This window comes from Lissotriton vulgaris, chromosome 8 (genome assembly GCF_964263255.1).
Source record: "Lissotriton vulgaris chromosome 8, aLisVul1.2, whole genome shotgun sequence".
NCBI lineage: Eukaryota > Metazoa > Chordata > Amphibia > Caudata > Salamandridae > Lissotriton > Lissotriton vulgaris.
The window spans coordinates 1,171,575,125-1,171,863,482 of record NC_141696.1 but is presented as its reverse complement, the minus strand read 5'-3'; the positions used below and the strand labels follow the sequence as shown (position 1 = coordinate 1,171,863,482).

The 288,358-nt window shown below is 44.1% G+C and overlaps 1 protein-coding gene and 1 pseudogene across 1 annotated transcript; both read right to left on the bottom strand.

Moving 5' to 3' along the window:
- Positions 1 to 39,287: 39,287 nt before the first annotated feature.
- LOC147698440 (syncytin-2-like) lies at positions 39,288 to 40,841 on the bottom strand (annotated as a pseudogene).
- Positions 40,842 to 70,063: 29,222 nt separating this feature from the next.
- Positions 70,064 to 238,089, bottom strand: FAM124A (family with sequence similarity 124 member A). The gene is made up of 4 exons (XM_086933443.1): positions 237,926 to 238,089; positions 187,182 to 187,213; positions 106,832 to 107,571; positions 70,064 to 71,227 (listed from the first exon to the last, which is right to left on the bottom strand). The coding sequence occupies exons 1-4, from the start codon at positions 238,087 to 238,089 to the stop codon at positions 70,394 to 70,396; spliced, it is 1,770 nt and encodes a 589-aa protein (XP_086789569.1). The 3' UTR covers positions 70,064 to 70,393.
- Positions 238,090 to 288,358: the final 50,269 nt, after the last annotated feature.

Sequence of the window (288,358 nt, the reverse complement as noted above, 5' to 3'; positions counted from 1 at the left end):
CTGGTCTGACACGGAGGGACAGGACGAGAGGGGAGGGGCACTTTGACGGTGCCAGCCCCCCCCGTGATGGAAGCCCTGCTTGTGCCCGGTGAGCGGGGTTGGAAGTGTGTGTGTGCGGGTTTGTAAGACGGGGAAGGGGGGAGGGGGGTGCGCCGCTTGTATGTGCCTGCGTGTGTTGTGCCTGTCTGCGTGTATGTGTGTGTGTGTGGGTGGGGTGAGGGGGCGGCAGCGTGTGTATGTGTGCGCGTGCGTGCAGAGGGGTGGGGGATGGCTGTATCTGTGCCGTTAATGCGTGCGAGGGAAGCGAGTTAGGGAAGCGAGTTAGTCTGCGCAAGCGCAGCTTAGAAAGCTCGCTCCCGAGGTGAAATCTGACTGAGTGAAAGCGCGCGTCTGATTGCTGTCCAGTCTCCTAAATACGGGCAGCATAAGTTGTCGAGCTGATGCATTCATGCTTCGCATGAATGCCACATCAGCTCGACCTAAAAAACGAGGAGAAATGAAAACATTCCTCTTCGTTGCATTCCCAGGTTTACAATTTCTCGTAAATGTGCAAATACTTCAGATTCCATGGGTGTTGCGTGGGAACACCCACAGCAACACCCATGGAACGACCCTTTCACGCACCGTTCTGCATGAATAGGGCACACATTTACAAGGCCATGAAAAGCCACACTAAATTTCACCCCAATAACAGGATAAAACCAGAACTCAGATGGACTCTGCTCAGACTTCAACTGAGTGTGAAGAGGAGCTTCTGACAGTCAAACAGGCTGTACTAAGGGGCTCATTATGATATCGGTCGGAAAACCTCTGCCCGACACCATCTCGGATACAGGACCAACCAACTTGCGGGCTTCGGTTTTGACCCCCCGATTACGATGCAACTGAACACTGTTTGGTCAGATTCCCATTTTTTTCTATGGGAACTTGTGTTAAAACTGAGAACTGGCCATAGCTTGGGCTCCTATGGGGAAATGGGATGTGTGTGTAAAACCCTGCACCCTGTACCCTGTTGCAGGCACCCCATGGTGCCTGCCACACAGTGAAGGGTTTCACAGGGCCACCAACCATAGGCCGCGGGGCCCCCAAAGTCACTTTCCGACACCCTGTCCATGTTGGACAGGCCGACGCGGAAAGGCTTTTGGAAACCGATATCGTAATCTCGACGGCGGAAACGCCGTCCATAGGGGGTTACGGTGTGGTTCCGATTAATTCGTGAGTCCGTTGGAACCAAGTCAGAATAACTGGCTAGTGTACATTCCGATCGCAAACATCTTAATTGGGCGGTCGGACTGTAAACCGACCGAGTCGGTCGGAAGGGCCCCTGCTTGGTCACGGAGATGAATGAATGAATGAATGAAAGGGGTTTTGTAGAGCGCGACTGCTGCCCGAGGGCGTCCAAGTGCTAGGTAGAGGGACGGGGGGAGAGAGCCAGGTGGGGGGAGTATTAATTTCTGAAAAGGAATGTTTTTAACTCTTTACGGAAGGACGAGAGGATGGGGTTGGACCTTAGGGAAAGGGGAAGGGAGTTCCATAGTTTAGTGGCATTGAGCGTGAAGGACCTGCCTCCTGCTCTGGACCTTTTGATTCTGGGGACTGCGACAAGGAATGCGTTCGTAGATCGGGGTAGCTTGCCGGGGCAGTAGGGGGTGAGAAGTGTGTGGTTCAGACTGTCAGGCGGAGGCTTTCCGCCCAACATTGTCAGGAGCCCCTAAGTCTGCTCACCTCTTCCTACAAATCCTTTAGCTAAAGGTAAATGCCACCTCAAATGCAATAGACTGAAGGACCTAATTTAGATCATAATGCATGTTCTAAATTTAATCGGGACAACTGTCTTTATTACACATTCATCAAGTTTTTTACTTGTGTGGCTATTTTAACCATTTGGTGTTATTTTAATCCTTTCATTTTATTTGAAGCATACCTATAATTTCTAAAGCATCGATTTCTGTGATGTAATGATAATTGCTTCATGAAAATTCTGGTGCAAATCAGGTTCATTAAGTGCTTTTCAAAGAATTTTTATGCCCGATTGAGGCTAACATCAAATTTCAATACATTTCAAAAAAAGTAAAGCAGATTAGGCTCCACAAGGAAGACAGAGAGTGGGTAAGTTTCAAACCATAAATGTTTATTAAAGAATTAGCAAAGTTACAAACTCAAATCATCAAATTAATTGTAAATCAATAACCAGTGCATAAATGTGTTAGTCAATATATTCGAAGCAATTCAAAGGTCATAAAACCTATTATAAAGTTGTCGCAAAAAGAAGGTTGAGCCAGATCAGTTCCCCCTTAAAGAGAACACCCTGGTCTGCTTATTCAGGGAAAAGTTCCTACTTCCAAAAAAGAAATAGTCTTGAGTCCAGTGTCATACATGACAAACCACTGATACTGCAACATCCTCCAATTGAAAATAATGGAGGCAGGGACTTGAATTGAAATGTCATCAAAAATAATGGCAAATTTGTAAGAAAGTATTTCGAGCGTCAAATTTGAGGGCCCAACATTATAAGACTTTGTTTAACCTCTACTATACCCCGGCAAAATTGTATGGGTGGGGGCTAAGAGAAGATGATAAATACCCTAAATACAACATAGGTCCGGCAGACCTATTGCATATGTTTTATCATTGTCCCAATTTGGCCTTAATACGCAGTGAGATAACTCTGTTTTTGGGGGGGCTACTAGGTATTAACATTGACCTATCCCCTACCTTGGTTCTCGCAGGGACAGATGATAAACTTAAGGTTGGGAGAGATACCCAAGCGCTATTGTTCATTGCAGTAGCGGTATTACGAATCCTTATCTCTGCTGGGTGGAAGGATACCATCGCTCCCACGTTTCATATGTGGCTCTCCAGGTTGTTAGGTATGCATAATCTAGAGGCATGTTTATATGAATTTAAGGGGAGGAAGGTGCAAGAATTTGGTAGGAACATCTGGGCGCCACTGAAGAAATGGAGGAATTAATAAAAAGTTAAGATTTATGATCACATTATGTAGGAGTTTTTTAAAGCTGATCTATGCTTTTATAATAGAAGCATGAATTTTCCATGAGCATTGATTGTATTTATATCGTTATCGAATAATGTTGACTAATTTATTGCATATTATGAATTTTATATCTTTTTATGATGTATGAAGTGAATATGTATTGGATCTTAATGGAATTACACCTTATTTCTCAATAAAAAAAAAAATAAAAAAAATGGCAAATTAAATTATTTAAAATAGTTAAAAATATAAATCTAATTTAATGTTAAAAATATATAAATGGGTGACTCGACTCTTCGATCATGATTGAGTACATAGGGAGTCGCTACTTAGGTCCTCTACTTTAAGGTCCTTAATGATTGGTGTTGGTCACCACTGGAGGTTGCACTGAGAGCACTTGCTGCCTCATGTCCGGTGCCTGAACTGCGGAGATTGCTGTTGTGATCTATACTACATACTTTGTCTGTGTGCTCTTACTGCCCTACTTGATGGAAGTATGGGCTGATCTACATCTTTAGAGCCTGCTGATGCTGACTCCCTCCTCCCGCCTGGCACTCCTTCATGACATGAATGACGTACTCGATAAAGACTCTTACTCCCACTAATGGCTTGCTACCCCCCTTGCACTGGCTAAAGTCTGTTTTCTCCGCCATTGAAGACAAACTAAAATCCCTAAGGGACAGGAATTGCTTACGTATTACATAGGGTAATGCTTGATGAATACATTATTTATAAGGCCAATGATCATTAAGAGGCATATGAAAAAGTCTGGGGTGCATTTCTCTTTTCCTTTGGGTAGGACAGTGGCTGTGCATCCCTTAATGCGCTTGGGCATTACCCCACATGGCCTCCACGGCCATGCCATCATCGGAGTCGCATCTGGGCTTACACTTGACTTAACTTAATCGAATCCGGGCCGGCCGGTCACCGGGCCATGCCCAAGGCAGTCAGGACGCTCAGGGGGATGGGGCAGCAGGGTTTAACTGACAAGTTAGTTCTAGCGCTGCAGGCAGCAGCAACGCAAGAGTGCGCATGTTCTGTTTTGGGCTGGTAATTTTTCCGGCCAGCCCAAACATGCGCTCTAGCCTGCACATTAGGAGAGCGAGGGTTGCTTCATGCCACAGCCACGGGTCTCCTAATGAGCGGGGAGTATCCCTTCTCAAGCCAATCCTGGCGCTGCTGGAGCAGCGTCTGGATTGGCTGAGAGGCACGCATTTGTGAGGCCTCTCCGGTGCAGTCCTGAGGCATTGGGTGCCGCACGTGGGTGGCACGCTCGTGGTATGATGACCAATCACTGTAGCTTATGTGAAAGCCATGCAGACAGTTATTGGCCCGATTTCTACTTTGCTGATGATGACCATGACGTCGCAGCAGACCGCCAGGCCACACACCTCGTGTTCACTGAGACAGTGCCTACTGCTTCCTTTTGCTCAGGTCACCTCAGCTCAGCCTTGATTTGATGATTGATTTATTTGATCAATCGCTCATCAGTCACGACGTCGACGAACTAGCTGCGATTTGCGAAGATCATCAGTAAGGCTGTTCATGTTGAAACTGAAAATAAATAAATAAATTTATTTTTAAATTGCGACGTTGCATGCAGGTAGAAAGCCTACGCACAGTTGAGACAGGATGTAAAAAATAGAAACAGTTAGGAAAAAGTGATGCTTACCACGTCAGCGATACACAGCATACACAATCGTGATAAAATTATAAAAGATAAATCACATTAAAAGACAGAATTATTAAGTAAGCTGTGCAAAGTTCACAGAATGCATAACAGAAGTTAATCAACAACGTTTAGATGTAGGTATTTTGACCTCCTCTTTAAAACATTACTTTTTGACACGGGAACACCACCAGCCAACTGGAATGATTTTCCACAACGTGACAAATAATTACCGCCGTTTTGAGAATGAGGGTTTTACAGCGTGACTTTGGCTGATACATCTTAAAACTTTTACTGTTGATATCCCAATATACTTACTGCTTTGTCTAGCTGAGAATTTTCCATCAAGTCATAGTATCTTCAAAGTATTGTGTTTATTATCTATTTGGAGTTATTATGAGTGTGTACATGGAGGCTCTCTGTAAATGGCGCCTCAGGGAATAAACTAGTGTCCATCTTGTTCTTTCCTGTAAAAAAAAAATCCCCTTACCTCCACTTATCAACGTGCGCAGTCGATTCACAACAATATAGACACTTGACTCCAGGGGACAGGCCTAACGAAAGCCTTCAGAATTTTTTATGTCGTTACTCATTGCTAGCGGTACAAAAGGGGGTGGTGATGGACAGAGCATCTGAATCAATCAAACACTCACACCCAGTCAAAAGATCTCGGTTTAATACATCACCGTTCTTTAGCCCACTCTGCCACCCCAGTTCAGACATGGCTATATGCAAATCAGTCTGACCCTGTGCCTCATGGGAACAGTCCAGCCCGAACTGCCAAGCCATGTCTTCCCTGGAATGGAAACAAGCTTCTGAGGACCGGTTTCTGGCATTCCAGACGTCTTCAGCCCGGCTTGCTTGAATCCAGTGGCAAAGTGAGCAAGGGACTCACGTCTGAGCATACCCTGCCACACTTATGGCGGCCAAAAGCGGTACAAAATGGGGTGGTGATGGACGGAGCATCTGAATCAATCAAACACTCACACCCAGTCAAAAGATCTGGGTTTAATCCATCACCGTTCTTTAGCCCACTCTGCCACCCCAGTTCAGACATGGTTATATGCAAATCAGTCTGACCCTGTGCCTCATGGGAACAGTCCAGCCCGAACTGCCAAGCCATGTCTTCCCTGGAACGGAAAAAAGCTTCAGAGGACCGGTTTCTGGCATTCCAGCCGTCTTCAGCCCGGCTTGCATGAATCCAGTGGCAAAGTGAGCAAGGGACTCACGTCTGAGCATACCCTGCCACACTTATGGCGGCCAAAAGCGGTACAAAAGGGGGTGGTGATGGACGTCATCGCTAGACCTGTGGCCTGGAGTGTCTAAATTGTTGTGAATAGACTGCGCAGTGCAGTCCCCGCCTTACTTTACTGCATTTTCAAAACGGCAACAGAACCTCACCGCAATGAACCTCAAGACAGGTCAACACCATCTCCTCCTCCTGCTACAACACCCTCCGCATGCTTCGCAGAATCTACAAATGGATCCCGACCGAAACCAGAACACCGGTGACCCAAGCCCTCGTCAGCAGCAGACTGGACTACGGCAATGCCCTCTATGCAGGAATCCCGGTCAAACACCTACAACGACTACAACGCATCCAGAACGCCTTCGCCCGCCTGATCCTCAACATCCCTCGACGCAGCCACATCACCCCCCACCTTAGAGACCTGCATTGGCTCCCGTCAACAAAAGGATCACTTTCAAGCTCCTCACCCACGCACACAAAGCACTCCACAACACGGCACCAGCCTACCTGAACAGCAGACTCAGCTTCTACACCCCCGCCCGCCAGCTCCGCCAGCCTCGCCCTCGCCGCTGTCCCGCGCATCCAACGAACCACCTCGAGCGGCAGATCTGTTATATTAAAGTCCTCGGGATCGGTTTGTTGATTAGTACGCCCACCTCTAGATCGAACCAACGCCAGAATTGCCATAATGGCACAGAGCATTGGGAAGATCAAGTGAGGGGAAAAAAGGAAATGATCAGGGAAGAAAAGGAAGGGGACAGCGGGGAGGGAGATCTGTAAAGGAAAAATAAACCTTGTAGATGTGCAGAGGTAACTGGTAGCATTGGAGTTGTTGCGGTGTAACTAATTATACCTCTACAATGCTTCACAGGGGTAGAGTGTAAGCCATACACCTCCAAAAGACCCCTGTTAATTAGAAGAGGTATAGACAATAGTTAACACCCATATACAAATCAATGCACGCTGCCACATTAGGATGAGAAATCCAATCCAACAGAAACAAACAATTGAAGACCCCTGGAACACTTAGTTCATCCAAAGACCCATATAATGCCTCTTAGATGAGTATGGGGTAGAAGCCTCAGTATATGCAAAGCACAACCACTAGCGTTAATGTTGCACACAAAAAACACCACAGGCCGGTAGCGGTGTTTCCCTCCGTCGGCCGAAAATGCCGACCGAGCCAAAATCCAACTCTCCAAACAGTCAAGAAACCAATACCGAAGTAACAGCCGTTACAGTTTAGCCAAAACACACAGTCTTCCTGGAATCAGCGATCCCGCAGAAAAGCACAGTGGTGCGAGGCACCCTTACCGCACCGTCGTAGATCCAAAACCCAAACACAGCAAGTCAGTACTCTAAAGAAATTCCCGACACCGGGCCCCTGCCGCCGACTTCCTTAAGTGTTCTCTCGTGAGATCGCGCTCCGTCGCGGAGGATCATGGGAACGGTAGTTCTTGCCCATGGAATGCCGGGAACTGTAGTCCCGTACTACCGCGATCTTGACAAGATCCTTCGCCTTCCTCGCCGCCAAAACCTGGAACACTCTCCCCACCCAGCTGCGACAGACCGAGGACCTGCTCACCTTCAGGAAGCTCCTCAAGACTTGGCTCTTCAAGCAGTAGCAGCCCCCTCCTCAGCACCTTGAGACCCTCACGGGTAAGTAGTGCGCTTTACAAGTTACTGATTGATTGATTGATTGATTGATAAGTCTAGAGACATATCTAAAGCACACTGTCAATCCTTATAACTTATAAACTTATAAAGAGCTTGGCACCAGTCCCCGGTGCCACGCTCTTTATAAGTTTATAAGTAAAGTACATGATTGCCAGGCAAACTGTTTTGGTCAGTCGGGCTTTGCTGATGCGTACAGGTGTCTGCGGGGTTATTGTTGGAGGTCGGGGTGAAGGGAGTGTTGTGGCATTGCTTGAGTCCCTCCCCTCTGAAATGCTTTCTGAAATATCTTTGAAAATGCACCATTTGGCTGCTCTTTTTTCAAAATTTCCTCAGGGGCCGAACCCCCCCGAACCCCACTTGATATGTTGGGCTCAATCGCTACGCTCGCTCCCCACAGTGCACTGCACACAACTTTTACGCTCACCACTTTCAAATGTCACCAGCCTCCACTGGGGTAGTACTCCCCTAGCTCACCATTTCCTGCCATCTTATGATCACACTTTCCTATGGACATTGTCTGTTTGCCTTAATGGGAGCATACCTGTCATGCTGTACCTTTATTTACCTGTGGTGTGGATGCATGGATTGGGGGTGGAGGTGACATCTTATGTCCTCCCTTCTCCACTCTGCTTCCAACAATCATTGCACCTCCTTTTATTCATGGCTCAGTGCATGGTCTTCGGGACTGTGTCCAATGTCTCCTTTATAGTATCCTTCAAACGGATTCCTGGTGTGGTGTGCGTGTTAACATGTCAACATTTCTCTATATTGGACTGAATTACCATTATAAGGATTTACTTCAACTTCGTGGTGGGATGGGCTGGCTGGCTGTTTCGTTTGTCTGGCTGTTTATCACCCTCCTCCGGTAATATGTCCCTTTTCCCTTACCCCCTTTTCCTCCCTTCTTCCCTGTTCTTTCCTCTTTTCTCCCCTTCCCCACCCTGTTATTTCAATGGCATTGTGGTATTTTGAGTATTGTCGAGCTTGTTGCTCAGGGTGTGATTTATTGCATTTTTGTCTGTTATGTGCACCTCTCTTATTATTGTCGGATGCTCTATCACTATATCTTGGGATTGTTCCTTTGTCTTAAAATAAATGAATAAATGTTGCTAAAAAATAAAAATAAAAATTCTCTATTATTATTTCATTTTTGAAATATTTTAACAACCTTGTTCTGAATTTACAAATTAATGTAATATTATTTGTATTAAAATATAATGAAACAACTTTTAATTAATTACACACATCACTTTTTCTTTATGTGACAATTATTTTTAATTTGCAATTCTGAAAAGTAATGTTAATTTAATTTAATATATTCAAATAAACTAAAGATTTAATTCAAAATTGAGTTAATAGTGCTGTAGCACTTCTTCTTTTGTTCTGCATTTAAAATAAATGTAATTTACAGCAATATGCAACTTAAAATATTTTTACTAATTTATTATAAAGTTATAAACTTTTTTATTTCTCCCTGTATTTTACTTTCGAGAGATCTGTGGCATATGGTAAAGCATGTGGAAAAGTAAAAACGTTTAGTTAACTTAAAAAAAGGAAAAATGTAGGTATATGTAAAATATTAATGTAAACGAATCGTATGTATTCATTTGATATAATACCTAACGAAAGTCTCGGGAAGCAACAGGTTCTTTCCTTATTTTGCCAATTTTTCCAGAAACATTACATGCATCCTAACTTACTATATACGTGTGCCTCCACTATAAATCGTATGTATGTAGTAGCCCTGTCAATCCTGGCAACATACAATACTAAAAATGGATCAGGTCAAGCTAGATACATTTTCCCCATGTCCCAACACAATTCAATGCATCAAAAGCATGTCTTCGTTGTCATAATTAGTATTTTTGGTGACCGATCAGTTGACTAGTTTCAGCTAATGCTCAGCGCCACCAGGACTATCTCCTTCATCAGGTGAAACAGGTGTCACTATATAGTTTAAAGAACGAATACACATACAACCGTCCATTGGTAAAAGGATAAATGCTGGACAAAAGCCACACTTGCATGTTATGTTATGTTATCGTGGCTTGGATAGCTCGGTGCTGCCCCAGCAAAGGGGCGTCTCGGTGCTTTCAGCACCAGTGAAGCAGAACAAACATAACACCTGAAAAGCATCAGAAAACAGCCACCAGAACTAAACTAAATGAAAAATAAAAGTTTTAATGGCTTTCCTATAGGTTTTGTTTCTTTCCTCCCACTCAATTAGTGTCACTGAAATGCAGAGATGCATGAATAAGAATATTAGTTTTGGTTTGAACATCGATGGGAAAGATAATACTGTGAAATTAATGTTCTTGGGTATTTGGCACTTGATGTTGCTTTGTGGGGTCCTGGGTTAAGGGTATTAGAATACTCTGTGAGAATGTGTTGATGCCAGTTGAATGTTGTGAAGGGCATATTTTAAATAGAAGAGAGTTTAGTGGCGAGGAGACATGCGTTTGGGTGCCTGGAGTGTTTACTGGGTTTAAACCTATCTATACATATACGACTTATCTTGCCCCTATGGTGTTGTTTGTGTGTACTACACTTTTCTAAACTGACGACGAGTTCAATCCACACAGCTTTGCTTTCACCACAATGGACATATCGTACGTGCCAGTGAAGATTATCAATTCCTCCACATGAAGAGGCGAGAACCTCAGCAACAGCTATGACTGGAGAGGTTGCTCAGCAGTGTTCTCAAACTGTTGTTGCCTCTTAATTTACATGCCTTTTTCCCATCCTGTTGTGCATCTCAAGTGGGCCCCCTACCGTTCTGTATTCGGTATCCGCTGCTACTGGACGGGAGTGGTGGGACAGGGATGGGGGTGAGAGGGGGGGGGCGATAGGAAATGAAAAAAAACATTTGCCTTGGCTGACTGGCCGGTTGGCATCGCTCCTCAGTCCTCTTCCTTCTTCCTGTCTCCGACGGCAGCAGGAAGCAGCAGGAAGCACCCGTGCTCCGAGGCTACTATAAGCCAATCACACCACTGCAATGCAGCATTGTGATTGGTCTGAGAACAGTGGATCGGTGATCAGATGGGGGCTGGGAGGTTTTGCATGTTCCTCACAAGGCTGTGTAATGATTTGCAAAGTGCCCATGACTGTTTGGCCAGCCCAAGTGAGCCAGCCAAGTAGTAATGTGCACTTAAGGAGTGCAAACCTCTCCTTCCCCTGATCCGGCCAGCCCCACCCCGAGCGGCACTGACTTCAATATGAAATATAAAATGATAATAACAATACGTTATTATCATTTTTTATTTTTTTTTGGAGCAGTGCGACGACGCTCCTCTGTAAGCATGAGCGAATTTTGCGGATCTCGCGTTCGCGAATTTTGCGGATTTGCGGATTCGCAATCCGCAAAATCCGCGAATTCCCGCGAATTTGCGGATTTTTTTTTTTTGTGTTCGCCCGTGTTTCTGCCAGTTCGCGAGGGTTTTGTACACTTTCGCAAATTGCGAACTTACCTGTCGGGTCGCAAGTTTCGCGAACTTGTTGTTTCTACGTGTCCAGCCTGTTTGGGACACTCTTCTTCATCACTGCCACTCTCTGTCACCACTGCCACTCTCTGACACCACTGCCACTCTCTGACTACTCATGCCACCCTCTGGCCCACCCATGCCACCCTCTGTTTCATCACCACACCCTCTGGTTGTCCAGTGTACATTATTTTCGGCAAAGCAAAGCACACCTTCCCTGCCTCAAGTGACCTGAATTAATTTGGGGCTGATTAATGTGTCACAGAATATTTTTTTAGCTGGCACCTGCTTCCTTAGTGCGCCCTGATTAGTGATCTTTTGCACTTGCTAAGTGCTTTCATTGTTGCAAAATTAGTTACAACACCTGCCCTGCCCCAACTGACAATAATGAATTAGGGGCTGATTAATGGATTTTAACTTCCAGCCTGGCTCCTGCTTGTCTCCCTTAGCTGTAATTCAGGACCTTTGTGGCATATGTGTAACTATTCTGAGGTTCAGAGCAGGGTCACATAATAGTTTCAACTGGCAACTGAACTCTGGAGGGGCCCCTCAGGAAGCACTACAGGAAATGGCTACTAATGATGAGCCTGAACTTTTGAACCTGGTAAGTAGTTACTTTCAGTTTTGCTAAGATCGTATTTCTGCAATTTTGCACTTATTCGCGGGGCGCGAACTCACGCGAACTCACGCGAACAGTGCGAGCAGTGCGAGCAAAATCCGCTGCTCGCGGATTTGCGGATTTTGCGGGAGATTCGCAAATCTCGCGGATTGCGGATTTCCCGAAAATCCGCAAAATCCGCGAGCGGAACGGATTTTCCGCCCATGCCTACTCCTCTGCCTTAGTGGCCGAGCCGCCACTGTCCGTATTATTCTCTTCTATTAAACCATTGCTTTGATGTACAGTCACTAACTACCTGTGGCAACCCCATGGTTTTCCTTGAGTTGCTTGAACGGTGTCCAAACCGACCTTTGCTTTGAGCATCTGCTTCATTCTAATGGCCCACCAGCGTCCTCACACATGTCCAATTCCAGCTGAGGCTTCGCACGTGCCCTGTTGTGCGAGGTCGCCCGCCATTGGCTCACCACGTATGGCCTGCTGCATGGCCATCATTTTACTTTTGCTGACGAATGCATCAATGATTCAGAAAAGGGGGTGGTGATGAACAGAGTGTCTGAATTAAGCAGACCACTCTTACCCAGTCCAAAGTTCAGGGCTTGATCCATCACCGTTTTTCAGCTCACTGCACCATCCCAGCTCAGAACTTGGCTATATGCAAATTAGTCTGACCCTGGCCCAGTGCATCATGGGAACAGGGCAGACCAAACTACCAAGCCAATTCTTATACTGGGAAGGAAACAAGCTACCGGGGACCGGTTTCTGGCATTTCAGCCGTCTTCGGCCCGGATTGCTTGAATCCTGATGGTGCAATGAGCTAGGGACTCACATCTGAGTATACCCTTCCACGCTTATGGTGGACAAAAATGATTCAGAAAAGGGGGTGGCGATGAACAGAGTGTCTGAATTAAGCAGACCACTCTTACCCAGTCCAAAGATCAGGGCTTGATCCATCACCGTTTTTCAGCTCACTGCACCATCCCAGCTCAGAGCTTGGCTATATGCAAATTAGTCTGACCCTGGCCCAGTGCATCATGGGAACAGGGCAGACCAAACTACCAAGCCAATTCTTATACTGGGAAGGAAACAAGCTACCGGGGTCCGGTTTCTGGCATTTCAGCCGTCTTCGGCCCGGCTTGCTTGAATCCTGATGGTGCAATGAGCTAGGGACTCACATCTGAGTATACCCATCCACGCTTACGGTGGACAAAAATGATTCAGAAAAGGGGGTGGTGATGAACAGAGTGTCTGAATTAAGCAGACCACTCTTACCCAGTCCAAAGATCAGGGCTTGATCCATCACCGTTTTTCAGCTCACTGCACCATCCCAGCTCAGAACTTGGCTATATGCAAATTAGTCTGACCCTGGCCCAGTGCATCATGGGAACAGGGCAGACCAAACTACCAAGCCAATTCTTATACTGGGAAGGAAACAAGCTACCGGGGACCGGTTTCTGGCATTTCAGCCGTCTTCGGCCCGGCTTGCTTGAATCCTGATGGTGCAATGAGCTAGGGACTCACATCTGAGTATACCCTTCCACGCTTATGGTGGACAAAAATGATTCAGAAAAGGGGGTGGTGATGAACAGAGTGTCTGAATTAAGCAGACACTCTGTTCATCACCACCCCCTATTCTGAGACGAATGCATCAAGGCATCGGATCATGTGACCAACGTCATCAAGTAATGGACTCACATTAAGGGCAACACCTTGTGGTGTTGCTGTGGGTGCTTGCAACCTACAGGAGGCTGCCTCCTGCCTCAGTCAAACAGCTACATTTTGCAACATGTTACCACGTGTTACGGTGCCAGTAAATTGTGTGCACATATTAGAATGCCATCAGTATTTTACAAGCCAGGTTGCAACTGTTGCCTAACATGGGCGTATGACTAACACACTCTTGGGACCTCTAAATTATAAATTTGCATTGATGCACCACAGAATAAATCAGCAAATGTCAAAACTCAACATTCAAGAGAAACACTCCATTGCTTTGAACCCCACCCCTCATCCCTTATTTGCAAGAAACAGTTTATACAGACAAACAACAATCCAACATGTTAAACAAGTGGAGAAAGAACCTCAAGTAGGCAAAAACAAACACACTGGCACAATCCTTCAAGTCCTTCTGGGAGAAGGCCCAAAGAGGTTTCTTCTCACACTTAATCAGCCCCAGTGATGGTACAATGTGTCTACATTTCGTTCCACTCTAATATTTTATTGGGACCATCGTCAGGAATATGTCAGATTTACAATATGTTCAAAATAAGGATACTGTAATTCCACGGATATATCTGAACATCCTTAAACAAACAATCTGCCCTGTTTTCTAGCGGTTGTAAAGAATCCAATCACAAGCAGGCAGCAATCAATATTCAGTTTGTTATTTCACTAGAAAAACCGGACATCTTTAAAACAAACTGCGTGCCGCGTTTCTTGTGGATATGAGCAATCCACAGCACCATCAATGGATATGCATTTGACTTGTCATTTATATTTTGAAAGAACAGGTCTTGTGCTATTTAACCTGGTATTGTGAGCCCAGGGAAATCCCCGCAAGTGTTTGCCTTGACTTGATTTCAAAACTACCGCATACGATTGAACAGCTAGTCTGTCTGTCCTGTGCCGTGCCCAAATGAGGAAAAAAAAGCATTTGTCACTCCTGTATCGAACTGAGGCGAGAAGCACACATTCTGCTGGTACTGTCTGAAATGAAGTCGGTTCCAGAGTCAGGAAAGCTGATTAGAAGTAATTTATTGAAGAGCAAAGTAAAACAGTACATATCAATTAACCTGGGTCGTAACTGTCATCCCATGGAATCCGGAACACAGCAGCGTTCCTGATTCCAGGCATGACACAACAACACCACACATTCCCCTTCGTACAGGAAAATTACAGAGACACAAGAAAATGATAAAGAACGAGAACTAGCAAAAATTACATAATAAGGATTGTGGAAAGAAAAGACATAAGTACAAATAACTGGAAAACAAATTACATAATACACAGATTGAATTATCTATAAAGATGATAGTCCTTAGTTCAGACAGGAACATGACATTTCCTCTGTACACGTTGGACAGGCACATTGCCATCAGAAGAACAGGAAGACTTATTTTCAGGAAAACTGTGAAGGGTTGTAGAACCCGAGAATTTCCTCCAATTGCTTGCTCCAATGGAAGACCTCAAGCCGGAGGAAACCTTAGACCCTGGAGACACATCCTTGGGCCACAACCACCTAGGAACCTTAACCACCCTAGACAAGTTCCACACGTTACCGTCTGAAAGTTCGACAACTTGCCTTCCAACACGCGTGACCATCAAAGGACTGGAATACCGAGACTCACCAGACTTGACATTTCTGCACTTCTTCACACGGACCCAATCATTGACGCTGAACTGGGAAGAACCACCACAAGGGGCACGTTCAACGTCAACAGCCCTCCTGGAACCAAGCATTCTCACCCAAGATTGAGACAAGTTGGAACCACTCCTCCTCCCTCTCATCTTCTCAAAAGGAGACACGTCACCCATGCTCCTGGGTGTGTTTCTGTAACACCACAGAACTTCACTAATGGTTTGTTTACAATCTCTTCCATTCTGCAAGGCAAGTTGAAGACCTTCCTTAAATACCCTGATCCATCTCTCAACGATGCCATTACTTTTAGGATAATACACTGACACGCGTCTATGTTTGATACCATGACGCTCCATAAACTCTCTCATCTCCAAGGATACAAATTGCACACCATTGTCAGTTGTAATAGATTCTGGAAAACTCTCCCTTTCAAACACTTCAAAATTATAGCGTACATCACACTCTTGTTAAACGATAAAGGACCAGCAATATCCAATGATACACTTTCCGAAACCCGTGAAGGTCTAGATATGGGAAACCGTTCACACTGAACATGCTTTTGAGACTTATCACTCAAACAGCAATCCAAACAATCTCTTCCATTCTGCAAGGCAAGTTGAAGACCTTCCTTAAATACCCTGATCCATCTCTCAACGATGCCATTACTTTTAGGATAATACACTGACACGCGTCTATGTTTGATATTGGCCTTTTTGACGCTGCATTAAAACTGCACCAACTCCTACATTACTAGCATCAGTGATGATAAACGAACAGTGAGCAGTATTAAATGTTGCTAAAGCAGGTGCAGATATGATGTTTTGTTTCAGCAACAAGAACTCTTTTTTGCAATTATCATCCCAAAGAAATTGAACATTCTTTTTCATCAAATTCCTCATGCTCACAGTCTTATCAGAGAACAGGGGAATGAATTTCGAATAATATTCGGCAAGCCCCAAGAAAGATCTGAGCTGATCTTTGTTCACAGGGTCTGGAGCTAACTCTATGGCCTTGACCAAATTCATTTTCGGGGAAATGCCCTCCTTACTTATGGTATGCCCCAAATAGTCAACAGAAGATACACCAAATTTACATTTTTCTTTTGTAAGTGTTAGACCACTATCTTGCAACACACATAAAACTTTATACAAAATCTCGGAATGATCAGATGGATTGGATGCAAAAATCAAAATGTCGTCTTGGAAATACAAGACATTGTCAAAATCCTTAAAAAGATTGTGCATGACCCTTTGAAAGACGGAAGATGCTGATATTAGACCAAAACGATTTACAAAAAGGGGGTGGTGATGAACAGAGTGTCTGAGTTAAACAGACCACTCTTACCCAGTCCAAAGATCAGGGCTTGATCCATCACCGTTATTTATCTCACTGCCCCATCCCAGCTCAGAACCTGGCTATATGCAAATCAGTCTGTCCCTGGCCCAGTGCATCATGGGAACAGGGCAGACTAAACTACCAAGCCAATTCTTCACCAGAAAGGAGACAAGCTACCGGGGACCGGTTTCTGGCATTTCAGCCTTCTTCGGCCCGGCTTGCTTGAATCCTGATGGAGCAGTGAGAAAGGGACTCATGTCTGAGTATACCCTGCCACACCTATAGTGGCCAAAAACGATTTACAAAAAGGGGGTGGTGATGAACAGAGTGTCTGAGTTAAACAGACCACTCTTACCCAGTCCAAAGATCAGGGCTTGATCCATCACCGTTATTTATCTCACTGCCCCATCCCAGCTCAGAACCTGGCTATATGCAAATCAGTCTGTCCCTGGCCCAGTGCATCATGGGAACAGGGCAGACTAAACTACCAAGCCAATTCTTCACCAGAAAGGAGACAAGCTACCGGGGACCGGTTTCTGGCATTTCAGCCTTCTTCGGCCCGGCTTGCTTGAATCCTGATGGAGCAGTGAGAAAGGGACTCATGTCTGAGTATACCCTGCCACACCTATAGTGGCCAAAAACGATTTACAAAAAGGGGGTGGTGATGAACAGAGTGTCTGAGTTAAACAGACCACTCTTACCCAGTCCAAAGATCAGGGCTTGATCCATCACCGTTATTTATCTCACTGCCCCATCCCAGCTCAGAACCTGGCTATATGCAAATCAGTCTGTCCCTGGCCCAGTGCATCATGGGAACAGGGCAGACTAAACTACCAAGCCAATTCTTCACCAGAAAGGAGACAAGCTACCGGGGACCGGTTTCTGGCATTTCAGCCTTCTTCGGCCCGGCTTGCTTGAATCCTGATGGAGCAGTGAGAAAGGGACTCATGTCTGAGTATACCCTGCCACACCTATAGTGGCCAAAAACGATTTACAAAAAGGGGGTGGTGATGAACAGAGTGTCTGAGTTAAACAGACCACTCTTACCCAGTCCAAAGATCAGGGCTTGATCCATCACCGTTATTTATCTCACTGCCCCATCCCAGCTCAGAACCTGGCTATATGCAAATCAGTCTGTCCCTGGCCCAGTGCATCATGGGAACAGGGCAGGCTAAACTACCAAGCCAATTCTTCACCAGAAAGGAGACAAGCTACCGGGGACCGGTTTCTGGCATTTCAGCCTTCTTCGGCCCGGCTTGCTTGAATCCTGATGGAGCAGTGAGAAAGGGACTCATGTCTGAGTATACCCTGCCACACCTATAGTGGCCAAAAACGATTTACAAAAAGGGGGTGGTGATGAACAGAGTGTCTGAGTTAAACAGACCACTCTTACCCAGTCCAAAGATCAGGGCTTGATCCATCACCGTTATTTATCTCACTGCCCCATCCCAGCTCAGAACCTTGCTATATGCAAATCAGTCTGTCCCTGGCCCAGTGCATCATGGGAACAGGGCAGACTAAACTACCAAGCCAATTCTTCACCAGAAAGGAGACAAGCTACCGGGGACCGGTTTCTGGCATTTCAGCTTTCTTCGGCCCGGCTTGCTTGAATCCTGATGGAGCAGTGAGAAAGGGACTCATGTCTGAGTATACCCTGCCACACCTATAGTGGCCAAAAACGATTTACAAAAAGGGGGTGGTGATGAACAGAGTGTCTGAGTTAAACAGACCACTCTTACCCAGTCCAAAGATCAGGGCTTGATCCATCACTGTTATTTATCTCACTGCCCCATCCCAGCTCAGAACCTGGCTATATGCAAATCAGTCTGTCCCTGGCCCAGTGCATCATGGGAACAGGGCAGACTAAACTACCAAGCCAATTCTTCACCAGAAAGGAGACAAGCTACCGGGGACCGGTTTCTGGCATTTCAGCCTTCTTCGGCCCGGCTTGCTTGAATCCTGATGGAGCAGTCAGAAAGGGACTCATGTCTGAGTATACCCTGCCACACCTATAGTGGCCAAAAACGATTTACAAAAAGGGGGTGGTGATGAACAGAGTGTCTGAGTTAAACAGACCACTCTTACCCAGTCCAAAGATCAGGGCTTGATCCATCACCGTTATTTATCTCACTGCCCCATCCCAGCTCAGAACCTGGCTATATGCAAATCAGTCTGTCCCTGGCCCAGTGCATCATGGGAACAGGGCAGACTAAACTACCAAGCCAATTCTTCACCAGAAAGGAGACAAGCTACCGGGGACCGGTTTCTGGCATTTCAGCCTTCTTCGGCCCGGCTTGCTTGAATCCTGATGGAGCAGTGAGAAAGGGACTCATGTCTGAGTATACCCTGCCACACCTATAGTGGCCAAAAACGATTTACAAAAAGGGGGTGGTGATGAACAGAGTGTCTGAGTTAAACAGACCACTCTTACCCAGTCCAAAGATCAGGGCTTGATCCATCACCGTTATTTATCTCACTGCCCCATCCCAGCTCAGAACCTGGCTATATGCAAATCAGTCTGTCCCTGGCCCAGTGCATCATGGGAACAGGGCAGACTAAACTACCAAGCCAATTCTTCACCAGAAAGGAGACAAGCTACCGGGGACCGGTTTCTGGCATTTCAGCCTTCTTCGGCCCGGCTTGCTTGAATCCTGATGGAGCAGTGAGAAAGGGACTCATGTCTGAGTATACCCTGCCACACCTATAGTGGCCAAAAACGATTTACAAAAAGGGGGTGGTGATGAACAGAGTGTCTGAGTTAAACAGACCACTCTTACCCAGTCCAAAGATCAGGGCTTGATCCATCACCGTTATTTATCTCACTGCCCCATCCCAGCTCAGAACCTGGCTATATGCAAATCAGTCTGTCCCTGGCCCAGTGCATCATGGGAACCGGGCAGACTAAACTACCAAGCCAATTCTTCACCAGAAAGGAGACAAGCTACCGGGGACCGGTTTCTGGCATTTCAGCCTTCTTCGGCCCGGCTTGCTTGAATCCTGATGGAGCAGTGAGAAAGGGACTCATGTCTGAGTATACCCTGCCACACCTATAGTGGCCAAAAACGATTTACAAAAAGGGGGTGGTGATGAACAGAGTGTCTGAGTTAAACAGACCACTCTTACCCAGTCCAAAGATCAGGGCTTGATCCATCACCGTTATTTATCTCACTGCCCCATCCCAGCTCAGAACCTGGCTATATGCAAATCAGTCTGTCCCTGGCCCAGTGCATCATGGGAACAGGGCAGACTAAACTACCAAGCCAATTCTTCACCAGAAAGGAGACAAGCTACCGGGGACCGGTTTCTGGCATTTCAGCCTTCTTCGGCCCGGCTTGCTTGAATCCTGATGGAGCAGTGAGAAAGGGACTCATGTCTGAGTATACCCTGCCACACCTATAGTGGCCAAAAACGATTTACAAAAAGGGGGTGGTGATGAACAGAGTGTCTGAGTTAAACAGACCACTCTTACCCAGTCCAAAGATCAGGGCTTGATCCATCACCGTTATTTATCTCACTGCCCCATCCCAGCTCAGAACCTGGCTATATGCAAATCAGTCTGTCCCTGGCCCAGTGCATCATGGGAACAGGGCAGACTAAACTACCAAGCCAATTCTTCACCAGAAAGGAGACAAGCTACCGGGGACCGGTTTCTGGCATTTCAGCCTTCTTCGGCCCGGCTTGCTTGAATCCTGATGGAGCAGTGAGAAAGGGACTCATGTCTGAGTATACCCTGCCACACCTATAGTGGCCAAAAACTATTTACAAAAAGGGGGTGGTGATGAACAGAGTGTCTGAGTTAAACAGACCACTCTTACCCAGTCCAAAGATCAGGGCTTGATCCATCACCATTATTTATCTCACTGCCCCATCCCAGCTCAGAACCTGGCTATATGCACATCAGTCTGTCCCTGGCCCAGTGCATCATGGGAACAGGGCAGACTAAACTACCAAGCCAATTCTTCACCAGAAAGGAGACAAGCTACCGGGGACCGGTTTCTGGCATTTCAGCCTTCTTCGGCCCGGCTTGCTTGAATCCTGATGGAGCAGTGAGAAAGGGACTCATGTCTGAGTATACCCTGCCACACCTATAGTGGCCAAAAACGATTTACAAAAAGGGGGTGGTGATGAACAGAGTGTCTGAGTTAAACAGACCACTCTTACCCAGTCCAAAGATCAGGGCTTGATCCATCACCGTTATTTATCTCACTGCCCCATCCCAGCTCAGAACCTGGCTATATGCAAATCAGTTTGTCCCTGGCCCAGTGCATCATGGGAACAGGGCAGACTAAACTACCAAGCCAATTCTTCACCAGAAAGGAGACAAGCTACCGGGGACCGGTTTCTGGCATTTCAGCCTTCTTCGGCCCGGCTTGCTTGAATCCTGATGGAGCAGTGAGAAAGGGACTCATGTCTGAGTATACCCTGCCACACCTATAGTGGCCAAAAACGATTTACAAAAAGGGGGTGGTGATGAACAGAGTGTCTGAGTTAAACAGGCCACTCTTACCCAGTCCAAAGATCAGGGCTTGATCCATCACCGTTATTTATCTCACTGCCCCATCCCAGCTCAGAACCTGGCTATATGCAAATCAGTCTGTCCCTGGCCCAGTGCATCATGGGAACAGGGCAGACTAAACAACCAAGCCAATTCTTCACCAGAAAGGAGACAAGCTACCGGGGACCGGTTTCTGGCATTTCAGCCTTCTTCGGCCCGGCTTGCTTGAATCCTGATGGAGCAGTGAGAAAGGGACTCATGTCTGAGTATACCCTGCCACACCTATAGTGGCCAAAAACGATTTACAAAAAGGGGGTGGTGATGAACAGAGTGTCTGAGTTAAACAGACCACTCTTACCCAGTCCAAAGATCAGGGCTTGATCCATCACCGTTATTTATCTCACTGCCCCATCCCAGCTCAGAACCTGGCTATATGCAAATCAGTCTGTCCCTGGCCCAGTGCATCATGGGAACAGGGCAGACTAAACTACCAAGCCAATTCTTCACCAGAAAGGAGACAAGCTACCGGGGACCGGTTTCTGGCATTTCAGCCTTCTTCGGCCCGGCTTGCTTGAATCCTGATGGAGCAGTGAGAAAGGGACTCATGTCTGAGTATACCCTGCCACACCTATAGTGGCCAAAAACGATTTACAAAAAGGGGGTGGTGATGAACAGAGTGTCTGAGTTAAACAGACCACTCTTACCCAGTCCAAAGATCAGGGCTTGATCCATCACCGTTATTTATCTCACTGCCCCATCCCAGCTCAGAACCTTGCTATATGCAAATCAGTCTGTCCCTGGCCCAGTGCATCATGGGAACAGGGCAGACTAAACTACCAAGCCAATTCTTCACCAGAAAGGAGACAAGCTACCGGGGACCGGTTTCTGGCATTTCAGCCTTCTTCGGCCCGGCTTGCTTGAATCCTGATGGAGCAGTGAGAAAGGGACTCATGTCTGAGTATACCCTGCCACACCTATAGTGGCCAAAAACGATTTACAAAAAGGGGGTGGTGATGAACAGAGTGTCTGAGTTAAACAGACCACTCTTACCCAGTCCAAAGATCAGGGCTTGATCCATCACCGTTATTTATCTCACTGCCCCATCCCAGCTCAGAACCTGGCTATATGCAAATCAGTCTGTCCCTGGCCCAGTGCATCATGGGAACAGGGCAGACTAAACTACCAAGCCAATTCTTCACCAGAAAGGAGACAAGCTACCGGGGACCGGTTTCTGGCATTTCAGCCTTCTTCGGCCCGGCTTGCTTGAATCCTGATGGAGCAGTGAGAAAGGGACTCATGTCTGAGTATACCCTGCCACACCTATAGTGGCCAAAAACGATTTACAAAAAGGGGGTGGTGATGAACAGAGTGTCTGAGTTAAACAGACCACTCTTACCCAGTCCAAAGATCAGGGCTTGATCCATCACCGTTATTTATCTCACTGCCCCATCCCAGCTCAGAACCTGGCTATATGCAAATCAGTCTGTCCCTGGCCCAGTGCATCATGGGAACAGGGCAGACTAAACTACCAAGCCAATTCTTCACCAGAAAGGAGACAAGCTACCGGGGACCGGTTTCTGGCATTTCAGCCTTCTTCGGCCCGGCTTGCTTGAATCCTGATGGAGCTGTGAGAAAGGGACTCATGTCTGAGTATACCCTGCCACACCTATAGTGGCCAAAAACGATTTACAAAAAGGGGGTGGTGATGAACAGAGTGTCTGAGTTAAACAGACCACTCTTACCCAGTCCAAAGATCAGGGCTTGATCCATCACCGTTATTTATCTCACTGCCCCATCCCAGCTCAGAACCTGGCTATATGCAAATCAGTCTGTCCCTGGCCCAGTGCATCATGGGAACAGGGCAGACTAAACTACCAAGCCAATTCTTCACCAGAAAGGAGACAAGCTACCGGGGACCGGTTTCTGGCATTTCAGCCTTCTTCGGCCCGGCTTGCTTGAATCCTGATGGAGCAGTGAGAAAGGGACTCATGTCTGAGTATACCCTGCCACACCTATAGTGGCCAAAAACGATTTACAAAAAGGGGGTGGTGATGAACAGAGTGTCTGAGTTAAACAGACCACTCTTACCCAGTCCAAAGATCAGGGCTTGATCCATCACCGTTATTTATCTCACTGCCCCATCCCAGCTCAGAACCTGGCTATATGCAAATCAGTCTGTCCCTGGCCCAGTGCATCATGGGAACAGGGCAGACTAAACTACCAAGCCAATTCTTCACCAGAAAGGAGACAAGCTACCGGAGACCGGTTTCTGGCATTTCAGCCTTCTTCGGCCCGGCTTGCTTGAATCCTGATGGAGCAGTGAGAAAGGGACTCATGTCTGAGTATACCCTGCCACACCTATAGTGGCCAAAAACGATTTACAAAAAGGGGGTGGTGATGAACAGAGTGTCTGAGTTAAACAGACCACTCTTACCCAGTCCAAAGATCAGGGCTTGATCCATCACCGTTATTTATCTCACTGCCCCATCCCAGCTCAGAACCTGGCTATATGCAAATCAGTCTGTCCCTGGCCCAGTGCATCATGGGAACAGGGCAGACTAAACTACCAAGCCAATTCTTCACCAGAAAGGAGACAAGCTACCGGGGACCGGTTTCTGGCATTTCAGCCTTCTTCGGCCCGGCTTGCTTGAATCCTGATGGAGCAGTGAGAAAGGGACTCATGTCTGAGTATACCCTGCCACACCTATAGTGGCCAAAAACGATTTACAATAAGGGGGTGGTGATGAACAGAGTGTCTGAGTTAAACAGACCACTCTTACCCAGTCCAAAGATCAGGGCTTGATCCATCACCGTTATTTATCTCACTGCCCCATCCCAGCTCAGAACCTGGCTATATGCAAATCAGTCTGTCCCTGGCCCAGTGCATCATGGGAACAGGGCAGACTAAACTACCAAGCCAATTCTTCACCAGAAAGGAGACAAGCTACCGGGGACCGGTTTCTGGCATTTCAGCCTTCTTCGGCCCGGCTTGCTTGAATCCTGATGGAGCAGTGAGAAAGGGACTCATGTCTGAGTATACCCTGCCACACCTATAGTGGCCAAAAACGATTTACAAAAAGGGGGTGGTGATGAACAGAGTGTCTGAGTTAAACAGACCACTCTTACCCAGTCCAAAGATCAGGGCTTGATCCATCACCGTTATTTATCTCACTGCCCCATCCCAGCTCAGAACCTGGCTATATGCAAATCAGTCTGTCCCTGGCCCAGTGCATCATGGGAACAGGGCAGACTAAACTACCAAGCCAATTCTTCACCAGAAAGGAGACAAGCTACCGGGGACCGGTTTCTGGCATTTCAGCCTTCTTCGGCCCGGCTTGCTTGAATCCTGATGGAGCAGTGAGAAAGGGACTCATGTCTGAGTATACCCTGCCACACCTATAGTGGCCAAAAACGATTTACAAAAAGGGGGTGGTGATGAACAGAGTGTCTGAGTTAAACAGACCACTCTTACCCAGTCCAAAGATCAGGGCTTGATCCATCACCGTTATTTATCTCACTGCCCCATCCCAGCTCAGAACCTGGCTATATGCAAATCAGTCTGTCCCTGGCCCAGTGCATCATGGGAACAGGGCAGACTAAACTACCAAGCCAATTCTTCACCAGAAAGGAGACAAGCTACCGTGGAAGGGTATTCTCAGATGTGAGACCCTTGCTCATTGCACCATCAGGATTCAAGCAAACCGGGCCGAAGACGGCTGTAATGCCAGAAACCGGTCCCCGGGAGCTTGTTTCCTTCCCAGTGTAAGAATTGGATTTTGTAGTTTGGTTTGCCCTGTTCCCATCATGCACTGGGACAGGAACAGACTAATTTGCATACAGCCAGGTTCTGAAACTGGGATGGTGCAGTGAGCTAAAAAACGGTGTTGGATCTAGCCCTGATCTCTTGACTGGGTGAGAGCTTTCTGCTTAATTCAGAGACTCTGTCCCTCACCACCCCTTGTTGTAAATATTTTTGTCCACCCTAAGCGTGGAAGGGTATTCTCAGATGTGAGACCCTTGCTCATTGCACCATCAGGATTCAAGCAAACCGGGCCGAAGACGGCTGTAATGCCAGAAACCGGTCCCCGGGAGCTTGTTTCCTTCCCAGTGTAAGAATTGGCTTTTGTAGTTTGGTTTGCCCTGTTCCCATCATGCACTGGGACAGGAACAGACTAATTTGCATACAGCCAGGTTCTGAAACTGGGATGGTGCAGTGAGCTAAAAAACGGTGTTGGATCTAGCCCTGATCTCTTGACTGGGTGAGAGCTTTCTGCTTAATTCAGAGACTCTGTCCCTCACCACCCCTTGTTGTAAATATTTTTGTCCACCCTAAGCGTGGAAGGGTATTCTCAGATGTGAGACCCTTGCTCATTGCACCATCAGGATTCAAGCAAACCGGGCCGAAGACGGCTGTAATGCCAGAAACCGGTCCCCGGGAGCTTGTTTCCTTCCCAGTGTAAGAATTGGCTTTTGTAGTTTGGTTTGCCCTGTTCCCATCATGCACTGGGACAGGAACAGACTAATTTGCATACAGCCAGGTTCTGAAACTGGGATGGTGCAGTGAGCTAAAAAACGGTGTTGGATCTAGCCCTGATCTCTTGACTGGGTGAGAGCTTTCTGCTTAATTCAGAGACTCTGTCCCTCACCACCCCTTGTTGTAAATATTTTTGTCCACCCTAAGCGTGGAAGGGTATTCTCAGATGTGAGACCCTTGCTCATTGCACCATCAGGATTCAAGCAAACCGGGCCGAAGACGGCTGTAATGCCAGAAACCGGTCCCCGGGAGCTTGTTTCCTTCCCAGTGTAAGAATTGGCTTTTGTAGTTTGGTTTGCCCTGTTCCCATGATGCACTGGGACAGGAACAGACTAATTTGCATACAGCCAGGTTCTGAAACTGGGATGGTGCAGTGAGCTAAAAAACGGTGTTGGATCTAGCCCTGATCTCTTGACTGGGTGAGAGCTTTCTGCTTAATTCAGAGACTCTGTCCCTCACCACCCCTTGTTGTAAAAGATATTAGACCAAAAGGCATCCTTTTGTACCTGAAAGCACCCTCTGAAGTGATGAAAGATGTCAAATGCTTACTATCCTTGTGTAACGCTATCTGGTGATAAGCATTGGACAGGTCCGAAGTAGAAAAAATGGATGCTCCCTTCAATTTAGTGAACATTTCATTAATATTAGGGAGCGGATGTCTATCCACCCAAACGTTCCCGTTTAAATCCCTCAAATCCACACAGAGTCTCACTTTGCCGTTGGGCTTGTGAGCGACAACGACTGGGGATAACCAAACAGAGGATTCTATCTCCTCAATGACGTCTAAATCACATAACCTTTTGAGTTCAGATTTTACAGCATCTCTTAAATGTAAAGGGACATTCCTAACCTTATGGACTTTTGGTACAGCATCTTCCCTAAGAATGATTTTGTGTTCAAAGTTTTTCAAAAGACCTAACGTGGAGGTAGAAAAAACAGAAGGAAATTTCTTTTCACTTTCAGAGCCGAGATCAGACTCTACACTCATGACAAGATCAGAATACCCAAGTACTTGTTCAGGATGATTGGGATCCAATTTTATCATTAAGTCTCTCTGTTGAGGCCATCCCAATAAACAAGAACCATCTTTAGCCACATAAACTTTGGAATTAATAGTTTTACCTTTGAAACTTAGGGATGTCGTAAAAAAAAACAAGAATATCAATGGGTTTCCTCCCATACCCAAGCAACTTTATGTCTGGAGGAGATAATTTTAAACCAGGAAACTCTCTTACCCATTCTTCACCAATGAGAGTGCGTTTCGCCCCTGAATCCGCCATGACATTGATTTCCTTCCCTCCAACATTTACAGTGCAGTAGGGAGAATCTTTATCACAAGCATTGACTTCATACACGGCAAAAAGAAATTCTTCTTCTAAGTAATCATCCTCAATTTCATTTACATGCTCATCAGAACTCCTTTTTTGACTAAAACCCTTACTTTTAAACTTGTTCTTATTCTTACACATTTTGCTAAAATGACCCTTCATTCTGCAATATCTGCACACTTGGCCAATTGCCGGACACTTTCTATCATTTGCTAGGTGATCCGGACTACCACATTTAAAACATGCAAATTCTCTCCTTTCTTGGAACTGTTGTTTCTGTTTCTGAAAGAAGATCTATCCTCAAAGTTAGATTTCTTTACAATGTTGACTTCAGCAATGCTTTTTTTCTGCGAGTTCCTTCACTCCAAGTTTCATATTTTCAAAACGATGTGCGATATCTAACGCTTTGTCTAAAGTCAGATCCTCAGTGTCTAACAGTTTTCCTTGAAGCTTGACATCAGCAATTTTGTGGACCATTTGATCACGCAACATCTGATCATGAAAGGTTGAATAATTGCACTTGGATGCCAAAACCCTTAAGTCATTCATAAATGAGTCAACGGATTCACTTGGTAATTGACCCCTACTTAAAAACTTATGACGGGCAACTACAACGTTGACTTTCTTAATATACTGTTTATCCAACTGTTTGATTGCTTCCTCGAAAACATCGATCGCTTCCTCAGAAGAAGATACACCACCTGCAGACAAAGGTAAATGACTCAAGACATGTCTTCCTTCAGCACCTAAACAATGTTTTAAGATGGCAAGTTTACGTTTATCAGTATAGTCATCTCCACCAATAGCTTCAATGTAAGCATAAAAGCCTTCTTTCCATCTTTTCCATTCAAGAATAGGTTCGCCTGGATTTGGAAGAAATGGTGGTGGTGCTGAAAAGCTTTCCATTTTAATAAAGCAAAGTCTTAAAACACACTTTGATGGATAAATGTAGTGTTTGATTTCCTTTATGTATTTCCTCTTTTTTTTTTTTTAATTCAAATTGTCAACCAAAATTAAACTTTCACTCAGAGTTAATGTGAAGTTTTTAACCTTTTCGCAGGATTCATGTGAAATTAATGCCTTTTCGCAGGATTCATGTGAAGTTAATGCCCAGAGATAAACTAATGCACGAAAACCAGTCAAATCCACGAAGTCAGCAGATCGTCATTGCTTTGCATTGGTTTTTATCCCAAAAGATGGCCGCCGTGCATCAAAATGCGTGAAACGACGTTGTGACGTCACACGCATGTGCATCAGCTCGAGCTGCTAGGCTCGCGTAGACTCGCGTAGACGTTGTTACGTCACGCGCATGCGCACCGGCTCGAGCTACGCGACTCACCGGGAATCACAAAAGTGCTCAAAATTACTTCACCTCCTCAATTAAGGTCATAAAACAGTGGCGGTTTCACTCTCCCAATGCCGACACTGACCGTGACACAGCGCAGACACCGCTTTCAACTCTTCTCGCCTGTTCGTGATCCTCCGCATCTGACGAGGCGTAACGATGCAGGTAGGGACTCCAGGTTGACTTTAGGTTCTTGCCCAATCGTCGCCAGTGAAATGAAGTCGGTTCCAGAGTCAGGAAAGCTGATTAGAAGTAATTTATTGAAGAGCAAAGTAAAACAGTACATATCAATTAACCTGGGTCGTAACTGTCATCCCATGGAATCCGGAACACAGCAGCGTTCCTGATTCCAGGCATGACACAACAACACCACACTGTCCTTATGAACAATGTATGTCTGTCTGTGGTGTTAGTTTATAGACAAACAAGTTTATCAAGGTGTCAGACAAAGGAAGGGTTTTTATATTTCAGAGTAGCACCTGGGCGCTCTGCCAAAAGTGGACGCAAATGGGTATTTAGAACAAAGTGATAACGTGGTGCAACTGGGTGAGCGGAAAAGACCCTCTAACCACTCGAAAGTGTGTCGGAGAAACTGCCACATGTGACATATATATAACAAAATACCCTATGCACACAATAGAAAATGTACTTCCGTTGTATCAGTGTAGATACATATATAAATGAACCAAGCAAACAGAAACAAACAAGTCTTTCTCGTAGGGTATCACTACAGTTCAGTTCTTTAATTTTGTCAGAACCAGCCAGCCGACACGTGTTTCATTGCGTTAGGAAAAGTAATTCCGCGAATCCTCAGGGCTGTAATCCAAGGATGACTAGAAAAGGGAGGTCGCTCCACCGGTGATATTTCCGACCCCGCAGGGCCCGTGCCATAAGGCCCGATATCCTGGAGATGGCGAGCTAAGAGGAATTATATCAAAGGCGTCTGTTTCGTGTACATGTAAACGTCTGTATAAAATTGTACTGTTGCCATGGCTTTTTATTTCTCAATTTCTAATGTAGAGGTTAACGCAGTACACGTTTTCCAAAGACCGTGGGCCCGGGTGAAAAGTTGCAGTGTGCTTCTGGAGCGGATAACTCCTCGTCAGTCTGTTTCTTAGTGGTAGAATCACCGGTCTCTCCTTTCCCGAGTCGCCGTGTTCCAAAGTGGGGATGACACTTTGGATCCGCTCCAGGGGCCTCATTTATGAGGCTGTGCGACACTTTTACGCCGCTGGTGCGTCACTTTTTGTGACGCACCAGTGGCGTAAAAAAATGCACCTTGTTGCGCCATATTTATAAAGTGACGCATCTACCTAGATGCGTCACTTTGTAAACCCCTGCGCCACATTATACCTGCGCCAGGTATAATGTATGCAAGGGGGGCGTATTGACGCAAGGAAGGGTCGTAGAAGTGACGCAGTGAAATCTATGAGATTTCCCTGCGTCACTTTTAGGACACCGTTGCGTCAAAATCTTGCGCCTGCCTCACAGCAGGCGTAAGACTGACGCAGGCCCTTTCACATGGGGCTTGCCCCATGTGAAAGGACGCATTGCTGGAGTTGCGTCACTTTTGTGACACACTCCAGCAATGCGTCACTTTTGCGCTTACAGATACGTCAGAAATACTGACATATCTGTAACTCCTTGCAACATGATGCGTCATACATTAAATATGACGCATTAGGAATGTCGCAAGGAGTGCGCACTGAGAAGTGACGCATCGCTGCTTTCACGCAGTGATGCGTCATTTCTCATAAATGAGCACACTGCAACATTTCACCCAGGCCCACGGTCTTTGGAAAACGCGTACTGCGAGAAAGACTTTTTTGTTTCTGTTTGCTTGGTTCATTTGTATATATGTATCTACACTGATACGACTGAAGTAAATTTTCCGTTGTGTGCATAGGGTATTTTGTTATATAGGTTTATCAAGGTGAGTTAGCTACTCCCATTCAGTTCTCAACCTCAATCCAAGGGGGTGGCTCGGATATTGCATTACATTCTGAATGGTAGTATTGGGTACCATTTCAAGCACCAAAAGAGAGATATCAATTCATAGTGACTGTATATTTTGTTTGTTTTTCTTTTTCTCAGGCTCGGTGATATGTTTGTCTGGGAGAGCGTGTGATCCCATAAAGCAAAGTGTTAATGCATCTTCGTTCTTCCTAGATTACCCAAGGAAACCTGTCTTGAAGAGGGTTAAATGGAAAAAAAGTTTTATTTTAGTGTCTTCTTACAAATCTTCGTGCTAATCTAGAGAAAAGGATCAGATGCCTGTTTATGTTGGGCTGTAACATTAAGGCTTTGATATTCCTCGTTCAGTGGTCATCTTCAAAACAAATAGTGCACATGAAATAATGGTTGCTGCCTGAAGGGTAAAGACAGACCGGATTTAAAAGAAGGGCGAGACTAAAACAGTGCCTTAAAGCATGAAAACAGGCCAGTGGTGGTACCTGTTGGTAATCCAGGAACCTGGGGTAAGGTAAGGAAGAGAAGACAAGGCTGGGGTTAGCCCGAAGGTGAAAGGAAAGGTGAATTAGTTTAAATAATGAACCCTCAGGTCTCCAAAGGAGAGGATTACACTCACGTTCTGTGTATATCAGAGCGGCGTGCGAGAGCAGAACTGGATATTAGAGGCTCCACAGGGGGCCAAAACACCATCGACATATGTCAGCGGACTCACGGATTCTGACTTATGTCGTGATTTTGACAAAGCCATCAATTGCTGTCACATCATTAATATCAGTTAAATAAATTTCCGTTTGCTGCCTTGTTTCACTTTTTCACGAGTTTCACATGGTAAAATACCATCACTCCGCATTTTTTACTCCACATACTTTCACTCCTCATACCATTAGTACGCAGGTACCTTTACTCCGCATTTTTTCATACCGCATTCCTTTATATATTATATACTTTTATCTCGCATGCTTTTATGACGAAAATCATTGTAAAAGCATGATTGGTAAAAGTATATGTTTTAAGGTAAGTTGTAAGGTAAGTATATGGGGTTTTTTGGGTTCAGGGGTATTTTAAGGGTGGGTTTGGGTTATGGGGTGCAGGGGTATTTAAGGGTTAAGGGGTACAGGGGTATTTTTAGGGTTCAGGGGTAGGTTTGCGTTTTGGAGTACAGGGGTATTTTTAGGGTTCAGGGGTAGGTTTGCGTTTTGGGGTACAGGGGTATTTTTAGGGTTCAGGGGTTGTTTTGAGTTTTGGGGTACAGGGGTATTTTTAGGGTTCAGGGGTTGTTTTGGGTTTTGGGGTACAGGGGTATTTTTTGGGTTCAGGGGTTGTTTTGGGTTTTGGGGTACAGGTGTATTTTTAGGGTTCAGGGGTTGTTTTGGGTTTTGGGGTACAGGGGTATTTTTAGGGTTCAGAGGTTGTTTTGGGTTTTGGGGTACAGGGGTATTTTTAGGGTTCAGGGGTTGTTTTGGGTTTTGGGGTACAGGGGTATTTTTAGGGTTCAGGGGTAGGTTTGGGTTTTGGGGTACAGGGGTATTTTTAGAGTTCAGGGGTTGTTTTGGGTTTTGGGGTACAGGGGTATTTTTAGGGTTCAGGGGTAGGTTTGGGTTTTGGGGTACAGGGGTATTTTTAGGGTTCAGGGATTGTTTTGGGTTTTGGGGTACAGGGTTTTTTGGGGGGTTCAGGGGTTGTTTTGGGTTTTGGGGTACAGGGTTTTTTTGGGGGGTTCAGGGGTTGTTTTGGGTTTTGGGGTACAGGGGTATTTTTAGGGTTCAGGGGTTGTTTTGGGTTTTGGGGTACAGGGGTATTTTTAGGGTTCAGGGGTAGGTTTGGGTTTTGGGGTATAGGGGTATTTTTAGGGTTCAGGGATTGTTTTGGGTTTTGGGGTACAGGGGTATTTTTAGGGTTCAGGGGTTGTTTTGGGTTTTGGGGTACAGGGGTATTTTTAGGGTTCAGGGGTTGTTTTGGGTTTTGGGGTACAGGGTTTTTTTGGGGGGTTCAGGGGTTGTTTTGGGTTTTGGGGTACAGGGGTATTTTTAGGGTCAGGATGGGTTAGTGTTTAAGGGTGCAGGGGTATTTAAAGGAACTAGGGTGGGATTAGTTTTTAGGGTGTATAGGGTAATTATTAATTTAAAAAAATTAAATATATCTATATTTATATATATATATATATATATATATATATATATTACCTACTGGCGGTCGCCAGTAGGTATATATAGTTAGGATTTTTTCTCTATGGGATTTTTGAAAATTCTATGTCTAATAACTTTGGCGTTTGTGGACGGAATTGGCTGAAATTTTCAGGAAAATGGAACATTTTGTTTCTGAGCAGCCCCTGACAATTTGGGGGGGTTTCATCTAGGGGGGGCCGAGAAAAAAGGGGGGTCCCAAAACACGTTTTTCCCATGTTAATTTCCATAGGGCGGTTGGCCTCACTTTTAGCTCGAACGGCTGAATGGATTTGCACGAAACTTGGCAAAATTGTAGGGACTGTTAGCCCGATGTGCCTTTGCTAGGTCTCAATATACGTGCTCGAGTGGATTTTGAGTAATTTAGGTTAAAAAAAAGATATATATCTGGGCGGAGCCTAACCACACATCTGATCTGATTGGCTGTCAGCACTTCATCCAAGAAGTGTTGGCAGCCATCTTGGGACCAATATACATGATAGCACCTCATTAAAAAGCATTGTAGTTAATAGAGGGTTTTAGGACTTTAGTTACATTATAAATCATTTGTTGATGGTACCATACTCGTTTTAGGAATTGTGGTGGGTTCTAAGGTGATTTTACCTTGTGAAAAAACCTTCTGCTGTGATATCATGAATATTGTTTGAAAGAAAACTAATATCTCATGATTTTCCCACAGTGGTTTGGAAGGGGATCTATAAGCTAAACTGAAAGCATATTTTCTGTAAATTCACATTATCTTTCTCAGTCATGTGAAAATGAAGTCTGACATTCTCAGTAAAACATGTACATCCAACAAGGACAGAGACTGTCAGTTGATTCCTTTGTGTTCTACTGCAGCCTCCTAGAGTGTTCTAAAGAACAACTAGAGCGCTAACAGTCCTACTTATTACAAAGGTATGGCACACCTGCAGCCATCTTGATTGGAATAAAGTGGTAACTCTTAAAACATTTAATTTAAAAAGAAACAACATGAGGGGGTATATTTTGCCTTAGAAAGTATGATTAGTGCTGCAGAATGAAAAATTAGGGCACATTTTGAGTGACTTCTCAAATCCTTTTCTATTTCATTAAAACATTCTGACATGCAGTCTCCCAAAATGGCCACCAGAGACAAAAGAGCCCAAATGTAGCCCAAATATCACCCAGATGTAGCCCAAGTATAGCCCAATGACAGAATGTCCCAGAGTGTTCTAAAGAACAACTAGAGCGCTAACAGTCCTACTTATTACAAAGGTATGGCACACCTGAAGCCATCTTGATTGGAATAAAGTGGTAACTCTTAAAACATTTAATTTAAAAAGAAACAACATGAGGGGGTATATTTTGCCATAGAAAGTATGATTAGTGCTGCAGAATGAAAAATTAGGGCACATTTTGAGTGACTTCTCAAATCCTTTTCTATTTCATTAAAACATTCTGACATGCAGTCTCCCAAAATGGCCACCAGAGACAAAAGAGCCCAAATGTAGCCCAAATATCACCCAGATGTAGCCCAAGTATAGCCCAATGACAGAATGTCCCAGAGTGTTCTAAAGAACAACTAGAGCGCTAACAGTCCTACTTATTACAAAGGTATAGCACACCTGGAGCCATCGTGATGGGAATAAAGTGGTAACTCTTAAGACATTTAATTTAAAAAGGAACAAAATGAGGGGGTATATTATGCAATAGAAGGTATTATTAGTGCTGCAGAAAGAAAGATTAGGGCACATTTTGAGTGACTTTTCAAATCCTCTTCTATTTCATTAAAAAATTCTGACATGCAGTCTCCCAAAATGGCCACCAGAGTCAAAAGAGCCCAAATGTAGCCCAAATATCACCCAGATGTAGCCCAAGTATAGCCCAATGACAGAATGTCCCAGAGTGTTCTAAAGAACAACTAGAGCGCTAACAGTCCTACTTATTACAAAGGTATGGCACACCTGAAGCCATCTTGATTGGAATAAAGTGGTAACTCTTAAAACATTTAATTTAAAAAGGAACAAAATGAGGGGGTATATTTTGCCATATGAATTATGATTAGTGCTGCAGAACGAAAAATTAGGGCACATTTTGAGTGACTTCTCAAACCCTCTTCAATTTCATTAAAAAATTCTGACATAGTCTCCCAAGATGGCCACCAGAGACAAAAGAGCCTAAATGTAGCCCAAATATCACCCAGATGTACCCCAAGTATAGCCCAATGACAGAATGTCCCAGAGTGTTCTAAAGAACAACTAGAGCGCTAACAGTCTTACTTATGACAAAAGTATGGCACACCAGAAGCCATCTTGATTGGAATGAAGTGGTAAGTCTGAAAACACTCAATTTAAAAAGGAACAACATGAGGGGGTTAATTTTGCCATAGAAAGTATGATTAGTGCTTCAGAAAGAAAAATTAGGGATCATTTTGAGTGACTTCTCAAATCCTCTTCTATTTCATTAAAAAAATTCTGACATGCAGACTGAAACATGCACTTTGAATACCAGCAGCAGACGTCCCTGGTGAGCAGTAGCTTTACTACAGTGATCTAATGTGCAACTAGAGTGCTAACATTCAGAATTTATGGCAAATGTGTGACACATCTGAATGCCTTCTTGATGGAACCAAAGTAAACAAGCATTGAAAATGCAATAGATCTCGCCCTCGTTTAAGTTAAAGCCATTCTGTTTGTAATGAGGTGGCTTTTTAGCTTTGCTTTTATTAGCGTTTTTTCAACTTTCATGTAAATAACGCACCGTTTTCACCAAATCGACTTTGCCCAAGCACACCCTTCCCTTCGGCCAACAAATTCCAAAAATTCGGCACACCTGTCGATCCACTCTCCCTACAGCTCACCCAAGCCCCGTCCCTCTAGCGCAACTGGAACACCCCAAATTCACCTTCTCCATGCGCACCAAAAACTCCCATTGAATAACATGGCAATTCGCTACTCCGCACAAAAATTGCTCTTTAAAGCACTTCCACTGCTCCGATCCGCTTCAAACTTGGCTGGACACTAGCTCCAGCGATTCCCTAACATCTCACCAAGAATCAGCCCAATCCATCCACTGGAACAGGGACGAATTTCAACCCGAATACGCGCCCCCGCAAACACAAAAAAAAGCCATAAAACGGCCAAATCTCGACCAAAAACCGCCAAAATCCCTCAAAACCTTGCCAACACCAATACGCATGAAACTGAACCGGCCCCTCAGCCCTAGGCTCCGGGAACCCTACTTAATTGACCCAAAAGCCCTAAAAAGCAACATAATACACACAAAAACGCCCTAACAACCCTAAAATGCATATAAGTATATGTATGCATGCATTTATGTTTGTATTTATATAGATATACAGATGATATATGTTTATATATGTATGTATATATATATATTCACTGGAAAAACCATAGGCTATTGACCATATATAGTTAGGAATTAGCATTTACAAAACCTTGAAAATTCACTGAAAAAACCATAGGTTATAGACCATATATAGTTAGGAATTAGCATTTACAAAACCTTGAAAATTCACTGAAAAAACCATAGGTTATAGACCATATATAGTTAGGATTTCGCATTTACAAAACCTTATTTTACTCACACAAAACCATTGAAATTCCATATATAGTTAGTTGCACTAACTATATATCGCGCACCCGCAATCCACTGCTGATGATGTCACATATTACATCATTCATGACATGGTCAGTGACATCACTGATGACATCACTGATGACATCTCAAATGACATCACTGATGACATCACTGATGACAACATCCAGTGACTGTATGTTTCTGTAAAGTTAAAATATGTCTTACATATTGAAGAATGAGTGGATGTATAAGTGTCTGGATGAAGGATTTAGTAGGTGCATGACTGACTGTATGAGTGAGTGATTAAATGTGTCTCACTGAGTGCATGGGTTAGTGACTAAACTGTCTTAATTTGTGCATCATTATGTCTGTTGTTCTGTAAACTGTTGCATGTGTTGATAAGTAGCTATATGAGTAACTATATGGGTTATTGATTGGTTGCCCAAGTATTTGTATGGGAGACTGAGTTTGTGTGTGGGTGGCTGGGAGGTGTATGACTCTGTGCATAGATGTGTGAGCATTTGATTCACTAGATGTATGGTTTCAAAAGTGCATGTGGAAACAGCTGTATGGGCGGTTGACTGTGTGCATGAGTGTATTGGTGAGTGAATGGATATCTCAGTGCTACATGTCAAAGTAAGTACATATGTAAAACACAGTACATGTGAGAGTTGACATATATAAATAACTGTGCATAAGAGCCAGTGAATGTGTGAGTGGCTGTATGGATCATTGTGAACTTGTATCAGGGATTGTATAAGAGAGTAAATATGTGTTAGTATATGTTTGAATAAGTAAAGTTTGTAACTGTATAGTTGAGGAAATGGAGGTGTGATTGATTCTTTGCATGACTGACTAGGTGTGTGAGTAACTCCATGGATGAGTGACAGTCTGTGAGTGTCTGTTTACACTGATTGTATCTAAGGTTATATTAGAGTCTGAAGAGGTTCATCGTATTATCACATGAATGATATCATCAGTGATGTGATCAGTAATGTCAAATGAGATGTCATCAGTGATGTCATCAGTGATGTCATTTGAGATGTCATCAGTGATGTCATTTGAGATGTCATCAGTGATGTCATCAGTGATGTCACTGACCATGTCATGAATGATGTAATATGTGACATCATCAGCAGTGGATTGCGGGTGCGCGATATATAGTTAGTGCAACTAACTATATATGGAATTTCAATGGTTTTGTGTGAGTAAAATAAGGTTTTGTAAATGCGAAATCCTAACTATATATGGTCTATAACCTATGGTTTTTTCAGTGAATATATATATATATATATATATATATATATATATATATATATATATATATATATATATATATATATTTATATATATATATGTATATATATATATATATGTGTAATATTAAAATAGTTCTAAATATAATGTAATTTAAAAGAAATAATGTTTCATTTTACTTAAATATATATATATATATATATATATATATATATATATATATATATATATATATATATATATATATATATAATGATATATATATATATTTTTAAAAATAAAGTACTTTACAAAGCTATGACTTCACCACACATGCATTTGTGAAGTAATTGCATGCGGAGTGAAGTCATATGCGGTATCAAAATTTGAGGAATTATGGCTTGCGGAGTGATGGTATTTGCGTCCTAAAAAATGCGGAGTGATGGTATGCGGGATTTTTGTATGCGGAATGGGATCACATATTCGTTTCACATGGGCCACTTACTGTTACTCCACGAGCACTACGTGTTGACTATGTACTTAATGCACAGTGTTTAAGTAACAGTGATGATGTTTCTTAGGTCTTGTTGCTCATCTCTGAAAACCAAAATAAGCGCATGAATCAATCTTTGGTGCTATTGTTGTTTTCCTTATAATTTAGTTATATTTGCTCAAATTAATTGCGCAAATGTTACCCGGTGAGACATTGTTGTATGCTACCACCCACAGTAGACTAGCACACTATTCAATGCATTTAACTTCTCGCTGATTAAATACAGTGTTATATATTTATATTGCTTCTGTTTGCAGAAATGTCTTTTTTGAAATTGCAGATTTAGGATCATGATTACCACACCATGTTTGCACCCAGGTTGTAATGAAAGCCTATGTCTTCATTTCTGACTCAATTTTGTACCTTGTTTCAACAGGCTCCGTATTGAGAGTGTGGGCCCCCTTGCTCCTTGGATCAGATGTATCAAAATTGGATTTTGCGAGTCTATAATAGCAAATTTTACCGATTCGCTATTATAGACTCGCAAAATGCAATGTACGTACGTTTCAGCAATTTTTTGGCGAGTCCTACACAGTTCTTGTTTGCGACTCGCAAATTGCGAGTCGCAAATTAGGAATGGCTTCCCATTCATTTCTATGGGCCTAGAGGCCCATAGAAATTAATGGGAATTGCATGAGCAATTTGCGAGTACCCAATAAATACTCGCAAATTGCACATGCAATTTCAAAGGTGCAAGGGGGGCAAAAGGCCACCCTGATGCACCCCTGAAATATGCATGTGTCACATGTGGCGCACATACATGCCCTCAGGGCATGTATGTGCGGCATATGGTGTGGAAAAAGGTAGGGCCGATGACCTTTTTCAGAGTTGCCCGGCGTTAACCGCCTCTATTACCACTCAAATTACCAAACAAAGAGGCAGGCGCTGGAGACTGGAAGGCAGGAAACAGAAGTTTTATTCCGACGGAGCAGAACACTTCAAATCAGACAACAGGGTATCTTCTCGAGGTGCTCTAACCGCATCTCTGAGGCCTGGCCTCTTATACACAGGTTTACGATCTTTATTACAGTTTATTGCATGTGGCACATTCTTGCAAATGCTTTGAAGTATGAAAGGACATCCTCGGAATCCCTGCTTCAGGCCCGTTCCCACACACATTTACAGTTGAAGTCCCCACCCCGGTCACAACAGGTGATGATTGTCGCGCAGCTGGACATTCCGCCGATTCACGGAATGTATGTGGTTCATCGGATCTCATGGGGTGGGGGCTTTGATCAACTCGTGGATCCTTTGATGGGAGAAGCTTCCTACTGTATGGGGGGGGGGCAATAAACGGCATCCGCAGGGCCAGGTGGCGGCCTGGGAACGAGTAAGACAAACGGGCACAGAGGAAAGGGGGGGTTTTATCAAAGGACCCGGGATCATGAAAGGAATGGAGGGAGGTGTTGAGCTGGGAACAGGATGGGGTTCCGAGGCAGAGCTGTGCTGAAGAGGGGTTTATGGCCCAAGGCATGTGAGAGCGGGGGCTGTCAGCGCGCGGGGGATGCTTGCGAGGTCAGGAGTGAGAGAGAGAGAGAGACGCGCTGGCTGTTGGCGATGGGCAGAGAGGCCATGGCATTTAAAATGGCTGCCGCTTACGCGCACGAATGGGCTCGAAAAGGGGGCAAGATGGCGCCGATAATGTTGACACTGCAGTCTAGGTTTTAACAGTCCTCCCTTTTCAACATATCTAGCCAGCTTGCCTACTCAAGGTCTATCCGCATTAAATTCCTAATCTCGACATCATATAGTGCTCCCATACGTTCCTTTCCAAAGTCCACAGTCTTAGGGCAGATACAATTCGCACATAATGAACACAGAGGCGGCAGGCATTGAATTCCTAAGCAGAACCCACATATCACAACCACAGGAATCAGGATAATGGTAAACAGTCTCCAGCCCCAGTTCTTAACAGTATTCCAAAACCATCCACCAAGCGACCATTCTTCCTGCTCCTGGTGAACTTCTGAGGAGAGTCTGTGGAGATGTTCGATGGCCTTGTACACTGAGGGTGAATTGTCCAGTATATATGTACAGCAGCTGGACCCAATAATGCGGCATGCTCCACCACGATCCGCTAGAACCACATCTAGAACAAGGCGGTTCTGGAGAGCCACCAGGCGGACCGCTTGAAGCTCGGCTGTGTTGTTTGCAAGGATACCAGCTGTGATGTTCATTGTTGTCTCGACTGCCTGAGTCAAATGTCGGATGGCACGGCTGTTTGCCATCGGGCCCCAGAGTGGAACAAGTCCCTTCATTGCGTCGAGGAACTATGCTCCTGTAGAGTCGGCTTGTTCAATGTCCTTGGCTCGTTTTTGTCGATGATGATTCGTTGGAGCCACATAGGTCGGAGGAAGGATGAAGGAGATAAAACAAGTGCCCCCCCAGCCTTTGGGGAGCCAAGTGTAGGCTTTTGTGCCGCAAACGAAGTACATGTTTGGAGAGGATACAAAGGAAGGTGGATCGGCAGAGTCCAAAGTTCTGGTGAAGCGGCAAGCACTGCGGCCCACCAGCTGTGTCCCAAGCCCTTCTATGCACATAAGGCCTGTGACGTTGATGACAGATAGGGCCACAGTCAGGGTGGCGGCTGTTCGCTTCCGAAGGTAGGAGAAGGAGGGTCTGGTCGGATTGTTGAACACCTGCATTTCAATTCGTTCTTTGGCAGGGATGTCCATGTGGATAGAGTCGTTGGAGGTCTGCGGGCAGAATTGTGTCTTTGTTTTGTTTCGCCAGACCTCATGAAAGAAATGCGTCATGGTTTTGCTGGAGGTGGCATTGTCTCTATGGCTCTCTTGCAGGAGGATTAGCCAAGCAAGGCAGGAGCCGTGAATTGAGAAGGGTGAAGGGATGAAGGGTATCGAATGTCCAGTGGCGTGGGGTAGCAACCCACAGATCCAGCAGTTGGTGGCATTGGTGGCAAGATTGTGCTGGTGCAGCAGCTGTACAAAGGAGTTGTTCCAAAACTCCTTTCGCCTTTCTCTGAGTTGGGGAGAGAGAGAGATCAAATAATGCTCCTTCATGGTGGTAGGCTGTGCAGTGGTCAGGAATGTCTCATGAGCGGGTGCGTTTTCTTCCACAATCCAGAGTGTGGTCATGAGGAGAAGGCAGAAGAGGATCGTGATAAAAAGTGCAATTGTCTTTGAACTGTGGATTCTGTCTGTCTTTGGGTTCCTGTAGCGAATTTTCGGATGTCCGGTTGCTTCCATCACCTTCTTATCGGACGCTTCCATCATCTTCTTATCGGGCGATTCCATCATCTTCAAGGGAGCTCGGTAGCGGGCAGAACCAAAAACCTTGTCTGGCTTTCTCTCCTGACAGCCTTTGTAGTGTTAGGCCACCGATCTGAGAATTATGACTTAGTCAATGGTCTGCTTAGCCGAAACTCTCTCCTTTCGTCGCAGGTTATAACCTTCTTTGGATGGCACGGTGGGGTCAGGAATCTTTGCAAGTTCAAGTGTCTCTGTGTCTGGGTAGCAATTCAGCGATGGTCGGTCTTTGTTCAGGAGCTCTTCCTGGGTGGTCACGTCTTCGGTCGTCGTCAGAGTCGGGGGAATCCGCTTGCAATGGTGCGCATGCACCCAGGTCCGCTTTCCTTCCACTCGAAGAGCTGTTCGGGTGGTGAGTAGGACTTGCCAGGGGCCCGTCCACCGGGGTTCCAGACTCTTGGCGCGCTGGAAATTCTTTATCAGGATGAAGTCCCCGGGTTGCAGGTCGTGTCCGGGACCCCTGGAAGCATCAGGGATGGCATGCAGCACCTGTTGGTGAATGACAGACAGAGTTTTAGTCAATTTGTACACGTAATCAGACATTAGGACGTCCGGGACGTCATGAATGGAAGTCGGTTTTGGTGCAGACCAAACGCTCATGGGTCGGCCGAAAACGACCTCGTAAGGTGTCAAGTGGTGTTTGGTGGGGGTGGAACGCATCGATAGCAATGCTAGTGGGAGAGCGTCCGGCCATTTCAGTCCTGTGGTAGCCACTATCTTGGCTAGCTTTAGTTTTAGCGTGGCATTGTGTCGCTCAACAAGTCCAGCAGACTGGGGGTGGAAGACTGCGTGGAACTTCTGTTTTACACCCAGCCCCTTTAAGATGAGCTGGATAACTTCGGCTACGAAGTGGGGGCCATTGTCGCTCCATAAAATTCGACAAAGGCCGTAGCGAGGGAAAAATTCTTTTAACAGTACTTTTGCAGTGGTCATAGCAGTGTTATCACGGGTTGGGTATGCTTACACCCATTTGCTGAATGCGCACACCACGACAAGTACGTATTTCAGGCCTTGGCATCTGTCTAGTTGGATGTAGTCCATCTGCAGGACTTCAAACGGGTGATTGGGAACCCCAAACCCTCCCCGGGGTACCACAGTTCCTTTCCCGGGGTTATGTTGCAAGCATATCAAACATTGTTGGACCAGACGTTTGGCGGAGTCTGTGATTTTGTCGTTGTACCAAACTCTGGAGACAAGTTCAATCATGGGGGCTGATCCTATGTGAGCAGGGGAGTGTGCCATAGTCAGTATGGGAATCAGGTATGAGTCAGGTAGCAACCATTTGTTCGTGTCTTTTGTCCGCCAGCAGCCTTCATCGTCTTTCAGTCCCACCCGTGCTCATTCAGTCAATTCGTGTTGTGTGCTGGCCATTTGAATGTCCCTAATAGTGTCCCTAGCGCTGGTCCATTTCTCGGCTTGGGACCTGGTTACGTACATGCGTGTCGTCGTCCTATTTTCAGCTGTGGTTCGAGCAGTGATATCGGCTAATGCATTTCCCTGTCCAATAATGTCTGTCACTTTCTTGTGTGCCTGGCATTTGATAACCGCAAGTCTTTTGGGGAGAAGGACAGCTTCGATGAGGGCGGAGACTAGATCTCCATGTAAGATGGGGGTGCCGTGCGAGGTCAAGTATCCCCTTTCCTTCCAAAGGAGCCCAAAATGGTGAACCACCCCGAAGGCATACTGGCTGTCGGTGTAAATGTTCACTGTGGTTCCTGCTGCTAGGATGCATGCTCGTGTCAGGGCAATCAGTTCCGCTGCCTGTGCAGATCGTTGTGTGATGCGGGCTGTCTCTACTACAGTATGGGCCGTGGTGACTGCATAGGCAGCTGAAGTGGTGCCATCGGGGAGTTTGATGCAAGAGCCGTCCACCCACAGCTCTCCGTCAGGGTCAGGGAAAGCCGTGTCTCTGAGGTCAACCCTACTTCTAGTCTGTTCGTCCGTGAGGGTCACACAGTCATGTACAGGGGGCACATTTGGATCGTTCTCCGATAGGGGCAACAAAGTTGCCGGGTTCAGTGTGGTGCATCTTTTCAGGGTGATGTGGGGTGCGAGCAGAGTCAGTTCGTATCCAGTCAGTCGTGCACTCGTCAGGTGTTGCGTCTTAGTTTGGTTCAGGAGGGTGTCAACTGCATGGGGTACTAGTACCGTAAGGGAATTCGAGAGCACGATCCCCTCACTCTGTCGGATAGAGATCGCAGCGGCAGCTACAGCTCGAAGGCAGGCAGGCAAGGCTCTGGCTACGGGGTCAAGAGTGGCAGAGAAGTAAGCGCATGGTCGTTGCTTGGGCCAATGGACTGGGTCAAGACAGATAAAGCACACCCCTCCCTTTCGTGAGTGTAGAGGGAGAAGGGCTTTGTGTAATCGGGGGTACCTAGGACAGGGGCTGAACACAGGGCATCTCGTAGTTCTATGAAGGAGGATTGGCATTCAGGGGTCCAAGGGAGGGGGAAGGGGACATCTTTAGCTAGTAGAGAAAGCAGCGGTTTCACAATGAGGCTGAAGTTTGGCAACCACTGCCGACAGAAGGAGGTGAGGCCTAGTAGGGAGCGGACTTGTTTCTGGGTCTTAGGGACAGGGGTTTCAAGAATGGTTTGGATCCGGTCGGGAGTACGTTTCCTTCCGTCTTTGGACAGAAGGTGGCCTAAGTAAGTGACCTGGGGTTGGCAGAATTGCAACTTCCTCTTGGAGACCTTGTGGCCATTTTCCGCAAGGAAGTGCAGGAGCTGAATGGTGGCGGTGGGCGCTAGTGGAGTGGTGTCGGCCGCCAAAAGGATGTCATCGACGTATTGTATCAACACCACTCCATCGGGTAACTGGACCTCATCCAGTTGTCTCTTGAGGGCCTGACTGTAGATGCTGGGGCTTTCTGTGTAGCCTTGGGGTGCTCGACAGAATCTATATGAGCGGGCTTTTAGGGTGAAGCCGAAGAGATATCGGCTGTCTGGGTGGATGGGGATGGAGAAAAATGCGTTTTTGAGGTCAATGACAGTGAAGGTGGTGGCAGTAGAAGGAATCAAAGTCAGGATAGTGGTGATGTCTGAGACCACGGGGTACTGGGGTACAACTACTTTGTTGATCTCTCGAAGGTCGATGATGAAGCGGTATGCTTTCTCATCTCCCTCTCCTTGTTTCTTGATGATGGGCAAGATAGGGCTGTTGCAAACGTTGCTAACCACTTCCTCTACCACTCCTGCGTCTATCAGTGACTGAATAATCTTTACCAATGCCTTCTCGCCCTCGGGCGATATCCGATATTGTGGAAGTTTTGGGAGTATGGCGTCCGGTCGAACAGTGATGTGCACTGGGTCAATCATCATGCGTCCTACGTCCGAATCTGTCTTGGCCCACAGATACGGAGGCAGAGTGTCAAGTAGGGACGAGTCAGCGTCAGTGATAGTAAACATGCGTCGGGAAGGGCAATGTCTAAGCAGAATGGGGTTGTCGTACAGGAAAACTCGAACTCTGTCTTGGGAACATCTAATAGTCGCTCGGAAATGCTTCAGCAAGTCGAGTCCCATAATGGCGTCAGGGGTATTGGCGGAAAGCAAAAACGTTGTGTCAGTTGTGTTGTTCTCTAAGTCAAAGGGGATCGGAGTGGACAAAGGGTTAGCGGAGGGCGTTCCATCGAAACCTATCGATGTCACAAGTGAGCCAGACAAGGGTGCCCTTGGAATCAGTCGTTTAGATAACGCACTACGTGTCGCGCCAGTGTCTACCAGAAATGGAGACTTTGTACCCAGGACCTTAGCAGTGACATAAGGACCTTGCTGGTCAACATAGAGCTCGACTGGATCCCTCCCTTGCCCTTGGCAGTCCTATGCGAAGTCGCGGGCATCGTCGCAGTCAGACTGCTGGTACTGGTTCTGTCTGGGTCGGTCAAATGTATTTGGTCTGTTTGATTTATCGTTAGTCATGTCATTTGCGGGCCCCCGTTGCTGTCCTCTATTTCTCGGTCCACCCGCTACGTCCTTGGGGTCCCTATTTCTGTTCATCTCCAACAGAACCGGGCACTGGGATTTCCAATGGCCGAATCCTTTGCAGAAGGCACACTGGTCCTCGCTAATGTCTATACGTCCAATGTGGGGGTTGAGGTGCGGTCTTTAGGAGGTGTGTTCCTGGGGACATTTGTCTGATAGTTTCCTTTGTATTGCTCCCGTCCTATAGTCACCCCTTGCAACTGCGCAATCATCACCCTCTCTTTTAAGTCTTTCTTCTTTTTCTCTGTCGCTCTATCGTTTTCATTTTTCTGGTGCTCGTAATATTGGGCCATCTGAAGGATAGCCGCAGGTTTGGAGGCCGCCCAACTACTCTCACTGGCCTGCAGTTTCTGAGAGACCTCCGGCGACAAACCCTTAACATAATTCTGGACAAACAGATGGGGTCCGGTTGCAGTGGTCATGTCCTGGCCGCTGTAATCGGAGAACACCGTTTCAAACCGGGAGAAGTAGTCCGATACGTCTTCCTGGGGTTTCTGACGACAAGCCGTTACTATCGACCAGTCCACTTTCTTTTCTGGGATCAGGGTTTTCAATTTCTGTACAATTTTGTCTGGGAGGTCTAAAATGGATTTCAAAGGCTTCTGTCCAGGTTCTCATTGCCTATCTATGTCATCGAGTTGTGACCAGGTATGTCCGAACAGCTCAAGGTGGTCGACTTTCCGGATTTGCTTCCACACATCAGCTGGTAGACATAACCCGAAAAACAAGTCGATGTCAGCCAGGGTCATAATCGTTGAACCTAGGGCTGTACCTAATTCAGTGTAGAAGGCAGTGGGGTTTTTACATAAATCGGGCAGAGATTTCCGGAACGTCAGAATATCTTGCCGATCCCATGGCTGGTAGACCCAGTTGTACACTACCCTCCCTCTCGCATCTTGGTGGTTGATGTCATCGTGTGTTCCTAGACCTCGTGGAGGAACCCAGTAGGGGGCAGCCTCTCTTATTGGCATCATGGTGCTAGCTCGCTCAGTTCGTGGTTCGGTTGCTACGGGTGTCGTGGGTTTAGCTTCCGATTCCTGTTCAGTAAGGTGGCGGAAAACCTCAAGCGTACGCGTAAGGAGGTCCGTCACATCACACTCGCCCTCATCCCCGATATCGACCTTCCTATACAGAGTCGTTAGGCTCTCGGGACCTTTGTCTCGATATCGGTCCTCATACGCGTTCAGGGCATGATAACACAGTTGTACGGCAAAATGTCATCTGTGGCTCCCTGCATATGAGTTGAACATATCCGTGATGTGCTCTTCACTTTCCTTTCTTTCTACCAGTGTCCTCACGATCTTGTCAATCCCTGCTCGCTCATCCTTGCTTAATCTGTTCGTTCTTGCGGAATCAGCCTTTCGGGTCTCTGGGTCATCTAACACTGTCGCTTGTGCTGTATCTAGTACAAGGGGTTCGGCCGGCGCGGAGGCCATAGGGACCGAAGCTCTGGTACCACTCTCGTCTGTGCTTGGGGATAGCGGGTGCTGTGCTGAGGTTTGGGAAGGGGCATATGGAGGGGGCATGTAGATGATCGGAGGACCTAACAAGAGATCATCGTTGGCTCGCTGTTTTGAGGGTAATTCAGGGTAGAGCGTAGAGGGCGTTCTAACCGGACACTGGCTTGATGTCTTTACCACTAGTTTCTGTTTGGCTTCTTCTCTTTCCTTAATCTCTTCTTCTAATTTCTTGGCAGCTAGGTGGGCTGCCTTTCGCAGCTCTTTTCCCAACCTACTTTCATTTCTCTTTTTACGCTGTTCGGTTTCTTTGCGCCACATGCCGAGACTATCGAGCATAGTGGGCGTCGTCTTGTGTTTCCCAAGGGCTGTTTCTAGCGCGCGTATTTTATCTTCGTCGAAGGATCCTATCAGTGGCCACTGACTCTTCTGATCCTTCTTCGTATATTTATGCCACAGCTTGCTATAAGCTATAGCGATCAATCCATGCTTCATGAACATGTCCTTATTAGGGGTGCCTTCCAGTGGAGCCGGATGGTTCATCTCTAATAAGCGGTCCAGGCTAAACAGGCTACTAATCAGTGGGGAGAAGATAGGCATGACGGATTACAACGGGGACAAAAGTCTGCACTACCTATCTTATCACTGCGTGCAAAGACTAGACAGAATATTTCTATTCTTCGTTGTTTGCAGGCGGTGAATACCTCAAAAGAACCAATATCGAACAGTCAATGTTCGGTCAATCAAACAATCAATGGGGAGAATAAGTAGGCACGACGGGTTACAACGGGGACAAAAGTCTGCGTTACCTACCCTTTCACTACCTGCAAAGAGAGAACCTGTTCTTCCCTGTTTGCAGACAGAGAATCTCCAGAAAACAATCCGCGAACAACAGTTCAGGCCAAACAATCAATCAGTGGGGGAGGAAGATAGGCACGACGGATTACAACGGGGACAAAAGTCTGCGTTACCTATCCTTCACTGCTTGCAAAGAGAGAGCCTGTTGTTTCTCCGTTTGCAGACAGTGAATCTCCAAACGAACCAAAAAAAGAGTAATACTAGTATTATCCAAATCAAACAATCATTTCTCAATTTGTCGTGTTTACACGACCTTACCCGGACCGCATGGACAGTTTCTTGTCTTCCGAATCCAGCGCCCGATCGTCCTCTATTCTTCGTGATCTTCGCGGCACTCCTGATGGTTCCCAGTCAGGACCGTAGATCACTCGAGAGAGGTCTGTTCGGAACCAGTGAAGTTCGGATGATCGGCTGTCAGACGAGGGTCTATCGGACAGGAGCTCTCCCGATCGTTGCAGTCGTTCACTCTGTCGTCAGGACCTCTCCCACTGGATCCACGAGCCGCTGATGGGCCCCACATTGGGCGCCAATTGTGGAAAAAGGTAGGGCCGATGACCTTTTTCAGAGTTGCCCGGCGTTAACCGCTTCTATTACCACTCAAATTACCAAACAAAGAGGCAGGCGCTGGAGACTGTAAGACAGGAAACAGAAGTTTTATTCCGACTGAGCAGAACACTTCAAATCAGACAACAGGGTATCTTCGAGGTGCTCTAACCGCATCTCTGAGGCCTGGCCTCTTATACACAGGTTTACGATCTTTATTACAGTTTATTGCATGTGGCACATTCTTGCAAATGCTTTGAAGTATGAAAGGACATCCTCGGAATCCCCGCTTCAGGCCCGTTCCCACACACATTTACAGTTGAAGTCCCCACCCCGGTCACAACAGGTGATGATTGTCGCGCAGCTGGACATTCCGCCGATTCACGGAATGTATGTGGTTGATCGGATCTCATGGGGTGGGGGCTTTGATCAACTCGTGGATCATTTGATGGGAGAAGCTTCCTACTGTATGGGGGGGGGCAATAAACGGCATCCGCAGGGCCAGGTGGCGGCCTGGGAACGAGTAAGACAAGCGGGCACAGAGGAAAGGGGGGGTTTTATCAAAGGACCCGGGATCATGAAAGGAATGGAGGGAGGTGTTGAGCTGGAAACAGGATGGAGTTCCGAGGCAGAGCTGTGCTGAAGAGGGGTTTATGGCCCAAGGCATGTGAGAGCGGGGGCTGTCAGCGCGCGGGGGATGCTTGCGAGGTCAGGAGTGAGAGAGAGAGAGACGCGCTGGCTGTCGGCGATGGGCAGAGAGGCCATGGCATTTAAAATGGCTGCCGCTTACGCGCACGAATGGGCTCGAAAAGGGGGCAAGATGGCGCCGATAATGTTGACACTGCAGTCTAGGTTTTAACAGTGGTACTTAGAAAAATGCAAAATTGTGCATTTTTCAGGGATTTGCCATTTACCACCAACTTGAAGTTGGTGGAAAAATGCGATTCCTTAAAGCAGGGTCACAATTTAAAAAGCGCTTCCTGCATTGCATTTAGAGAATCGCAAATTACGATTCTATAAATGCGTTTGCAAAATAGGTAATCGCAAAAACTGCGATTCCCTATTTTGCGAATGCCTTTTGGGGTGATACAAAAGGCTTTTTCCTGTTCGCAAAGGAGCCGATTTCGCGAATCTGCCCGTTTGCGAACGGGAAAACACTTGATACATCTGGCCCTTTATTCCTTGTCGGGTAGCGCACACACTTTGGGTAGACTGCCCTGTGTTCAGTTTTTATATTTTGTGGACTTCAGTGGTGTTTTCTGTGTTTTCCAAATTTTTTGAAATCATTGCTCTCAGCACCTGGATACCCTTGTGCGCGATTAGCCGTGCTCCATAAACCTGGATTGATGCATATCATTGCTTATTCTACTACCTAAAAATGAAATAACATCTGTGTTTTTCCAGTGTGTACAAAACATGTTTTTGCAGTGATTGTTATAAAGCACAAATTTCATTTAAATGGGAAGGCTATGTTGTGTCTTCCCACTGGTAGAGTATCCAATGGACTCATGATAGACTGTTTAAAGCATAGAAAGTCTGGGGCATGCTTATTAAGATATCAAACAGCACAGCAAGTCACCTTGCAGCACTATGCTGCATGATTGGGAAAGAGCAGGAATACACCATACTTAACAGTATACAGCGCATTCCTATCATTTACCAGTGCTGGTGCACAATGTGCCACCTAGCTGCAACACAGGCACCTTGAACCTTTGTGCAAGGGTGCCTGTGTTGTAAGCAGGATTGTTTTTGTGCAGGAAGGGAAACATTCCCGCACAAAAACAATCCCCTGAAGCATTTTCCTTGTGCTATGTGTGCTGCGGAATGCAGCACACATAGAAAGAGGAAGCTACGAGGAGAAATAAAGATATTTCTCCTCATTTTGCCTCCCCTGGGAAGGCGTAGCATTTTGACACATTCCCAGATTTACTATTGTTGGTAAACATGGGATTGCACCAAAATCCATGGGTGGATGCATGGGAACACCCACGCTTCACCCATGGAAAGCCTCCATAAGGGAGGTTAATGTAATGCAGTCTTTTGCGCTACTTTGTGTTACTCTGGATCTATCAAGACATGCGTGGCTACATACGGTGGCCTTGCATGGCTCAATAAATTTGACGTAAGTTTTGCGTCGTCCTTGCGCCCCCTTGTGTAGTGCGAGGGCGACGCACATCCTTCATAAATATGCCCCTCTGTATATTGAACTCTCATTTTCATCTTACTACCCTCTCTCTCACTGACTTCATCTAGTTCACATGACTATTAAATGTTTCAAAAGTCAGAGTGTTAAGTTAAAATGTTTTAATAAAGACATTCTTGAACACAATTGGGGGTCATTGGGGGTCATTCACCTACTCCTTACTGATCAGTAGGGTTGGTCAACCCTCCCAACAGCAAAGTACCTTGTACAAACATTATTTAATATTTTGAACTACACCTGATTAATTGGTAGCCCTGCATTCTAAGGCATGTAAAGCTTGATGCTTTTCCATACTTTGCCTGACTACATTCAAGTAATGCTACTGTTGTTTGCACAATCATAGCTGCCAGGTGTTAGTAAAGAAAATGTATCACCTTAAATCAGTCCGGACCTTTTAAGAGACACCACATTGCATTCTGGGACTTGAAAGTTTGCTTTTAACATTGTAGCTATGGGCTCCAAAACGACAGCTGTAAAGTGCAGTTGATTAAAAAGGTAGGATCAACTGATGGTATCCCCCGTAACAGAGGGACACCTTGCAGTTACAAATTTCCTTAGTATGTGGAAAATCATTTGTCATGTTTTCACAACTATTTCACCTTCATTGTGACAGCACTCTTTTTACATGAACCTTTTGCTACACTTTGCATTGAATGTTTAAACCCTGGGGCGCTTGGTAGGTGACCTTCTATCAATACTGATTTGTTAGAAAACGAGCTGCTGTATAAAAGGGTTTTACCCATTCTGTATGTATGGGTAAATGTGATAGTACATATTGGCCCAGATTCTTATGAGCCAGGCATTTCACCAATTAGTGAAATAATTGAACACTGTCAAAAAATAAAATAAAATTTAATATTTCCAAATTCTCTAGTGTAAAATATTTAGATCAGACTTAAAATATGCTTCTAAACTCTGCACCTTTCATCCAAGTATATAAAACTGGGGGGAACAAAAGAAAGAAGAAAAATTAGTTTAGTGAAATCCCTATAAAACAAAACTCATGCAGGGAAATGTTAGTTCAGTCTTCCTACTGCTACCTTGTATAACAAAGTTACATAGTGCTGGTCCCTTCAGAAAGAAATAACAAGCATTGGCAAAGCCAATAGTTCTCGCCTATGCAAGAGCTATTGACTTTGCCAATGTGTTTTAGCCATGTTATTCACCAGCGTGGCTGCTGCTCAGCATAGCTAAAAGTTATTGGCATAGAGGAGAGTGGCGTGGAGTGTCGTACAATGGAATGGCGAAGAGTGGAGTAGAGGGTTGTAAAGTGGAGTGGCAGAGAGTGTTGTGTATTGGAGTTGCATAGAGTGAAGTTAGAGTGGACTGGTGTAGATTTCATTGGTTTTGAGTGTTGCAGAGTATAGTGGGGTAGAGTACAGTGACATTGAGTGCAACGGCATTGAATTCAGTGGTGTACAATGCAGCATTGTAGAATTCAGTAGTGTAGATTAGAGTGGTGCATGGAAGAGTGGAGTCAGAGTGGAGTGGCACAAAGTGTAGTGGTGCAGAGTAGAGTGGCATAAAGTACAGTGACGTACAGTAGAGTGGCGTAGAATGGTGCAGAGTGGAGTGGCATAGAATTGAGTGGTGTAGAGTTGAGTTGAGTGTAGAGAGGAGTGGCATAGAGTGCAGAGGCGTACATTGCACAGTACAGTTGAGTGGCATAGAATGCAGTGGCATAGAGTGGTGCACAGTAGAGTACAGTGCCTTGGAGGTCTGTGGCATAGAGTGCAGTGGCGTAGGGTGGAGTAGAGCAGAGTAGAGTGGCAGAGTGCAGTGGTGTAGAGTGGAGTACAGTGGCGTAGAGAGAAGTGGCACAAAGTACAGTGATGCAGAGTAGAGTGCAGTGGCATAGAGTGAGGTGACAGAGTGGAGATGTGTAAAGTGCATTGGTGTAGAGTGCAGTGTTTAAGAGTAGAGTGGCGTGGAGTAGAGTGTCAGAGTGGAGTTGCGTAGAGTGGAGTAGAGTGCAGTGGCGCAGATTAGATTGCTTCAGAGTAGATTGAAAGCAGAGTAGAGTGGAGTGGTGCAGGGTAGAGTTCAGTTGCGTAAAGTGGGATAGAGCGTAATGGCATACAATAAAGTGGTGTAGAGTGCAGCAGCATAGAGTGCAATGGTGTAGAGTAGATAAGACTAGCGTACAGTCAATTGGCATAGAATGGAGGGGCATAGAGTTGAGCGTTGCAAAGTAAAGTGCATTGTATAGAGTGCAGTGACATATGGTGCAGTGTTGCAGAGTGGAATAGAGTACATTAGCGTAGAATGAAGTTATGTAGAGTAGATTGATGTGGCCAAGACTGGAGTGGTGTAGAGTGCAGTGGTGAAGAGTGCAGTGGTGTAGAGTCGAGTAGAGTACGTTGGCATATAGTAGAGTGCTACAGGGTAGAGTAGAGAGACGTAGAGTGAAGTGGCATAGAGAGAAGTGGCATAGAGTGGAGTGGTGTAAAGTGGAGTGATGCAGAGTAGAGTGAAGTGGTGTGGAGTGGTGCAGAGAAGAGTGGAGTGGCGTAGAGTGGAGTATTCATGGTGTGGTAGCACAATGCCATTGGCAACACAATTTTAATTAAAATGACCATTACATGTGAACAGACATATAGTTTTACTAATACAACTGTACAGTTGCACAGACAAAAATGTGTGCATCACCTAGTTTAATGAAAACCCTTATTAAGGTTTTTGTTTCCAACACACTTCAGAAATAACAAAAATTGTGCTTTATTTGTGAGTTCATAATTCTGATAGATTCTGAAATTCTTACACAATTCATTTAAATGTTGTCAGGTGCTAGAAAAAAACTCCTTCCTTCCCCCAGGATCCAGCAAGATTGTCAAATAAAACGCTCACTTTAAAGTCAGAGCAAGAAAAGTAAACAAGCGCTCTTGGAAAACAGCGCCTGACATTTGACCTCAGTCATTGAATGCATAGTAAATACGGCTAGATAAGAACAAGAATTAAAAGGGTGTTAACAGAAAGAGTTTGTGGAAGATACTGTGAACATGGTTTAGGCAATGGAAGGGACAAACTGAACCTGGAGAGCCTAAAGCAAATAAAGGTGGCAAATGGAAAGCCATAAAGTGAGATTTACAAACCACAAAGCCAGTGGTAATCAATATGCGGAATGAATTCCTAGGTTAACTTTCTGAAAGTCCCCAAGATGTCTTAAGCAAAACAGGCAGCTGCGCTGTCTGGTAGGTTGCGATGTAAAGAGAACACTCTGTGTTCCCGGTACTTCTCCCTTTCAAAAAAGCATGCATTTGTGTGTTTTCGGGGGTGGAGGCATCAGGCAGATTGGCCAGCTGTCTTGTGTAAAACCTGTCACCATATTAACAACTTTGAAATGCTGTTGTGGGTCAAGTTGGTTAGCGAACTTTGGGGCATATTAGCAAGAACCTTGTTAAAATTATCGCAGTTTTAGCGACAGAAAACTGCTGCTAAAACAGCGATAATGGGCTTGCTAATATGCACATAGAAGTTCAATAGAAGCCCAGGTTGGATGTCCTGCACATCTAACCTGGGCTTCTATTGGAATTCTATAACGCATATTAGCAAGCCCATTATCGCAGTTTTAGCGATAATTTAATGAGGTTCTTGCTAATATGCCCCGTAATTGTTATGCTTAGATCTCACAATACAAGTGTATTTAAACATCTTCTTAAATTGACCTCTTTTGCTTTGGTGATTTGTTGGCTGTACCTATTTTAGTGGCACTAAGTACCCTTGTCCTGTACATACACCCATATCAAGAAAGCCCACAATGGTGGCACTTTAGTTTGTGGTGTTTTAAAGCAACTGTCGAACAAGGGGTTTCATTTTCTTCTCCTTCTTCCACCCACCCTGCCGTCCATTTTTATCCCACACTCCCTGATTATTTTTACCACAACTCCTGTCCCTTTTTTTCCCCTCCACCTCCCACACTCATGCTGCTTAACAACCCCTCCCCTACCCATTTTTTACATATTGCACAGCAGCATGAACTGCTGTGGAACATGTTTTGAAAGAAAAAAATGCACTGTGGTGCAATCAATGCTGGTTGCCTCAAATCACTTAAAACATTTTTTTTAACTTTAAGCCCAGTTACACAGCAGCTTGCAGACAAAAAAATGACAAACCCAATAGATTTTGCAGACTCAAACCCAATTGGCTTTGCCAATGCTTGTTTTTTTCACTTCCTCCCTCTTTTCTGTTTCGAAATGTTGGCTCGTACGATTACACTAGTACAGATTACATTTAGCGTAGAGTGGAGTTGTGTAGAGTAGATTGGTGTGGCCTAGACTGGTTTACTGGCCTGATTACACCAGGATGAAAGCGACAAACTTTACTAGGTCCATCTGGGTTCCCCATCATATCTTGCAATGCACGTCAAGTTGTCCAACCTCACTGAACATGCTCCAAGTAGACCAAAACACGAACAACATAAAAACAATCCAAATGAGCAGTCTGGAAAAGTGCTTTAGGTCTCCCAGGGGCTATGGAAAGTACTATGAAAATGCCAATTATCTTACAGGATATCCAGTCCGCGTGATTCCCAGGGAGTAAACAGCCACTCCCAGGGAGTAAACAGCCACTGATATGCTAGGGATTTATTTATTCTACTGATCTGCTCCACCGATCTGTTTTGTAGGATAAACAATAAGAATGCACTCTTTTGGAGGACTGAGAGCGGGCAGAGGTAGTTCTGCAGGTTTCAACTTGATACTAAAAGTGGGTAAAGAAGCTTTCACTAGTTTTGAGTTTCGGTAAACTTTCATGATGTCCAAAATAGCTCTACCATGAAATGAAACGTGAGGTACTTCTGAAAGGATTTATGCATTGTACTGCTAGAGGCACAGAAGGCATTAATGTAAAAACAAAAAAACATACATTTCCAATGTCCTAAAATAAAAAAAGAAGTACCAGTACAGCGCACTTGAACAAAATACAGCTCTGGGATCTACTGCTTCTCTCTGCCTGAGAAAGGAGTACAGAGTAATAAGTCGACAGCGGCAGAAGAGCACACCGAGGACACGCTGAGCCTTGTACGTTACGGGCAGTAAGTGGACGTGCACAAGGGCCCTACGGGTCGTTGTTTATCATTGAATTTTATTTCTAGTATGTCTAGCGGTCAGGAATAGCAAATATGGCCTGAACCGTACACATTTCACACATAAAGGTTTATGAGCTTGGTAGTTAGCTGCCTCCATTCTTTTACAGAGAAGGGTCAACATATTTTCAGGCAGCCACATGAGCTACGTTCCAGCAGTGGACGCATATCTTGGGTAGTCCTGGGCACCTGGTTAAGTGAGTGCATGCAGCAGGATAGCGTATGACACTGCGCACCAAATTCCATAGAAGTGACCCCGCCTAAAATGATGTCATTTTGTATTCCACTGTGTGTTCTAGTAGTCAAAGTGGGTGTTCTTAGATGTGTGCATTAGATGTCCGGGGAGTTCACACATAGGATGGTGTGACCTACAGAAGGGCATACCCAAAGCACATGTCTTAACAAGATTTACAGGCCTGTTAACAGAGGAGTTTGGAGCAAGTGAAAACCCATGTGCTCATGTTAGGTGTTCTTTAAGAAAGAAAAAAGTAGTTCCTGAAACAGATCCTAAAATGGAATCAGTGGAGGAACAGTATATTTGGCCAATGCTCTTGGGGAGGGCTAAACACAGAAAGAAGCATGACAAATACATGCTATGGACAAAAGGTGGAGAAAGAATACAAGCACGACAGTGGAGCCAGCAAATGGGAACCCTATGGGCGGGATGAAGCCCACACAGTAAATACATGTCTCAGCGAGAGAGCGCAAGCACTGTCTAGCTGAGACCTAAAAAGGAATCATTCTCTCTCACTTTCTTTTCTTTGAATAGCATTTCAGTTGTGGTTGGGCAGTGTATTATCAGTATTTAAATACTTACACTGATGATAGATGTTTCCCCTTCGGTAGGGTTTTTTCAGTTAAGATAAAATTAAACCTAAATCAGGATAGCCTATCTTTGGGTCAGTTCAAGCAAGCAGTACAATTTCAGTAGGAGACTATGATGTAATTTAAAGAATCAATTTGCCTCTTAATCTCCAGTCAGTTCCTGGAATTTACAACAACTGAGCAAGAACGTGATGGTGATGGGAACTGAAGTTGGCATTGGCTAACAGCAATATGACGAAAATGTGACGTTCATGTCACACTTCTATATTAATCCACATGCACAACTCATTACCAGGACCTTTACTGCTGTGAAGAGCCATGTTTGGTATTAGTGACTAAGCATAATGACGTAATGTGTCAAATTCAGTACATAATGCGGATGATGTGCATTAAGGAGTCCACTTTACAGGTGGGTGTAAAACATGGATGCTGCCAACGGAAACAATAGCTTTGAAATAAACACATAAACTCCTTTGAAAATAACACATTATAAAAGTGCAAACAGCATGAAAAGTAGCTTAAATAGGCGCGTAAAACATTTTTTATTTTATGCACAATTTGCGGTGGGTCCAACGTAAACAGATGTTTGTAAAAATAATTGAACTTTTATTATATACTGCAAAACTAATTTTAAGGCTAGTGATATATATATATTTTGAAATAATAATTTGTAGAGTTTTGGTACGTTTTCTAGAAGCTTGAGAAAAAACATACATACAGAGACCACTTGTTAACTAGAGAATATGAAACAGAGAAAGACTTTAAAGTTCTTTTCAAATGACTAATTATCTTACTAAAAGTTATCTGAAGCTATAGTCACATATTAGATTCCATTACTGTCTTTTCTGGGGTGCTCAATGTTCCAGCAACCGAAAATACCTGAATTACAGCTGGTAACACTGAAGGCAGCGGCTACAAGCAACTTCAATGCTAATAACTTTGAAATGGTAAGGCCTACAGAGACATTTGAAATGTTGCAGTCATGACAACTGATCACAGTAAACAATAAGGGACAGATTTATGACGACTGGCGCATCGCTGCAAATCAGCAGAGATGCGCCAGATAAGATGCATCGTGCAAGTTTACCCTTGCACCACCACAGATGAGCCGCATTTTTGCGAACGCAAGAATAAACAGATGCGTGAAACATCTCCTGTCGGAAGGGTGACGCATTGCTGGAGTCGAGTTGCAAGTGCAACGCAACTCCAGCAATGCTCGTAGCCTGCCCATACACAAAGTGGTGCGTCATGCCTTACTCCTGCTTCAAGCAGGCACAAGGTTTTGACGCAGCGGCGTCAGAAAAGTGATTGAGTGGAATCTTGTAGATTTCACTCAGGCACTTTTCTGAGGCGTTACTGCGCCGGAACGACCCCCCCTGTGCCGGAATGCCCAGGTGAAACCTGACGCAGGTTTCATGTGGCGCAGGGCTTTACTTGTGACGCATCTTCCTAGATGAGAACAAGTGCCTCCAATATCCACTGGAGGCATCCCTTGGCGCTCCACTCACAGAAAGTTCAAATTATTTCAAAATAAAGATCCATGCAACGTTTTGAATTCATTTCATATATTCAAATTCTCAGGAAAATTCTTTTAAATCCATCAATATCCGTTCATGTTACATTTCCAATTTTGTAAGTAGTATCATGATAACATAAATCACAGTCCAATGCATTTCGGGCTGTAAGCCCTTCATCCGGGACAATGGCTAGAAGCAAGACGAAATAAAATCTATGAGTCTCCCACATAATATAGTAACACTATATGAAGCAAGGTAACAAGAATATCGGCATCAAAACCACATTCAGTGCTCTCCCTTCGAGTGTGTACATGCAAAAATAATAATAACATGAAAAAGGTCTCACGTGTTATGCTTTGCAGTTCTAAGGTATCAAACAATATTCTGTAAAAAATAAGAGTAAAGGCGCTGTTATTTTGCGCTAACACGATAAAAAAAAAGGTCTTAAGCATAATAGATCGCTGTTGTGGCTTACTTGTAATACGCAGAACGCGTTTGTACACTGTTCGTGAACGGATTGTCCTTCCTATCTGGCACGAAAAAGTTCGAGAAAGTGTGAGCCAATCACAGTGGGTTTAAGTTAATTAAGTCTGGACTAGTGTGTGTGACTCAGTTTGATTCGTTAGATTGTCCGATCACGTGATCGGTAAACCAGCCAATCGGCGGTAGATGCCGATTGTTTACAAACAAAACATCAGAAAGCTGTCGTGTTTTTCAATCTAATGGTGAAACAAAAAATTATACAAACCATATATTGTGCAAAAGCTGAATGTGGATAGAAAGACCCATACAAACTATCCAGTATAACCAAAGAGGCTTCATAAATAACACAGAAATTCGATACGCTCATTAAGCCCATGGGGCTTGCTCGAATTAAGTAGGTAAATCCAGTGGTTCTCTCTTTGTAGGAGAAAACGATTATTGTCTCTGCCTTCGATTTTTTCCACAGTTTCAAGTACCACAAATTGTAATTGCGAAATGTTATGGTTGGCCTCTAGAAAATGAGTAGCTACAGTAGACTTCAAATTTTTTGTACGAATATTTGACTTGTGTTCATTCAATCTTGTCTTGATCTTACGTTCAGTTTTTCCGACATATGACTTGCCACATGGGCATTTCAGCATGTAGATCAAATTTGAACTGTTGCAAGTTGCATTAACTTTTAGCTTGATTTTATTGCCCTTCATTGGATGGGTTATGTGGTTGCCTCTTATTATGCTGTTGCAATTACCACATTGTAAACAAGGACGGGTGCCAACCATAACATTTCGCAATTACAATTTGTGGTACTTGAAACTGTGGAAAAAATCGAAGGCAGAGACAATAATCGTTTTCTCCTACAAAGAGAGAACCACTGGATTTACCTACTTAATTCGAGCAAGCCCCATGGGCTTAATGAGCGTATCGAATTTCTGTGTTATTTATGAAGCCTCTTTGGTTATACTGGATAGTTTGTATGGGTCTTTCTATCCACATTCAGCTTTTGCACAATATATGGTTTGTATAATTTTTTGTTTCACCATTAGATTGAAAGACACGACAGCTTTCCGATGTTTTGTTTGTAAACAATCGGCATCTACCGCCGATTGGCTGGTTTACCGATCACGTGATCGGACAATCTAACGAATCAAACTGAGTCACACACACTTGTCCAGACTTAATTAACTTAAACCCACTGTGATTGGCTCACACTTTCTCGAACTTTTTCGCGCCAGATAGGAAGGACAATCCGTTCACGAACAGTGTACAAACGCGTTCTGCGTATTACAAGTAAGCCACAACAGCGATCTATTATGCTTAAGACCTTGTTTTTTTATCGTGTTAGCGCAAAATAACAGCGCCTTTACTCTTATTTTTCACAGAATATTGTTTGATACCTTAGAACTGCAAAGCATAACACGTGAGACCTTTTTCATGTTATTATTATTTTTGCATGTACACACTCGAAGGGAGAGCACTGAATGTAGTTTTGATGCCGATATTCTTGTTACCTTGTTTCATATAGTGTTACTATATTATGTGGGAGACTCATAGATTTTATTTCCTCTTGCTTCTAGCCATTGTCCCGGATGAAGGGCTTACAGCCCGAAATGCATTGGACTGTGATTTATGTTATCATGATACTACTTACAAAATTGGAAATGTAACATGAACGGATATTGATGGATTTAAAAGAATTTTCCTGAGAATTTGAATATATGAAATGAATTCAAAACGTTGCATGGATCTTTATTTTGAAATAATTTGAACTTTCTGTGAGTGGAGCGCCAAGGGATGCCTCCAGTGGATATTGGAGGCACTTGTTCTTGTTATTTCAACTGGTCGTCCTTGACAAGAGACGCCACCTGGGCTGCAAACCTCTTTAACATTCACTAACTAGCTACTTTTGTGTGTTGACCTTAACACAGAACTTTGCTGTGCGACAAATCAATTTATTTAGCTATACCTCATTCTTGTCACGTATTAGTCTGCACGCCATATCAAAGAATAGAAAAAATACACCTTTAGAGACTCAGAGCTAACATATTTCCACAATGCAATACGAAGAAATAGCAAAAAGCACGGAAGCAAGAGCCGAAACATTCGCCTTCAAAGAAGACGAAGCTTCCAGAATCTATTCCCTCATAGGTGAACAGATCGACCCGACTTCTTCCATTAAAACCAAAGAACAGAATCTAAAACAATTATTGTATTTGTCTAAGAGACATGTCAACCAGAAATTACACGCGAACACGCTGATTAAATACCACAGACTTCAACGTATACCAAGGGGACTGCGCATTGCTTTAAAACCTTCTCTCTGCAAGAATTCACAAAAATTTAGAGACAAATGGTATGCTATTCTTAATAAATGTTCGTTGGACCTGACACTATTGATCATAGAAGAACTATCAGACATCTTAAATGAATTGAAAAAAGAAATAGATGACACCACAGAAGAGTTGTCTACCATGCTAACCACAGAAGAACTAGACAGTCTTCTTAAAGATGTGAAAGACCAAATTGAAAGACACTCCCAGGAGATAAACGAGAGGAAGATTCGAAAGTTTAGACGCGACACGCTTGATTACAAGCTTGGAGAGGTGTACACATGGGCTGATGTGTACTCCCAACGAAGAAGAAATCGTCCATATGCCTCTCATACTGACACTTCCTCCTCAGGGAGTGACATGTCCAATAGACCAAGTTCCACGAGCAAACAAGTCACGAAGAGGCAACCGAACCTCCAAACTGAATTATCCAGAGAAGGTGAACCATCGACGTCTATGACTCCTAATGTTTCGGAAGTTCCTTTTTTAGAACAAGGCCACCAAGAGTTCGAAGACTCAGGAGGGGAAAAAGAAGGACCCCTCACCAGAAGCGTGACCTCCAAAGACAAGGAGAAAGTAACCACAAAAGAAAAGGAGAAGAAGAAACAATTGAAAACCAACTAGTTATAAACATTTCAAACTATACTTTGAAAGAAGAAGAATGCAGATTATTACAAAAAGGCACCTCTTTTGTTCCGACCACCAGAACCAATGCTTTAGAACTGGAAATTAGTTTTTTTAAACTAATGCGCAAGTTAAGACTACGACATTTTTTCAATCAGGTATCCAACAAACCATCCAATGAAGATCAAGATCAATTGAAAGGCTTGAGACCAAAAAGTACGTTTATGGCACCCATGAGCCATAAAGCACTTGATCTTTTTGAAACTTTAGTGAGACAAGACCTATCTAAGATCAACTGTCAGAAAAAACACAAGAATAATGTGACTAACAAAGATTTGAGCATTCTCAAAAGACTATCAGCTAATAAAGACATTGTGTGTACAAAAGCCGATAAGGAAAGAGGACTGGTGATCATGAATGCCACCATGTATAAACAAAAAGTGCAGGAACATATCAGCGACCAAAACACTTATGCGCTTCTTGAGTACAATCCAACTAATGAATATCAGATGATACTTTCAAACCTAATCGACAAAGCGCTCAGTGAAGGAGTAATCAATGAGAAAACGAGCAAATTTCTGAGAACCACCCATCCCAAAAGTCCATCATTCTACATGATGCCTAAAATTCATAAAAACCTACTTGATCCTCCATTACGTCCCATCGTATCGACCAGGCAAAGTCTCCATGAACCCACGGGTCAGTTTATTGACAGACTACTGCAACCGACAGTTCAGAATATGGTCACTTACATCCGAGATACCACGGATTTTTTATCCAAACTCAATGCTCTAAATCTTGACGACCAAGAATCTTTGATACTGTGCACAGCAGACGTCAAGTCTCTGTATACCTCTATCCCGCATGGTTCGGGCATTGAAGCAATGGAAGAAGCCATCTTATCGACAGATTATGACCCCAAACTCCAATTCTTTCTCATGGAACTTACGATTTTCACGCTTTATCATAGTTATTTTAAGTATGATGATTCATGGTACCAACAGCTGATTGGAACGAGCATGGGAAATAGCGCAGCCCCAGTCTACGCGAATCTGTTCATGAAAGCCTATGAAACCCAACATATCTTGACTAAAGCACAGTGGAAAAACAACCTTAAAATGTTTGTACGTTATATCGATGATGTTTTCATTTTATGGAAGAACACTCCAGAATCTTTAGAACTAGCCCTGAATGAATTGAACAGACAAGAAGAAAGAATCCAATTCACTTGGGAAATTTCAACAAAATCATTGACCTTCTTGGATGTCAGAATTAATTTACCTGAAGGGAAGATTGAAACGGAAATGTATAGAAAAAGCACAGATAAGAACAATACCCTTCACTATCACAGTTTCCATCAAGAATCGCTAAAGAGACATTTACCCGTATCTCAAATGATGCGAGCGAAACGCATTACATCAGACCCCACAAAAGCTTCAGCTAACATCAAAGAAATGGGAGAAAGATTCCGCAAGAGGAACTATCCAGAACCACTGATTCAGCAAGCTGTAGAAAAAGTTGAAAACATGCAAAGAAAAGATCTGTTAACCATTAAACAAAAACCTCAACAAGACAGAATGACAATTGTGTCTAAATATTCCACTGCAAGTTTCAACTTTAAAAAGATCATTAAGAGTCACTGGAACATCCTCAAAGCTGAACCCGATTTCCAACAATCTTTCAAAAATCCTCCCATTTTCGCATTTACTAGGAACAGGAACTTTGGTGAAATGCTCAAACATACCACACCGGATCATAAACAATACAGAGGCACCCGTCCTTGTTTACAATGTGGTAATTGCAACAGCATAATAAGAGGCAACCACATAACCCATCCAATGAAGGGCAATAAAATCAAGCTAAAAGTTAATGCAACTTGCAACAGTTCAAATTTGATCTACATGCTGAAATGCCCATGTGGCAAGTCATATGTCGGAAAAACTGAACGTAAGATCAAGACAAGATTGAATGAACACAAGTCAAATATTCGTACAAAAAATTTGAAGTCTACTGTAGCTACTCATTTTCTAGAGGCCAACCATAACATTTCGCAATTACAATTTGTGGTACTTGAAACTGTGGAAAAAATCGAAGGCAGAGACAATAACCGTTTTCTCCTACAAAGAGAGAACCACTGGATTTACCTACTTAATTCGAGCAAGCCCCATGAGCTTAATGAGCGTATCGAATTTCTGTGTTATTTATGAAGCCTCTTTGGTTATACTGGATAGTTTGTATGGGTCTTTCTATCCACATTCAGCTTTTGCACAATATATGGTTTGTATAATTTTTTGTTTCACCATTAGATTGAAAGACACAACAGCTTTCCGATGTTTTGTTTGTAAACAATCGGCATCTACCGCCGATTGGCTGGTTTACCGATCACGTGATCGGACAATCTAACGAATCAAACTGAGTCACACACACTAGTCCAGACTTAATTAACTTAAACCCACTGTGATTGGCTCACACTTTCTCGAACTTTTTCGCGCCAGATAGGAAGGACAATCCGTTCACGAACAGTGTACAAACGCGTTCTGCGTATTACAAGTAAGCCACAACAGCGATCTATTATGCTTAAGACCTTGTTTTTTTATCGTGTTAGCGCAAAATAACAGCGCCTTTACTCTTATTTTTCACAGAATATTGTTTGATACCTTAGAACTGCAAAGCATAACACGTGAGACCTTTTTCATGTTATTATTATTTTTGCATGTACACACTCGAAGGGAGAGCACTGAATGTGGTTTTGATGCCCATATTCTTGTTACCTTGTTTCATATAGTGTTACTATATTATGTGGGAGACTCATAGATTTTATTTCGTCTCGCGTCTAGCCATTGTCCCGGATGAAGGGGTTACAGCCCGAAATGCATTGGACTGTGATTTATGTTATCATGATACTACTTACAAAATTGGAAATGTAACATGAACGGATATTGATGGATTTAAAAGAATTTTCCTGAGAATTTGAATATATGAAATGAATTCAAAACGTTGCATGAATCTTTATTTTGAAATAATTTGAACTTTCTGTGAGTGGAGCGCCAAGGGATGCCTCCAGTGGATATTGGAGGCACTTGTTCTTGTTATTTCAACTGGTCGTCCTTGACAAGAGACGCCATCTGGGCTGCAAACCTCTTTAACATTCACTAACTAGCTACTTTGTGTGTTGACCTTAACACAGAACTTTGCTGTGCGACAAATCAATTTATTTAGCATCTTCCTAGATGCCTCACATTGTAAATAGGGCGCAACGGGGCGCATGGTTTACGCCGCGATGCGTCACAGAAGTGACGTAATGGCAGCGCAAAACAAGGCGCAAGGGGCTTGTAAATCTGCCCCTAAATATTTTAATCCCAGTGTCCGTTTGTTGATAGTGTGGGGGGATGCACGCTCTCCTGGGATATGATACCATTTGTGTCAGCTTCTCAACTGTTGAGTTCCTTGTGTCCTCCTTCATGTACGCTTTAGTCAGCCGGGCCTTCCTTAGGTCTTCTTAGTCAGGGGGTCAGGTCCTCTCACTGAAATGGACAGCTCCGTTCCTAGGTCACATTAGATGGGTTCTTCCATGGTTCAGGGTTTACTCCCAACTTTTAACAAAGAACGTTAGCAAGTTTAATGAATCAACACAAAACGTTCAAAAAGAAAGTTCCTCTACTCTGGGGCCGGCATGGAAATTTTCATGTAGATCCCTCAAGTGTGGGTCAAAAAAAAAGGGGGGGTTCCAAAGGTGTCATATTCCATTTTGGACATTTTGCTCTACAATACAGAAACATGACTGAACAGAATTACACCAATTATGGCAATAAATTACAGATGTACTTAAGGAAGTGCTTTTTTGGTTTGGTGTAAATCCATTCAGTAGTTTGACAAACTAATCTGTAAAGAAGGATTTTAGAGATATCTGGATGGTTCGGTGATATCTCGAAGTTTAACAATTCACAGATGTCCTTGAATCCTAGAATTGCATTTTTTTACATTCTAGTGGCCGAGGGAGCCTATTCTCTAGCTAGCCATTGGGTCCATGGATCCAAAGATGGACATGAGCTGATCAGTTTGGCTGGCTGCAACATGAGAGAAAATGTTGCAGCGGCCATTACAGGACTTGGTTCCCAAGTCCTGAAAATTAAATTCAAATTGCATATAAGTGGGTAGGATGAGAAAACCCTGACCCCCATGCTCCTGTAGGGAGCCCAAATGGACCTTCTCATGTTTAAAATAAAATAAAACATTCTTGCAAGATTCACAAGTCTAATGCCATGATCAATGGATCCCAGCGTGGCCCTACCTGGTGATTCCCAGATCCTTCCCTGATTTGAAAATCCATGGAATATCCTCGGATCCTCCCCAGATTCGAGAATGCAGGATTCTCTAAATTAAACAAAACAAAGGGTCTGCCTGAACACAAGATCCTGCGGCCCATCCCTTGTGCTCAGGCTTTTCAGCAGCAGAAGTTGGTCTACCGTGAAGTTTTGGTTGCATAGAATGGCCTGGTGAGTTGTATACCTGACATAGGATGGTTGCAGGGCGCCAGTCACTGTCCCCAATTCTGCTGCATGTGACCAAAGGCCTGTCTGGTTGGAGTTGGCTGCCTGTGGGGGATGGGTACAGAGATCTCTTGGATGTGGAATATGATCAGAAAAAACTCCAGAAATACACTGAACATTATGATGGTTAAGGTGAAGTTATGGTTGTCTTTGTGCTATATTTAAAAAAAATCAGTAATTTACCTAAAATGACAATTAAAGTGCAGTTTACATAACAAATTTAAAACAAAAAACCACTGAAAATGTGATTAGGATCTGAAACCATAACTCTCACAACAGCCATTAAAACCATAATTCACACACCAAATTTAATTTGGCTGGGTATGGTAGGTAAATGATTGAACAACTACTCTCAAAATCAACTAGATCTAAGACAGAAAAGTGGAGCGCAGGCAAAGGCCCCGAGGTATTACGGGAGCGTCGAGGCAGCCCACTCTAGCCAATCCTGGCGCTGCTCTCACACGGCTACCATTATCAGCAGCATGAGAGCTGCATTTGGATTGATGTGGAGAACTGCTGCAGCCTGCAGACCAGACCAGCGCTGAGGGACAGAAGCAGGAGGATCAGAGGCGAGCCACTGCATGAAGTGGGTGAGCACATTTTAATATTTTTAGTTTTTACCCACTGATGCACTGTAAGACGCACACTGCGCTCAGCCTCATTGCCAAAGTTCTCAGTCATGTTTCGTTATAACCTCTGTTTATAATGAACCATGACTGACAGCTTTGGCGTTGACCAGGCATTATTGGCCAGTGGTTGCCCCACCCAATACTTAGGGTACCAGCCTCCACTGAATACCATATCACAATGCATCCACAACCAAACTTCCTCTGCTATTACTCATTGCCTTTATAGTTTCCTTTGACCATGTACTGCTCTCCTTTGCCTTTTGGCTAAGTTTGTGATACAGAAATACCACATACATACATACATACACACATACATCATACATACATACTTACATACATACAGTTGGACTCACCTGATTATTCATTTTTAAATCAAGGAAAAATGGACTGAGGTAATGGATAAAAAGGTAAATAATTAAAACATTTCTTACAAAACCTCTATATGAGTTACAGACATGTCCATTACTGCAAGACGTGTTTTTGTGGGGTGTTTCTAGGTGTGAAGAATGAGCAGGCAGAAAGGGGGCGTGTACCCCATCTACGGGCATAGCTCGTTTGGTCCAATGACTTTTGTGACATCAAAGACAAACTTGGGCTTAGATTAAATATATTATCTTTCCTGAATAACGGTTTCTCTCATAGCAATGGCGGAATCACATTTCCCAACGCCAAACAGTTTATGTTATGTATGCCTGAAATATATGTTCCCATCCCACAAAACTGACTGGCAACAAATTGCTTAAGTGAATTGTGATTGTTTCTCAAATTACATAGATATGGGCTGTGGGCGCTAGGGTGGTGAGGGTGGGGGCTTGGCACAGCTGGGCAGAGGCATGTTTTTCCAGCTTTTTTTTTTACCCCAGGCTGGACGCCTGCTTGAAGCCAGTGAACCTCTAATGTGTGAACATGTATCATTTGCAAGGCCACTGGCAGGGGGCACCACATTATGCGGCAGGATTCACTAAAGTATGCGGAAAGAAAAGGCAAATTATACGGCATGATGCGGCACATTCTTTAATAGTATTGTTTGATTATTTTGTAATGTGTACACAAGGTGATACTGTCTGGGCAAAGATTTCACAACATGAGTGTCATTTTAACAACTAAAAACAGAAAAAAACAAGTAAAAGATGACCAGTTAATCTTTGCGAAGGGCCTTCCACAGCACACGAAAATGTTGCTGCTTTTTTAGTAACTTTTGATACGAACAAGGCCAGAGCCACAGAATCACATACTTCCAGTGGCCCTGATCATATGTAAAAGTAGTGGCAGGGAAGAAAGGGAATCTCAAAGTGTCTCTGATTAACAGAGGGCTCTAGGAGTTGACGCACAATCAGAGAAAAGCTGAAGGCTAGCTGGATTTATGGGTAGTACAATAGACAAATGGTCAGGATCAATGGGTTTGGTGTATTTTTCCGTCGTCACACTGTACTTCTGTGTTGCACTGGAAAACAGCTGCCAAGCCAGCAGTGGCCTCCCCGACCACCACCATCAGTTGATCAGTTGGAGCAATTTGCTGGCGTAACATCCACGGCAGCAGCACAAGTTTTAGCAAAGCGAGGGACAGGCAGTTGGCTTACCAGGCAACACTACACACCAAAAGAAAATCAAGACCTGTACCTCTATTGCACGTAGAAAGAGACCACAGGCAATCCTGCTAACTATGTCTTGGCACTTTCTTTGCTTATCTCTCATGTTTTCACCCTCACCATGTCAGCCTCAGATTTCTCCCTCAGATTGCCACATTCCTCAATTAAAAATCCTGCATGCGGTGCTAGTGGTGAATCATTTGTACATCTGTGACAATTCGGAAATATTTCGGGGCATATTATCAAGGAACGGCGTTAAAATTATTGCCGGTTTAGCGGCTAAACTGCCGCTAAAGCAGCGATATGGGGCTTGATAATATGCCCTTGTGAATTCCCTTAGAAGCCCATGGTCCTGAAACTGGTGAACTTACCTGAAGTGACCCGAAAGAGAAACAACACAGCAGATGCTCTTGAGAAGCGTCATACAATGGCTCCAGAGGTCTGCCCGGGTTCTCTCTCCTCTTCACAAGGAACTCTGGGGCATAGTGACGGAGTGCGGAGTTAGCCTTCCTGGCTTCACGCCGCACTACGCCACTTGTGAAACGCAGGGTTGCACCATATTTACGAGAATATGGTGCAGCCCTGCCTTTCCCCTTGCACTAGCGCTGAATGTTTCAGTCTAACGCCAACACAGACACACTTTCAGCACAGTGCAAGGATGCCTGTGTTGAGGGGAAGATCTTTTCTGTGCAGGAAGGTGCCCCTTCCTGCACATAAACAATCTTTAAATGGTGTTTTGCAGCTTCTATGTGTGCTGCTTAACCCCTTCCATGCTCATGACGGAACGGTTCCGTCATGAGCGTCGGTTGAGCTGTGCTCATGACGGAACCGTTCCGTCATGACCCGATAGGCTCATTAGAACCTTCAGCACAGCGCGAAAATTCGCGCCGCACTGAAGGGGTTATCTGACCCAGGGTGGTGTGGAGTGCAAAAAACGATGGATTTAGGCCCAGATCCTTGTACTGGGATGAATGTAAGACATTGATCTACATTCTGTCCATCAAATTGTTTTTTGTAATTTTCTCCCTGAGTGTACTGGGGTAGCTCAGACGTGGGTCCCAGAGCCTCCACACCACTGGAGTCAAGCTAGCCGGGCTGATGAGAGGTGTTACCTCGAAACCGGTCCGGTCCTCGGATGCTTGATTCCGGTCTGGGAAAGATATGGCTGTTGTAGTTCGGACTGGACTGTTCCCATGGGGCACAGGGTCAGAGCTGATTTGCATAAAGCCATTATCTGACCCAGGGTGGTGTGGAGTGCAAAAAACGATGGATTTAGGCCCAGATCCTTGTACTGGGATGAATGTAAGACATTGATCTACATTCTGTCCATCAAATTGTTTTTTGTAATTTTCTCCCGAAGGGGTTAATGCAGCACACAACGAAATCTCAAAACATCATTTTTTTGTAAATGATTGTTTATGTGTAGGAAGGGACACTTTCCTGCATATAAACAATCAATGGCGTTTTGCTGTTTCTATGTGTGCTGCACAACGCAGCACAGATGTAAACAGCAAAAACTAGGAGAAATTAAACATTTCTCCTCGTTTTGCCTGGTTAAGACCAGGTTATCCCTGGTCTTAATTTTGGCACTGCCTCCTATTTATGCCTCCCTTTGTAAATAGGGGCAGGGTCAAAATCAATGGGTGTTGCGGCGGATCCCTCACTGCAACACCCATTGCCCACCCCTTTCACGCTAATTATAGCGTGAAAGGGGGCCTTATTTACAAGGCAGAGTTAAGCCACGTTAAGTGGCTTAAAGCTGCCTTGTAAATAAGGCATAGCCCCTAACCCCACCACAACGTCCAGAAAAGTGACGCTGTGGTGGCGATAGGGGCTTGTAAATATGCCCCTAAGTGTCCTACATTTACCCGTGAACATAAAGTGTTAAACATCAGGTATCTCAAGTAAAGTGTGCTGTACAATGTCAAGGCAGAAGCGTGCAATATATCTGTGTGAGAGCCTGTGAGGGACAAATTGAGCCCCTACTTCACATATGAGTGCACATCTCTGTGTCTAGGCCTATGTATGCAAGGAGCCAGATCCACTGGGTATGTTGTTTCAAAGCAATATATAAAAGACAATTTTAGATTATTAGAGCTCATTCTTATTTGCACACTTACGCCATTTTGCAAGATTGAGAAAAGTCTGCCATTCCCATCAATAACCAGGCCGTGGGAGCCCTATTTGTGCATTTTCAGCTCGCTGGCTATTTCAGTTATTTTGCTTCAATTGTTTTACTGCTCTCCGTCCAAATCTTTGGACTTTGCAATCTGCCTGTTGGGCTGGACATGTGTGTTCTGTATTTTGGCATAACACTATGCACGCCTGATTTATTGGTGGGTGGAAATAGAAGAAACACTTTGCAGGGCTGAATTTGAATATTTATATCTTGCTTTAGTGTAGTGAGGCAAGATTGATTTTGTAAATTCTTGCAGTTGTTAAAACAAAATAACATAATATTAAAGAGAAAAAAGACGGATGTGTTATTCCTCCGTTCAATATTTACTCTCATACAGGAGTGTGACATACAGGACGAAAAAGAACTCATTTACGGATTATTTATTAGTACAATGTGTAAACATACTCTTTTCCTGCGATGACCAACAGTGCCCGGCAGGTTCATTTTCAGAATGGTTAAAGTCCGCAGCAAGATGGCGCATGCTCACGCGGTATCACCTAAACCAACATGCACCGCGGTGGAAGACCTTACACTTTGCTGTTAATTTGATATTTTTGCTGCCAAAACTAATTTACTTCAGCAACTGAAGGGCATTCCAGGATTTTACTGCATAAAAAAACAATATTTGCAAATAATGTTCAATACTAAATCTGTGCCCTAGTTTATATACAAAGTCGGTGGATACCAAGAGCGAGATCAGATGTAGAACTCTTCCTCTTCACAGGTCGGGGAAGACAAGGATTGGGATAGTGGCTTTGTCCTCTCAGTTGACTGACTTCCGCCCTGAGAACTATACGTCGTAGCTCTTGGGGACAGCTTGAATGGCAAGCCAGACGCAGAGCTGGAGACTGGGGGAGGCTTGAAAGAGCTGGGAGGCCATTCAGATGGGGAAGGGACTGGTCCGCAGGACCGCTCGAGGGGGCTGGTCCTCGACGGTAATCGAATTCCCTCACGGATGGCTCGCTTAGAACTACCAGTGCTTTGAGTTTCAGAGGGGAGCGAGGCTTCTAAATCACTGCAGAAGCCATTGAGAGTCGAATAAGCGGAGACAATTGACAAGTCAGAGCAGGACAGCTTCATCCCGGTGTCCACGTCGGTCTCCTGAGCCCCGTCTAAGTCATCGACACTAAGCTTGGGACTGCACCTCCATGAGGGCGCCCGCTCTCTTTGACCTGGTGTTCCACTGGCGTAAACTGGATATGGTTCACTAAGGGAAAAGGATTCACAGGATGGAAAAGTGCTCATTGTTGGCAAACAGAAGAGAGATTTGCTCCTCTGGAATGACCACGACCCAATGGAAGCATTGCTGGACCTTCGGGTGAAATCTCCGGAGTCGCTGTCAATCAAGTCTTGTTGGGATGTGCCAAAATACTGGCTGGCACCCCTGTTCCAATGCAGCTTGGCTCTGTCTGGCGCAGTTCTGTAGCTGTGCGGAAGAAGGTTGACCGAAGGCATGGTGCTGCATTTCCTCGAAGTGTACGTGTGCCACTTGTTCTGTCTGGTGGGCTTCCTGTAGGAGCGATGCACTTGCTGAAAAAGGAATTAAAAAATAAAATATTAGAAAGCATCAGTCTGGAAACATAGAAACATAGAAACATGCTACACATACAGCAGAATGTATATAGAGAATTCTCTTCATTAACTAGGGTGCATCTGAATTATTTTTCCAAAGAAAATATTAAGATTGACCCCTCATGAATTATACTCCAGTAGAGTATTTGTTTGCTTCAACAACAGAACTCTTATCTCACCAGCGGCCACCATCACTTCTCCATAAGGCAGCCAACAAAATTTGCATACAATTAGCCCATGCCTAGTTCTACATATTGAAAAAGGTTTCAACAGCACAAATATGTGCGGCACAACAAAACCCCACTAAATGCCAAAACCCCTACCGAGAATGAGTTACTCCTGCAAACTTTGTAACTGCAGATCTAGGAAGAGCAGACCAGGACAGGCAGAAATGAATAGGTCTAAATTGGTGTGCCGCGTCCCCATGGTGTCCTATGCTACACTAAAACTATCACTTAAACATTAACTGGATATGAGAGGGTCACAGAAATCAGACCCTTTAATCAAGACTAATCCAGTTCCTTCCCATCTGTGCCTGAAAAGTGGCAAAGACACGGAGTAGTAGATTTAATTGCTTTTGGTTACTTTTTTGGAATTTTTCTGCCAGCACAAGAAACCATGTTCCACACTTTCAAGGTAAACTGAATCACACTTTTATTGTTTGTGTGTGTGGGATGAGGGTGAATGGTTGTCTGTACAGCCCTGGTAATTTTGAAGAACATTTCAGACTGCTGTGGTTCCAATTTAATTCAAATGTGAAATATAAAAAAGGGGCATCTCAGCACTTGTTGCTCCTAAAAGAGCTATTTAGTTTGATACTCCATCGAAACATGGTGAATATTCCCTCTGCCATATTACAAGTGCCATAAACTACAATGCACTTGTAAAACAGCCATCCGCTCTTATTGGCTGAGATAAACACAGAACAGGAGAATGAAGCAACCATGCCAAGGACCAATACTGTGCATAGGGCACTGGTCACCGGAAACAACAGCAGCCTCCATTTCAAAATGTGTAATAGTCGTGTTAATGTGCTGTTAAAGACAACGTTAACTTATGTTATCTGAATGAACTTGGAGTGGGCACACTTCAGCAGACATGCCTTAATTTGGAAGGAGCACAAAGGATTTATAAAGCTAAATTTATAAAGAAAGGGCATAAGAACAGAACAAAAGTATATGATAAAGCTATCACTAAGACAACAAGCTGTAATAGTGCAGTGTTGTGATTAGCACACAGAAGCATCCGAACAAAGGTGGAAACATGTCAGGTGGAGTCAAGATGACCGGATCTTGTTTGTTCAGTAAAGGTATCACATCAATGTTAAAGCAGCGAGTACTGGAGGAGTGGAGAGCGAGTTATACATCCCATCCCACACCTAACAAAACAGTCCTTTGAGGAATACAGGACAGACAATCTAAACAATAGCAGCTACTCGGGGCAGTGAGTTACAGCCCCCACCGTGCAATGACTTCATTTATTGCCGACTCCACGTTTTCTACAGAATAACTCTTCAGACTTTGGAAAATGTTATTCTTCTTCGAAGAGGGCAATTTATGAGACAGGCATTTTGTATAAAAAGCATAACACATACGTTTTGAAATACATTTAATATTTGTTGTTTATCCAGTTCATCACTCCACCTAACGCACAGTAGGCCACATACTAAGGACATATGTATGATTCCATCCATATAAGTCACTGCTTAATTTTGGTTAGTCCGTTGTGCCCTAATATTCAACCTAACTTATTCAGCAACACAAATCTCGAACAATGTCTCCTAAAATTATTTCAAAACATCATACAAATCTCTATAAAATGCCAATACCTAAAGAAAATTAGAGATGATCGACCACAAAACGTTTCCAAATGATTCCCTTTACTTTGAACCTTAGAGATCACTTTCAACATATGCATCTTATGTAGTGATTATATCTGTTTACAGATACAAACTTGTTGGCATATGATGTTTGCACGTTGCCTAATTCTTTAAAACGAAATCCTGCTGAATTTAATAATACAACTTTAATAAAGAAATTTTGTCAGTAAAAGGTAATGTGCAGTTATATCAGGAAATACATAGAATATTTAGAAATTTAAAAAAAAAGTGTCTCTCATTCTACTGAGTGTGTGGCACATCTACCCGAAATGCAACAAACAGACCCTATAAGGTGATATCAGCTCCTGCTGTGACTGAACCAGAACTAACTCCTCTGGAAAATATAATTTCCAAGTTCCCTAGCCTTAACCATTGCACATAAACGCACCACATCAGAGGAGTTGGACCACATAAACATGAGATAGTAGCATCTGGTAAGCCAGGGATGTCACATGCCAGGATAAAGCTTCCAATCTCTAGGTGCCCGCATGTTGGCACCTTCTCCTCAAACATACCCAGTCCTACTGTGCTTCCTTCCCATGTTCCTTCATCCCAAAGCTTTCCCCCTTCCCCGCATCACTCTCCTCCACCCCAAACTCCCTAGCAATCTCAAGTAGTATCTCAATCTCAATGCAAATCCCAACTTTTCTTAAAGTTTTTCCCATCTCCCTATCTCCTCCCCAACCCCAGCAACTTCCCTCCCCTTTCTTGAGTCTGGCCAGCTCTCTGTAACCCATCTTTCTTTCCCAACCTAATCCTTCTAAACACCCTTCACCTATCCAAAACTTAGTTTCACACACCTCTCTTCTAATTAACCCCACAGGTAACCTACCTCTACCCAGAACCTCACTTACACCCATCCTACCTCTCATCACCCAACCTCTTTCCTCTGCTCTCATGCTTAGCTCACAACCCTACATCTTTCTATATCCTGATATCTCTCACTATGCTTCATTCATCACTGATCATGCATTTTTCCTCATCTCTAAATCTTCCTCCTCTACCCTTAACACGTCACAATTTTATGCTAATGTGTTTCGTTTCCCCACCCACCTTTCTTCAAGCCGTTCATGGTTTCCTGCTAAGTACCCCATTTAAAGCTCCAATCCAATTCCCAACCCACTGCCCTTATATTACTCAGTTTCAAAATGCTTTATTCGGTTTGTACAAGTACAACCATGTAGCAACATACATAAATACAGTTTCAAATTCACATTTATGTAAGTTATAGATAATGAAACAGTTAAAATTACATCGATATCCATACACTAGTTTCGTTTTAGTTCAATTGTAATACGAGGTGTGTCTCACTTGAGTACAAAGTTAAATTGGTCACTATATACGTTTTAGCAGCAGTTATTATAGAAAGAGTTAGTGCAAAAGACGCTAATGTAAAATGCAAAATTCTATAGACTTATCATATACATAAAGTGCTATTGACATGTGCAAATATGCAGGATTAAGAATAAAGTGCGACGGCTGTTTGATCACTTTAAACATTTTAGCAGCAATTTGTTTACGATAAAGGTATGTGCAAAACGCCAGTGCAAAGTGCAAAATACCGGGAGACAATTATTACCATAAAGTACTTTCGGCAGGTGCAAATGTGCAGTATAAAGTGCATTGCAAATAAATACATATATAAACAATGTAACTCGAACAATGAATCATAGGCAGAATAGGACACATTCGTGACATAAAGTGTAGCAGCCAGGGGAGTATTCGGGGGGAAAGAAGTCATATTATGATTGATTTCCTTTGCCACATACATTTTAAGATATAAGTGGCCACACGATAACACACATCCGGGGAAGCCAAGTCAAACATCAATTGCATTGCGGCTCTTGTATTGCACATGTTATAATTTAAGAATAATTGCTTCAGATAAAACTTCCTAAAACCAGTATAAAAGTTACAAAAAAGTAAAAAGTGGCAGGTGCTCTGTTTGGATTTCCCATCGCATGGACACAGACATATCCCAGGTTTTTTTACTGTGGGGAAAGCCACTAAATGGTGAACTATTCCCAGCCTCAGGCGAGCTAGAACAAAGCGATGGGAATTAATACTGACAAATGTGAGATAAGGGGAGAGACCTGTGCTAAGATTGTATTCCATGTATAATTTAAACGTACTTTGCATTGCATACTCCTTCATTCTGGTCCCTTTTACATGGTCCAGGTAAGTGGATTTGAGGTCACGCTTTGTTAAAACTGATTCTGTTAATATATCTTTAAAAATGTCCTGACCAAAGAGGGTCTTATACCAAAATTGAATGTGTTTTAGCCAGGGGATTTTCGAGTGACGATCAATTTTAATACAATCCATAATTACTTCCTGGGTAAACCTGGTTTCTTCCTTAGCCCATATGGATCGCCATAGGGACAGGGGACGCAATGCAATCAAATCTGTAACGTAATTTAGGCCTAACTCTCTGTGAGTAATCTCAGTTGAAGCAGAAACGGGGAGGCATAGTAGTCGTTTTAGGTACTTGTTTTCCTCCCGCTGGATGGACAGGACAATCTGGGGATTATATCCCCATATCCCAGCTCCATACAGGGCAGAGGACATACACCTTGAGTTATAGATGGAGATCATCTCTCGGATTCTACGGCCCCCCAGTTTTGAGGCAAATCTGAAAATGCAATTTACATTTCTGATCATTTTCAGGTCAACACAAGATTGTTCGTTTACCCATCTCCCATCTCCTGAAAAGGTAATACCTAAATAACATAATAATATTACTCTTACCAGACCTATCCCCTTTCTAAGCCAGCTCTCATCCACCAATCCTTCCATCGCAGGCCCAGCATCCTTACATTCATCACAGCCCCGTCTTTCAACTACACACCCCACAACCCACACAGAAAATATCCCTCTATTCTCTAACCCCCAGTCCCTACCCTCCCCCTTTACCCAAATCTAATCCATATTTGTATTCCTCACTTTTATAATAACCATTCTACTTTCTGTACCTCACTTTCTCTTGTTGTTCCCATGCCTCATTCCGGGTACACAAGCTTACCTCAGTCTCTTAATCTACTCCTCCACCAGCCATTACACAACCAATTGAAAGGAGAGAACCCCTATTCCCTTCATACTCTACCCATTCTCCAACTAAAGCTACCTGCCACACCTCTTATTACCCAAACCCTCTATCTCTCTTCTCACTTTGGATAGCCTTCCTGCACATATCGTGAGAATCCTCTAGCATTTCTGGGCAGATGCAAAAGAGTACCCACTATGCATGCACCTCTCCTATGTATATCTGCTGCTTAGATCTGAACCTGATTGACTCTTTAACTCCTTCCAATGGCTGCCGGCATGCAGGACAGGCTATGGGCCACTCGTGTCACCCCTATCGGTAATTTATTCTCACACCCTGCAACAAAGGCGTGCCCATGACCCGCTCTAATCTAGTTCCAGTGGTGACCCAATCGAAGTTCACTGGTGCTGCCTGTAGCTAAGTGCACTTCTGTGTGCCGCTCCACTACCATTCATGAATAAACACTAAACAGCATCTATTATGCAGTGTCCCCCCTAACCCTGCCTGGGTTACCCCTAGACGTTACTGGATGGACGTGAGGTAATCTAGCACAGGTGGCCTTACACAGCCCATGACTGCGGTCACTGTCCTCTTGTTCCAGGGGGATTTCAAATACCCTATTTGCCTGCTTCCATGGTATGTATGCCCGACATAATCTAATAAATTTAGCTACATTTTTACCATCTACTGAATAGAAGATGGGCGAGAGGGATATAATTAAAGTCCTGCCAGACAACCACCCTTCAAGACGTGAAAATATATCAGGTCACTCAACCAAGACATGGGCCTAAATTGCAGCAGATTGTTGTTTACTGGCAATATTACCATCCAGTCCTAGTAATGGCCAGGGCTAAAGTATTTTATTCAGAGGACGTTGGGTGTCCCTCATCATCACGCCTGCTCCTCTCCCTGCGGTGTTAGCCAGACGGTAAGGATCTCTTTGCTGAGTATTTAGTTTCAGAGCAGATTTTGCTTGGTGTCTGACCACTGCAATTACAAGTAGGGCGGTCGGACCACCATTGCAACGCTGCCACTGCCAGGGATCCCTGGTGGTGGTGCGTGGTCTTGAGGCAGAAATATGCAGTCCCGCCAAGCATATTACGAGTTTTCTCTCCGCCACAGTTTTCATGGCAGTTGATCCTCCATGAAAACCGTGGCAGAGAGGAAACAAAAGGGCCCCTACAGGGCCCCCTAATGTCTGTGGGCCAAGGGGTGCGTGCAGGGGGCACACGTTGTGCTCCCCTGTGTGCATGCACCCCAGTACCTGCACGGCATGTACTACACCAGTCCATGCCGTGTAGGTACTATCTTTGACATTCCCATTGTGGTGCCTATTCAGTGGGCACTGCTGTGGGAACACCAAAGAACCGCCCGCCATTGACTTACAAAGTCATAATATGGTAGGCAGTGCGCACACAGGTTTGGCGGTGGGGTGGTCCCGCCGCCGCACCACCTAACTGGTAACCAGGCCTTAGGGTGTTTCTAACATTTCTGTTCATTCATCTGTTAGTGGTAGTTCAAAATTGCTTTGTTTGGTTAAAATAAACACTTTTTTATAATAATAAAACACATTTATATTTAAGATATAAAGTTATAGCTAGTCGGGGTGTTAATTCAGTATACCAAAAAATACATAGAAATTGTATTTTCTACAGCAAAAACTTGATTTAAATCAACACACTTGAATGCTTTCTACAGTGGTTATATAACACAATAGTGCATATCGTTATTGGAAAGCCAACAGTTGCTGTCAGCATGCTAATTAGTAAAACTAATTGCAAACCAAAGATACAGAGCGCCGCTTTTTAGGATGAAGGGAAGGTCTATAGAGATGCTAAGCAGGGACACAAGGCTTTATTGATGCATCAGCCAGGCATAATGGCCATGGTGCTGACTTCAGAAAAGGGGGCACTTCTAATTCAGAATGGAAGATGAACAGGGACTTCATGTGCTAAATTCAAATGGGGTAGAGATTGGGGCAGATTCCAATTGGTGGCTAATATTTACCCCTTCAAGAGGGGGATATGAAAGACAGCACTGGTGTAGGGCAATTTAACAGAGCCCATTTAATAGTATATTGTGTGCCAACGATTGATGCAAATGTTGCTTTTGCACCTGATGTTTGATACGAACGAGAACAATTTCTAACACGGGGCAAACTTTTTGTCACTCTAAAGACTGGAATAGTGCAATGATATTCAGGGCCTGTGTCACAAAGGTAAATGTACACCTTTGTGTAAGTTTACGATTGTTTGCTATTCACAAAGGCATTTACGAGTAGTATATTTACAAGTGCGGGGTCTCCCTACATAAAAAGATAGGACTATTCTATCTTTTTATGTGTGGAGTCTCCGCACTCATAAAGATATTACTCATAAATCCATTTGTGAATAGCAAACAGTTGTAAATGTACACAAAAGTGTAAGTTTCCTTTTGTGAATCAGGCCCTCAATGTTCTAAGCAAATTAACATGAGAACTCCCTTCCCCCTTAAAAAGCCCATATTTGGGTCATTTTCTAGCATTTTGGATTCACCTAGTTATCCTGCCTTACTGAAGTACTGAAAAGGTGAATTCACTTGCATTAATGTATTAATGGTACATGAAAATGCAAAAACCCATGTGTGCCTTAATGTGTGCTATTATATTTTATTAACACATTTCTCTTTCATTTTTGTACTTTTTGATGACCACTAAAGCTTTAGTATTATTACACACCCAAACACATTTTAAATGAGTCTCCATCACGTTATGGTGTGTTTTACACTGCATACTTCTGCTGAATGATCCTAGTAAAGTGTAAACTCGTTCTGGAGCTGGGAAGAGGGAGTTTTAGAAAGCTCTAGAGCCGGCTCTTGTTGGAGATGTGGGTATCTTTTCTGACAAGGTCTTCTTTGTCTTCTCACTTTCTTCCCAAGAGAAGAGCCCGGCACCTCTCAGTTACAGCCGATCTCTGGGTTTCATGTTCTCACTTCTGTTCACTTGCAGTGAGAAAAAGTGTACAAAGGTTGCACCAGAATGTATCAATTTTAGCATTACGTGCTGCAAACTGATCGAGTGCTGGTCCATTGAAAGGCGACCGCCTTGTTTATTTTAATACTTTCTGGCTGTTTTGGAATTAAATGCAGATTAGACTTCTAGGCGATATCCTGTATGTTTGTGTTTTCTTTTACAGTAGTTACTGAAGCATTGTCATTCACCAGAGCAATCTATGGAATCCCACCCCAGAAGGCACTATGTAAGAAAAGTAAGAGGGAACACGCTCTAAAGTAACCCTGATCTTTAATTTCTTCATACAGTAACTCTTAAAAAATGTTGTATCAGACTAAGGCAAAGGACAAGAATTTCCTTCCCAAAAAATCTTCATCTCTGGAATAATTTAATTTAGTCACAAATACAGAGCAAACAAGTCGTGAGACATACATTTTCCACCCACTGAGTAAATTGACTCTTGTTCTTTCAGAGGTGCTTGTGAAATATATCAGATGGGGTTCTGCTTCGACAAATATTTCTTATTAGATCTGAAAAACTAACATTACGGTATAAAGTTACAGGAAATTGCACCCTAATCGAGGCACACTGCCCAACATTTGCACAAAATGGACAGCCTGCCAGATTGAGCATTAAAAGTGAGAGGGGAATTGTATTAAATATCATTTCATGTTTAAAGCTACCAGTTGAGGCATTTTTCATTATAATTCAATCATTCAGTAGACGCCGGCCTGGAATCAGCATTCATCTCCTTCTGATGTTCTGCATGCTATGAAACAATGAAAATGATTTAAAAAACCAAAGCTTCCTAACTTGAACAATGTGTGCACTGGGTAAGAAGACTCCATAATGATTGGCGGTGAGGTTCGGCCTGATCCCTGTGCTAACAGCCTGCCCTTCCACTGCCTGCACATTTCCTTTCTCCTCCTGCCTTTCCAACTGCTGATTATTCAAAACAGGAGTCCTAAGTAAACACTGCGGGGCAGGATCCTTGCAATGGGCCTGATTCACAAAGGGCCTCCGCGCACGCGGCGGACGCCCCGCAGTCGCGGGGGAGTCTCCCCGCAATGAGAATTCTCCTTGCAGAGGTTCTGCCCAGAGTGCGTAGACTCCTCTATGACTGCGGGGCCCACGCCACGAGTGCGGAGACCCTTTGTGAATCAGGCCCTATGTATTTAGGATACCCACAAAAAATAAATTAACACACTCTGAGAGTAAATGGACCTTATTCAGTGAGTTAGCCTGAAAATCCAGTGTTGATCAGGTCCTCTTAGATTTATGCTGGACACCCCTAATTCAAAATAAGTACAAAATAAGGCTGTGGCTCAGAATGCTAGATATTGCTAGCAGAAGGCTCTTCTCTTCATAACAGTGATTAAGAATTAGGAAATTAGCCATACTCAATTTCATTTTGTAGCTCTGAACAGGCACTCTCAAAACTAAAAATTCTTGGGAGTCCACAGCGATCACCCGTTAAGCTTCTACAAAAAAGATCAGCCATGTCCACATCAAGCATCAGCACCCTAGTTTACATTGGACCTGTCAGCTGCGAAGACTAAGGGGCTTATTATGACCTTGGTGGATGGACCGCCAGGCCACAGCATCGGCGGGCGGGAGAACGCGGTCACGCAAACGGCATCCCAACTGGCGCATTTGAAGCTTACTGCCGGGCTGGCGGTGTGCCGGTGGCGGTATAGCGGTGTGCCGGTCGTGGTCTAGCAGTAGTAGCATGCTCGGGTCACAGAGAGAACCTGAAGGCAATGCTGCCGCACTGCAGCGCCTGTACTGTCTTGCGCACACTGTTGCCATGCACTATGTCATGCATGGCACACAGTGCGCGCACAACAGTGTAGGTATAGGGTGCCCAACATGTGCCCCCAATCACAATGCCCAATGGGCTAAACTGCCCAGGAGCCCTGTTTGGGACCCCTTCCCTGCCTTTCCACCGACCTTTTCATTGTGGGGTCCCTGCTATGAAAATGTTGGCAGAAATGCAGGTTGTGATTTGCACAGTGGTACCGGCATCGGCACCGCCTCCATTCCCCGCCTCTTTCCCCACCACCGCTGACGCAGGATCCTGGTAGTGGTGGCAGTCTTGTGCCGGGCCACCCGTCATGGTCGTAATCGGGGGGTTGGACCACTGAGGAGGCGAAGTACAGACTTCCATCGAGGGAAGGCAGTCTTGGGCCCGCCGTACTCTTAATTAGTCCCTAAATGTAAAAAAGCTGAATTCTTGTGGAAAGCATCCTATAGCAGTGCTGCAAAACACAATTGCCTCCCAATAAAGAAACCTTTATTTTTAAATGTAGCCAATTTTCCTTAAAGGAAATGGAAATACATTTTTAAAAAGGTTTCTTTTTCAAAACTTTACTTAAGAATTTGTAGTGGTTCCTTGAACCTTTGCCTACTATTAAACACATTTTTGTCAGACACATTAAGAGGAAGTTTTCAAATGCCTTACCACCCCAAAGTGGGAAATGGTCGGTTTGCAAACGGATTATGATTGCAAAACATGGATCCATCACATACTGATTTGCAATTTGGAAGGGATACCTTAAAACTGAAAATTGGTATCCATTTGCAAAACCATTTTAGGAGCAGAAACAAGCTTGCCAACTCCTGAAATGGTCTTAGGCCATTCAAAAAGCATTTTAATGCTTGCAAACACTGAATAGAAGTGTTAAGATCATTAAAATGCTTGGTATATCTGGTCCTTATTGACCCTGCTACACTATAAGTTTCTACTACCCCCATCGCTAGCCTTTGTGATAACCTATCTACATTTTTATGAACATTTCTTGAAGATTTACCCTTTTGATCTCCTTTCCTCTTCTTTTCCCACAACTTTGAACCCACAGTCCTGTTCCTCTCTTTTTCCTATCCTCTATTTAGAAAAGACTCAATTCCCCTACGTCAGGATCTGTGCTTGACCCTTGCCCAATGTTTATGATTAAAAAAGTCAAGCCGATCATCACCCCCGTTCTTACCTCTCTCTTCAGTCTTTCCATTCAAGAAGGCAGAGTGTCCCCCCACTTCGAAAACTGTGCTTATTTCTCTGATCAAAAAACATCTGCAGAACCGTCTGTTCCCAGTAACTGCCAGCCAATTTATTTTCTCTCTTTTTCCACTAAAATCAGAATTTGCTGAAACATACTCTCTGCAAGTAGCTAATCAAGCTAACTTCTGCCCACCTCATGGCATGGAAGTTGCTTTACTCAGTGGCATAACAAAAGTTTAAGGGCCCCCCCTGCAATGTACACGGAGGGGCCCCAGCCCGGGAGTTTATCCCGAGAGCTCATACCAGAGTACTGTGCTGGGGGCCCCCCTGCAGCTGGGGGCCACCTCGCACCGCGGGGGCCTAAGTTGCGCCCTTGTCTTTACTCCATATTGTGGTTGACATCAAGGGTGGGGCGAGCTGATTGCATTCCATTGGATTTAAGTGTAGCTTTTGACCCAGTGGCTCATAGCATCTTACTCTCTAGTCTTTTCTCTATAGGCTTTAAGGGTTACACCCTCAAACAGCTTTCCACCTTTCATCCCTCTGACAGCTCTCAAACTGTTGCTCACCTTCAGTGTCATTCAGAATTCATAAAAATCGTATGTGGTGTTTCTCAAAGATCTTCTCTCAGCCCTTCTCTCTTCAATTTTTATGATTCCCTTCTTCCATCTATAACACAAAGCAATGGGTTCTCTATCTCGTACACTGATGACACAGAAAGTAGTGTTTCCTTCGAGATAGGGTGACCACCTGGCATGGAAGTACATGCTAGGCAGTGACAAAAGGCCAAAATTGCAGTACAAAAGGTCAATTTTTTTGGCACACCAAGGACGTCACACAACTATAAAAAAAAAGATGTCCAACACAAGTACAAGTCAAAATACGTTCATGTTCTCCAGTCAGTGGAAGTGCACTGCTTGCATTCCTGTAGCTGACTTGGACACTGAAGTGGTGGAGGGTGGAAACAGTGCTCCCATTAGAAATTCAACAAAGACCTTATTAGCAAACAGCTGTTGCTTAGTTCTTCTTGAACACTTCATGTTGGTAGATGATAAAGATGGTAGAAGTGAGGGGTGTGACTGCAGTTTCTACTGTAGATGGTGAGGAAGTCTCTATGCCAGGCCTGTCCTTTTGTCTGCCCCTGATAGCGGTTTCAGGCAGGCTGACTGCAGCCACATGCAGAGAACTCTCATTCCATGGTCCTCTTCTTTGGAGTACTCTTGCTTGAAGCCAGTATCACTGCTACCTACGGTTAGAGCCACCACCATTCACAAAGGCTGTGTCTGACGAGCATCCAGAAAAATACATTTGAAAGCCCAACCAGTTCTGAGACATTAGACAGTTGATCTAGAAAATGTGCACAGGAGTAGGATTCAAACCACTGCACTTTGATCTAGCTTCAAGGTCTTCATGGCAAAGAAAGGGAGTTCTCCGGAGAGTACTCACAGGACTATTGTGTGACCGGGGCAGCTTGCTGCATCACAGCCTGTCTGAAGGGTGAAGGGTGAAGGGACATCAACTAATGCCTGCACCTACTGCCAGGGGAGCTTAATGGCTGCTTGAAGCCTCGAAGCCTACGGCGTGCTGAGAAAGGGAAGATGTGTGGAAGGCCCTGCAGGAGGAGAATCCGCAAGAGCAGAACCACTGCAGGCCTCCATTCGGCAGCCCCCCAGACTGCAGGTTAATGCTGGGCTAGTGAACTAAGGGTGAGGCCTTCTGCAAAAACTACGACTTTCTTTACAAGTATCTCACGAAACACAAAAAGAACTTAACTACTGGGCACATACATACATTGGGGATGATTGACAGAACTACAGTTGTGTCTAGCTACTGCTGTGTCTAGGGCACTGAAAGGTGTAGCGTCTCAAGATCATACAAAGGGTTTTAACCCTGTATTCCATTCCTCTGATTGCACTAAGTAGTAACACTGTAAGAATAAAGTAATGTTATTCAAAAGGAAAACATTGAGTTGGACAATACATTGTGTGGATAGGGTGATTGTTGAGTTGTGAGCTCTTGTACTCCATGCTACCTTCTGCAGAAGCCTTTGCCTGTTTGCTCTTGCTGCCCTGAGAGTCAAGGGTGGAAAAGGTGTCCTTGGCCCAGCCTACAGAACCATCGTAACGACCCTAATCGTAATTCCTAATCTGGCTGGCGGTTCAAACATTGATTTTGTGGTACAGAAGCACAGCAGTTCCGCTCCCGCATCGCCAAACTCATAATAAGGCCCTTAGTGAAATGGCAACAGCTACTGTGAGCTTAGGCCAACATAAAGCTGAAACGCACCTGTGCAGGAAATATGAGAGACCCAACAACACTTCATGGGGCCTATTCACAAAGGCATTGTGGAGTACATGAAACAGTGTTCCTGTAGTATTATTTTACATACGTGCACATGCCTTTGTGAATTGGCACCAGAACATATAAAATGGGAATATCGAGGAATGTACATTTCGTTCACAAAGAAAGTAATGTCCCCTGTTTGTAAGTTTACTAAAATGGGAGTTGAAAGCTTGGGGCCAATTTACAGAATCATGAAAGACTTCGTAAAACTGTACTCATATAGTATTATTACCCATACTCCTAAATGCTTTTGTGAATTGGTCCCTTGCTCTTTCAGGCTTGAGGCGTAGAAATATTATGTGTCGGAGAGGAGCAACTCTGTTTAGATGTATTTTCCAAACTGCATAGAAAATATATGTGTAATGTGTGTGGTCACTGCAAGATGCTTTCACTGGACTGTAAATAAGTGCTTAAGGTGTTTATTAAACTGTGCAGATCAAAAATGTGCTATTCTTTGGTGCTTTGTCCGCCCTACAGATACTGCGCCACTTGGTATCAAAAGTGTCACACAGGGCCCTAACACAAACCCCTGCGGTGCAAGGGCGTCCCCAGTCGTTCAGGGGGGCCCCGTCTCTTCATGGGGTCAACCGTCGGCCAAAAGCATATGATTATTTGTGCGATATTGGAGACTCGGGAGGCCTTATCACATTCTGCAAGGGTCCCCATCATTCTGCGATACGTTCGCGTTTTGAAAACCTGAAAAAATACTCAGGCTTTTTTGTCCATTTAAAGTGGACACGTCATAAAAAAAACATGTTTTGTACATTTTAATCCATCAGGAGCATGAATGTAAATTAGCTTTCATCAAAGACTGGGGTGAGTTCCAGAAGGGGAAGCAATGCCACCCCAACCCCGCCACCCCCCTCCTCAGCTCACTTTCCTTTGGCAGATTTGAGGCTCTGTGGTATTATTGTGCAAAATGGCGCGTCGAAGTATCGTCATTAATGGCATAACGAGCCGTTGAAGTAAAACACATTCAAGCGTTCTCAACTATTTTGGGAGGGTTTTAAGTTGTGGCTGGCTCAGTTCATACATGTTTAAACATCTGTACTGTACTTTTTATTACAGGTCCAACAACTGCGAAGGCCAAGCTCTCCTTCTTCCTTTTATCTTTTAATTGACACCTTGTTCCCGCTGACGTCGATGCTGCACGTGAGCGCAAAATGTGCTAGGCCTCCGAGAGCGCGTGAAAGGTGCAGGTAGATTGACAGTTGTGGCGCGAGAATGCTCCCAGTGTGGCGCGTGAAGACACAGCAAGCGACGCTCTGGCCTCCGCAGCGGCCTCTTTCCCACAGAACCGTTCCAACGTGCCCACGTCAGGGACGCCCCCGGGCTACGAGGGTCGACCCCCTTTCCCCGCGCATTCACGTCTTTGTAGCTCGCAACCAGGCTGCCAGCTGGGGTGCCAATTAAGGCCAATTGTGAAAGTGGCTTCTGTAATTTGGACATCAGTCCGCTGGGACTGCCAAACCATTTTGCATAAACCACAAAATGGTCAACAGATGCAACAAATGACGGCTGTGAGTTCGACTACTGGCATAGGAGGGGGAAATTAAAGCAGACAGGGGGTGTTGTGTTAAACTATTTGTTTGCAGTAGCACAAGCTGCTGTTTTACTCTGAAGTGGTTCTGATGGTGCAGAGCACTGGAACTAGATTTACTGACATCATGTGCAAAAGTACTTTAAAATATTGTCATTATTGCCTAAGTAAAAGTATGTGAACTCCTCAAAAGAACTGGAATCCCTTTCATAGGTTAAGCCCTCCTAGTAAAGAAGGGGATACTGTAAGGTAGCGGGTAATGGTAGCACACACACAAACTCACTAACTGCAATTTAGCGCCTGCACTGCAGACCGCACATCTTAACACATTGAGCTAAACACTGGTCAGCCTTTCCCTGCTGATGATGTACCAGTGCCAGGCGGATTAAACCACGTGGAGGTCCCTAGGTAGTTGAAAAGTTCACCCCCACAAGTCAATTGGTGCAGATTCCCCAGGAGTGGAATAAAGAGAAGCGTTTTAACGACTGTCATCCTATGGAATATTTGTTTACAAACGCTAACCCTATAGAAATTGACAACATTAAAAAAGTAAAGCTACTCTTCATTGCTAACAAATATACTGCATCATAAGATAGCTCAGAGGGGTAATGAAACCGCGTCAGAGATCTTTGTTGCAGCTTATTATACTGGAAAGAAAATTCAGGGTTTTAATTCGTATGCTGAAGAGATCTGTGCATAAGCTCTAGTTAGAAGTTTGAATCATTAAATAGCTCAGAAGGTTGATGTGTCTGTTTCAGAGAAATACAAATATGTGTTATAGATTCAACTGTATAAAAATAGTTAAGTGGTTTTATATAAATACATTTTTTTTTATTAAGTGTCAAAAACATTCACTTTGTATTTTGTGCTATAGGAAGGAATGTTTAGTGATTGTTCGTGTAAGTACACACGGAGACGTTCCTGAAATTCCTTTAGAGCATACATTCTTAGTTGTACAAATTGCTTCAGACACACTCTTAAATCCTACGTTATCTCTTGGAAACGTGTTGACGTGATGCTCTTGGGTACCAGTGATGCTGTTGAATTGATAAGCAAGGTTCCAGCTGCTTTGTTCCACTTGACCTCCAAACGTTCTCAATGGGACATTCAAGCCGGGCAAAAGCAACTAGCGAGAACCCACAACGTAAGCCATGTACTGCTTGGTTGTTCTTCACTGCAGGATTCAGCTTCGCAGGTACACCAATTTGAAAGTGCATTAACAGCCAGAATGTGTCCCGAAATCAGCACACAGCAAAGGGTCGAATTACCGAGAGATACAGTGGAATCATCCCGGATCCCAGTTCAGACGGAAAAATAGCTGCTAGAACCAGAATCTAACTATTATCCACTCTATTCGAACACTACATAAGTTACTAACAACTGCTGCATCAGTCGTAAATTATCAGTCGGAATCAGAGCTTCAAATTCTTTTTAATTTTATGAAGTGCTCTGGCTGAAGATTGAGTAGGGCACAAAAGCGTGTGTGCATGAACAAACATTAAGCTTAAGAAGTGAGGTAGCTATTGTGTAATTCACAAAAGTTTTCAAACTGGTACAGCAAACACATTTGTGCAAACAGCAGCATCTCGACTCAAAAATAATACATCCGGATTCACAAAATTAGAATATGAACATTTTCTTTGTAAAGATCAAGGGGCAGATCTACAAGAAAGTGCCACAACGTGGCACCGCAAGCCCTTCGGCTGCGCCACGCTGCAGCACTTTCAGAGCACAGGAATGCGAAATATTTGATAAAAATACCTCGCATTCCTGTGCTCTCCCCTGCGCTGGCGCACAAACAGCTGCCAGGCGCCGACGCAGGCATCCTTGCACCATGGTGCATGGATGCCTGCGTCATGGGGAGATTGTTTTTGTACAGGAAGGTCCCCCTTCCTGCACAAAAACAATCACTAAAGGCTTTTTCCTCTTTCAATGCGTGCTGTAGAATGCAGCAAGCATTGAAAGAGGACAAAAGAGGAGAAATGAAAACATTTCTCCTCGTTGCACCTCCCTACGCCACCTCCAGGGTGGCGTAGCATTCAGACGCATTTCCAGATTTACGATTTCTCGTAAATCAGGAGCTATGTCTTGTTCCATGGGTGTTGCGTGGGAACACCCAGAGCAACACCCATGGAACACCTCTTCAACGCAAAGTGCTGAGTGTGAAGGAGCCGTATTTACAAGCAGAGAGAAATGCGTCACAAGTATGTCACGAAAAGTGAGGTACTGGTGACGCAGGGGGCTTGTAAATCTGACCCCAAGTGCTCAATACAGCTGCAGATTTTCCATAGTTGTAAATGTAAGCTAGGGGCAGGAAAGAGTGTGCCTCATTCCAGTGTCATGACAGTAAACATTGCAAATGTGGTGCATACTATCAAGGTCGCATCTCTGCATCTCTGTGGTATGCACACAAAGTACCAATGCCTTCTTCCTCACTCATTGCACCTGTGGGGCAGCGTTAGGTAATAGAGATGAGAGCTGAAATACCATCTACGAATGCTTTGCGGGTGCCTAGAGGTTGGTAGAAGACGTGTAGTGAGATATTTGTGTGCTTATCAGGGGAGCGTGGCAGATGAGGAGTTTAAAGGGGTTGCATGCCCATTGTTGCCAGGGAGTGCAGATCCAGGAGGATCAGTGTATGGCACGGATGCCTGCCTGCGGCTCGGGCCTATAACTCAGGTTCATGGCTTTTAACAACTGGTATAGTTCTCGGCAGAAGCCTATAAGGCTGTATCAACAGTGGACTGAAGCACAGCATGTGTGGTATTTATTTAGAAGTTTTGTTACTGTTAACACCACTTTAGTCAACTGTGGCCAGAGGGGTGTAATCCTACGGTGATGAGAGTCTAGGTGTTTCGCAAAGGCTGCAAAGTCATTTCCATTGAAAGGGGGCCCATTGTCTGATTTAACTGTCTTGGGAACCCCCACGTTGCAAAGACTTCGTCAAGTACTTTAAGAGTACTGGAAGCGTTTGTGGACAGTACAAAGCATGCGATGGGATATCTAGAATATTCATTGATGATGGCCAGTACATATTTGCCCGATGATAGGGGTCCATAGAAATCAATAGCGATCTCTTGCCACACACCACTGGGTAGGGTGGTCATGTGTAATGGTGCCGGGGGATCGCTCTTGCTAGTGAGTTGACAGAGATGACAATCCTTCAAGGTGGCTTCCACCAGTTGATCGAGGTATGGAAACCACACTCGTTCCCTTAGTGCTCGTTTGGTTGACACAATTCCCCGATGCCCTTCATGTGCAAGAGCAACCATTCCTTGTCTCAGTTGAGTGGGGATTACAATCCTCTGGTCTCGCAACAGTATGCCATCAGTGGTGACCGACAGCTCGCCACTCACATGCCGGAAGGCCTGCATTTCACGTTGGATCGAGGAGTCGGCATTATCGTCCTGAGGGTCGTGTCTCCATCGATTGTTTCGGACTCTGTGAAGGACTTTCTGCAGGATGACGTCCTGTGCTGTACTCTCTCGAATGGTCTCCATAGGGATAGCTGGAGGTAGAGCTTGGTCCGTTACAAAATGAATGTACTCTTCTGCGATGGATGACTTGGAAGCTGACGATGGAAGTGGGTGCCGGGACATGTAGTCCGCTGGATTTTCAGACTTCCCCGGTTTGTGGATTATGGTGAAAGTATATTCCTGTAACCGTAGGCCCCACCTTTCAATCCTCTGGGGCATCTTGGATCTTGGGTTTCCATAAATGGTGATGAGAGCTTGATGGTCTGTAATTAAAGTGAAATGTTTGCCATAAATGAAAACATGAAAATGTTCACATGCCCATACTACGGCTAGGCTCTCCTTGTTCCCACACATCACTTCGAAATGGTTAGTTCGACCGCACTTCCGACATCTCTGACCCATGGCAGGGCAGCTGTCCACATGAGGGTAATCATACCCACATCGGTAACATTTCCTCACTCTTTCCGATTTTCTCTCTTTCTTCCATGGTTCTCGCCGTTGATATTTCGATTGTTCTTGACGGGAAGATGTGTGCGACCTCCATTGTCTGTCTCTTGAGCTCCTTTGACTGTCGCTTTTGGCGTGCACACGTCGCACTTGTTCATGACTCCCTTTGTGTTCCGTTTCAATATCAGCTGCGTACTTCTCCGCCTGATCGTAAACTCGTGTCATCTCCTCCATTTCATCCAGTCCATGTACTTTTCTCAGTAGGCGCCTCCTGAGTTGATCAGAATAACATCCGTCTATTATTTGTGATTTGATGGCGTCATCTGTAGAGAAATTATCAAATTCACAGTGCTTGGCTAGTCTCCACAGACGCATCATGAAGGCACTCATGGGCTCATTCTTCCCTTGCCGAGCGGAGTGGAACGTGTGGCGCTCGTAATCTACATTTCGTTTGTGAAGAAACTTTTTATTCAACACATCACATGCTTTAACGTAAGTATCCACGTCAGTAGCAGGAAGGTCTTTGAGTATTTTAACTATCTCTCACCCCGCCAAGTTGCGCAGAGCAATCAACTTCTTTTTGTCTTCTACAATGTCCGAACCTTCAGTGTAATCTTCAAACTCTTCTAGCCATTCTTGCCATTTGGGACCCATGCTCCCTCCAGTTGCCACCTTGAGAGGTGCGGGTGCCCGCAGGAGCGACCCACTTGGTGGAGGCTGAGCGTTATCTTCGTCGGACATTTTGCAGCAATCTCACTTGGTTTCACCAATGCTTGTTTCCTTGCCAATGCTTGTTTTGTTTCTGTCGCCAATGCTTGTTTATTTGCCAGTGCTTGTTTTATTTCTGTCGCCACTGCTTGTTTGTTTGCCAATGCTTGTTTTATTTCAGTCGCCAATGCTTGTTTATTTGCCAGTGCTTGTTTTATTTCTGTCGCCAATGCTTGTTTATTTGCCAATGCTTGTTTTCTTTCAGTCGCCAATGCTTGTTTATTTGACCAATGCTTGTTTCTTTCCCAGTGCCTGACTTCAAAATGGCCACCTTTGCTCTGTACAGGGTTGTCCTTCCCAGACGCCTGACTTTAAGATGGCCGCCGTCACTGCAGGCACACACGAGGCTGGCTCTCCAGGCTCATTCACTCGGGGGCACTCAGGACTCACCGGCGGTCGGCTTCTGGGGCAGTCCACGCCAGGATTCACTCCTCCTCAGCCACCATGGACATCAGGTGAGATCGGGGTGGGCTCCCGGCTCACCTCCGCAGTTCCCGCTTTTTTCTCGCGCCGATGACCTGCCAAACCTCACGCATTAGGCGTGAGGTTTTTCCAATCTCCACCGACGCCTCGGCTCAAATTGCAGCGCTCTTAGCAGCGCTTGCTGGCAGCACGTCGTGGACGCCGTCCACGGTTCTGGGGCACTCCCTCTTCCTTCCTGGGCACAGTGCAGGGTCGGAGTGGGCTCCCGATCTCTGCATACACGCCACTCACCCAGGGCACACGCTTCCAGCGTGAGACGCGTTTCAACGCGATCGACTGCTTGGCTCTCGAGCGGTTCAGCGCTCGCTTCTTCGGCCCCTCTGCTCCCTCACAGACTTTGAGGGGCAAACTTAACAGCTGCTGACCTCGTCCTTCAGGCGGCAGCGTGGCTCCATTCAGCAGCGTTTTGAAGCTGCTCGGGAAAGGGCGTCTCAGTGCGGTTCTGCACAAAGGGGGCTTGCTCTATCCCACCCTCGTCGCCAGTTGTAGCATCCAGCTACCATAAACACAGACACTTATTGCTGTCTAACTGGATCTTTATTTAACACCTCTTACTCCAACCCTGTCCCTACTCTAACTGCCCCTTTCCTGTGTCCGCTCCTCCTCTTCCTCTGCCCCCCCTAGCTCCGCCCACTCCCAACTACTAGTGTGCTGACTTCACAACACCCAGGGTTAGAGTTGGTGGTGTGGACCTTTCCATAATTGGTGTGGCTCGCCGCTGTTTTTGTCTTACTGCGATTTTGTATAGATCGAGTTGAAAGGGTGCCACCTCATTAACCACATGGCTGCTAGGCGTTTTCCCGTCCTGCGCTGGGAATTGCTGTTTTACTTTATTTCATGACGAGCTGGCCTTGTCATCCGCGCACGGCAGGTAAGCGCCATGACGAGCCCAGCTCGTCATTAGCTTCGAAGGGGTTAAGGACATAAACCAGCCGCGGCCCGAGCAGGTAAGAGCGGTGGGACTGGTTGGGGGGGGGGGGGGGGGTGGCCTTTCAATAGACGACCACGAAGGAAAATTAAATAAATAATTAATTTTCCCTCGTCGTCGTCTGTCAAAATCCCCCTCAACCCGGCCCCATTGCCTCACTGCTCTTACCTGCACAGGCCGCGTCTGGCATAAGCCCAGATTTGAAGGTGGAGACTTTATGCATCTGCCCTCTGCCTTCGAGCTGTACATAAGTACAAATGTAATGTATACAGAGGCTGTCTTCTGTGTATGAGCTGAAGTGAAAATGGTCTATGTCTTGCCCACATTCAATGTAACAGCTCTAACCTGCACACGGTGAGACAAGCACTCTGCTGCGCCAGGAGACCACTCTACGCTATGTAAGACAGGAATAAAAAATAAAAATACTGAACTCAAAGGTATGTATTTAGACTGCTGTCAGGCAGTTGTGTTTACTTAAAAGGAGGGATTTAATGCCTGAATAAACGAGGTAGTAATCTACGTAAATTGTATTATTTCACTGAGCGGGGCAAGTTAAGAATATTGAAGGCCGTAACTAAAAATGGGAATACTGCAAGAAAATTTTTGGGATTCCCACACGGTCCATCAGTTTCCCTGCTCCCCTATTTAGGGGGTTACACTGTCCTCATATAGTGAAAGAAATGTCACCATCCGACATGGGCATGGTGGACTTTCTGTCAAAGTTTTCACCACAAATGTGGTTCCTACCGTAGAGCGGATAATCATTCTGGGAGAAAGAAACACTCAGTCATGGTGGGAAACCTGTAGTATACCAGATTTTCTTTAGTCACAGTAGCATAGCATAGATGGTACTTCCACCCCTCTGGCAGACATTGAAACCACCATATGATTTTCCAAAGCAGGCATTTTAGCTTTGCAATGTTTATTATAATATATTAAGAGGGTGTGTAAGAAGGGCCCTTCATATGATTCATGTGTATTGGCTGGGCGCCCTAATGGCTATTAATTACAGTTAGTTTGATTACCGTCCCCTAAACGTGCAAACTCTGGACCGTCTATTATTTTGGTTGTGAGTAAACTTATGTTGATGCTTCCATGTCCTTCTCAGATGCATAGACACTTTCAACATTAGCAAAATATTTTGGTGGATTATACAATTAAAGTATTCATGTGTTTGCTAATTCCATAACTCCTAAATACTATCTTCAACCACAGACCTGGAGACCCATGCAAAGGGGCCAGAAAGAGCAGAAACTGCAGTTTGCCCTCAGTCTGACTGCTACATAACGGGCAGGTATTTGTAGTGAGTGGAGTAAGGGAGGGCGGTTTGTTTCATTCAACGATCAAGCACATTTGAATCTTGGTGTAAATTTGCCATTTTCCCAAGTTTCGAATTCCCCACCCAAGGCTGAACGAAAATAAAAAGACAGAAAATGGCCGTAAAGCTCATGAACTTCTCATTTCTCGCAGCGGTAACTCAGAACCGCATGTGAAGAGCAAATTTCTCACATTAGGCACTGCATGCATGGTCCAGTGCCCAGCAGGCTCAAAGGCTCCCTCCCTGACCCATACCCCAACCTTTAATTTTCCACCACCACAGATTTAACTGCCAGGGACCAGGCAATGCAATTACATTAATGGTAATTAGGCTCAGATAATCACATTTTCCAGCTTCTAACACTGAGATCCGCGATGGTGGTCAATTGAAGTTGGAGCAGAAGCCAGGGGGGAGCCTGTGTGTGGTGTGCCTGCTTCCTTGGGACTGACGTACCCGTAGGAAAAATGTTGTGGGGGAATTGTAGTGGGTGGGTTGCTTTGGCAGTAAAGATAGAGGAATGTGCCTGAGTGGCAGTGATACTAGGGAGAGCCTGTGAAACTGGCAGGCATGGCCCAGCATAAAATGTGGGTTTTGCCTGATGGCCAGAGACATTGCTCCTCAGGCAAAAAAAAGAAATAAATACACCGATTTTGTCTATTCTGGGTTTTGCCTGATTTTTTTATTCGCGGCTAAACAGGGCACTGCCATGACCCAGCATTCACAATTGCCAGAGTTATAAGGCTATCACTAAAGTTACCAACACATGTTCACAGCCATAACATTTGAAAAGCACAACGATAGATTTCTGGATTGTCCCATTCTTATTTTATAATGATCTCTACAAGGGTGCTTTTGAAATTCAGCACCCAGAATGTCTGGTTGAGGTCACAATGAATTACTTCTTTTACTGAAGAGCTATATGGGAGTAGATCTTTGCTGTGCTTGTGATTTGGATAGGATCTTGAGTTTAGATTGGGCATAGCTTCCTATACTCCTAATCACTTCAGGTATTACAGGAGTACCTTTCTTTTTTGTGATGGAACAATTGATTAATCATAGGATCTTAAGAGACCTCAGGACTCCGAGATGTACAAATGTGCGCTACGTCGATATTCACTTACACACTCTCGGGCTCATGAGATTGTCCTTCCACCAGACTTCCTACTGAACTAATGCACGGGACAAGCTCTTCTTGAAAGTACAACTTTACTTTCTGCAATCTACTCTTTCCACTTGGCATATGATGCAAATCATAGATCTAAATACTCTAAGGAATTAATAAGTATTGACCACCTTGATGTATGGCACTTTATTAATTAACAACTCTAGCTGTAAATATCTTTCTAACTAGAACTAACAAGATCATTTGTCTTGAAGTACAAGGGATCAAGTCAGCTTCATCTGTAAAGAGTAAATCAGGCACGGTTGAGCCTCGAAAGTGAGAACATCTGCCTTCATCTCCAGAAGATAGTGAGATATTTTCCCCAAAAGAATGAAGAATGGATGGTGCCAATACACAGTTATACTGCACACTCTTCTTTACCTACAATGTTTTAGTGGTCTCCATCGGTGGCCCTGTGTTGCTTGTGTGTAGCTGTAGTCATGTAGCACTTGCATTGCAGGATCTTTGCTCTTCTCTGAAAGTTAATCTCATAATAATCTATTTTCTGACGCTTTCTTGTGTGGTTTCAAAATCAACAGAGATGATAAACAGTCAGCCGTTCCTGCCATATGCATAATCTAATAAGGGCTGCTTTACAAGCGGGATCAAATCTATCCCTCAAAGCAAACCTGCCTACAAATGCCACAGATTCAAAAAATCAAATTGGTAAATAATTTTCAAGAGTGTTTGTAGCTTCATCTTAAGATAGGATAAGACGTCTGACCCACGCCATCTGTTGGATACCTGGTTAGGTTGGCACCTGGCCTCTTGCCAATACTGTACTAGCGATTCTCAGCACAAAGGATCCTAGACTCCTTGCGTTGCTTAAAACCAGTAGCTCTGTACTGTGTCCAAGCCAGAGTGTTTTCATTAAAGGAGAGACTAACCGGTATATAGTATTATGCATACTTAAGACGGTTACTTGAATTCCCCAACATAGTGTCGTCTTAACGCATGGGCAAGCTGGGCAGTTGCCCGGGAGCCCCACAAGCATAGGGGCCCCATGCAGACCAGAATTGAACACTCATTTTCAGTTAAACATTTTTATTCCTGTGAGTGGTTGTGTGGGCAAGGCCCAGTGCATTTCTTTGCACAGGGGGCTATTAAGACGGCCCTGCCCCAACCATCCTTATTTTCTAATTTTCAGTAAATAATTCCTTGGGCTGACGTTCTTTGAAAATCTGTTCCAGATTGCTGCTCAATTCATTTACAGCATAGTTCAGACAAAGCCCTCGAGTTCAACTGTTTTGATTGCCTCCACCAGACTGATCAAACAGAGCACCGGCGTAACAACATCACAGCCTCCGAGAACAGGAAGCCGCAGCATCACAAATGACTACCATAAGGTATTTAGAGATAAGACCAGTGCAAACACTATTCTCAATTGGTCCACTTATATCCGTTGCTTCACTATCGCCTGAAGAAGGGACATGGTTTCCATGAAAGATTGCGTGTAAACGATCTCATTAGGCGAATTATATTATTCAAGTTAGAGCAAATGCTATCACGCTAGTCCAATGAGGTACACTTGACGTAACATACATATTTATTGTGAAAGAGGCACGTCAATGAGTGCTAAAATCCTTATTTTTGGCTTCTTTGAGTTGATCACTCAAAATAGTGTGTTAAGAGCGCATTACTTGTTGCAGCATTCACAGGGAGACCCGTGCACTGCATGAACAGTCTGTTGTTCTGCCACAGAACTAGATGTGGACTGCAACGCAGTAACCAACTCATCACATTGGAGAATATGTATCCTCAACCTGAAATCTGTTTGAAAGTACCGCTTCCCTCCAAAAATTTTGGAAGCAGCGGATCTCCACGAGAGATTTACACTCAATACTTTGCAACTTCAATGCATCTAGAAGTGAATAAAATATGATGGCCCCTACCTACAAATATGCTGGAGTTGACTGCTCCCCTTTAAATTCACCCAACAAAACCATATAAAATACCACCGAACAAAATCTATATATGGACAGTGAAATGATGTCCAGCTGAATTGCTGTGTGAAGTCAAAGAAACTTTAAACATTTCTGGTGAACTTGTAAATGTAAAATGATACTTGTATAGCGTACTACTCACCCACAAGGGTCTCAAGACGCTTGTACGAATACCGCTGTGGAAACTCATCCTGGCTTTCCCTGTGAGGCGTCCACTCCTGGGCACCCCCAAGGTGGAGGCCAGCCATCCTTAGCGTTGTGGGGGCCGTTGTGGAGATTAAGCAAGCTATTGCCCAGAGTTGCAGAGTGGGACTCCATGATTGGAATAGGCACCGAGGCGAGAATTATCAGGTCCGTGGAATTTTTGAGCCCAAGACCCGCCGTGGCGGGGAATTGAACCCTGGTCCCGGGCTAGATCTCTGCATCAGGGTCTGCCGCTCTAATCATTGAGCCACACTTCTCCACTGGTGTTCAAACAGTTAGGTTTCATGCAGCTTACATACTGAAGTTCCCATGAAACTGTTGATGCAGGCCTAGGGGTGAACGGAGGCAGAATGTTTCTTTAAGTCTCGCCGAAGATATTCAAGACATTTTGCTAGCTTACAGTGGGCTTAGAGCCCATCCACGGTTGGCCTCATTATCGCTCTCATTTGCTTGCTTACTATGCTTGTGTGGGCTTTACTTCCCGTTGTGAATTTGCCCCTCTAGTGGAGCATGAATGCATTACCGAGTTGTTACACTGCTTATTTTTTAATGGTTCTACTTTTTTCTTTTTTTGTTGAGCACTCTATGAGAGTGTGTGTGTTTTTCAACTGTATCCCTGGTATGCTTCGCTACCCTCCCGTCTCCATGTTGCTCCATAGTGCCGTGTGCTTCTCTGCCCCCAGTCTCTGTGTTGCTCTGCTTTCCCGAGTGGCTTTGTGCTCCTGCTCATCTTCCCAGTCTGTGTTATTCTGTCTCGCGGTCTGCTTCCCTGTTCCTCTCGTGTTGCTTCTGTCCCTTGTGTGCTTCCCTCCGTCTCGCTCTATCTTGCCATGTGCTTCTGTGCTCCGTCCATCTCCAAAGGCTCTGCCTCGCTGTGTGCTTCTGTACTCCACTGCGTTGCTTTAACTTCTTTGCCCAACATGTGTTTGTTCCCTCCTCTGTGTTGCTGCCCTGTCTGCCTGTGTCCCCAGTCTTAGTTCCGAGCCCCTTCCCCGCATTTTCTTATCTTTTTAGTTATGAATCCAACCCGGATCGGTAACTGTTTTTTTTTTAAGCGTCTGTGTATTTTTTTATTCTTTAACCATGCTGCACAGCATGACTAAAAGCATTGGCAAAATTAATAGATCCCAAACATGAGACCTATTGGTTTTGCCAATGCTTGTTTATGAATGCTGCTGCCAAGTCCCTGATGTCATGATGTATAAGCTGTCTCCAAGTTCCCATAATATAGTCAGCTGAATTGCTAGGACCCTCATACAGGACCCAGTGGCCTAGGTTGGAAAGTTGTTTTTTAAAGTCAAATTGGGCTTAAAGATGCGTGGGCGGATTGCTAACAAGTGGCACCATACACTGAAGACATGGGGTCCCTGCGGTGTGTTGTTGAATTTGAGCACATTTTTTCCAATTAGTGACAATGACTCGTGCAACCTCTGCTTTTCACTGGCAACCCTCAAAAATCCACACGTGGCCCACTCTATTATCGTGGGACCACCGCATGATCCCCACCCTGTTATAGCTGGACCACTGGTACCAAACTCCCTTCACAGATGCGCATTTCAGTGCTGAAACCTTTCACTACTTTAAAAACAATAAACACTTATACTAAGCCCCTCTTGCTCTTTTTAAATATGGCCTCTCTCTCATTGGGTGATCTCTGCACTTATTTGCCCAATCAGCCTTAGTAAAAACCAACACCTTGACCTTCGCACTGCTTCCATGTCCTTTCCTTATTAAATCGGCCTTGCACCAGTTCGCCACTAATTCCCTGTCATGTGTTGTGAGCTCTCATTCTCACTCTGCCTTGCCTCCTGCAGAGCGTGACCTATTGCAAGTATCAAACCAGTCCTCAGAATGACAATTGTGTCTTTTAAGTATGAAAGATAATAATACTGTACAACCGTGCAATAATCTATTCCCCGCGCAGTCATTTGTTTAGCAGAAGTCCATGCATATTATTTGGTATACAAAAAACCTCCCCTAAGCTCCTTCCTTCCCTGAACCCGAATAGCGCTCGCTCTCTGCAGCGGGCATTACCTCACTGCAGCCTGACAAAGCCCTTCCTGATGTCTGCAGTTCTGTGCCAGAAACCCCAGCTCGCGCTCCACAGGAAAATGATCATCTCTCTGAAATAACAAAGGCCGTGTGTACCGAGGGCTACACCGCGTGCACACGATCCGCAACATCAGAAACATTTCCCTGGCGGCAAAAAGCGAACACGCAGCTCGCGCCAGATATGTGCGCTCGCGAGAAGCGGCGCTGCGCGGCCCCACGGCGCCAATTCTTTGCGGGCCACGGAGCAATCTGGTGCGCCCGAAAGTAAAAGAAGAAAACAAATGGCGGAGAACTGCACCAGTCGAAATTTGTATTAATATTCGTTTGACATGGTCTGCTCTGCTGGCACCCGAGGCGCCTTTACAGATTCAGAGATTCATTTTACAGTTTGAGACCCTGTACATAGCTGCCAAGGTTTCATATTTCTATGTGTGACCTTTTCATAATTTTAAGGAAATTATGAGTGACTTTTCAACGACTATGAGTGACACTTTCTTGCGAGTAAAATCAAGCAATGAAAACAAGGGAAAGACATATTAGACATTTCACCCATTTGAGCAACGCGACTGTGACACCAAAAGCCAATTTTCATAGCTGAGCAAATCAGTGCAACAGTAGGAGATCATGACGTACACCATAACAAACACGTTTTCAGGTTGTCCTCTTATGCTATATATGTGTTTTGCATGTGAGATTCTGTCCATTTAAGCTTACTGTAGGATTTTATTTTCTTGAGAAAAATCAGCAGTCCAGTCCAACCACTTAACCTGATAAGCCCACAAACAGACACAAAAAAATCACCACACACACTGACCTGACCTGCCATCTCGAGATCAGACTACACTGGTGGCAGAACGTCAACTAAAGAGATGGTGGCAGAACGTCAACTAAAGAGATAGCTGCAGCCTCATCTCAGGGGTCAAATCACCATGGTCTAAGTTGTACCCTGCATGCGCTGGCAAAAAGCTTGAGTCCAGTTTAGGCTTCATTGAATCTCCGGGGCGTCCCGCCGGTCCAGCTCCAAATTATCTATGCATTGTCTCACTGTGGCCAGGCCGGACACAACCTCTCCCCCCCCTTCCAGGTGTGCCCTGGAAGGGGGGAAGAGGTTGTGTCCGGCCTGGGTTCCCCACTGTGCAGTTCTGGGGTCAGGAGCTGCGACCTGCTGCTGTGCTGTCAGTGCTCGAGAATCTGCTGCAATTGTGTAATGCATATGCATTTAGAAGCTGCAAACTGACTATCCTGCACTGAGCAACCGAACGGAGCTCTGGCCTCTGTGTCACCCGATATTCACTTTGGGCAGGCAGGATCCGGCTGGCATGGGTACGGTTTCCTTCCCCACCACCACCTTTTCCATATATTATCCCGACGTGGCCCTTTCTGCCTGGCAGTCCCGGTCAGAACCAAAACGAAAGGCCACCGGGCACTGATGCAGGGCCTAGTCAGGTGTACTGTATCCAATGAAATCACAGACAGAGTAGACAGCCAAGCAATGAGAGCTGTAACACTTAACTGGCACACGACACCACAGTGATTATTAATGCGTAAAAATGAATAAATACTATTAAATTACCTGGTTGAGACTTTTGGCATAGCGATCAAGGGAGAATTGCTGGGACCAATGTTATGAGAGGATGCATGCAGGCCAAATGTTCTCCGGCAGCCACACCTGGTCACGAGTCACGCGGCATGATCTTTACAGGCTGCAGGCACCAACCACAGTCTGTCCGGCAGCCTCGGGAGAGGTACTGACTTCTGAGGCAGCAGGCACAAACCAAATACTGCTGGCGATGCAAGCACTAGCGAGCTAACCATTGCCAGAATTAAACATTTAGAACATTTCATAACTGGCGCCCATTTCCGCGCTGCGTGCAGCACCGCGTCCTATGTATAATTTGCGTCTTGTGTCTCGACCGACATTGCTGGGCGAATTAAACGTGGATGGGAGCCAAAGCATAATTTACAGAATGGCAGCCCTGCGTAATTAGCGGTGGTCGCACTTGATTTTGCCCACAGCTGCGGCAGTGAACTTTGCAGTGTTGTTGCCCCTGCCTGTCCATCCTTTTCCAGAAGGACGTGAGGTCACATCCGATCATCCCCCACAGCGCCACAACCTGTAACGAAATGACTGCTGAGGGCAGGCCCCGCCCGGGTCTCGGTAATTGGGCAGTCAGTGACTCTTCCTGACAGCCCCCATTCAGGCACTGGCAGCATGGCAGATTGTAACATTTGTAGCAATGAGTCAGTCTGAGAGCACAGATTTAACTGTTTACTTACAAACTGTGCTGCTGCTGGCCGCAAGTGAAGTCTGCTGCCTGGGGCACAGGTGTGTCTGAGCGCCGGCGCGCGCTAGCACCTAGTGTAGCCGGCAGCCAGTTTCAGCGCTGTCAGCAGTGAGTGCGGTCAGTGCCAAACATGCGTGACAATGCATTTCAGTGCGTGATGCGGGAACACCACACTGAAATGCGTTAGCGTCACGCCTGGTGCGTGACACTTGGCAGGCCTGCTGTTATCCTGATTCGACTCTCACAAATAATTGTTACAGTACCAATATATCCTCACCCGCCATGGATCTGAATTGTATTTCTTTTCCACCAAAACAAAAAAACGACAATCTACTTGAACAGTAAGTTATTTCAATTATTAAATTATGGTATGTATGTTTGTGTGTGTTTATATACATATATATATATGTGTGTGTGTGCGTGCATGTATATATTTAGATATGTGTGTATATATAGATACATATATGTGTATATATATATATGTGCATCTATATACACACACTTATACCTATACACATGTATATATCGAAGACGACCGAAACACGTCAGGAAAACTGAGGAAATAAATTAATTGTATCTACAGTCACTCTTGAGAGTGAGACTCATTTCCCTTCAAGGAGGGAGTTTGGATGAGATTTAAACAGCGTGGTTCAGCTGTGGAGCAACGCACCGCCAGCCAGAGCGCCGCTACTGCCCGAAAACAAACTCTCTTTGTTGAACGTGAAAACGCCAAGGGACAGTTTGTGCGCCGCTGAAGACTGACTTCAGCATAGTCTCCCTGCACTCTTGAAAATGGATATGCTATGGAGTGTACAGTGAGTGTAAATAGACTATATTGTTTAGAAAAAACGAAGTGAAAATGCGGCATCACCCACCGGAGGGTTGAATCATGAACCACATGTCCCACGATTCACTGCCAGATCCTATCAGAGGTTGTCCACCAGGGGGCTAAAACCTTAATAAATTAAGGACGCAAATGACATTGTGGAGTTCAGATGCTAAAACTTATCCTTTGACAAAGGTCGAAGATGACCGAAACGCGTCAGGAAAACTGGGGAAATAAATGAATTGCATCTACAGTCACTGTTGAGAGTGCGGCTCATTTCCCTTCGAGGAGGGAGGTTGGATGATATATATATCTATATATCTATATATATATATATATATATATATATATAGATAGATATATATATATATATATATATATATATATATATATATATCTATATATATATATATATATATATATATATATATATATATATATATATATATATATATATATATATATATATATTTCAGGGCCAGTGGAATTATACAGCAACAGAAGAAGAAATTATCAGGTAGGGTTGACTAAATTATGCGACAACACATAATGGGGCACATTCTGTGGCAGTATTGTTTTGCTACTTTATCATTTTAACACAGTTTACTACATCAACATTTCAACTAATTAGTGCCACTTTAACACCTGATTACCCAGGGCTACCTAAATTTCTCTCCCATTCATAACATATGGATGTATATATCATCATCTCCCAGACAGAAAAAAGAACACAAGAAAGGCCACCCCCTCCCACTGTGCTTGAGAAATCTATTGTTTTTTAATATGAACTTAAAAGGGACTTACATCTCCTCTATTTCTTGGCTTCTCACTGGTTCCTATGCGTGCCACTTACCTTTTCTCCATTTCTATTGGCTGTAGCATATTTTCCTGCATTTACCAATGCTTGTTCCTCATTTGCTTCTCTTATCAGTTAACCGCTGCAGAAATACTATTTACATCCACTTTGATGGAACTATAGTTCCGGAAAGTTTATAATAATAATAATAATAATCCACATTTATAAAGCGCACAATCATCCGTAAGGGTCTCTAGGCGCTGGGGGCCGTCGGGAAGATTAAGAAAGCTATTGCCCAGAGTCACATGGTGCTGGGCTAATCTGCCGCCGGTGATCGAACCGTGATCCCCAGATTCCGGAGTCAGTTGCCCTAGCCGTGGTGCCACACCTTTCCCTGTTTGCATTTTACTCTTGCAACACATTTTTTATAACAATTTGTCACCTGGAGAGATTAAGTGATTTGCATAGAATCATAGGATGTTGACTGGCGCCACTGAGACTGGAACCAGGATCCCCAGCTCTCGAGTCAGTAGCTCTGGCCGCTGTGCCACATCTTCTCTACTCCTGTGTTATCTGTCAGGGAGCTCTTTCCTTCTCCTGGACTTTGATTGATGAAAACAGCTCTTTATTGATTCACTACATAGGCGTAACCGATGCATTACCAAAGCTTTTTTCTGTCTGCAAACAGAAAAGGGCAAGGTTTGCTGGCCTGCTTCTACTGGGCGGGAGAGGCAGTGTCTAGCGGTGCCATCTTCTGCATATTCCGCCCTAAGTGCGCTGGGGATGCCCAGACGTGGGTCCAGGCACTCCACACCACTGGAGTCAAGCTAGCCGGGCTGATGAGAGGTGTTACCTCGAAACCGGTCCGGTCCTCGGATGCTTGATTCCGTTCTGGGAAGGACATGGCTTTTGTAGTTCGGACTGGACTGTTCCCATGGGGCACAGGGTCAGAGCTGATTTGCATATCGCCATTGTCTAACCCAGGGTGGTGTGGAGTGCAAAATAACGATGGATTTGGGCCCAGATCTTTGGACTGGGTTGAGTGTGTGACATTGATCCACATTCGGTCCATCACCTGTTGTGTTTGCATCTTCTGGGATCCTTCCGTGTACATACGGTTGCTGTCTGTCTCCCGGTCTGATTATATCTCTGCCATCAACACTACAACAGCAGAGACCGCCCCCGAAGGGGGCCTCACCATCCGGCACCATAACGGCAATCTGGGACCTGGGAAAACCGGTTTGGGTGGCTTAGTGTGTCCAACAACAAAGGGAGGGTTCTACCCCCCGGTAAGGTAAGAGCACGCTGAAGGTAGCGCGAAAATACCTTGCCAATGGGAGACCAAGGGGAAGAACTGGAATCTCCCCCCAATGGGTGAACGCCGCCGCATGCAAGGATGGGACAATGTGGGGTCTATAAGCACACCACCAGCCAAGAACAGGTCACTTTTGGAAGCTGGGGAGGTGTGCTGAACGACTTTTGGCTACCTAATCCGCCCACACGCAATCAGTGTGAAAACTAACCCCATAAAACGTCATGTACGTTGGCCTGAACAAACTATGAGGTGTCAAAAGTAAGGTAGACAGATAACAGAACATGATTGTGATATGTCAGAAACGATTTATGACCTGTCAGACGTTGTGATTTATGACCTGTCGCGTGATTTACGAGCCCGTCAAAATGATTTATGACTGCTAAGGGGTTGATTGATGGTCCGTCATGATCTATGAGCTTGTCAAAATTATTTATGACATCCCGTGACGTTGGTTCATGGTCTGGTCATAGCTGGTTATGACCATGGTACTGTAACCAAAAGTAAGTTGTACATGTAGTGCTAAATAAACTGTGGCCAACACATAGCACAAGAAAACAAGACATACATGTGTTGGTAAACCTTATTGGAAAATATATGTGAAGAAGGATATGCATGGCAATTGGGAGTGGACCCAGTGCGGAGGTTATATGCTCCGCTGCTTTTTACTAGGTTCACACAGTACAAATATTAAAAAAAAAAGAAATACATTTCAATTGGCATTGATTGACAGCCTTCTCGGAAGTATCAACAATGAACCTGAAGTTCCCTGTACAGTCCAAATGTGAGTCACATAGATGGCGTGCACAGTAGGAAGGAGAGAATGCCCTTCTACTAGAGGCGAACGTCCTTGTGTCATTACACCATCCTCAGAAAGATGGCTTCCTTTGTTGCCACCCAATGCTAATGTACCCAGAGAAGAGTGAGGGTGGCTTCCTCCACTTAGAACTCCTATTTCCTAGCACAGTGGAAAGGGTAGTCCTGCAGTGTAAAACCTGGCTCAAGAGTTCTCAACCAAGCACCTTGCAGGTACCTAAACAAGCAGGACCGATAGGCAGGCATTGCACAATATTCACTCACTCCTTTACTCACTTTTAATATCACTGTATAAACATACCAGTGTTTTATTTAAACTGGTTTTGTGTTTTGTTTCTTTACTTTTTGTAGTTATTTAGCCTTTGCCTATAATTTGTCTCTGAAAACACTGTACATAGTTTCCCAAGCAAATTGGGCATGATGTTTTAGGGGCTCCAATCAACGTTTTAAATACAATTTTGAGAGTTACTAAAATATGAATTACAGAATTAGGAAAGTGCACCTTCAAAAAATCAAGAACTCTCAGTCCTGCCCCATAGTGAACCCAGGTCTGGAATTTCATACCCTCCCCCAGCTTTCAAGAGTAAGCCAGAGTTTAAAGCGTTCAGAAAAGACTGAAGATCCGAATATTTCAACGTTATTGCCTAGCTTAGCTGCAGGTATGTCACACCTCATGACGTTGACACTGGTTGACCCTTTTCTCACCTGATTTTCCGTCACAATTCAACGATTAGTTTCTGAAAATTCCTATCTCATAAACCAGTTCAGCCTTTGTAAATACGCATTTCTCTACTGTATGTTTGACATCTGTTATTTCCAGCTCATTGTTTTGCACAGATTTATGTATAGTTTTTCTTGTGCACGGTTTCTTTTGTATTTACGCACCTACACATGCTGGGTCTGGTTCGTGCAGTATAAAACTACAAATACATGAAAAATATAAATGAATATTACAGCTATGCATTTGAGGTGGAAAGTGTTGTTTCGGCAAAAATATGCCCTTTACAAAATACCCTCCTCTCAATTTTCCATCCACCATTTCTTCTTCTCTCTTTGTGTAGTTCAAATACAAACATGCGGCTTTAATGCTGTAAATCAGCAAATAATGCCTGTACTGCAGCATTTTAATGGGCAGGTCCTCTCAGGTACTGAGTAGCCGCATCTTCTGTACTTGGAATAGGAGAGTACCATTACTCCTGGGCAGGGGTGCATTACTTTTAACCGGAGAGTGCCTGGACTTCTCAGAAGCAGACATGTACTCTGGGATAGAACGAATTTGTACTTCTATATTTCCATTTCATTCTCTAAAAATACAGTATTGCCAAAGAATGGTGCACTTTGACAGTAAGTAACATATCAGTAATTACCACCTCGGTGCAAATAGGCATCTGCAAACTTTTTTTTTGTAATACGCCCCCGTATATTTTTTTGTTCACTGCTCTTTCTTCTGAAGATGTGGCATCAAGATATGGTTCATCCTATGTACTTAAACTCCTGTTCCTCAAGCTTCCAATTTCATTGAGCTCAGGATAGTCCTCATTTTCTGATATCCTGAGATCCCACGTGACATTTTCTACTTGCTTTTCGAATTGTAAGTTCTCTGTGCTCCTCACACTGCCTAACAAAGAGCAGACGACAGACTACTGAGGGAACAAAAAGCCACTTCAGGGCAGATGAGATGATCAACCCATTTACTGCACAGTTGGTTTCTCTGGCAAAATTTACATATGCATACACTTGAGAGCTCACAGCGGGAAAATTAGCAAAAACCAATCTTCAGGAGGGTGATTGTTCTTCGGTTTATGCAATCAAAGTGAACATATTCATTAGCTGGAGGTCTGTGGGGGGTAAGGCTGTGATCAAGGCCAGCATGGATGCATTTAAAGTCCAGACAACTAATGGTATTTTAGCTAAACAAAGAAGAAAGTTAAAAATAAAACTGCTCAAAGCATACCTGCAGAAGTATCTTATTGCCATCATGGTCTTCGGTTTGCCACCTGCCTTCACTGATGGGGCTACAAGGGTTCGGAAGGAGCGGAATAAGCTGTCCAAAGTCTTTCACTCGGAACTCCAGGACTGAGGACTCCATTGGCGTTGGAGTTTGACCCTTCGGGAGCCTCTTCAGAGAGAACTGAATATCAATGTCCATGTTGGAATAGACCGGAAACACACAAAAGTCATTTTTTTTCTGCCACACCGGTCTTTTCAGGATCAATTCATACAGCTTCAAAATGTCTGCAAAGTTTTCATGACTGCAATATATTGTGAAGCGGACAATTTCCTTCCCATAATGCACCTGCCTGATGGCCCAGAGAGGAGTTCCACTCGCTAGGGTGAAGAAGTCCTGATTGCACGGCATGTAGGGTAAGAAGTGTCCATGCACCCGCTCCGTGTGGTGGAACTGCCAGGGTGGCCGCTGAAAGGCATCGTGAAGTTGCAGGATCTGCTCTTCCCCATATTCCTCTTGCAGGAAGAGAATGACTGCAAGAGCTGGCTGTAAAGCCGAACCTTTGCAAGGTTTCCGCCGTTTGCGTGAGATCCTTCTCTCCGAGACGCGAAAGAGCTGGAGGTCGGGGTGAATCCACGCCAGCAACTTGTCGATAGCCTCTTGGAGGGTCCTGGATTCCCCTGGGTCGGTGATGATGTGGATGCTCACCAGGAATGGGTCCTGCACGTCTTCCACAGAAAGCTCACCTGGTAAAATAAAATAAACAATATATTTTACTGAAGCCACTGCCCTGTGCCTTCTCGGGCCCTCGTTCTAATGGCAAGTTTCAAACTGCAATAAGCAAATTTTGTAGGCTTTTTTACGTGTCTTAGTCACCTTCCAGGTTCCTCCACCTCATCACGTCAGGCAGAAATATTAGATGCAGAGAAAATAATTTGTAATCCTATGCACAGATATTCATCTACAAACAATGCAGAATAATTAATTAAAAAGTTGATGTTAAGCACAACATGACCATTTACAGACAAGTACGAAAAGAGAAATAAGTAGTGGTAGAACAATTTCAGGCTTTATTTAGTAGTGTCCACCAAGGAGTTCCAGATGAACAGCCGACGGGCATGCACTGTTTAGTGGCAAACAATATGTAGGCTCTATAGCGGTGGTCTTCAAACTTCTTAATGCTGCACCCCTTGTGTAAAAAAAAAATAATCATTGGGCACCCCCTCAATTTTTCACAATTATTTTGTTAATTTGGCAATGTTTAAATATGTCTAAACATATTTAAACATTACAGTTAAGTTCTGTAACCCCTTTTACACATACTCCCAGTCATGATATAAATGACAAAAGATGTTAGTGATGGCCCATCACTAAGTGGCTTACTGCTGTTCATTTTTTAGGTCTTGGCCTGCGTAGGCTGCGCTTGCGCAGTCTCGCTGGCGAGAAATTTAGTTTTGCAGTATTGGGGCTTGAACCTGCCCCTCTTCTCCATTGGCTGGCTTCCTAAACGGAGGCCAGCCATTGGAGGAGAGGGGCATCACTCCGTTCAAACCCGGATTCAGGGGTGTGTTTTTTAGCTTCTGTCTGTTTTCTTTCTCTCCTCTTCCCATTGGCTAGAATTTTACATTCCAGCCAATGGGAAGAGGAGAGATTGAAAAACACGCCCCCCAGTCTGAAAATGTTGGGGCTTTTCGGAAGCCATTTCTGCTGGACCGCCACCAGAAGAAGTAGAGAAGCTGCCAATTCCTCCGGTGAGTGCTCGCTTTTCTTGCCTCTGTTCCCTGATCGTGCCCGTTTTCTTGCCTCTTCTTGCCTCTGTTCCCTCGTTGTGATTGTTTTTCTGGCGTCTGTTCCCTCATGTGCTTGCTTTCCTGCCCCCTCGCTGTGCTTGCTTTCCTGACCCCTCGTTGTGCTTGCTTTCCGGCCCCCTCGTTGTTTTCCTCCCCTCAGCTGCTCCCTAATCCACCCCCTGCCCGCCGTTCCTGCTCTTAGCTGTGCCCCCACTGACCCAGCCGATTCATTCTTCCTGCTGTTTACATCTCACGGGCCGGGGTGGGGTCTTGCCCCCGTAGATGCTTCAGATGCTTCCTATCAGGCTCCGAGCACTGTCTCCCTCACCAGCTGCCCTGGTGCGATGGGGGTACATTTTCCTTGACAGACTGGGTGCGATAGGGGTGCATTTTCCGTGACAGACTGTATATTGGAAAAAAGCTTGTTTTTGCTCACTTTCAACTACCTCTTAGAAACAAACGCTAGGAATAGCGGAGTTGGAAGGCGGTTATTGACGTCAATTGACCACATTGTATTTGTATTAATATTTGTAAACTAAATTGTGCTCCTCCGTCTTGTGAATGTCGAGCGCGGGGAAAGCCGTGCCTTGGCTGTGGTGGGCAGCGCCTCTGTTTGTATGTGTGTATCTTGGTTTCTTTTTTTTGGTGCCAGGAGCCCCGGTCTCCCCCCAGTACCCCCCTGTTGCCAGGCTGCCTCAGCTGATTCTGTGCGAGGGGAATTCCCTGACACGTGCTTAGGCCGGGCTCGGAAAGTTCCCATGACCCTCATTGCAGCCTTCGTGCACATTGCGAACTCGGATTCAGTGCACGTTCTGAAACTCTCGGGTTTACCCAGAGACTATTTTTTTCCCCATAAAGAGGAACCGTGGTAGTCACAAGAACAGCATAGCGCAGAACTGATGGCTCATATGCCCCCTGGCCATTGCTCATACATCATATAATCAGTCTTTTTCTTTTCTCTCCTCTTTCAGCTACCTGCTTTTTTCCCCGCCATTTCTTTCTTTCTCCTCTTGTTCACCCCTTTTCCTCCAGTTCATCCCCTTCTTACTGCTCTCTTATTGTTTACCCTCATCCTTGCCTCCACATTCTTTCATTTCATTTACAGCCCCCCTGTCTCCTTATCCTGTGCTTACTTTGCTGTACATATTCGTTGCCAATGCTTGTTACTTTGCGCTGCGTCAGTCCCTCCTAAGTATCCCCTCCCTGTTTTGTTCCATCACTCCATCCCACATTTCCTCTGGTTGCCTCAGTCCCTCCCACTGTTCCCCCTCGAACCGTCTGAAATGAATCACAAAACAGGGTGCCAGAATTTTCAGCTGAGCGACTATCCTGGGCTCTGCAGTGAGAACTGCGTAACTCACACCTCTGTCATACGTTAATGGCATGGAGTGGCAAACATACAGGAGGAGTGTCCTGACGGCTCTGCATCCGTGCCAGCAGCCTATCCGGCCAACGCCACTCCCTGTGCCGCTCCCCGCCACAGCTGGGCTCCCCGGGGTAGCAGTGACAAAAGGAAGCACCAACGAGGCAGCCGGGATCTGCCATTCCAAGATGTCTGTCTGGTTAGCTATCTGCAGTAGTCGTGCTGTATTATTGTCCTGTTTCCCTTTCCAAGCTCGATTGTGGGTACTTGGTGTGGCCTGGGAGAGAAGGGTGGAACATCAGCTGTATCCAGCCGTAGCCTCTCTACCTTAGCAGCATGTATTACTGCAATGGGGACAACTGTAACCAAACTGACAACGCCAAGGTAGGAGACCCGAGATGCAAAATGCTTCACTGGCTTTCTCTGAACCATGCATGGTTGCGCTACACGATCCACTGGTGGGCCAGTAGGAAGTTGGTGTGGAGAGCTTGGACTGGGTGTCGTATTCTCAGGGTGATGATATGCTGAGCCTTAAAGTCCTTTCATGTTAATGCCACACGTATCCACTGCTTCAACGGAGAGGTGATACAGGGCACACGTTTTCCATTGGCCCTGATTTTGCAGTGAAACTCCACCCAAAATACTTAATAAAGGCGGCTGTGTTGTAAGTGGAAGTTATTTGTGGGGCTGTGTGTGTGTGTGTGGCTCTGTGTGTGTCTTTCTGTGTGTGGCTCTGTGTGTGTGTGGGGGGCTCTCTGTGTGTGTGTGGCTGTGTGTGTGTGGGGCTCTCTCTGTGTGTGTGTATGTGGGGCTCTCTGTGTGTGTGTGGGGGGGCTCTGTGTGTGTTTGGGGCTCTGTGTGTGGGGGGGGCTCTGTGTGTGTGTGGGGGTGCTCTGTGTGTGTGGGGGTGCTCTGTGTGTGTGGGGGGCTCTGTGTGTGTGGGGGTGCTCTGTGTGTGTGGGGGGGGGGCTCTCTGTGTGTGGGGGGCTCTGTCTGTGTATGTGTGGCTCTGTCTGTGTGCGTGTTTGGCTCTGTCTCTGTGTGTGTGTGTGGCTCTGTCTGTGTGTGTGTGGCTCTGTCTGGGTGTGTGTGTGTTGGGCTCTGTGTGTGTGTTGGGCTCTGTGTGGGTAGATTTTTTGTAGGTGGGTCTGTGTGAGGGTGGCTCTGTGTGTGTGTAGGTGGGTCTGTGTGAGGGTGGCTCTTTGGTGTGTAGGTGGCTCTGTGCGTGTGTGGGTGGCTCTGTGTGTGTGGGTGGCTCTATGTGTGTGTGGGTGGCTCTATGTGAACGGCTCTGTGTGCGTGGCTCTGTGTGGGTGGCTCTGTATGTGTGTGTGGGTGGCTCTGTGTGTGGGTGCAAATGCAATAGGTCTCGCATTTGCGAGAGATTAAGTTCTTGGCATTGTAAATGACAATGTCATTTATTTATATGTTTTAAAAACAAAAACATAAATAAAAATAATTTCATGAGCAATGCCAATAGCTCTAATTTTAACAATGCCAAGACCATTGCATTGTAAATGCTTGTTATTACTTACAGCAAAGCATGATGCTTATCTTGGCCTGAGCCTGGCACACTCTCCGATCACTTAGGACCCCCCAGTGGGGCCCGCCCCCAGTTTGAAGACCTGTGCTCTATAGGGTCCTTCAGACAATGCCCTGATGCCTAGCTCATGCAAATAACTTTCTCCCATTGTCATTGAGAAGTTAGCATTGACAGGCAGATTTTAGGTTTTTTGTTTGATACAAACGACCCTAAATCAACAGAGAAGTGAAGGGCATGTACTGATTAGAGGTAACCAGGATGAATGGTCTGTAGGGATTATCTAGGAGTTATAGAGGGGTAGACCACTATATACACTGGTTATAGGCAACTGGGATAAATGTCTTGAGGAGCTGAAAGATACATTTCTGATTAACTGCTTTTGACGTGATTTTCACTAAAAACGAAAAGGTGGCACTATAAAGAACCATGTTTTTCTCAGCACTGACCAAACAAGGCCTAAACTAGGCCTGACTTTACCTTATATTTCAATGCGTCCATGTTTTATCTCTTGCTGTCTCCACAGGTACCAAAATGTTCACAAATGAAATGCTTTGTTGTTTCTTTAATGAAACTTTCAATTGAGTTTAAATATTGAAACAAGACACTTGGGGTATGATTCACCCAAATGAAATGCTTTGTTGATGTTTTGTTCTTGGAGAACTTTTGAGGAAGCCTTCCTTCAAAATAGACCTGATCAAGGCCCTTCCTTACTGTTCTTAGTGGGTCTGTTCATTATATGAGCTTGTTATTGTTTGGAGTGTAATTAGATTTGTCTGTCACAATGGATCAAAAAGCAACTATTTATTATTTATTAGAAAATGGTAATTAGGATGGTGGTAGGCAATGATGCTGTTAGAAATGGGGGTCTCTAGTAGGCAGAGGTAGGTACCTTTGTCTAAACAGGGGCCCTTGCTTCTAGTCAGGGTAAGGGGAATGCACTTCTAAAATAACCCCTGCTCACCCCCTTAGTAGCTTGGCACGAGCAGACAGACTTATCTCAGAGGCAGTGGGTAAAGCATTTGTGAACACATACATTAATGCAGTGAAAACACTACAAATGAACACCACACCAGTTTAGAAAAGTAAGTAATCTTTATCTAAACCAAAACAAGACCAAACAACAAAAATCAACAATACAGTTATCAAGATATCCTCAAAAATAGGTTATTCACTCAAATAGGTTATTCACTCAATTAAAGTTTGTAGCAACAAATAACTCCACCTGAGTTATTACAACTTCATGACAGATAGAAATCCCAAAGAACGTTGCAGACCGCAAAGTGCACAGCGTCAGGCGTGGGTTCGAGTAAACCCCCAAAGAACAGTAACTTGGAATTGATGAAAGCAAAGGCGGTGCACAGCATCGGCAGGTGATGCTTCGTTGGTGCCGGGCGGCGTCCGTTCCTTACGACCCCAGAGGAGGAGAAGCCTTGGTTCCTTACAGCGGTGCATGGGAGGTGAGACGTTGGTTCCTTACTGTGTCGGGGAGGTGATGTCACCGTGGCGGCGAGGCGTTGGTTCCTTACGGCGGTGTGGTGTTGATGGATTCAGGAGTCACCCACGTTGAGTATTGGCTCCGCGTTGATGAAGCGCCGGCATTGGTGAAGTCGGGGCCGCAGTGCGAGTTGGGACGTTGCGTCGTTGTCGTCATGACCGGTGTCCTCGGCTCCGGTGCAGGTAGCGGCCTCGGTGAGGGCTCCGGAGTTGATGCGGCATGGCGGCAGCAGGCGTTGGGCCTACAGTGCAAGTAGGGGCAGTACGTTGTGCTCTTCACAAGCAGTGATTCAGAAAAGGGGGTGGTGATGGACAGAGTTTCTGAATTAAGCAGAATACTCCTACCCAGTCAACAGATCAGGGCTTGACCATCACCGTTTTTTAGCTCACTGCACCATCCCAGCTCAGAACCTGGCTACATGCAAATTAGTCTGTCCCTGTCCCAGTGCATCATGGGAACAGGGCAAACCAAACTACCAAGCCAATTCTTATATAAGCGTGGAAGGGTATGCTCAGACATGAGTCCCTTGCTCACTGCACAATCAGGATTCAAGCAAGCCGGGCCGAAGACGGCTGTAATGCCAGAAACTGGTCCCCGGAAGCTTGTTTCCTTTCCAGTAAAAGAATTGGCTTGGTAGTTTGGTCTGCCCTGTTCCCATGATGCACTGGGCCAGGGACAGACTAATTTGCATGTAGCCAGGTTCTAAGCTGGGATGGTGCAGTGAGCTAAAAAACAGTGATGGATCAAGCCCTGATCTGTTGACGGGGTACAAGTGTTCTGCTTAATTCAGATACTCTGTCCATCACCACCCCCTTTACTGAATCATTTTGTCCACCATAAGCGTGGAAGGGTATGCTCAGACATGAGTCCCTTGCTCACTGCACCATCAGGATTCAAGCAAGCCGGGCCGAAGACGGCTGGAATGCCAGAAACCGGTCCCCGGAAGCTTGTTTCCTTTCCAGTAAAAGAATTGGCTTGGTAGTTTGGTCTGCCCTGTTCTCATGATGCACGGGCCAGGGACAGCCTAATTTGCATGTAGCCAGGTTCTGAGCTGGGATGGTGCAGTGAGCTAAAAAACGGTGATGGATCAAGCCCTGATCTGTTGACGGGGTACGAGTGTTCTGCTTAATTCAGATACTCTGTCCATCACCACCCCCTTTACTGAATCGTTTTGTCCACCATAAGCGTGGAAGGGTATGCTCAGACATGAGTCCCTTGCTCATTGCACCATCAGGATTCAAGCAAGCCGGGCCGAAGGCGGCTGTAATGCCAGAAACCGGTCCCCGGAAGCTTGTTTCCTTTCCAGTAAAAGAATTGGCTTGGTAGTTTGGTCTGCCCTGTTCCCATGATGCACTGGGCCAGGGACAGACTAATTTGCATGTAGCCAGGTTCTGAGCTGGGATGGTGCAGTGAGCTAAAAAACGGTGATGGATCAAGCCCTGATCTGTTGACGGGGTACAAGTGTTCTGCTTAATTCAGATACTCTGTCCATCACCACCCCCTTTACTGAATCTTCACAAGCAGTGGCCACGGCTTCGGTGTAGGTTACAGCATCGCTCACCGGTGTCTGTGTTGCAATTTCCTTCTGTGGCAGGTGAAATAGCAGTTCCAGATGCAGAGAGACGGAAGAAATGAAGTCTTTGTGTCCCTGAGACTTCAGAACAGGAGGCAAGCTCAATTTCAAGCCCTTGGAGATTCTTTCCTCAAGCAGGTGATATAGCAAACAGCAAAGTCCTTTTCTCCTTTCCTTGACAGCAAGTAGCCACTGCAGTTCAACCCCAGACAGCAAACAGCACACGGGCAGTATTCCTCCTCAGCTTTTCCGGCTCTTCTCCTTGGCAAAGGTTCCGCTTGATTCCCAGAAGCGATCTAAAAGTCTGGGTCTGATTCCTCTTTTTATAAACCAAAATCCTTTGTTCTTTGAAGGCAGAGAGTGTCTGTACCCAGCCAAAACCAGCTCTGTCTTCACTGGTGCAGCTTCCTGGCAGGAGGTGGAGACAGCATTGTTGAAGGCAGACCAGGCCCATGCAGGTGAAAGGAAATCTCCTCTCCCTACTCTAAATGCAGCCCAGGTCTAGTCAGCCCAGCTCTGACTCATCAGACTTCTGGAGCCACTGCCCCTCTCCAGCCCCTGTCATCCAAAAGCCAGACATGCAATGCACAAACCTAGTAGAGGTCCACTGGATAGTTAGGCAAGAAAATACCTACTTTCTAAAAGTGGTATTTTCAAACCCAGAATATAAAAATAACCCCCACTAAAAGATAAATCTTAACATTCTGTGTTCAGGCATACTAAACCTTATTTTCCTCCCTTGTTCCCAGGGCCAGTTATGTTTATAAGATGTTATAAACAAACTCCCAATTCGGTCTTATTAAAACATGTAGCCTTGCGATAGGGAAAAACTCAATTGGAAGGGATTTACTATCAGGACATGCCACACACACCAGGGCATGTCATTCCTTTCACACACACTGCACCCTGCCCACAGGGGTACCTTGGGCCTACCTTAGGGGTGACTGACATGTAAGAAAAGGGAAGGTTAGGGCCTGGCAAGTGTGTGCACTTGCCAAGTCGACATGGCAGTACTAGACTGCACGCAGGCCATAGTTACATGTTACAGGCTGCTTCTGTGGGTGGCACAATCCGTGCTGCAACCCACCAGTAGCATTTGATTTACAGGCCCTGGGCACACACAGTGCACTGTACTAGGGTGTGACTAGTAAATCAAATATGCCAATCATGGAATCACTAATCCATAACAACAATTTAAAAAGGGAGCACTTGCACTTTGGCACTGAACAGCAGTGGAAAAGTGGCCAAAGCATCTAGACCAGCAAAACGGAGTCCAACACACAGCAAAAACACAGGAGGCAAAAGTAAAAAATGCAGGGGAGACCCACGCCAATGGTGACAGGTCTAACAGATGCATTATGTTCTGTACTGTGATTTGCTGAGCCTACCTAACAATTTACTCACTTCATGCAGACCGTGCGTTTTTCACTGTGTACCTTCTTATAAAATGAGACTGTTTCTGGAGGTGAGCCAGACTTAGGGAGCTTGTCTTGACGGGCTAGACTTGCTATCCTGGATTACTTGCCCTATATCTTTGTGAGCAGGCCTCTGTTAGTCTGTCTCATGCTTTGAACTTTTAAGTATTATGTAATTCTTCCTGAAGCTTGATTTCATGTCAGGCCTCTTGCTGCATTTGACTAAGCTAAATGCTAATTTACAACATTTATTATTATTAATTTTTATGGATTTTGAGACTAATCATATATTTGCCTTCTGTGATTGGTATGAATCTTTAATAAGTCTTTATGGTTTAATATTATACTCTTCTCAAAAAGGCCTATTTAAATGAATATGCCATTTGATTTACTGACAATCTAATCTATTTAGGGGCTCATTTCCTCATATGTTCTTTGGGACAATACTGCACCGATCCTGCAAAAGTGCTTTCTCTTCTATCTTACCAGGTTATCAAAGGTAGTGTAAACAGGGCTCACCCAAGGAGGACAGAGGAGCAGCCCATGGCATGCAAAGGCTACAGGCAACAGGGATAGATACCATAGAGGGTCTATCCATCAGCAACAGAGGATCAGCACATGGCATGCATTGTTTACAGGTGCGTGGGGTAAATATTATGCAGTTCCTATCAGAAGAGGCAGGAGGCAGAGATGCAGAGCAGGCACAGCATTGTTCAACATGTACTGGTTACAGCAGGCAAGGATAAAGGCTCTAAGGGGGACATGCAGTAGTGATTATCGTCAGCCACAGTAAATGCTTTTGGATTTTTTTGTGTTTGTTGGGACAGAGTTACATACCTTTTTCCGCTTTTATGCGGTAAAGGGGTTAGTGTAGCTCTGCATCATGTGGGGAAAGCCATGCCTTTAACCCTTGATCTCAGATTGTCTTGCATGTTCCTTTTCTACACTGGGAGAGAGTTTTAAAGTGTTGTCACATACACAGAGAACCCAATTCTACAATTGGTCTTCTTGTTGTGGGAGAGGGTGGACAGCCAATGTGTTTGTTGGGACAGAGTTACATACCTTTTTCAGTTTTTATGCGGTAAAAGGGTTAGTGTAGCTCTGCATCATGTGGGGAAAGCCATGCCTTTAACCCTTGATCTCAGTTTCCAATTGACAAAGATATCGGAGATGAATTGTTGAAGTGTTTCACATCCTTTGCAATTTACAGAGCAGAAAGAGTGATGCCCCAAGGAACAGACCAAATGCTTGGATTATACATGACATGACAAATGTCTGTAGTTCAGGAAGGCATATTCTAGGGATGCGTCAGACTGTTTGTATTGTGTAGAAGGAGCTTCCTGTGACTTGATTCATTGGGCGGAACATGGTATGTTAAGAGTTCATATTTATTCAGATATTTCTTACTTTGTTTAATTTTGTTTCCTGAGGCCAGATGCCATTGTATGTAAAACTTTATTGTTTAGTTAATTAAAACCATAACAAAAATGAACATGGAAGACATTACAGTGAAATCAATAACATTTCTGCATCGTACAGTTTAAATTGCAAAAGTTAAAATGATGCTGGTAGGAGCTGTATCCAATTGTTTGTCATTAAAATAGTTAATAAAACTGAGCATCTTATTTTAAAATATCAAGAGCTTTCAGCCGCTTTTCAAAGGCTATCAAGAATTTTATAAATTTGCAATTAATTATTGGGTCAGTTGAGTCTAAGGCACCAATAATGGCAGATCTACAGGTGCGTAGACCTTTGGCCTTAAAAATGTTCTTTAGAAAAAGTGTTCGCTCCTGGGTCAGTGATTTGCAGTGGCATATAATGTGGATTATATCTTCTTTTATAGTGCCACATAGTCGGCAGGTATTTGCTTCTGAGCGTTTCCAGACAGGTCCATCAGCCACAGTTGGTGGATTACCGAATCTCACTGCCATCAGCCTTTTTTTTATAAATACAGAGTATGTTGATGCAAGGTAGGTAGCCGGGATGAGATTGTTATAGCTGTTAATCACGGTCCAAGCGTGGGAGCGGGCTGCAAAGATGGCTTTATCCATGATTAATGAATGGAATTTGGCCGCTTTTTTTAGGACCTGTTTAAAGGACGTGAATGGTAGATTTTTTCCCCACAAGGTTACCATGCATGTTTGCTCCAAAGCGCCTGTCAGATATTTGTTTGCGGCAGAATTTTGTTGATTTTGTAATTCCTGCCATAACAAGCTGTCCAAGGTGTTATTTGTAGAGTTCAATTTAATTCTATACCATACTCTAATACTTGTGTAGAGTCTTCCGAGTGTCTAGTTCATCAGGCCAAATGAGGCCAGATGCTTTGTAGGTGGGTAGCTTCTCCATTGTCCACAGGTTAGAATGTCAGTTTTGGAAGATTTATAACTGATGAGGTCTGGTAGGAGTTTGAGGTAGAGTCTGAACAGGAGTGGGGAGATGATTGAACACTGGAGTACTCCACAGCGTGCAGTGGAAGGAATTGATGTGAACATGGTTAATGAGACAATGTCACGCCTGCCTTTAGGTTGAACTTTCAGACACTTTCTCATATGCCGGGTTCTTCTAGTTTCAATAGATAATAGTGGACACTGCCAAATCTAGCAGATAGACGAAGCAGTAGTACAGTCACCAATCCATTTGTGTCTACCACTATTTGCAGACCAACCAGATGAATATCAGAGAGCACCCAGTGTCTATGCCTGGCTAAAAGTCTATTAGGTAATCAGAGTAGTTTACTTCCTTCTCTGAAGTCGTAGATCGAGAAGAAAGCAGCGGGGTCATTGCAGTTTGGTCTCGATTTGGCTGAACCAATCGATCAAAGATTTTTTGCTGAGCAGTTTGATGAAGGAGGTCTTGAGTTTTTGGTGGAAGATTGATGAGGACAGGGATTCTTGAGCATGCTTCATGGTGTTGCAGAAACAGATGTAGTAAGTAAAATGGCCTTGGAGGTTTGTGTCCAAGAGTCTACACAGAGTCAAATGGCCCACTTTCTAAGACTTCTGTATCCGACAGCTGTTGGTAGATTGCTGTCTTCAACAATTTTTTTTATTCGTCATGTTTTCTGTAAAGTGGGCGTTGCTTGTTTTGCTCCTGTCTTCTAGTTTTTTTTGTTTTGGAGACAAGCTTGTTAGGGATTGCGTTACAGAATGCTTATAAGAGTAGTATTTTGTTGCTGTTGCACTCTGGGTTGTAGATCCTTGAAGGATCCCATGTACTTCTCTTGAAGGGCATTTTGCGCAGGAAATCTGTACATATTTATGGAATCATTTTGCAATCTAAATGCACGAGTTGTACATCCTGTTGTGCTAGTAAAGATGTATTTTAACACTTTCATTGCTTAATGTTCTGTATTGGTATTGTAGACCATCTACTTTGGTGTTTAGTTTATCTTTTTTTCATTCCCCCAAGGAGTTATCTTTCTGCAATTGGTACAAGTGAATGCCTAAAACACTTGAAATGTCATTTCAAATATAAGACTGTTGAAGTCTTTGAGAAGTCTGTATTAGAAATGCAAGCTCTTGATCAAATAGGAGTCAAATGTGACAGGTTGGGCTTCTTTGTCTAGAAGTAGTTTGTTCATGTTTGCTTCTGCTGTAATTGTTCTAGCCTGCGGGTTGACATGGAAAGAGATGAGGTGATTGTCACCCAGATTATTATGTGGATGGATCATATTAGTGTGATGAACCTTGGGGTGACACAAACTATCTCCATGAAGTATTCAGCAGCATTTATTGGAACAAATATAATTTAATTGAAGTTGAGGGTGTCAAGATTTGTCCTGATGAGTCGCTTTTTGGCAAGATCTGGTCCATCTGCTTTGATGTTCATGTCTTCCAAGATGCTTAGACTATTGGGGTTTACTGTGATCGCAACAAATGAGGGTCAGTAAATGCTGCGCTGTTCGGTGGTGGTTTGCATATCACTAGGAACAAGCAGGAGAATGTGGGGGTAAGGGGCATCATACAAGAATATATTCAGGCATGGTAAAACCTTCGAGATTTGTGGTCTTCACAGTATTTTTGAAAACAACTACAAGGCCACTTCTTGAGGTGTTTAAAGGTCAGGAATGTCTATCCTGGCATTTCATGATCACGTCTTGATCTGGCCGGCAGTCACATCCCACTGATCATGATATTGCAGTGGAATATGATCGCACCTTTCTAAAGTTCTCAATTGAACAGGAGGTCAGCAAATGAGTCTGGGATCTGGTGTACATTTTTTAAGAAATTCATGCTCTTAGGCTGGGAATTGATGAGGAGATAGCTCAGTTGCTGAGAGGTGGCAAGATGGGGTTGGTTAGTAGTAGAGGATGGCTGGAAAGTGAGTGGGAACAGGGCATGATACAGATTAATTGTCTTGAAGGTTGAATAGGTTCCACACAGGGTTAGGGAATATAGAGACACAAACCGGGAGCCTAGAAGTATTCAAGAGAGTGCGACAAGAGGTATTAAAAGACGTGTTAGCTATAGATTATCCATAGTGAGGAGATTAAATGGGGGAGGAGGACTAGCATTTGGGGCAAGCATGGCTAGTCCCAGGGAGGAGAAGCGTGTGAGGGAGTTTAGGAGATAGGATAATTGTAGTGGCAAGTGTGTTAAGGCACTAATGGAATTGAAGGCTGATGTGTGGTGAAGTGTTCACTGGACACAATAGAGTTGGTATGAAGCATGAGGGGTAGCATGAGGGGTGCTAAGGTAGGAGGGTTGTTAACTAAGATGGGTTGAAGTGAAGGAGACTGCGAAATAAAAGTAGACAGAGTTTGGCTAGGTGACAAAGGAGTTAAAAATTGTGAGTAGTTATCCACAATGAGGACAGGGGCAGGTATGCAGGCTGTGGGAGGAAGTAAGGTGGACAAGAGTTAGGAGGGGGCAGGAGGTTGGGAGTGGGATGGGTTATGAAGGGAGGGTCAAGCATTAGGATTACGAGGAGGGTGGGTAAAAAGAACAATACAGTGAGGTGGGTAGAATGTGAAAGGGCCATAACAGTTAGTTTAGTGAGGATCAGATGTTCTTCCAGGAAAACAGATCTGCATGCGCGACATTGACTCCTGATGCAGACCTTTTATATGGCATGGGCATGCTTCGGTTAGTAGGTGCTGAAGATCTTAAGTTCTGGTAGATGAAAATCTTTGTATGAGGATTGTTTGACTGTCAGTCTAATGTAGAATTAGAGGTTTATAATTGGCTGTGTGGGTCAATGGCTTGTGACTTGGTAATTCCTTAATAGAAAAACACTTAAACTATTGGTCCTGTGGATGCTCTGCCATTTGATTTATGTTTTTAAGTGCTTAACGCCGGAGCACCAGGGTATATTATCAGGATTGAATAACGGGACTTAATCGGTTTCAGTAAACTGGAGGACATTTGGGACCAGGCAGAACTCAAAGACTTTGAAACCCTCAAGAAACAGTACCAGATGGCGTAATGACCAGTGTTTAGATAACTACAACTTTGGCATGCACTGGCTGCCTGTGGACCTGGGGATAGAGGCGTTGAGGATAGCAATCAACTAGAGGACATAGTACTGATGGGCCTATTTCAAAGTAGTCGATATCCTTTTAGAAAAAAAAAATAGTTAACGATTCAACAGATCGAGAGACTGAAAGAAGGGTAAAGTACTTGGGGGATTTAACAAAGATGGAATGGTCAGAGGTGGTGTAAGGGCCTAAGGAAGTGGTGATTAAGGTTCATTTTAGATTAGTTCAATTACAAATTGTCCATAGAAGCCACTACGCACGGGTTCTGGTGAAAAAGATTGGACAGATGAATTTGGACAATTGTCTCAGGAATTGTAGACAAGTGGGAATATTCATACACACTATTTGTCAGTGTCCCGAGGGTGTTGGGAATTTCAGATGGAATCAAAGTGAAGCTGTGTGTCTTGGGGACATGGGGAGATGAAACTATGTCACAATCCCCAAAATAATTTTATAACTTTGGACAGGTGGTTGCTTGAAATATCACACAACAATGTGGGGCATAAACCCCACACCCCAACACTGGAGAACTGTCAAAAATACATGGACCGGTGTTTGGGGGCTGAAAGGCGAGTGTACAAAGGTCTGGGGTGCCCAGCAAAATAAAAATATTGGTACCATGGCATATTCCGAAAATATCAAGGATTCACTGCAATGACATTCGTGTATGGGCTGTATATTTTATTTTTACCTAAGATATCCTAAGATATATGCTGCCTTGGCAAAGAGCATGAGAGGAATGCAATTGGGCCACTATGGTGCATGCTTATCGGCATAGTGTTCATGAAGGTGCTTCGCTGCTTTGTTTTTGCTCCCCCTCACTCGCTATGGGCCGTATTACAAGTTTGACGGTCCCGTAGACCGCCGTATCAGTGGCGGCGGTCCTAGCGCTGTGAGCTTGGCAGTCCAACTGCTGTATTAGAAGTTGGATGGATCGACTTTGCGAAGGCCGCTGCTGGACCGCCAGCAGATGACCGGGTTTGAGGTCGGGGGAAGGCAGACACCATAGGGTGGTACAGGGGAGCTGCACTGCTGCCCTTATTACGAGTTGCCTGACGACAAACAGACCACGGCGGTCTGACCCCCTGCTTCAAGGTGGGGTGACGAAGGTTTTGGGCTGCGTACTCACCCCTTTCTTCTTCTCTCAGGCAGGTTCTGACGTTTATCCCTTTCTCCAGCTCCCCCCTTCACAGCAGGATCTTCACTCCGAGGATTATGACCCTGTTTGCGACGATCTTTAGGTGAGTCCTTTTTAAACCTTATACCCATTGCCAGGACTGCGCACATGTGGGCTGAACCCGGGTAATGGGTATATGGTATTTTTCCACATATGTCAAGCATATGTGTGCATCCAACACATCTACAGTTGAAATGCACACACAAGCATCAATATATTTGTGAAAATACCACTGCTGCAAGATCCCCACCTACAGACTGCTAGCCCGTGGTCAACTCCTAATGCGGTGGATTTTGAGGTATAAGCGCCGTGGGCTGCTGTTGGACGCGGACGCTGGACTGTCAAACTCGTAATAAGGCCCTGTGTCTGTTTATGATTGGTGATCAAATGTGCAATATAGTATGACTAATTGTGTCTTTTCCTTTAAAGAATAAAGAGATACTTAAAAAACCTCTGGTGCACCAGGATATCAGCTACTAGGGTTATCTGTCTATTGCTTTAGGTTTTGTTATTCGGATCTCATGCTTACTTCTGGAGCAGCGACCTTTCCACTTTAGCGTTTAATTAGTAAGGATTTGTTCCATTTGTCTATTATTATCATGGGGTGTTTGTACAGCTGAAGTTCAGGTACCACAAACCCCTTGAGTTCTTAAGTAGAATGGTAGTTTTTAATTTATGCTGAGATATTCTGATTTATTCTTGAGAAGTAATTGTATAGTTTCAGGATACAACCAGAAGTCATGTTGAATGGTTTCTAGGGTGGATGACGTAGATGTAATCAGACACTACAGTAATGGCTCTAAGGGTCAACCTAACCTTGGAGGGAGATAAATGATGATGCGAAGTGGGAGAGGAGAGGTAGATTTGAAGTGGGAAGAATAACTTTCCTTCAGTACGATGACAGAAGGAAAAGTACGGAATCAGTGGTATCCTGGGCTGAGGCACAGAGTCAGCTCCTGGGCTGGGGCACAGAGTCAACTTGAAGAGAAAACTTAGTGGGGGAAAAATAGTGATTCATTTGGAGGGTGTTCACAAAAGCTGAGAAGGATTAAAATAACCATATATTATTTGCGTTCCCCCAGCATGGAAGTCCTCGGAAGTATACTAAACAAGTACACCTTACACTCCCCACTGTCTGTTAACTGGAACCCGCCATTGGACTTTTTATAGAAGCACTTTCCAGTTGCTCCTTTATAACAACATCTACTAATCAGTCTTTTCAGACCTATCCTTATCTAGACAATATGGCCTAGGGAAGAAAAACTGAGGCTTTACATTGTTATAATAAAAAACAGACCAATCACGTCCACATTTATATTTGCTGGAGTTGTGGTATACTTGGGGAAACTATGAGAATAGAGGTGAGGAGAAAGTGTGGTTCTTTAAAAATCTGCATCTTCACAGAATTTCACACTTCCATCTATGGATGATTAAAGGTGTTTAGCCTTTTTAAACTGCCTGGTTTTGGGTGGCGGTGGTGTCCTCCTGAGGCTTTCAGCAAAGAGGCTTGAGTTTTCAAATGAAAGTATGTCTATATATTTTTACATTATGTATTATGTATCATTTACAGAGAGAGCTCAAATTCAGGAGAACGGGACCTAAGGGAATTGAATGCACGACCTGCCTAACCACACAGTTCCATTGATGCACATTCAACTGTTTGAGCTATTGGCCAAGTTGGGGGAAGAAGCATAATAAACAGGCCTGGTTTCATGACTCTGGGTCTGAGAAGGCTGTGAAGAACCACAGGTGAGTCATGAAGGTGCATTGGGAAGAGGGCAAAAATCAACAAAGGACTCCAGGATCATTACTGTTTTAGACAAGGAGGGTCTTAATCTCAAAGGTAACTTTACACATGAGTAAATCTACATGTGTAAATTTACTCTTCTCTTAGGGCCCGATTACAAGTTTGACGGTGCTGCAGCGGGACTGCTCCGCTGCTGCACCGCCAAACCAGAGTGAGGACCGCCTGCCCTGTAATGACTTTATTAGTCATTGGCGGGCATTTCCTTTGCTGGTCCCATGGCATGCTTATAAAACAGGCACCACATTGGGAACAGCAACGGAACTTCAAGCACGGCATGAACTTGAACGTCAATGCAGGGTGAGAACTTCTGTGCATACCCACGGGGGTACAGGTTGTGCCCCCCCTCGGATCACCAGACTCGTAATTGGGCCCTAATTGCTACTTTTGGCTGCTCACCGTTTCCAAGTATAAATTGACTACAAAGTTGTAGACTACATTTCTCCACCCCTGAAACAGGGAGTGGAGCCACATTTACGAGCATAAAAATGCTACAGCCAAAAATAGACCAGGAGTAAGTCCAGCACCACACTTGGCCTACCACTGGAACGGCAACACCTGACCATAGAAAACAATGGGGGAAAGGACTTAAAATAGAACCACATACCATAATTAATTAATGTTGACTTAATTGAGTTAATTTAATATTAAAAAACTATATCTAAATAAAAAAATATTTAAAATCTATAAATTCTCTCTATTTTTTTAATACATAATAAGTAAAAACAAACATTTTACTTTAGGTAAAATGCTTTAAATAAATCCCAAAAATAATGTTAATTTAATTTAATATATCTAAATTAATTAAATTATTAAATAAAAATTAAGTTAATAGTGTAAAGTTACTACTAGAAACTTTTTACACGTAGGTTTGGCTCTCTGCCACAGGGGTGGAGATCTCCCTATGGGAAAGTCTAGTGAAAATGTAAAAATGTATTAAACTTTAAATAAATTCAGTCAAAATATTTTTATGTTAAATATTAGTGGAAATACTTTTATATATTTAATTTAAATGTAGCGCAAAATAATGCCAACATTATTAGCTTAATTTTGAATAAGATCATTTTAATGTAAATACATTAAATTAAAATGATTTTATTCAAGATTTATAAAACAAAATTCCATTCAATAGTTCAATTGGGTAGACAGTTCTAAAACATAATCGAAGTGTCATCCTATGCTGAAGGTGTCCAACCTGATATGTGTCCATTTGGCAGCGTTGTTGTGAGACTTGCATAACAAGGGCAAACAAAGCTAGGCCATGTGTTGTGTTTTCCAAGTAGAGTTGGGAGTATATGATGTCAGAAGAAGCAACTTTCTTTTTTTCTTCCAACCTAAAACTTGAGCTCGATGTTTAAATAATGAGACATGAGAAAAAAACTTTTTGTCCACTGAAACAACAGTGTTGAATTTATGGACCACGTAAACTTCCATTAGAGGAGGTAGAGAGATAATATGATGATAGTGAGTATATTAAAAAAAAGCCTGGGACAGATTTGGAGGGATTAACAGTACTGAGTAAGACAATATAAAGCAGTGGCGTAGTAAGGATGTCAAAGGCCCTAACGCAAGTTCTCTGGTCAAGCATCACAAATACAGCTGTAATTGAAGTGGAAGACCTCTGGATCCCAGTAGCACTGCACCTGCTGCACTATTGATCGCTGTGTCCTTGAGTGAAGCTGGGGGTCAAATACGGCCATGAGTCTGCACATTACTTCGGTTTTTGGTCAATTTACCGTAGTTTGTAAATCTTCACATCAGAGACATGCTGCCATTGAACGTGAAATATTTCTCCAAGATATTAGATGTGACAGCAACTAGTGTGTGAATTATGTTTCTTACCATGCAAACAATTTGACTTGTGGTAGACTTGAAACTTTGAGTTTACTAATCTTAATATTTCCTTTAACTATGGAAGTCTGACATTTCAGCCAAGAGGCCTTATTCAATTTTTGACACTTTCAGCCAGCTCTAGCTAATTAACCAAGAAAGTTTAGATTCTGGAATATGCAATTTTACTTTCACTATTATAAGAAAGGGTCCCTGATTTCGGTTAGTTTTTTTACATTCAAACTGCTTTCATCCCTATTTTTTCTCATTTTGTTTTCTATACGCAAGTTTGTTACATTCTTCCTTGTTTATTTATACAAAAAAGCTTTCAAAGTAGTTTGTTAAAAATGCATCGTGATGTTTATCAAATGTCACTTAAACCAGATAAACCAGATGGAAGGCACGCACGGTGTGCCTTAGTGATTGTGTGCATGTTGTATCATGCCATGGAAAACTAAACTCCACCACAACTCCTCACACTGCACACAAGTAGCCAGGGAACCATCTGCCAAGGGCGAGGAGATAATTAGGTTAATCTCATGAAAAATACTTGATCCATCCGGTCCACAGCAACAAACTTAAGAGATTTTTTAAATCAAATTGTTTACAAATCAGCCATCATTTACAAGCATTCATGTATTTTGCTCCTAGAAAACATAAGGGGTGTCGGGGAGTTGTTAGCGGGACTTTACAGTAGAGAGAGGGGTTTGAAATGACTGCCAGGACAGTCTGCATGCAAGAGCATCCCTCGATTTTATTACACCCCCCCCCCCCCACACCCCCCACCCCAACCCCCCCACTAGTCTGCACAGCCATTAGGTTATGTTTTGGGACTGAGTGGGCTTAATCAAAATATATATTTTTCATGTTTTATCAATACATGCAGATAGGGAAACAGATTGTTTTCTTGTCTATAGCTGTAAAATTGAAAAAGAAATAGAAAACTGGAAGCCTTAAAGATGAACATGAACTTAAAAGTGCTGTTAATGTTAGAGCCCAAAAGTGCCTTCAAGCGTCCCAATGAAATGCTAGCCAGTTACTGTAGCAGAAGCTGGACCGGATCTCTCAGCAAATTGGTAACTGTGGAACAGGAGTCCTTAGAAAACTCATTAAGGATAATGACAAACGATGATAAAATGTAAGGTGGGAGGTTTACAAAAGTATTTTTTGTATTTATTCTAAGTTATAATCATTCCAAACCACTATGTATCACTATTTTTCATTAAGGCCCGTTTTTGCAATCGCACACTATGGTTATTGGCATTCAATTTATAGAAAAAAAAGACTTTACATGGAGGGAGAAATTATAGCCCCTATAGATAAAGGTAGGTCCCAGGCCCTCCCTAGCGAGACAACCTTCCATAGTGGGAGGCATGGTAGGATTACTGAGCTGGGAAGATGAATACGAGAGCTCAGGTGTGATCTGCAGATTGCAAGTTCCAATCGTACAAGACCAGCCTTTTCGTTGATCCTTTGAATTTGGTAATCTGTGCTCCATACATTGGCTGTAAGCAACAACTGTTACAGCACTTATTTATGAAAAACTGTGGTTTGAATTACTATATAAAAATAAGTTATCATCTGCTCTATCATATAAAATAGATTGATTTACTTTTAATATGCCTACAACCCTTTATGCATATAAAAAGACAGACATCTTCTATTTGTTATGTAGCAGATTGTATGTAGTGTTTTTCCTATGCTTGGAGCCCTGTACACATAGTAGAAAGACTCTCATCTACTCTATGGACAGGTATTCTATGCCATAGAGCGTACATAGCTGTGACATCACGAGACATATAGCATGTCACTCTGCCAATTTACTCCTTACAGGCTTCTTGAAGCAGCCCGTGTTGAACCTGTCCAGCCTTTGCCTTTGGCGTTAGTCTCAATTTTGAAGGATGATGCTGCAAACAAATTTGAACTGAATACTTTAGAAACTAGAATTATAGGAGATTCTCTAGACTTCTTATTGAAAAAGTCCATAATTTAAATTTAGCAAAACACTGCTTCACCACAAGCCTTACACCCAAAATCATAGGGTTTTGTCTTCTTGAGGATTATTTAAAGCTTACAAATGTATGAATTAACTAGATTGTTACACAATGTGTATTCAAATGTCTCTAGAACACTTATTTTCAAAAGAGAGTAATATCCTCATGTAGGATTCCCAAGATCCAATTGATTAGAGATTTAAATAAAGGTAGAAAATAATGCAAACAAATAGATTGAGCTCTCTTAAAAAGCCAACCTAAAGGTGACAGTGAAAACCTACTTCTAGTGCAGCCCGAAATAATTGTAGCGAAATTAAGGACAAAAAGAGAAATAACATAGAACAGAAATGTAGAGTTGCTTTAAAGAGAACTAAAAACGAATTCCCTGTCTCATTAAGCAAACTTCCTGCCCATGGCTCTTTGTCCCACTTGTTTTGCTTAGGTGATGTTTGAAAAGCACTTTGAAAGTGCTGCAGCCTGGGTGGTGCACCAGCCTTATACAATTGTGGAGCGGAAGTCTCAATTCTTCCCCAGGGGAGGAGCCAGTGTGTGTTCCCGGGGTCAATGGCCACACAGCATCTCAGGAAGTATACTAGGCGGTGCATGGGCAACATCTTGCATCAATCATCCTCATGATGGTGAAAGATTGACTGGACATATTACGCTAGCCTAGTGGATGGAAGGAATGAAACACCAAAAATACTTCCATCGTATAGGCGACGGGTCACTTTGATGTCACACAAATCCCTCACGCGAGGTTCTCTTCAAGGCTCTGTGCTTGGTCCTCTGGTATTTACCTCTGCACTGTGGTCAGTGTTAAGGATCTTGACATCCTTTGAGCTCTCGCACCACCTTTTTGAAGTGACATTCAGATCTTAATGAAGAACATCACATCTTACCAAATCTTTCAAGGGTTGCATTCAATTCACTGTTATAGCGCCCAATGCAACCCCAAGGTCACTGCAATGGCTATTACACCTGTAATACCAACCTATTTATTAAAAATCCGTGCTTTACTGTTCTGCGTTTGCTAGCGGGTACTGCCTTTAAATGCGGAGTAATAAATCATTACATTTTGTATGCACCGCTAGCCTACATAAAACAATAATCTTGTCTGGCTTTTTTGTTTCTCTGTGCCCCAAATCTTTCCTAAAAAGCACAGCTTGTGTGATAAAAAAGCCTCCATCATTGGTATTCCAAGGCAATCCCTGGATGCTATCAACACAGGATGGCAAAACAAACAGCCTAAGAAGACCACCAGAGCGCGGCACAAAACCACTATTCAGAGGCGGGCTATGTATGCACCAGAAACAAATCCCTTTCATTTTCCGCGATGCTAAAGCGGGGAGAATTTGACAAAATGGGAGCAAAAAGTGCTATTGCGATATCTCAGCAGAAGAGGCGGTGTGTCATTGGACATGGAGGCGTCCTATCTGCTGCTGTGTATCTCTGGAGACCCATCTAAAGCTGGTCTTGTCTATAAATGAAGACATGGGGCAGAAGCAATGAGTTTAATTAACCCTCCTTGCAGGCGGGTAATGTGGCGGGAACTTTAATACATTGTAATCGAATCTACAAATGAGGCTGCCCCTTATCAGAAAACAAAACACCGTGCTGAAGCTTCTCACATCAAGGCTATTCACCCAACCACACTATTTAAGGAGTAAATGAAAGTTTGAGATATATATCATGAAGCATGAAGGGGTCTGTATTCTCATCGACTGCAGATTCTGTACGTTCTTATAAATCTTGCCTGTGTTATACAATTTAATGATATATATATATATATATATATATATATATATATATATATATATATATATATATATATATATATATATGTATATATATATATATATATTCTCCTCGGTCACTTCTCTTTAGGCCTGGGTGGAGTTCACAGTGTCTGCGGCTCTAGGTGGAGTTCTGCGAAGCGGCAGAGTGAGCTAGCCGTTCGCGCTGAGTTTTAGCACCAGGTGTTTGTCCCGCATGCGAATGGCACAATGCGCAGCACAAGAGGCCACTGCTTCTTTCTGCCACTCGAGTAGATGTTCTACTCGAGCCGCAGCTTCCTCAACGCGAACAGAAGGTTTCTCAATGTGATCGGTAGTGGCCTTTGCGGTCACCAGCATTGAGAAACCTCAACGGGAGGTGGTCTGGAGTAAGATTTTCATCGCTTGCGCTTGCCAACTTAACAATGGTGAGCGCAAGCGAGGAAAAAACTCTGCAGAGTTTTTCGGAACTACACGTGCTACACAGAATGGGATGAAATCAGCAAACTTTTGGCTTTGTCGATGCCTGTTTTGCCACATCATAATCCTCCCAAAACTTATTGTTGGGGTAGCTGCTGAGCCTCCGTCAATATTAAACAAGCACTTGCAATGCAATAGGTCTCACATTTGCGAGAGTTTAAGCTATTGGCATTGTAAATGACAATGCCTTTTCTTTATCTGTTTTGATCATTAACGCATAAATAAAAGGCATTGTCATTTCCATTGCCAATAGTTTAAACTCTTATAAATGTGAGAACTATTGCATTTCAAAGAAGTGGCCGCCATTGTCCCTGGCTGCTTGGAAAGTGAAAGTCGCATGGTGCACTGAATGTTGCAGGAAAGCATGTTGTGCCTGCAATAGGTGAAACTCATTAAAGAAAATAGTGCTTACAGACGTACCATGTAACAACTGAAGTAAAAGGGTAAGTCCACATGGGAGGTTACAAGGAAAGACAAGGCGGTACTAAAAATGGACTAACAAGTCTATGAACGAATCGGAAGCCAGCATTTACAAAAGACAATGACACGAGCCAATGACAAATATGGGCGGGGAGTGGGCGGGGCATCAAGTCCAATACTCAAATACAGCATGCCTCGCAGTGCAGAGCATGTGCTGCACAGGCTCGACCTAAAAACATTGGCTGAAAGCAAAATTATTTTTTGGTCTCAAAAAGCACACAGTGCCATAGTAGTCCCTGGCACTGAAGGAAAACAGGGAACTATTTTGAATGTGGATGTGTTCCTTGTAAAAAGGCAGAATGCCTTCTTTCTTAGTGAAGTTAGCCAATGTTGGAGTGGCCCACCCTCCCATGCTGTTCAAGTTCAAGTTCAGGAATTTGTATAGCGCACTACTCACCCAGAGGGTCTCAAGGCGCTTGGGGAGGGGGTTCATTATTTATCGAATAGCCAGGTTTTAAGTTCTTTTCTGAAGGAGATGTGGTTCTGTGTAAGGCGGAGGTGAGTGGGGAGTGAGTTCCAGGTCTTGGCCGCCAAGTAGGAGAAGGATCTACCTCCCATGGTGGATCTTTGGATACGCGGGACTGCGGCGAGGCCTTGATTGGAGGATCTTAGTTGGCGGGTGGGTGTGTAGAAGGATAGACGAGTGTTGAGGCATTCGGGTCCTAGTTTGTAGAGGGCCTTGTGTGCGTGGGTGAGAAGACGGAATGTTATTCTCTTGTTGACGGTAAGCCAGTGGAGGTCTTTCAGGTGGCCGGTAATGTGATCTTGGCGAGGGATGTCCAGAATGAGTCTCGCCGATGCGTTGGAGTTTTTTCTGTAGTTTGGCTGTAGTTCCAGCGTAGAGGGTGTTTCCGTAGTCTAGTCGACTTGTAACCAGAGCGTGGGTGACAGTCTTTCTTGTCTCGGTGGGGATCCAATGGAAGATTTTTTTGAGCATACGAAGTACGTTGAAGCAGGAGGATGAGACGGCGTTGACTTGTCTGGTCATCGAGAGGGAGGAGTCTAGGATGAAGCCTAGGTTACGTGCGTGGTCTGTGGGTATGGGTGCGGAGCCCAGATCCGAAGGCCACCATGCGTCGTCCCAGGCAGAGGGGGATGATCCTAGGATGAGCACTTCCGTTTTGTCTGAGTTAAGTTTTAGGCGGCTGTTTTTCATCCATATGGCTACTTCTTTCATGCCTTCGTGAAGATTGGTTTTGGCGGTGTTGGGGTCTTTGGTGAGGGAAAGGATTAACTGGGTGTCGTCAGCGTAGGAGATGATGTTGAGGTTGTGTTGGCGCGCGATGGAAGCGAGTGGACTCATGTAAACGTTGAAGAGGGTGGGACTAAGTGATGATCCTTGTGGAACACCGCAGATGACTTCGGTGGCCTCTGACTTGAATGGGGAGAGGCGGACTCTCTGGGTTCTTCCGGTGAGGAACGAGATGATCCAGTCCAAGGCTTTACCTTTTATGCCGATGTTGCTGAGGCGTTGTATGAGGGTGCTGTGACAGACAGTGTTGAAGGCGGCGGAGAGGTCGAGTAGAATGAGGGCCACTGTTTCTCCATTGTCCAGTAGTGTTCGGATGTCATCTGTTGCTGCGATGAGGGCGGTTTCGGTGCTGTGTTTGGCTCGAAAGCCGGATTGTGATGGATCGAGGGAGTTGTTGTATTCGAGGAAGGCGGCTAGTTGGCTATTGACGGCTTTCTCAATGACTTTGGCCGGGAATGGGAGGAGGGATATGGGGCGGTAGTTTTTAAGTTCAGAGGGGTCTGCTGTGGGTTTCTTCAGGAGGGCGCTGACTTCGGCATGTTTCCAACTTTCTGGGAAGGTAGCAGAGTTGAAGGAGCAGTTGATGACATCACGGAGATGGGGTGCGATGATGGAGTCTGCTTTGTTTTAGATGTGGTGGGGACATGGGTCGGTTGGCGAGCCAGAGTGGATGGAATTCATTAGGCGGATGGTGTCTTCAGTGGTGATTAGGTTCCAGGCGTTGAGGTTGTTATTGGGCGGTTTAGGTTCTGAGGGGGTTGGAGAGGATTGTTCGTTGGAACTGTTTTCGAAGCGGTTATGTATGTTGGCAATTTTGTTGTAGAAGAAGGAGGATAACGAGTCGCAGAAGTTTTGGGAGGGAGTGATGTCGTTTGAGGCTGCGGTGGGGTTGGGGAATTCTTTGACGATGTTGAATAGTTCCTTGCTGTTATGGGCGTTGTTGTCGAGTTGATTCTTGAATGCTGATTTCTTGGTGGATCGAATCATCTGGTGGTGTTTGCGGGTGGCTGCCTTGAAGGTGGTCATGTTGTCGGTGGTTGGGTTTTTTCTCCATGTTTTCTCGAGAGTACGGCATAGTTTCTTGGATTTCTTAAGGTAGTCGTTGAACCAGGGGGCCTTTTTGTTGTCTTGTTTGGTGTGATGGTTTTTCAAGGGTGCTAATTCGTCCGCGCTGTGAGTGATCCATTGTTTGAATTTGATGGCAGCTTGGTTTGGGTTCGATGAGAGGGTGGGTGTGTTCTGGTTGAGCGATGTGAGGAGTTGGTCGGTGGTGATTTTGTTCCATTTTCTCCGGGGGATAGGTTGTGGGGGGTTGTGGGTAGAGGTGGTTTTGTAGCTGAAGTGGACACAACAGTGGTCCATCCAATGGAGAGCTGTGGTGTGATCGAAGGAGATGTGTTTGCTGGAGGTGAAGATTGGGTCGAGCGTATGTCCGGCTACATGGGTGGGGGTGTCAACAAGTTGTTTGAGGCCGAGATTGGCCAGGTTGTCAAGAAGGGTGGTGGTGTTGCTGTCGTTTTTCTTTTCCAGGTGGAAGTTGAGGTCTCCTAGTAGAATGTAGTTCTCGGAGGCGAGTGCATGTGGACTGATAAAGTCAGTGATGTCCTCGCTGAATTGTTTATGGGTTCCTGGAGGCCTGTAGAGGAGGGTACCTCTGAGTGTTGTCCTAGGGTCGGTGTGGATCTGGAAGTGGAGGTGTTCGGCGGTTGTGAGGTTGTCGTCGGAGCTGGTCGTGATTTTGATGGTGTTCTTGTGGACGATGGCGATGCCTCCTCCTGTTTGGACGGTGCGGTCTTTCCGGATGATCTTGTAATTGTCAGGGATGGCAATGGCGATGTCAGGTGTTGATGATGCGTTCATCCATGTTTCAGTAAGGGAGGCGACGTCCGGTGATGTAGTGTCGAGTAGATCCCAGAGTTCAGTGGCGTGTTTGTTGACCGAGCGGGTGTTCAGCAGGATGCACTTCAGGTGGTTAGAGTCGGAGCTGTGCTTGGGGTTAGTGGATGTGGTATGGGTCTTATAGCTGGTAGATTTGCAGGAGCGGCAAGCGAAGGGACCGTGGGTGTGTCCCGGGGCGGCTTCGTAGCATTGTGGTGTGTGTCCGGGGTTAAGGGCGAGGAGAGTTGCGGCATCATATGTGAAGCGAGTGGGCTGGGTAAGGCGGGGACCAGGGGGTCTGGCGCTGGGCGCGGTCCAGGCGCGGACGGGCGTAGACGGGCTTACCTTTGGCGCACCTTCGGCGCGCATGGGGCGCGACCGCTGCGCGTGAACGCTGCACGCAAAAGCATCTGTCATAAATGGATGGCGTAGGGGGGAGGGGCGAGGAAGGGTCAGCTGGGAGGCCGAGGGCGGGGTGTAGGTCCGGGCAGGGAGGCAGAACAACAAACTTAAAGATGGCTGCAGGCAAGAAACGAAACTGGATTGGGGCAATACTAGTCAAAACAACCTATGCAATCATACAGTCAAGTACATTAATTAAAGGCACAATGCGATCTCACCGACTGCACGCTTGTAAATTGTAGCGTTGTAACACCCGACAACAGACAGTCACAAATGCGCGTGTGCGAGGCTAAATTAATTAAATAACAATCGAATTGGCAGCAAAGATAAATATGAGGAGCAATGCGAGGAGGCAGCTAGCAAATGCGAGGTGCTACATTAATTAATTAAATAACAATTAATTAAATAACAATCGAATTGGCAGCAAAGATAAATATGAGGAGCAATGCGAGGAGGCAGCTAGCAAATGCGAGGCGCTACTATACCACTGCAGTCGGGGTGGGGAGCTGCGTGGGGGAGCGACCGCTTCTGGAAGAAAATGTGAATGACACAACAACAGGCCAATGGATGAAAAGGCCTGGTTGAAAGCCCCTAAAGTATGTATATTATACATAAAACTTAAGTAAAAATTAAAAGTTCTTGGCCAACACAAGACCTAAAAATGGAGGTGGCTAGGAAGTTTTAAGCAGCAAGGTTGCACATCTTGGAATGGGGAAACAGTCGGAACACTGCGGCCCCAGCTACGCGTGTTCTGACTACGCAACCGCTACCACGCTTACCTTAATCATTTGTCTGTTTAAGGCAGTGCGCGGTCAAGTGGCTGGCTGCTGCTCGGCAGAAGCAGGAAGACGCCAGGAAGAGAGCCAGAGGATGCAGTGAGGTACATGGGGCTGGGGCAGTGTTTGTATGTGTTGGGAGGGTAGTTTTCAGGGTGGGGGTGTTGGGGTCGTTTTCAGGGCTGGTGGGGGGGGGGGGGTCAGGTGGTTTTTAAAGCTGGGGGTTGGGGTAATTTTTTTTATTAGGGTTGGGGTGTTAGGTATAAGGGGAGTGGAAGGGGTCAGGGTAGTTTTAGGGACAGCGCGGGGGTGGAGGGGGGTCGGAGTAGTGTTTGTAAAGGGGCAGGGATTTGGGCCTCAGGGCAGGGGAGGGGAATGGGTAGTCGGGTTGTTTTTAGGGCTTAGTCAATGGCAGGGTAGTTTTTAGGGCTCAGGGGTTTGGGTAGTTGTTTTTAATAAGGGGTTAGGGTTTTAGGCCTAAGGGCAGTGGAAGGGATTGGGGTCATTTTAAGGGCAGCGTGGGGGTGGGAGGGGGTCGGTGGGAAGCTTTTGGACCTCAGGGTGGGGGAGCCATGTAGGGGATTTGTAGTTTAGGGCGTAGGGTTTGGAGTAGTGGTGACCTTAGCATTGCATACCCTTTTACCATTTATGCCTTTACGACTAAATTGCGTGGTAAGACGCATTCGTGGTACGGGCTGCGTGGTAGAGGCATGCGTGGTTTAGCTATGCGTGCCTCTATCATACAACCCTTGTAATGAGCATTAACACCCTCCACAGTGAACTGATAGAGAGTATTGCTTTGACAGTCGCTGCTGGAGAAAGCACGACGTAAGCCTTATTGGCTGACTGGTGGGCTTTGAACAAATGTTGAAGTGCTCAATGACTTACAGAAAAAGAACACCGCAAATATTTCATCATTCCTGCTGGTAATAAGATAACTCAAAATATGAGTGGTGAATGCTGTGACCTTGCATAATGTTCGGAGCAGTGCTACAATTTGAGTCCGGTGGGTCACATTGGAGATTCCTTGGCACGACAGGAGATTGGAACTGGAGGGAGCGTTTTAAGGTCTTCAGCAGGCAAGTGATGAGAAGGACCAGCCCTTGATTTCTCAGTGCTGCAGGACCGCCTGACGATGACCAGACTCCATGTGGTACGGTGATGGTGATCTACTGGTCACCAGATTCTGAGAGTGGCTTGCTGTAAGAAATAAGGGGCAGATTTACAAGCCCCTTGCGCCACTTTTGCGTCACTTTTAACATGGAAAAAGTGACGCAAAAGTGGCGCAAGGGGCTTGTAAATCTGCCCCTAAGTGTTTTGCAGAGGTGCTAGAATGCTTTTATTCCCAAATCTAAATTTGGGCACACTTTTGAGAAAGCAAGCTAAAATGGCATCGAATAAACAGCGGGGTGCTCTGGTGTTGATGATGATGATCTTCCTGAACTGAAAATTACCCATGTGTGCAAGAACTGTATGTTTATTCAATAAGGGGCCCCCTGGAGCTTGGAGGCCCCCAGCACCGCGGGGGCTGCGGGGGCCTGTGTTATGCCCCCGTGTCTAAATATTTTCCAGAGGGGTTTCGGAACAGGATGGGAAGTCTAGATACCGTGCACTGCTTTTTGATCTGTGGGCATGGGCCTGTCTCAGTGGGAGAATCCAAGGGGTGGGGACTCATCAATCATATTGTAATTCTAAAATTGGGATATTTGGTTGATTTCCTAGCTTTACATTTGGCCCCTTTTTGAGTCAGTTCCAGCGGATGTCGGTGGATTCGCATGTCACACACATATCTAACCTTGTGGCTTTGCAAGAGCTTATTAACACTGCTAAGAATGTTGGTGGTGTTAAATGAAAGAAAAAGTTTTGAATATTTTGAGCAATATGTTCTATATTATACGAGAACTCAAATTCGTAGACTAACGAAAAAGCTGACATTTTGAATAATAAGCAAGGCAGCATGTTCTTCTGTCCTTCAATGAGGGTCAACAGACCCCTACTCAGGTATACAGACCCAAGTGCTCTGATTGACTGCCACACCCTGAGATCTTTTATTGTGGCCTTAATTACATGCATTGTACCTTTGTCCAGACGTTTTGATTTTTTTTTAATGAAAGGTGATCTATTCGGAGGGAGAGCATCCCATAATCACCAAGCCCATGTTTGAAGATTTCAAAGGGCCGCCTCAGATTCCCCCCCAAAAGAACAGAAATTAGTTTTTTAGCATTCCTGAAACCAAAACAGGGTTTGCAGACCCCAGAACCTGATGGGGTACCATGGATCTTCTGGTGGTATTCAAATCTGTGAACCCACGTATGTACCTGCAGACCACCAAAAAAGAAAAAAAAACCCCACTGGGCAGGCCAGCCTCTGCAGTTGTGATTCAGATGGGTGCAGGGTCTGGTCTAGAGCTGTTCAATGCAGGGATTGATCGGGAAGTGGGGCAGATACAAGGGCTGGCTGAAGGGAAAGCCTTTTGCCAAGCCCTATGCCCATACCAAAGGCAGTGCCCAGCAGGGATTGGCCACCCTCAGTTAGTTGGGCTTACAGCCTGGCTGAAAGTAGAGGTTGGTCAGTCAAAGGGGGTTGGGACAGGCCCGGGCTTTATTTGCAGTTTAATTTCATTTGCAGACAACATAAGACATTGTCAATAGGAAAACAAAGTAATAACTCGCAAATCTGGGTGGCCCAAGAATAATAGTTCTCTTATCTGATTTCCTGAGTCTGACATACCTGATATAATAAGAACATGTAAAAACATCATGTAAAAACAACCTGCTGTAAATTCCGCTCAGTCAGCCTTTCACGGCATCTCGAGTTTGCGTTGAGCCGCGATGAGCCTTCCTCTTCAGGGGGTAATGGACTTGGTGCTGAATCAAAATTTCCAGGTCGAATAATAACAGAAGCTGCAGCTGCCACAGTGGAAGTCTTCAACTCTCTGACAGATGCATGTCATGGGACCACTGATCTCAGTTTCATAAGGTTATTAGCAGAACAGTCTATTTAGACACATGTCACTGCTGCCCTAGTCTCCTGATGGGATCAGTTTCACTCCATTTCATAGCACAGTGTACCCCCTAACTCACCCCATTTACCACCAGCACAACATGTCTCCCACCTCCCTCATAGTATAGTGCATCCCCCCTCCAAGGCAGAATTTACGCACTGCTGAGACCCCTCTTCTGAGAATTAAGCAAATAATTTCCTGTCCTAAATTTGCTGTGGTTGGAAAGGATGTGCCCTGTCTCTGCTAGCAACAAGCGACAGCACAGCTCAACTTGAGGCAACATCAGCAAAACTCAGAAGCAACAATCAAAACTCTTGAGGAGACATTATCACTGGTGTTGGCTCGATGATGACGGTAAATATAAAGAATAAAGTGGCAGGTTTACAAGCCACTTGCGCCGCCATTGAGCCACTTTTTTTTACGCAACGGCGACGCAAACAATGTGTTTTGTTTGCAACATGACTCATCTAGGGAGATGCGTCACGTTGTAAAGCCCTGCTTCACATTATACCTACATCAGGTATAATTTATGCAGGGTGGGCATTCCCACACAGGGAGGCCTCGTAAAAGTGATGCAGTGAAATCTACAAGATTTCACTGCACCACTTTTAGGACACCACTGTGTCAGTTCAGTTTAATCTTTATTCAACTATCAAAAAGGTAGCGATAAAAGTACAATCATACTGAATTTAAAAAACATGTTAAAAGGGCAGATATAATAACCGTTATTAAAAATCATTTCATTACTTATATCACGAGGCATTTTCACATTAATGGCATAAAATAGGCAAAACATTATTATTGTGAATACAAAAGATCAACTACAGGTTTAATAAGATCATATCAGTTCTTTTCTACTATATTTTAATAGTTTTCCTCACGTCAATTGCTTTCAAAATGAACAGGGCAACACTATAACATGGCAGGTGGCCACCTAATGTCACCAAAAATGTCATAGCTACTTTGTGTGACCTAATATTATGGGTGACAAAAAATGGTTTCAGAAAAAAACATCTAAAATTCTGATAAAAATTACAAAACAACATAAAGCTCAATGTGCTCTGGTTACTTTTATTATCGCACAGGCATGGTATCTAATTTTTGGGAAGGCTACGAGGTGATGAGCGATGCCACATCTCAGTCTTATTAGCACAAAGCTGTACTGAGCGTAGGTCACATATGACAAATAACTGATATATAGTAGCCCTGGAATTTTTAATGTGTCGTGCAGTTTAAGACAATCTAAAATAATCTATTTGGTAAAATCAGTTTCTTCTCTTTTCCAAATTGAGTCCCACAGTAACAGTGGTCTATACAATAAGAGGTCTGAAGAGCCACCTCATAGTGTACAATAGTGTTTGAAGTAGATGGCGGTAAATGTAACAAATGCTTCAGGAAGATTTTTCTTGCTTTGCAGGTCGTTGCTTTTTTGCATGGCCCCAAAGCCCTGCCCTGTAAAGAGCTATACTTGCTCCTATGGCTTTATATATAGCTACCATCTCGTTAGTTGGCCGATTCCCCAATTTTGAGGAAAATTTAAAAATTCCCTGAATTGCCCTGCTCATTTTGGCTCTGGTATTTGAAATGCGTTGGGACCAAGAGCCATTATCCGACAATAAAATACCAAGATAGCAAAAGGAATTAACGGTATTGATAGGGCTATTTTCAATGAAATAAGTTTTGGGAGGTTTAGGTTTGGGCCCACAAATCATAGTATATGTTTTAGATTTATTTATAACCATTTTCCTTTGCATCATGAACGCTGAGAAAGCATCCATCAATCTCTGGAGACCTAGCGGAGTTCTTGCAAAGAGTACAGCATCGTCTGCGTATAATAAAACAGGTATTGGATGATCTGCCACCATGGGGGCATCGGCCTGTATTGTCTTCAAATAATTATCTATCCCATTAAAAAATAGGGAGAATAATATTGGTGCTAACACCCATCCTTGTCGTATCCCCCGTCCCACTTTGAATTTGGATGATTATTCCCCCTGGGGGCCAAAATGGACTTGACTATTTAGGTTCTCATACTAACGAGAGAGAAACCCAACAATCGCCCTTGGTGCTCCAATCGAGATTAGGGTTGGCCTGAGCAAATTATGGTCCACCAGGACAAATGCACTGCTTAGATAGGCAAAGCACAAATATATGGTGCCTGCCTTTGCCCTGGTATACTTGCAGATAATTAACGCTAGGCTTGTGCATTGCTCAATTGTTCCTATTCGCTCTCTGAACCCACGCCGCCGGGGTTAAAACCGAGAATTCAATTGCCCATTCCTCGAGTCTTAGCAGCAGGACCCTGCTCATCGCTTTCAAGGCAGTATCTAAAAGTGAAATTGGGCAATACTTTCTAGGGTCCGCTTTATCCCCTTTTTTAAATGTGGGTCTGATGATCAGTTCTCCCCATGCCTTAGGAATTGTGTTTGCAGCAGCTGAATTACACACTCTATTTAGAATGGGCCGATTTTAACACATCACCTGGGACACCCTCCGGTCCTGGGGCCCGTCCCCCGACACTCACCTGGATTGCCTTAATGACTTCCTCATTCGTGATGTTCAAAGGGGGATTTTTCCCCACTCCTAATACCCCTTCATGCACTGTCATCTCCCGGTACTGTTAAAAATTTCTGAGAAGTTATTCACCTATTTATCTGAAGAGACAAAAGAACAAAATTCTGGGATGTTATCACTCTTCAAAAAGGGAGCATTTACTGTCTCCCCAAAAAGTTTATTATTCTTAGTTTTTGCAGCAATAACTACATTTTCCCATGCCTCATCCATAAGTATCCTTTTCCAGGCAGATGAAACTATTTTGTGTTCAAGCCGTAGGGTTTGAATTAACCCTGGGCGTAGTGGGGCTACGCGAAGCTTCATGAAGTGGGCATGAATCTACACCCACCCACGCGCTTCGCGTAGCCCCACTACGCGCCTCTTGCCTCCCTCCCGCCCTCTTTTACACCCCTAATTTGGATTTTTAATAAGTTAAAAAGTAAAGAAAAACACCTACCTTTTATGCGGCGTCCCGGGGCTCCATCTTCTTCTTTGCGCCGACTTCTTCCAAACCAAATGCGCATGCGCGGGCGCCCGCGCATGCGCATTTCTCGCAACAATGGTTGGATGAAGTCAGCGCAAAGAAGAAGATGAAGCCCCGGAACGCTGCATAAAAGGTAAGTGCTTTTATTTACCTTTTAACCTATTAAAATCCAAATTAGGGGTGTAGAAGAGGGCGGAGGGAGGCGGGCGGCGGGCAACTTCGCTCCGTCCATGGGTGTGCGTAGTGTTGCCTACTACGCCTACTTTGCGAAATTGCGTAGTAGGCAACGCTACGTGCACTCCGTGGGCGGAGCGAAGTGCTCTGCCCAGGGTTAGTTTGAATGGTTAGTAGGTCTCTTGGTGATTTTGACAAGGCTTGCTTCAAACCCTGTAGGGCTTTAGTGCAAGCACTGTCGAACAATCCCTTCTTTCATAAAGGCCCAACGGTCGTTGTTAAAATTGGTTTAATCGATTTCGTAATGGTGCAAAAAGTCTCAGTCACTAATGGTGGCATTATTTCTTCCTGGAGACAGTATGTTATTTCCCTTTGTTTGGAAACTACTATTTATCCTCATTATCAGACAAGGGTCTACACCCGACTATTTAATTCTAACACCATTTGTCCCAGCCGAGTTAATGCAATTTACTAAATCAAATACATCATTCCTTTTGCCCCAGAAGAAAAAGGATAATTTTAGCAGATTATGATCACTAAATAAATAGGGTACAACACTAAGATTGCCACACAAACGAATGGCGGGGGCAGATTCTAATGCATGCTCTACAATGGAATATAGATTTCTTTCTATATATGTTGGATCTAGAGCCCAATTTGAACCACAGCCCCCCTAAGAAGTTGAAAGTATGATTTGGCGATCATCTGGTTAAGTGCTTCCCCATAGTCCTTATGACAAAAGTGATCAATTTCCTCTCCCTCATAAATGAGACCACATGGCTTGGTGTTGGGTGCTCACAAAGTGGCCTAGTCCCAGAAGGCAACTAGGATTCCAACACGACCTACAAATTTGACCATATATACATTCAACGCAAATTTTACACGACCTCTACGCCCCCGGTATCCAAGTTCAACTGTTCAGAAGCTCTTTCTTACTGCCGAAATGACACAGCAGTAACGATCTAGCAAGTAGTTCCTCGCCGCACCAGCAACCACAAGCGTCAGCACCAGACAAGTGCTTGTGCGTTTCACGGAGGCGGTACCACGACTATGTAATCTGTTGATGCGCCCGCATTTGCATAAAAAGGTGTTTATAATTTTGAACCGGCTGATATCTTGAGAAGCCGAGTTAGCAGTTGACCAGCAGTATTGATCCGAGTGTAGAGAAATTCCCCTGATGAAGGAACCAAGTGTCCCGAAATGCATTGTTTTGCAATTAATTGCAAAGAAAAGTTTTTGTTGTACTGCAAATCTGTTGTAATACCGTTTGTTTTCATGTAAATAATTACCATACAAATATTGGATACTCCAATGTGTGTTGTGTCTAATCAAATTGAAGAGAATTTTTCATTCAAATTTGCGTTGAATGTATATATGGTCAAATTTGTAGTGCGTGTTGGAGTCCTAGTTGCCGTCTGGGACTAGGCCACTTCATGAGTTTCATATTCATATGCTCCGCAGGCATATCTTCCAACACAGCACACATATCGAGATACATAGTGTCATTTCATTAATCGTGTGCGCTCTTTACCAACATTACTCATTGGTGTTGGGTGCTCCACATGCCTGTAAATTAAAATCTCCTGCCCAGATTAAAACATATTCTGTGTTAATTTGAGATAAAAAATATTCTAAACCATGGTCAAGAGCAGCTACCACATTACCGTGCGAAGAATCAAAAACATTATTGTAAACATTTACAATTATTAGGTCTTTCACCTTCTTTTTACTTAACCACAACATTTGTGCGTGGGGGCCTACGGTTGCAACCTTTTTAACGTTGACGGGGATTTTATTAGAAATTAGTGTTTGTAATCCCCCTTTTGCTTGTCCAGCTTGTGATCTTGTAGCTGCCAGGAAGTGAGAGGAATATCCTTCCACATGAATAGGGCTAACACACCAGGTCTCTTGTAGGCATATGATGTCATAGCTAGAGATGGTATTAACCCAGTCAGTTATTGAGACCTTGTTTGCTAGTCCGTTCCGGATTGCAAACTCAAACCCTTCTATGTGGGGGCTTTCTGTCTGATGGGTTGGTAATATAATTTCAGTGATTAAGTTGTCATCACTGGTAGTTATAACACTATTGGCTACTACCATCCCATGAAAGGGGGGTTCCTGCACATTAGGTGTAGGTGTACGTACTTTCATGGATTGATGCTTTATCTGGTTGGCTAGGAAGATGCCTTTTTCATACACAGACTGGTGTTCTCACCTTACGGCTGCTTAAAGCAGGTGTGAGGAGTGATGCAGTACAGTAAGTATAGGCCTCGAATACATTGCTGGAGTTGCGTAATGCTTGTGACACAACTCCGCCAATGCGTGACTTTTGGGCCAACAGATGGGTCAGAATTTCTGACACATTGGTTAATCCTATTAATCCTTGCGCATGGGGCACAGTATTGTAAATACAGCGCATCCATGGTGGTGCAAGGACATCTGATGCTGGCGCAAGGAAACTGACGCATCTATGCGTCAGTTCCTTGCAAATCTGCCCCAAAATATGACTCTGGCAGGCACAACCCAATGAGAGTTGGCTTACTGAAGTTCCAGCTTAGGCTCACCTTCCACTCTGGGAGTGGTCACCCCCTACCTCTGTCCAACCATTGTTTTCTTCTTAAATGTACTTTTTGATGGAAAAGCTTCTAACTACAGCATGAAATTAGGGAAAAGCATACAGAATCCAAATGCCATTTCAGCCAGTTCATTTCAAATGATGAACCTTAGATATCAGCTTTTATTTGCAAACCATTGATAACCCAGTCTTTATCTGTTACACTCTGATGGCCCCATATTCCAATTCTAACATTCATTAGCCAGTCGTGTTATGCATGGCAGCACCACAGTAATTGGTTGGTGAGTTTGGAATGGTTTCTAGATATTGGTTCGTCTGGACAGGTATGCACCAAAAACTGTTTTTTGGGGCTGAGTTGATATGTCAGACTTGCATTTATTGAGAACCCTATTTAGAACCCATAGACCATTAAAGGGATCGGGGTTAGGTACTGTTGTCTGCCTATAAAACGTTTACCCCTGATCTTGAGTGCAAAGACCACGGAAACAGATTCCACTAGCCCATTAGTTTGTTCTTAACAATTAAAGCAATGTATTTTCAAACGAGTCCACACCATGTAGATTCTAACTTTACTTTTGTATTCTTTAATTTTACTTTGCAAATATATCTTTGTAAACCATCTTTATCACACTCAAATTTTGTTTTGACAGTATTTAGATTAGATTAGATTACAGTTTATAGAGTGCTTGGTTACTCCAATGGAATGTCCCCGCGCTAAGACGTCCCAGTCCTTAACCAGACGAGCCCTATCCACCAACTCCTAGTCCTAACAAAAAGATCTATCTGAGAAAAAAACTGTGATTAACACCAGTCCCCTGGGGATGACTGAAAGAACCAAGTCTTAAGTTTTCTCCGAAACATAATTTCTGAAAGCTGCATCCTCAGCTCCAAAGGCAGTTTATTCCATGCTTTGGCTGATAAAATGCCAAAAGACCTAACTTCCCAACGTGCCTTTTGGATTTTTGGCACTACCAACTTAGCCGTGCATGCAGACCTAAGATTCCGAGTAGGTCCACAAGGGGTAAGTAAGGGGTGAAGGTACCTAGGCCCTCTCTTATTGAGAATCCTACGGCAGAAACACAGAGCCTTAAAAGTAACTCTGGCCTGCACTGGTAGCTAGTGTAGCTCCCTCAGGGTCGCTCCCACCGGGGTAAGACTCGAGATGTTCAATATCATCCAGACAGCTGCATTTTGAACTTTCTGCAGCACATTCAAATTGCTTTTTCTGACCCCTAAATAGAGGATGTTGCAGAAGTCTAAGCGAGATGTAACCAGGGGCTGCACAATGGTCTTTTTGGCATCTAGAGGAAGAATATCTTAAAATTTTCGTAGCATTCTTAGAATGCCAAAACACGTGCCTGCCAGAGTTGATATCTGTTCTGTGAAAGATAAGGTGTTATCAAACCAGACTCCCACATTTTTAATCATTGGTTTTGGCATCGGGTTGGTCCTAGTTCTTCTAGCCACCACCTATGTGACCAGATTGAAGGCTGTTTACCGAATTACCAAGATCTAAGTTTTGCCTGCATTTAATTGCGACCGCTGAGCTTCATCCAATTTACTAGTCTCTTAAGCAAGCTTTAAATTTAGGCACCGCCTCTATATCCTTTTGCTCCAATAAGAATTCCTCAATGCATTTCAGGGTGAGAACAGCTGTAGCTCAAGAGAACCACAAAATCTATTCTTATTCGTTACTGCAGTGTTCACCAAATGTGGTCCTATAGGGCCAGATCCATGTCCGATTTTTAAGATAACTACATTTATCTAAATGGGGATATAATTAACATCTGGCATGGCTTTGACCCTCCAGGAGCGACTTTGGAGAACCCTGCTTTACTGCAAAAACCCATGTGGCATTGCTGTAAAATCACTGCAAATGAGTGTGTATGCGTCATTACTTACTTAACTTTATTTGCTTGAATTTATCAATGATGTTTCACACAACAGTTAGCCCCCATGGCCTGGTACCTGCCAACAAACATCGGGGTTAGATACCGCAAACAGATGGAGTTTCAGTATAGGACCAGCATGCAGTTAGCAGAGGCCGTGAAAAGATCTAAGTAGTGAATAGGCCCCATCTTTCCAGGACCTCCTTAATGTAATACAAGGAAATTGAATTTGGACTGTCAAGATCATGGGATAAACCAAGTAGGATGAATAGCACATGGATGGCCCAAAGACATAGGCAGTAAATGTGTAATGAAGGAAGTGGAACTGAGTCTTAGAAGCAGGAACCCATGATGGAGAACAACCCGCCCCAGAGGGGTGCAACGCTTGATAGTGACAGAGACGCATAAAGACTTGTGTAAGCACCCTAAAAAACTAAAGGTCCTCTTGTCCTTCAGTGTTGGTGATATTACTGATATGACCTATATCATTAACAAGAAAGAATGACTAACCTCAGTATCATTCGCAGCACCTCACATCAAAATACAGTATGGACAGGGGGGTCAATATTTCATGAGAGGAAACAGAAGGACAAGAAGGAACTTCTAGCTGGCATTCCATACAAGGAACCACCACCTCAAACCATGGATTTCGGTGAACAGGCTGGGCGTATTAAGCCAACCAAACAGAAGTATTGAAGAGAAAAGAGATGCAGGAAATACAGACACCAAGTGTAAGAGATGGCTAATCAGGGCTCAAATGGTACCTTAAGCCGACAGTTTCACAGAAAACAAATTGCGTATCCTGAAAAGTGCAGACTGAGCTAAAACAGGAATGTTTTACTGCCAACTTGGCACAAATGTGGAACTAGAAACTGAGAGTGCTCGGCTGGTAGAGGAAATGGACAGGAATAGGCAGTGCCCAGCTGCTGCAGGAGCAAGCAGTGACTAAATGGCTAAATAATTCACAACTATTAACTCGTAGGACCTCCCAGAAGTTGGAATCTGCAACCTACTATTAAGCGGAGCACTACACTATCTGCCTGTGAGACAGAGGAATGGCTTCAGAACTATGGAACAAGTCTTTCTACCTTGAAGCACGATTGATATTAAGGCACAGAGAAATCACACATCACTTCACTGACCACAAATTCAGGGCAAAAGTAGGGGTTACAGAGGCACATTTCCAAGCAGGACTGCCAAATCATGGGTGGTAGGCAGGGCACCATATTTCCAGCCAGAATTTCCCTTTTAGAAATTATGATCTGTGGCATTAGTGACCCTGGTTCAACTGAAGCAAAGAAAGACTACTCCCAAAATAGACTGCCAGGATGCAAGGGATGGATTGTGTCTAAGCAATATAGAGTAATGTGGCGAAAACCCACAATTTTGCTTGGTTGGCATAAGGAAGATAAATATTAAGGAGAGGAACAAGTCCATGTTTATTAGGTTTCCGAATTGTGCCTTCCCTCTGACCCCGCTTCACCCCATTCACCCTACGACAGAAGCCAAACAGTGCACACCCATCTGTCAAACTTCAAGATTATCTAACCCACTGACTTAACCTTCCTTTTTACCTCAGGACACAGCCAATACATCCCTCAACTGATCCCTTTCTTGAACCCCTGTGTCTTCTCTACTTCTTCTACACAGGGCCACACCTCCTCAAAGCACCATCATGTTCAGCAGACAAAACGTCTTCTCTTCAACGCAAGGTCGATAACCTGTGCTTCAACGTGTCTGATCAGCTTTCGTAAAACAACACCCGACTTCGCCTTTATCACAGAAACCATGCATAGTGAAGCTTGTGCACCCACATGCCACGAAACCATCCAACCTAAATTCTGCATTATCAAGAAAAAATGTACTGGCAAAATTGGAGGAGACCTAGTAGTCAGCTATAACAAATATTGTTACAAATATAGCCACTCCGACTGTCATTAATGTATAGACCACCTCCCAGAAATGCAAAAATTAAAAATGTTTAACTAGATAGGTGACCAAGAATCTTCTAAACCACCCTAACCCATACATTCTAGCATACCTAGCAGGCATAGGAGACATCAATGTTTGATTTTACAAGACAAATTGAACAAAAACTGCAGCCACCACATCAGACCTTACAGGCCTTCCACCTCCACAAAATCATATCTAGCTCGACTCACTTTACCAGTCACACGATGGATGTCATATTTCCGGGCCTTAACACACCTCGGTGATTGACAACTCTGGACATCATCATTACCTTCAGGATCAACAAATCCATCCATAACAGCACATCAAGACTACATCATCCACAAACAACTGGACATCCAGACAATGGAAAAAAACTAGACCGCCTGACACTTCATTCCCGCCTCGAAAGAACCCCAATCAACATTCATCCTCAAAACATACACACCCTCTACAACTAGATCTCCACTGTATTGGACAATGAGATTCCGTCAAAGCCAGCATTTAGAGCTTACCACAAGAAGAATACCAAGGAATTAATGACAACTTCAAAGAATGAAAACAAAACTCGACATACTACAATGCAAGTGGTGGAAATCAAGGGATGAAAAATTCAAAATCATACCACTTAAGTATCACAGAGCCTACAAAGCAGCCATGAGAACCACATACTCCACATGCACAATTTATGTAGACTGCCCATCTGAGGAACTCCATAAGATTCTAGTCAAGGTCCACATCCAAGGTCGTCAAAATGCAGAAGCACTACTATCACAAGTCTTTTGCGACAAACTCTCTATGGAACTCATCTCGAAAATTTTAAAGCTATAAAAGTATCTTGAGGATACCACAGCTAATACACCCTTAAAACAAGAGAGAAAAACCACAATGAGGGACACCACTAATCTTCCACCTCTCAATATCTTCATTGCCCTCTCGGAAAACAAGTTTAATGATATTATCAATGCAGGTAGACCATTAGAATCTCTTTTAGACCCTGATCCCCCAAGAATCTGCAAATATATTTTTCACACAACCTATTCAGGAACTAGGATTATTCTTCCCAGTTGAATAATTCCTACATTACGACAAGAAGGAGAAACACTTCAACCAAGCAAACAACAAGCCAATAACAAATATTTTACTGAACGATTTTTATTCAACTTTCCAATTTTCTGATGAAAATTACTGGATGTTAGGCCAACAATCTGGATCCAGAGCTGACAGAGGAACAGAGTCAACCGTGGTATTTCTATGGGATGACCTACACAGTGGACAAGAATGGAGTGGTTGCTCCATTGCTTTTGGACCCATCAGCAGCATTTGACACTGTCCATCACTAGGCATTGCTACAAAGACTACTCCATCTTGGAATGAGCGAAAATCTCTGAAATGGATTGCTGCATACCTCAAAGACAGACAAAGCTTGGTGTATGTACCACATTTCACAACAATGTCCATCAGATCTCCTCTCCCACTCACCATCTACCTAACCCCCTGAAATACTGGGCTTGAGGAAGGTAAGTTATTATTCAGACCTGTGCCTCTGATATACCTATGGTGCTATGGAAGATTCAGATAGTCAGCCTCTGTCCAGTCTTCTGATTAGCCTATAGTGTGATGGCAGAGCTAGGAAAAAGTCAGTCATAGCTCAAGCGTGCTCTTTTGAATGACTGGCATGGATGCAGTAGAAGGCTCTTACGATGATGTACTGTCATTTTCAGTATTTTCCAACATGAAGAAAGTCAGTCTGACAAAATCAGGCTGAAAATACTTCTTCGTATTGAAAAAATGTCAAAATGCCACAATCCCTTTTCCATGAAAACAGCATGTTTTCATGGAAAAGGTAGCTGTTATCAAGATAAAAGAGAGGAGGTAATTGGGGGCAGGGTGTAAAGGTTTGGGGGTAGATTGTAGATGGGGAAGGTTAATTAATAAAAGTAAAATAAACAAATGAGTATGAAGTGGGAGGATAAAATATGCAAAAGCACTACAGATGGTGAAGGGGAAATAAAAGAATAGGATGGAGTGAAAAGAGTTAAGGGAAAAGGGGAGGCAAAGGGGAGGAAGCCTCTAAATAAGCAGGGTTAAGCCCCTCTTAAAAAAATGAAGAAACATATATTTTTCAATAATGTCTTTCTAGGTGGGTTTCACCGAGTTGCTGAAAACCATTATTGCAGAAAAATTATTTTAAAAATGTTAGCCGAACAAAATGGTCAGAAACTCTGGGGCATATTACCAACAGTTAGCGATATTTATCGCTAACTGAGCTTAGCGTGAGTTTTTTTAAAGCCGCGCTTCGCCCAATATTATCGCTGAGATAACGTCCTATTACCAACGTTTATCTCAAAAGTGATAATATTGCAGGCGTTAGCGTGAATATCGCTGGAAAACCCGCGGTGTTCACGCATTAGCGTGTAAATGCTGTTAGCCATGTTATCCACCTCCCATTGGATAACATGGCTAAGAACTGGTATTTGCAGGCGCTAGCGTTTGGCGATATTCGCGCTTAGCCCGAATATTTCCATTGCTTCGCCTTTCTTGGTAATAGGCGATAGAGAGGTTAGCGACTGCTGTCAGTCGCTAACGGGTTGGGTACGCCCACTTTGCATGTCCTTAGAGATAAATATCGCTGACATGCAAAGCGGGCCTCATACCGCTCGCTATCGCCTACAAGCTGCCGCTAACTGGTGTTAGCGACAGCTTGGTAATAGGGCGATGGAATTATCGTCGCTTAGCGGCCGAAAATTCAATATCGCCACCCTTGGTAATATGCCCCTTTGTCTTTAAGTGTGCATTTCATCAGAAACACGAGTGCGTCAGTGTTGGTCACAACTTACAAGTCATGACTTTACATACGAATATCCAGCAGGGTTGTGTGAGAGTCAGACCTTTGCCTCTGAAAGGCTGGGAGTGTTGTTGAAGAGTCAGCCACAGTTGAGGAGGAAATCTCTGAAGGCCGGTGTGGCTCTGCCGCAGAGACACCCACGTGTAACCCGTGCGTCTGAAAGTCTGTCTGCACTACTGCAATGCCAGTCTCTCTCTCACTTCTTTTGAAAGTTATCTCCCATTCTGTCTCTCTAAACATCACTCACACCTGGCTCGAACCTGTAACTCCCATTATAGGCCAAGGAGTATGAACTAAATATATGAAGTTTGATGCACACTGAATAAAGGGTGCAAAGTTCGCACTGTTGTGAAAAAAGACACGACCACATTCAATTCCATCTTTTACTAGCATCAGAACGTTTAAACAGGCATCCTGAGAGAATTCACTACACAATGTGTGCTTTATAAAAACACTCAGCTACTAGACGTCATACCCTCACACCTCAGCACTACCTCAGAGAAACATCTGCACTGAAAGAAACATCATTAAATGTGCTCCAACCAAGCAGCAGAAACTGTCCAGGAACTCAAAAAGGTTTAAGCAAGTGTAATTCAAGGAACTGTTTATGTGCTGAACAAACAATGAACTTGGGCCAGGGCAGCTGAGTGGCTTTCAAAGACAAGAGAGCATCTTTTTCAAACCAGTGGTGCAGAAAAGCAGAACGGAAATGAAGGGCCTGGCCCCAGGACAGCCTAGCTCAGAAAACAACTTGATGCGACAACTGCTCAGAAACTCTTGCTTGCTTCTACTTTCCATAAATCTACCTCCCCTTAAAATTCGGGTCCCTTACAGCCAGTGCTTAATTTGTAAAGGAATACGAGCCAGGGCTGTGGCTAGGAGGCCTCTGCAGCATGCACAACCCATTCCCCCGACCAGTGCTGTGGGTGACAGTGCAAACACACCTACAAAAATTACACTCCTTCAAGTGTTGCACTTCAGACTATTCCAGGTCCACAAAGCTATAGAATGACTTGGGCGGCCGGTTTTAAGCACAGCGCAACCGTCACCTGCATGCGCCTGCCGCATTTCCGCCCCGCCCCCTTAGCACTGCGGCGGAATAGCCGCCGCAGTGAAGGGGTTAAACCAGGAGTACCAACCCGTCTTCGAGGATTGCTATTGTAATGGAGATGCTTGATGTCATTCCACCCAGACGTCCATCTGCCTGCTGGTCTACACTCTCTTGATAATGCCACCTGAGAGGAGATCTGATGCTTAAAGCAAGCAGATGACATCACTTCCTGGGGTGGGAGCTCCTGGCAGTCAACCAATGAGATAAACCCACACTTGATGGACAGAGGCCCCAGGACCGGGGTTAAGATGTGCGACCTGAGTGTGCATTAATGCTCATGAGATTACAGAGCAGGTGGTGTAAGAGGGTGAGGACACGATTGCCCTTTATGCAATGCTTGTTAAAAAAATTAAAAAAAATAAGTGCAGAAGCTCAAAGGTTTTCTTAGGAACCACCCATGGTGTTGGGGAATGCCCGGGTAGCCAAATACCAAGGCTGCCTAGTCTTTGAAAATTAGGTCCCGCTTTGCAAAAATGAGTGCCTTTGCACACCAGCTGGAACCACCTGCAAAATGAAGTGCTTACTTTATGGCTGGCTACACTTTCAAATTCCCAGAATGCACTAGTGTTCGCATACTGGTATGCTAAATTTGGAGAAGCGATATCCTGATGCTCTGATATACAACACCGGTATGATACAGAGCACAGGGGGTATGTGGCAAAGCTCGTGACGAATAATGCACAGGTCCTGGCCCATCATTCCATTCAGCTGGGCGTGATCTCTACATCACTAAATCAAAAGAGAGAGGGAGGACTAGGTAAGCTAGTCTGAATCCCCGAACCAAAACTTACGGGACACCAACCGTGCAATAATTGCAGTGTGTGCCACCTTACATCCCCCTCAAAAACCCTGGACCTAGAACCAGGCAAGGTATGGACACAACGCCAGTTCACCAACTGTAATTCTTCTAACCTGGTGTACCTTATGACATGCAGATGTGGCCTACGGTATGTGGGTATGACTACCCGAAAGGTACGGACAAGAATGACGGAACATCGCAGCACCATCCGATGTGGCAAAAATATAAGCAGACTTACTGACCACTTCCTGTCCCACAATCACACTCCTAATGATTTCACTTGGACTGTGATTGAACAATTCCCCATAACTGAAAACAATGAAAGATTTCTCCTCCAAAAAGAACAACGTTGGATTTACCGCCTTTCCACTCATACTGAGGGGCTAAACGACTCCATACCATGGAATTCGCTTAACACTTAATGTATGAGGCTTCCTTTTCTTCACTATACTGTGCATAGACCAATCCTTCTCACATTGATCTTAATATCTCATATTCTAATTCCGATTCTTCTCATCTTGTGTCCATATTTATTATTTCTGATACCTTCTGCTCTCCCCACGAGTAATAATGCACCCTAGCGCTACCATGAGCGCTAATACACTCGTCCACGCATGCGCGGTAGCTTCACTTAGCCTCTACCTACCCGCGCATGCGCGGAGCAGCACTAACTAAAGGCTCACGCGCTGAATAGGGACCACTACTCGCGGCACGCATGCGCAGAGCGCGCATGACATGGCGCTTTCAGCGCAGCACCCCTCCCTCTGTTTCTACCCTGACCCAGGTGCAGCCAATTACCGAAGCTTTAAATAAACATGCTCGGCTAGCCCTCCTTCACAACCGGGCGCCGCAGAAGGATTACAGGTCCAAGGAGGAACCAGATCGACAGTTTCGTGAGTAATTGAGGCTGCGCACTACAGCAACTATGGGGGTAAGGTGTTGAGGTCTTCCCTTACAGGTCGGATAACTTTATAAAACCAATACTACCTTCTTTTAGGGTCTTTTTCTCTGCCAGGCGACCCAAGGAGGCTTTGATCAGATAAATACTGTGTGAGGACAATATTTGATTTTCTTTCACTTACCTGAACCTCACATTGGCATTTTCGTTTTCTAGATCACCACTACAACCGGCTTCTAGATAACCATCACATGAGTCTTGCCACTGACAAGACCACACTTTAGCCATGTATAGTTCGCTCACTCACCTTACAAGACGGTGGAATGACGACTGTTTTTGCAATAATATGCTAATATGACTCTACCCTGTACGTCTGTATGTCTCCCCCTTTTATGTTATATGTAGCAAAGCGAGAGGGAATCCCCTTCTCACCCATATAGCACCTTAGTGCGTGCTACACATAAAATCCTAAAACACTCACTGTAAATTATTTTTATAACCCCACGCATAATCACTTGGTCCTGAGGAAAGCCTGTTTCAAATTAAGAAAGGCCAGGCTGAAACATGTAGACCACATAGGACACTGGAGGTCATAATCCATACTCCATCGTGTCCGTTTGCCTTTTTAACGTGCCAACAGATACCCAGTTTCATTAAAATAGTTTTTACCCTCGGGTGCTGGGATTTTTGTATGGCTTTTTAATCTTCACCTTCATACTCACCACATTGCACACTCAGTAATCATACCAGCTCCGCAGTAATCTGGCGTCGAAGCACACCCGGGGCACGTTAGGTGCCACTGTGGTGGGCCCGATGATGAAGCATGCCACCAACTAGGTTGGTGGGTGAGGGCTTTCTAATAAAACCTACTGGTTTTCCTTGACATACGTACTCCATTGAGTCTTACCTGTATAAACCTAGCTAGTCTTTCTTGATTTTTGACGTGATCTCTACATAGCATGGATGATGTGATTCTTTCTCCTTGATCCCTCTATCGGCTCATCAAATCCTCACGGCCACGCCCCCCTTCTTCAGATAAGATTTAGGGGCCGATTCACAAAAGCATTTATGAGTAATTGAAGTAGTAATCCATCTCTTTGTAAATCATCCCCACAACATCCAACTACCTATTAGTAAAAGTGCGAGGAGTACACAGTCCTTTCTGTACTAATTGTTCATAAATATTCAGAATTTATTCCCATTTTAGAAGTTTTATGGCCATTTCACACAGGCACGTAGAACAGCCGACATGAGCATCCTTTTACATACTTTTATTAATCAGCCTCCTATTTTCTGCTTGTTTAATTGTGTGCTTGTGGCAAGGGAATTAACTGATCGCTGCAGTCATGCATGCCTGAAAAAAAGATTCTCCTGGCAGTAGGGCTTGTGTCCTTACATTACACAACACACAATGTGTTATTAGACCCCGGTTTTAATGGCCAAGACTCCCAGGGGCCCGAATGTGAAAGTTAATAGCATTCCACCTTTAACTTATGCGGAGGACTTCATGTGTGGTCTTCCCTTCAAAGAGGCTTGGAAACCCTTAAAAGTAGCAGGCATGTATTCAGGAGCACAACTGAAAACAACTGAAATGCACACCGCCCTCTTAGAGCCATGTGAAATGTCTTACAGATTGGACAACAAACATAAGGCTACAAGTACAAAACAGCTTCACTAGGATCCTGCCACAGCTGCTGCTTAAAGAGGCACTAGATAAATACCCAGGTTGCTGAGCTTTTGAGTGTACTGAAAGGAAATATATTCCTTACAAGATGGCATTTTATCAAGTTCCTACAGACAGAGAGGGGGCCTGATTCACAAACAGATTTGAAATCTATGTGTCGTTTTGATTTATATATTTCTTGGAATGCCAAAAATTCCAAAGTATGCATAACTCCTATACAATTATAGAGTGCCAAGCTTACTCCTGCTTTTCCCGACCCTTGTACTGCAGACTGTCCACTAGCAGACAATCTACAGACTTACATGAAACAAGCATTTGCAATGCAATGGTCTCGGCATCATTAAAGGTAGAGCTATTGGCATTGCTCATGACATTTCTTTTTTTTTCTTTAAATCAAAAATAAATGGCCATTGTCATTAACATTGCCAATACACAGCACTCTGCACTCAACAGCACACAATGCTCTTCACACTTGCTCTGCACTCACTGCTCTGCACACTCACTCTGCACACTCACCGCTCTGCACTCACTGCTCTGCACACTCACTCTGCACACTCGCCACTCTGCACACTCGCCACTCTGCACACTCGCCACTCTGCACACTCGCCACTCTGCACACTCGCCACTCTGCACACTCGCCACTCTGCGCACTCGCCACTCTGCGCACTCGCCACTCTGCACTCGCCACTCTGCACTCGCCACTCTGCACTCGCCACTCTGCACTCGCCACTCTGCACTCGCCACTCTGCACTCGCCACTCTGCACTCACCACTCTGCACTCACCACTCTGCACTCACCACTCACCACTCTGCACTCACCACTCTGCACTCACCACTCTGCACTCACCACTCTGCACTCACCACTCTGCACTCACCACTCTGCACTCTGCACTCACCACTCACCACTCTGCACTCACCACTCTGCACTCTGCACTCTGCACTCACCACTCTGCACTCACCACTCTGCACTCACCACTCTGCACTCACCACTCTGCACTCACCACTCTGCACTCACCACTCACCACTCTGCACTCACCACTCTGCACTCACCACTCTGCACTCACCACTCACCACTCTGCACTCACCACTCACCACTCGCCACTCACCACTCGCCACTCGCCACTTTGCACTCGCCACTCTGCACTCGCCACTCTGCACTCGCCACTCGCCACTCTGCACTCACCACTCTGCACTCACCACTCTGCACTCACCACTCTGCACTCACCACTCTGCACTCACCACTCTGCACTCACCACTCTGCACTCACCACTCTGCACTCTGCACTCTGCACTCACCACTCTGCACTCACCACTCTGCACTCACCACTCTGCACTCACCACTCTGCACTCACCACTCTGCACTCACCACTCTGCACTCTGCACTCACCACTCACCACTCTGCACTCACCACTCTGCACTCACCACTCTGCACTCACCACTCACCACTCTGCACTCTGCACTCACCACTCTGCCCTCACCACTCTGCACTCACCACTCTGCCCTCACCACTCTGCACTCACCACTCTGCACTCACCACTCTGCACTCACCACTCTGCACTCACCACTCACCACCACCAAGCATTGACAAACCCAATACCTTATGTAGACGAGACCTATTGGCTTTTCCAGTGCTTGTTTTTAACTCGGTGGTCGCGTCCTTCTGAATATGTTTGAATATAAACGTTCACATTCTATCGCACGTTGGCTTGAGGGCTGTTGGAATTCACTGTATGCTTTAATCCAAAATGTTGATGCGGGTTCAACGAGAGAGAGACAGAATTTGGCAGTACGGCAAGCGATTTTCTTGCATGAGTTCAATCAATGGGTGATGTAAACAAAGCGTCTTTCATCAGTGTCCATTTTGAGAACTAACAGCGAATCCCTGGAACGTTGCCTGTGTTGTATTTGTGTTGTGCAAAAGGGGATGATTGCATACTCAACCATTCATAATTTAAACATGTAAATTGTTGGCAGATGAAACACGGGTGCATACAACTGCTGAGCTTTGCTTAGCAAGGAGTTATGGTAACTTTGTTCTTAGAATGAAGCAGGAGCAGGATGCTCCGGGCAGAATTGTAAGCATTAATTTAAATCCTGTTTAAACACCGTTAGGTGAGGGCTTGGAAAACCTATTAATCAGCTATTGAATACAATTGCATTTATGGTATTTATTGCATTTCATTGAACTCGCGGCCGCCCCGGAAGTCAGGCACGGTCGCCTGTGACGGGGGCGGGGCCACGTTCACACCGGAAGAGGAGGCAGGCGGAGTCGTAGCGTCTCGCGGCCCGGGGCTCCTGTGAGCGGTGTAGAGCCCCGGGGCCGCGCCAGCAGGAGGTTGGGCGCCGCGTGCTGAGGTAAGGTAAGTTCTGGAGCGCGATTGGTGCACTTGTGTGTGTGTATGCTCGTGTGTGTGTGTGTGTATGTATGTGCGCGACGGTGACGGCGGGGGAGGGGGAGGGGGGTCTGGAGCGCGATTGGTGCACTTGTGTGTGTGTATGGTCGTGTGTGTGTGTGTATGTATGTGCGCGACGGTGACGGCGGGGGAGGGGGAGGGGGGGGCCTCGGTGCACTTGTGTGTGTGCGCGCGCGTGTGTATGAGTCAGGGGTGGTGTCTCTGTATGTATGTATGTGCGTGCGTGCATGGGCGCGTGTGTGTGTGTATGCGCATGCGTGTGTGGTGCTTGCGCTTCCCAGGAGACAGCGCCTGGCCACAGCGCGCGTTCCAGTTACAAATCGCCTGGAAGGATGCGCGTGGCCAGGACTGTCTCCTGGGACTGCTACTCGCTGACATAAGATCTCGGCGGAGACGCGCTTACGCGCGTCTTTTAGCCGAGACCTAAAAAGCAAGTACAAATTTCCTGTTCCCCAATTACCTCTCCACAAGGGTATCCTTTTTTACATAAATATACATCTTAGCCCTACACCCTCTGAAAAATATGACGGTGCTTGGTTGGACCTTAACTGCACACTTACTGTAACATTGTTTTACTTCCAAAATCATGCTATTAGGTTCGGATAAGCCATTGGAATATTTGTGATTGTGCATAAAGTCCCACTTCGTGGATGACCTGACCATCCCAAAAGCTCTTTCCCATCTCCACAGGGCTGTCTTTTTTCATGGTTTTAGCGTTCATCTCCACCCAGAGAAGTTTGCACACCCTGGTTAACAGGATCTGTCATTTGGGACCTCAGGTGAATTTTTTTGCACACTTGTTCTCTGAACCAGGAGCTTAGTAATTATTATATAGTGTCCCTAGCCCTATGGAATTTCAGGTCCCATTACAGTGTAATAGGAGCCAAGAAATTGCACTACCAAGTTAACGTCAAAACTACATAGTACAGATTGGGTAGTAAAAATGTGTAATGAAAAGGCTATATTGTACTTAACTCCAAGGAATTTAACTTCCGAATACAGTATGAATGTAAGCCAAAAACTGCATTTAAATTTTGAAAACAACAAAACAAGATAGCACCAGTTTATCAAGCAGAAAATAATGTACAGAAATGGCCAATCCTGGCTGACCATTGTTTGTAGTATGATGCTGTGGTACCCCACGTGGATAAACTACATTTAAGCTTCTGTGGCATGGTAAGCTGCATCGAGGAGTTTCACTTGCAGAGGAAAACTGGCCCTTGCCTTTTAAAAGTTTTGAAACTACATACAAACCGCATTAAAACGGCTATGATTGTTGAGCCCTTTGATGAGCTTTCATATAAACGAAACACGTGTCAGGAAATTGCCTTAAAAAAGTGGAAATCATGGAATTGAATGTTACAAGATAAATACATGATATAAAGACAATGCAAAGCCTGGGTCACGTCACTGGGGCATACACCTTGAAAGATGACAGAACTCATTTGTTTCCGGGTGACCACCCCATCTTTTGTATGATGTAGAATTCCTTATTATTTTGTTGTCATTAATGTAAATGTATGGTGTGACCAAACTGTGTACCTTATAAAAGTAGTTAAGAATACCAAGACATTGGCTATGAAACCTGTTTAAAGAGGCAGTTGCACACCCACATCCTAATGAACCCATCTCGTCAACATGATTTTCAAAATTAATTTCGAGATAAGCTATTTGCCTAATAAAACAGCTTAGAAATGCCCACTAATTATAAAAGTGGCATTTATGAGTCCTGCAATTCAACACTGGTGGATTCCATGTAGCTTTATTCAATTATAAAGAAAGGTGCTTGCAGTTACCTTTCATTACATGGCTGGTGATGATGGAAGAAAAAAGTTAATCCTAAAAGCTCACATTAATTGAAAAAAGGCAATTAGGTGAAACAACAATTAAATAACTAAATTAGATATGTTAATGAACTGGTCACTTTCTTAAAATGCTTCATTTACAGGTTTATGTTTTACGTTGTTCTCTTAGCAGAGATTGCAGCAGGACCTAACGGATGAGCAACAACGACTTGAGATAGACAGGGGCGTAGGTTGGTCAGTAAGATTGGGTGGGGGAGGCGGTAAGCTACAAATCTCCAAACAATCAATCTGGCACATCATGATAAAATACATTATTTGAGAATCAGGACGTGAGGGGGCTTAAGGGGCAGTGGGAAGGAATAGCAGTGCAGATTGTTAAGAGTTACTTAAAAGACAATGGGCCAGATGTAGATGGGGCATTACCGGTCGGCAACGGTGAAATTCGGTAAATTTCACCGTTACTGACCGGTATTTAGGGATTTGAGATGTAGGAGGCAGGTTTCAAGGATTCGGTAATTTACCGAATCGGTAATTTAAAGAATCGGTAAATTACCGAATTCTTAAAATACCGAATCGGAAAATTACCGAATCCTTAATGTAGGGAGCACTCAAGTGAGTGTATTTTTCATTTAAGGATTCGTTATTTACCACCAACTACAAGTTGGTGGTAAATATCGAAAACCTTTAAAAGAGCAAATGTGTGCTTCTCCAAAAGTGACATGTGGCAGACATACATGCCCATAGGGCATGTATGTGTGCCACATGTGCACACATGCACGATTCAGGGGTGCAACAGGATGTCAATGTGACACCCTGCCACCCTTTAATATGTTCCCCCTATTACCGATTCGGTATTTACCGAATCCGTAATAGTGAATGGCTTCCCATTCATTCCTATGGGCCTCCAGGTCCATAGGAATGAATGGGAATTATCGAATCGGTAAATACCGAATCGGTAATACCGAATATTACCGAATCAGTAAAATTTACAGATTCATTACCTACATCACATTGGCCTCCAGGTCCATAGGAATGAATGGGAATTACCGAATCGGTAAATACCGAATCGGTAATACCGAATATTACCGAAACTGTAAAATTTACAGAATCATTACCTACATCACATTTACCGATTCCTAAATACCGAATCAGTAAAATTCGGTATTTAGGAATCGGTAATATGTGATTACCTACATCTGGCCCAATATGTTGTAAAATGACCAACAGTTTCAAGAACTTCAAGACTGTGTGTGAGAGAGTGTGTGTGTTTGTGTATGTTTTTGTCTGTGTGTGCAAGTAAAAATCCTAGATGAAATCCGACAGCCAACTCAACATACCTGACTGAAAGCACCTGTACCCAACTATTTACAGGAGAATACATTTATTAGGTGGGTGTAACACCCCAAACACCTTCCCTGAAGTTACAAGCATCCTTAAAACAGTACAATATATTTGCAATAAATAACAGTTTTAAAGGTTTCCTAATATCCAGATCAAATTTGCAAAACAAAATAAAGTGATGGATAGATTGTGCAGTTTTACCATTATGTGGACAATTTGGTAGATTCTTTGTCCATACCCCCCTTCATGGGAACGCTACTATGAAATGTAAAGTGCATAGTCAAAGCCTAGTAAGATAAAACCTATCCTTTATACTTGTTACAAATGATAGATAACTTTGGATACCATTAGATGAATGGACATTAAGATAACACATAACAGATGATTTAGCACCCTCACTGGTTTCCCTCTTGGCCTCTCTTTGACTCATAAGGAGCATCTTTAATTCCTTTTTACTATAAAATAGAATACTACATGAGTCGTCCAGAGTAAAATTTGTGTCTATAATTTTTAGGAGGCTGTTCATGTGAGCAAATCAGGTAATTTTATCTCTGCCATCTAGGGCCAGACAATCTTCAATTGTATCTTTGGTAAGCTTTGTTACAGTTTTAGACCATATTCCATGCCATGTCATAAGTTCAATAGTTTTAATAGGGTATTCTATAAAAGGGATTGCTAATTCATTGTGCACGATATAAGACGAGGTAGATCGGGGTACTGCCAGGAGTCTGCATAAAAAATTGTTCTCCGTTATTTGCAATGATTTAGAGTTTGACAGGCCTCACAAAGCAGCACCATAATTGACACTACTAATACATTTGCTTTTATATTTCATTTATGGGTTTGCTTCCAATTTTGGCTGTGAATCTAAAAATGGCCTCTGCTGTTCTAGAAATGTAATTCTTGTAGTTTTCAGATGGAAGTTCCATGTACTTGTATTAGAAATATGAAAACCCAAGTATGTAAAACTATCTACCTCTGTTAGTTTCAGTCCTTTAACCAAGTGAGTTATCTTCTTCACTCTGCCTGTACTTTAAAAAAGTTTTTGTTAAATTTAGTCTCATATCCCTGTACTCCATAAATGTAGTAAAGCTACGATCAATTGCTCGAAGCCGTTTGCGGTCTGAGATAACAATACTGCGTCATTGGCGTGCAGAAGGACTGGAACTAAAAGCTTACCTATTTTGGGGGGCATGAGAAGCCAGTTGTTGTAAATATGTGTACACCCTAATAATATCTAACGAAAACAAAAGTGGGGAAAGGACGCACCCCTGGTGGATACCTCCCATGATTCTAAAACCTGGAGTACACTCACCATTAACGCCATAGCGTACATAGACAGTCAAATGACTATACAGCTGTGTTAAGAAGATTATATCTAACGGGCCCCCAAATCTATGAAGACCTTCCATAGAGTGGTGTGACTGACCAGATCAAATGCATTGCTTAGGTCGACAAAGCCCCGGGAGATAGAATGAATCACCGGAAGGCTTAAAGGAACTGACTCCTTCCTTCGCGCTTAACAGAACAATTCTAGTTCTATGCTCAATTCAAATTTAATGCACACAGTTTTGCAAAGTTTTTTAACTTGGTTTTTAACGAATGTTGAAAAGCTTTGTTAATCTGCTGAACTAATCCCAGGAGTGAAAATTCTTCAACAAAAGAAGTTTTGCTGAAGATTAAAAAAAAAAAAAATTGCTGAGATTTATTTGTGCAAAATCTTCAAATTTATATCTCTCAATTTAATTCCAAAACTTTTTTGTAAAGAAGTTTATGGAGGAAAACATTTGCAACTTCGCACACCACGTCTTGCATACCTAGCCCTAGGAATGAGGTTTTATTCCTGCCACGTCTATTACATGTCCTAAAGCAAAGACATTCACCCAAAGACTAAATACTAAAGCCCAGATTTACTGAACTTGAGGGAAGGGAGCTGTGCGAAGGGCATACCACCAGATTTAGTAAGAGCCCCTGCATCATGGGCACTCTCACTAAATCCGGGTGCGCTGTGTCACGCAGAGACTCGCCCTTGCGAAAAAGAAGACTGCCCTGTCTAGCCTAAGATCTGTAGTGGATTACACCTTCCAGTACTAGCTGAAGACACCAGCATAGGGGTCAGGCATGTAAGATATGTAAAGAAGGGTGAAGCACACGTTAGGTGTAGGTACGCCACAAGATTTAACGCTTAGCCCCTTGCATGTCCTGCCTTTTCATTGGCATTAGGATTTGGGACAAAGCCAGATCATGCTATTTTAGTAAATCTGCCTTTCCACCAACATTAGATTTTTTTGTGCTGTCACGCACCATAAACGCTCCTTTCATGTATTAACAGGGGGTTGGTGCAAAGAGGTTTGGATGCACTGTAACGGTCAACTTTCAGTGCAAAATAGTCTTTGTGCATGAATATTGATCTTGCACTTTTGTTTGTGGCTCAAGATCAAACTTAGACACACATTTCTAATCTGCTAATGGCTAAGACATACCTCAGCGATAATTAGCATTATGCCCTCAGTATGTGTCCACAGCCCTACAAAATATTTTTCATAAAGGCAATACACGGTGCCTCTTAAATTCAATGTCTTCATTCCAGTCTATTGGTTCTATGTGCATTAAGACTGCTGCCTCTGGCAACCTTTTCTCCGATGAAAAATAGGAGTCTGCTATCACATGGGCAAATACCTAGACAAGAAGAGATGTAATGTTAGTATACACCAAATAGTTGAAAGATTTGGTTCAAATTTGTAATTCCTCTCAGAAATGATACCCCATGGTCCGCAGAGAGAGGCTACAAATTTGCAGAAATGCAGAGATCATGAGTCAGTTTAATTATTGGCTTTACGGGGGTAAAGAGTCCAGCTATCCGGCAATCTCTATTCATGACCCTCAAGCCTCTGCTCTACCGCAGAATATGCAGGCTACACATAACACACAGGACATTTGGGGGTGGCTACCGACAGCTTAATGTCCGAATTTGATGAGAGAACCAAGAATTCTATCCTCAAATTATACCCAACACAAGCAAAGCCATCGTAATGACTAACTCTACTCCCACAGCATTCCCAGCCTCAACATTTGCCTTTTGCTCCTGGAATGTGGACGGTCTACATTGAGCTCTGGTCTTAGACTTGTTAACCTTCTTATCTCTAATGAAGTGCTCTGTTTCCAAGAAATATGGCCATAGATCATCATTAAATCCTGGACTACACAGGATTCCATATGAGCGAATTTAAAAGAGCAAGAAAGGAGAAAGCCTGCTATAGTTTATGAACTTTATTTCCAACACTTGTCATTTATCAGTCACGCATCTCCAGGTTTGACCTCCTATGTCTGTTGTGTTTTTAATTGTAGGACATCCCAAGTGGTGAAGAGATTCTGCTTTTTTCTTAATCAATCGTGCATTACCCCAGTCACAATGTTAAAGCCCAGCAGCTCACACTATACTAATTAATGTAACAATATTCACAGTAAATTTCCCTTCATTCCTTGCGGAGACTTCAGTCATAACCTGAATTTTTGAATCCTGGAAAACATTGCAACCATGGCCACAATTGCAGTTTTTAGAATCTTCCAACAGTTTACGTATTGCAGATGAGAAAAGATTGTGCAGGCGCTGACCTGGTTAATTTTATAAATAGCGTAAATCTAAGATTTCTGAATGGGAGCTTTGTAAATAATATCCCAACCAGACCAACTCCTCTAACTGGCACTTGTATGTCAATTCTAGACTGCACCTTTGTGTATGTGCAGTTGTTTTCAAACATCACATTTTTTATCATGAATAGACTTGAGAGTGATAACTTTCTGCAGATCATTTTTCTAGATTACACGGTCAAGAAAAGGACTTTGGACACACACTCTGTGGTAAATTACCGGGACTATTTTTCTATATATTAAATGACAATAAAGGATAGCTCAATAAATGAGAGGCAGAGTCCGTGGTATCTGAGTCATACGGGCTTTAATTAAGATTCTCGAGAACCGGGACATCGAGTTCCATCACCACTAAGGTTCAGGAAGGGACATTCAACATTTTATTAACATCACACATTATATATAGTAAAACAGTATAATTGAAATGAATACAGTAGGCGTAACAAGTGAAAAGAGAAAGATAAGAACACATGTGCGTAACAGGAGGCGTGTAAGAGGGCGTACACGTAGGCGTGTACCGGAAACGTCACAGAAGTGTCATAAGCGGGTGGATGCATAATAAAATTCTGCAGGGTCAGCAGAAACCTTTACCCTGTGTGCGCGCGCAACTGAGCATGACGTGGTATAGACGTGTAACTGGGGAGAACTGGGGGGCTTGACTTTTAACTCTAGAAAAGGAGTCTGGTGTCTGGGATGTCAGAACGACCTGCACCTATAGCATATCTGGTATCTTATGTTTGTAGGATGTATTGTCTGAAGTAAAAGGTCTCTCGGGCAGAGGCCGTTCAATACTGAATGCTAGTGCGTGCATACATGTCTTGGTGCAATGCGCGGGGCCATGGGCCTACCATGGTAACGGGTTCTGTAAATCACTTGCAAGGAGGACAGGAAGGCCGGGCCCTTTGCTCTGCAGCCGGAAACATGTTTACCTATTTCACTAGACTGGAATGTGTTTTCGAGGAGGCTGAGCAGATAACTGTAGGCAAAATACTGTCTTGGCAGGTAGGCCAGGCCGAGCCGGGCACCGGTTCGGTGGGCAGGAAGTAAGGCAGGGGTCAGGAATGCATACCTAAACGGCAGTTTTCAGAGACAGAAGAGACTCGGAGCCTCAATTAAGGGCCTGGCTCGACTGAGCCAGAAAACGTGGAAAACGTGTGCTTCGCGTTATTTAAAAGTGCACCATGTAAAGACGTTGGCACCATAGGCCTAAAAGCCAAATTAACGTGTTTTCTTGGAGGACTGAATAACTGACATGTTAACGTTGGACGCAAATGCATATGCGTCTTCATGGCATGCACGGAAAGGGAATTACACGACATACATGGAACATGGGTGCATGGATAGGGTGCGAGTGGGGGACACACTGATTACCTAAAAATTTCTATTTCCTCAGGAGATAGAATGAATGACCGGAAGGCATGGAACTGACTCCTTCCTTCGTGCTTAACAGAACAATTCTAGTTCTATGCTCAATTCGAATTTCATGCACACAGTTTTGCAAAGTTTTTTAACTTGTTTTTTAACGAATGTTGAAAAGCTTTGTTAATCTGCTGAACTAAACCCAGGAGTGAAAATTCTTCAACAAAAGAAGTTTTGCTGAAGATTTAAAAAAAAAAATTGCTGAGATTTATTTGTGCAAAATCTTCAAATTTATATCTCTCAATTTAATTCTAAAACTTTGTAAAGAAGTTTATGGAAGAAAACATTTGCAACTTCGCACACCATGTCTTGCATACCTAGCCCTAGGAATTAGGTTTTATTCCTGCCACGTCTATTACATGTCCTAAAGCAAAGACATTCACCCAAAGACTAAATACTAAAGCCCAGATTTACTGAACTTGAGGGAAGGGAGCTGTGCGAAGGGCATACCACCAGATTTAGTAAGAACCCCCTGCATCATAGGCACTCTCACTAAATCAGGGTGCTCTGTGTCACGCAGAGACTCGCCCTTGCGAAAAAGAAGACTACCTGTCTAGCCTAAGATCTGTAGTGGATTACACCTTCCAGTACTAGCTGAAGACACCAGCATAGGAGTCATACATATAAGATATGTAAAGAAGGGTGAAGCACATGTTAGGTGTAGGTACGCCACAAGATTTAACGCTTGACCCCTGGCATGTCTTGCCTTTTCATTGGCATTAGGATTTGGGACAAAGTCAGATCATGCTATTTTAGTAAATCTGCCTTTCCACCACAACATTAGATTTTTTTGTGCTGTCACGCACCATAAACGCTCCTTTCATGTATTAAAAGGGGGTTGGTGCAAAGGGGTTTGGGTGCACTGTAACTATCCCCTTTCAGTGCAAAATAGTCTTTGTGCATGAATATTGATCTTGCACTTTTGTTTGTGGCTCAAGATCAAACTTAGACACACATTTCTAATCTGCTAATGGCTAAGACATACCTCAGCGATAGTTAGCATTATGCCCTCAGTATGTGTCCACAGACCTACAAAATATTTTTAATAAGGGCAATAAACTGTGCCTCTTAAATTCAATTTCTTCATTCCAGTCTATTGGTTCTACGTGCATTAAGACTGCTGCCTCGGGCAACCTTTTCTCCGATGAAAAATAGGAGTCTGTATCACATGGGCAAATACCTAGACAAGAAGAGATGTAATGTTAGTATACACCAAATAGTTGAAAGATTTGGTTCAAATTTCTAATTCCTCTCAGAAATGATACCCCATGGTCCACAGAGAGAGGCTACAAATTTGCAGAAATGCAGAGATCATGAGTCAGTTTAATTATTGGCTTTACGGGGGTAAAGAGTCCAGATATCCGGCAATCTCTATTCATGACCCTCAAGCCTCTGCTCTACCGCAGAATATGCAAGCTACACATAACACACAGGACATTTGGGGGTGGCTACCGACAGCTTAATGTCCGAATTTGATGAGAGAACCAAGAATTCTATCCTCAAATTATACCCAACACAAGCAAAGCCATCGTAATGACTAACTCTACTCCCACAGCATTCCTAGCCTCAACATTTGCCTTTTGCTCCTGGAATGTGGACGGTCTACATTGAGCTCTGGTCTACTTAGACTTGTTAACCTTCTTCTCTCTAATGAAGTGCTCTGTTTCCAAGAAATATGGCCATAGATCATCATTAAATCCTGGACTGCACAGGATTCCATATGAGCGAATTTAAAAGAGCAAGAAAGGAGAAAGCCTGCTATAGTTTATGAACTTTATTTCCAACACTTGTCATTTATCAGTCACGCATCTCCAGGTTTGACCTCCTATGTCTGTTGTGTTTTTAATTGTAGGACATCCCAAGTGCTGAAGAGATTCTGCTTTTTTCTTAATCAATCGTGCATTACCCCAGTCACAATGTTAAAGCCCAGCAGCTCACACTATATTAATTAATCTAACGATATTCACAGTAAATTTCCCTTCGTTCCTTGCTGAGACTTCAGTCATAACCTGATTTTTTTTAATCCTGGAAAACATTGCTACCATGGCCACAATTACAGTTTTTAGAATCTTCCAACAGTTTACGTATTGCAGATGAGAAAAGATTGTGCAGGCGCTGACCTGGTTAATTTTATAAATAGCGTAAATCTAAGATTTCTAAATGGGAGCTTTGTAAATAATATCCCAACCAGACCAACTCCTCTAACTGGCACTTGTATGTCAATTCTAGACCACACCTTTGTGTCTGTGCAGTTGTTTTCAAACATCACATTTTTTATCATGAATAGTCTTGAGGGTGATAACTTTCTGCAGATCATTTTTCTAGATTACACGGTCAAGAAAAGGACTTTGGACACACACTTAAGCGCATCACTAGGTTTCCAGCAGTATCAGTGGGTCTATGGCTTTATGACTTGGAAATTGGGTCCTTCAACCCAAGTTTTTTTTTTTTTTTACAATCTATCCGATCCGATTCTACCTCTGATGAGCTACCCAACGTTTTGGAACTACTACAGACCTCGCTGGTAAAATTCCTATCTATCATGTCTCCAATGAGTCGTCTCATCACTAGTAGAGCCTGTAAACATCTCAAAGTGAAATAGTACTCTACGTTTCTCATGCAAAGAAAAAAGAAAACTTTAAACAGGGCATTACGATTGCTTACATATTGCTCAGATAAACAAATTGCCTTCAATAGAAGTAAGACGCTGAGAAAAGACAATAAATGAGTGATATGGAGAGCTAAAAAGCTACATAATGAATTCTTATGGGTGTAAAATCCATAACATAGCCGAGCTCAAAAAAATCTAAAATGTTTTGGAAGATTTGTAATGCTTTAGATACCTAGGGAGATAACAAAGTCTTTGAGGTCCGATGGGGCCTCTGGTCCCAATACTCCCCTTGCAATTTTTAAACAAGACAGAGATTTTTGGTGCAGATGTTTTTCATTACTTTTCACAAATTGCATTTATAATACTTCTATTCCTGAATTATGGAGGGTATCAATCCTGAATCCGTTGTACAAGAAAGACCTTTTAAACTCCCCATCAGCTATAGATGAATTGCCTCGTAGACTTGGAAGCAAAATACTTCCCAAAATACTTGTGGCTGATTTAAACGCTTGAATTGCGGATTTCTCAAACAGACTTTCCAACTAATTCTGTGACCACCTACATTCTAGCTCTCTCCATGATATCCCAAAAATATACATGCACATACTAGGTATGCTATTCACAGATTACATTATTTTCAAAACAGCTTTTGATTGTATAGACAGGCCTTTGTTATAGTCCAAAGTGTATCGCTGAGCTGCCAACTCATACTGCTATGGGCCATCCGCCAATTTAACACATTAAGATCAGTGGGACCATGGCACTCTCACCTAAGATATACACTAATATAGGTCTAACAGAGGTTTAAAGCACCGGTGTGTGCTATCATTCCTGCACTTGAACCTCTACATTGCAGATTAAGCTTCATCGTAAACAGTTTAACTTGTTTAGATCACCATTTCAGATTCCCAAGTCCACTGTACGAGATCAGATTAGGCTGAAGTTTTGCCCTGGTCTGCAAACTCTATTATTGGTGGCCAATATTAGTCGCATCTGGCACCGCATTTAAGCGAGGAGCAAGGCACGTTAAAATTGCTGCTTTGCAAAGCGGTGCAGGATATTACCTCCATCAATGGTGCAAGCTGGCACAGCCATCTGGGGTAAGCAATTTTCTCATTTTCCATTACAGAAGTCTAGAAACAAATATTATTATACGGCTGAGTGTTCAAAGCACCATAGCACCTATCAGTCCAGTAACGTAAGGACAATGACAAAATATCTGTCTAGGGAGAGAACATTCTTGATTGCATTATTGGACTTTGTATGTGTCAAGGACACAATGTCATTGATTACTAGTAGAATCAGTTTTATGTTTATTTGACTTTTTATGTGTTTTTTAGGTGTCAAGGACAACATGTTACTGATTACCAGTAGAATCAGTTTTATGTTTATTTGACTTTTTATGTGTTTTAAGGTGTGTCTAGTCTTTTAACAGAGATTCTTTGTAATTGTTTCACTTTATGAGACTGTTCAGCTACATAAATATATTCAGCCTCTAAGACGTGCTGTGATTTGGCACACCGTTTTGTACCCAAATGTAACCACAGAAAGATTGCTGAAGCTTAACAGCAACACAATGAGTCATTGCAGAGCACAAACAGATGCAGGATCAGCTTTGCTTGCTTCCCTCTCTAGCAACTTTGCTCTAACTTTCTTCAAAGCTTCAAGGATTGCTGCTCGGGCACTCATTTCCACTGGCCTTCCACTGACCCCACTCCTTACAGGTTTATCCTGTGATTTGCCATGATTTCACTCATATACAAACTATCTGTTACTCATGAAGACCATGTCCAAGCTGTCTCTAGAGTGGGCAATATCAAAATAGTCCTTAACTAAAAATACACTCATTTCTCAATACTATGGTCCTTTCTCTGTCCTCTCCATTGAAATACATAAAAGAGCATAGTGTATCCTGTCTGTGCAAAATAGCTGTAGTTTTGTCTGTGGCCATGCCAAAGGGCACACCGTCAAAATCAGTGACGTAGCTAGGAGGGGTTGGGGTGGGTGGGGTACGGTCTTTCCCCGGTGGCACTCTTTTGGGAGCAACGGAGGTGGGCAAGTCGACTGTCCAGTACCACCCCACCGAGAACAAGTCATCTGTCGACCAGCACCCCTCCCCCCAGGAACAAGTCATCTGTGGACCTCCCTTCCACCTGCTCCTACCTGCACCGGGTCGCAAACTCAGGGATCCGCCCCGGGCGGCAAAGGGTCTAGCTACGCCACTGGTCAAAAGGGCCAAAACTGAAAACTGAATAATTGCGCGTGTATGGTTAAAATGTAAGTTGTGATCAGATAGATTGAGTTGTAGGAAATTCAGAGAGAAATATAAAACATCTATTGTGGGTGCAAAGTGGACAGAATTCAGGCAAGATTTAAGATACTGCTTTGTTTTTTGTCCAAATGTGTAAACAGCATATCTAGAAAACAGCTTATTCACTCAGAAATTTGCTAGTCACTTACTTGTGGGCACAAAAAAACATGGCCAGACCTAACTCTTCCCCAGATTTGAGTGTGCTTACTCATTTTCCTACACCTCTGAAGTACTTGGACCAAAAAAGGAAACCACTTTATAATCACACACCATAAATACAAAATTTCATAAAACAAATAACCTATCCTGTTTGTGCTTATTGTAAGAGACCCAGAGATACTTTACAACAATGTAAAGTCAGCGATAAAATTAATCAAATATTAATTACCATTTTTAGAGCGGGGTACAGCAGCAAGACTCTCACGAGGGTTTGCCTCTCACGGGTCATGCTGCTCCTCCTCACCCGTAACAATGGTAAAAAATAGCACATTACACTCTGTGCATCTGTATTTTATATATGAAATGTAATGATATTATTTCAAGCATTCCATCCATCACTTTGTTTTGTGTTGTAGTCTCTTCACAAGTTGAAACACTTTTTAATCAATCACACATTTTCTCCATCCAGTTATACAACTAATATAGAAAACCATGATTTCAGGTTTGAGATTTCATGTTGAGCCTGTTTAGGCTCTAACAGGGCCTTCATTGGCAAACCATTAACTACTCATTTCACCAACCCTCTGTCGTAGGTGGAAAAGGAAGACACAAATTCCTGCCCCTCCATCTTTTAATTCATTTTATGGGCTCCACCATAAGTAGATTTTGTGTCCTGAAAAAAACACTTCTTTGCCTCTGTCACCTTTCCATACAAACTTCTGTTCTGTATCCTATGACCATTAATTTCCCTAACGTGCTTTAATAGTATCGTCAATTAACTGATGGACTATGTAGATCGTCATTACTCCTTTATTCTGCAATAAATGTGTATGAATATCTTAAAGAAGAACCTCACAACATTTAAGATTCAAGGTGGGGGTTCATCTATCAAATCATGGACTGAAGCTATTTGGTATACCCATTTTGGGGAGAGTCCCCGGTGCTTGGAACTGGCTAAGAATTTAAGAGTACTCTTCAATTCAACTCCATGAAATGTCAGAGCTCTTCAGTAAGGTAGTAACATCTCTTCCAAATGCAAACTGGAAGACATGCGTGTCAATATCTTTAATTTCATGCTTATCCTAAGCTACTGTGACACAGCACCTAAGATTGACCATGCCAAAACAGTTTATCTTGGTGGCCCAAAGTGTTTGATCTATCAACTACAGCAGATACAAAATGAAGGAGCAGATCTTCTAGTGTTCTGGAAGAAACAAGTAGATATTACCATGGCACTCAGTTATCTGCACTGGCTTAAGCTGGCATCTGACAGTTGCATGCATTTTTTAAGTTTAAAGAAAAGTTTATTGAAAAATAGAGATTGCAGTAAAGAAATTTACAATACATTGTCACTATTAGTTAAAAATGCAATCAAACTAGAATACTATACTACAGTATAGGACAGCAAGATAAGAACAAGAGAAGAAAAAGAAAAAAGATAAAAGAAAGAAAAGAAATATAATTGGCATTAAACAATGTAACGCTTCTGAGAAGAACTTCATGTAATAAGAAATAAACGGTTATTAACAACAAGCAATCAATATTAGGAGAAACATATCACCAGAAACATAACCGAGCTGGTACAGCGGATGCCCCACTTTGTTATCACAAACTTCGACCCATATGTCCCCACTAAAACGTAAGATCTACATCACACTTTTTTTCTAATCATCTCTAAAATGAAGAGAAAGCGTACAGGAGGCTACATTTTGTTAAATGTGTTAGGTTCCAAAAATAGAACATCGGTGCCATTCATCTTTTTTGGGGATTTCAGATCATGTTCAGTTTAGAAAGCTTTTGAACTCTCTTCTGCTCCCCTGCTAAGCATTTGTTGATTTTTTTGTAGTTTGGCCTGATGACCAAGTGAAGATCATCCAAGGCTACAAAACCCTGGCAATGCCACACAGCCCACATCTAGCCCCTTTCTCCTCTCTAAAAAAGCCAGTTTCTGCTCTAACTTTCTTAAACATTGATCCTTTGGCTTGCAGCGCATACAAAAGTTGTTTGTTTCCGAAGTCACAACAAATCTTTCTTAAACTACAGCTTTTGTCTTCTCTTCCATCATTAAGAATTTGCATTAAAAAGTAAGAAACGTTTGGCCTGATGTAGTATCTCTACTCTTGTGGTTGCCTCCTTCAAAATCACCTCTGCCATAAGCTACCTCTGCAGATCCCAGCCTGAAAAAATCAAAAACTTTTTTTAGGGTCTCGAATGGGGCATTTTGCTACCGTTTTATGTTTCAGACACGGTCTACTCCATAATGGTTATTGCTTTTTAGAACAACTTCTTGGGAGCTTCATGTCACCTTCAAGCATTATCCGCCTAATAATCCATAGATCTGATTTCAGTCTAGCTTTTTCTGCTAACCTCTCACTTCTCTAGATTGACAATAGAAGTCATTGAACATCACTGGAACTCAGACATTTTAGTGTTGTCTTCTAGGTGGACCATATTGACTCCTAGGAAGTGGGTGTATTACAATACATGAGGAAGTATTTTACATTTGAAAAATAAAAACATCACACGTTCAATTATTTATCTCATACAGGCAATGTATACAGACACCATTCCTTTTTTAAATTATTTTCTTACTGCAGAAGCCTTTTAAGGTCAACCCTTTTTTGGCAACTGCCTCTATTTAACTTTCTTGATAGAAAACGACCAGCAGAAGTCAGTAAAATACCAGATTCACTTTAGCAGTCCCTAGATTCCAGGCCATAGAAACTTGTATTTCACAAGCACCCATAGACAATAATATGTTTTTCAAATCTTGTATTTTCAGTGTTATGTCCACGATAGGGGCTGATTTCATATTAAACCATACAATTTCCCGCTGATAGGCAGTATTTCTCGCCACGTATTCTCATACCAGGAATGTTCCGCAGTTTGGTGCTTACTTTCCCTCCATGTGAAAGAACAGTAGAGGTTTCAGCACCCAGGCTAATGTGCTGCATAGCTAAATACATACAAGGTCCCAAAGGCGAGACTGGTTGCATTGCAAATGCTTGTTTATTACTTTTACCAGGACAAAAGTGCATTTAGATGGCCAACTTGTAGGTTTTTCTGTTTACACATAAGGATAGGCCGAACTCAAGATAGCCACTGAGCTCGTCTACTGCTCTACTCTTTCCTCCTTCCTATCACAGCTCATGGCTGTCCCTGCTTCTGCTCTATTGCCCCCTCATTGTCAATTCTGCAGTGTGACTTACAGATTCTGGCTTCTGCTCTCCATCGCCTTCCTTGTTACTGTGACTCTGGTGGCCCTGACTTCTGTCCTGCTCTGTCCTTCTTGTGAGCTCTTTACTGCGGCTCACAGTAATCTTGGCATTGGCTCAGATCCACCGGCAAATGACAGCTCCTGTGCTATGCTTGCTGGGGGACTCATTGTGTTACAACGGTGAGCAACTGGTAGCCCTTCTAGTGCACTTCCTGGGCCTCTCACCTCGCATATCGTGCACCTAACAGCACCATTGCATGGTAGTGTTTATTAAATGGTTACACAGTGCCAATGCATAACCTTTTGAGATACTGATAATAGTGCCTCACTAGTACCACTATTACCATTACCACCACAGCAGTCCCATTACAAACACTGCTTGTACTACCACCATCACCAACATTCTCACTACCACCACAATCACCACCAGGATTACGATCACTACTATAATTAATACAGCCACCACCACTGCCACCACTATTACCTCCATCATTACCATCACCAACAGTACCATAATCAATAGCACAACAGGCTTCATTACAACCATTATTAGCCCAAACCATTACCATCATCACCACCACCATCACTGCTACTACCATGGCATTACTTCTACTACCAAGATGATATTGTCATGTGTTTGTGTGTGTATGCTCATAGTGTATTTTACAGGGTTGTGTGTGTAGAAGACAAAGGTTGATGTGGCATATGTGTGAGAGACAATGTGAGTGTGTGCTTTCTCCAACAAAAACATTAGCAAAGCCATGAGATTTAGTTGTAATGAGTTAAACGTATGCCAACAGCATTTCTTCATGCCTGTTTAGCCATGGGCTGCTAAATTAACCCCTTCGATGCTGATGACGAGCTCAGCTCGTCATCAGCCACGGGTGGCGTGTGCTGATGACGAGCTGAGCTCGTCATGTAACGCGGAAAAGTGAAAAAAGCCACGCAGCGCAAAAATCGCCGCAGCAGCGATGCGGTTAAAGACAGGCTTATTGGCTTTGTCAATGTTTGTTTATAAAATTAAACTAGAGCTTCTTTTTCATGAGGAAGGAATAACAACATAGGAAATCAGCAAAATGAGTAGTCCAGATACAAAGTACCACCAGTGGGCATTTTCATGATGGTACATCTGCACGGAGACCATCAAAGCTGACAGCTCAGAGACTTTAATGTTAAGTTTCAGTGGTCTCAACTGCTTTTGACTCCTCTTTCCCACTCACCATCAAGTTTATTTATTTCCAATAAGCAAGTTAGCTACACTAAATTTCACACCAAGAGCACATGAGCAAAGGCCTTGGTTTTGATAAATTCTAGGCTGCTAAAAGGGAATTCTCAACATCGAATCAACACCAATGGGAATGTATAAAATGTGATCTCTGATTATCTTTTTGTGAATTTTTGATAAATAGGGGAAAACCCCTGGGTGTCCCAGGTTTTGAAAAGAGTTCATTACAGCTTTTTTTAACAGCAAGTAGTCCTTATCTGCCGATAAGTTAAGTACTATAGCAGTTTTGGTAAGTATGTTTTATACCTTGATTTATGATAATTAGACACATCAAATTTAAAACTGAGAATTGTTGCCAAATTTAGCAATTTTACATGAGAGAAGATCTAGGCGATATTGAGAACTTCTCACTATTTGTACAGTGAATTTGGAATTCGCCTCGTTCTTTAAGAGAGAAGTCAAAAACCCCAGGACCCGGGTTTTTGCTGATAAATCCCAGGTGATCGTGCCTAATTCCAAGTGCAAGGCTTGAATCATACAGCCTGATTCATGAAAGACCCGTTTTGCGAGTCTGTAATAGCGATTCATAAGGAATCGCTATTACAGGCTCGCAAAACGGGATTCATGTAGGAATCGCAAAAAAAAATGCGATTCCTACATATTCCTTATTTGCGATTAGCAAATTGCTAATCGCAAATAAGGAATAACTCCCCATTCATTCCTATGGGCCAAAAGGCCCATAGGAATGAATGGGGAGTATTCCTTATTTGCGATTAGCAATTAGCTAATCGCAAATAAGATAGCGATTTTAAGGGTGCAAGGGGTGTCCAAAGGACACCCTGTAGCACCCCTTAAATGCTAATTTAAACAGGTGTTGCGCACACACATGTCCAAAGGACATGTGTGTGTGCAACATGCAACTTAGAAAAATGCTTTTAAAAGCATTTTTCTAAGTTTTCGCTATTTACCACGAGGTTTGACCTCGCGGTAAATAGCGGCCCGAAATTGCAAATTCGCAATTTTAAAATGGATGATGAATTGCATTTAAGGAATCTCAAATAGAGATTCCTTAAATGTAATTCCTCGCAAAATAGCGAAATCGCTATTACCGATTTTTGCATTTGGGATGATGAATCCCAAATGCAAAAATCGCACTCGCAAAGGGCCAGATTCTCAGATTCTGGCCCTTTGCGGGCGCAAATCAGCTTGATGAATCAGGCTGATAGAGTTTTGAGGAACAGAGAAAAACGTCTTTAAACACACTTTTTTCGCACTATCCCAGCTTACTCTATTGCTGGGGCCCAATATAGAGCTTGAGGGACCAGTTTAGCGTGTATTGCTGTTTTCAGTGGATCAACTACTAATTAGTCATATTGAGCATCAAATCTCTTTAAGGCATTAACAGTTGCGATTAGAGAGGTTTTAGCACGCTAAAGTACTTGTCCCATTGCAGATTATTAGAGAAGTAAAGGCCCAAATACTTGTATACCTTGACCTGCTCCAGGGGACATTATTAAGAAATCAAATAAATATCATAGGTTTTTTGAGAAAACTAAGTTCTTAGTTTTATCTAGATCTATATATTAATCATAAACTTGTTGCTTTCACAATAAGCATTAAGAGTGTGCTTTCACAATATGCATTAAGAGTGTTAAGTTTCTGCTGCACGCTGACTGGTGAATAGTCCGTGAGGACGAGGTCATGGGGATAAATTAGGCACGGAACATGCTGATCTAAAATTTTGTGGGGAGAAGAAATTTGTTAAGGATAGTTTCCTTTGAAGGTTGGAGATGTAGAGACTAAAAAGAAGGGGTGATAGAACACATCTCCGGTGCAACACGTTGTTAACAGGAATTGATCTGATATGGTGCAGTTTTGTTCTAGGTCTACCTGGACCACAATATGGCACAATCGACCAGGTCAAAGGCAGCTCAACATTTAATAAAGCCACAACATAGCTTGCCGATTGAAAGGACTGTCTGTCCTGCAGCCGCCCAATGGCCAAGGCAGTGTTCCTCTGTAGAGTAGTGTGTCCCTAAAGCTCCCTGCTCTCTTGGGATGATGCTATGGAAGTCATTTGGTGGTAGTCAGGGCTCGTAGCTGTGACCTCTAGCTTTCTCCCTGGTACTCCTGGTACTCCCTTTTCAAGCCCTGGTCTCAGAGGGGGCAAAACGTTCCTCCTCTGAGGCTAGGGGCCGTAAAAGAACTAGCAGGAGCAGCAGGAAGCAAGCTAGAGGCCACATCTGCAACACCTGACTACCCTCAAATGAAGGCCATAGATGATGTTTGCTTCAAAAGCCCACCTTTCAAGATGAAGTAGTAGGGATTTAGCATACATGTTCAAAGTAGCATCTAGAAGGGAATAAGTTACTCACTGTATCTTCACCCTAGAATCCCATGAATGATTCTTTTATGTGCAAGTTACTAACATGAATAGCAGTAAATTTAGTTTGAGTAACTTCCCTGAACTTCGACTGCTTTTCTTTACCTCTTTTGCCAATAATTGCCAAAAATCCCTCAAGTTGTTCTTTAGAATAGTGACCCAAACCTGGCATATGGTGGCTATGCCTAATGTCTGCACATCTACCTACAGTTTACGGCAGTTTAATAGGCCAAAGTCTTATTTCACCTGATGGTGCTTCCGTGGTGCCGAAACACAGCCACCTTTGGTCTTAATCAACTGCAATTCAAACAAGTGCAGAAAAGTTATATGAAACAGAATGGCACCTAAGCACAGACAGTCTAGTTTGAAATGGTTGATTCTTTTTCCATACAGAGTTTCAAATTTCGCTGTAGTCAAACTCAGTCCAAACACAAATGGTATATAGCACATCCCGGTACATCATTATTCATAAACACTGCAGCCAACACGTGTTTCGCCCCCCCCCCTGGACTTTTTTAAGGCTTTGTCACTCAAAGAATACGTATTACGTTGTGTGTTTCCATACACGTTCAACTCGACTATTAGTGGGTTTCTCTTCTATTTCAGTTAACCTCATCAACAAATACAAATCGGACTATGTGTGCTTAGGTGCCAGTCTGTTTCTTATTCTTTAGGATAGCCTGTGCCGTGTCCTTTCAGTTCACTGCAAAAGACATAGGGGCACATTATCGCCGCTTTAGCTGTATTAGATTTTCTTGTTTTTGCATAAATAAATGTACCTTTTGGGCTCTTTCATAGCAGCCCAGATTAACACCAGAACCTGGGCTGCTACGGGAATTCACAAGGACATATTATCAAGCCCATTATCACCGCTTTAGCGTCAGTTTCATGTTGCGCTAAAGCGGCAATCATTTTATTGCCGTTCTTGATAATATGCCCCTTAGTTCTTTTGATACACATTTTTTTATTCCTGTATACATGTTTTATCTGAAGAGCAGCCCAGCTTAGGGAAATATGATTACTGCCCCTTACAGATCTAATTAGCTGAAGAGTATCTATATGTTTCTAAATATCACTAACATCAAAGCATACTAGGTGGATGATAGTGTGTGATGATAGTACCTGTATTAGATTTTCTTGTTTTTGCATAAATAAATGTACCTTTTGGGCTCTTTCATAGTCATTGTTTGCCTCAGAACCTAAATAGATCTGAGCACACTCTATCCAGCTCCAATGCAGGTCACTTTACTGAAAAAATGAATTCGGTCATTTGACTTTTAAGCCTTAGGAACTAGTGAATTCGTTTTTGGGAGCCCAGTTTACAAAATGTTGCAACAATTTATGTCAGTGAGCATCAGGAATATTGCCAGCTCCACTGGTTGGTTTAAAACAGTGGGAGGAGCTTTAGGAGTAGGCAAAGCTGTAAGTTGAACTCGCTGACCAATGTATTGCCTTGGTGAAAGACCAAGAGCTCACAGCTGAGTAGACCTCCCAGGTTACTCACTTTAAGCGAGATGGACGGAGGTGTTCAAATGTTTCAAGGACTGAAAAAAGGCAGTAATTCAGGCTTTCCGCACGACGTTCTAAAATATCAGTAAATTCTGTTTAGACAGAGGAAGCTTTCATACAACAGGTGAAATACTTGATCCCAATAACTTAACAATACAATCTGAAGACACTGGCAGTAGCCCAAAGATAAACAAAGACCCAAACATCACATTACCATAAGGGGTGAAACACGTGTTGACTAGCTAGGATATTTATAGTCTGTCAAACTGATCACTTGGATTGATTTCAATTAGTAATACTATCACAACAACCAGCATATGAGTTATAAATATGAGTATTATGATCATTTAGTAAAGGATTTAAACCTAGAAAACTGTGCTGAAAAATACTGGGCATCACAATTAATAATTTTCACAAGCATATTGGAACTTGTAGTAAGCAGAAGGGAACCAGTTGGAGTATAAGCCAGGTTGAATTTGGACATTAATTGGTACAGGATGCTATTACCATAGACCTTCCTTCTTTGATTGACTCCTATGGAATTGCAACCACCTCTTACATGGATGACACCAAGTTGATCCTTTTGCTTGAGAGGGGTCTACTGACCCTGAACTGAATTTTCAAAAGTGCCTTTCCAACCTTATTGCATGGATGCAAAATAACCAACTTAAGTGCAATAAAGGGAAAATGGAAATCCTTCTTTTAGGAAAATCTCCTATTTTTTCTCAGGTACGTTGGTGGCCCAATTCAGTTCCTCCTCCACCATTCATAGTCAAGGTAGCAAAGAATCTGGGGGTCAAATTTGATACAGAACTCTCCTTCCATCTTCAGTCAGTGGCAGTAGCTGGGATGTGTTTTAATTTGATCACATTGTTGAAAAAATGGTTCCACTTTCTCCCTCTCTCTGCTAGGAATATTTGCCCTCATTACATCGAGGCTCGACTATATGCTGGCTTCTCAAAACAACTAATTTACAAACTTCAGATGGTCCAAAGTGCAGCAGCCAGGCTGGTGTCACAACTCCCTAAACGGAGCTCTGCATCAACCGCATTAAAAACTTTGCTTGGGTTACCAATACATAAAAGAAGTTTGTTCAAGATCTTGTTGCTAGTCTTTAGAGTCTTCAAGGCAACGGGCCATAAATATCTTATGGCCAGATTCTGCCACTACAGGACCTCAAGATCTTTAAGATCTTTGAGTGCAAATTTGCTGAAGGCCCCTTCCTTCAGATTAAAAACTGGATGTGTAAAATCTTTTATGGTATTAGACACCAAAGCCTGAAACCAATTCCCACTGCATCTCCGATTTATAGATACAGAAGATGCATTTAATCAAATCCCTTAAGTCCTGGCTTTTCTAGGCATCGGACGATCTTTGGCATACTCTCATTTAACTGACTTACTTAGGCTTGGGACAGGGTTCACTCTGTTACTTCGTATATCGCCAGGATGCTCATTGGTGAGTTACAGTGCTACAAATGTCCTCTTCATTTGTTCATTAAATGTGGCCAAGTCTTCTAGATGCCCTTAAGTCTCTTAAACTTTTTTAAAAGGAGCAAGCCTATTGAAGGTCCATTAAGCGTTTTCCTTTTCAAAATTAAATAGTATTTTGTGGGAATGTGAGGTTTTGTAGTGGTAACGTTTGTGGGCAACAGGGTGTAAATGGAAATGAAAAAGTTGATTAATGGAGATTACAGGTTACAGAGTATGCAGCAAAATGCTAAATAATTCTGTGCATCCCATGTGATGGATAGTTAGAAGCCGAAATGCCAATCCGCTTCCAAATTATACAGAAAACATTACTAACCTGTAACAATTGTTTTAATCTTGAGACTATTTCAGGGTCACAAACTGCATTATTCAGCAATAGGGTGATTTGAAGCTGGATTTTTTGGGAAGTTCTGACCATGGGCGGAGTTTGCAAGCCTCATGATGGCGCGGTGTCCGATTCCACAATTCTCTACAACGTATTTACCATCATGACACTCTAATTTGTACCCGCTTGCTGCTGTGGCCATGGTCTCACTTAAGCGCGCCACCCTGGTCCCGTCTTCACACAGGCAATTGTTACTCCACATGTGGAATACAACCACAGGAGCTTGCAAGAATATGGTTTTCTTATATTTACTTCTAAAGTATTATTCGGCTTTGTCTCGATATTGTTGTCTCTCGAACGGTCCAGTCACCTTGGCTTCTTGCGCTTGCTGTGCTGCAACACTACGTAGATTATTTGCACATTGTTCTCCTCACATACAGTGCTGGCTGCAGGTTGACCTGTTCTAATTTTTTCTTTTCAGTTTTATCTAGTTATGTTTTCTAATATTTAGTCATGTATTTGGGTGTTTTACTTAGTTTTAAATAAATTTATTTCGGGGTCTATCCTCTCAAAAATGATTTTTTAAATAATTTCTTCCAAAATCAATACACACTTTCAAACAACAACCGTAACAGGGGGGGGGAAATTCGACATAATAAAGTGCATTCGTTTAATGGGGGTTATCTGAAATAATTCACTATAAGCCATTGCTCATCTTGAAGATATGTAAAGAAAAATCATAAACCATCCAGAGGAATGAAATTAGTTAATTGAATAAACTATTGCTTCAAGAGTCATAATAATAGTGTGTATGCTTGGATAAAATTAAAGTGTAATAAAACAGTTGTACACATTTTTACTCAAACAATACTCATAATGTGGGCGATAATCACCCCAAATTGAGTAAAAACTATTTTAAATACATAAAAACAATTAATTCAGAGATCATACCAGTAGGCCCAATCTCTTCATTTGAAGCCAGACTACGTATAGTTAGCGGTTTAGGGCATATATATACTATCAGGGAGCTTGTTTCCGACGGAAGGATTCGAAAGGCTACTTTATAGTGTCTCACGCCTAGCGGGTGTTTCATTATTTTCTTTTGTTCTGAGGCGCAACAAAATACAATTTCATTACATGGAGATTGGAGAGACAAGCTATCCCCCAGATATGGCCTGTCATCTCTCTGGGGCTACAGGGCTCCACCCTAAAGAGGCAGGATATTTGGCATGCATTGGCCGCCTCTGGCCCCCAGAGCAGGGGGCGCTTTGTAACAATGATAATGCCTGTCACCGCTGAGGAGTGAGTGATCCGAACACGCAGCAGTAATCGACACAATGACCGTGACCCCTGCCGGCAAGGTCACCGCGTGCTGCAGGGCAGCTGCTCATCACGACATGCAATGGGGTTTCAAACTCCTCCCCCCTCCCCCCTTTTTAACCACTAAAATAAGAAGCCTTTTCCGCCGGCTTTTGTGCGCCCATTCATTTATCACGCACTTAGCAAATTAATAACGCAAAAGGTGGGTTTAGGGTGCGACCCTTAGGTCACCGTTGCACATCTAAAATGTACGTACGTTTAAACTATAATGGATTGCATTAGTAGTTTAACTTGTCCTGTCCGCTCCACAATAGTGCACAGTGCAAAATACATCTGCGGCAAGTCAAGCCAGACAAGTACACACAATGTTGTGCATGCTTTTTCATACCTTCCTTTCTTGGGTCAAATTATAGTAAAAGAAATAGGTTATAAGGATTTTTGAGGCCGAACAATTACCCAACTGTGTCAAGGCGCAAAGTCCAAGGGAGAGATCAAAAAAGGAAGATTATGAAGAGATGCTAAGATCAACTAAATTATGAACTGCTCATGGGCAGGCAGATGAGGCTGCTACAGATGGGCCTTGAGGAGGTATTCAGTGGAGAGGTCAGGAGCACAGATGCAGAAATGACACTCACAGCCCAACATAATTCAGTCATTCATTTGTATTCGTGCAACAATCCCCCTCAGACAGGCAGATGCTCAGATTGTGTTATGCAAAGTGCCATTAGCCATCCAGCCGGGCCACCGATGACCGCTTACTGACGAACAGGATTGCTCAAGACACCTAGATGGATCAGAGGGCAGGCTGGCTTCATTTCACACCCTCTGCCAGGCTAGATGTCCATTTGTCAACCAATGCTGTCGCTTGTCAGCGTTGAACATTACCCTGCCATGCTCAGCACTCAAAGGTTCTGCCCATAAATCACCCACTGCTTGGATAAACGAGAGGCTCAACTCCAGCCCACCACTCTACATTGCACACCCTTGGTACTCTCCCCTGGCTAACCATGGTTGATTTACAGGTCTTTCCTAGTTTCATGCTTGATCGGAAGCAGTTCACATGGAACAGAGGGGCATATTATCTACAAACAGCGATATTTATCGCTAAGTAGGGATAGAGGCCAAATATTTATCCCCGCGCTTCACCGATTTTTATCGCTGAGATTACTTGCTATTAGCAAGGTTTATCTCGAAAACGATAAAAATCAGGCGAAATGCGTGAATATCGCTGACAATACAGCGATATTCACGCATTAGCGTGAAACAACTCTTAGCCATGTTATCCACCTCCCATTGGATAACATGGCTAAGAACTGGTATTAGCAGGTGTTAGCTTTCGGAGATATTCGCGCTTAGCGCGAATATTTCCATCGCTTCGCCTTTGTAGGTAATAGGCGATAGCGATGTTAGCGACTGTTTTCAGTCGCTAACATTTTGGCACGCCCACTTTGCATGTCATTAGCGATAATTATCGCTGACATGCAAATGCAAAGCGGGCACCAAAATGCTCGCTATCGCCTACAAGTTGTCGCTAACTGGTGTTAGCGACAGCTTGGTAATTGGGCGATAAAATTATCGCCGCTGTAGTGGGAAAAAGTCCAGCTAAAGCGGCGATAAGGCCCTTGGTAATATGCCCCTGAATCCTGGCGGAGCCTCTCCTTCCACCCATCAGAAAGTAAATATCCACTCCCTGTAAAGGGAGACTGTTTTTTTTTCTGATTTCACTTGAGCATACACACACTTCAAACTAAAATGTCTTATGCATGAGATAATGGACTGTGATAGCTGAAGCACGGTTTAACACTATGGATCACTTATGCTGGAAAATTTACCATTTCCTAAATTATATTAATCTCCAGACCAGCCAACACTAACATGCACAATGCCACTGGGGGGCACATGATATCAGCTTTGCTCACGTAGTCTCTCTGTGAGGAGCCAATATCACGTGGTGGAAGATAACCTGAGATGGAACCAGTGGCGCCCGGCATGTACTGAGGGTGGTGAGGTGGCTGGCACAGAAAAAATAAATTCAATAAAATACACTTACCTTCCTGTGCGAAGTGACTTCCTCCTCGATCGGTCTTCTCTCTTCGAGGCAGGCTCCAACGCGGGACCCAGTCAACTCCCCTAACCAATCCTGAGGGAGCGGGCTCTCTCAGCGCTCTCAAGAGCACTGGAGATCTGTGCTTTCTCTAACCTAGTTGTCTTAGACAGATGAGTAAGAGAGGTTTAAAATGCGCATGTCTGGCTGTCTGGCCATCACATGACGGCCAGACAAAGAGACATGAGCATTTTAAACTTAAGTGCACAGCTCTCTGCCTCCACTCAGCAGAAATGGCCCGCCCCGTCCTGACACTCGGTTATGGGCGGATTGGTTGTGAAAAATAAAATGGTAAAAAATAAACTTTATTACCATTTATTTTTCAACTCTGGCCTAGGGCTTTTCTTTGTAGGGCAATGCTCCTCTGCTCAAATGGAGAAGCCACCCCTGTCTGGAACCCCCTGGTGCAGAGGGGGTTTCCAGCTTGCGTTTGGAAGCTGGTCACAGCTAATGTTAATGTGGGTCAGCAATTTCCCCAGGACATCAGCGTCACCCTCAGAATATTTTGTACTATTTTTTGATAGTGGAGAGCGTTAATCAGCCCTGCTCCCTCTCCACGGCTCCTCCCCCTTCTCTCCACGGCTCCAGCCTCTCCTATTTTGTGAGAGTAAGGGTCTCAAGGTCTCTCCCTCTCGCCAGACACAAATTCTATGTCAGGACCGGGGGCTCAGATTATGCTTTTCTTCCTTCTTTTTAAACCAGTGGTGGAAGTGGCTCAGTTAGTGGTAAGTAAACTTTGAACTAGCATAATCTGAGCCTCCAGTCCTGACATAGAATCGAAATTTGCCTAGCTTAGTAACGGTAAGTTTCAATTCTATTAAGGACATGGAGGCGAGGATTATCCCTCCTGTGGCACCGTTGGTGTGATCCCTTCCGTACTTACGTAAGTAACCTGGTTTAATGCTTTCTGTCTCAAGCATTGATACCCTGCTTACAGTTGTTTCAACTTGTGGCGTCTTTACGGTGACAGTGATGTACAGTAGGCTCACGAGGTTCTCTTATGTTGCAGGACACGATGGAGCCAAGCAGGACCAATAATTTTCAGGCGATACTTGTGCGAAGAAAGAAGAGGTTTTCTCAGGATGTTGGAGCTTTCTAGGGGTCATGGACAGAGTGGAAGGACTCTGTTACGATGTCAGACCTGGGACGCGTGGGAGTTGATGTTTATGGACTGATTTTGCTCGTTTTGTGTAACAAATGATGTATTTTTCTCTGGTTGTAAGAAAAAATCATTTTATGGCTTTTCTGGCTGCTGTGAGTTTTGCATAAGGATTAAAGTGAAGGAAGAAAAGCATAATCCTCGCCTCGTGTCCTTAATAGAATTGAAACTTACCGTTACTAAGAAAGGCAAATTTTGATTCCTCCTCCCCTCACATGGTGAGATTTATGCACAAGTCGTGAGGTGTGCATCTCTATGTAAAAAAAGAACTAGAATATTAATGACTGAAAATGATCAGAACAAGAGGGCTAAGAGTGGTTGCTCTAGAGCTCTTTTTGTGTTTCGGGTCAGATTGGTTTATCATTAACAAACTCATTGTTGTCACATGGATGAATTGTCACACCAGGTGAGTCCAGATCAGAAATTGGATTTTTGGGTTTTATTTTGCCCGTATTTCTGTTCTATTCCAGCCCTGGACCCCTTGTGGTTTTGGTCTTTTTCTGCTTTGAGCCCTATGTATACCCGTTCTTCCTGTTGGAACCCGCTTTGAACTCAGTCCCTAGTGCAGTATTTTTCCCTAAAATGATTGGGAGTCTTGCATGTTTCTGCTTGCTGGCCTGTTCCTCTTTGTACATGAGTTCCTTTTATCTGGGAATGTGAGTGACTAAACGTCTGTATAGTTTAGAGCGTAGCAGGTAAGCGAGGGAGCGGTAAGTTCACAGCTCACTCAAGCACCTATAAGTGTAGATTAAATGGTGCCTCCGAACAAGACTATCATCCTTTACTCGAAGCAGTCTGATTACCCGCAAGCATGCACAGGCGTATGTGTGTATGTATGTATGTATGTATCTATATATATATGCACCAAACGTAACCAAATGTGATTTAGTGCACATGATAGAATGTGAGCCTGGACTCTACCTTCTCCAATTTCTGGGCTCTATCCTCTCTCTATAACAAGAAAAGCAGAACCCATGCCAGATTTGTTGGTCAGTCACTGACAGTTTGGATGCATGCCATTTCATTTATTTGTATGCAAATGCATTTTATCTGCATATCCTAAAATATGTAACAAGGATGTGGCTCTCATCGACCTTCGACTGACACCCGTGCGCTAGAGCCACATTTTCCCAAAGTGGTCCACACCTGCTTTTTACATCTACACGCACTGTGCCTCACTACAAGCCAAAAGTCAGATATATGCCTTAGCACAGCATCTGGAAGGAGGTGTGGGGTCTGCTACATCACTCAGAACTCCCCGCTGTTTGTAAGTCACAAGGGAACAGAAGACATGTGGCCAGTTGGCCTAGGACAACCTTTAGTATCACAACGTCAAAGGATTTTATGCCACAAATACATTTTATTAAAAAGGTATGTGTTCACACATAGATTGAAGCAGTACAATCATACAAAGCGTGCCAAGTACATAAACAAAACTGTACTTACTGCTGGTGGACGACATGCGACTGTAGTCAGACCTGCAAACAAAACACAAGAGTTGAAGTGCACTGCTCCACATCAATCGTCATAAATGGGCACTCTTTCCTAGGATTACTAAAGAGTACTCTAGCAACTAACACAGAATTAATCGGCCATGTTCTCTAAAGTACTCTAGAGCGATAAGTTGTGGTAGGATATCAACGAAGCATTGCGTGGATTGTGGTTCTAAATAGGTAATGTACACCATCAAAAGTATACAGCGTCAATCGAAAATCATTGACTATATGGCTAAAGCAGTAGAAACTGGTAGAACCCAAACAGATTACAAAGCTGTTTTCGCTTGGTAAAGAAGGCAAAATTGGTATTAACTGGAGATATGTGTTCAGCTGCGGGTATCACCCTGCGGTAGATGGCTGACAGCCGACAACCGGATTAGGTTTATTGCACCAATGACTGTGATGCTCGTTTAGAAGAATTGTGCTGGCAGCACATGGCAGAACACCCATTTTGCTGTCCTGGTGCCAGTAGAAATGGCACTGTATGGGCTAACACTTACACCAGTATCCCTTTCGTGCAGGACCATTATTGAAAGCTAGGTGGCCCACGGCAAAATATTTTAATGCGTCACCCATGTGTCTGGAAAATGTTTTTAGTGTCTCAGTGTTTACTCCCAATTTAGCATGTTCAATTCCAATGTCAACATTTGTGAGAGCAGTATTGTTGTGGCCACTGGCATGGTGGAAGTACTTGCAAAAAATATTTCCCACCAAAATGGCTGTTCTTCTGAAGTAAAATACTTTCTGCACCTGTAGAATTCTCTGCATTTGCCTCAAAACCTTAAATGAGCCTCAGCAATGTTACACTGCGAGAATTTCCACCGACAGATACAGAATTACATTTACGCTGCCCGATCAGTATAAAAAGAACATTTCGACTGGTTGACTAAAGTAAAGTGCGATTCTGCACGAGTCATTCAATGCAAGTTACATTTTGAACGGATTAAGCAGTGGATATATTCTCTTTTTAAAAAATATATATTTTTATTTGCATTTATAATCAACATAAACACAGTTGGCAAGTCACAGTTAATTATCCACACTCCCGGGCATCCCCCCGCCCCCCCCTCACACACCATCCGTAGTGACAGCGTCATGAACATCAAGTCAATAAGATCCAACCTCCTTCCACAATACATAATTCTGCTATACTCCGTCATCCCCCAAGAATTCTCCATAGGTCTCGGTCCCCTGGCCCGCCTTCCAGCAATTTGAAACAGAGCCTCAATCAGCAGGACGCTCAGGGCGTCAATCTGGTCCCAGACCCCATCAAAATCATGGTACTTTCTCCATTTTCCCCATACCCCGCGGAATTTCCGGGGACAACCCCAAGCTTTGTAGGAAAATCTCAAGCCCCCTCCTCCAGTCTCCCACTTGTGGAGGCGATGGTGCTCCCCACGCTGTTGCTAGATCCCTTTTCGCCACCACCAGGGTCAGCATCGCAAAGATCAGATGTGGGCGGCTCGAATCCACTTCGGAAGTTATCCCTAGTAAAACAAAATTTGGGTCCACTGCGAGCATTGCCTCTAACACCCTACTCAGGTCTCCCAGTATCTGTGTCCAATAAGTGTGAATAATGGGGCAGTCCCAGATGGTATGATAGAAGGTCCCCCGTGGGTGTCCACATCTGAGCCAACAGGAATCACTGGCTCCACCCATGCAATGCAGCCTGGCCCTGTCATAATAGACCCTGTGTAGTATCTTATATTGGATGAGTCGTAGTCGGGATTTAATCGTGACTTCTCTATGGTGCATCAGGGCCGCCTCCCAGTCTATTGTGTCCATCTCGCCCAAGTTCTGTTCCCATACCACTCTTAGTTTCCCTAATCTATCCAGCGTGGTATTATTCAGGGTCTTATATGTCAGAGATACTAGTTTATTGGGTACCTGTTCTTGTAACAAATGACCCTCTAACGGGGCATATTCTGGCAATGGAGAGGTGAGCGCCGCCTCAGCCTTCCAGGCATGGCACAGCTGTGCATATTTGAGGAACTGAGCAGGGTGCAGTTCATACTCGTCGCCAGGGTCCCATAGGTTATAAGCTCTCCCTTTGCCACCAGGTCCCCCAATGTGGAGATCCCAATATCATCCCACCCTCTAAAACTCGTGAGTTTGTGGAGCTCCCTCAACCATGTGCAGGTCCATATCGGCGTGTGTTTGGTCGGCTTATGCGACCACCCCATCATCCTCGTCGCCCTGTTCCAGACCTCTATAGTTATCTGGTGGCCGGTAGCAACCGTCTCTTTCCGACCCCCCTATAAAAATAGTGTAGGCTGGTGCGGCGTGCCATGGTGTCCCTTTCCAACCTATACGTTGGGTGATCCGCAGACGCGTGGAGCTATTCGGTTATCGGCGCCAAGTGTTCAGCCCAATAATGTGCCTCCACATCTGGCATGGATAACCCTCCAGTGGACAGCGCCAAACGCTTTTTCAGCGTCGAGAGAAAGGAACATGTGCGGATCCACCCACTCCTTCGCCTCCATAAGCCAGTTATGTGTCCATCGTAGATTTTGCCTAGTTGCCCTGTGTGGCAGGAATCCCATCTGATCCTGGTGTACCAGGCCTGAAATCACCTGGCGCAGGGGGAAGGGCCAAGACCGTCGCCAAGAGCTTAGCCTCCACATTCAGGTGGGAGATTGGTCTATAAGACATGCAGTCCTCAGGGGGCCTGCCCTGTTTATAATATAGGCACAATTGTGGCCATCCGCAGGTCAGATGGGAGGATACCCTCTTGTGCTGCGTCCTTAAAGAGCGCCAGGAGGTGAGGCGTCAACAGATCAACACCTTTTTAAAGAATTCCACCGGGAGTCCATTTGGACGGGGACTTCCCTGGCCGGAGCCTGGCTATCGCCTCTCTAATTTCCGTGGCCGATACATCTCTGTTTTGTACTTCCCTACTGTAATCTGGGAAGATTATTATGTGGGTATTTTCATGTTGTATTTCCCCTAGCTTCCAGGCCTCCCCGAGTACCATATTCCTGTCCAGGAAGTTCAGAAAGCGCGCTATCACTGGCCTAGCCTGTGCCCCCACAGGTAGTCAGGCCAGTAGTGCCAGATGGGCTCTTTTTATGACAAAACATGAGGAGAACTTGTCCGCCGGAAAGGTGTTCCTCAGCCAGGTGTATAAAAAGTCTGGCATGTTTGTCCCTTCAATTCCTTCTCTAAAGCCCACAAAGCGAAGATTATTACGTCGGACCCTGTTTTCTGCATCATCCACCCTCCATAGCAGGTCCTTATGAGAGGATTGGAGTTCCTTCATACCTTTGTGAAGGTCGTGTACTGAGTCTTCCACCTCGCCCAGTCGTGTCTTTGCTTCGGTGACCCTTCCAGCTAGGCGTATAAGCGCTAACTCTGTCCCCACCGCGCCAATCTGGCCTTCTAGCGCCGTCCTGGATCGCTGGAGAAGGGTATCTGTAGCTGAGCGGACGCCCAGGCGCTCCTCCTGCGGGGGGGGATGACCTTCGCATACTGGTCCATTTTGTCTTGCCGAGGTGGTTTCGGGTCCCTGCCCTTTCCCATGTTGAGGTCTCTCAGGTCAGGTTGTGGTCAGCCTCCACTTCCCTGTGCCCCGTAGTCAAGATCACCCTCGGCTTGTGGTACGGGCGATGCCTGCCTATCGTGCATGCGAATGGGCTGCCTCCCAGGGATGTAGTGTCACGGGGGGCAGCCAAATCCAAGCAGGATCTCGGATACATGGGGGGGGGGGGGAAGCGGCCAGCATGGCACGCCAGCCAACCACCAGGCCCCACTGCCCGGAGACACAATCCTCAGGCAGCTGCTCCCCTCTCCCTCAGTCGGGCGGCCCTTACTCAGTGTTCTTAGCCACCTGCAGGCGTTACTCTCAGGAGTGTCTCCACCTGATGCCAAGATTATTGCCGCCCTGTCACAGGGGCAGTGTAGCCGTCCTCAGTGCGAATAGGCTGTCCCAATCTTCTGGGGTCCCCTTTCTGGCTGCACCCCCAGACCCGACCCAGCGCTCAGTGGCAGTGGTGCTATCACTGATGCACAGTCGTCAATGGGGGGGGGGGGGGCAGCCCAGGGGCCCGGTCGCAGGCTCCTGACATCCCATACATTGCGGCCTTCCCTGGCGTCCTCTCTCACTCCTTTAGTGGCAACCCCTAGCGCAGGGCCCTGCGTGCCATGCTGGGGGGGGGCGCTCACTCCGTCAACATGCAGCCTCGGTCTAGGCACCCGCCCCCTCAGCTCCTCACCGCCACAGCACCAACTTGTTGCTCCTCCACCGAACCAGGGGCAGGTTCATGGACGCTGGGGGTGGGAAGGGTCCATCTGTTGCGGTATCTCACGCCCAGCTGCGCTGTACTAAATCGGGGGCCCAGTGCGAAGGTGCCGTCTCCCTGCGCCTCAGGTCAGGTCCATCTCTGCATGGCCCCGCACTCCTGCGGGTCCTCCTTCACGCAGTCGGCCACTCTGCCACGGCTCCTAATCGCTCCGTTCCGCTTCGCTGGGGCGCGTACCCACTCTCACCGCATGGAGGCTCCCTCCCCGCTCAGAGGCTTCCTGGGAGTCTCCGCCTTCAGGCCCGTCTCCGCAGCTCCGTTCCCAGCCACGGCAGCAGCCCTCAGTCCCGATGGGAAGGGGCTCCTTCTTCGGTCTGCTACGTCCTTCCAGCCCCGGCCGTATCTCCAAGGTTAACAGCCCTTTCTGGGCGCTCCAAAGGTCGTTCAAACGGGGCTCAGTACACCGGGGCAGCCCCTGTTTTCTCCGCGGTCCCACAGTCCCAGGTCTTGGGCCGCGAGGCAGGGCCTCAGTCTCTCAGTCTCTGTGCGGCGCCATCTTGGGGTCTCCCAGCTCGTCCGGGCAAATCCAATTTCCAGCCTTCAGGGCTCAAGTAGGATAGCTTGCCCCCCAATTTCAGCTGCAGGTTACAATGGGGCATAATTTCAAGTATTTAGCAGTGGTCTCTGGGTCTGCAGGGCACCGGAATCGATGGCGTATAAAGCTTTCAGCCGGAGCTCGGCGAAAGCGCGTCCTACTCGGCCATGCTGTTGGCCACACACCCGAGTAGTGGATATATTGTTAATGCAAGGATCTCTCAGCGCAAAAGGCGTTTCGCACTGCAACATTTGCACTTGTCCTGGTACAACACTGCCCGTTTACAGGTTGGCACAGTCCTCAGTGCAATCTTTCAAATTCAGACACAGGTATTCAGAACTCTACACTTACCTGTGAGAAGAACCTAGCAATTAAGATATCAGCAGCAGCTGACACTTAGGGTTCTAAATGGCACAACAGGATAATTTAGTAATATCCAAATACATCCAAACAAGGCTCTCAAGAATAGCAATTTATTTCCAATCATATTTGCTTGAAATAGAATCTGGTTTGTGGCTGGGTTTTTAAAAAAAAAGAGTTTTTATGGTTTGTTATGCAATATTTTGTGGGATAGGTTTACATTTGAGAAAGTGTGTGTTTTTGCTTTACGGGGCGTAACTACAACCATCTGAGCATGACAGTGTTGTGTGTGTTTCCCATTCACCTACAGAACCAGTCATTCTGTTTAATTATATACCATAAAATACTCCTTTATGTGCTCTTGTATAGCGGAAAAAAGTTATATTCCATAAAACATTTACCTTAAGGCCTTTGAAGAAGTGTACAAAAGTGGCAAAACTATGGCATTCATCTTCAAGCTATTTTCCATAACCAGTATCTGGTGTCCCTCACATGAGCACATTTTGATTGATCATGCATGAAAAGTAGGACCATCACACATGAAGGAGGCAACAGCGGCATAATATTTTGGTAAATGTTCATTTTAGACTAAAAATAAAATGACCAATGTACAAAATAGTGGTTGCAAAACTCTGGTCTCAATTTGCGACCAGTATTTTCAGGATAACACAAAATAATTTAATCAACCACCCCATGTGCTAATACGTCAGTTAGTAACGTTCAGATTTGAAGTGGGCTGTAATTCGACCTAACTCATGAATAATGAGATAGGCTGCAAATTATGACTCACTTCGATTAGTGGCTATCACAAGTATCCCAAATGGCTTCCCACCTGAACTTAGGAGTTGGTCATTTTTTTAATGCTTTGTTACCGGGTTTCGGTCATATATCATTGGTACATCTCATAGTAATTCAGTATGTGGCATAGTCACCTATAATACACCACTTGCAAATAGTGAATGGGTATGAAGTAGGAATCCCATTTCAGGATTTGGTAGAAGGTTACAGCCTCCTAGAATGTGATGGGTACATAAGAAAAACCTATTTTGCGGTCGAAAATTCATAACTAGAGTGTTTGCAACCTTAAACTAGGTTTGTACAACAGGCCATAATATCAGCCTATGCCAGGCAGGAAATATGTTTTCAGCTCTATCTCTTTTTTTTGTAAAACCCTTCAGAGGTAAGGTCTTGATCATCAGCAACTTTAATTTAGTCATGGATGCTCTCATGAGTCTCTGTTGCAGCCTTCAGTGTTCTGTAGGACTTTCTTCACTTTAGGAGTAGATAAGCAAAGTTGTCAGGGTTTTCTGAGCCTGCTGTTTGCAATGAAGGTTTGACAGCCACTGTACAAGTGGGTAAGGTTTGTGAAAGTATCAACAAGGGGGAAAATAAGAAGGACGTACAGCGGAGGGGGTTGCAGCCCCTCATCCTTCTAGACCTATCATCTGTCTTCTACACCGTCTCCCACCCATCCCATTCCAACAACTCTATGAAGCAGGACTGCAGTGACTCGCCCTCAAATGGATCTGCTCCTTCCACACTAGAAGAACACAAACTGTCAACATGCCTCCCCATGCCTCTGAGGTATGAGATTATATTATGAAGTCCAGCAGGGCTCCTCGTTCAGCCCAACACTCTTCAACATCTACATGATCCCGCTGGCTGACGTCATATGAGCTGACAAGATAAACATGCGCACTTACGCAGACGACACACAACTGATACCTTCTCTCTCAGACAAAACACCCAACATCAGGAACAAGTTAACCATATGCCTGACAGAAATAGCCACCTGGATGAAATCCAATTGCCTCAAATTGAACTCAGGCAAGACTGAGATGGTAGTCTTTGGAAGAACGCCTTACCATGGGACACCATTTCTTGGAATCATCATAGACAACAAAATAGAAATGACCGCCCAAGTTAACACAGTGGTCTCAGCGTGCTTCAGTACACTAAGAATGCTGAAGAAAAATTTCAAATGGCTATCAGGACAAGAAAACAGTCACCTAATCCCTTATCACCTGCAGACAGGCTATGGACGCACCCTGTATGCAGGGATTACCAACCCGCCCACAAGAAGACTGCAGATCATCCAAAACGCAGCAGCTTAGGCCACATCACACTACACTTCAAGGACCTCAGCTGGCTTCCTATACACATGTGTGCACACTTTAAACTCCTCACCCACATCTACAAAGCTCTCCACAACACTGGCCCTGCCTACCTGAACATCCGCATTCAATTCTACCAACTTTCCAGGCGCCTCTTCTCTACTAGTCTATCTCTAGCACATATCCAGTGCAGTCACAAAAGCAGAGCAGGTGGCTGTGTTTTCTCATATTTGGCCCCCCAACGCCTGGAGCGACCTCCCACAACACATCAGAACCTCCTCCTCTTTCTTGACATTTCCAAGAAGCTGAAGACATGGCTTATGAGTAAACCCCCGGGGCTGGCTTCACGTATCTGCTGCTGAGTGCCTGGTCACCCTCATGGGGGATTGGTGTGCTATAAAACACAGATAACATAACACAGATCCTGAAGGTGGTGCAAAAAGGAATAACACCTCCCACGGAGGCACAGAAGACAGATAATAACCCATGCAGGGAGAGGTATAAGGAGATGATGTCCTGCTCTTAGTATCCAGAACTACTCCCTAATGGAAATTCCATATGGACAAGCAGACATGGTGCATGGGCAAGATAACTGGGGATGTGCTTCATGGCGTGACCATAAATGTGCCCTGGCACTTAAAACTGCTGTGAAGGATGAGAGGGAGGAACATGGCGGCAGCAGGCTAGCGGCTGCTGCGAGGCTCCGATCCTGAAGCCCTAGTACGAGTCAGTATGGGTCTCTTTCCCACTTTTTGGAACGGGATTACGATGGATCTCAATGCAGGTTGTGCAGGTGAGTGAGAAAGTTGCATTTTGTGTGCTTTTGGACGCACGGCAACTTAGCTTTGTTCTTGTCTTTTCCCCGCGCTCTCGGACCGAGAGTGACTGCAGAATGATCGCAGAGAACGTGAGCATGAAGCAAAGGGCGCTGAAGCAGGAGGCTCTAGGACCCACACGGCAGGCTGAATGAGAGAGCAACACGAATGGGCTTGTGAGCGGCGGTACACCAAGGAGCCGGTTACCGGACAGCTGTATCGTGTTACAGGTGAAGCGTTACTGTCGGCATTAGGAGCAGGACCCCGGCGCATTGAGAATGGTTCACGAGGCAGCGTGGTACGAACACAGGCAGAACAGACTATAGAGCGCATAAGACCTAGGGTAAGCTGCTATAGAATTAGGCTCCGCACGAGAGCAGCCCTATGGTATCGGTCCACCCTGTCCATAAGCCACGAACCTTTACCGCGTTTTCTCCCTGTGTCTGTATCTTGTTGTGGCTCTGTTGTTTGTATGGATACAGACAAGGGAATTCCTGCAACACGGCAATCTACCTCGGGAAGTATAAGTGCCTCCAGAAAAGGGGATATAGCGGAGGGGCTCGTATTGGCAAATGGGCCTGAACAACACCCCAAGGTGGGAGTAACTATTGGCGAGCAAAAGAGTGCTGTTAAAAATAGATACCAGCTTCGCTCTAGACAGGAACTTAAGACAAAAGGAGTCCTAAATACTGCCGACTTGGTCGAGGCTGGTAGTAAAGGTCCAGAGCCAATTTCACCTGGCAAACAAAGTAGAAAAGGGGGAGCGAAGAGGGGTAAAGCTAAGGGCTCAAAACAATTTAAATCGCTTAAAGGTACTCCGTCACTTAAGAGTTACTTTAAGATAATGGAGCATGCGGTGTCTTCCAAAACAAACAGCATAGAAATAAATGGAGGGGAAGGAAGTTTAAACAAAATCTCTCAAGGGTTGGTGAAGCCCACTGCCGACATTCCTGTCGTAATAGATATGTCAAATAAATCGAATAAACCGAACAAACTGACCCAGATAGCAGTTTCCCCGCTTCTAGTCACTTTCCCCTTGAGTAACAAATATGTGGCTTTGGAATCAGCTAACTTCTCTGAGATAACTACTGAAGCTGTCTCTGTCTCTGTAACTGAAGTAACTCCACAGTCTCCAGTCAGTCATATAAGGGACATCAATCAAGAAACTAGTCATGGAAGTGAGTTGGCACAAAATACTACGCAGGATACTGAACCCCAACTTCTTCACACTGTGACGGTGCCAAATCAAGGAAGTAATGACTCTCCTTTTTTCCCGACTGAGGAAGAAGGGGCTTGTGGAAGCACTGATTTGGCAGATAAAAGTCTTGGATCCTTACTACAGTCTCTAAGAGGAGATTTACTAAGTAGATTTGAGACCTCTGAAAAAAATCAACAGCGTCTGCATGATAGATTTGACCTTCTAGAGGCAAAAATTGAGGGCATCAGTACTAGAACTAGTACACTGGAGGGGAAGGTTTCATCACTTTCAGAGACCTCAAACATCAATTCTAAAGACATAGCAGCCTTGAAAGCCCAGAACCGATCTCTGGCTATGGATCTGGAGAGATTGGAAACCCAATCCCGTCGGAATAACCTGAGGATCTTAAAAATTCCGGAAGGGGCCGAGGTGGAAGATATAAAAGGATTTGTCTGCAGACTACTACGTGAAGATATCCTCAAAGACCGTCCGGATATTGATCTAGAAGCAGAAATACAGAGGGTACATAGAGACCCGTATAGGTTGCATCCAGACAGAAAGGCTCCCAGGAAGATTTTGGTATATTTCCAAACTTATAGCGTGAAAGAACTGATACTTAATAGATGTGTATCACGCACTTCTCTACATTTCCGAGCTAACCCATATCACATCAGATCGGATATTGGTGGTAAAACCACTCAAAGGCAGTGGGAGTTAGGGTCCAGAATGCCAGAATTACGTTCCATGGGGGCAAATGTACAAATGAAATTTCCAGCACTTCTTAAAATAATGTGGAATAATAAAATGTACACGTGCCAGTTTCCAGAGGAAGTAGATGCAGTCCTTGATAGAATGAAGGCCCAGAAGGAATAGCATAATTAGAGATAGTTTAGTTGTTGCATTTTCTCAAATCCTTTCCACTTTCAGGGGAGGTTAGAGAATGTTTGTGAGTGGGGTGGAAAAAAAAAAAGGGGAAAGGGGAAAAAAAAAAGGAATACTAAATAAAACTTTAAAAAAAACATAAAAAAAAAAAAGAATACTAATTAAAGCTTAAAAAAAAAAATCAATACATATATTTAGTTAAAAGTTTCCACGAATAAATAGGTAAGACAGGGAAATGAGACCCGTACACATTCTTTTTCTTTACTTTTGAGTGGGGCAATCAGGATTGTGGGGCCTCCTAGGGCGTATTTTCGCCAATCAGGAAGGAAGGGTTCCTCGGGGGGTGGGTGGGCGGTTCAGGGGAAGGGGTAAAAAACAATTAAAAATGTCCTCATGCACCATAAATAAGTATTTTCCTTTTGCCAATTATTATTGTTATAAGGTACTACGCTCTGTTATCAGCCACAACCAAAAATTACAATTTGCTGATGACTCAAGCTAGCCATACTATAATCCTTTCCTGGAATGTGAATGGTTTAGGGAGTTATAAGAAACAATTTAATGTATCTCACTTCTTAGAAAATGCTGGAGCGTCATTAATTTTCTTACAGGAAACTCACCTGGAAGCAAAAGAATGTAGAGATATTTTTATAAAACATAAGTGGGTTCAGGATATTTTTTGCTCCAAACAATCGGGCACCATGAGAGGGGTGGCAATTATTATCTGTGCCAATAAAGGAATAATTGTTCACGATTGGGCTACAGATCAGTCAGGGAGGTGGTTGGCTGTAGTGGTATCAGTGGGTACTGCTAAACTTTTATGCGGGGTTTATTATGGCCCAAATGAAGACAATCCTTGTTTCCTTCATAAATTAGTAAGCTATTTACTACAATTTTCTATTCCTATAGTGCTAGGGGGAGATTTTAACCTGTTATTGGACTCAGAACTGGACCGCACTTCGAAGGCTAGATATAATTGCCCAAAGAAATCAACCTTTACTCTGAAAAATATTATCAAGGAGTATACGTTATGTGATGTCTGGAGAGTTAAACACGGTTCCCAGAGAGAGTATTCGTTTTATAGCAATAAATACCATCAGTTTTCCAGGATAGATTATTTCTTGCTTGATAGAGCGATGTTATCAAATACACTTTCTATTGCGTATATTCCGAATGGATTATCGGACCACTCTGTGGTCAAGTTGTGCATTAACATCCAAAAAAGAAATCCTTTAGAATATAGGTGGACCTTGGATAGGACTATTCTACTGAAAGCAGATTTCAATACTAGAACTAAGGAAAGTATAGCAGAGTTTTTCTTATTTAATAATGACTCAGCTCCAGATCGGATTATATGGGACGCTCTTAAGTCTTTTTTAAGAGGTATATATGGTTCCCAAATGGCTTTGAACAGAAAGTTAATTAAAGAAAAGGATGTAAACGATCTTAATTTAATCAAAATAAAAGAGCAGCAACTTCTCTATGCCATCTCTAATGATCAAACAGAGATATTAAGGTTGGAAAAAGAACTAGAAGATTTACAAACTAACCACAGACTAATCTCTGAAAAAATACTAAGAGATAAGTGGGAGGTAAGCAAGTTGCGTAATTTTGAATATGGGGAAAAATGCGGATTATTGCTTGCCTGGAAAGCCAGGTCTGAGAGGTCTAGAAATAACATTAAAACTCTAATACAACGAGGAACTGGCGTTGTTTTGTCAGAAGATGAAGATATCAAAGAGGAGGCCAGATCTTTCTATGAAGATCTTTATCGCGAAAAAGTGAATAGCTCATCCGACGAACTAGAAAATCTGGATATCCTGAGAAATTTAACACAATTGAGCAATGAAGATATATCCTTTCTGGGAAAAGAAATTACTGAGGGGGAAATTAGATCTCAACTGGAGAAAATGGCAAGAAAGAAAGCTGCAGGTCCTGATGGGCTCCCGACAGAAATTTACAAGGATAACTTGGATGAATTTATAGTTCCAATGCAGAAATTATTTAATAAAATTTTCATCCAGGGTCAGCAAATTCCGCCTTCTTGGCTGGATGCAACCATTTCATTAATTGTGAAACCGAACAAAGACCCAGAAAGAATAGAATCATATCGGCCTATATCTTTACTCAACTCGGATTTAAAAATGTATTCAGGTATCTTAGCAAACAGACTCGCTAAGGTGATAAAAACTATTATACATCCGGACCAACGCGGATTTATTCCGGGCAGACAATTAAACGAACTCACATTTCAAGCAATCGGAGCCATTGACTACGTAATTCAAAATAAAGAACCATTGGCCATAGTTGCAATAGACGCTGCTAAAGCTTTTGATCAAGTAAACTGGCAATATTTATGGTTAACGATAAAGAAATTTGGCTTCCCCGAAATTTACATCAAAAGTGTGGAGTCTTTATATAGAGGTCCCAGAGCCAAGATTCTGGTTAACGGAGGGCTGTCAGAATGGTTCAACATTGGTAGAGGAACAAGGCAAGGATGCCCCTTGTCTCCACTGTTGTTTGATGTCTATATTGAGCCTTTTGTTTGTTCTTTAAGGCAAGATTATATTATTTCTTCGTTTAAAATTGGTGAATTATCAATCAGGACAGCGTTGTATGCAGACGATCTTCTTTTGTACACTTCAAACCCCCTTGTAGCAATTCCTAGGTTATTTATGCTCGCGGAGAGCTTTGGTTCTGTCTCAGGTTACAGTATTAACAAGGACAAAACTGAGATTATGTGTTGGAACAACTTACTCCCTATCCCAGAAGCTAAGTGTAAAATGAGATGTTTAGGTATTCATTTAACCCAGAATATAGACGATATTCCAAAGGCTAGTTGGGAAATTGTGGTAAAGGAGATCAAAAAACTTCTGTCTAAGTGGAACACTCTGCCTTTAAACATCTATGGCAGAGTTAATCTTGTTAAAATGATCATCTTACCTAAGGTAACATTTTTGTTTAATTCCATTCCTTTAGTTTTCAGTAGAAAAGATATTCGTAATCTGAAGGTAGAATAGGGTCTTTTATTTGGGCATCAAAATCTCCAAGGATAGCTTGGAAGAAGCTAAGGAGAGGATTAAAATTAGGTGGTTTAGCTCTCCCTGACTTATTATTTTACTGTTATGCCTTCCAGCTTAAAAACTTTAGGATATTAGCTAACAAATTGGATTTTACCTCAAACAGTTTACTGTTCCAGGCTATGCTGCAGGATCTCCCTTATGGTACCGATTATTTTCTGTTTAAATTTGGTGACAAAAAGTTCTTCAAAAAAGTCAGGCTGAAAGTTTTAAAGGCTGCTCTATACTTCTGGTCGCAGGTGTGTAAGCTGTTGTGTATTCAGTACTACCACCAATACTCCCCAATTTGGGACTCACCTGGTACCCCGGATTGTTTGATAGACCAACTGGCTCTCCCTTTAAAAAGAGCAGGTCTCCTGAAATGGGGGGACCTATGTGATGCATCGAAAGTTTTAAAATGGGAATTCCTAGCGGGCTTAACTGGAGGGACGCTCACGAGGTTTAAGTACTATCAACTTTCGGCTTGGTGGGGAAGTCAAAACTGGGATACAAATGATGAGAACTCACTCTTAGAGTTATTTAGTAATTCTAGAGAAATGAAAAGGGAGACGGCACAATGGTATAATCTATTATTGAATAATAAAGATAACTTGGAAACAGAGATTGTGAAAATATGGGATCCTTCCTCAGTTCATATAGCTGAGGAATTAGAGAAATTGTGGATAGATTCTTTCTCATTATCTCAAAAAATAATTAAACCTTCTAACCTAAGAAGAAATCACTTATACACATTGCACAGAGTGTATTGGACCCCAGCGAAACTTTCTAGGATCTCTGGGGTGCAATATTTTTGCCCAAGGTGTAATCTAATGAGCGCAAATGATATCCACATGTTTTTCGAATGTCCTAACATAGGTAATTTTTGGGAACTACTGTGTAAGTTTTTAGAAGAGGTACTGTCGGTCCCAATTCAATGTACATCCAGATTAGTTTTCTTTGGCCTATTACCTGATTACGTGTTCAACAGTAACTTGTCACAGTTTATTTTTTATGTAATAGTCATCGCTAGAAGAGAGATCTGCAAAGCATGGAAGTCTGTATCCCCCCCGAAGTTTGCAGATTGTCTTAAAAATATCATGGCGGTGAGTAAACTTGATATCTTATGCGGGGGTGAAAAGTCTGTCAACTTGTGGTCAGCATTGACTGCCTGGATCGAAAAATAAGTCAATAGTCCAATGATTATGCCAGAGGTAAGTGGTCCTGTCCTTCCTTAGCAGCAAGTACCATTACGAAAGGAAGTTGGACGGGTAACGACCATTCCTCTGGGCAATCTTCTACAGCTATCCACAAACACGAGGGCTGGAAAGGACAGTTTGTGACAGTGGCTTGAAGAGCGCCTATTTTAGAGCATTCATTAACTGGTGGCATGTATGAGGACAAAAAGAAAAAAAGAAAAAAAAAACTGCTGTGAAGGCTGGTATGAATAGAGAGAACTTACCAGCCTGTCATGTTATGCACCTCTCTTCTCGTGCTAGAGGAACAATCACACCAATGCACTCTAACGTCTTAAGTCATTCACTTTATGCACATGTGCCTTAAGGGTTCTAGTATGCCCTCTAATAAACTGTTCCATTTCTCATCTGCAGGTATTCCAGAGGGTTTTCCTCTGAGGTACAGCAGTCTCAATTCCAAGTTTCTCTATTTGGCTGCTTGCAACTCCTGTTAAGTCCAGATTCTTTGTCATTTACTTTGGTCTAAATGTCAAGATGTGGCCATGCTACAAATGCCCAAGCACTAGCGCACAAACCTATTCATCATTTAAGGGTCTGACAAGAACTTACAACCCAGACCCTGAATCATACAACAAGGAAGGAAGGAGTGAGGCTAAGTGACTAAGATTATTTTCAAAATATATTGCTTCTTGGCACTCTGACCAAGATCGATCAGTAGATGCAGGGTGATGCGACAACTTTTTTGGCCCCTTCACAGTAACATTTTGCAACATTCCTGAACACTCAGGAACGGGAGAACACTTTGCTTTTGTAGTGCCATTCTATTACTTCTGGCATTCTGGGTTCCCTCCAAGTCTTGTAGTATCTTCGAACCAGCAGCAGCGTGGCAAGGATGTCACAGGCCCTGGTGAAAGCAAGGGAAATAATCAGGTTCCAGTGCTTAAATTGAGCCGTTGGTTGCCAGAGCTCACCACTGGCACTTAATTGTCAACACCGGCGCTTGTGACAGTCTGCCACAAGGTGGCGCTGCCTGACCAATTTAGAGATGACAATAACAACAGCTAGTTATTAATTCAATATACATTAAAATGACTATTACCTGCAGCTCAAGCCATTCTTACAGCTTTGGGGGCATTCAATAGTCAGAATTGTCACTCTTGCAAGAGTGTGATGGTTAGTAGTTGTGTTGTTACTATCATTGGCAGCACAGCACGGGCAAAATGTGGTGGAAGCGGCGGTATAGTCCTGGCGAGAGCCCTGGCACTTTTTTTTACAAATTAAGAACTGCAGAGTTCAATGGGCCAGGCGTCACTGCACCTGCTGCACCAACAGTAGCTACGCCCCCGCGCCTCAGTCTGTCCTAGAAATATTGGCGATACGAAAATGTTATTTGATTTAACGAGTAAGAGAATCTGCTCAAACTATGCAATATTAAATCAGTACCAGACAAATACAAGAACTTAAGTCACACGTTCTACTCACAGTAGTTTTAAAGTGCCTTATGCAGGTCTTTGGCAAACCTTGCAGATAATTCAGGAAATGAGTCTGTATCGGGTGCTGATTCCCTGCTGTCAGATTCATTACAAAACATCTATATTTGTAAATACACTGCACTATTGTGGAAATGTAATCAGGCAACTGGATGTCCACACCCTTGCTCTGGGTTTGTTTTACATTCTCCAGATAATCAAAACAAAAAGGCAGTGTCATCCTCTTCCTAATGTGCATCCAGAAAGACTACACAATAACAAAAAAGACTTAATGTTATTTTACTGGACGGCTAGGACAATGTACTTATTTCATTAAAAGCAAACTTTACCAAGTAAGTAACTATTGTGTAACTGGGGCACCCATATTGAATTTCTTCTCTTTGCGAAATGAAACAATATGTCCCAACTCTTTATCTCCTGCAGAAGCAGTCCAACCCCATGACCTTCTATTTGTGTCCTTTTGTCAGTCTCTGGTGACAGACCGACATACTGCAAGGAGAGGGGAATTAATTCATGTCCAACCCACGTACATTTTCCAAAGTTTTTTCTGTCAAGTATTTAAAAGTAGGATTTAACACCATGGACCCTATAAAACACTTGATCACCACAAATGTGTTACTATAGCATTATAGTATATAAAACAGTATTATTATTCGTGTTATTAATATTTTTATTATTAGCTTTTAGCATAATTTATCAAATAAATGTAGAAAAAATAAGTGCAGTGGCCCAAAGCTTTCTTACAAGTTCACTGCAGGCATTGCCAAAAATGGTAGGGTTACCTAATCCAGTGCTTAATTTGAGCCGGTGGTTGCCTTGCACTTATTTTTGGGGACCGGACTTATTTCACCACATCAGACATTTCCCGAGGCCAAGAGAGAGAAAAACAAACAAAACGAAAAGACAGAGGAAAAGAAACACAGAAAATCCATCATCAAGGTAGAAAGCAGACACCTTTAAGAGTGAGATAACGTGACAAGGAGGGACTGGCAGTGAATTTAAGAGACCTGAGGTGGATTCAGGACTGTGCACCTTTGCTATTCGAACTCTGACATTTTATAGCACCAGAGGCAGGTGCCCAAAGCAAATTTGGGTTTACAGATTTCTACCCAGCATGCATCATGATTCACTGAAACGTCATGTGTAAGATTATTTAAAAAATAAATACATTATTCTGAGGACAGTACAGATATGGCCTGAAATAGTTTTAAAGGTGGGCCTGCCTAACCTGGTCCTCTTTTGGTTATTAGACATGTATTTCCATTTGCTGCACAAACCAGACCATTTCCCCTCTTTAAAGGGACAGTCTTAAGACGTGATGAGGGCTCCTTCTTTTGCTGAAACAATCACAGGAAATTCGACTAAACATCAACTTCCCAGAGGGCTACTTTTTATCTTGACATGTGAAAGTGGAGTTCAAAGCTGCAAGTATTCTGCCAGGAGCGGCCACTAGGGAAATAAAGTGGTGCGGCATTGAGTTATTATCATTTGATCTTTCCTTTGAAATCAGTGGGGCGATGCTCCTTCGCCTTATCGGAGAGCCACCACTGTATTCTACTCCAGCTTTCGTGAAGTTGTCTAGCCGTAGTTGTCTAGAAAACTTTGCATCTTCACCAAGTTGTGAGATTTTATGCCTCTGTCCAATTAGCATGAAGATCGTACCTCTAACAACAGTTTATATCACAAAAGGTAAATGTGTAGCGAAAAATTTAACGCATATCTGCAACTGTGCACAAAAAGAACTTGCAGAGAAAAAGCCTGAAAACATTTCCATTTTGCTTGGATAAGATTACAGGTAAAACCATCTGCCAATTTAACTCACAGGCAAACTTCATGAAGGGCGTAAAGCAGAAATTCTTAAAACTTCATCAGTGTAGAAAAACTTTATATATTCTTACTGTTTAATTCTCAGGTTAATATTTGTCACCAACATTTGAACAAATCTTTATTCGTTTTTTATCGTGGAAGACATTATTTGGTTATCACCTTAATAAAAAAATAATTTTAGTTACAGCAGAGGACAAACTGTCACAAAGTACAACATGAAATATATTTTAATGGTATTATTGCTCATGAGAACTAACGTGACATAATAAAAGTACAGCATCTCACCAATGTTTTAACCTAAGCTGAACTGATAAAGTGGTTGTGTCAGCCAGCATCAGACCAGTGGTTAATCTGTGGAAAAATAAGTGCCGGGGCTCGCTGCAGGAGGCAGCTTGCTCCAGCCCATGTCTCCTGTTAGCGCCGCCTAAAACAGACCCAACTCTGAAAGTGGGAAGAGGGTGTGGCATAGTGGTCAGACCTGCCGACTTCGGTGCTGGGGAACCAGATTTGAGTTTAGGCATTGGCTCAACATCCTGGGATTCTGTGCAAAATACTTAATCTCCCTGTAAATGAATGTGTCCTTAACTGGTGCTCATAAAAAGTGCTGGGGTTGATGATTAAGTGCCAGTGCTGAGCAACGGAAACCACCGGCTCAAATGAAGCACTGAAGCAGACCCTGCTCAAGACAAACCTCACAGTCCTTCTCACTGAGAGGAACCGGCAGCGTAGTGCGGAAGTTATTGCCCGCTGAGCCCGACTCATGGAGCGCCCCATGAACCATCATCTCACTCTTGACTAGGCTTGTTTTTGCCAATTGATTTTAAATCATTGCAGCTATTTCTGAAAGACAAACTAGCATGCTAACGATTTTGTCTTGTGTCCAAAAAGGGATGCCAAAGGCAGAACAGTTGATTCAAATGCACACGATATTTAGTAGAGAAAAATAAATACATACAAATTATGGTTTAAAAGCATGGGGAGGGGAGTTTGTTTGGGAGGATTCATATACAAACTATAATCAATAAACATACAAGTGCAATGTGCAATGAATATGGAAAAAGTTTCTGCAAGGATATTTATTATTTACCAGTTATGAATAAGGGCCTGATTATGAGTCTCCGCCTCACAGGGCCGTGGCGGTGTCAGTCCAGCCACTGCCGCACTGGCGGTCCGACTGTCCCATTACAAGTTGGGCAGTCGGATCGCCTTTGTACTGCCACAAGCGCCAGTGTTCAGAGATCCCTGGTGGTGGAACAGTGAGTGGTCTTGAGGCCGCCATATGCTTGGCGGGACCTCCGTGGGGCCGCCAAACATATTACGAGTTTCCTCTCAGCCATAGTTTTAATGGCGGTTCCTCCTTTATGAAAACTGTGGTGGAGAGGAAACAAATGGGCCATACAGGGCCTCTTGTAGCCTCTGGGCCATGGGGTGCATGCAGGCGGGCACATGCTTGGCAGGTACTGCCTTTGATATTCCCATTAGGCACCGCCGTGGGGATGCCAAAGAGCTGCCTGCCAGTGACTAAAAAAGTTATAATCTGGCGGTCGGTGTGCACATGGGTTTGGTGGTGCGGGGTGGTGGTGTGGTGGTGGTCCAACACCACCAAACTCGTAACCAGGCCCTAAGTCTTCTAAAGACATATCCACATTGACCCAATCAGCAGCTTCCACCGCCCTGCACCAACACCCTCAACTACACTCCTTTCTGTAAAGGCCATCAACAAGGCAATGAAATCACTGAAGGCGTCCTAAGCTCCAGCTAAACCTTGCCCAGCTTGAAGAAAGGTGATGGTCATTTCAATAAAGGCTTTGCAAATGTCTAATTTAGAGCAGGCGATGCCCCTAAATCAAGAATTGTAATGTAAATGTAATGTAAAAGGCATTTGTAAAGCACACTGCTACACCAAGGAGTGTCCTGGCGCTCTGCACTACCAGTGGAGAGAAACTGAGAGAAGCCACATCAATCATGCAGAAAAGGCCATGTTTTCAACTTCTTCCGGAACTAGAGGGGGTGGGGGGGTGAGATGCATCTTAATTCCAAAAGGAGTTTATTCCAGAGAAAGGGCTCCAAAAATTAGAAAGTCCTTCTCCCCGTTCTGGACCCACTATTCCAAGTGATTTTGACCGGAAAAGGGTTGGCTCTGCACAGACACCTGGAAGGAGCATAAAAATGAGGTCTTGCTCTCAGGTAGGCATGGGCGGAAAATCCGTTCCGCTCGCGGATTTTGCGGATTTTCGGGAAATCCGCAATCCGCGAGATTCGCGAATCTCCCGCAAAATCCGCAAATCCGCGAGCAGCGGATTTTGCTCGCACTGCTCGCACTGTTCGCGTGAGTTCGCGCCCCGCGAATAAGTGCAAAATTGCAGAAATACGATCTTAGCAAAACTGAAAGTAACTACTTACCAGGTTCAAAAGTTCAGGCTCATCATTAGTAGCCATTTCCTGTAGTGCTTCCTGAGGGGCCCCTCCAGAGTTCAGTTGCCAGTTGAAACTATTATGTGACCCTGCTCTGAACCTCAGAATAGTTACACATATGCCACAAAGGTCCTGAATTACAGCTAAGGGAGACAAGCAGGAGCCAGGCTGGAAGTTAAAATCCATTAATCAGCCCCTAATTCATTATTGTCAGTTGGGGCAGGGCAGGTGTTGTAACTAATTTTGCAACAATGAAAGCACTTAGCAAGTGCAAAAGTTCACTAATCAGGGCGCACTAAGGAAGCAGGTGCCAGCTAAAAAAATATTCTGTGACACATTAATCAGCCCCAAATTAATTCAGGTCACTTGAGGCAGGGAAGGTGTGCTTTGCTTTGCCGAAAATAATGTACACTGGACAACCAGAGGGTGTGGTGATGAAACAGAGGGTGGCATGGGTGGGCCAGAGGGTGGCATGAGTAGTCAGAGAGTGGCAGTGGTGACAGAGAGTGGCAGTGATGAAGAAGAGTGTCCCAAACAGGCTGGACACGTAGAAACAACAAGTTCGCAAAACTTGCGACCCGACAGGTAAGTTCGCAAATTGCGAAATTGTAAAAACCCTCGCGAACTTGCAGAAACACGGGCGAACACAAAAAAAAAAAAATCCGCGGGAATTCGCGGATTTTGCGGATTGCGAATCCGCAAAATTCGCGAACGCGAGATCCGCAAAATTCGCTCATGCCTACTCTCAGGTTCCCTGGGCCCAACAGATGCAGAGCTCTGTGGATCAATAGCAAGGTCTTCACAAGAATACTCTTCCTAATAGAAAGCCAATGCAGCTCTCTAGGATAAGGGGAAACTAGAGTTCTCAGAAGCAAGCCAAGAAGCGTTCGGGCTGCTGCATTTGGGATCACCTAAAAAGTGCATGTTAATCCCCATCTAAAGAAAACAACATTGAACCTGCCAGTTTGTCACAGAGTTAGTGCCCATGCTTATCTGCATAGCAAAAGAATTTGTAAGAAGACTAGACCAAAATCTATGAGCCAACATATAGTGAAATATTCAATCTAACCTTACCACTTCTTCGCCACAAGTGCATCACCGACAAAATGCTAAACTGCATTAAATGTCTTCTACTACATAGCAGCCAAAACATACATTCAGAGAAATATAGCTCCCTGAATGTAAAGATTTTCTTTCTGTAAATGTTTCCAGGGCCTCCAATTTTTGCCTCGCAATTTTAGACGCACATTAATACATTCCGACTGGTAGACATTATAAGTCTGTACAAATGTAACTTCCATTTAAACCCAGTGAGCACCCACATCCGCCTCTCTGACTAGAATAGATCTGGGTGCCATCATAATCAAGAATAACTTTGGAATTTTGCTCCAATAGGGTAATTAGCCCCTTCCCTCGCATGACTCTTCTTACCCCAACCCTCTTTCTTAATCTCAGACCTTGTTCCTGTCAAAAAGTCCTTACCTAGGAAACCCGCTAAACTGAAGCATGTCATCTTAATCAAAGAGTCATAATAATTGATAAACATAGTAAACAGACCCCATTTCAGTGAATTAATGAATGGATACATTTAAAAAGTGCATTGGATCTGTCTCTATGGATTTTACAGGTATTCATCCAATGTCGTTGTATATTATAGAGTACTTGATGACCCAAAATTGCAAACTGATGAAGAGCCTTATGTGAAGCTTGGTGGGCGGGATACACTGTTAAGAAATGGCTGATATCCTGTCTGCTGTGTTACAAGTGCCACAGGCTACATTGCACTTTTAATACGATGGATGGGGCATCTGCCACATTTGTGATGAGAATCCTGCCTGCCAAACTCTAAATAAGACTAAACATTTCTTGGGAAAAACAAATATTTCTCCTCAAGTTTCAGCATGGTAGGCTGGGAATTCCACATAAGGAGCCCCTGGGAATTCCACATAATGAGGCTCTTATCCTCAAAGTATTTTCCCTGACAATATTTATTAAATAGGGATATTGCCACTAGCCATGGACTGTTCTACTGTGATGATCTTCATAGGAAGTACCTCCAAATTTCAGCTGTCGAATGATCAGGAAACAGCCTGGCAAAGATTTTTTGTTGCCAAGCTTTTCACCTTGAAATGCAACTAGACTTTTAATAGTAGCCTGTGTGAAACCTGATGTGTGGAAGAAATGTCATCTCTAAATCACAAACCTGCACCGCATTTAGAACTAGACTCAGTGTGGCATATTTGTCTAACTACGCCTTTACATTAGATTCTGCAGCGACCTCGCATATTACACATTAAAAGAGTTCCACTTGAGTACTTCAAAGTTCCAAACACTGCAGCATGATTTTCATGGGCAACAAATACACAAATTATTTCAGCTGGAAGCATATAGCCTTGACCGTTGTTTTTACTTGACCTCTAAGGGTCACATACAGATCCCAACAAGCTCCTCATTTTGTGAGAGTGGGGTTAAAAGTGGGGTGAGCAAAAACATTAAGAGCTCGTTCTTATTTTAGGGGTAGTCGGGGACGTTTGGTGGGCCACAATACATGATACCCCTAGGCGCTTTATTCAGTTACAGCTATTTTGTCAAAAGAAGGGTTGAGAAACAGAAGTAACAGGGATGTAGGTGAAAAGGGAGATCCCTGGGGTATTCCACAGATAACTACCTCAAAGTTGAGCCTAGATTCATCAATACCAATGATTTAATGTCTAGTTTCCAGGATTAACTTGAAATATTCCAGCCAGTTTGCTGCAAACATATTTGAAAAATAGAACAATCAGAGGGAATGGTTTAGTGTATCGAACTAGGCGGAGAGGTACAAACAGATTAACATGCATGTCTTCTTATTATCAACCATTGCCAAGTTATTCATCAATACCTCTATTAGAGCAGGCTCGATCCCTTTGTCCAGATGGGAAACTTCACTGCATGGGATGATAGAGTGAAAGAGTAAAAGGTGATAATTAACATCCTTCTGTGTAGGTGATACATTACTTCCTTTCATATAATCTTAGGTGTGGCTAGTAAGTTAATAATTTGCTAGATATGAGGCCTCTTTCCATGGGGATTCAACTTTCCATATTTTGAACTTAGGATAAGCAACACCTGTACAAAAAATGTATAGGGTAGGTATTTTTATAACTACCTTAATGAGAGAGACTTTCAAGGGATGTAACAGGCTCTGTTGTTTGCTTCCTCCTAAGGAAGGGCATTACATGGATGTTAGTGGAGTCCATTTGGATTGGAATTATCTCCAACGGGGGTCCTTATATTCATAGGTTTAGGGGCAGGAAAATTGAGCAAACTCAAAAACATTCGAAATGGAAATTAACGTATCTTGGTATATTTGACCCTAGTCGAATCCTACGTTTTCAGCACATCTTGTACAACTGTTTTATGGCAATGACTGGTTTACTGTTGTTTTTTTTTAAACATCCCATTTCTATCCTGAGTCAATTGTAGCTATTTTAATATAACTCATCCTCAATTTCATTTAACATTTACTGTACATTCTCTCAAAAGCTTGTACTTCTCTAATAAACCTGAAACCAAGAGTTTCTGGTATCTAGCTATGCTAAAACAAGCCACAACAATTACTGGTTTAAGCATGGGCTTAATATGAAACACTTGTTCCTCACATCCTACTTCTGGCTTTGAACTAAAAAGTTGTTCCCACATAAGAGAAGGTAGGAGTGGAAGAAACTTTTTCAATCCCGCTTTGGCGGCACCTCTTGAACTGGTTTCCATTATTCACATGCAGCATTTATTACAAAAGGACACAATTAAAATTTATATGACCAGATTAAGGAGATACATTCGGATAAAGAGACCTCCATATAGCTGCAAAACAAAAACAACAGAACTTCAGTATTACTATTGGAAAGAAACAAACGTGTGATCATCTAAACAAGTTCAAAGGTTCCCAGGAACTCAAAGAAATAATTTACCAATTTGTTGTCAGGGATATCAACTTTTAAGGGTCATGTCCCTAGCCACAAGCAAAGCCCCGGCATAAGGGACTAATTTACTATTACATTTCCATGAGGTGGTCTCTGATGTACAAACAATGTTTGCCTGGGAACCACCTGTTTCTAAGCCCCTTTTGGGTTATTTATGAAGCACTTTATTCAGCCTCCTTCTTTAGTACATAACCATATGTTTTAAATTCAAAATGTCCTGTTGGAGGAGAACAACAACCTCTTATCTGGCAATCTTTTCAATAGCTTCATTTACTGTGTGGACTTACTAAAGACCCGCCTAGTAAATGGATTCATGAGTATGACTAGAGACGTAAGAAATGATGGGAACATGTGCGGTATCACCATTTATGGTACGGCCTCGTGCAAACAGGGACTAAACGGCCTGGTCCTTGTTTTGTGGCTGCTTGTGAAACCCCTGCTTTAAAGAGGGCAACTAACCCTAATCTTGCTTCTTCCTTAACTTGCTTTACTTATGGAAAATAATGCTCTACTTTACTTCTCATGGACCACCAAGACAAATAGCATTCAGCCTGCTAGACTACTTCCACACTTTGGATGTGGTCCACAAAGGAGGTTTTTATCTGCCTATCTCAGAAAATGGTCACATAGGCCAACATCTATTCCAGTGGCTAACAGCGTTGAGACCGTATGCACTGGACCATCCATCTTGGCCAATTATTTTCAATAATAACCACAAAAAGATATCAAGACCAGGAGTATTGTGGTATAATCATGAAGTATATCTCCGGAATTGAAAATCAGTGCAGGAGGTTTCTGCTCATGTGTGTTTATTAGAACTTGCCCCAACAAGACAAGGGAACAGGCATTTGCACTGCAGTAGGTCTCGCATTTACGAGAGTTTGAGCTATTGGCATTGTAAATGACAAAGCCTTTTATTTGAATGTTATTTTTAAAACAGATAAATAAAAGGCATTGTCATTTACAATGGCAATAGGTTAAACTCTCGCGAATGCGAGACCTATTGCATTGCAAGTGCATTGGTGCTATACTTTTTATTTTTAAAGCGGAAAGAGAGATCATGTTCTGCCTGCAACAGCATGCAGAACAAAGTAATTTGAGAAAATAGTGCTCGGAGGCTGTTACTAAAGCCTACCAAGTAACAACACACATAACAGGGGGTGTCGCCATAGGAGGTTACAAAATGAGACAAGGAGGCACTAATGTGGGACTACTAAGCCTACTGACTAATAAACAGCCACAGTTTACAGTGGACAATGACACAATCCAATGTAAAACATGGGCAGAGAGTGGGTGGAACTTCAAGTCCCTACCTGAAAACAGAATGCCTGGCAGAGAAGCACATGTGCTGCCCAGGCTCGATCTAAAAATCGACAAGGACATTAATCCCTTCATTAATTAAATAGGCTAGTCTAAAGAGCTAAACTTTAAAAAACCCTTGGTCTCCCTCACTCAGTTTCATATGCCATAAAATTGAATTATATAGTTCAAATGGCCATCAGTGGGAAGTGAAATAAAGAGTATTGTTTGGACGCAAAAGAAAATAATTCATTATATGACTTTTGACATGATATGCCCATGTTCTCAATAGCCTGGAGGCCAGAATTAAAACCTACCTATGGCATCTTGTAGCAGATGCTAGGATGAAGAGATAGATCACTACCTAATGATATAAACTACAATTAATAAGAATTTTAGTAACATCTAATGAACAAAACCTTAAGCATGTAGTACTTACTTTGTATCTGGGGGTATTTAGAACAAGCATTGTCAAAGCCAATAGGTTTTGCTTTGGCAATGTTTTGTAGCCACAAACGCTTTGCAGTGGGGCTAAAACTAATTTTCAAAAGCGCTATGAAGCGCCACGGCAAATTCACGTTTTTTTAAGTGCATTAGCTCTGGATGCATCACAGTCCTTTTAAATTTATTTTTAGACATGCTGCACAGCAGCCACGCTGCTACACAGCATGGCTACAAATCATTGCCAAAGTCGGCAATACCCATGCGGTACAGCATGATCAAAAGGCAACGGCAGAGCCAATAATCTCAAAGGCGAGACCTACTGACTTTGCCAATGCTTGTTAGGTCTGAGCACAATACCTCTGTATTGATGAGCAAATCAGTTAATCTACTCACGCATGAAAGAGAAAAAAAAGAAAACATTTGGCAAAAAAGATCCTATCACATACAAAAGGCAATTGCGCCCATGTACATGTTATAGTGAAAATAAATTTGGAAGCAGATAACGTCTGGTGTCACAATAAAAGCAGATAACATCTGTTGGCACAATGAACATTCATTTCAAAGGAGAAAAGTGTTTATTTGATGTGTGTGTGGCATAGTAAAGCATAAGTACAAACGACAAGAGGTTCAACAAGGATAACAAGGAAGAAGAAATAATAAAAGTAGTGTCTCAATCACAGCACAATCAAAGGAAGGACAGCAATTAATCTGAAGTAAACATTACTTGGTCCATGCTCCAGCCGAATGAAGAGGAAGTGAGGCTAGAATGCGCTGGCCAATTAGAAAACAGCAAATAAAAGTGACAGGGCTACAAACCTCTAGTTCATACAATATCTCTTGCAAGTGAGAGCTCATGAAGCACGTTCGCTATTGCAGGTGAGACCTAAAAATGACTTGGCTTGTGCAGGGTGACTTTTGCTTGAAATGCTCCACAAAAGTGAAAAAAAAACAGAAAGCGGAGTGGAAGCATTGTGATGTCAAAATCACGGGGGAATAGAAAAAAAAAACAATTTAAAAGTAGAAACAGACAAACAAGAAATTGCAGGCATGTAGAAAGAGGAGAAGCATTCTACCCGAAACCAAAAAAGCACCATAAAAACGGCCGAAAAGAGGAATAAAACATGGTATTGTGATATTCCCTACACCCTAACTTGGTGAGCAATGTAGTAGGTTAGGCAAACCCCGAACGAAATGACTCCATTTGACAAAACCAATGCAGACACACTTTTTGAAAACTTTGATAGGGTATTCGGATTGTAACGACTTCAGACAGGGTGCTCTGTTCCCAGACACGGCACCCAGTCTCTGGCAGAAAGTATGTAAATTGTGTGATTTTTAACAGCAAGGTAATTGTTCCTCTGCCCATTTTGTGGTCTTTGCTAAGTCTGTTATAATCGTGAAATTTAATAAGGCTTCACTAACTGCTATTAAAACAGGCTTTTTTTCAGAGAAGGTAAACAAAGAAACACTAAAAGACACACAGCCTGGGTCACGAAGAGCCAGGAGAGAGCACAGAGGAAAGAAAGCTCTGGGATCTCATAAAAGGCAGTCAAGAGGTTTATGGGCAGTGTAGCAGACACTAGGCTAGAAGGCAGACCACATCTATAAAGTGTTGGCTATAGGAGAGGTGAGTAGAGTGCTAGCACGTGTTAACACAATGAGAAGACTATCTTTTCCAAACGAACTCACACCAACAACAGATGAAAGCCACCCTATAAAGTCAGAGACATTACTGTTGGTTAATGCAGAAACAATAAAAACAGAATGCGAGTCGTAAAGGCCACAACATCGTGAACTTCTGTCTTTGTCTATGGTAAAGATGGCACACATAACAAGCATTGGAAATGCTATAGGTCTCGCCTTTGTTTAAGATAAAGCTATTTGCTTTGCTAATGGTATTGTATTTTAGCTATGTCTTATTAAGTGTATGTATGTGAAATGTTGTGGCTTTATGCTGTTAGAATTGTAATTGTTAGCTGTGCAGTAGTTTAAAGCATAGCGTTAGGAGGAGAAGAGTAGTGTTTAAGATTCGGGAAGGAGAGTGAGGAGAAGGATAGCATGAGGGTTAATGAAGCATAGTGAGGAGGAGAGTAGCATGAGGCAGAAGAAAGGGGAGTGAGGAGAGCGGTATGAGGGAAAAGGAAGAAAGCGAGGAGGAGATTAGCGTGATTTTGAAGGAAGGAAAGTGTGTAGAGCAGTATGAGGCATAAGGAAGGAGACAGGAGTAGAAGAGTAGCAGGAGTGATATGAAAGGAGTGTGAGAAGTAGAAGAGTAGTGGAAGGAAGGAAAGTTTATTAGATTAGATTAGGCATAAGGAAGTAGATAGGCGTAGAAGAGCAGTGTGAGGTAGATTGTAGTAGAAGGAGGAGGGTAAGAGCAGTGTGATGCAGAAGAGCTGAGAGTGATGAGGGTAAGAGCAGTGCGAGGCACAAGGATGGAGAGTGTGGCGGAGAGGAGCAGTGTGTGGCAGAAGGATTGTGTGTGTGGATGAGAGTAGTATGAGGCATATGGATGTAGATTGATTCTTCCACTATGAACCTCTGCTCTTTATATGCAAATGTTGGGAAGATCATGGTCTGTGCCCAACTGTGGCCTAAAACCTGGCATCTGCATGCACAGGCCTGGAAAGCAAAAAGCTGCTCCAGTCCTGGCGTGCTCACCCTACTTGCAGAGACGGTATTGCCAGCTGAAAGGAACACCGCGTCCCAACCGGCTGGCACAGACAGTGACCCAAAATGGCCGTATTTATTTAACCCCAGCCCAAAGAGAGCCCAAACCAGCCCAAGGCTGCCCAAGTAGCCCAACCAGCCCAAAATCGCCTTCCTGTCCCCGTACTATCTCTCCCCCCCTTTCCTCCCGGGGCCCCAAACCTCCCCGGGGGGGGGGGGGCGAGCCTCCCTCCGGTTGGCCACCCCCCGCAAACCCCCATTCTCGCTCCTCACGCCGCTACTCTCTTCCAGTCTGGCGGCGAGAGACCTGCAGTGAGAAACTGGCCTGCATGATGCCGTGAACACCACGTCAGTACTGTGAGGGGACAGGTTTACTGGGAAGCACTATATTCAATCCAGTGTTATGTACACGCACATAGCACAATTTTAGGAGCCGCCATTAGGAGGCAGACCGAAGGAGAACTGTATATGCCCCGAAGCATTAAATCTCATCAGGGAACATTGTAGCAAACGTGAAATAAAATGGAAGGTAATGTAATAAATACGTAGTGGAAAAAAAAGAGAATATTATTTGAAGGTACGTAAAAAGGAAACGGACTCTGGCTGCGGTGGGCTGGGTGACATTTATGCTTGTGTATACCAACAAGGAGAGTAAGGGAAGTTTGCACAGTCTTATGTGTGGTGGGAACTCCTGGTCCCCTAAACTAGAATTAAACAAACAGTGGAGGAGTACCCCCTATGGGCCAAAAAGGATTTATACTAAGAAGAGATTCCTTCAGTATCAGGAGCTTAAGGCCTTGGTTTTAGCAAAAGATTGCCCCAACCTTTTTATATTGGACAGTCATAGTCCTTATAGAAGACCCCTCACTCACCAACCTAGTTGGTGACATGCTTCATCATCGGGGTCCCACCCCATAGGCCGAGTGCCTACAGGGTGTGCTGCGACACCTGGTTACAGTGGAGCGGGTTTTTTTTTATTTTTATATGTGCGAATGGTAATTCTGAAAAGTGTGTTAAAAAGGGTTCAAGTCTACTCACACCAAGAATTTATTCTGGAGTGCTCGGACCCTATTAAAAATATATGTTGCACCAGTGCCTATTTAGGAAGGGTTAGGTGCTACGAGACGTGTGAAAAAGAATAAATAGCGTAGTGTGCTATGTGAATTATTTACAGGTTAAAATAGGTCTACATGTTTCAACCATTGATCGTATTAGGTGGTTTTCATCAGGACAGTGTTGTTTGGAAGGGGTGGTACACACACGCTAAGGAGTGTCCAGTCCTCATCCAAATACAGACCATAAATAGTGGTCTGGTGTTAAAAAAGTGCTTTTTCCTGGATTCAGGAGAAAAACACTTGAAGCTGCGATTTGCGCTTCATGGGCATCGAGTTGGCCAAGACTGCAGGTATCCGTTACTTGCGGCTTCTGCTCGTCAGGCTTCACAACCTACTTGGTTCTGCACTCGGAAATGCCCCGTGGAGGCATGCTCCTGTCACCGATACTTGGCTATGCGTATATAGTATAACACTTCATTGACACCACAAGAAAGCGCTGATAGGGTACAATGAAAGGAGTGGTACCAGGACACCCGTTTTAGGGGTTTAGATAACAAGGAGGGGGGAGTTAATAGGAAAATTAATAATGTAATGAAAAGCGGGGAAAAGGCAAAAGATGGCAGAATGGACGTGGCGTCAACCCCACCACAGGACTCGGCATTTTAGCGACAGTCCCTCCATGAGCGCCCCGCTGTTAATGGCCGGCAGGATTATGAGTTTTTGGCAGCGTTCAATGAAAAGCACATCCACCTTTTGCCCGTATACCTTCACGGCTAAAGGTAACCCAATGCTAAACGCACAACCCACATAAAGTAATGGTAAAAAAAAAGTTCAGACACAGTAATTATAAAACACACTATGTCACGCCGCCAGTAAAACATCCAGTACGGGTGTGCATGGCCAAAAGAGGACAGGGTGGTAACCAGGAGGGACTAAAAAGCCTCAGTTGCAATCATGAAACAGCGTTTACCATAACCAATGACGCAAAATGAGGCACACCAATGGAAATTACGGGCAAAGCCAAAACTTAACTTCCTAAAGTATATTGATTCCAACCCATTACGTGCTAGGCATTTCTTAACCACCTTTTCTAATGCACGTAATCTTATCAAAGGACATCAAGGGTGGCCAATAAAGTAACTTTATTAGGCACGTGGACTGCAGATTGTACCAAGGTTTCATGAGAGGGGGGACCTGACAAACTTCGACTATCCCATTAATAATGCGGGCCGTTCCTGTCCTTCCAACCGGTAGTAAAGAGGGGATGGGGGCTGTCTACAGCTAAGCAAAAAAAAAAAAAAGGAAAGAGACATGGACAGAAAATACACACGCACAGTAACACAGGACACACAGTAACACAGCACACACAGACATTCACATAGAGAAACTTACAGAAACCGACTAGCGCAGTGACTGAATCACATGCACGCGCACACACATACAAACACACACACAAACGTATGCACAGAAAACACAGGCTAACAGAAACATAGGACACACATGCAGATGCAGACATTGGTATAGTGAAACTCACAGAAACAGGCCGGCACCGTGACATGCTCACATCCGCGCACACCACACACACAGGCACTCAAGGACAAGCACATACAGGCATTCAGAGTTACACACACACATATATGCACATATACATATACATTAATACACACAGACACACATACAGAAGAACATACAGTCAGAATACTGAGGTAAAAAGCTAAGAAACTGCGAAACTCCAACATCTTAATCACAAACTGACAGAATAGTGACAAACATTTATCACAAGTGCAGTAGCCTAACAACAGACTTCATAAAGTGTATCTGACACTGCCCCTGCCCACCTGACATCTCCCAACACAAGCCCACGTGAGAATCTTCCAGAATCCGTCTGAAATCCCCTGCATAGAAGGTGCCTCCGTACCAAACATTGGCCATCCCCCACCGTGCTTTGAACCTTTGAAAGATCCATGGTCGAAGAGAATCGAATTCACCATATTTTAAATGTACACCCAACCTCTTTGGTCGTGTAGCCCTTTGCCAAGAAGGCGGCACAGGCAGATGGTAATGCATATGCAAATTTTTACTGAGATGCCGCCTATTTTGTGCTTCACTGGCTCCAATGTGAAGCGAGAACAGGCCTTAATGTACAACACCTAAGAGAAATTGACGTGTCACCAGGCTGGTGTATGATGGAGCCAGACTGGGTTCTGGGGGCGGCGAAAGGAGGGGGCATGCAGATTTACTTCCTATGTTAATCTGGACCCGTCCCCTCACGCTTGGTTCACAGTCGGGGCACTCTTCTGTGCCAAATGATCCCTGCTTAATTTGGCAGTGATGATGTGGGCTGGTGGCTCTGAAGCCCTCTTCAACTTGTAATGGCTGGTGTTTTAAAGAATGAATATTAATTTTAAGGGATGCTGAGGTTCATAAAACTGAAAATAATTACGCATTTTTTCCTCTTTGTTTCCCCCCTTTTCATCTGCCAGTCCTCCTGGAAACATAAGGTTTTCGCTCAAAGGCAGAAGGCGTTGTGGCTCTTGCATACCTGTTGTATGCAAAATGTATTAAAGCTTCATGGAAATAAACGTAGCAAACGCAAGACTACAATAGCTAAAGCTAGGTGTGCTAGGGCCAGATACACTGGGACATGGACGCTGGGACAGGGAGTCATGGACGGTGGGCCAGGAAGCCATGGACACTGGGACGGGGAGATAGGGACACTGGGACGGGGAGATATGGACACTGGGGCAGGAAGACCCGGACACTGGGACAGGAAGACACGGACACTGGGGCAGGAAAAGAAAGTGCTCACATGCTTTTTCATGGAGCAATGTCTGCCTAGAGAGGGAGTTGTGTAGGAACAAACTGCAAAGTCAGACTGTGCCAGGAAGAGGGCGACCACATTATATTTGTTAACCACAATGCACTACTTAAGCAGCGCTAGAGGGAAAGGTAGTTTTATTTAGGGGGCGGGGTCCAAGGGTTATTTTTACTGTTATATTTTTGATTGTGTTACGGAACCCCAATCAGAGTCACATTTTGTGCAGAATTCAAAGGTGAATTTTACTCAGACTTCCATAACTTGAAAGCACTGCTGGACTAAACCTTGTTGTAGAGAGGTGGTGTGTTTAGTACGCTGGAGTCGTCTTTGAAAACCAAGAAAAAGATATCCCAGTAGTGAAGAGCAGCCCCTACCTTTTCGCGTAAGAGGCAAGATCCGGACTCCTTACGAAGCCCTCTCCGTCGGCATCCTGTGGCCGCCGACTGTTGCCTTCCCTTGTCCTGAACACGGGGGTCGTCTTTGAAAACCAAGCAAAAGATATCCCAGTAGTGAAGAGCAGCCCCTACCTTTTCGTGTAAGAGGCATCCTGTAGCCGCCGACGGTTGCCTTCCCTTGTCCTGAACACATCCAGGTTGTCCAACCCGCCTTCCACTCCCGGGTGCACCGCACGCGCACCCCAGCGAGAGTCCCAGGCTTGCAAAGTCCAACTTCTTGAGTTGTGCAGGGAGCAGGCCTCTGCCCGAGCTCGCAACTGAGCTCCGGCTCCCTTCAGCCGCACAGTGCCACTCAAGTTGCCTCCGAGTGCTGTGCACCTCCATATACAGCCCCGGTGGAAAGAAGCACCCCGCGCGAACCACTTCCAACTTCCTCAGCAAACTCTCCAGCAATGAAACCAGCATTGTTACCCCAAACAATACACGGTCCGTGACAACGCAATAACAAACAAAAAAAAGCACTTAGAGAAAAAAAATATTTATTAGTTAACTAAGTGCCGACAGTAATTATAAAACCCACTGTGTCACGCCACCAGTAAAAGATCCAGTACTGGTGGGTGGGGCCAAAAGAGGACAGGGTTGCAACCAGGAGGTAGAATCATCACATTCCGTTCAGCATAATCAATGGCGCCAAACGACGCACACCGATGAAAATTACGGGTGAGCCGAAACACAACTTATGAAAGTATATTGATTCCAAGAAGCCCTCGCAGAGCGAGCAGTGCATGTGCGAGGCAATGCCAGGCGAGACCTAAAAAGAAGGGTGCACCTACATGAATTACATGTTTTATGTGGTTTTCAACTAAAATATGTCACCCCACGTTCGTATGGGGATGAATGAATGAATAAAAAATATAAAGTGCCTGAATCACCCGTGCAGGGGTATCTCTGCGCTATGTAGCATTAGTTCAGTTTAACAGTTTCAGAACAGTTCAGTTTTCAGAAATGTTCTAAAAGTTAGGAGATCTGAACACTTGTGGAGATGGGGGGGTAGGGAGGTCCAATATAGGGAAGCCAAATAAGAAAATGATTTACCCCCAGTGCGAGACTTCCTTAAAACGGGGGTTGATGAGTAGGGATTTGTCTCCAGAGCGTAAGGGTCTGCACGGTTGGTAAGGGAGGAGTTTTTCTATTAAATAGCTTGGTTCTTTGTTCTTTAGTGCTTTGTATACAATGCAGCAGATCTTAAACTTAATTCATTGGCGTATTGGGAGCCAGTGTAGTTTCTGCAAAAGATGCCGTGAGGATGTTCTTGCGGGCATATTCTATATCAAACAGGCTGTGGTATTCTGGACCACTTGACGTTTATTAATTAAATCTTCATTTGTGTCCGCGTACAGTGCATTGCAATAGTCTAGGCGACTCATGACTAGTGCCCGAATCAATGTTTTTCATACCTCCAGAGGAAGGAACGGGAATACTCTCCTCAAGAGGCTCAGCGTGTAAAAACAGGTACAAATGGTAGCTCTTACATGATGTTTCATTCCTAGACACTGGTGCAGTCGAACACATACGTTTTTGACCAGCATCTTGGGAACTGGAGCTGTGCCTAGATTAGAAGGCCACCACTCTGTAGACCAGAGCTTTTGGCCACTGGCGAAAAGCATAATCTCTTTCTTTTCGGTGTTTAGTTGGAGACATTTTCTGTCATCCAATCCGAGACCGCTTTAATGCCTGCCATGAAACAGGATTTAGTAGAGATGTCACTGTTGTCGAAAGATAGAAGGATGCAATGTGTGAGTGCTCATGTGATGAGTACATGTTACATAGTCATAAGCATTTTATGAGCTGTGCACACCAGCTGTGCCACTTGGCTAGAGCAAACTGCAATTGGCATTAGAACATTTGTGAAACTTCTGCAACACCAGAATTTGCGTAGGAGACTTGAGGGCGCACACCTTCAGATGACAACCAACAAGTGCATGAAATTCCACATTTGCACTTATGTGAAATAGGGAGAGTGTCTGTGAAATCTTACAACCTCCATGATCTGCCCACACATCATTGTGCACCCACCTGACCTACTTTCACTTTTGCTAAATCTGTCTGGATAGGCTCAGTAGATATCCACGTGTCATTGTAAGGGGCTGGAGGTATTAACATGCCAGGGTTGTCTTCCAATGTCCAGGAAAACATTGGGCACCCATTAGAATATAGTTGGGTTTCCATGGGTGGATTAAAGGAAGACCTGAGATGGTGTTGACTCATCAGCATGATCAAGCAATTGCCTTGCCCAATTAAATTAAATGTTCACCTTTTTGTATTACAGTACGGCTCAACAGATTATAAAATTGTTTAATATAGTACAAAAAGTATAAGATTTTGATTTTTTTAAATTTTATTTCAACAAATATTATAACGGACGAAATGTCCGATTCACATTTATGTATTTCGCCATAAACATGCATTTAAATTAAAAAAATATATCATTTACGCCTTCCAGTAATTCACAAAAGGATTCCAGGTGAGCATAAAGAGGTTAACTACTGCAACATTCTTGTTTGCAGAAAAATCTACAGTAGTCAATGCCATCCATGCAAGGAGTAGAAAGTGGGTGTTACAAGGTGTGGGTTGCTGTGCAATTGCTCTATATGTGTTTCACTATAAATGCAGTCCACTGAACTAACACACAACACAGCAATGCATCCAACTGTTCACATATATGATAATGACGAATGGAATTTGTAGAGTGTAAAAATACGTATTGGTGTCTTGGCATATTGAGTCAGACCGTCAACAAGTAATTCAGCTATGGAACCACTAGGTCCACATTTTTTTCTGCAGAGGGCGTGATCTCAAATTTTGCACATGGTGAGTGGCTGAAGATTCCCTGGTGGTGAGATAAGAAAATAATCTACCTCCTTGTCTTCTCAGATTCATTCTGGACGATGCAGGAAGATGCATAGTGGAAAAGCGTAGCAGCGAGGGGGTAGTACCGGGAGAATCTATGTCTGATGGTCTGATGAAAAGAAGTCCCTTATTATCAAGCGCTTGATGAGTGATGCAAAGCTCCTTGTAGATAGCTCGTTTCTGCATTAGTAGCCACTCAACTGACCGAAGGTGGGATTTTATGGATTTGTGAGAGGGAATATTCAGCAAAAACCCAGCAGCTGCATTCTGGACTATTAGCAGTTCATTTTCCAAATAGCAAGGAAGACCAAGAAGTAAAGAATTCGCACAATCCATACAGGATGAAAGAAGGTCCTAACGAGATGACAGTGAAAGAAGGGCAAGAACTTTTTCAGCACACAAAGGACAAAGAAATGGGTGCCAACTGTTTTTGCAATATGGACAGTGAAGGAACGATTGTTATCAGACATGACCTTTAAATGTCTGGCTGAGCAGACTGGGACAGGACCAGTACCATGTTCCGTGGGCCAGCAGCTAGAGGACCAGAACATAGGTTGCTTACCAAAAGATGAGTTGGTCAATCTTTTCAGCATTAAGTTTAAAACAGCTTTGATGCATTCACCCTGGCTCTTTAGTCATGCAATGGCTAAGGCTGAAAATGCATGGTGGCAAAATCTTTCATGATGGAGATGATGATCTCTGTAGGATCTGCTTTGGATGCAGTTTTAAGTCCATGAGATCTTACCAATTCAGCTAATGGGGCCACGTGGATATTAAATAAAGTAGGGCTCATCAAAGAGCAGCGAAGCACTCCGCGATGTATGGTAAATTAATGAGACTGGTAAGGTGGGCGGATCACCATTTGACTCATAACACTAAGAAAGGATTGAATGCAACACAGGGCATTGTCCTTATACCAGAATCCATGATTCTGGATAGTAAGACTGTGTGAGATACCATCTCAATTCTCACCATGCGGTCCAATAAGACCAGGACAGTGGTATAATCATTGCTTTCTCCTGGGTCTGCTGCCATGGCAAACAAAGTATTGTATAATGTGGTCAGACTGGGACACTTCCGATGAGAGACGAGACCTCGATTTATAAACTGCAGGCTGGCCTATAAGAAAATCAGAATTACTGATATTGTTTGGAAAATCCACATGCATTTTTGTAACTTTGTACTTGAATAAAATCACTAGCCGTCACAAATGGACTAAGATGATGAGATGGTGGCATTATTTGTTTTTTCGGATGGGATAAACTATAAACTCTGGAAATAGCTTTCAAGGAAGGTTTTGTGATTCTTCTATTTTGGATATGAAGTAATCCGCATTTGTATTTTTAAAGAAAATAATGCTGGTCATGTGTAAATAATGCTCGTGGCAGGTAGGCACAACCAAGAAATTCCTTGCAAGCTGTGGCTTAAATTGTTTGAGTCACTCTAAAATCAGAAGTGCTGACTTTTAATGTTGTTTTGAATCAAAGTTCACTTTGAAATAAAATTATTTTCACTTGCTTTTCAAAATGTTTTTGTACAATAACAGTTCATAAGCAAATCAAGGGAGCGGTCGCAATGGGACACCCTTCAAACAACAGTGTGAGGCACCACTTTCCCCAGAAGCATAATGTACAATCGAAATGTAATCCATGCATAATCAAACGAATATTTTAGTTGAAAATTGCAAAAGGGAAAGGACTGAGGAAAGTTGGGTTTAAACCTTAAGCTCTTTCATTGCAATGTAATTCCTGGTTTTAATACTTGATTTAAAAAAAGCCAATCTTTTCAAACCTTTCCCCATTTCACCACAGTTAAGTAAATAACGCCCAAATCTAATCTAATATGAAGGAAAATTATATTCAGTATTAGCCTGCCTGAGCTTTTTTATTCATTGCAGAAATTACACTTTGCAATTTGCTATTTAATTTTACATGAAGTGTCTGATTGTTATTACATTGTATTTCTCATCATAACTTCAATAGACTGGATAAGAGAAATTGAAAACGATCTAAATACTAGCTGCAATTGTACTGTAATATTTTCTTTTTCTTTCTCTGCCTTGATATCTCTCCCTAGTACTATGCTTCTTATCAACAAATCTTAAATCTTTTCTAAGGTCAGTTAGCTAATTGACTCTGTTCTCATGTACCTATCCCTAAGCTGAATAAAACAAAACAAAAAACGTTGCCTAAAACGTAAAATGTACTTTAATCATGGCTGCCATATGGCCATCTATTTTATAAAGAGAAAAGAATGACTGAACGCTAATTGAATTTGATGCACATCTGTTTGGGATTTCAATGCTAGCGATTAATTGAATAATATCATTCCTAAAGAGCAAAACTGTACTTTTGAGTAGGATGACTCAGAAGTGAATCACAGAAAGAACAACCTTTGAAGTGAATTGGACTGCCACTTTATTAAAACGGATAAATATGCAGAGACAATGCAAAACATTGCTCGTAAGTTGGAGAAATAGCACTTAAACATCACTTGTCTAAAAAAATCCCTCTGTTCTTATTTCATTGAAAGGTCAGTGTGCAGTCTAGACTTACACACTGTTACTTGTCTTGTAGATTGGCCACCATTTGTAGCCACAAGTGACCAAAATATTCTAAAAGTAAAACTAAAAAAAAAAACTGTGTAAACAAGTACAGTTGGTACTCTTTCTCATAACTTTGGAATGGCTAAACCTATCACCGTGAGGGCAATAAGTGTGAAGTACCAGACATTTTACTGTTAACAAAGTTATTAAAAAAGCGAATTACTAAATTCAACCTCAGAGTGGCACTTTATAATTCAGAATTCACTCAGGCCATGGGTGGTGTGATGTTTTTTTTCTTTGCGAGGCTCCTCACCGCCACTGGTGTCACAAATGGCTATACCATCCCTCCAGGACGGGCCACAGGCGGATGTACGTTGTTACAACGCATGCTGTTACCACGCATGCTTTTACAGCGCAGGTTTTTCAACGCAAGTCATTACAACGACTTGCGTTGGGGGGTGCTGGATAGTGAATAGTTTAATTTACTATTCCAACTCTAGTCCCCGTGGATAGTAGGGAAGGTGTTGGATAGTAAATTAAACTATTACCTATCCTAGAGCGCCCCCCCAGCGCAATTTGTTGTGATGACTTGCGTTGAAAAACCTGCGTTGTAATGGCACTGCGTGGTAAAAGTTGCGTCGTAAAGGATGTTTTCCGCCACAGGCCAGGGTTTTGACAGAAGTTAAGATCATGTAACTCGCAATGTTGCTTGATGGTAACTTCCGAATAGTTTGCACCCAACACTCCACATCTACCACACCCGTTTTGTTTTCTTTGTCCCACTTCCTTGTGTTTTTGTGGTTTTGTTGGTCTCTACAAGTAGCACTGGTTATTTTCTTGGGGTGGTGTGGAACCTCTGGCAAGACCTTCAGTCCAGGTGCACAACTGAACAGAGTTTGCAAGAGTTGCGTATTCTGGACTATTTTCTAGTATTGAAAGTAAACAATACCCTATTTTCCATGAGGTCACTGTATCCAGCAGCTGTTCCAGTGTGTTTCCTTTTTAATTCTTTCCATCCCTCTCAAACTTTTACATTGCCAATGAAACTGAGATTAAGTGGTTTTGGAGGGCAATCCCAGTGAAATCAATACATATGAAAATATTTTAGGAGATAGACAAAGATTTTCAGGGTTTGTAATCCCATTCAAGTTCTTTGGAGGTGGAAGAGGAGTCCCAGAAGGGTGACACCTTCCAGCTGAGGGTGAGTTGAGAGATATGGCCCTTTGATTATTTCTTCACAGGGATTTGTTCTCCATGACTAGGTCCCATATTTAATCCGGATTCCAAATTTAAGTGAGATGTGAGCTCAACATGGGTACTCTCATGCCGTCAGTTTTCAATAAGTCCTGACATTAACATTGAATATCTTCTTAGGGTGGGTTGCTGGAACAGAGTTTTGTGTAAGGTGCCACTTCTTTATGCATTTGTCACCCGAGTGGGACGGTTATGCCCAGACGTGGGTCCCGTGCTCTCCATGCCACTGGAGCCAAGCTATCCTAGCTGATGAGGGGTGATACCTCGAAACCGGTCCTAGGATGCTTGGTTCCAGTCCAGGGAGGACCTGGCTTGGCAGTGCAGGCTGGACTGTTGCCATGAGGCACAGGGTCAAGACTGATTTGCATATGGCTGGGTTCAAACTGGAATGGCATGGGGAACAAAAAAACGATGGATTTAGGCCCAGATCTCTGTACTGGGGTGAATTTATGACATTGTTCTGCATTCTGTCCATCAACTGTTCCTTTTGCTTTTGTGTTTATAAGGTGCCACTACACCTCATCTTCCTGTGTACAAGCAGTCTTGGCACACATTCCAGCGATTGGGAGGCCAACCTCATCTGGAACGGGACATTGCAACAGCTGGACTGGCCATTAAATACATCTGCATTTTCCAAGCTTTCCGAAACCATTGGAGGCTGATTTTGAAGATCAACAGCTGTTTCTTTTTGTCTCCATCTTCCCAGGGTCCATGGAAGAAGGAAAAGTGGGCAAAAAGAGTGAGAGAAAGAAGGAACAGGAAGGGAGCAGGGACTGGTTTGAACATTTTTGCCAGAGATGTTTTTAGTTTCCAGTCTGACCCTGGACATTGTACCATTCACAATGACTTTTGTATATGCACTTGAAGAGCACTGTCATTACCTTAAACCCACACATTCCATATATATATAATATCATATATAATACATGAGGCCAAAATAACTCCATTATTCATTTCTTAGTTTAGATTTAAGACACTTCCTTCAAAGCTATAGAAGACATTATTTTGTGTTGTATTCTCCCTTCGCTGCTGCTTCTTTGACATAACTTAATTGGCAATGTTCCACTGCTATTGTTAGATTCTAAAGTTTAAGACCCTGCTCGGGAATATTACTGCAGGCCCAGATTCAGGGTCCCCTCATTACATTCTGCAGGATGGGAGGCATCATTTTGCATGCTACCCTGCCCCTGTTTTGAGTAATTTAATCTTAAAAACAATTCATGGCTCGGTTAAAAGGTAAAGCAAGCCCAAGGGCCCTGGAGAATTGTCCTCTGAAAAGTTGTAACATTTGACAAATGTCATTGGATGATGGTTTTTGGTATTTTACTATTGGCTGCTAATTTAAGAATGATTTATGGGGCAAGCTCTGTCCCCTACCCACTGTTAAAACGGAAATAAAAACCTAGTGTTCCGAACAATGGACCTGGCCAAATGCACTCCAGTTGCATTCATTTTGTGTTCCTTTTAAAATATTTTTTCTTTACAGGGAAAAGTTTTTTTTTTAATACATTTGTAATGCTTAGTTTATTTTCTCTTACTTTTTCCCCATCAAAGTGAGATCGGAAAGTAGCTTTCTAGTTATATGAAAAGGTAAAATCTTAACTTTTCATGCCCCTATGTATGGTATCTGGTAGAGCTACATAGTAGATAGGGAGGGCTAACTCCACAGAGCCGAGGTTAATTGGGGCTCTCGCCCATTCACTATCTCACTCTCAAATCCTGAGATTGTTTGAATAATCAAATTCAACACTAAACAAAACAGTTCATTCTCCCAGCTCTTGCTTTTTAAATCTCCATAATCTTAACAACAAATATTACAGTATTCAGTGTTATTTTAAATTCAAGCATTTTAATTGGCAATATATCACACTGAAGAATCTGGGAGTTTCTTTAAAATGTGTACAACACTGTGTAGTGCATATAAGTTGCATTTTATGTCTACGCAAAAAGGGAAAAAAGGAGGGAATGTAGGGCCATATTATCAAGAAAGGCTGATACATTATCGCCGCTTTTATCGGCAGGAAACTGCTGCTAAAGCGGCGATATTGGGCTTGATAATATGCCCTTGTGAATTTCCATAGAAGCACGGGTTAACACCAGAACCTGGGCTTCTATGGAAATTCACAACGGCATATTACCAAGCCCATTATCGCCGCTTTAGCGGCAGTTTCCTGCCGATAAAAGCGGCGATAATGTATCGCCCTTTCTTGATAATATGACCCCTAGAGTGTAAGAGTGAGGAACACAGAAGCTGCATGCACTACATATTCCCATATTTGAATAGTTTTAACCCCTTGTCTGCTGATGACGGAACCGCTCCGTCATCAGCTGCGGTGGCGCTGTGCTGATGACGGAGCGGTTCCGTCACGGCCCGCTCGCTGCTCATGCGCGGCGCGAATTCCGCGCCTGCGCTGAGTGTTCTATTGAGCGGGCCGGGCCGTGACGGAACCGCTCTGTCATAAGCACAGCGCCACCGACGCTGGTGACGGAGCGGTTCCGTCACCAGCATGCGGCCGCCGCGCGGCCGCCCCGCCGCCTTAGCACTGCGGCGGAATAGCCGCCGCAGTGAAGGGGTTAAAGAGTTCCCACACCATAAGTTGTTTTGTTGAGTAACACTTACTATGGTAGACTGGAAATAATTGTAATAATACCGGTTACTATTACCATAGTGAATACATCTCAGATTATCAACATCAGAAAGATGAAAGCCGGCACTGGCTCTGTCAACATTCAAACTTTGCACCTGCTGGGTGTACAGAGCTGCCAGCAGCCAGTGCTTACCTTATCGAGCAATGTTAGTGGTATAAATACGGTTTCGTTCTTAGGATGCATCAGTAAGTTTGCAAGTATTGACACCCAATTCTCAGAATTTACATAGGAAGTAGGATTACAATTTCAGGCATAAATCTATGATTTAGGCTGATTTCCAATTTACTAAGAATTGACAAAAGTCCCCAGGAGTAGACATAGAAATATGTGCAAATTAGAGATTGTTCATACTCTTACGCTTGAGTAAGAGCTGCAAATGTGTGCATTCTCCCAATTTTGTATTTCTCTTTTTTTCTCTCTAGAAGGTAAATTCTTTCCCTACATCCCAGACAAATGTGTGAGTGCTCTCTTCCCTACCTCACACTCGAATCACACTGACACAGCACATTTACACATGTGCTTTGAGTGGGAAATGCCATGTAAAATATATGTGTGTTTTATAAGTTTGTGGGGCACAAACACTTTGCAAGAACTTACCCGACAGACCAGCTTTCACTGATCCTGGCCCTGATCTCAGCACTGCAGATAACTCGCTGTGCCAGCAGACTTTCTGCTGCACTAATTTCCACCTATGGCTGTATATATGTGCACATCTTGATTATGTGAACCAGGAGTTCAAAATGTGCACAGCTTTTATGCGCAACTATATTAAATTTAGGTGCACAGTAATAAAGTGAATTAAGCCCAAAGCGAGGAGGAACTAAGAATGAACAAAGTTAGAGGTAAGGCCAAAGAAGGAGCGCTGAAAAGTTAAAGCAAACTACTCGCCACCGAATAAACACCAGCTGGCGACGTGGATTTAGTAGCACTTGGCTGGATAGGACGTCTTCGGTCTTACACCTCAAGAGGTTAGTTAGGCCGCCATTAAAAAGTTCTTCCTTTTGTAAAGAATGCCTACCCAGCACAAACATCTGGCCTCACTATAGACACACCCAGGAGGAAAGAACTCGAAATCTATTTATAGAAACACCACAACCTTCAAAGTCAAGGCCACTTAGAGATGCATGATGTATGCAATTAAAAATAACAAGAATCAACCCTCAAATCCAAGTCAAACCGAAGATTATACTCCTTGGTTTTTAGGTCAGGCGTCCACACTTAAGGTTGCATCACAGAGAGCGCATGGTTACCCTTAGAGAAATGTCTGTCTCTGCAAGCAACACAGCATCTGTAGTTACTACGGATGCGTTTCCAATAACAACAAACACTGGCAAAGGTAATAGATGTCTGTCCTTAAAACCTATTGGCTTTGCCAGTGTTTTCTGCTATTTGCACCTGTGCGTCTGCAGCAAGGCTGTTAGAAGAAAAAGCAAGGAGAGAGAGCAGGGAACCGTGCACTCCCATAGAGTGCAGAATGGAAAATAAAAAAGCGTTGTCTCAAGAATGCTGTCAAGGATACTACTCGTGCAATCACAACACTGTGAGACCAAAATGCTCGAGGGCGGGACAAACTCATGAACAGGGAGGAAAGCCACTGACTTGAGAGCAGACAATTGAGATATACAACAAAGTCATCCAATCATGAACAAGGAGCTGACCCAAAGCTGGCTCTAAGGACAAGTCATTTAGTGGAAACAAGAGGTCTGCCTATAGTCTGTAGCTGAAACCAGGGGCGGCTCCTCTGTTGGAGCAGAGGAGCTTCGCCCCACTTAAATTACCGTTGAAGATGAAAAACATTTTATTTTTTCAACCTCCTGGCCTGAACCGAGTAACAGGACGGGGTGGGGCCACTGCTGAATGACAGCAGCAGGGAAACGGCTGGGCTATTTGTGCACTTTTCAAAGTGCTCATATCCCTTTGGCCAGCTGTTCTACGATGGCCAGCCAGACATGCGTAATTTGAAACCTCTAACTCTGACAGCTGGATTAGAGTAAGTGCAGGGCTCAAGGGCGCTGGGGAGCGCCGAGTGAAGATGCCCCCTCCAATAAGGGTGCTAGTCTCACAGCATGAGAGCAGAGCTAGGATTGGTTTCCGCACTGAAGCATCAATTTCCTCAGAAGAGGTCCAGAGCGGAGGACGTCACTCACTGAGGTATGTTTTATATTTTAAATTAATATTCACACACACACATGTGCGCTCGGCCTCCTTCCCGTAGATGACAGCCACCACTGTCCGAAACCTAATAAGGCACTGGAATGCAGGAAACGTGAGGAATAAAAAGGATAGAAGAGCACCTACTGCTGAACGGAAAAAGGAGGTAACACAAAAGATTAAAGAAGAGTGGTACCCAGAGTTTACCTGTGCATTGCATCTCCGGCCTCTACCCCTAGGACACTAACTCTGATAGGCTGATCAGGAGACTTGTTCTGGTTTAAGGGTTGGGCAAATGAGAGGTTTTCAGGTTGGAGGTGTGATTAAGTGTGCACTGGCCTGCAGGAACATCAGGTGAATGACCTGCACACCTCCCAGCAGATGAAAACAAAAGTGAACCTAAAACAGCAGCATGTGCCAAGCAAGCAAACGTTTAACTGGGTGACATATTCTCAGAAGTAAGCATGATACTGTTCATGGATTTCTGATGTATGTGCAGGTGCAGAGAGTTGTGATCCATCCATCACTCTTAGAAATGTGCACAAAAAATACTTATGAAATAGTATGAATTATCGCCTTCTAAAAACACATGCTGACCGGTAATGACAAGTCTTTATTTTTATTATATTTCAGGTGTCATAGTATATTACTAATTAAATAATGCAAAACATTAATGTGTCCTTCAGTAATACCCAGGGATTTTAGATATCTATGAAATACCATTATGTCCTACGGTAAGAATTACATTTCGATGATCCTCAATAACTCCCATTCATTTTTTAAAGTATTTACGAGTTATTGCGTTTTCCTACAGTAGAAACAAGCATTAGCAACCCCAATAATTCTCGCTTTGGTGACCTATTAGCTTTGCCTATTTTTTTTGTTAGCATTGCTGCAGAGCATGCTTGGTGCTGTGCAGCATAGTTAAATAAAAATTTTAAAAAACTTCTACGCAGGCCCCTGCATCATTTTGAAATTGCCGCCTACAGAATGATGCAGTCACTTCTATTTTTGTTAGTTCTGGATCCGAGTCAGTACCCTAAAACTTAGAAAAGCGCTTGCATTTTTTTAAGTGGGCACGGGAGTGGAATCAATGAGGGGACGGATGCAATGGGGGACGAAGCAACATAAGGTGTTGGAAGCAACTCGGGGTTGGGAGGGACATAGACGCAATACAGGGGAGGGCAGAAAGCCACCGAAGCAATCCTGGGTGGGGGGGCCATAAAGACACCCCAAGAATAATGAGAGCTGTGTAAACAACAGTGTTGAGGGCATGGGACATGGAAGCAATGCGGAGAAGCACACACACATTAGCAACAGGGAGCGGGAGTCAGAGCCAGATTGGCTGTAGCGGGCGCCGGGCATTTCCCAGGTGGGCCAAAGAGGCGGGGGCCAGTTACGTGCCTGTGGGCCCAGTTATGTCACTGGGGGTCAGTTTTGAAGCAGTGCTGCAATATCGGCTCCCTGTAACAAAAGTGGCAGCGGTGCGTCTTGCTAGCAGCTCCTTCCCTCGCTCCCAGGGTCAGTCGAGCAGCAATCTGTCAGAGCTGGTTGCTGTTCCCAGTCCGGCCCTGGGTGAGCGGAGAAGAACACTGAGATAGGCAGCAACATGAGGGGGAAGAGAAGCACACAAGGGAGATGGCTCAAAAACACCTACACTCTATATTAGTGCTTACATAAAATAATAAAAGTTGTTCTCTAACATCGACCGCAGATACCAGGCAAATACACATGGTAAAAAGGCAGTGGTCAATGGGAGGGCGAAACACAATGTTGAGAAGCTGCTACACGAATAAGAAGCAGGCAACTGAGGGTGACAAAGTAAGTCAACCAATTGAAAGCGATGTGTGGGTCCAAGCCCCTCTATGTTCACAGTAAGCCAAAGTATGCTTAGCAACAGACACCGCGTGTGCTGTCTAATTGGCCCAGCCTAAATATCAACCGCTAACCAGTAGAACACAATAATTTACGTTGTTTAATGTGTTTTTTGGCTGCGGCAAAAATGGGTCATCATTTTTGTGGCATTATATATGAAAACAGCAATTTGTATTTGACCATTTTTGTACTGTAACAGGTAAGTTATAAGTTTACCTAGAGGCAGGAGATGAGTCTGTATAATAAAATAATGCATTTTTTAAAAATTCTGAAGAAGATGTTATTGGGGAGCATTTGTGAGCGCTTATGGAGTCACGCAGGATATACGAACGTACACTATGAACATGAACGTGGTGGTAATGAGTGTTTTATTGATAGGATATAGGAGATTGACTGGAAAAATGAGCTTATCTGTAATTGGTTTAGTACAATGTCTTTCAATTGGTAATGTGTTGTACAAGTACATTCTGAAACCTATCTTTGTGACCTTGGTTACTGTATTACTACAGACAAATAGGTGGTCTGAAGTACGAATGCGAACCACAAGACCTACCTCCGTCACAATTTGTCACTCTCTTGGGTAAGGTTTTATTTTAAATGGTGCTGTTTGACAAATGCTTATGTCTAGACCGTGAAATGATGTGGTTATGTTTTATAGTTAAACCAGGCAACTAGAAAATGACAAAATGACATAGAAAGTGGTCATGCAACGTTCATTGAAACCAAAGGTCTACATTATAGTTGGCCACTGAAACGCCCGACAAACAATTTTGTTACATGTACTGGTCAACATTTTGGAGATGCTGTGGATACAATAAAAACCTTCTCTAAAAAAAGGCTTATCTTCAGCTTGGAGATGTGTTTGAGATATAACAAACACCCTAACAATGTACGCCTCCTGTGTCTATTGTCTGTGAGAGGCCAAAAACTCACTACAAATCCTTCTGATTGTCTCCTGCAGAGACTTACTAGAATTTGAGGGACTAGAAGAAACAAGCAGGGGCGTAGCTTCAAGGGGAGGGAGGGGGGTTTGGGGGTTACACCTCTCAAATAAATGTAAATCCTGATAAATAGTTGAGTACAGGTGATTTCAGTCAGGTATGGTGAGGCGTCTATCGGAGTTCACCAGGAAATTTTACATACACACAGACAAAAACGCACACACACTATCTTCCTCTGTTTTAAAATTCCTCAAAAAATGTTGGTTATATTGCAAAATATTCTGCTTCTCTCACTTAGTGACCTGCCAATCAGCATGCCTCTCCCTTTCCACTGTCCCTTAGGCCCTTCTCATGCACCCTGCTTAACGTAGAACAGCGGCAGCTCCTCCTCTATTGCGGAGGAGCGTCGCCCACCTGCCCGCAGAGGCAGACGGAAAATATAATGATTATCATTTTATTTTTCGTCGGACCGAGTCTTGTGTGCGGGACCACAGCACTGCAGCAGGGGGAGTGGGGGTGTTGGGCACTGCTGTCAGTGCGCATGTCGGTTTGGCCGACCGTCTTAGGACGGCCAAACCGTCATGCGCACTGATGTCTCTCCAACCCAACTTCCTTGCTGGGTGGAGAGACCAGCAGGCACAAGCTCCCAGCTCCTGGTGGAATGCAAAACGAGTACACTCCGCCCAATCCCAACGCTGCTGTCATGGTGAGAGCAACTTCAGGATTGGCCGCAGGAGAGTCTGTGAGCCTGTGCCCAGAGGAGCAGAAGAGCGTCGAGGAGAAGAGAGCCGAGCGTCAGGTAACTGTTTTTTTGTTTGCTTTTCTCTTTGTTTGTTTGTTACTGCCCTTGCGCTTCCCTACCATTTTTATCAGACACCAGCCGCTACTGTTATATAATGTATTTAAACATTATATGCCAGCGTGATTGTTGGAAAATCTGAAGCTCACACCTCCCCCCCCCCAATCTTACTGACCAAGCTAGGCCTCTGGGAACAAGAGCAGTACCTAAAACAGTCTTGTGATCTACATTGAGCAAGAGTCGGCCCCCACACCTGACAGACCTCAACCAAGATCAAATGTGTGGGAAATGGGTGTTGAAAAAAGTGCAAAGGAGGTCCAGGGAGGGATTCAACGTGAATCACATAGAACAGAAACATTACTTTGAGGACACGTAGACTAAGCCCGTGCTTTCTGCCTGGATGCTTAATGCAAAATCAAATAGGAACATCAGAACTCTATGAACCGGACGGTGCCAATTTCTGTCTCAGTGCTTAATCTGGCAGTGCACCCCAGCACAGTTCTAACAGACACTTTCTACAAGAAGTTGAGAAGGCTATCTATCACTGTCCTTTAATTTTCATGCATGAAATTATTAGAAAGAAGCATGAGCTAAAAGTCTAACAAAAATAGAACTTTGGTCGCAAACCCCCATGGCACCTGGCCCAACATTAAGATATTATGGCAGAATAGAAGGCACAACTAAGGTCTGCATGAACCTCGTTATCAGAACCCCTCAAACTGAGCCATAGACAAGCTAAGACTGCTGAAATTCACGAGGTCCAACAGGAAAATGATACATGCACCCCACTTTTATTTGTGAAAGGACTGCTCCTTTTTAACTGAAGAGTGTCTCCAAAACTTCAAGACCTTGGCAAGTACTAACCAGGATCTCAACCTCACTCATTCACTAGAAGCTAAGGTAGCATGCTTGTGGATGCCATGGAAGGGGAGAAGGAGCGAGACTTTGGGCCCACCAGTAATACATTGTGCGGACTGGCAAAGTCGGTCACCAACTGCATATTTCACCTGTGCCAGGTGACACAGCATTTACACTGGTCTGATTGCTGCAGGTATATCTACTTGGCTCTGAAGAAAGCCAGTTATGCTCTTTTCCTGCTACCCAGAGTTTTAGATGTTCCTGATTCTAAGAAAAGTAGGTCATGATCAAATGAGAACTAGTTGAGAACCTTAAGCAGAGTCGTGTTAGCTTCCCAATAAACAAAGGGAGGCTTCTGATCAAAAGTGCAATTCTAGGCTGACCTGAAAATGATGACTGCCCACAAAGAGCGGTTGGGGGAGGAATCATGGGTTTTGTAGTCAATAGAAAATGTGTTGTGATTGATTAGATTCCAGGTGGGAATCAAAAATTGCACACATCCCTTATCTGTGGTTTGATGTGCGGATTTTCCTGGGTCACTGTCCTGGCATTGTGAGGTTGAGCTGGAGAGAGGAATCTTATTCATGCCACTTACCTCCCATGCAAAAACTCTAACACACATTAATGAACGGTTCCCATTTAACTTCCTAGGGTGAGCCTATCAGCCCTTGTACCTCTGATCCCTCAGGCGCCAGTGTCGCATGACAATGGCATAGGAAAGTCCAGCTGGGTAACCTCGCTTTTCCCAGTTAATGGGCCACAAAGGAAGAAAGTGCATAGTAAAAACTAATCTTCAGCCTCCGCTTGTATCTAGATAGCTCCTTTACAAAGCTACTGAAGAATCTAGACCATCGACACCTAGCAGTTCAATATAACACCCTGTACTGCCTTTCGGGGATGCATTAATTTTTTTAACCACTCTGAGAGCAAGGATTTAACATGTCTCTCTATACTCTATTGTGCTTATCTAGGAGGCATGGAAACAAGTGTCGTTTGGAGGTACCTTCTTTGAGAGGTCTTCCATCACAATCTGTTTCAAAGAAAAGTTCCTGTAATGTTGTCAATATGTGCCCGGAAACCATCAGACCGGGCAAACAAGCAGACCAGCTTAGAACAGCAGGGCACAAAGCGGGACCTTGAATGACCACCATATTGTGCATACCTGCCAGGTCACAAATAAACAGGTACAGGTGGCTGTCTTCTGTTTTCCGGGGATGTATGATGATACAACGCGATCATTTAGATTGCGGTACATTACATTGTGGTTTTTACAACGCAAGTCGTTGCAACGACTATTCCAACTCCAGCCTACGCAACAGTAGGGAAGGTGTTGGAAGAGTAAATCACACTATTCCTTAGTCTAGAGCGCCATCCAGCGCAAGACGTTGTAACGACTTCCGTTGTAATGACAGAGAAGTACATGTATTGCGGTGTTTTGACTGTGCTGTAAAGGTCGTTTTCCGTTTTCCGGTGCACAAGAAGCATTGCCAGAGGGAAGCCCACCTTATCAGAACTGTCCTCTGCACTTGCAAAATTTCAACAGTTCCTCAGTACCCAAGAGGTTTGAGCAACTTTCTCAGTCTGATGAGAACCACACCATGTTGCTATTCTTGCTCGGATTGCATGATAGAATAGCGAAATGTGACTAAACGCGTTGAACTTAGTGGTAACAACCCCAGGATTTAGCAGTACCAGTAGCAGGCTCCTAAGAAAAACTTTGAACCTCTCTACATAGTTATTTTAGAAATTAAGCACTTAGTGTAATATGGTGGCCTCCATGGTCTTCACGTACTTCGTGCTGTGTTCCTCCCACTCCAAAACAAAACTAAGCACAAATTGATACACACAAAACCACAACAGGAGTCTAAGCCCCCTTACCGTACCCATGCCGATCACTATTGTTGGGAAGTAACATCTCTCCATACTTTCTGCCTGGCCAGCAGCTGCATAGGACATCATGGTGGAAGACATATTCCTTCACCCAGCCGCAGCGGATAATATCTTCAAGAAACAACGGTTCCATCTCAGCACTCAACACAGCGATCATGGCTCCCACGGTTACCCTCAAATCTGCCCCTCCGCCTAGCAAGGGAAACCCCGAGGAAGGGATGTGAGGTCAACACTCACTAGAGATAATGAAGTGAATCTGATGTCTCCAGATGGACAAGGGGACAAAAGAGGCTTCAGGGATTGGCCAGTCCCTTTATAGCACCTGTAATGGGCAGGCGGGACAACCACTCCTGAAGGAAGAATAGTTTATTAAGTTTCAGTCTAAGGGGGAGAGACACCTCATTAGTAAGCAATGCGACGAGGACGAGGGTGAAAATAGAAATGCAGCAGCCGGGAACTAAAATAAAATTACTAACACACTTTAACCGGATCAGGCGGATGCAAAACGCATTTACCATAAAAACTAATAGGACTAATTAGCTTATGTGCGCTTTTCTCTTTATTTAGGCACTTGGCAGCAAGGGGAATCCATTCTTATTGGATCGGGACACTTAAAAGGCACTATTTTTGAGCTGCAATCTGCCTGCGAGCCCCCGTCGTGAAGGACAAGATGCACTTAGAGAGGCTGCTAGCCGAGGGTTAGCAAATGGGATTCTAAACCTGAAATCCATTATGTGCGTCGAAAAGCGCTTTGTACCACCAGAAAGCCCTGAAGGAGCATCTTTTATTCACAGCCTGGCCTGCGCGGGGGAAAAGAAATGTCTATGGTACCAAGTCTAGTTAATAATGTACAAAGTGGACAAGAATGCAGCTGTGCTATTAGAGGACGTCTTCAACCAAAAGACTTTTTTTTAGCCGAACCTAAATACAAAGAAACAGATTTTGCAGTAAACCTTACAGTAAAGATTAGCTAGATGTAAGGGTCAGTGGAGTAAACTACTTCTTAAAGTAATCAGAGCGGATTTAGGAATAAAAACGATGGAGGGAACATTATAACCCGGATATCAAATGATGAGTCTCTAAGTATTTTATGTAAATAACCCCTTCCTAATATAGGTTTAGGGGCATATTTAAAATAACTGGGGCATCCCTGCAAATCAGCAGGGATGCGCCAGTTATTGTGCGCCACAGCTCCGCCATCATGGATGCGCCGCATTTACAATGCGGCGCGCCATGGTGCAAAAACGGCACAGATGCGTGACGCATCTGTGATGTAAAAGTGACGCATTGCTGGAGTTGCGTCGCAAGCGCGACGCAGCTCCAGCAATACTTTGGGGGCCCTATCTAGTTAATTCTGCGTCAATCCTCGCAGGGTTTTGACGCAGCATGGTCCTAAAAGTGACGGAGTGAAATCTTGTAGATTTCACTCAGCCACTTTTAGGAGGCGTTCCTCGCCGGAACGCCCCCCCCCTGCACAGGAACGACTACATGCACCGCAGGGCATTACAACGTGACGCATCTCCCAGATGGGTCACATTGTAAGTACCCCCGCACCATGGAACAGGATTTGCGCCGCCGCTGCGTCACAAAAGTGACGCAACGGCGGCGTAAATGAGGCACAAGAGGCTTGTAAATCTGCCCCTTTGTATATAGTGATACTTAATAGGCAATATGTTTTTGCTTTTTAGGTAGCCCATTATCATCACCCTTTTGATGTAGATTATAGGTACATTAAAGGAACTGCTCTTATCCAGTTTAGTGGCACTTAGTGTACTGACTTCCAAAGAATGGACCGCTGAGGCGGCCTTGCCAGGGTTCAAGCTTGAGTCGTATCCCTCATTTCACCGCATATCTCAGCAGCGAGTGTTCAATGACCATCCCTCTAGGTGCTATGACTCCTTGATGTACTGTCATACTTCCCATCTAGAGGAGTAGGTTTACACATTGTAGGGCGGGTACGCGAAACATGAGGGTATGCCGGCGGGCGAGGGGATATACCTATGATTTGCATCCATCCCCACCATTTCTCACATTTTTATAGAGCACCCAAATGTGCTCAAGAGAAATCTTTGAGTTTCACAGTTTCGCTTCAACGCGTATGTAAGTGCTCCTAAATGTACGCTAGCGGAATATTCACAAGGTGGACTTCCGCATGTGTAGGGCCAGGGGGAAGCATGCACATAGAAACATGTGTCCTTGTAGCAAGATCTCACCTTCTACAGTTCTGGGGAAAAGGGGGTGGGAGAGGCAGTGGTGTAGCGTTGATGGGGCCACCGGGGCGGTTGCCCCAGGCACAAAATTCTTAGTGCATTCCAAGGGGTGCAGGGGCATTAGGGGTGCAAAATTTTAAAAGAAGAGCGGAAGGATACTTGCCTTGCCCCGGGCTCTGGCAACACATGCTACGCCGCTTACACTTGCTAGACGAAGGCGTAAGGTTGGACGTGCAACAGCTGTGAAAAGGCAGTGGCAATGCTTGAGAACACCCGTAAATTCACAACTTTGTGTGTGTTCACCACACTGGCAATGCCACCTCCGATAGCACACCCATGGGAATGCCCATGCTATTACCAACACCCTCTTCGGACTGAGAAAATTGAACCAAATGGGCATTAGGAAGAGCCATCGGCAGTTGTTTAAGTCCATATATTACTTTTCTGTGACTCCGGACATGTCATTTTTTTAGTGCAGGTGACATTTCCTGTGCACATTCGTCCAATTCGTTACGAAACTCAGTCCTTTGAATAAGATGTGGGCGATCTTAACTCAGGAGCTGCGCTCACAATGGAGTAGGGTCGCCAGACTGAGTGAGACACAGCAGTGGGGTAGCAAGGTCAGGTGGTACCCGGTGCGGAAAATTTCTTGCCAACCCCCCAACATAATTTCTTGTCACCACTCCCACCCGTGCGGAAAATTTCTTGTCACCCCCCCACATTGAAATTATTAAAGAAAGTAGGAAAAATAAGATACCTACAGTTGCAAGTGTCATTTTTTTATTTTAAAAACGCATATATTTGTCATTTTGTCAACCCACTCAGTGATAACAACCAGGGCGGCCCGAACCCACCGCACCCCCCTTCCTACACCGCTGGGTCACAGAGGAATTTGGTGACAGACAAAGGCCGCAGGAAATGAAAGAGAGGATAAGAATAGAGCACAATACCCGCACGCACTGGCAATGCCAGTAGGCCAGGTGTTGGGGAAGATTCCAAGCCCCTAACCATTTAAAAAAAAAAACCTTGGCTAAAAAAAAAGTGAAAATATTTTTGGGGCTTCAAAAAGCACACATCGCCATAGATTTTCTTGGCACTTGGAGTGAGGGTGTGCTCCTTGAGAAAGGACATCACGTCATCACTCAGTGAAGTTAGCCAATGGCTGAAGTGTGCTGCCCCACTACCCCATGCTGTTTTCTACAGCAGACGGAAGAAAATGTGAATAAAAAAATAACAGACCGATGGATGCTGAGGACTGTCTGAAAGCCCCTTGAAATAAATATATTGCAGACACAATTTTAGCAAAATCAAAAGGTCTTGGCTTACACCAGACCTAAAAAGCAATAACGCCACACGTAAACATACATACACTTAAACATACACGAGAAAATTAATTACAAACAAATCCTACATAAAAAAGATACTTTGAACACTTTTTGCATGTACTTGCATTAGCTGTGTGCTCGGAAAGAATGTTTTTTTTACTTGAGTCAGGATGCAAATTATAATATAATGCTAGGGTACACAAAAACACACCCTCCAACAAATCCATAGAATTAGCATACTGTTTGACGTCACAGAGCAGCGGGTCAGGAATGTGATTGTAAGCAGTAGGGCAAACGGAGTCTGCTCTGTAGAGAATCCCACGTCTCTGACAGGTTCCTTCCTCTGTGATAACGAGGCGTCTTTTCATTGTGCCGCATCCTGTTAAATGACTGTGGCACGCGCTCCTCGGCTGAGGCCTGGGCGGCGGCAGAATCAGATGAAACCATCAGCACTCAGAGCCCCTCTGCAGAACACAGGGGGAACACCTGCCACAATTACCATCACCACAGGGCACCTGGGGAAATCTATCCACTGCCACCAGACTTCTTGCTAAACACAGGGTGCCTCATTTATGAGGAATGACGCATCGCTGCGTGACAGCAGCGATGCGTCACTTCTCAGTGCGCTCTCCTTGTGACATTCCGGATGCGTCATATTTAATGTATGACGCATCATATCGCAAGAAGTTACAGATACGTCAGTATTTCTGACGTATCTGTAAGCGCAAAAGTGACGCATTGCTGGAATGTGTCACAAAAGTGAAGCAACTCCAGCAATGCGTCCTTTCAGGAAAGGGCCTGCGTCAGCCTTATGCGTATTGTGAGGCAGGCGCAAGATTTTGACGCAACGGTGTCCTAAAAGTGACGCATACTGCATCACTTCTACGACCCTTCCCTGCGTCAATACGCCCCCCCTTGCATACATTATACCTGGCGCAGGTATAATGTGGCGCAGGGGTTTACAAAGTGACGCATCTACCTAGATGCGTCACTTTGTAAATATGGCGCAACAAGGCGCATTGTTTACCCCACTGGTGCGTCACAAAAAGTGACGCACCGGCGGCGTAAAAGTGACACACAGCCTCATAAATGAGGCCCAGGTTACTTTTTTCTGTTTTTAGAGAAAAACATGGACGGTTGAAACAACAGCTGGACTATCTTTCTCTATTCTTTGAAGACTGGTTCCATTTCACACATCTTTGAATACTAGAAAAATTTGCCCCTGCTAACAAAAAAAAATATTTAAAAAAAAGAAACTCAACCTTGAGATGAACTCTACAGCCTCTTTCTTTAGGAAGACTCTGGAAAGAGCAGTAACTAACCAGCTTCAAGAAGACATCGATCTGCAACCCTCCCTCCCAGCCCGCCTGGATTTCCCACTTGCAGTAGTTTTGAGACTGCCACTATCCAGATGACTTTCGATTCATCAGTCTTAATGGTGATCCATGTCTCTTGATGCTGTCTGACCAGTCTGCAATATCTGATGCAACTGACCATCAGATCTTACTTGAAGCTCTCCAGTCATGCATGTGCATCACTGACAACTTACAAAGATGAAATCCTCAAGCCCCCCCCCCCCCCCCCCCCCCCCCATCCCGGTCTCGTGTCCCATTGCACAGGGTTCAATGTTTGCTCCCTTGTTGTTTAACCTCTCCATGAATCCACAGGATGCACTCCTCAGCCAACAAGAATTAGTTACCCACTAATACACTGATGCCACACAACTATTACATTTTTAATTAGCTCTGGGCGTAGTTCACGTAGTAGCGCTAAGCGTAGCTACGCGAAGTGCACTTCGCACTATGCGAGCTACGCGAACTGCGTAGTGCACTGTGCAAAATGCTGTTGGCACTGATTGCACAGTGCCGGATTCTTGTCCGCACTGTGCAATCAGTGCAAACCGCATCTTGCACAGTGCAAGCGTCGTTTTCTGCCGCTCAAGTAGATTTGTACTCAAGCGGCAGCTTTCTCAATGCAGACTGATAGTTTCTCATCGCGAGCGGTCGCGAGCACACGCGACCACTCGCAATGAGAAACCTGACCTCCCCGCGTTGAGAACTTGATGTTGCTGATTGCGAACGAGGAAAAAGCCTCGCCGGGATGTTATTTTGCTCGCTCGCGGTCGCCAACTTGATGTTGAAGACCGCCAGCAAGCAAAAAATGCCGGCTACGCTATGCATTTTTGCACTGTGCTACTTGCAATTCACGTAGCGCGTAGTTGCACAAACTACACGAACGTAGCGTAGTCCTACGCCCAGGCCTATTTTTAATATCTTTCAGTGCTATTTTATGTATGAAACACAGAATAATAATCCTGCTTTCAACATACAATATTAACCACAGAAATGCAGGTCTAAAGGATGCTAAACAAATCAGCAAAACTTATAGTGCTGACACCTTAAAGTGTCATTGGCTAAAGACAGCCAAAACCTTAGATGCTACCCGAACCTCATTTAAACCTTGAGGTCTACAATTTATCTGAACCGTCCTCAACCCAACACACACAGGGTGTCTACTCCTAACTGGAGGAACCACCAAGCCCTTTATCCAGAAGTGGTATTGAGATATGAACCTAGGTGCCTTCTCTCCATACGTTTCAACCTATGCCGAATGACTCACATGCCTGATTAACTTCTCTAAAGCCTTCAAAGATCAAAGATCCCATAGAGAAAGAGGTACAAACACATTGGGTCCAGTTCTGGGCCATTCATCTTCATTGCTGACTGGGGCATGCAGGCTCATTAATGCCCGGGGACACTGATGCAGTTACTGCACGGTGCCATCAAGCACATTGTTGCATTTATCTGTAAATACTCGTAAATATACAGGACCTTCTAAACATCTGTACTACCTCCAGCGCGGTATTATTGATTGGAATATGTAGGCCATTACTGCAGAGGACCATTCAAACTCATTGCTGCCTGGGGGTATTGTTCCTAATTAATTCCGGAGGGTCATTAAGCCTTGTTACTACCTAGCAGGCGTGCGCGCAATACACATAATTACACAAAATTACAGCAAGATTGCGCATAATTACACAAAATGCAAATCCGTCAATTACCATATTTTGCTTTTTTACAGCAAAATGAGCCTTTGCGTCAGTTTTTGCACAAGGAAGCATTTGAACAAAAACACGGCGAACAGTTCCTCGCATTCTCTTGTTCATGTGCGTTTGCGGTAAAATTTTGCAGTGGATTGCCTGATTCACAGTAAATCTTTACTGTGCATTGTGCGTGATTATGCAAAGTGGTGTCAGCATGAGCTTGGAAATGTGTGCGTAATAAGTGTAATACATTTTTCAGTTTCAGTTTTATAGTTTATTGTATGATTGATTAACATTGTTACAATTTACAAAAAGGTAAAAATAACATAACATACACAATCGGAAAAAACACCCAGAGAAGTCACACTCAATGGAGAAAAGGGCTTAAGGTTATTAAAATGTAAACAACAATAATAAAACACATGAAGTGTGAACTAAAGTGCAAGAACTAAGCCACAGGCATATAGTGTAATACAAAATGCAGAAATTACACAAATGTCAGCGTAATTTAAATTTTGCCCACACTGACTGCCTAGGTACATTTGTTAATTAATTGCTTCTTTCAAAAAAATTTATTGGGCAATTGATGCCAGAACACATCACGCTTCTAAGCACATTGACATTAAATACTGGCTGAAGGGATACTATGCTCGTTAGTGCCCAGGATCACTCATATTTTTAGGTTTCTAGCCTAGCATTGCATTGCTCGTGCAGTGCAAGACATTTAGTAGGAAAAAATGGGATTTCAGAAGCTGGCCTAGGAATGGCACACGCATGAGCGTGTGCTTTTCCTTTTATGGCACGCTATTGGGCTTTGCATGCGTGTTTTTTACCAAGAGAGTACGCAATAGGCCAAAGGCGGACGCATTACTCCACCCATGGCCTATTGGTGTCTATTACGCGCACCGGCTGTCATGTGGTTTCAATTATTGTGCCCAGACATGGGCGCGATAATTGAAACCACATGGCTCGCAGTGGCGCGTGCGTGTGCACCAATCACGGGCTGGTTCTTTTTTGTCGGATCTGTTTCTCAGGGAAGCAACTAAATGAAAGAAGCCGTGTTTTGTTCGGTGCCACTTTCACACCTCCCAGGATAGTGATGTTTATAAAACAAAGTCTACCTATTTTTATGCGGTTGGGAGACGGTGAAATCGTTAAGCTTCACAGCAGACAACATTTGTAGCATATACATTGTCACCCATGGAGGTTGCTTTGGTCAGCACCTGGCTTCCTTCCAGAATCTATCACTATCAAAGGAGAGAGAGACGACTAGGTAGCTAGTCCGTATCCCCGGGATTTTATATGTGAGATCAAAAAGGACTAGCCTATTTGTGAATTTACATAGACCCAAGACTGTAAGACAGGGTGCAAACCCTTTGGGTTGTTCATGAAGCCCTCACTCACCAACCTGGTTGGTGGCATGCTTCACCATCGGGCCCACCCAGTGACACTGAGTGTGTCCCGGGTGTGCTTCGACGCCTGAATACAGCGGAGCAGGTATGTTTCTGAGTGTGCAGTGTAGTGACGTGGAAGTGAAAATTTAAAACCTATACAGGGATCCCAGTACCCGAGGGTAAATTATATTTTAATAACTGGGTCACTGTTAGCATTAAAAAAGGCTGTTGGATGTTATAGGAGTGTTAATTAGGGTCTCCTACATCCAGGTGGGGTCTACATGTTTCAGCCAGGTTTTTATGATTAAGAATGGCCTTCATCAGGACCAAAGTGTGTAGGTGCAAAGTGCTTAATTTTAAGTGATTGCGTAATTTTGAAAAATGTGTAGCACTCGCTATGGTTCTTTACATGTGTGAGGGGGATTCCCTCTTAGAGCATTAGTTGGCTTGTTGCCAAATTTACCCCATGGAGTAGTCCGGCAGAGGAGTGTACCGAAACTTTCCGCAGGCCGCAGAGACAAAAAGAGGTTCAGCGCAGACACCTACACACTTTGGTCCTGAGGAAAGCCAGTTTTAATCATAAAGGCCTGGCTGAAACATGTAGACCCCCCCCCCCCGGATGTAGGAGACCCTAATTAACACTCCTATAACATCCAACAGCCTTTTTTAATGCTAACAGTGACCCAGTTATTAAAATATAATTTACCCTTGGGTACTGGGATCCATGTATAGCTTTTAAATTTTCACTTTCACGTCACTACACTGCACACTCAGAAACATACTTGCTCCGCTGTATTCAGGCGTCGAAGCACACCTGGGACACACTCGGTGTCACTGGGTGGGCCCGATGATGAAGCATGCCACCAACCAGGTTGGTGGGTGAGGGCTTCATGAACAACCAAAAGGGTTTGTACCCTGTCTTCCTTCCAGAATCACCTGTAGCAGATACCCAGACTGTGTCCGATTCTTCCGAAGGCAGATCTGCTCTTTAAGTAAAGTCAACAGCAAGGGCTTTTCAAAATCTGCAAGAAGGCAACCGCAGCAGGCACCACATTTCAGTGTTTTCAAGACCTGTTCTAAGTGAATGGGAGTAACCTTGATGACAGCAATGGGACTAGTACTAATGACAATTAAAATAGCACTGATTATACCAATGGGACTAGTGCTCCTGAGAACAATGAGAATAGCACTGATGATACCATTGGGACTAGTGCTGATGCCAACAATGAGAGTAGCAATGATGATAACAACGGAACTAGTGCCAATGCTAACAATGAGAATAGCGCTGATGATACCAATGGGACTAGTGCCAATGACAATAATGAGAATAGCGCTGATGATACCAATGGGACTAGTGTCCATGACAACAATGAGAATAGCGCTGATGATACCAATGGGACTAGTGCCAATGCCAACAATGAGAATAGCTCTGATAACCATGGGACTAGTGCGCATGACAACAATGAAAATAGCGCTGATGATACCATTGGGACTAGTGACAATGCCAACAATGAGAATAGCGCTGATGATACCAATGAGACTAGTGCCCATGCCAACAAGGAGAATAGCGCTGATGATACCAATGGGACTAGTGCTCCTGACAACAATGAGAATAGCGCTGATGATACAAATGGGACTAGTGCTGATGCCAACAATGAGAATAGCGACAATGAGAATAGTGCTGATGATACCAATGGGACTAGTGCCCCTGACAACAATGAAAATAGTGCTGATGATACCAATAGGACTAGTGCCCCTGACAACAATTAGAATAGCACTGATGATAACCATGCTACTAGTGCCGATGCCAACAATGAGAGAAGCACGGATGATAACCATGGGTCTAGTGCTGATGCCAACAATGAGAATAGCGCTGATGATAACAATGGGACTCGTGCCGATGCCAACAATGAGAATAGCGCTGATGATAACAATGGGACTCGTGCCAATGCCAACAATGAAAATAGCACTGATGATAACAATGGAACTAGTGCCAATGCCAACAATGAAAATAGCACTGATGATACCAATGGGACTAGTGCCAATGCCAACAATGAGAATAGAGTTGATGATAAATGGGACTAGTGCCGATGCCAACAATGAGAATAGCGCTGATGATTCCAATGGGACTAGTGCTTCTGACAACAATGAGAATAGCGCTGATGATACCAATGGGACTAGTGCCCATGCCAACAATGAGAATAGCTCTGATGACAACAATGGGACTAGTGCTGATGCCAACAATGAGAATAGAGCTGCTAACCATGGGACTAGTGCGCATGATAACAATGAAAATAGCGCTGATGATACCAATGGGACTAGTGACGATGCCAACAATGAGAATAGCGCTGATCATACTAATGGGACTAGTGCCCATGCCAACGAGAATAGCGCTGATGATACCAATGGGACTAGTGCCCATGCCAACAAGGAGAATAGCGCTGATGATACCAATGGGACTAGCGCTCCTGACAACAATGAGAATAGCGCTGATGATGCCAATGGGACTAGTGCTCCTGACAACAATGAGAATAGCGCTGATGATACCAATGGGACTAGTGCCCCTGACAACAATGAGAATAGCGCTGATGATGCCAATGGGACTAGTGCTCCTGACAACAATGAGAATAGTGCTGATGATAACGATGGGACTAGTGCCGGTGACAACAATGAGAATAGCGCTGATAATACCAATGGGACTTGTGCCCCTGACAACAATGAAAATAGTGCTGATGATACCAATGGGACTAGTGCCCCTGACAACAATTAGAATAGCACTGATGATAACAATGGGACTATTGCTCATGACAGCAATGAGAATAGCACTGATATCCATGGGACTAGTGCCCCTGACAACAATTAGAATAGCACTGATGATAACCATGGGACTAGTGCCGATGCCAACAATGAGAATAGCCCTGATGATAACCATGGCTCTAGTGCAGATGCCAACAATGAGAATAGCGCTGATGATACCAATGGGACTAGTGCTCCTGACAGCAATGAAAATAGTGCTGATGATACCAGTGGGACTAGTGCCCCTGACAACAATGAGAATAGCACTGATGAAAACAATGAGACTGATGCCCCTGACAACATTGAGAATAGCACTGATGATAACCATGGGACGCGTGCCGATGCCTACAATGAGAATAGCGCTGATAACCATGGGACTAGTGCCCATGACAACAATGAGAATAGTGCTGATGATACCAATGGGACTAGTGCTGATGCCAACAATGAGAATAGCACTGATGATACCAATGGGACTAGTGCCCATGCATACAATGAGAATAGCGCTGATGATACCAGTGGGACTAATGCCCATGACAACATTGAGAATAGCGCTGATGATACCAATGGGACTAGTGCCGATGCCAACAATGAGTATAGCACTGATGATACCAATGGTACTAGTGCCGATGCCAACAATGAGAATAGCACTGATAACCATGGGATTAGTGCCCATGACAACAATGAGAATAGCGCTGATTATACCAATGGGGCTAGTTCCCATGATAACAATGAGAATAGCTCTGATGACAACAATGGGACTAGTGCCCATGCCAACAATGAGAATAGCACTGATAACCATGGGACTAGTGCCCATGACAACAATGAGAATAGCACTGATGATAACAATGCGACTAGTGCTGATGCCAACAATGAGAATAGCACTGATGATAACAATGGGACTAGTGCCCATGACAACAATGAGAATAGCCCTGATGAAACCAATGGGACTACTGCTCCTGACAACAATGAGGATAGTGCTGATGATACCAACGGGACTAGTGCCGATCCCAACAATGAGAATAGCACTGATTATAACAATGGAACTAGTGCCGATGCCAACAATGAGAATCGCACTGATGATAACAATGGGACTAGTGCCGATGCCAACAATGAGAATAGCACTGATGATAACAATGGGACTAGTGCCCATGACAACAATGAGAATAGCGCTGATGATAACAATGGGACTAGTGTCGATGCCTACAATGAGAATAGCACTGATGATAACAATGGGACTAGTGCGCATGACAACAATGAGAATAGCACTGATGATACCAATGGGACTAGTACTGATGCCAACAATGAGAATAGCACTGATGATACCAATGGAACTAGTGCTGATGCCAACAATGAGAATAGCACTGATGATACCAATGGAACTAGTGCTGATGCCAACAATGAGAATAGCACTGATGATAACAATGGGACTAGTGGTGATGCCAACAAAGAGAATAGAACTGATGATAACAATGAGACTATTGCTCATAACAGCAATGAGAATAGCACTGATAACCATGGGACTAATGCCCATGACAACAATGAGAATAGCGCTGATGATAACAACGGGACTAGTGCTCATGACAACAATGAGAATAGCACTGATGATAACAACGGGACTAGTGCTCATGACAACAATGAGAATAGCACTGATGATAACAATGACTATAGCTCTGAGGATAACAGTGGGATTAGTGCTAACGAGAACAGTGAGAATAGCGCTGATGACAATAATGAAACTAATGCTGATGACAACACAAATGACAACAACGAAAATAGCGCTGATGATAACAATCATACTAGTGCCGATGACAACGAGACTAGTGCTGATGACAACGAGACTAGTGCAATAGGTCTCGCATTTACACGAGTTTGACTTATTGGCATTGTAAATGACAATGGCTTTTATTTATGTTTCAAAAACCGAAACATAAATAAAAGGCAATGTCATTTAAAATAAAAAAAAGCTCAAACTCTCGCAAATGCGAGACCTATTGCATTGCAAAGGCTTGTTACTCTAGGGGCCGCTAATGGTCGTTAGTGCCTAGGGTCATTAACGCATGAAGACATTAAAGCTTCTTTCTGCTTTGTGCCACATACGAATATTAACCATTAAGGTCCTTACAGACCTGTACCATTCATACTCACTAGCAAGGGCCATTAATGCTCATTAATGCATGGAGACAGTAAAGCTCTTGACTGGCTGGATCTATTTATTTTTGGCAATTCCTGAAATCATGGAGGCTCCTTTCTGATGGGTTCTGTTGATAGTCACTTTGAGGGGCCATAAACGGTTATTACCGTCTGTGGGCATTAATGCTCATTTATTCATAGGCTTCATACTGATGGGGCAATGTAAGCTTGCTAATACATTTGAGCTATTGAGGTTCCTTATTGTGTTGGCCCATTCGTACAAACTCTGGTGCACCTTAATGTTCATAACTGCTTGGGACCATTCATGCTGTTTTATGCATGGAGACATTAAAACTTGTTACTGCAAAGGCTATTCATACTTTTTAAATGCCTAGGACAACTTAAGTTCGTTACCGACTAGGCTATTTGATACCCACAGTGCGGAGGCATTAATGGCCATTACTCAATGCAGTCATTAGTGCCAATTAATGCAACAGGCCATGAATAAGCAGTTATGGTCCATTGCTTCCTATCTGAGATATTGTTACTCAGTGGTGGCTCCTCCGCTAAGGCGGAGGAGCGTCGCCCCACTGCTTTTTAGCAGTGAAATAAAGGGAAAATAAAATGTTAACTTGCATTATTATCATTTTATTTTGTCCTACTGCATCAGCTTTGCAGGGCTGCTCTGGTCACAGAGCAGAGCAGGGGAGGAGTGGCAGCACCCTCCAAAGTGGGCAATGACTGTCTGGCCGGCGCTCTCGGGCCGGCAAAACAGTCATGCTCTCTTTGCATGTTCTCCATGCAGGCTGCATTACAGCCTGTGTGGAGAACATGCCCAGGCTCCCAGTCAGCGTCTGAGTGCCGAATCGGTGCGCTCAGACCAATCACAACGCTGCTAAGGCAGCGTTGTGATTGGGTGACTGGAGCATGGGTGTGCTTCCTGTTCAGGCCGAGCGAGGGACTATGGAGGAGAGAGGCAGCAAGGAAGCGGAGAGAAGCAGGCACGGCCCATGCCGGGTGTTATACTGGGGCAGTGACGTCAGGCAGGGGAGTGTCAGGGTGGGGGGGTTGTAAAATGCGGGATATGGACCATTAGAGGTAAGTACCGATAAAAATAAATTAAACGAATTTCGTTGCCCACGCTGCATTGCCAAATGTGATGCAGTGTGGGCAACGAAATTCGTTTTATTTATTTTTATCGGTACTTACCTCTAATGGTCCATATCCCACATTTTACAACCCCCCACCCTGACCCTCCCCTGCCTGCCGTTACCGCCCCAGTATAAGGTACCTTTTTTTTTTTTAATACTCAAAGAAATCCAACCAAATTCACTGGACAAAAGTTTAGTTAAGGTTCAGTTAAGAATGATGCATGTAGAGCGTTTGTTGCTATGCTGATAACATCTATCCCATGGTACTGAATGTTCCTTATATGACAGCGGTAGGGCTGTACTTTGCAAATTGTACGCTGGTAATGAGCATTTTACATTTCAAACTGGGATTCCATCCACGTGTAAGCATTAGTGATATGGTACGTGATAAAATGAGAGACTGTATTTCTAAATTATTGTGTGTCATTAGAAACGGCAGATGGTGAGCTGGAGTTCAAGTCTGTACTTTAACAGGTCAGTTTCCCTTCTTTTGAGGTCTTGTTCTCTTTGCAGCATTAAATTCTTGACAGTCATATACACACACACATATATATGTATACATAAACACATGTAGAAGAGAGAAAAGGGATACATAACAAGTAACCATATATTTATGTCCGTATATTGTCATTGAGGGATTATGATGACATTTTAAACAAGGAAGCAGGCCAAGTAGTTTGAAAAATGTTCCCAAAGCCGCAGACGTCAGTTTAAGAAAATAATACATAAGTTACCCGACATGTGTTTTTTAGAATATGTTTATTTTTATGCAATTAGTCTGAACTGAATATTTTTTGAAACAGGATAAAGTTTATGGAAAAACCTAGATGGAATACAGGACTACCGAGTTTGATTGTCAGTGGAAAAAAGAAACTGTAGTTAGGTATACAATGTTTCATATAAAAACAAGCCTTTGCTCTCTTTAAAATGACGCATTCTGGCGATAGAAATCAAAAAATGACTAAAGCTACTGTTAGTAAGGCAGAGCCTTAACTGCAAAATTTAGTGTTAAGCTTTCATTAACAGCAGGGGCGGCTCGTCCGTTATGGTAGAGGAGGGTCGCCCCACTCAAATGCACCCAGAGATGAAAAATACAAAGGTAATGACGTGAATTCCTTACCATTCCATTTTTAATCTCCCCCACCCTGGAACCGAGTGTCAGGACGGGGCGGGCCTGCTGAATGGTAGCAGGGGCGAGGGTGTGCTGCCTTTGCACTTGTTTAAAGTGCGCATGTCTCTTGAGACGGCCAGCCACACATGCACACTTTAAACCTCTGTAACCCGGTGGTCTTAAGGCAGCAGCTGGGTTAGAGAAAGCAAAAGCCTCCAGCGGTCTTGTGAGCGCTGATAGAGGCCGCTACTTATACTATGAAGTCATGTCCACGAAATACGGAAAATATTTAACTGGGACTTTTAAAGTATGTGGTTAACATTACTCAGTTTTGAGCAATACAATCACACAAACTTTGCAAAGTAATATTACAAGAATGTATGCTGGCCCTGAATATTTGAGGAAGAAATTTACCTGGTACTCACCACCTAGAAAACTCAGGTCCTTTACTGCCAGATATTTGGTTGTCCCTAAGTTCAAACGAGCTTCCTGTGGAGGTAGAAGCTTCGTCACGCAAATTGCAAAACTTTGGAACTCACTCCCGCTACAACTGAAGGAAAGCTCGACTCTCCTTTCCTTCAGGAAATCCCTTAAAACCTGGCTTTTTAGCAACTGAGTTATCCGTCTCAGCCTTAGACAGAAGCAGCACCAACATGCCTCCAGGCATTCGTGCATTCTAAAAATTTAAAAATCAAATCATGTAGAGGTTGTGCAAACATCCACCCTACATATAACTTTCCCAATCAATATACACACAATCCCCATATTATACTTTTGAAATTAATATCTATAGTACCTTCAGATGAGGGGGGGCAAGCTGCATTGACAGCTCATTCACAAATATATACTTGTGTACGTGTTTAGATGAAACAAGCATTGTGAAAATAGTTTATTGTTGCATTGCACATTTATTAATTGGACTGAACCTATTGTTTTTTTTAAGTTGACGTTCTTCTCTCCTTGTTGTCACCTTGCATCCTCCTCACGTGTTAAACTGTATTGGACCCATTGCAGTAACCTCTTGCTTCAAGGCACATGTATCAGGAATAAGTACTAACACTGCACTTAATTTAATTAAAATCATTCTTTTACGGTTTGATCAGTGGAAAAACCTAAAACATTTATAATGTACCTCATTTTCCAAAAACCTATTAAATTATTGTGATGTGATACAGTATTGTAGGACTCCATAGTGGTGGAGAAAACTCGATTACTACAAATCTGCAGTTATTTCCATTTTTTTAATATATAGTCGCCTCTTTTTACTTGCTCTCTGCGGTGGACTAAGTGGATGCTGCTAAAAACGTAACTGTACTACATATAATTATAAATGAAAAATGAATACTCATATCCATCTTACCTAGACCTCCAACAATTTAAACATCCTACAGAGCAATCTCCTGCAAACAAGAAAACTCAAATGGAAGGAATAAGTTGTTTCTTTAAGGAAGTATTGGCAAAACCAACAGGTTTTGTCAACCCAAGACTTATTGGCTTTGGAAATTTGTTTTAGCCATGTTGTACACCAGTGTGACTGCTGTTAAGAATGGCTAAAAGTTAGTGGCATGGAATGGGGTAAAGCGAGGTAGATTGGAGTGTGGCAGATTGGTGCAGAGTCGAAAAGGGTAGATAGAGTTAGAGTGGAGTGGGGTAGGTTGTCGTAGAGTCGAGTGGGGTAGAATGGAGTGAGGTAGGTTTGGGTAGATTGAAGTGGAGTAGATTGGAGTGCGGGAGGTGGGTAGATGTGCGAGGTAGATTGAAGTGGGGTAGATTGAATTGGGGTAGATTGGGGTAGATAAAACAATATATAGAAGTCTTGACAAAGATGGCACACATCTAACAAGTCCATCGAAACGCGTCGACGCATATTTGTGCACAATTAAACAACCGAACTCGCCCCAAGAACAACGAAAACAAGTCGGGTCTGTGGTTGAGTTAAATGCGGAAACTAATGTGCAATATTGAATGACAAATTGTGAATGTCTGTATTTGTTTCTCTTCTCTCCCCCTTTTTTCATTTCTATATCAATTTGAGTAGGTCTTCCTTTGATGAAAAATTGTTCTATGAATGCTGTGTACATATATTTTGTGCATGAATTTTAGTATAATTATGTGGTGATGTTTTTATGAGTTATGTGTAGAGTTTTTTAAAAACCCTATTTTTAAAATTTTTTGTGTATGTAGCCCTAAATTGATAATTGTTTTAATAAAATACGATACAGTTTTATACAAAGAAAGTTGTTATGTTTATGATTGTACTTCTATTTTGCTTGTGTCCAAGACTAGTATTTGGGCTTTAGTTCTCATTTAACTCAGCCAAGGGAAAACGTGATCATACTGTAGATTAGAGTAAAGCAGTGGGGTAGATTGGAGTGGGATAGATTGGCGTTGACTGGGCTAGATTGAGAAACAGTGGAGTGGGGTGTGTTGGGTTAGATTGGAGCGGAGTGGGGGTAGACTGGAGTATATTGGAGTGGAGTGGGCTAAATTGGAGTGGGGCAGATTGGGTGGATTGTAGGAGGGGAGAATGGAATGGAGTGGGAGTAGATTGGAGTGGAGTAGATGGATAGATTGGAGTGAAGTGAAGTGGGGTAGATTGGGGGAGTGGGATAGATTTGGTAGAGTGGGTTAGCTTGGGGTAAAATGGAGTAGACTGGAGTGCAGTGGGGTAGATTGGGAAACAGTGGAGTGAGGTGGTTTGAGTTAGATTGGAGCGGAGTGGGGTAGACTGGAGTGGAGTGGGGTAGATTGGAGTGGGTAGATTGGGTGGATTATAGAAGGGTAGAATGGAATGGTGTGGGGGTAGATTGGAGTTTGGTAGACTGGGGTAGATTGGAGTGGAGTGAAGTGGGGTAGATTGGGGGAGTGGGGTGGAGTGGGGTAGATTGGGTAGAGTGGGGTAGATTGGGGTAAAATGATGGCAGACTGGAGTGGACTGTAGTAGATTGGGAAACAATGGAGTGGGGTGGTTTGAGTTAGATTGGAGCAGAATGGGGTAGACTGGAGTGGAGTAGATTGGAGTGGGGTAAATTGGATGGCTTATAGAAGGGTATAATGGAATGGTTTTGGGGTAGATTTGAGTTTGGTAGACTGGGGTAGATTGGAGTGGAGTGAAGTGGGGTAGATTGGGGTAAAATGGTGGTAGACTGGAGTGTACTGGAGTCGATTGGAGTGGGGAAGTATGGTTGATTGAATTGGGGTACATTGGGGTGGAGTGGGGTAAATTGGAGTGGCGTGGGATGGCTTGACTTGGGGTAGATTAGAGTGGAGGGGTAGATTGGAAAGAGTGGGGTAGATTTGAGTGGAGTAAATTGGGGTAGGTTAGAGTGGAGTATATTACAGTGGGGTAGATAGTAGTACGGTAGATTGGGGTGAAGTGGGATATATTCTGGTAGATTGGAGTGGAGTAGGGTGGATTGGGAAGGAGTGGTGTGGCGTGGATTGGGTAGATTGGAGTGGAGTCAGGTTGATTGGAGTGCCAACGTAGCACGCGGGTCAGTTTGTATTCCAGTGGTACACGCTGCAGTTTATTATACAGCGTGGCGCGTGGCGCTGTTTGTATACCATTTGCGCAGTGTTGTTTGTATTCCAGTGGCGTGCATTGCTGCATGCCTGCTTCTTATTACAGTCTGTGCTTTGTTTTTCAGTGGTGCTACTGCGTTGCATTCTAGTCGCACTTATGTAGTGCTTCATGCTCCGATTAAGGCGTCGAAGAGCATTTGTGGAAAGGTAACATTCTATTCTGGGAGTGTACTTTGGTGGAAGACTGCCTGTCTGGCGCGAGGCCTATATGAGTAGTGCTTTGATGTCATCCACGAGGAGTGTGTTTTTGCCACTCGTCTGTGGTGTGTATTAGAAGCGAGTGAGAGACTTGATGCTTAAGCATCATACGCTAGCGTGTTAATGTATTGAGAGTGCGTGCATGTAGGCCTACGTGGAAGCCACAAACCATATCAAACCAAGCTCAGCCGAGATCAAACCAGGCCACAGCAAGCACGCTGCTATACTTATGCGTAGATATAGACATAATTTGACGACTGATGCAGTCACAACACCCACCCAACAACTTTGGAGTCTACAATGATAGCCACATAGACAATGGATCAGAGGAAAAACCGCGGAAAAGAGATAGATGCCACCCTTGGGAGAGGTCATTTTCCATTAGGTTACAGTCTATGTTCTGCTACAGGAGGGGAACAGCCTACAGGAGCAGGTTGTGTAGACTCAACCGCTATATGTGCCTGTGGAGCCCCCTACTAGGGAGGTGTCTAAATAGCACAAGACAAGTCTAATCACTCAAAAGCACCCATCGCAGGGATCTGTCTCTGAACTCAAAGCCCTGGTGGATTCACTCAGTCTTTCATTCTTCTGAGGTTCTTGACTGATTACCCTAGGGTTTAATGGGGATGAAAAAAATGGGGGGGTCTCTCAAAGGGGCGTGGCCGATGTAATAAAAGGGCGTGGCTTAAAAACATGTAAGCAAAAAGTTTGTGCTTAGCATAGTATGCCCCGACTGATATTTTGCTGTTTCTGTCATTGTATTCAGATATATAATACAACAAGCAATATTATACCTACTACAAGCCAGGACTATTGGCTTTGTCACTGATTCTTAATTGAATAAAATGAATAAGCATCAACCATAGCTTCGCTGTATAACATTGAAATGCTGCAGCTCTGACATGATGAGACTGTGAAAGAACTATAACGAGGCTCTTTGAAGTTACATCAAAGGTAGGGAAGGATGGTACTGCTGCAGAGGTTAGATTTTTTCCATCGAGGGTAACAATGGAGAGCCCGATGGAGACCCGTCTGAGCACCTGCTTTTTAAAACTGCCGGTGCTGAGCCCTGGCAGGACCCGGCCCACTTAAAGCCCTGCCAATTAGGTGAATATCAATAAACATCTATTATATAACAATAAGAAAACCCCGTGAATGTGTGCTTTAAAATACAAGTATTTGTTCTGCATTAGAGTGACTTGTGCATGGTGTATGTTGCAATACTGCATGCATGCTTCTTAGTCCACTGGTCCCAATGTGGTTAATATTCCACTGATAAACATCCGGGGGACAGCTGTAAAAGATTCAGAGAAATCTAGGAATGTCTGCCTACTCCCGTGCACCATTTATTCCATTTGATTCACCTATATCTTCCAAGTTGCATAAATGTATTCTGTGCGATGAAAGTTTTTAGTTCAAATGCAAGTGATTCCACGCAAAGAAAACAAAGTAAATGTGCAGCAGATGCTGAGTGCCAGTCCTGAGCAAGGAATGTGCCCTTGGTATCTGTTTGTTGTGATTAGTTGTAGGACAGTTTCCCCTTCTGCTGCGTCTTGTTGGTGTGTTGTCCTTTCATAAAAAGAGGATCATTTTTCAACCTAATTGATCGGGAAATGAGTAATTTCTAATTGGATGTACGGTCTATCTACCGTTCACTCATGCACTTCTTAAACCTGGCCATATATATTTTTATTAAAGCTTTGGAGAGAACAGAAGGTGTCTGGTTCCACATCACCCAGCTGTGGCGTGTGCCATGGGTGGCAGCTAATTGTAGTGGGAGGCACAGCCTGTTGTACCTACTCTGCTGAAAGATGTGTGTACTGACCATCTTGGTGGCTTCCGTCCAGTGGCCCACAACAGGGGTGATTCACTGCCCCCTACGTGTGTGGCATGAGAGGGGCCTGGATGCTGTGTGAGTGGTGCAATTTGCAAGGCCGCAAACGAATGTGCCTCCCTACATGAGGGCTGCAAAGGTTGCAGGAGCTTTTGAGGTCTGTGTGTTGCAGACCACATGGTGTTTTGACCGGTCTAGTTTCTGCGCTGCCACCCACAAACAGCTCACAGGCGTGCCCCATCACATACCCTCCCTGGGTATGGTGAGCCCCTCATCTACCCTGAGAATGTGAATCCCACTGGGATATATTTGTGAGCTTGCAGTGCACGGCTCCCTGGAGAAGTGTGGCTCAATGATTAGAGCGGCAGACCCTGGTGCAGAGGTCTAGCCCGGGACCAGGGTTCAATTCCCTGCCTCGGCGGGTCTTGGGCTCAAAAATTCCACAGACCTGATAATTCTCGCCTCGGTGCCTATTCCAATCATGGAGTCCCACTCTGCAACTCTGGGCAATAGTTTGCTTAATCTCCACAACGGCCCCCACAACGCTAAGGATGCCTGGTCTCCACCTTGGGGGTGCCCAGGAGTGGACGCCTCACAGGGAAAGCCAGAATGGGTTCCACAGCGGTATTCGTACAAGCGCCTTGAGACCCTTGCGGGTGAGTAGTGCGCTATACAAGTATCAATTTACATTACATTTACACCATTGGCTTCATCCTTGTCCTGCGTAAGAGATTCTAAAACACCTGCAAACCCAGAATTCACCTGACCTCCTCCCGGGCGCAAGGCTCCATGACCTTAGAGCTCTTGAGATGGGCTATAAGATGTAAAGGTGGCTTGTTAGTAACTTGTATTCGGCATGAGCTGAGAGGATAAAGTACCAGAAGGACACCAGTATGCTGCTCACCTTTCCCCTGCGCCCACCCCCTCACCAGCACCAGCACTGATGTGTGGCACCCTCTCTGCCCAAGGGAGGCAATACTGTGCCCTGTGGTTAATCTGTGTCGGTGGACACTCGTTTTAGGGGCCTGGGCTCTTTCCGACAGGCCATTAATGTTGCGTAAACATTGCCAGACAGGTGCTGCCCAGAGTACCCAACTCTAATGGACTGTCTGTGATCGCTGCCTCAGAGAAACAGCACCAGCAGTATTTAAAACAAGCATTTGCAATCTAAAAGGCCTCGCATTTGTTAAAGTTAGAGCTGTCGGCGTTGAAAATGGCAATGTTTTTGACTTTTGTTTTTTCATTTGCAGTTGAGTCATCATATTTGCATAGCGCTGTTGGCATTGGGATAAAAAAGAAAAGTAAAAAACATTGTAATTTTTGATGCCAACAGCTCTAACTTGAACAAATGTGAGACCTATTGCACTGCAAATTCTTGTTTTTGTTGTGAGCTAAAAAAATAAAATCTGCACACTCTCCTCTTATATGGGTACTCAGTAGGATTGGCACATAAATTCTCGCACTTTGAAGTCAGAGAAATAAAAATAAACACCAAGCTCCCCGGAAAACAGAGCATGACATTTGACCTCTGTCTTTGAATGCAGAAAATGTGACAAGATCAGAACAAGATTTTGGGCCTTATTATGAGTCATTTCTTTTGTTGCTATCCAAAAACCAACTGCACAACATAACATAAAAAATGTGTTTTAAGGAATTTCTTACACGAGTCCTCTGACCCTTCTGAAAGCTGGATTGGAGAGTGCTGTTTGAATGCCAAGGGAGGCAAAGCATGCAGGGGCATTGTCTGGACACTTGCCGAATCGCCAGGACCACTGGAATTATGTGACAGAGGAAGGTCGAATTATGTGGCAGGGTTTGAGTAAATTATGCGACAAGAAAAGGCCAATTATGCTGCGTTATGTGGCACAATTTGTGATGGTATTATGTCATTGTTATTTTGAAACTTGTTAACTCTGTCTGGGCATTAGGTGCACCTCATAAGTACCAGTTTAACACCTAAATATAGTAATAAGATACAAAAATGTGGCAGGTCAGCTTTTCCAAAGGGCCTTCCACTGCACAGCAAAACGTGCTGCTACTATTTTACTAACTTTTGGACCATTTGAGCTAGAAACAAACTTTTTTTTAAATCTGCAGATTATGCTGCAGATGATGTATTATGTGGCAAGTACGGCCAATATACAATTATCCGAATAGCTCCGCGGCCGCACAGCTGCATAGTTCAAGTGGCCTTGCCTAACGCCAATAGAAATAAATCCAGCAGGTATCTCATAGTGGACATGTGTTGGGTCTACTTTCTGTAAATGGTTTGATGGGGTAAATCTGACCTCCACATTGGAAGCATGAATATATTTAACCCGTTAAGTGCTGAAAACGTTCGGCGGACGTCGCGTGCACTACCTCGCACGTCCGCTGAACGTTCCGATTTCGCCCGCGCAATGGAACGTCCGCACTGGGGCGGAATTTGCGGCGCGCTTAACGGGTTAAAGAATGTTGACTAAAAGTTTTTTTTGTTTAAATTTGTTTATTGGGTTTTTGTTTGCATTTCATAACCATCATAGCAGTGATTATATGGTATAGTAATGCATGACCATAGGTACATTTGTCCAGAGAAAGCGCTCAGTAGTCTACCCTCTTTGGCGGTCCTGTGTCGAACGTTGAATAAAAGTTGTCCTTTAAATGCCGAATAGCGGAAGGAGATCTCTCATAGTTTACTGAAATGTTGTTGCCAGCCTCACAGTCACTCTTTTTAGCCTATTTAAAATCACAGGAATTATCACATAGGTGTGCAGTGCAAGATTGATACTAGTTATCGATCTTGTTGCATAGATTTATTGACCAAAAATTAATATTATTTATTATTTTATTGAGTGAAACCTTTTAAATGGAGTGTGTTAAACACAAGTAACTGCATCTTAGGCACAATGGATAATACAATTTACCCAGATGTTGCCGGGCACTAAGTACAAGACGCCCATGGGCAGCTGAGATTTATACTAGCTGTCTTTATACTATATGCACAGGGTCACTGGAATTATGAGGCAATGGAGGACCAATCTGTATGACAGTGCTAACTAAATTATGTGGAAAGAAAAGGAAAATAATTCAGCAAAATGTGTCACTTTCTCTAGCAGCATTATTTCGGAGTTTTGTCATTTTAATACATCTTAAGATAATTGCATGGGTAAAAGTTGTAGCTAGTTAGTGGGACCAGTTTGACGTCTGAATACAGCAATCGCCAATTGAAAAGGCACTAGTTAATGGTAAAGGGTCAGCCTCTACGTAACACCAAACGTAGCATTTTATTTTGAACTTTCGATCGGTTTAAACCGTCAACAATATTACTGCGTGATTTCCATTTTTTTGTTGTTGAAATCTGGACATTATAGGTGATGGACTATGTGACAAGTGCCATCAATCATTATTTGCATAAAAGCTATACATAATTCTGGGTGTTTTGCACATACAGAAATATGTTCCCTGGGGCAAAGTAGATGACAGTGAGCTTCTCCGGTTTTTACATCCATTTCATACCATATTAAAGATGGCCGGAACACTGGGTGCCTGGAGGTGCCTGGAGCATCTTAAAGATGCACTTGAGCAAATGTGTGCGACAGTGCGAGCCACTGAGACATCAGCCTCTCAAGGGCGAGTGAGGAAGTCCCAGACTGGCTCTAGTTCCAATGTTTATGAATATCATATAAAACGGCTGACGTACATCAGACTCTCCCGTTGTCCCACCACATAATTGTGACTCGCCACCACTGAGAGCCGACGAGGAACTCTGCAAAGGCTGTCTGTGACCTCAACAGCATATCCGCCCATCACACCAACATCTTTTTTTTACAAACAAGTATTATTTTTGGATAGAGAACATCTCAACATGAGTGTAACGATCTGTACCGCATCATCAGCTTAGTCGACATTTTTAAGAACAGTTTAGTAATTATTTTTGCCGCCACAACAGTCCATCACCACTACGCTCTCTAAAGCGTATGCCCGAAAAAGCTCCTCAAATCAAACTTATTCGGTCTGTGGAGTGGCACTGGAGGCCACTTGGAATTCATCCTACTCTGCCACACATAACATGGCACGCTTCCTGTAGAAGGGCCAATCAAACTGAAGAAATATAAACGTCATAACTTCCATAATTCTTGGAAGGACATCTTCGAGACACTCTGGCGAGATACATCCACGCCACTTCTTCCCTCGGAGTGGTCCCTCCGCAGCATCTTACCAACATTTAGTACAGCATGACACACCCTCGCGTGCACAGCGTGACATCAACGCTAGGTAACGACCTATCAATGCCAAATATGAGAACAGTCCTCTGAAGCCAGGCCCTGGAAGCCGTTCACCCCAGTGACATGAAGTAAACACAAAAGACCTTCCGTAACTCCTCACACTCACACCACACAGATCCCCGAAGGAATAGAGCACGTGCTACTTTCACACTGACCACACACACCAATATTCAGTAATATTCTGGACACACCATTCCCTTCATATATGCACCACGATTACTGTGTGAGGATGTGCAGTACAACTACTAACAGCACAACACATCAGCTGGCAAGATGACGCCATAGTCATTGCTTGAAATTGGAAAATAAAGGTGCAGGTACTCTGTAGAGCACCTTCTTGTTTCTGAGAAGTGCCGGTACTCTCCAATTAAAGGTATTACATGTCTCTTGAGAAGTGCCGGTACTCCGTACCGGACAACACCGGCCCATTTAAAGCACTGGTGGTAGGAAAACATTCGCTGCTGATATCTGCAGTGATCTGAAGGTCACAGGTTCGAGACCACTGAGGCAGATTCAACCTTCCTGTGAGGGCAGTAAATGGACTAATGATGACGTGTAATTTGTCGAGTGCACTAATACTCTGGAGCAGGGTGTCCAGGCGCCATCTGTCAAAGTAGAGCATTTAAAGACTTATGAACTCTAAGCGCACCCTTTATAGAGCGAGGACTGCAGTAGACGGGACTAGCACTACATTCCGATAAAGTGGCCTCCGTTGTGGCCAGCAGCTTACAAAAAAACGCGATTTGAGGCACAATATGAAACTAGTTGCTGCTGTTATTAAACAAGTACTGTGCTGTTTGCTTGGGAGCACCGTTCAAAGGCTGAAACCTACACGTGCGCATAATCATGTAGAGCCCCAAAAGGAACCGGTCACAACTCTGGAGATGTTTGCGCCAGACGGTACGTTTTTAATTCTGGCCCTTAGTTAGAAAGTAAATACATAGAAATATTTTAGGCGAGGAAGAGAGCCCCCTTCCTGTCTGAGGCAGCGTTGCCATGTGTGCCGTGCGCTGGCAGCGGAGCCTCAGCCAGCTCTCCCGGGGTGGCTGGGGCGAGGGCAGCCGCAACCTCCAGAAATCCACAATCACTGCCACCATCGGGCGCGCGGAGCCAGGTCCACTTGCAGCAAGTTCAAGGGATGCTCTCAGCTCCGTTTATTCTCCTCAAGCACCGTTATAACAAAGGCAGGGCAACCGGATTCTGTTAAACTTTGGGAGCCTGTTGCACTCGGTGGGGCTCGGGGCCGGGGTGGAAGCCCCCCTTCCCTGCGGCGCAGGGGCTGTGACAGGAGCACTTGCCCCCAGGGGCTGACAGAGCTCATCTGTCGCCCAGGGCGCGCCCCGATGAACGGGACCTGGCACCAGGGATGCCCCGCGGTGCGCATCATGCTTAACTCACGCCCACTCACGTCCCCTGTGACCCGCTGACTGCACTGATGGAGGCGGGAGTGCCCCACAGGTCTGAGAGTGGAAACAATGCCTGCCCCCTCCCCGCGCTGCCTGGCATCGCTGCCCCCCTGGGAGTACCTACCCCCCTGTCTCTGCTCCGGAGTCCACGCAGTCATCCTGCTCGGCGCCCGCCTTCTGCTCTATGCTGGGGTCACCGTCCCATGCCAGGCAGGCAGCAGCTCTGGCCGCCGCAGCTCCCTCCCGTCCCTCACCCCCGGCGCTGCTCTGTTGTTCTTCAGGGATTCTCTCTCTCTGGCGAACCCTTCCACCGGCGACTCCAGGCCCGCCCCCTCCCTCATGGTCACCCCTCCCTCCTCGGAGTGCCCGCCCTCGACTTCCTCATCCCAGCCTCCTCTTTCAGGGAGCTCTGACTGGATGTGTGTGTGTTTTGGCATCCCAGGTATTCGGGCACCCACATAGGACAAATCAGTCAAAAGACAAAAGGACTTTCAGGCCATATATTTTATTTACATGTTGGCCAAGTTAGAGTTTCTCATTGTATCAAAAGACATAAAATATTGGTCTCTTCACCCCAAATAAAGCTTTGAGAACTATATGGAACAAATTTGATGTATTGGATTAAATACTTTTCAGTGGCGGCTGGTGACATTTGAAAGTAGTGGGGCGTGAAAGTTCAGGATGAGTGTCACCAATTTTGTATTGTGTTCACGGGTTGAACTGACCACTCTATTGTCCTCTGTACTGGTTGGAAATGCCTACAGCCAATAGCAATAAATGTGTGGTCTGAGCACTCCGTAAGTTTAAACTATGTAAATCCAAGTTCCACACTATTATTTTGATCAGTGTGCTGTGCCTGACAGAGTGTACCTAAACAATCAAACGAGAAACTAAAGTAGTGGCTAGCCTGCCAAACTGCCTGCTAGACTTGCTACGTACCTGAGTCTAGCAGGCAGTTTGGCAGGCTAGCCACCACTTTAGTACAGTCAATAGCAGCCACCCCTAATCCTGCATACTAGCCATGCGAGGCCAACCACCCACTTAAATCTTTCTCACCAGATACTAGTGTCAGACAAAGCAACTCATGAAAGCAACTCACATGAGTCCTCATATGTACCCACTGGGGAACATCCTTTACAACGCAACTTTTACAACGCGCTACCATTACAACGCAACTTTTACAACGCAAGTGCTTTTACAACGCATGTCTTTACAACGCATGCCATTACAACGCAGATGTCATTACAACGCATGCCATTACAACGTAAGTATGTTTTAAGGTTATTTTTTTTAAATAAAATGTTACTCTTTTAATAAATGTTTTCGTTGTAATGGTACTTTTACATTACTTTTACTATTTCGCTTTATAATGGTATGCGTTGTAAAGTCATGCATTGTAATGCTTCAATTACTTACCGGTAATTGCATTACTCTGAGTCCTACTCCCTCGCTTCCCTTACTTACGAAATTGAGGCATCCCTGCCTCACCAGACACCCGTACCCACGTGATTTGTCACGTGGGGACTATATATAGCCCCCAGCCCCCTCATACCTCCTGTAATACCACACAGATCGAAACCATACCAAAAGGTTGGCCTGGACCATCAGGGAGGGAGGGAGGGATGTAAGTAAGGGAAGCGAGGGAGTAGGACTCAGAGTAATGCAATTACCGGTAAGTAATTGAAGCATTACCTCATCGTCCCTCCCTCGCTTCCCTTCCTTACGAAATTGAGATGTACAAAGCCAAACAGGACAACCAAAGAAGGTATGCAAAAAACAGGTTTATTAAAAAACACAGAAGACCAGGGGAAAAACCACTATTCAGGAATCATAGTGGAAAGAACCCTGTGTCCAAACACATCAGCACAGTCAACCTCCTGGCCAATCCTGTAATGAGAGGCAAAGGTCAGCGGGGAAGCCCAGGTGGCAGCCCGGCAGATCTCTGAAATGGAAGCCCCTTGGACCTCCGCACAGGAAGCAGCCATGGAGCGAGTGGAACAACCCTGAACCCCCAAAGGAGAAAGGTGCCCCCCCTCTTTGTACGCCAAAGAAATCAGAGAACAAACCCAACGACTCAAGGAAGGAGTAGAAGGACGCAAACCCCTATTCACAGGACCAAAATTAACAAAAAGGGAATCCGAGAGACGGAAAGGAGCGACCCGCTCCAAATAGACCAGGAGAGCCCTCCTAACATCCAAAGAGTGAAGCCGCACCTCAGACTCCGAGGACGGGGAACCAAAAAAGGAAGGAAGAACCAACTCCTGATCCCTGTGGAATTGAGAGTCCACCTTAGGACGAAAGGAAAGAATAGGTCGCAACACAATCCTGTCATCAAAAACCCGACAAAAAGGGTGTTTGAAAGAAAGAGCCCCCAGTTCATTCAGGCGGCGAGCAGATGAAATGGCCACCAAAAAGAAAGTCTTGAAGGACAACAGGCGCAGATCCACAGAAACCAACGGCTCAAAGGGAGATGACATCAAGGCGTCCAAGACCAGAGAAAGATCCCAGGTCGAAAAATGCCGCCGAGGGGCAGGAAGAACGTTACTCAAACCCTTAAAAAGGCGACTGACCAACTCCTCAGAATCTGAGAGATTGCCCCATGAGCTCCTAAACGCCCTAATCGCAGCCCACTGCAAACGAAGGGAAGACACCTTCAAGCCCAAGGAAGCACCCTCCTGAAGAAACAGCATCACCTCAAACAAAGAAGAGGAAGAGGGGTCCAAACCTTTGACAAGACACCACCGACTGAAAGAACGCCAGTGCCGAAGGTAAGACTTGTTGGTCGAAGCGCGTCTAGCCGCCTGCAGAGTAGAGGTCAAACCAGCCGGAACCCCTCGTCGCAGAAGACCTAGGCGTTCAACCTCCAAGCCGCCAAGCGCATCCGGCCCAGAACATCCTGTTGAAACGCCGGAAGACCAAAGGGGGAGGAGACAGAGGCAGCAACCACTCCACCTCCGACCTCAACTCCACCAGGAGAGGAAACCAGGAGGCACGAGGCCACGCCGGAGCCACCAGAATCACAGAAGCCCCCGAGGACCGGACCCTCAACAGGAAGCGGAGAAGAAGGGGGAAAGGAGGAAACGCATACAGAAGCCCGCGGCGCCAAGGGCAAGAGAGAGCATCCACCGCCCAGGCCGACCCCTCCCGACAGCGGGAGACAAACCGGGACACCAAGGCATTTCCCACATCCGCAAAGAGGTCCACCACCGGAACACCCCAACGCAACGTCAGAGCCACAAACAACTCCCGACGAAGGCAGAAATCCACAGACGACGGAATGGCCCTGCTGAGGGCATCCGCCCGGGAATTGGACACCCCCCGAATATGGATCGCCGAGAGAGCCAACAGATGAGATTCCGCCCAAACAAACAACCGCCTCGCCACAAGGGCCAGAGAAGAGGACCTCGTCCCCCCCTGCCTGTTGACGAAAGCCATGGCCGTGACGTTGTCCGTCCTGACCAGGACCACGGAACCCAGCAGAAACTGGGAGAAGGCCAACAGAGCCAAACGGACAGCCTCCAACTCCCTCCAGTTCAATGACATCCTGCTCTGAGCGGGAGACCAGAAGCCCCTGGACTGATGAACCCCCAGCCAGGCCCCCCAACCCGAGAGGCTGGCATCGATCGTCACCACAACCGGAGCCGGAGGAGAGAGAGAGACACCCTTCAGCAAATGATCCCGAACCAGCCACCAACCCAGAGAAGACCTGATCTGAGGGGAAACCGGGATCGGAGAAGAGAGGGGAAGGCAATGGGGAGACCAATGCGCCAGAACATGAGCCAACAGTGTGTGCAAATGAAATCTGGCCCAAGGAACCAGAAACACCGTGGCAGCCATATCCCCCTGAACCTGCAGCCAACGTGCCGCCACCTGCACCGGACCGGACAGCAGAGACAGGATGTGAGATTGAATCTTGACCACCCGAGCCTCGGGCAGAGTGACCACTCCCAAATCTGTCCGAAACCTGGCCCCAATGAAGAGACGATCCTGGGAAGGAACAAGGAACGACTTGCCCAGATTGACAAGAAAGCCGTGCCCCCTCAAAACGGCCAGCACCAAGTCTGTGTGATCGACAGTCAACTGGAAAGAGGGAGCATGAACCAGCCAGTCGTCCAGATAAGGATGTAAAAATATCCCCTGACAGTGGACCAGGGCCACCAAGGGGGCCAAGAGCTTGGTGAAGACCCGAGGGGCGGATTTCAGCCCGAATGGCAAAACCGCAAACTGGAAGTGGAAGCCGCCAACCGCAAAGCGAAGAAACTGCTGATGAGTCCGAGCCACAGGAACGTGAAGGTAGGCGTCCTGTAAATCGATAGACGTCATGAAGTCCCGGACTCCCACCAACGGAATGATGGACTGCAAAGTCACCATCTTGAAGTGAACGGTCCGAACCCAACCATTCACCCTCTTCAGGTCCAGAACCGGCCGGAATCCCCCTGACACCTTCTGGACCAGAAACAAAATGGAATAACATCCCAGACCTCGCTGCGCCAGCGGGACCGGAACGAACGCCTTCTTTGACAGAAGATCCCGAACCCCTTCCAGTAGAGCCACCCTCTTGGATGGAGACTTGGGGATAGGAGTAAGGATGGTGCCTTGTATAAAAAATGACCTCAAACGAGGCCCCTACCGCATAGGAGCATCGGAAACAGCCAGCCGAGAAGCTACAGCACATCCGCCAGCCGCCGCCTCCATTCCGGCCATCCGCAGAACGGCCAGCGCGTGGGACGCGCGTCTCACAGTGGTCAGACAGAAAAAAAACAGGAGGTATGAGGGGGCTGGGGGCTATATATATTCCGCACGTGACAAATCACGTGGGTACGGGTGTCTGGTGAGGCAGGGATGCCTCAATTTCGTAAGTAAGGGAAGCGAGGGAGGGAAGATGAGGTAATGGTACTTGCGTTGTAAAAGTTGCGTTGTAAAAGCATGCATTGTAAAAGTATGCGTTGTTATGTCATACATCCCATCCACATCAGATTCTCTCTGTGCAGAGACAATCTGATGTAGATGCTGGGGCTCAGTAAGTTCCACCGAAGCACAGAATGCACAGCAGGCAACCCATAAGCAGTGGCACCAAATGTTGAATTTGCAATGGAAAATAAACAAATAGAAGGCGCTCAGTGAAGACAGCTCACACACAAATTTGTAGAAAAAATGCTCCAACAAATTAAGGAAAGAAAACATCTTGTTCTCCTTCGTTAGCCCCACCAAATTTAGGATAAGCAGCAAAGGGATGTAGCACACATTTGAAGATCCAACGGAACTGTCACAACACCTGCAAGGACCAGCCCAACAGGAAATGGAGACCACAGCAACAACATCAAGCAAGAGGTGCGCTTCACCAGAACTAGTGGCGGAATAATCAGGAGTGAGTGACATGGTGAGACCCATGAGATCAGAAGCAATGTATGCCAAAGAACAAATTATATTCCTCAAATCAACAAAGTCTATCTCATGCACACGCCAAAGCAGAAATCGCTATATACCATATCAGCAAAGACACCAAGACTAAGATGGGTGATCAGACACACGTGCACGAATGAAGAAGGCCTCAGCCAGCGAAAAGGAAACATTCAAGAGCGGCGATCTACCTCAATAATATCCTTTCTACGTACAACTATAGGGACAGACTGTTAGTTAAATGTGACTCTAAAATTTGGGTCCATAACCTATAGTAAAGATAATGCACCTTCTGCCAACCACGATATCCCAGGGAGGGAGCGGGCGGGAGGATACTTGCCTTTGCACGTCTTCAGCACGAGGTTTCAGAGCAGGGAGGGTGGGAAGGGTGGGGGAGATGGGGGGCGTTGTCTTGCCTGTCTAGTCTGTCTTGTCCGTTTGTATTGTCTTGTCCACATAAATGTCCATACTCCAATATTTGGTAGACCGGTTCACTCGACAGTGCGACTACAACCATCTACCCTAGCTAACTCCAATAGGTCGATGGAAGCCACGCGCTCTATCCACCAACCCCACACAGTCCCCCAAACAAAGAATCACCGGGGGGGGGGGGTAAGGGGAAAGATAACGAGGACCACACGATGCACACAATGATACTTAATAATAAAAAAGCAACACCACACAGCACCAACACTGCCCTGCAGGCAGACCTGAAAATAGTCTCACTCAACGTGAAGGGCTTAAACCACCCGATTAAGAGGAAAAAGTTACTGTACTACCTAGCAAAGACTAAAGGAGATGATATACTACTGCAGGAAACCAAACTATCCAGGGAGGAAACCAACAAGCTTAGGGCAACATGGATAGGACAGATAGCCTGCTCACCAGCAGTGAGCATGAAGAGAGGAGTCATCACTCTGATTAATAGAAACTCAAAGATAGCCATTGTTAACGAACAGTACGACGAGGAAGGGAGACTGCTAATAACTCATCTGAAGAGAGGCGACAAAACCATAGTCGTAGCTAACACATACGCACCGAATACAGATGATGCAGCATACTGGGAGGAAATAGCGAAGAGACTGGAGACAAGCAACCAGAACCACATGATAGTACTAGCGGGGGACTGCAACCTGGCATTAGGTTACACACTAGACAGACAGTCAACGGCCCAGGCCAGACCCCCGCCTCACATAACACCCTAAAGAACATATGCAACAGATTCAACCTGAAAGACCCCATGCGACTTCAACACCCGACACCAGGGACTACACCTTCTACTCCAACCCACACAACTCCTACAGCAGAATAGACTTCATCCTCATCTCAGGCTCCCACACACACCTAATAGAACATACAGAAATTGCGGCAGGAACAATCTCCGACCACTCATGCATCACCCTACAACTATCAGGCAGTCACAACGAATGCCCCACCTGCAGGTGGCGTTTTAATAACATAATCAAGGCAAACCAAGAGGACAAAATGAAGATAGACCAAGCCATCAAGGACTATATTGTAGAAAACAACACAAAGACACTGTGGGACGCACTCAATGCAACAGTTAGAGGAAGGCTAATTGAGATTAAAGCGAGACGAGATAGATAATCCAAACACCATCAAGACCAATTAGAAAGAGACATCAAACAACTAGAAACAAAACACATCAAATACACCGCAAACTCCAACTTGCTAAAAAAGCTCACAAGAAAAAAGTATGAATTCAATAGAATTCTGAGCGAGCGAGCAGGCATGTGGATAAAAAAAATACAAACAAATTAACCTCTGCGAGGCAAACAAAGCACGAAAAACCCTAGCATCATACCTCAAACACGAACACAAACAACACTCCATCTCATCAATCACAGACGCAAAAAACAACACACACACCCAACACAAGGACACACTTCGCACATTCAGGGACTTCTACCAAGAACTATACCAAGGAGATGTAACTCTAGACCAGAAGGGCAGCAGTGCCTACCTAGACATATTGAATCTGCCCAAGATATCAAACGAAGAGGCGCAGGCACTAGGACAAGAAATAAAAACTAAAGAGATCGCTTTGGCTGTCAATTCACTGAAAGACAACAAAGCTCCAGGGCCAGATGGCTACACGGCATCCTTCTACAAAGCGTTCCAAAACAACCTACTCCCAATCATGAAAAAAGTTTCTAACCACTGTGAGAAGGAGGGGGAAGTAACGAAATCCATGACAGAAGCAAACATTATAGTCATTCCCAAGGAAGGCAAGGACATGCAGCGCCCCCAAAACTACCGACTCATCTCACTTATCAAAATAGACTGTAAGATATATGCCAACATCCTAGCCACAAGGCTAAACAACTGGCTCCCACAGCTGATTAAAAACATACAAGTAGGCTACCTGAAAACATGTATGTCCCACGATAACACCAGACTCCTCGGCCATGTGATTGAACACTCGACCAAATCTGATAAACCGGCGGTAGCAATAACACTAGACGCAGAGAAAGAGTGTCCTGGCAATTTCTTGAACAATGCATGCAAGCATACAACCTGGGAGAAAGCTATATGAGGAAGGTAATGGCACTATATAAATCCCCCAAGGCACAGATAGCCATAAATGGGTCAACATCACAACAGTTCAACCTACAACGGGGTACAAGACAAGGATGCCCCCTATCCTTGGATCTGTTCCTTTTAGCCCTCGAACCCTTGATCACAGACATCGTGGCCAACAGTAACATGAAGGGAGTGACCATCAACAACACCACAGCCAAACTCGCAGCCTACGCGGACATTCTCATAGTAACAGAAGATCCAGAAACATTCCTCACAGCACTTATGGACACCATAGGTATATACTCTACCCACTCCGGTTACAAGCTAAACAGAGAGAAATCCGAGTGTATGCCACTCAACATACACACAACTAGAGGGGTAACAGGCGCCTCCATGCTAGCCTGGCAACCCGGGTTTGTCAAATACCTAGGGATCCATTTCAGGAAGAACCTGAAATCCACTCTTGAACACAATGAGAAACTAACCTTAAGGAAGATTAAAGAGCTCTTGGAATCCTGGTCTCCCAAATTCATCACGTGGTGGGGGAGAATAGACACCATAAAGATGATGATAACCCCAATAGTAAACTACCTGGCAGGAATGCTCCCTCTCACACTCACAGACGATTTCTACCGCAAGGTAGACCAAATGATAAACAAATTCATCTGGCGCAACAAATAGCCTAGAATAGGTCTCCCCAAACTAAAGCTAGAGAAGAGGCTAGGAGGACTAAACGTAGCGGACTTCAGAACATTTCAGACGACCTTCGTAGCTAGACAGGAAATGTACTGGATACTATCAGACCAGAAATACACACCGACTTGGCTCTCCATCGAGAAGGCCATTCTAAACCACACCAGCCCTATGACTCTCCTCACTGCTAGCAAACAGGCACAGATGAACAACTCTATACTTAAAAATACAAGACAAGCGCTTCTTAAGATAGACAAGAAACTTGAACATAGCACCAAAAACTCAAAATGGGAATCCCTATGGGCAAACCCCAAGATCAAATACAGGGGGAAACTCCTGGACATAGAATCATGGAAAGGACTAGGATTCTCTTTCTCGGCACATCGAGAAGCCGAAGGGAAGCCCTACTCCTTCAACAACCTAAAATTATGACACAACCTCAGGGACATAGAACTCTACAACTTCCTTATAATCAAAACAGCCCTATCTAAAGCAAAATTAACAAAACACAAACCCACGATCATTCAATACATGGAGAACCTAAACAAAGTTGGCCACCAGGTGTCCCACATATACAAACTCCTCCGCCCCAGCTCCTCAAAGCTCAACATCAAGAACACCGGATACTGGGAAGCCCAACTAGACACCAAACTCACAGAGCAAGAGCTACACACCCTCTGGGCGTCCCCTGCGAAAAACATGATCTCCCCAGTGCTAGCGCAGACAAAATTCTGGTTACTGCATCAAACATACTGGACCCCAGCGCGCTTAGCGACGTTAGGACTTAGAGAAAACGACCGATGTTGGAACTGTGACTCAGAAAAGGGAGACCTGGCGCACCTCATATTCCACTGTTCTAAGGCTAGAAAGTTTTGGAAGGAAGTCTTCACATTCATAAATAGCGCCCTAGACTGTACACTGAAAGAGGAATACACCACGATTACCACGGCACTATGAAGAGTGGACATAGCCACACAACAGGACAGAAACCTCTTAGACTTCCTCCTAACGTCAGCAGCCAAAACAGTGCTCGCCAATTGGAAGGACACGATCAAGGCCAGGTTCATGGGGTGGCTGAACTGGCTGACACTCCTCAGAGGTGCCGACAACACAGCATTAAGATACACTCCATGGAATAACCCCAACAAAGAGATGTGGTCTACCCTAGACAAGTTCCTTGACCCTTTCGAACCCCCGTGAACATAGAATTCAGAGTCCACTAACAGTAGGACACACCCACATGAAAGATCATCTAGGGAAGGACGGCGTAAGGTCACAACAGTGAGAATAGAGGAGCACTAGGACGGTCAACCATAACACAAGCGCCAACACTTGAATGTTCTATGTTATATGTAGGAACCCCATAGATAACAACTACAGCAACTACCCCTATGTTTTATGATAAATGTCTATGAGGCAGAGGGGCAACCGAGCAACGACAAGTAATACTCCAAGCCTAAAACCAGCAGCAACCTATGCCTAGAATCAAGGACGTGAGCCCCATCGAAAATATCCACGAACTGTCTATTCTTGTTATTCGTCATATTTACTGTATTGTGAAAATACTAATAAAAACATTTTAAAAAAAACAAAAAACAAATGCTCCGTAAAACGAAGCCAAGTTAAAATCCCTTTTTTAAGTTCAATAGTGGAAATAAGCTCAAACACACCTTCCCCGACATTCTCCAACATGCAGAGAGGTTGTCATAATTTAGTGGTCCAGTGACGACTATATTTTACTATTCGGAGCAAAACCGAACGGAACAAACCCGGTCAGATTTTTGTTTCCAGGCTGAAAGTTCCAACCCTAATTAGCGCCTTATAAAACGAATAATAAACATTTCCATACATTTGTGCTCTTTTTTTCTTTTGGAACATTTCCAGGTTCTCGGGTTATCTAAATAGAAAAGAAAATTGTGTGTCCTGATAAAGCTCAGTCCACGACACAGCATAGGGGTTTTAAGAGTGAATCTGCAAGGAGCCCCCACTAATGATTGTTTCTATGCAGCGCGTAATGCTTCTCTACCGCCATTTCCAAGCGCTGGGAATAACAGATGTTACTATAAGCACACTACTGTGTATGTCATTAGTTCTTCCGCTGTTGCTGTGTCTTTTGAAGTCTGGACAATGGCGACGAAGTAAACACACCCTATGCATTGCCTCCCTACTCCATCCCCCAAACACTGAGGTGTTTCCACCATCCTCAGAGCCAGCATGGGCCTCCACTCAGATCCTCAGCGCAGGGAACATTTAATGAAAATGCTGCCCGGAGTTGTGAGCCCAGAACACCCAACCTCGGCCCGCCGCCTTCTCCAAATTAATGGCGCACAGTGTATCTCAATGGATCGTAAAAGGTACCTTTTTACAGAGTTGGGTGCAGTAGTCAGCAATATTTACATAAATATGGAACCCCCTCTGAATGTACTTTCAAGGTCAGGGAAAGAGGGGAAAACTATAATATACCAGAAGAATATTCCCTCATGACCTAATTAGTTTAACAATTTACAAACTCTGTATTTTAAATCAAAGCCTGCAACACAAGGTGACAACATATACTTTTGTTCACAGTTATGATTTTTATTTCTTTTTTCCTTTAAAAAATTCTTATTTTTTTGCAATTATATTGCCAACCTCCTCTCAGGAATACAATCGAATATAAGAAGCGACGAGGGGATGAAATATACACAAAATGCTTTCCAATAACATTATTACTCAGTGGCACTTATAGACTAGAGGAGAGAGAGCGCGCAAGAGAGTGAGACTTTGTGCTGGCCCCGCAAGGGTGGAAAGCTGTGCCGTGTACATGCTTCGTTTATGAAGTGCGCTCACCGAGGTGGTAGCCAAGTAGGCAGTTGCATCCGGTATGACGGGTGAGGTGGGGTGGAAATGGGGTCGTCACGGGCGGGATGGGGGAGGCAGGAGGGGTTAGTACGTTTAATAATAAAAAAAAATTAAAAACTTACCGTCCCACTTTTGGATGGGTCCCAAGTCTCCAGACTCCCGCCATCCTGCATTTTGAATTCCTGCAGCTCTCGTCATCAGGAAGGCAGCCTCCCTCCCTCCCCTCCACCAATCACAACGCTGTGAGGCGCAGCGGAGCACGCCCCACTTGGGTCATTTTCTCTGTGTATGCTGCTGCATGCAGCATACATAGAGAAAAAGGGAGAGTGGGCGGTCCTGCTCAAGGGCAGGGGGAGTGGCTTGTGCACTGTTGTGCATTCTGACTGTTTGGTCGGCCCCAGGGCTGATCTATTCGTCAGTATGCACAACAGTGGGCAAGCCACTCCCCCTGCCCTCGATCAGGACCGCCCACCCCCAACCAGGCACTTCTGCTTTCTTGCAGTGCGAGAAGGCAGAAACATAAAATGCTAGTTATTACCATTTATGTTTCTGCCTTCTCGCACTGTGAGAAAGCAGTGGGGCCCCGCCCCCATGCCCCAATGGGGGAGCCGCCAGTGATACTTTTTAGAACAAATCAAGTTGTCTCACCGACAGACAAAGTGCATGTGAATTATTTGACCTCAAACAATGTATTGTATCTTATATGGTCCCAGGGATATGACACCCCACTGAGGTCTTAGTCAAAAAAGAGAACCCAAATCTCTGTGCATGTCAAATGTCACATGTCAGGCATGATGGGTCATCACTAAATAAGTCCCCCAACTTTCTGGGGCCAAACAACATGCAACCCCAAAACCCACGCTCCTATGCATGTGCGTTAGAAGATTAGTGAGCAAATAAGAGGGGGTTTTATGGGCAATGAAACACTTAGTGTGTAAAAAACAAGGACCCCCTGATATGGATCAAGCTCCTGGGTCAGGGTAACACTTAGCCCAGGGCTTTAAGTGGGATGAAAAAACTAGAGGGTCTCGCAAAGGGCAGCGAACAATGTAAATAAGGGCGTGGCTCAAAACATGTAAGCTAAAAATCTGTGTTTGGCATAGTATGCCCCCGACTTGTATTTTGCTGTTTCTGTCATTGCATCTAGATATATGATACAACAAGTAACATCATACCTACAAGTCAGGACTATTCGCTTTGTCAATAGTTGTTAGTTACATAAGATAAATAAGCAGCAACTGTGGCTTGCATATAATATTTAAGAAGGTTCCCCTTAAAGTCCTGGTGACACCATGACGATGTTGCTACTCCTCAGTTTCTAAAAGAGAAGGGAAATCCAGAGAGAAAATGACTCTTCCCCTACAAAGCACACCTGGCAAGACGTCATGCCCTAACTTCTCCACTAGTGAGAAGTGAGCAGTGTGACCAGCGCACATCGATGTGCCTGCTGTCGCTGTAGTCCGGAAAAAAACGGCCCGCCTGTGCCAGGGCACAGAACAGAGCCGATACAGACCCGTTTCGAGGCACCCTTTAAAAAACTGCTGGTGCTCAGACCCCGTGAGACCCGGCCCACTTAAAAACCCTGACTTAGCCTGATTTAGAGTCTTGAGGATGGGTTACTCTCACAAACATGACAGCCCTCCTCCCCACCTTATTACAAGTACATTATTAAACACCTCCTTAGCCCCTTATTCTCTTTCATTAAAGTCTGTCAGTCATATGCCGATGTCGATCAGATCGGCATTGGAGTACATTATGCAAATTTTGACTATCTACCGCTATTGTCATGTAATTTGGAGCTAAAGGAATAAGTGCTGCTGGATATCGATAGCCCAATGCCAAAATAAGGTTAGTATCATTACCCAAAAAATACATCTGTCCAGTGTAACATTTTGCTGCCAGACCTGATGCCACTGGATTTCCGGCTTACAACTAAAATATAGCCTTCATTTTCGACTCTGACATGATGATGCTGTCCATCGTCAGCCCATTCACGTCCAACGATTCATGCTGAAATATTCTCAGACCTTTGTCAGAACCACATTCGCCTTTCAGCAACACAAAACTCCTTTGATGGGAGCTTCTGATAACTCTTATCTTGTCTACACCAGGGCCATAGACGGAAACACCCCAGTTCCCTTTTCCATAAGCTCCAGGTGGTTCAAAATGCTGTTAGACTGATCTGTGGTCTTTGGAGAATGAGTGATGTGTCCATAGGCAGGAGGATGGGAAGCAGGGTTTACAATGCATGCGCTACAATGCATGCGATTACAACGCAGTCGTTACAACGCAAACCTTTACATTGCAAGTCGTTTCTACGACTCGCTGTAGGGGGTGCGCTAAACTAAGGAATAGTATAATTTATTTTTGCAACACCATCCCTACTGTTGCACACGCTAGAGTTGGAATAGTAAATTATACTATTCCTAAGTCCAGGGCGCCCCCTACAGCAAGTCGTAGAAACGACTTGCAATGTAATGGGTTGCGCTGTAACAACGCGATCATTGTAACACTGCGTTGTAATCGCATGCGTTGTAGCGCAGGCGATGTAACATCGCATATTCCAGGAGAACTCTTCATTTGCTACCTATAAAAGAACAGGTTGTTTTTACAATTACTTGCCAATTCTTCAAATACATCTTCATCTTATCCTACCTCGGGCCATGTTACAGAAAATGCCCCGGGGGCGCAACAGGCATGTGTATCCGCTCTGTGCGCCCAAGGGGGAACTTTGGTATTACAGAGGCGACCGCAGACATTTGTGCGGCCCCTTCTGTAATACAGACAGTGCTGGTGCACATGCAGTGCTAGCGCTATCAATAGGTCGTTCCCCCATTTGCATGAGGGGCGTGGCCCCATGAAATGAGGGAATCTCCTTGCCTATGTGCCTGTTCGGTATTATGGATTTGGGAACAAAGGGAAAGAAACTGTCAGGAGGCATACTGAAAGTGTGTCACAAAAGCTGCCTCCTGAATGGCAGCCCTCTGGAGGGGGCAAAGGGGTACCATTGACCCCACAGACTTCCCCATGCAGGCGGGTGCGGTCACTCAGTGCATCTGCTTGCAAAGCAATCTCTAATCCCTCTTTAAAGTGCAGGTGGTTTGCAGCCTGTACAATGAAACAAGGAGTGACTTTGAAGCACCACTCCGTATTTCACTTGAATGCACTGCCCGAAAGGCAGCACATATTTGCGGCTGCACATGGGGTAGCCCATTCACTGTAATAGAGTGCACTGTCCCTTTTTGTGCATGGCACACCTATTTAAAGGTGTGTGCGGCATGGCGCACACATGGAAAGTGACCCATATATGTAATACGGCCCCCAGTGTTAACAATTAGCTTCCATTTTATTCTCCATGCCTTCATATGCTCAATGGGCCACTATATCTATTCTGGTTTCACGCTTGCTTAAAAAGAATGGATAGATTTTCCGTTCACACAGCCTAAGACCGGAGCAGTCTACTTTACCCTCCTTTAAATACATGTTCAAGGCATACTTTTTTTAACTGCAGCAATAAGTCAACAGTGCCTAGAAACAAGTGAATGATGTAAGTTTGCTCAGTGAGTCAAAATGCAACGAATGTATCAACTTACTATGATATGGCTCCCCCTGTCTTCGTTTCCCTGGGACTCAGTGTGCAAGCTTGGACATCTCTGTACATTTCAGCTCCAATGGCTGAGTTTCAAGCAACTACATTCCAAAAACCCTTATCCTAAAAACCCATCATCCAAACTCGAACATTTTTCAGGTCAAGTCCAACGTGGTGTATCATGGTGCTAATTGGCCAGTTCACAAGCCTCAACGACTAGATAAGGTGGCTACGGGTGATGTGGCTATAGGGAACTATAGTTTCTTTTTTTTTTTTTAAATATCTTTATTTGTTTTTTTACAACAAACATACATTTTGTGTCCCCCCTCCAGGACAGGCAATATTGATATGAATTTAGAAAATGAGAAGAAAAACAGTATTTTTGTAAAAGGAGGAAAGAAATGGAAGCTAGTAATTCATAAGAGAAACAGAGAAAAAAAAAACATTGAGAGATTATGCTCTTCAATTAAAGTATAGCAAGTTATTAAAACATGATTTAGATATACAGATACTTCGATTTTCTGATATATAAGCTGTAGTGTAGCTAAGTGCTATTTTGGCGTTGAGACCATTCCCTTAGTGGAAGCCAAATTTGGAACCCTTTTATCCGTCGCTTCCTGCCTTTTGTCTTGTAAATAGCCATCTCTAAATTATATATGGCTAGCAGTCTTGAAAACCATTGTTGGAATGATGGGGCGATGGGGTCAAGCCAGGCAGAGGCTATGCAGATTCTTAAAACAGCCATTGCTATAAAAATTAATTTGCACCCAATTATTGGATTAGTCAGATTCGTTATACCCAACATAACTGTTTCATCGGGGAGGGTGATTGCTGCATTTAAAACCAATGATAAAAAGCATTCAATACTTAATTTCAAAGATGTTAAGCAGGCACACGCAGAGAATATATGTAAACAATCAGCACTTGGTAAATTGCATCTAAAACAACATGTGCCTCTCCCACTCCCCCATTTGGCTATTTTGTCCGGAGTATAGTACATAAAAAAGCATATCTTGTAAAATTGAGTCTGTAATTTTGTTGACATTAGAGCAGATTGTGAGTGGTCATATGCAAGTTTAAATTCTTCTGATGTGATATTAAGTTTGTTCTGCCATTTTTGTGTAATTTTCTGTAAATCATCCGGAAAGTGAGACAGTAAAAGAGCATACATCCCCCCAATCCTGATTTTTTTCCTGGGGTTACTTAATATATTAGCAATATCAATCTCACAAGATAGTTTATTTTCTCTATTATGTTGCAATATAAAGTCTCTTATTTGGAGATACTTGAAAAAGTCTCTCCATTCCAGGTGATATTTTTCTCGTAAATCCTCAAAGGAATATAACCCTCCTGAGGAGATCATACATCCTAGGTGGGTAATTCCCGCAGCCTTCCATCTATTCATGCATACCCCGCTAAATATTTCAGGTAGAACAGCGTTATTTTGAAGAAGGGAGTAGAAAGATATACGTCCTATACCAAGTAGTTTTCTCACAGCTTTCCATACTTTGAAAGATCCTAGGAGTGTTTTTAACCTGACTTTTTTGTGGTAGCTGTCAAAAAGGTGTCTCCATAGATAGCCCGTACTTTTGTGACCCAGGATTAGTTGATAAATAGACGGTCAGCCGTTGCCCAGTGGTGTTTCTATCCCATCGAGATGAAAGAGCTCATGGCTATATAACAAGACTGTTGCCCAATAGTATACCTTTAAGTTCGGGAGGGTGAGTCCTCCTTTTTCTTTTGGGAGCGTCAAAGATTTAAAAGCACGTCGAGGTCGGGTGTAAGACCAAAGAAAGCTTGAGAAAGCACGCTCCATTGTTTTAAACCAGTGATCTGAAATTTCCAGATTTATAGCTCTAAACATGTACAGGATTTTTGGGAAGTAGACCATTTTGAGTGCGTTTACCCGACCGATCAGCGATAGATGTAAATTATTAATACGGCGGAGGTCTTTTTGCATTGTATCTACTAAAGGCTTTAGATTTAAGTCCACTAGGTTTTCCAGTTTGGATGTGATAGTTATCCCTAGATAAGTAGCTTTATCTGTTACTCGGGAGTCTCTCAGGTCACACTTGTTATTTAATATAATTTGTGTCTTTCCTTGGTTCAAAGCATAGCCTGCGAGTTTCCCAAAAGTTTTTGCCTCAGTTTCAATAATAGACATGGCCGAATTTGGATCAGCAGTCACTATGGCGATGTCATCGGCATAAGCTAATGTTTTTGTTAAATAACCTTGTGTTGAGATGGGAGCTATGCCCCCGTTGCATTCCAATCGTCGGATAAAAGGATCTATGTAGATTGCGAATAGCAACGGGGAACAGGGGCATCCCTGCCTAGTGCCTCTTGTAATTGTCAGTTCTTTGGTGAGGTTGCCATTAACCATGACCGAGGCACGGGGGTTGATGTACAATTTCTGGACAGCCCCTATAAATCCTTTTTTAAATCCCATGCGGGACATTGCCTGCCACAGGAATGGCCAGGAGACCCTATCAAATGCTTTCTCTGCATCGAGAAGTATTAGCGCCATTGGGTCTCCTGCCACCTCAGTTTTGTCTAACAAGCTGATCACTCGTCGAGTGTGATTTGTGGTTTCCCTCCCGGGGACAAAGCCGTGCTGGGATTCAGATATGATTTTATGGATAATAGGTGAGATACGGTTAGCTAATATTTTAGAGTAAATCTTTGAATCAACATTTATTAGGGTGATAGGACGATATGATCCCATTAAGTCAGTGGGTTTTTGTTTTTTGGGAAAGATGACAATTTTTGCCCTGGACCACGAAATGGGAGGTTGCCCTCCTCTAAATATGTGTGTACATAGATCTGATAATATATTTTTAGGTTGGTCCAGGAATACGGTATAGAATTCCAGAGGGATAGCGTCTAACCCGGCTGCTTTCCCCTGGGGAAGATCCTTCACAGTTTTTATGACTTCTTCTAAGTTAGGGGCTACCTCCAAGTTTCCTTGATCAGCTGCATTAAGTTTGTTAAAATTATCAATTTCAAGGTATTCATTAATCTTTCCAAGTTCTACTTCAAGCTCTTCCTTCTATAAAGTGCTATAAAAGCGCCAAAATGCTTCTCTGATCTTTTCAGGGTCGGATATCCTGCCCTCTACTGGGTCCTGTATCTCCCTTATGATGTTCTGAGATGTCTGCTGTCTCATCCGTATAGCCAACTGATGGCCGACTAGCTCATTAATCTCATATACTTTTTTCACTGTGGGCAGTAGCTTTTTGCACCGCTTTGGTAGTATAAATACTTGTAATTGCCGCTTTGGCGATTGCCACCTGGTTTTGAACATTAGTTATTTCTTCTATAGTAGAAGGATCTCTTGTTATAATTATCAGGTTTTCCTCAGCTCCCCTTAGTGCTTCTTGTAGTGCATTTAGTGATTCTCTTGCTTTCTTATTAGATCTTAGAGAATATTGGATTGTTTCTCCCCTAATTCCTGCTTTCAAGGCATCCCACACATAGTCTACTGTTGTGCTCCCTTTGTTATCTTTCAAAAAATTGGTAATCCAGATTCTCATGTGTTTACAATATTCAGTTTCAAATAGCAAGGATCTCTCGAAGGTCCAAATTCTTTGTTCCTGGTGTGTAAGGGCTAAATCTACTGAATATAACAGAGGATTATGGTCTGAGAGTACCCTGGGTAATTTTTTAAAACTGACGTGGATCTTAATGAATTGGAGATTAAAAAGTAATCTAGCCTTGCGTGTGTATGGTGAGGGTTTGAGAAAAATGTGTACCCTGGATCATTGGGGTTGGATGATTGCCACCCATCCACGAGTCCGTGTGTCAGACATAGCTGCTTAAAAGCCCTGAATACTTTTGGTTTTCGACCACGGTACTGCCAGTCATTCCCAGTTGACCAATCGTGAGAAAGATTTATGTTGAAATCCCCACAGATTATTAGTGGTAGGGGCCAGTGAGTAAGTTCGTTTGATATTTGATGTATAGCTGAGGGATCATCCGTGTTATTCCCATAAATAGAGCAGATGGTTATTGGCTGGGATTTTCCAGGTTTATATTCTGTGATCACCCATCTCCCGTGTTTGTCCCGCTTAGTTTTAGTGAAGTGATTCCCTGCTCCTGAATCTTTTGCTAAAATTGCTACCCCTCTAACCCGAGCACCTTGTGTGGTTGCACCTATCACATTATATCCCAATGATTTTAGCATATGCGACTGAGAACCCTCAATATGAGCCTCTTGTAGGCAGACTATAGTAGCCCCTATAGACTGCAATCCGACTGTTACCAGTTGCCTTTTTTCACATCATTTAATCCACATATATTAAGTGATAGAATTTTCAACACCCCTATTTTATCATTCTAAATGTCTCTATGTACCCTTTTGAAGAGAAAGCCATAAAGATGGCTAGGAGTTTCTTTTTTATTGCAAACTGAAGAGATATGCCTGCCCAGACCCTGGTTCCCCCCCCACCCTTCCCCCCACCCCCCACCATCTATGAAGGTTACCTGGCTCCAAACGAGCCAGGGGTGTGACATCCGGCGTGCAGGACCCGGTGAGCCCACCTGGGTCCCCCGAACATTTCAGTTATCCTGTCAGACATGAGTTGACAAAGTAATATTCATATGAAAAAGAAGAGAAAGAAAAGAGAGAGAAAAAAAGGAGGAAAGTGATCTATAGAAGAGTCTCTAAGCATCTGAGTTGCCATTATTTATGTCCAGAGATTTCATCTAAGTAAGCTTTAGCCTGTATCGCAGACACAAAGCTACGGGTATGTCCTCTGTATATAATTTTCAATCTTGCAGGGTTTTGAAGGTAAACTGTTGCGCCCAACTTCTGGAACGGATCAAAGAGTTGTCGGAGGCGCCATCTTCGCTCCACGGTTGCGTGTGCGAAGTCAGGTCTGGTGAAGACCGATATACCATCCATGGTCCTTTTACTGGTAGGTCTGGCCAGGTCATAAAAGGCCTGTCGGAGCAGGAAATTCCCAAAGAAAATTAGCATTGCTCTTGGATGTTGTTGAGCAGCTGCATTACGATTTTTAATCATCAGAGGAAACCGATGGACTCTTTGAATTTCTCTGTCCAGATCCCAGGATTGTAGTTCAGGAAAAGCTTTTTGCAGGAAAGTAATCATGAATTTCCTTGGGTCCTCCTTCTCGATGCCCTCTGGTATTCCTAGGAAGCGAAGATTGTTTCGTCGCTGACGATTTTGCTGCTCCTCTAGCTTCCACATGATGTCCTTAGCTGTGGCTTCATGTTCCTCAATTTTGATTCGAAGAGCAGTCACATCTTTCTCCAGCTGTTCCGTTCTGTCCTCGACTGCTTTCATTCTGTCAGCGATCTCCACACAGGTCTTGCCAACTTTCCTGACTCCCCCTTGAAGTTTTTTGGCAGCCAGGCGGAATCTGCGGTTATCGGATTTGACTTCTGCTTGGAAGTTTTTGATAGATTGTAGGATGTCAACCAGACTGGGCTCTTTGGTTCTTTCCTCGGGTGGTTCTTTGTTCTCAGCTTCTACACTTACAATAGTTTGATCACCCCCAGATACATTTGTGGAGTCGGAGTGAAACAAAAGTGGGGGTGTCCCGTGATAATCCCATTTTAACTCGGGGATACTCTCTTTATCAGATGAAACATGCTCGTTTCTGTGACGGTCTCTGTTTTTCCTTTTCTGTAATTTTTTTTTTGGAGAGAGGTAGTTGTTTATGTGAATCAGGGTTGGAGCTATTATACCAATTGCCAACTTCCTCCTCGCTAGACAGAGAAATGCTAACATCAGACATTACTGATTCATCTGTGAGAGAGTGATACAGATCTGTATTATCTGGGGTGTTAGGTATGCCCTCCTGCAGTCTTTTAGTCGGCAGCCCTTGTATAAAATCCATTTCTTCAGTGCTCAGCGAGCGGTCTGGTGATGATGGACGAGAGGGACCAGAGATATTACCTTCAAAACCAGAAAGGGTTGGTAGATCCTGCGCATTTACTGGTGCCTCAGGTAGTACCCCCTCCTCCTCGGTAAATGCCATATGACCTGCATTATCGGGTTTCAACGGATCAGTCAGGGCCCCCATACTGGCTGTTATCAAAGGCTGACAAACATCTGTGTCTTTTTTTCTGTCTGCTTCCTTTTCTGTGCAGCCCGGGCCAGGGCCTCTTTTACCACTATTACTGTTCCCGGTGTTCCCGGTGTTAGAGTCAGCTACAGTTCTTGATAATCCGTCTTTTCTCCCCATTACTTTTTCGGTAGCTTTGTTTTTAACTGTCTGTATAGCTTCAGGTTTGGGCGCCTTCTGTCGGGTAGATGCCGAGGTAGAGCCCTGCTGCTGCTGCTGCGCGCTAATGTTTGTATTATTATTACCCTTTGGCTTGATAACGTGGGTTCCCTTACCTGACATGCTTTCTTCCTCTCCTGCAATGTAGACGGCAATTTGCGTGGCGCTCCTCTTCACCTTCCTCAGCTTACTCATAATGCGGTGGCTGTGCAGCGCTCTCCTTGTGGCCGACTTCAATGCGTGTCTGTGTTTTCCGCTGAGTAATCCGGTGCTCGGTTGCTCAGAGGGCTTGTCCAGGTCAAACGCAATCCAGGATGCCAGAGCGTGAAAGAGCTCTCTGACGAGTGATTGTAGAGTGAAATCCCGACTGTCCGACCAGCGTGTGCACGTTAGTGGAAAGGATAACGGTTTCTTCTGCTGAAAGTCAGGCATACTGTTTTTTTCCAAGCTTCATCCGCTTTTTAACATCTGCTCTTTCTCTCCCGTGCTTCCGACGATTTTACATGCCTTAACTTAGTAAAATGCAATTTTTCTGGGGGAGAGCTCTGCGGAGCTCTGCCAGGGGATGTCAGTCGGACGCCATCTTCCTTCCGCTCGGTTTTTTACTTTTCTAAAACTATAGTTTCAAGGGACCTGTTTAAAAGGTTACTGTTATGCTGTTATGCTTAGATCAGCGGCAACCTAATTGAATTTAAGCTTTCATATATCACTTGAAATCAACATACAGTTATAGTTAGGGCTCCTGGTTTGATGGTATTTATTTTTTGGCATTTCCGTCTGTACTTATCCATATTTTTTTGTGCTAATTTTATCTGTATTTATCCATATTTATTTTGGGAATTGTGGAAAAAATGAAGCTGAAATTAGTATATTTCCACATTTATTTAACCAATAAATATGACCTTTTGCTTGAATGTCTGCAATCATTTCAGTGCTGTGAACACCAGCAGAAGATAGATCAGTGCACTTGTATAAAAATATGCAAATTTCAGTATCAACCTTGTGCATATATACTGCTGTTAAAGCATCCTTACTAAAAGTCCTTTCTTTTTTAAGTCCCTTATTTATTAATCCACACATCTATTGGCCTGGCAGTCATGGCAGACAGTATTTAGAATTACTCAAACAGCAACCCAATTTCCGTTTTTATCCACATGTAAAAATAAATACAGACAAGAAAATTAATGTTTTCTGTCTGTATTTATCAGTAAAAATGGAAAACAGGGAGCCTTAGTTATAATTAATACAGCAGTGCCTCTCTCCTTCAAATGTGGTTGTTTAGTTTCTTGTGTACAACTGCTTTATGTAGATACTTGGCATTGTGATAATAGTGCAGATAACATAGTGCTTGAACAAAGGTTGATAACGTGACTTATTCATAGATAAAAACTACACTGTGCACCATATCTGGTTTATATAACAATCAATATAAAGGCCTGTCAACGTTTCACAGGTGTTCCTTACATGTACTAGTCATTGTCTCCCCTCCATAGTTTTTCTATTTCGAATAGCCATCTTAAGAAAAAAACATACATTAGAACAAATATCAGAGTAATTAACATTTAAAGATAAATTAAGGCTGCCCTACAGTTCTGAAAGCTAACTTTTTGAGTAAAGGTTTGAGACACAGCTGAAAGAACTTGTAATTAAAACCCCCCAAAACAAAAAATGTAACAAATATTGGTCCGCCCTGCCATTGCAGGGGGGAAATGCCTTAACACACACTAGCCATGCTAAGTGCCAAACCATCCCTGACCTAAATCGAAAAAGAAGAGACCCCTTCCAACAAGTTAACTCTAATGTACGATACATGGCTGTATCGTCAGTCGCAAAAGTGGAGTAATAATGGCGAATAGTGTGTTTGCCCATAGACTCCTGAATCCTCAATGAGGATGTATGTTCAACAAAACTCTGCTTGACCACCAATTTATCAATGTTTGCAATCAAGCCAGGGGAGCTAGACAGATGTGGAAGACCGATGTCAGCCAGGGATTTGTGAACATAACTCAGCCAGGGTGTGTAGAGCCCCATGTCCCGCTCAGACAGTCCTCTAGGAATGCCCTATTAAAGATTGCCTCCATTCTGTTCTACACGCTCACCCAGAGAAAACGAGGTGCCAACTTAATACCATCCGAAATATGCTCTAAATTCAGCTGGGAGTGCAAAATAAATTGTGTGCTTGAGGGCGGGAGGTTCAGCAGTCTCCTACTGATTCTATTTAGTTCTAGCTGAACTGGGGCAACATTATGAAGTCTACAAACCCCGGGCCCTGCTCCATAAGTGGCCGTAGGAACACATTGCATTTTATACACTCGAAGGAATTGTGGACCTGCTATCCCTCTTAGCTAAATTTAAAAGGGATCCTGCTGCCCTCCCAAGTTTCCACCCTGCTGTGTTTACTTGTATTTTCCAAGAATTGGTTGCATCGAATGCCAGGCCCTAAATAGTAGAAATGTCCAACTGTACTAAGTTGTTTTCCACCGAGGCTTAATACTGACAAAGCTTTCTTTCCAGGGCCACAAGATATAATATGCGACTTCTCATAATTTGTTTTCATATCTAATGCACTCATAAAGGCTGAAAAAGATTCCACCAGACTACACAGTGCACTAGGATGTCTAGCCAACAACTCTGCTTCATCTGCATATAATAAAGCCAGGACAGCT

What these genes read in the sequence shown, in the direction of transcription:
- FAM124A (XM_086933443.1), bottom strand. Translation starts at nt 238,089, where the DNA reads ATGATCGCTGTGTTGAGTGCTGAGATGGAACCGTTGTTTCTTGAAGAT. An exon ending in TCGCATGTCGTCCACCAGCA is followed by an intron (nt 107,572 to 187,181) that starts GTAAGTACAGTT and finishes TTATTTTACCAG; the next exon opens with GTGAGCTTTCTGTGGAAGAC. An exon ending in GCAATAAGATACTTCTGCAG is followed by an intron (nt 71,228 to 106,831) that starts GTATGCTTTGAG and finishes TTCCTTTTTCAG; the next exon opens with CAAGTGCATCGCTCCTACAG.